The 288,358-nt window shown below is 43.9% G+C and overlaps 7 protein-coding genes across 31 annotated transcripts in view; 4 read left to right on the top strand and 3 right to left on the bottom strand.

Annotated features, from left to right (window-relative positions):
• Positions 1 to 8,070, top strand: part of WDR47 (WD repeat domain 47) — a 57,693-nt gene extending 49,623 nt beyond the window's left edge. For all 4 annotated transcript variants that reach the window (XM_006132626.4, XM_006132624.4, XM_006132625.4 and 1 more), the window contains exons 11-15: positions 630 to 799; positions 2,175 to 2,345; positions 3,271 to 3,402; positions 4,600 to 4,818; positions 6,696 to 8,070. In XM_006132626.4, coding sequence (XP_006132688.2) covers positions 630 to 799; positions 2,175 to 2,345; positions 3,271 to 3,402; positions 4,600 to 4,818; positions 6,696 to 6,838 — 835 coding nt within the window. In that variant the 3' untranslated portion in view covers positions 6,839 to 8,070. The remainder of the gene's footprint in view (positions 1 to 629; positions 800 to 2,174; positions 2,346 to 3,270; positions 3,403 to 4,599; positions 4,819 to 6,695) is intronic.
• A 587-nt stretch (positions 8,071 to 8,657) lies between these two features.
• CLCC1 (chloride channel CLIC like 1) lies at positions 8,658 to 54,247 on the top strand. Of its 10 annotated transcripts, none has more exons than XM_025189413.2 (14): positions 8,661 to 9,241; positions 9,894 to 10,019; positions 10,890 to 11,022; positions 12,546 to 12,656; positions 14,885 to 14,995; positions 15,755 to 15,976; positions 19,508 to 19,648; positions 25,500 to 25,593; positions 28,864 to 28,961; positions 29,061 to 29,207; positions 30,203 to 30,484; positions 31,200 to 31,460; positions 41,199 to 41,414; positions 43,697 to 43,837. In XM_025189413.2, the coding sequence occupies exons 3-14, from the start codon at positions 10,891 to 10,893 to the stop codon at positions 43,721 to 43,723; spliced, it is 1,842 nt and encodes a 613-aa protein (XP_025045198.2). In that variant the 5' UTR covers positions 8,661 to 9,241; positions 9,894 to 10,019; position 10,890; the 3' UTR covers positions 43,724 to 43,837. The 10 variants fall into 10 exon arrangements, with proteins under 10 accessions (XP_075792786.1, XP_075792785.1, XP_075792784.1 ...); XM_025189415.2 differs by having other exon boundaries at positions 9,229 to 9,354; XM_075936669.1 differs by lacking the exons at positions 9,894 to 10,019; positions 43,697 to 43,837 and adding an exon at positions 53,881 to 54,247 and having other exon boundaries at positions 8,660 to 9,354.
• Positions 44,730 to 101,257, bottom strand: GPSM2 (G protein signaling modulator 2). 5 transcript variants are annotated; one of them, XM_075936665.1, is made up of 17 exons: positions 101,050 to 101,244; positions 98,480 to 98,598; positions 96,456 to 96,761; positions 79,835 to 79,923; positions 78,705 to 78,926; positions 76,015 to 76,150; positions 75,031 to 75,173; positions 74,197 to 74,320; positions 72,313 to 72,428; positions 70,381 to 70,536; positions 63,834 to 63,942; positions 62,699 to 62,828; positions 61,240 to 61,310; positions 54,505 to 54,681; positions 53,863 to 54,019; positions 53,488 to 53,705; positions 44,730 to 44,962 (listed from the first exon to the last, which is right to left on the bottom strand). In XM_075936665.1, the coding sequence occupies exons 5-17, from the start codon at positions 78,923 to 78,925 to the stop codon at positions 44,786 to 44,788; spliced, it is 1,935 nt and encodes a 644-aa protein (XP_075792780.1). In that variant the 5' UTR covers position 78,926; positions 79,835 to 79,923; positions 96,456 to 96,761; positions 98,480 to 98,598; positions 101,050 to 101,244; the 3' UTR covers positions 44,730 to 44,785. The 5 variants fall into 5 exon arrangements, with proteins under 5 accessions (XP_075792780.1, XP_075792778.1, XP_075792777.1 ...); XM_075936663.1 differs by lacking the exon at positions 79,835 to 79,923 and having other exon boundaries at positions 100,970 to 101,242; XM_075936662.1 differs by lacking the exon at positions 79,835 to 79,923 and having other exon boundaries at positions 101,050 to 101,242.
• Positions 101,258 to 121,432: 20,175 nt separating this feature from the next.
• Positions 121,433 to 150,169, top strand: AKNAD1 (AKNA domain containing 1). The gene is given in 20 exon segments (XM_075936661.1): positions 121,433 to 122,593; positions 123,330 to 123,389; positions 123,876 to 124,017; positions 124,166 to 124,317; positions 124,425 to 124,484; positions 124,935 to 125,068; positions 129,894 to 130,059; positions 131,606 to 131,781; positions 132,495 to 132,597; positions 133,232 to 133,338; positions 136,584 to 136,684; positions 137,843 to 137,984; positions 138,431 to 138,531; positions 140,669 to 140,791; positions 140,871 to 140,971; positions 142,235 to 142,262; positions 143,742 to 143,828; positions 145,481 to 145,565; positions 146,635 to 146,782; positions 150,020 to 150,169. Coding segments are annotated over 20 exon segments (3,327 nt in total).
• Positions 138,477 to 225,150, bottom strand: STXBP3 (syntaxin binding protein 3). 3 transcript variants are annotated; one of them, XM_025189409.2, is made up of 21 exons: positions 225,054 to 225,144; positions 213,078 to 213,127; positions 208,858 to 208,939; positions 199,940 to 200,016; positions 199,354 to 199,432; positions 195,458 to 195,558; positions 191,308 to 191,462; positions 187,299 to 187,389; positions 183,513 to 183,637; positions 181,328 to 181,432; positions 176,763 to 176,820; positions 176,484 to 176,549; positions 171,327 to 171,407; positions 170,190 to 170,328; positions 169,230 to 169,336; positions 166,817 to 166,915; positions 164,868 to 164,953; positions 160,837 to 160,985; positions 156,535 to 156,631; positions 156,055 to 156,139; positions 138,477 to 138,629 (listed from the first exon to the last, which is right to left on the bottom strand). In XM_025189409.2, the coding sequence occupies exons 1-20, from the start codon at positions 225,142 to 225,144 to the stop codon at positions 156,058 to 156,060; spliced, it is 1,920 nt and encodes a 639-aa protein (XP_025045194.1). In that variant the 3' UTR covers positions 138,477 to 138,629; positions 156,055 to 156,057. The 3 variants fall into 3 exon arrangements, with proteins under 3 accessions (XP_025045194.1, XP_025045195.1, XP_025045193.1); XM_025189410.2 differs by lacking the exon at positions 138,477 to 138,629 and adding an exon at positions 219,409 to 219,451 and having other exon boundaries at positions 155,833 to 156,139; positions 225,054 to 225,150; XM_025189408.2 differs by lacking the exon at positions 138,477 to 138,629 and having other exon boundaries at positions 155,833 to 156,139.
• Positions 224,494 to 255,241, top strand: FNDC7 (fibronectin type III domain containing 7). 7 transcript variants are annotated; one of them, XM_075936655.1, is made up of 14 exons: positions 225,167 to 225,565; positions 227,790 to 228,019; positions 228,522 to 228,540; positions 229,910 to 230,167; positions 233,203 to 233,457; positions 234,380 to 234,640; positions 235,750 to 236,007; positions 245,490 to 245,744; positions 247,794 to 248,051; positions 248,575 to 248,829; positions 249,637 to 249,891; positions 250,212 to 250,472; positions 251,721 to 251,750; positions 253,990 to 255,241. In XM_075936655.1, the coding sequence occupies exons 2-14, from the start codon at positions 227,957 to 227,959 to the stop codon at positions 254,007 to 254,009; spliced, it is 2,448 nt and encodes an 815-aa protein (XP_075792770.1). In that variant the 5' UTR covers positions 225,167 to 225,565; positions 227,790 to 227,956; the 3' UTR covers positions 254,010 to 255,241. The 7 variants fall into 7 exon arrangements, with proteins under 7 accessions (XP_075792773.1, XP_075792774.1, XP_075792770.1 ...); XM_075936656.1 differs by having other exon boundaries at positions 225,167 to 228,019; positions 250,212 to 250,250; positions 250,356 to 250,472; XM_075936658.1 differs by lacking the exons at positions 225,167 to 225,565; positions 227,790 to 228,019 and adding an exon at positions 224,494 to 224,576 and having other exon boundaries at positions 228,522 to 228,556.
• Positions 255,242 to 263,316: 8,075 nt separating this feature from the next.
• On the bottom strand, positions 263,317 to 271,698 carry PRPF38B (pre-mRNA processing factor 38B). The gene is made up of 6 exons (XM_006132607.4): positions 271,291 to 271,698; positions 268,353 to 268,421; positions 267,884 to 268,035; positions 267,740 to 267,800; positions 264,826 to 265,049; positions 263,317 to 264,524 (listed from the first exon to the last, which is right to left on the bottom strand). The coding sequence occupies exons 1-6, from the start codon at positions 271,573 to 271,575 to the stop codon at positions 263,678 to 263,680; spliced, it is 1,638 nt and encodes a 545-aa protein (XP_006132669.1). The 5' UTR covers positions 271,576 to 271,698; the 3' UTR covers positions 263,317 to 263,677.
• Between the last annotated feature and the right edge of the window lie 16,660 nt (positions 271,699 to 288,358).

Below are 288,358 nucleotides of genomic sequence, written 5' to 3'. Positions count from 1 at the left end.
TTTTAAAGGAAAAGTTTGAATTGCCAGTCACTTGTCCATTTTCATTGCCCCTTAGAGCACTTGCTTATGCTTGCAAGGAATCAGACCACAATGAATGTGGTATGGAAGATTTTTGCATAATGCATGAAAGCTAAAATGTGGTTGGGAAACATAGTTTCTGTGTGTCAGCAAAACACTATATTTGCACACTTTTGTTTAACTTTTTTTGCCTACTGTTTGAGGGGGGAGAAGAATGGAACCAATTTAACTTTGAAAATATGCACTCAAATAGAATTGGTTTTCACTGAGAGTCTCAACAAAATATTGATGAGCTGCATTAATCTTATCATGGCTGCAAGAGTGCCATAATTTACACAGAAGATTTTCCTCTTTTGTAGATTTTAAATGTTAATTGAAAAGTTAGAAAACAGAAAAATAAGTAGAAACAATACTTTAAAATAGTGAAGCTTTTAATTCTCAAGATAAAAAAATTAAGTTTTTATCAATCTGACCTTGATTTGCTAAATGTGTTGCAAAAAAGCCATAATTTAAAAGACTAACTTTCATGCCTACTGTGAATAATACAATTGACTTACCTTTTAGGTTACATATTCTATATTTACAAATCAAGAAAATTCTTACTTTTTCAGTGCTTATAACACCCCTAAACAACCAGCAATTCGTTTCAAAAGGAACAAACATCACAAAGGGTCAATCTACTGTGTGGCATGGAGTCCTTGTGGTCAGTTATTGGCTACTGGTTCTAATGATAAATATGTTAAAGTACTACCTTTTAATGCAGAAACTTGTAATGCAACAGGTAAGGGGTGTGTGTGTCTCTCTCTCTCTTTGTGTGTATGTGTATATAACTGCTATAACATGTTGTCATGTGTTTGGGATGGTCATGTTAGTGACAAATGGCAAAATTATTTATGCATGTAATTTTGGTAATGAAGTGTATTAGACTGTCACACCTAGTCCTGAACCAATGAGAGGCTAGAAATGCTGCCAAACCAGGGCTCCAGATAAGTAGCTTTGAGTACAGGTTGGACCTCTATAGTCTGGCAACATCTGTGGTCCAACATCTCTGTGGGTGCTCCTGGGCTGAAGCACTCACTTGGAAAAGCTGGGCCCTGAGTTCAGCAACTCCTTCCATCCTAGAACTTCTGGAGCTCTTCAGGGAGAGAGGAAGAGGAGGCGTGGGGATGGGACAGTGCTCAAGAGAAGAGGCAGGGTGCATAGCCCCACAGTAGGCAGCAGCAGAGAGGCTGGCATTGACCTCCCCTGGTCCAGCAGACTCTCTGGTTTGGGACCAGTCAGGTTCTGAGGGTGCTGGACCAGGGAGGTATAGCCTGAATCTGATTTAAACTTACTTATGTTTTGGGGGAAAGGAATTCCTGCTTGGAAGTTGTAAATATTAGAAGGTTCTCAGCAAAAACAGATTAATGTCTGCTGTGCAGGTGAGAGCAAAAAGTTTATTCTACCGTGGCTAGTATACTCTTTTAAAGAAAAATATTAATAAATAAGCAGAATCTGACAGAAGGGTTTGACCAGGAATTTCAAGATCAAGATATTTTTTATTTGTTCAATGTATTCCAGGATAATCCAGTCACAGTAATAACAGATAATTTTATGGAATTTAGTCTTTCTGCACAAATGTAAAAATGCTTATTTTAAAGTCACTTGTTTAATATTGACAATATTATTTCAGTTAGAGAACTGTAATGGTGTGGGTTTGTTTTTGTTTTTTGCTAACTGGAATAAAATATTGTGAACAAACATATTGAAATCCAGCTCTGGAATTGAGAATAAATTATTGTATGAATATCAAGGGTAGGTCTACACAGCAAAGAAAAACCTGTGACTGATCTGTACCAGATGACTTGCATTCAAAGTGCTTGGGCTGCAGGATTGCTCTGTAGACTTCCAGGCTTGAGTCCTAGGATCCTGCAAGGTAGGAGGTCCCAGAGCTTGGACTTCAGCCCAAGCCCAGAAGCCTACACACCAATGGAAACAACTCCACAGCCAGAGCCGTGTGAGTGCAAGTCAGCTGGCATAGGCCCGCCACGAGTTTTTCTTTGCTGTTTAGATATACCCTAAGATGTAAACCTCAGAGTGCTTAAATGGTTACATAATTAATATGCTTTGTTTAGTGTACTTCTCACTATTCTTGGTTTTATTTTAAATTATTTCAGGACCAGACTTGGAGTTCAGTATGCATGATGGGACAATTAGAGATCTTGCTTTTATGGAAGGCCCGGAAAGTGGTGGTGCTATTTTAATTAGCGCTGGAGCTGGAGACTGTAATATTTACACAACAGACTGCCAGAGAGGTCAAGGCCTGCATGCTCTAAGTGGCCATACTGGTATGTTTGTAAAAATGACACTGTAACAATCTATTCTATGCACTGCCTTTTTAACAAGCTTTGGTAACCTCTAGAGATGTGAATGGTTAACTAGTAACCTGTGAGGGCTGGTGCAGCTCCCCACCAGGCAAGAGCTGCTCCAGCGGGCCCGAGTGCCCTAGAGGCAGGGGCTAGTATGACATCCGGAGTAGCCTCTGTCCATGGGGAGCCCAGCATGCTGTGGACAGAGGCTGCTGTGGTGGGGGCTGGGAGCCAGGAGCCGGCAGCAGTCCCAACCCCCATGGCAGCTGGGAGCCAGCAGGCAGCCTCAGTGTGGGGCAGGGAGCTGCTCCAGCTGGACTGAAGAAGCCTCCACCCGGATCCTGCTTAATCGGTTAAATATGGGGTTAGCTTAACGTTTAACCAGTTAACAGATTAACTGGGATTTTATATCCCTAGTAACACCATTAACCAAATCATGCTCTTCTTGTGGACAGCGCCTCTGTCCTATCCACAATGACTTCAAGAGAGGGTTTATTTTTTTAATCTATCTTGTTACATGTTTTAACCCCTTTGTCTCCCTGCTCACTGTGTTAATGCTAGAAAAGATGTAGAGCAGGGTGTTGCCACTGGACTGGTGGCACTTCTTCAGTCCAAGCCATGTTGCAACCCTTCCCAAGAGTTGCGTATATGTGGAGTAACATAATAAATTGAGACATGAAGAAATCTGCTAACAGGCTTTCTGAAAAGAGCTAGTTGATTATCTCTAACTCTCTGATCTCTTCAAGACTACTTTCGTAAAACCAACATATAACATTTACTCTACTGTTGACGACCCTACTTAAGGTATAAGTGCGTATATGAAACGAGAATATGTGCAAAAAATCAGTAGTGATCTTTAAATAGTGAGTAATACTAGTAAAGTAACACATGTTCTTATCTACAGGTCATATTTTAGCACTTTATACATGGAGTGGGTGGATGATTGCATCTGGTTCTCAAGACAAGACTGTAAGATTCTGGGATCTTAGAGTACCAAGTTGTGTTCGTGTAGTTGGAACAACATTTCATGGAACTGGTAAAAACTATTGCTCTTTATGCACTGGCCAAAAAGCTTATTATACATGTTTTAAAGCTGGTTCTTGGCATTTGGTTTATTGAGAATAGGAATCTTACATTGCAAAATGAAGAATTTTGGCTTCTTCAAAATAACCCCCAATTGCTCATTTTAAAAAACAGAAATTTGGTATATCTGTTCAAAAGCTGGCTATTTCTTTGCTTTGTGACCTTTTGATATTAAAAATTATTTATGTAGCACCATACATCTGTATGATGCTTTAAAGTAGGGAAAATGTACAATCATACCCCCCCCCCCCCCAAATCAACATTTAGGTCGATAAACTGCATTACAAAGAGTGCCATTTTTGTATCAGTAATTTTTTTAAATTGATAACAAATGTAAACATGATGGCTGTAAGGAATATTAAACTATTAAAAATGTCAACCTTAGAATTAAATGTTGGAATTTGGCAAATCTATTGTTCTGTAAACGACATATCCTTGCTAGGTAGTTACTATCCTCATATTAAAAAACCAGCAAGCAAATGGTCTGGTAGCACTTTATAGACTAACAAAACATGTAGATGGTATCATGAGCTTTCGTGGGCACAGCCCACTTCCTCAGAAGACCGGAGTTATGATTAGAGGATAAGGAAACTTGAAATAAATAGGAGAAAGGAAGGGGGGGGGGAGATGTTCTGTCTTCCACCCCCCTACCTCTATGCATAATGTATCAGGAGAAAGGGTGCTAAACTTGAGTAGATAAAGATCAAAGTCAGTGGATGGATAAGGCAGGAAGGATACCATTCAGAAAGTAGTTAGAATCCATAGCAGAATATACATACTTGACTAACTATGCAGAAAATTGAAAGCTGTCACTCTTGGATAGTCCTTTTTTCTGTAGTAAAACATTAAGCAGATAGTCCTCATCTTTTTTCAGACGATGCAGCTTTAACTGTGACTTTGCTACCACTCCACCATAAGAAATCCAATCAACCTATGCTACAAGTTACAAATTATAAAATTAGTGCACTATAAGATTTGTCATTTAATGTAGAGCAAATTAGCTGAAAGTACATTTAACTTGGCTAGATATGTTTTTTACCGTTTTAATATTGTCAGTTCTATAAACATCTTAAAAACCTTTAGGTGTTAAAAAGAATGTAGAACATAGATATCTAAGTTTTATTAGTTTATAGACAGCATTTTCTTACAGGTAGCGCTGTGGCATCCGTAGCTGTTGATCCTAGTGGCCGTCTCCTAGCTACAGGGCAAGAGGACTCCAGTTGCATGTTGTATGATATTCGAGGAGGACGAATGGTACAGAGCTATCATCCTCATTCCAGTGATGTTCGTTCTGTTCGCTTTTCTCCTGGAGCTCACTACTTGCTCACAGGATCTTATGATATGAAAATAAAGGTGACGGACTTGCAAGGTAAATCATGTGATGTGAAGTGCATTAAGCAAAATCGAGCAGTGAAGTGTGTTTTGTTAATATCCAAGGTTTTAAAAATTTGGATCAAAAGAAATTCATTTCTGAAAATGCAGAAATCTGAAATCTGTTAAGGCTATGAAGTGAAATGTAAAAAACTTTAAAATGCACATACAGGCAGTCCCCGGGTTACATACAAGATAGGGACTGTAGGTTTGTTCTTAAGTTGAATCTGTATGTAAGTCGGAACTGGCGTCCAGATTCAGACACTGCTGAAACTAACCGCCAGTTCTGACTTACATACAGAATCAACTTAAGAACCCCAGGCGTCCCCAAGTCAGCTGCTGCTGAAACTGATCAGCAGCTGATTCCAGGAAGCCCGGGGCAGAGCAACTCTGCCTGGGGCTTCCTGTAGTCAGCGCTGGTCAGTTTCAGCAGAAGCTGACTTGGGGACGCCTGGGGCAGAGCAGCTGGGGTGCTGCCGGGTTGGTCCAGTAGTGCCCAGAGCGGGCGCTGCAGGACCAATCGGCAGCGCCCCAGCTGCTCTGCCCCAGAGTCCAAAACAAAAGCCTGGTCTGCTGGAGGGGGGGGGAGCACACTAGCTGCGCCCCCCCCCCCCCCCCCCCAGCAGACCAGGGACACGGGGAGCAGAGCCGCAGCGGCAGCGGGGTGCCGTGCCTCTGAGGCTTTGCTCTGGCAAAGCCTCAGAGGCGAGGGACCCCGCCGCGGCTGCCGCTTCAGTCTGGGTACCTGTGGTCTGCTGGGGACGGTCCCCAGCAGACCACAGGCTCCCGGACTGAAGCCGCAGCCGCGGGGGGGGTCCTGCTCCTCTGAGGCTTTGCCAGAGCAAAGCCTCAGAGGCGCGGGGAACCGCCGCTGCTGCCGCTTCAGTCTGGGTGCCTGTGGTCTGCTGGGGACGGTCTCCAGCAGACCAGGGGCACCGGAGCAACTTACAAACGGGGCTTTCTCGCCCCGACCTCCGGGGCGAGAAAGCCCCGTTCGTAAGTGCGGATCCGACATAAGTCGGATCCGCGTAAGTCGGGGACTGCCTGTACCAGCACGGTTCTTATCTGCTAACAAAAAATTGCTCTTATTGCAGTCAAAACTGTAGTCTGGCATCTAAATATGATTAAGGAATATAATTGCAGCAAAAAACCAAAGCTGTTAATGAATAGGCCTCTTCATTGAGGTGGTGCACAAAGAACTCAGATCCACAAAGCAAAATTCCTACTTGATTTACCTCCTTTATTTTTTTTTTAAGGGAATAGTCAAAAGGAAGAAACTGAATAAGTCCTCCTATCAACCTGATTTTTATGGTCCATTCATTTGTATTTAAACTTTAGTTTATGATATAGCTGTGTTGTAAACAGCTGTATCCACCACAAAAGAGCTCCAACCTGCTTGGCCTTACGCATGGCTAAATTATAATGAGGATGTTAAAATGCATGTCATTAGGTAACCATGTAACGCCTGAAAATTTCAGTGGTTACATGAGGGGGGTGGCAGTTAACTTCCCAGGAGCTGGTGTGTGTGTAGGAAGCTGGCTTTTAAGCTGGTTCCCCGCATGTACCGGGAGCCTGTGTGTAACATGAATGTTAACCAGTAAAGACAGGTTTATCGACTAACCATTTATAAGGTTAAACTTTCACATCCCTACATTTCTAAATGTTAAATAATTATTTATAGCATTCAGTTCTGTTGATTATAGAATGGAAAGGCCCATGAGTCTCTTTCACATTCAAACTAGACTTTTCCCCTTTTAATGTGAATGAAAGGATTCTTTATCAGTAACTTCTTCAGCAAAAGAAATAGATATGTAGAGTTTATTCAAGAAAATTGTGTTAATTAAAGAAGTAATTATTTTTATTCTTCTCTCTTAGGAGACCTTACTAAGCAACTTCCTATTATGGTGGTAGGGGAACATAAGGACAAAGTGATTCAGTGTAGGTGGCATACGCAAGATCTATCCTTCCTGTCATCTTCTGCAGACAGAACTGTAACACTTTGGACCTACAATGGTTAGAGTTCAGCTAAAGGCAAAGTATGCAGACAAAGCACAGAGACAAAAAGACTACTGGACTGTAAAAATAATTTAGAGATTCAAAGAGCAGCATCTGACCAGGAGCGTGTCTTACCAAGGCACTTGTCACAGGTTTTCTGATTGCTAGGTGGTCTTGGTGTGTTAGTATTACTTTGCAGTGCTTTCAGTCTTCCATGTGAACTCTTGCTGCTGTGACATATTGTAGTCTTGTTGCCAAAGTCTGTTGGAAGAGCTCTTATGTTGTCAATGTGCACTCAAAGTAAGATTAATGATGTGTTTACAGATTAGTATTAATTGCATTCCTTGGTCTTTGCCTCAATGACAATTTTATATAGAAACTTAAACTGAATTACACTTTAATCAAGTCAGTAACTAGGTCCACATAAATGTAGAAGATAAAAATGTACTTCTGCTGTTTTACACTTCTATTGGATGCATCACTTGTCAACCAGAGGTCAGACTTTTGTTCCTCCTTCCACACTTTCAGCATTGTGTTTTTTTTAGTACATATAATTGTAAAAATTAAAGGTGACTAGGCTGTAACCGCTTCTCGTTTATAGTCCAGGATATAGCGTGTTTTGCTTTTCATCTAAACTGGGGAAATGTTGCTGTTTTTACATCATAATGTTTTCAACAGGCTTAGACATTGAAAACAAAAAGTAAAATGTTGGGTTTTCTCTAGAAACCATGTAATATTTCATTTTGAATGCAACAGAATACCTCTGTTTATAAAGTACTGTAGAAAAGTGAATGGATTGGCAGCAATGATCACAATAAGCTAAATGGCCAGCAGTTCTCTCAAATTAAAATGGCACCATCAACACTTATAGACAACAGCATGGCTTAAAATGCTGTCTGCATGATAAATTAATTTAGTTTCCCAGTCTAGAAGCATATTTGGATTTTTATTTCTTGCACTGTTTATGTAATGCAGATTTAAGGTTTTATTTCTATGAAACTTTAGATTCTATGTTTAAGTATGTTATATTTTCATATTGTACAGTTCCTTTTAAATTAAAACCTTAAATATTAGGTTATTTATTTATTTGAAATGCAGTTATTTGGTTCTAATAATGACTAAATTATCGGTTCACTCTATAAAGCATTTTTTAACTAACTGTATAAAAGTGAAAAGATTATTATGGAAGTGTATCTCCACTATAATCTCAATAAAGACCTCTGACACCTGAAAGCACAACTACTACTTATTTCACATACTCTTAGTCTGGTCTCTTTTTTGTATTACTTTTATAAATCTCCATGTTTCAGCTCCAGATATTCATGTTATTAAAAGATGAAGACTTTATACCTTCCATATCCTCTTTAATTGCTGATTTAGCAGAGCTACTGTATTATACAGATTACTTATAGAAGCTTGTTCTTGTTCTACAGATAGACCCCCAATTCTGAAGGGCTGTGTCTAGACTGGCCAGTTTTTCCAGAAAATCAGCCGCTTTTCTGGAAAAAACTTGCCAGCTGTCTACACTGTCTGCTTGAATTTCCACAAAAAGCACTGACTCCCTACTGTAAAAAATCAGTGCTTTTTGCGGAAATACTATTCTGCTCCCATTCAGGCAAAAGTCCCTTTTGCGCAAAGCTTTTGTGCAAAAGGGCCAGTGTAGACAGCTCAGATTTGTTTTCCGCAAAAAAGCCCCAATCGCGAAAATGGCGATCGGGGCTTGTTTGCGGAAAAGCGCGTCTAGCTTGGCACGGACATTTTTCCGCAAAAAGTGCCTTTGCGGAAACGCGTCCATGCAAATCTTGACGCTCTGTTCCAAAAATGCTTTTAACGGAAAACTTTTCCGGAAAATCATGCCAATCTAGACGCAGCCAAGATGTTTGAGTTGCTCTGCCTTGTTTCCCTATGTATAGCTGTTTAGCATCTGCGTGCAGTCACGCACTATTGTAACAGTCACGTTAAATTCCGTTGCAGGGAAACTGCTACATCTCATTCAAAATGTGATTCTCTTCCATTCTTCGTTCGCGTTCCAACGAGTCACTCCTTCCGTGCTGCGCGATCCGCGTTAGCCCCGCACCGACACAACGTCTGGAGCTTGACAGGGGAGAGGCTGCGCGCTTCTCACACTACCTCGCCACACGTAGAGCCGTGGGTGGGCGATGCGGGCCGGGCGCGATTTGCTGATTTTTAAATCCACCTGCGAGTGCTAGAAACGCGGAGCTTGGGCGGGGCCCGTGTGAAATGAGTCCGGCCCCAGCCCGCTGTCAGCAGCTGCACCGCACCGCCCTTCTGCCACTGCAGCAGAGGCAACGGCACTTCCAGGCCAGGCTTGCGAGAGACGCGTCCCGCCCCAGCGCTTGCAACTGACGGCTCCTGGGGCTATACATAGTTTGGTTTCCGTCGCCGCCGTCATTCTGGCTCGGAGGGTGAGGAGCGCCGAGCGCATGGATTGGGGGCCCGCCTGCTAGAGGCCGAGCCGCTCGGTGTCAGTCGCTGGCGGAGGGTGCAGAGCGGGAGCTAGGCCTGGCGCGCGGAGCAGGTGTGGGCATTGGGGGAGGGTAGCTCCCTCGTAGGGGTCCTTGCTGATGCTGTCTCGCGAGGGTTGTGGGGCTCGGGGGCGGGGCCCGGCGTGGGGTGATGCGCCGCGGGGCAGGAATGAACCCGCCAGGTTAGCGAGGCGGCTGCATAACGCGGCGCGGTTTGTGGCGGGCGCCAGAGGGTCGCGGGGCCCCCCAGATGTTGGCGGTTGCTGTGCTCGGTCGTTGCTGACCAGCAGGCACAGGTGTCCCGCCTTACCGCTGGCTAGTGTCGGGAGACTGGCGCGGCTGAGGCTGAGCCCTCGCTGTCCCGTTGCGTTACACAGACGCGCCTCCATATTTAATACAAACCCCGCCCTTACACTTCACTTCCCACTTTGCATCCGTCGTGGTTAGCGTTGGGAAAGGGAACCCGAGCGCGGATCGTTGTCCCGGAGGTGTAGCTATGAAACTTGCAAATGTTTGTTCAGTGTGACGGGTCATATTTCAATCTGTTAATACTGGATTGTTTGCTGTGCTAACAGAATTTACTTTACTTCAGCAAATTGTTCCAGTCCATGGACTCGCTTGCAGAGCTGTGTTGTGCTATTGTTCAGTAAATACAGACCTGACAGTGAATCTCAGTCTATTGTCTTAAATCTATTTAATATTTGGAGTGCTTTCTTAGGTAGGTTTTGTTCTATAGGCCATGTAGATTATCTAGCTTGTTATTTTTATGTGTATTTAGTGCAAAATTTACAGTATGTTATTGTACAAGGTGCAATTATGTTGTCAAATTTCTAGAAATATTTGAAAAGCAGACAAGTCAGATAAGTTAGATTTTTTTTTCATTCACTAGAATGACCACTTCACTTCAAAACCAAAAATCTTATTAAATACATGTAGCTGGCAAAATGAAAATATAAGTTTCCTGTCCCCCAGTCAGAAGCATTGAAGGAACATGGGGATTAAGCGAATGCCACATAATTAAGGGACACAACTAGGCAAAATTGGGATTCAGTCTTGCAGGCTGTAGAGCCTTATTCATAGCACTACACTTGTTGAAAACAAGATTTCTTCAGTGGGAGAATGATCACCTAAAACTTATTGATAGAGATGAATTCATGTTCTAACAAGTGAGGAAATCTCTAACTCGGTATTTTGGGGTGGACTTCAGTAGAATCTTAGTCCATTGTCAGTTATTGTGACTCATCCATATTGTTCATTTACTCATAATGGTCTAAATCCTGCTCCTATTGAAATCAAAGGGAGTTTTGTATTTGTAAGTGAAGAAAAATGTATTGATTTTTTTTTTGAACACCCTTTGCTTTCTCTCTCAAGTTTGGACTCTTACATATGCTAGTCTGTGTATTCACAGTATAAATTATTCATAAATTTTCTTTTGGCTTAACCATTTAGACATCCTGAAAAATTATTCTGTTTTATAGGAAACCAGTTTATGCACAGCTTTGTGAAAAGGTTGATATGTCATAAATTTGTTCAACTTCTAACCTCAGTTTGCAGTTTTAATTAAATGTGTGGATTTTGTTGTACTCAGGATGCTGGTTCCCTTGGTACTGTATGCAGCTGTCATCATAGGAAGTGGTGAAGTTCAAGGTGATGAATGGATTGACCCCACAGATATGCTCAATTATGATGCAGCTTCAGGAACAATGAGAAGACCTGCTAAGGTTAAAAAAAAAAGTCACTTTCTCTCCATATTACTCATACATTCTTATGTCAAAAGAACAAGATTAATTCTACACTCTTAGGAGTTAGGGATATAAAATCCCATTTAATTAATTCACCAGGTAATTAACTTTAATTGACTTATTTTAAACACAGAGGTTGGGGCTCCAGCCCCCACCAGTTAATCATTAACATTCCTATTGTGAGTATACATTTATGATTATGAACACATGCAGGGTTTTTTCCCACAGAATCTGTACTTTCAGTGCTAGAGCCCACTGCCCAGCTTGCAAATGTGTCTGGAGCATGACTACTGAGAGCGGAATCTTTGTAGGGATTAGCTGCAAGAGTTAAACAAGTCTCTGCTGAGCATGTGCTAACTGTGATTTTTTTTTTTTTTTCCCCCAAGTCTCATAATTTAGTCAAATTGGGGTGGATTTTCACAGAGACAGCAAAAGGCACGTTCCAGACACAAAGTACACCTTCCAAACAAATTTCAAATTTCTGCTCCAGAGTATGGAGTCACTAGAGCATCTGAAGGAATAGGATACCAGGATTTAACAGGTTTAATACAAACATTTTCCCTAGCCTCATTCTTAGAAATGGGCCAACCGGCTTAGGTAATTTTTTTTTAATTTGGTCTGAGGCAGATGCTCCATTGGAATGGAGTTAAGAGGAAGAAACAGAAGAGTTGGATTGAGCCAGGGAGGAGTGGGGTCTCTGGATTGTGGTGGGAACAAACAGCCTGTTTTGTCTGTCATCTTTGTTACTTCATCTAAAATAATTTCAGAAAGTCTCTGCAAAGTTCTCCTTTTACTGATCTCCATTTTTTTTCTGTGGAGGGGCCAGTCTACTTCCAAACAAGGAAATAGGATTTACACTAAATAGCAATAACTTGTGTGACTATTTCAAACTGGGATTTAAGAGATTTCTTTGGGCATGAAAAATTATGTTGGGGGAACTTTCACGTTATGAAGTGTATAATGTAATCAGAATACTCTGGAAAATATTTACACAGACTGCTGTTAATAAGCTAATATTGGTATTTATGTAATCAAGGATATTAATAGTTCCAAGTATACATTGGGGACATTTTCCATTCTGCCTTTAAATTTTTAAATTGAAATTGCTTTTATGAAATATGCTTTTATTGGTTAAGTGTGTTAAGCATTGGAGAATCTAAGCTCTTACATGTATTAAAGTCAGAGGAAGTTTTGTTGTTGAATTCAGTGGGAGCCAGAAAACATCAGAGGCTTATTCTGTGACCTCAAATGTTTAGTTTGAAACCCCCTCCATTTGCTGGGTTTTTTTTTTCCAGCAGCTCTCTGCTGCACTTCTGAGAGGTGATTTTTAGGAAGACTCCGTGGGCTTAAAATTCAGGTTTCAGCTCTTCAGTTACATTTCTTTTCCTTTTATATTTTCTTGCAATGTATAAAATGACCTGATTGATTAAATATTAGCCTTCTTTAACCAACATCTTGCTAAGGGCTATAATAAAAATACATTTTCTTCACTGTAACTACAGGTAAATCATGACGACTCTGATAATAAGAAGGTAGCGGATACTGTTGCAGACTTGGGAAGCACTACAGCATTATCGGAGTGCCATAGGAAATTAGAATTCTTCATTCAGAAGGTTATCTTATCATTTTATATTCATTCAGAAAGCTATCAAAAAGTCTAAAGTACTTTCTATTTTTTTATGTTATTTACATTTTTTTTTTTAAATAATCAGAAATGTTGGTTTAGAACAGGTGGATTACTTGAGGATCAGTTGTGGATGTAACTGCTGCTGAGTATAGTCATTCAATATATTTTCTTGATATTTCAGCCTTTTAATTTGATTAATCTGTTAAGTCTGTAGATAGTCATATACTGTCACATTTTGGCTTATTTTAGAAAGGTACTAACAGGAAAGTAATGGGAGTGTTTAAACGATTAACTGATAAACCTGGTTTTATTGGTTAATCAGACTGATTACACATACCTCACCCCTTGCTGCCTCAGTACCTGTGGGAAGTCAGCTCCCTGTGTGTGCTGTTTCCTGTGGGAGCTCCCCCTTTCCCCCTCTTTGCTGCCTCCTGCAGAGGGAGTACTGACACAAACTCTGTTCTCAGGGTGCTCGGGCCTGCCGCGGACAGAGACTGCTGCGTGGGATGCCGAAGCAACCTCAGTTCACGCAGAGCTCAGGCCACCAATGGACAGGGGCTGCTGTCTCTGTATCAGAGGCAGTAGTGCGGGGCAGCAAGTGGAAGCTTAAACCAGCTCCTCCTGCCACTCTGTGCTACTGCCCATGATACAGAGAAAGCAGCGTGGTATGGCAGGGGGCTCCCTGGGAGTGGGGCCATGAGCCCCACCCCTGGGAGTATTTTAGTAACCATGTAACTCATAAATCTTTTTTGCAGCTATATGATTACTAAAATGTCATCTAACATCCCTAGAAGAGAACACCCAGAATGTATGTTTTTGGCATGATTGCCTGTTTAAAAATGAAATTCATAATGCATACACACTTCGATAATCCTAATAGGAAAATCTATTTTCCTATTAAAGTTTAAAATTTCATGTACATATTTCTATTAAATCTAAGGGAATAAAGTCTTTCCCTTCAGTGCTCGCAATTAAAGTTTGAAATACTTTGTTTTAGTCTTTGGAAACTAAGGGTACGTTTAGACTACATGCCTCGGGCGGCAAGAGGCATGTAGATTAGATTACCTGGCATAGGAAAATGAAGCGGCGATTTAAATAATTGCCGCTTCATTTAAATTTACATGGCTGCCGCGCTGAGCCGATCAGCTGTTTGTCGGCTCAGCGCGGTAGTCTGGACACGCGGGGGTCGACATCAAAGGCATTTGTCGACCACCCAGGTATGCCTCCTGGGATGAGGCATATCTGGGTGGTCGACGTATGCCTTTGATGTCGACCCCCACGCGTCCAGACTACCGCGCTGAGCCGACAAACAGCTGATCGGCTCAGCGCGGCAGCCATGTAAATTTAAATGAAGCGGCGATTATTTAAATCGCCGCTTCATTTTCCTATGCCGGGTAGTCTAATCTACATGCCTCTGTCGCCAGAGGCATGTAGTCTAGACGTACCCTAAAAGACTAAACTAGATAAACAGGGAAAATTGATCTACTTCTTTCATTGTTTGTGTAATATAAAAAATGAGAGGAGTGCTAATAGGCAGTTTGTCAGAGACAGGGCCACAAGACATAGCCTGCAGAGATTCTAGGCAGCGTTGCAGCTTTAGGACAGACCCAGAAGACTGCTGTAACTTACGTTAGTTTGCAGGTCTGTCTAAATTATGTAGGGATCTTCTCAATCGCCCAAAGTAGCCCGGGATTAGGTATTGCAAACATGGCTAAAAGCCACCTCAGCTATGTGGACACTTCCCTTACCCATTTCACCCCAGGGTGAGAGTTCTGTACTGTGTCCTTTTAGATGCAGCAAAAACCTCATGCACGCACGCGTGCGCACGCACACTCTGTATAACTAATCTTTTTATAACTGAACTGATATAAATCATCTTATGATATAAATTTCAGAATATTGAGGGATGAACAAATCTTGAGGTTTTTCTAGTCCAATGTTTATATTGAGGTTAGGATTCAGACCACATCATCATCAGAAGGTTAAAAGTCCACAACTTTTACGACTTAGAAACAAGTGCCATGGAAAAAAGTTGGAAAAATGTTGTTCTTAAGTATATATATTACTGTGATTTTCTGAGACATATTAGCAGCAACAAGCTTGTGCTAGGCTGTAGGAACTTGTTTCATTCACTAGAAACACTATTAATCCCTTGCATAAATTAATTTGTCATCAGTGAAAGTTTGTAACTTGGAATTTGTTTTCTTGCTCCAGATTGAAGAGTGTGAGAAGAAAGAGAAGACTATGTTAAGTGAAAGTCGCAGCATTCATGTTTTTAGGAGATACTTGAATAAGATTTTACTTGAAGCTGAAAGACTTGGCCTTGTGAGTATTCATATGTTGATGAAAACAGGGTAGAATTTTAGCTGCTACTTTACACATTTCTTTATGATTACAAATCAACATAGCATAGTAATTTAAGTACTGTATTCCAGTTATTCCAACTAAGAGAAATAAGAGAAGGGAATTAGTGAAAAGACATTTTTACAGCTTAAATTTTGATAAATTGATTAAAATACATACAGTAAAATAATTCACCTGCTATGCTACCCCTCTTGTGCCTCAGTTTGTCCACATCATCAGAGGGATTCTAACTAAGGATGTTAAATAATGATTAATTTACTAGTCGAGTAGTCAATGGAATTTCCATTGACTACTCGACTAGTCAATAGGAACTTGCGCATTCTCCCTTTGAAATGTACAAGAGCCCCAGAGGTGGCTCTTGTGCATTTCAAAATTGGAACTCCCCGCTGGCCCCAGGCTGTATGTGAAGTCCCGCTGACTCCCAGCTCCATGAGGGCATTTCCTCTTTGAAATGCACAAGAGCCTGGGGGCTTCTGCACATTTCAAAGCGGAAGCACCTGATGTGCCAGCTCTGATGTGTACAAGAGTCCCAGTGGCAAGAGCCGGCTTTGAAATCTACAAGAATCCCCAGTGGACTCCACGTGGCAATATGGGTCTTTTTCAGTGGATAAATAATACTGCAGATTTAAAGAAAATTCAGCTATTCCTAATGCTTTTATTTGTCTTTCTGATTTGCTATCGCACCTAGACTGTTGTAATGGTTGTTTTGCTTTCCTTTAGCCTGATGAAAACATTGGCAATGGGCATTATGATGCTGAGATCATCCTTACAAGTCAGGCTCTTTTGGAGATCAACAGATTTCTCAGTGAAGGGGACTGGAAACCAGGAGCTTTGGATGATGCAGTTAGTGATATTCTGATTAATTTTAAACATCATGATTATGAAGTGTGGAAATGGAAGTTTGAAGACGCTTTTGGAATTGATCCATACAATGTGTTCATGGTAAGAGAGTAGGAATTCTCTGTACTATTGTACTTTCCAATGTTCTTTAATGAGCCAGTCCTGTCACTAAGTATTCTATCTGTGCTTTCTGCCAGTAGATGGAGATAAACGTATTATGCTCTTTCCCTCATGAAGTGCTAGCTGAGCATTGCTGACTCTTTTCATCCCAGCAGGTGAAGATGACCTGCCTGTCCAGATCAGGGATTTTTAAATTTGATTTTCCTCCTCTCTTTTTCTTATTTTTTTTTCCTGTTTGAAACAATCACTTGGCCTCACAGTTATTTCTCTTCACCTTTTGGATCTGTGCCTAGACTGGCCCATTGAGTTCTGCATCTTTCCTAGTCCTAGAATTCCAGATCTGTCTCCAGGTCCAGATATTGGATCTTAAGTTACAGGGTTTCAGAAACATCCTGAGGGCTGTAATTTGGACTCTGTGGATGTTACTTTCGGGGTTGATTTGTATAATGTGCTTGCTTATGGTGAGAAAAGAGCGAGATTAGTTTTAAATGTTACAACTTTTGATAGCTCTGTGTCTTTAGATGTAATTATATCTGCAGTTTTAAAATGTAGGTTTTGAGTTAGTTATGAATACTGGTGTAATTCCACTGAAGGTCTGTGGTGAATTCATAAGTCATAAATTGAAATTTCTTTACAAGTCAAAATATGCCTCTGTATTAGATGAATTTTTATTTTGAATCAATTGCCGTGGTCCCCAACCCGGTGCCCGCAGGCGCCATGGCGCCCGCCGGGCTCTTTACATGCACCCGCGGAGCAATCTGGGCTGGCAGGTGCCAGCCCCGGGCGCATGGCTGGCCCCGCCCCCGGGGGCGCCGCGCGTGCCCTTGCCGGCTCCGGCCTTGGCCCCGCCCCCGGGGGCGCCGCGCGTGCCCTTGCCGGCTCCGGCCTTGGCCCCGCCCCCGGGGGCGCCGCGCATGCCCTTGCCGGCGCCGACCTTGGCCCCGCCCCCGGGGGCGCCGCGCATGCCCTTGCCACCTCCGGCGCCGACCTTGGCCCCGCCCCCGGGGGCGCCGCGCATGCCCTTGCCACCTCCGGCCTTGGCCCCGGCCCCGCGGCACTTACGGGGGGGGGGGGGGCGCCGGCCCCGGGCGCGCGGCGCTAATGGGGGGGGGGGCGCCGGGCGCGCGGCGCTTACGGGGGGGGGCGCCGGCCCCGGGTGCGCGGCGCTTGCCGGGGGCCCGGCCCCGGGCGCGTGGCTATGGGGGGGGCCACCCCCGGGCGGGCAAGTGTCCCCGCCCCCTGGCGCCCGGCGGGCGAACGGCTACGCCCCCTGGCGCCCGCCAACCTGAAAAGGTTGGGGACCACTGATCTATTGGATGGTTAATTATTCTTTTATCCAATTCATCATGCCTTTAGCAATACCTTTTACCTCTATTCAATGGTCTTTTCCTGTTATATGTCTCCTCCCCTTCTCTTCCTCCCCCTTCTTGCAAGGTCATGTAGAGGAGTCTTGCTTCTGCTTTCTTTTTCTGCTTAAGCTGCTGACAGAATAGTTTTGCCTCACTGGCATGCCCCAGATGCGATTCTCTCTTTATGAAAGCATCCAACATCTTCCTGCTCTACCACTGATTTTGTTGATTCTTGTACTTTGCCTTTTTAACAACTGTCACGCTGAAAATGTAATTGAAAATAATTTCCTCACAGTGCAGAATAGGGATGTAATCGTGTAGCTGGTTAAATAACTGATAAGCATTCACTAATCAGTTAACGCTATCGTCTACATGCAATCTCATGCCCCTCCACATTGTCACATTTGGAGCCAGCGCACAAGCACGCTAGCTCAGTCCTGATACAGGCCAGGTCTGGCACTTACCCCCACTGCAGCTCTGCATTTAAAGAGTTTGAGAGCCGGCGCACAAGCACACTAGCTCAATCCCGGCTTGCGCCAGGCCTAGCACCTGCAGCAGGGTAGGTGCTGGACCTAGCATGAGTCTAAACTGAGCCAGCATGCTTGCATGACAGCTCTCAGGTTCTTTTAACTGAAGAGACACTTATCAGTTAATCGTGTAGCCCCTTACAATATAAATTCCCTTTACAATATAAATCCATTGTAGCATCAGAAGAGCATAAGAATGACCATACTGGATCAGACCAAAGGTCCATCTAGCCCAGTATCCTGTCTACCGACAGTGGCCAATACCAGATGTCCCAGAGGGAGGGATCACAACAGGTAATTCTCACGTGATCTCTCCCGTCACCCACCTCCAGAGGATAGGGACACCATTTCTATCCATCCTGGGTAATAGCTATTGATGGAGCTAACCTCCATCAATCTATCTAGCTCTTTTTTGAACCCTATTAAAGTTCTAGCCTTCACCGGTTCCTCCAGCAAGGAGTTCCACAGGTTGATTGTGTGCTGAGTGATGAAAAATTTCCTTTTGTTTGTTTTAAACCTGATGCCAATTAATTTCATTTGGTGACCCCTATTGTTATATTGTGGGAATAAGTAAATAGCTTTTCCTTATTCACTTTTTCCACATCAGTCATGATTTTATAGACCTCTGTCATATCCCCCATTAGTCTCCTCTTTTCTAAGCTGAAAAGTCCAAGTCTCTTTAATCTCTTCATATGGGACCTGTTCCAAACCACTAATCATTTTTGTTGCCCTTTTCTGAACCTTTTCCAATGTCAGTATATATATTTTTTGAGATATGGCAACCACATATGTACACAGTATTCAAGATGTGGGCGTACTATGGTTTGATATAGAGGGAATAAGGTATTTTTTGTCTTATTCTCTATCCTTTTTTTTATTATTATTTTTTAATATCCAGATCCAGCAGTTTCTTTTTAGCAGATTCCACATTGGTCTCAGAAAGCTCATATTTCCTGAGAGGCCTGGCTTTTCAAAGTCCTATCTACTTTTTTTTTTTTTTCTTTTTTAAACTCATAGACACATAGACCTTAACGCTCAAAAGAGACCACGGTTATCTAATCTGATCTCCTGCATATTGCAGGCCATAAAATCTCACCTACCCATTCTTATAATAGATCAAAACCTTTGGCTGGGTTACTGAAATCCTCCAATCATAATTTAAAGACTTCAGGTTACAGAGAATCTAGAATCTGCTGTTCATGCTAGCCCACAAAAGTGACTTGTGCCCCAAGTTGCAGAGTAAGGCAAAAACTCCCTAAGGTCTTTACCAGTGTGACCTGGGGGAAAATTCCTTCCTGACCCCAAATATTATGATTTGGTATTGAAGTTATACCCTGAGCATTTGGACAAGACCCACCAGCCAGATAACTGGGAAAGAATTCTCTGTAGTACCTCAAAGTCCTCCCCCATATAGCATCCCACCAGTAGCTGTTAAAGATATTTGCTGCTAGCAATTGCGAAATGGCTAGGCCAATCCCCTTGTGCCATCCCCAACATAAACTTATCAAGCTCAGTTTTGAAACTAGTTAGGTAAATGAACCTGAAAAAGAGAGAAGTTTGTAACTCTCTTCTACTGGAAATAGGCTTGAAAAATTGCAAATCTGGTTCATGACTTTCCCTTCTTAATTCCTTTTCAGGTACTCTTGTGTTTGGTGTGCATTACAGTAATTGTAGCTACTGAGCTATGGACACATATTGGCTGGGTTACTCAAGTAAAACGTATTTTATTCATCAGTTTTCTCATCAGTTTTGGATGGAACTGGATCTACTTATACAAGGTAAATTAATCAGAAATCCTGGTTTGGTTTAAGAATAAACATTTAAGCTATGATAATCTGTAGAGTTTGGAGATTATTTTTGTTATGTTATTGATTGCCAGAGTGAATACTTCAATGAAGACTTCAGATTGCAAGTTTTAGAATAAAATTCCTGTTTCCCCTTTCTGCAATGGAGCACAGAATTCAAAACGATCATAATTCCACTCCAAAGGGTTAGAAGACTATATGGGACTCTCTTAAGCACCAGGGTGGCAGGGGTTTAGGAAATGGCTAACTGATCAGTGTGCTATATTGATAAAACCCTATATAATGGGTATGTTCTGTACAGCAGTTTCTACTAAAGACCAGAGCTTCAATAATGTTATAGAACAATAGATAGTACCTTGGATTGTGTTAGGGAAACAATCTTGTTATTTCTTCAGCTTCTCCCTAAAAGTCCCTCACAAAAAGCACATTTAATTTGGCTTTTCCCAGATGAGGCTTTGGTCTTTAATTTGAAATTGAGAGTTTAGCTTATCGCTGGTCAATTTAAAACAAAATGATCAGATCTTTGATGTGCATTGGCATTTTACAGGCACTGCACTGATTTAAAAATTACACTTATTCAAAAGATTTTTACCTACTATTACAAATTGCATCAACATTTATTACTAAAAGATTGAATTGGCCTTGCATGTGGGGGATCAGGGCAGAGTTCTGTGGCAGTGGAGGGTGAAAAGAGGCTCAGGGCAAGGGGGCTGGGTGAGTGTGTGGGGTGCAGGAGTCAGGGTTTGGGGGTGAGGAGGGGCTCAGGGCAGGAGACTGGGTGTGTGCAGGGTTCAGGAACTGGTGGGGGCCACACTGGCAGGGCAGTGGTTAGGGTTGTAAAATCCCATTTAAAAAGTTAACCAGCTAAATGTTATATTTAACCAGGATCCTGTGGGCAGGGAGGCACTGCAGCCGAGTAGTCTTACGCCCATGGTGCACTGGGCCTTACTATGGCTGCTCAGGATGGGTTGGGCTTGCTATGCCACAGAGACAGGGGGCATTGCTCCATTCCAACCAGGTTGACTGTTAATCTGATATGGATAATGCTTACCAGATAACTCCTTATATCCGTAGTGGCAGCTCCCTGGGGCTGGCCATGCCAGGGATTATGCTGGCTGGGTATGGGGCAAGAAGCATACTTCCACTGTTTCCCCCTGCTGACTGAATGGGGTTATAGTTGTCCCAGTTCCCATATCTGACCCCTTGTTACTCTCCTGGTCGTTACACAGTATAACTGTCCTTGATAGCATTCCCCTCTTTCCGTGTTATAAAAAACATTTGCATTTCAGGCACATCCCATTGTCCTAGCACAACCAAGCCCTTACCTTGCTTTAAGTTATAAGAGGAAGCTGCATGCCAAATTTGGTGGTCTCAGCTCTTACCATTTTAGAGGAGTTTCTGGAACAAACAAGCAGATGAATAGACAGACATGCTTGCTCACAGACAAACTCTCTCAAATATATAGTAGATGAATATAGAGATTTGAGGGAGAGGGAAATTCTCCTATTGTCCAGTTTGTTCCCATTATGCATAGTCAGATTTGCTGTTTCCCACAGTCGATTTTTGTGGGATTTACTTTGACTGTCTTTTACACATCAATAAGGGGAGACAATTTTTTTGTATTGGAAAATGTGGTTGTAAGACTGCAAAAATTGGCATGGAAGTCCAAGTAATTAGTTTCTGTAGCATATTCAACTTAGTTTCTATGTTCTATCTTGCTTTAGTAACTTACTTTGTTCTGTGTGCTGTCTCTTATGATCACTTAAATCCTACCTTTTATACAGGCAGTCCCCGGGTTACGTACAAGATAGGGACTGTAGGTTTGGTCTTAAGTTGAATCTCTATGTAAGTCGGAACTGGCATCCAGATTCAGCCGCTGAATCGGGACACCAGTTCTTACTTACATACAGATTCAACTTAAGAACCCCAGGCGTCCCCAAGTCAGCTGCTGCTGAAACTGATCAGCAGCTGATTCCAGGAAGCCCGGGTCAGAGCAACTCTGCCTCGGGCTTCCTGTAGTCAGCTTCTGGTCAGTTTCAGCAGTGGCTGACTTGGGGACGCCTGGGGCAGAGCAGCTCGGGTGCTGCTGGGTTGGTCCAGTAGCGTGGCCGCTCCTCGGCGCTACTGGACCAACCCAGCAGCACCCCAGCTGCTCTGCCCCAGGTGTCCTGATTCAGCCACTGCTGAAACTGATCAGCAGCGGCTGAATCAGGACTCCTGGGGCAGAGTAGCTGGGGTGCTGCCGGGTTGGTCCAGTAGCGCCAAGGAGCGGTGCTGTGGGACCAACCGGCAGCGCCCCACCTGCTCTACCACAGGCCCCGGGCTTTGCTCCACATCTCCCTGGTCTGCTGAGGGGGGCACTAGCTGCGTCCCCCCCCCAGCAGACCAGAGAGACGCGGAGCAAAGCGGCGGAGGACCCGGGCCGGACCCGCTGCGCTTCCAGATCAGCTGAAACTGACCAGGAGCTGACTACAGGAAGCCCGAGGCAGAGTTGCTCTGACCCGGGCTTCCTGGAATCAGCTGCTGATCAGTTTCAGCAGCAGCTGACTTGGGGACGCCTGGGGTTCTTAAGTTGAATCTGGAAGCGGCCGCGGGTCCGGTCCCCGTGTCCTGCGCTGCTTTGCTCCCCGTCTCCCTGGTCTGCTGGCTCCCGCAGCAGACCAGAGAGAACGGGGAGCAGCTTTTCTCGCCCCGGAGGAGGCGGGCGGCGGGACCAGGTGTCCTCCCGCTCCAGTCCTCCGGGGCGAGAAAATCCCCGTTCGTATCTGCGGATCTGACGTAAGTCGGATCCGCCTAACTCGGGGACTGCCTGTACTTAGTAAAATCACTTTTTGTTTATTAATAAACCCAGTGGCGTCTCAGCATATCAGGCAACTGTCCCAAGGGGCATATCCGTTTTTAAATCAATGTCTAGTAAAATTCTTTGCACCAATCTAAAGTTAAATAAGGCAATTAAGCTCTTTGAACTGAAGAGTATTAAGAAAATAAACTGTCCATGTAAGTTGACCTATTAAAAAGACAGTTACCTGTTTCCATAACTGGTGTTCTTTGAGACGTGTTGCTCATGTCCATTCCACATGAATGCAGGTGGGTGCTTGCCACATTTAACAGTGGCAGAAGATTTTTCCCTCCACAGTGTCCGTTGGTGACTGGCTACAGTGCCCCCTGGAGAGGTGTGCACATGCCGTGCTATATAGAGTGCTGCCAGGACCCTTCCTCTTTCAGTTCCTTCTTGCTAGAAACTCTGACAGAGGAGGAGGAGGGCAGGATGTTGAATGGACATGAATATCATATCTCAAAGAACACCAGTTATGGACACAGGTAGCTGTCTTTAAGTGCTTGTTCACGTCCATTCAATGTAAATGATTCGAAGCTGAATCTGCAGAGGCAGGTATGAGTTTAATTCCATGCTGAAAACAACACAGCTCTGCGGAACCCAGTGTCATCTCTGGTCTGCTGCATAATGGGATGTAAACATGTGCACAGTGGACCACGTCCTATTTACAAATATCCTAAATAGGAATGTGGGATGAAGAGGCTTGTGTTCTGGTAGAATGAACCCTCACCAGTTCATAGCACATCCTGATACAGAAGGTGATCCATTTAGGAATCCTCTGTGGCCACCTAACATCCAAGGCATGTAGGTGTCTGTCTTCACTGGTCTTATGGGGCTTGAGATAGAAGACCAGCATGAAGATATCCTGGCCCATGTGAAAGGCGCAGACGCCTTGAGCAGGAAGGTGGGATGAGATCTAAACTGTATCTTATCTCTGAAAAAGACTGTATAAAGGGGTTCTGACATAAGAGCACAGAGTTCAGACACCTTCCTGACTGAGGTGATTGCCACCAAAAAGGCTACCTTGAAGGAAGTGAAAGTGAGCAGGAAGCCAGTGGCCCAAAGGGAGGCCCTGTCAGCCTGGAGAGGACCACTGAGGAAGTGTGGTTGGGATCTGCAGAAAGAGCCTCTCAAGACCTTTTACAATTCTGATTGTGATGTCATGGGAAAACACCAAGTGACCTTGGATCGACAGTTGAAAGGCTGAAATCGCTGCCAGGTTCACCCTGATGGAAGCCAATGCCAGACTTCATGCTTCAGATGCAGAAGATTTCAGTGGCATTCCAGCAGTACTGATCCCTTTCTGAGCAGCCCAGACCAAAAGCAGAGTCCATTTTGCAAAGAAGGTGGATCTAGTAGATGGCTTCCTACTTTCCAAGAACACATGCCTCACTTCTAAAGAGCAAGCTTGCTGCTCTGGGCTCAGCCATGGAGCAACCATACTGTGAGGTGGAATGGTAGCAGGTCTGAGTGCAGGAGGCAACCGCAGTCCTGGGATGACAATATGAGTGGATCAGCGGAGGACAAGACTGTTATACCAGTGCTGGTGTGGCCACATGGTGCAATGAGTTTTACTTGTGCTGTGTCCTGTCTGATCTTCTGTAGGACCTTGATAATCAGAGGAAATGGAGGAAGCTCATACATGAGGCCCTCCTTCCAAGGAAGAAGGAAGGCGTCTGCGAGGGAACTTTCTCCAGACTGAGTCTGGAACAGAACCTGGGGCACTTCACGTTCTGCTTGGTTGCAAACAGGTCTACCTGGGGAGAGTTCCGCTCTTGGAAGAGTGGAAGGCCATCTCACTTGTGGTGAGGGAGAAACCATCCACTGAGGCAGTCTGTGGTGATAAATAACTGTCTTAATTAGGATGTATCTTACTTAAGTAGGCCTACTGAATGCTGCATGCATTGACAGATCTTTCAGCTAGAACAATATAGCATGTTGGATACAATTGGGAGCTTAAAAAATTTATAACTTGTTTTATCATGTGTAGTCAGATGTAGACGTGCTTTTTTTTTCCTTCTTCAATGTACTTTCCTTCTGTGATACTATTATCTGAGTCCTTTGTGTTATCTTAACCAACCTCTCACTATTGTAATACAAAATATTTTTGTAAAATTTGTTACATCACAAATAGGAACTTGCATTCAGTGTGTACACCTTTAAAATTATTTACAGTGAGAAGGATCTCTTTGCTGCCAGAGGAGCTAGAAATTATTTTATTGGAAACTTTTATATTATGCAGAACACATCAGAAACTCCAAAATGCTTTAACCAGCCTTGGTGTTGCAATCCTAGTGTGATAAACCATTGTTTTATGCTGGGATGAGGAACCTTTTTTGTGTCTGGGGCCACACCCAAGTGAGAAGCACAAAAACAACACACCAAAAAAACCACCAAACCCTCACTGAGGGTAGCCCCTGACTAAGAAGGAGAAAACACTCCCCACATTCCCCTTTCACATCAGAACCTGGGGGGGTGGGGAAGCAGGCTAGTAGATTTTATGTGCTCCAGCCCCATAGGGAGATGGGGAGGGGAGGCCGAACCTCAGGGGCCAAATCCAGGCAAGCTGGAGGCTGCATTTGGTCCCAGGGCCTTAGGTTCCCTACCCCTGCTTTATGTAGTAGCTTGTGAGGGTTTTTTTCCCCAGTTTTCTTACTATAATTCTGTGATCAGTGTTAATATCTAAAACTCAAAAATAATGATGTGTGGTGAATTGTTGGCTCAGTTCCAGAAATTGTTAGAGTTGACGCTTCCTTATTGTGAAGGAAGCAGTCAGAACCTTTTGGCTAGCTAAAAATAATTGTTCTCTCCCCTATTCAGAGATTATACGCTTTGACTGCATTTGATTTGCTGTGGTGGTTTGCTTTTGCAGATTTTTATCTCTAATACATTTTAGACTGCTTATTGGTTGATGACAGAAAGCTAAACTAGTAGTCTTTTATTCCACGTAAACAGCTTTTACAAAGCTTAATTCGTATTCTGTTGCAGAAAGCTTTTGCACAGAATCAAGCTGCTGTGGCCAGAATGGGAGATCATGACACAGTATGTGCTGAGAAGCTTGACTGGAAGGATAGTCTCTTTGGTAAGGTGTTTATAGTTGTTTCCTTTCTAATACTTTTTATCTAAAGAAAACTGGCAAACAGTAAAAATGAGCCAGGGCTGGTGTCACCCAAGAAGTGACAGAAGCTTTTTTAATAATTTTTTAAAACTTATCATGAATTGAAAATTCTCATCATACAATTGAGTAAGCCAAACACTGCTTTATGTAACATATAATTAGCATGCTATTGTATTTGGTCTCTAAAATTATTAAATGCAAGGTTATCACAAAAGCTAATTTATGGTATGGCACCTCCTCCTGGGTTTAAACTTCTCATTGTACTGACTACTAGAATCTATATCTGAAATCTCTCTCTCTAGCCTATGAATATTCCACAGTTGTCCTGTACAGTTCAGTATGCAGTATCTTAAAACTAAGGAAAGGAAAATCCTCTTGACTTGAATTCCACTCTTCTATCTTCCAGTGATTTATTCATTTGTATTGGTGAGTTACTGCAGGCCATGTATTCATATAAAATCATACAAAAATGTTCCTTATTTCAGACTTTAACTAGATATTTTTGCAGCACAAATCCAACTACTTTATGGAGTAAAAGGCAGATGCAGAGTAAAAGGTTTGTGTTAATGTAGTCCTCTTTCAAACAGAATTGCATTAACGCAAACTAGTTACCTTTTAGTTCGTATCAGCAGCGTGTGCTTGGGACAGTTACTTTGGTGCACACTGCAGTTCTCACTTAGGTCTGTACTGCAATGCAATGTAGACAAGCCCATAGACACTGGTATTAATATTACATGTTCACAGCAGCTCACCCCACTCAGGAGGATGAGAGTGGCTCCATATTTAGTAAGTGTCTCTTAGGGATTTTTGATAACCAGTTTTAATAAAGTTGATAGTGGCTAGTTGTGCTATTCCCCAAAGTAATCAAAACAACCGATTCTGGAAATACTTAAAGGCAGTGGTTCTCAAACTTTACCCCAAGGACTCCTTTGGCATCTGACCAAATATCCCAATACTGTTCATTTCCATTACTACTTAAACATCTGTGCTAGCCTGGTCTCTTATGCACAGTGTGTGTGAGATCACGTGAGCAGAGGACAAAATGGCAACCTGTGTGTGGTAAAATTTCTGTAACATGGTTCCAGCATGTTTCTGCCCAGACTTAGGGGGACAGACCTCCGCAGAACCCAGGGCAGATTCACAGGACTATGTGCACTTACATTTCTCCACAATCAGTCTTAACCAGTAACTGTCTGAAAACAAAGCCAGACTGCTAACAATTACAAACCTACAAATATATTTTAAAGCACTATTCACAAAGCTCAGTTCATCACAGATATGCAATAAATAAGATTGTATGCCCCAGACTCCAGTGACAGTGTGCAAAATATACCAGATATTTCATCATTGCTTTGACCAGGCAAAAATTGCAGACCTTTTTTCCTCTTTCAGGATTATTCAATGTAAAGTGTTAACATCTAAAAGAAAGATTTAATGTTAAGAATGTTCCCTTCTCCAAGTGTTTGTTCATATATATTCTAATTGAGATACGTGTGTGCTATGTGCATGACTGCCAAGAAGTTTTTTCTGTAGCTGCTACCTCTTGGGTTGGTTGTAGTGCCCCGCTGGAGTGGTGCCAGTGTGGCACACTACATATGACCCTGCCAACCCAACCACACACCTCAGTTCCTTCTCATCACCAGTGACAGCTGTTGGGAGTGTAAATGTCTTACCAGGATCTGTTGATACTGTCTGTGTGATAGTTTGATTGCGATGTGAAAAATTAGCGTCCTTTTCATCCAGAAGTAGCCAGTTGCTCTGTTTTTTCATGAGCCCTCTGGTCAGGCACTTTCTTTACGGCAGTGGTTCCCAACCTTTTCGAGCATACGGATCCCTTTTAAATCTATTAAAATTTCACGAACCACCCTTCCAGGGACCCCCTGCAGTACCGTCATGGGCCACCAGGGATCCAGGACCATTGGTTGGGAACCACTGCTTTAGGGTATGGATAGGCTCCACCTGCTGGTATGGTGCCTGGACCCTGCTTAGGATCTCAACCTGGTCCTCTTAGTACTCAAAGGTCCCCCACTTTGAGCCTTTAGCAACTTGTTCATTACTTTACCTTTACTGGAGGGTGGTTTTTCTAGTTGCCATCACCTGCTGGGACTCTTGTACGTTTCAAAGGAGGAATGTGGAACTCCGGGCTGCATGCACCATGTCAGCTTTGAAATGTACAAGAGTCCCCAGCATGGGCTCTTGTGTATTTCTAAGTGTCAGCTCAGCATGGAGCTCGGGGTCTGGTCTGGGCTTCATGCTGCGCTGCCGATTTTAAATGCCATGCGGAGCCAGAGTCCCCAGCTGACCGCGGTTTCTGTGCAACATTTCCGCAGAACCCAGGCTCAGCTGGGGATTCCCCAGCTGAGCCTGGGTTCCGTGGAAATGCTGCGCTGGAGCCCGGGAGTCCCTAGCTGACTCAGGGCTCCACACACAGTAGTGCCACACAGCTGATGCCAGGCTCAGCTGTGTGGTTCTTCCACTTTGAAATGCTGCTGCTTTGAAGTACCCCTCCTCTCATACCCCTTTGTTGCCTCTGTCTGATAGAGGCAGTAAGGGGGGGAGGGGTATTGACTAGTCAATTGACTATCCGATAAGCATTTGCTTATCATATAGTTGACTAGTTGACAAGTCCTTAACATCCCTGCTTTGTAACCATTGTCCTTTGAGATGTGTTGCTCGTATCCATTCCATAGCCATCGTGCTTCCCCACTGTCGGAATAGCTGGCAAGAGGGAACTGAGGTGTGTTTGCATCAGCAGGGTCATATATAGTGCTCTACACTGGTGCCACTCCAGGGGGCTCCACAGCCAATCCATCAGGTAGCAGCTAGGATAAAAGCTTTCTGAGTCATGCTCATGGTGCGCGCACCTCAGTTGGAATACCCATGAATACTTGGTCCTGCCATGAGGGCAGGGGACTGGACTCAATGACCTCTCAGGGTCCCTTCCAGTCCTAGTATTCTATGATTCTGTGAGCAACACATCTCGAAGAACAACAATTACAAAGGTGAGTAACAGTTTTTACCAGCCCTCCTCTGTGCTTTGATAACTTTAATTTCCATCTGGATTGATGACATTTTTAAAAATGCAATTAACTTTTTGAGATGAAACCAGGCATGTAAAATTTTGGACTACAGGGTATAAAATACAATTGTCACCTAATGCTTAATTATATCATTATAATATACATTTGTCACTTTTTATGTATTTGTATAATTTTTACATTCTTTTAACTGTAGAATGGGTGAGACGTTCATGGACGTTCCAGGATGATCCTTGTCAGAAGTATTATGAAACAATACTAGTAAATCCCATTTGGCTAGTTCCCCCAACAACCGTATGTGACTTTTCCGAAATAAACCGTTTACCCTTCCATTTTGTATTTGAAAACTAAAGAATAATAATCCTCATGTCTTGTTGTTATTTCTTATTTTAGGCGTTGGCTGTTACATTTACCAATTTTGTAACAGACCCATTAAAACTTATAGGGAAAGGAATTGGTGAATTTATTAAAGCCCTTATGATGGAGATACCAATGCTACTACAGATTCCGGTGTTAATCATCATAGCTCTGGCTGTTCTGGTTAGTATATGTTCTTGATCATTTTATTTTAGGCCTCACTAAATATGGCAGGTACCCATGACATACAAAATTACAGGTAGCACTTCTAAAATCCGTGCAGTGGGCCTGCAGCAGGGAGCAGGGTGGACCTCTCATGATCAGGAAAACTCTGTAGTTCAGGACTGCTCTGGTCCCAGGGTGCTAGACCAAAGTGGTTCTGCCACCTGTACTAAAAACAAACAAAAAACTCCACTGATAAAATTTTAGACGCAGTAGTGTATATAGATCTGAACACTGAGAATAGAACTTTAAAGATTTTTATTTCTTGTGTTTTATTTTTTCAGGTATTTGTTGTTTTTCTGACGTGAATTTTTTGCCATAGTAAAGATATGTGAACTATAAAAATGCAAAGAAAAATTTCTTAACTTCTATAAGCAGAAAATTATTACAAGTAAAAAGGTCAGAATTCCAGCCTGCATGCATGATAAATGGGTTTAAGTGTCATATCAGCTCTGGCTGGAGCACATAACAGAACCTCTGCAGAAAGTGGCACTTAGTACTTGAGAGGACTGAGTTAGAATTAGCAGGAAGCATAGGAGAACCTTGACACTAATCAGGTCATACCCACACCGACTGACGAGTAGAGAGCAGCACACTGTGAAATCCCATTGACTTTAAAAAATAGGACAGTAAAAGCCTGAAAATATTTTTTTCACTGATCCTTCATTTACAGTTATTCTAGGGGTTGTAACAAAAATAGGGAAGTTTGTTCAGCTATATTAATTTAAGTTTGCTCCTAAACTCTGTTTCAAAGTAATGAAATTGTTTACTTTAAAAAAAAACACTGTCAACTTAGGAGCTTTCCTCCCTCAGGAAATTACTCTTGAGAAAATTGTAAATCTTGTACTGAAATTTTTCCTTGACATACTATTGTGTGGAGATGTAAAAATAACTCAAAAGAAAGAAAATGCAAGTTGTAAAAGTGAATATTTAAGGAGACATTGTCTTTTCTTTAGGGTTTTTGCTATGGTGCAGGAAGATCAGTTGCTACATTAAGGCATTTAGCATACCCTGAGAGGAAACCATCTCCTTCGCTTCCTCCAAATGACAGTCAGCAACGGGAACAAATAAATTATAGTACAGGTGATTCAGATGCTAATTACAGAAAAAACGTTCGTCCCCTCGCTGGAGGACCTTATGACAGAGGAGATGATCACATGAGACTTCAAATTGGCAACAGCAATAAAGTTCTGCCAGCAGATGATATACCAGATGGACAAAGAGAAAAGCATCACAAGGTAGTATAAAATGTATGTGAACAATTGTGCGTTTTAATAAGCTACTCAGGTTAAGCCTAGAATAATTTAGTTTTCACTATTAACTGTACAGATCATTTTAAAGTATTTTTCATATTGAAAAAGATGGCGCAATTTAACTAAGTTTTCTCTCACTAGAGTAGTTATCTGGTCATCTGAAAAAACAGCTTAATTCAGTTCCTCTGCAGATGTTGAGAGAATAAATTCCTGGAAGCAAGGGTGGTATGTTGATTGATATGTAGCTTTCTGAAAGAGTGAACACTATGGAGTATTAGCTTCCTATAATTATAGTGAGCTAAAGTAGTTAGGTTTTTTAAATGCAAGATTTCAGTATCTATAGATCTAAATAACTCTTCATTTGTGATTTCTGGTTTACTCCCAAGTCAGTCTATGAATGAGGATTGCCAACTAAAGGAACTGAAACTTAGACAAATGTGTAACTTGCAGGTTATTTAATGTGCATTGTAAATGAAACTCGTTCATTTCATGAATGGTTCCTGAAATCAGAGACATTATTAACCCTCTCCAAAACAAGAAATTATGAAATTCTTCATAGCTTTTAGCAACCCTGCTTCCCATTCTGATAACTTAGCCCAGTGTATACTATTCACAAGTGTTAGGCTGCCTGGTCAGATTAAATCACTTAAATAATGTACCCAATTAGTTGTCTGAATAACACAGGCTCTCTCTCTTATAGTATAGATTGCACCCAATGTCTCAAGAACAAACTACCTGTAACGTAAAAGCCAGAGCAGATCAAAGCCATGGTGGAGAGATTGCACCAGTTGTACAAGTATCTGATAAGAATTGTGAAACTAAAGAAAATTGTAACTCAAAAAAGGAGAGAACAAATCAAAACTCAGCTCATACAACAGGAGATCTTGAAAAGAAAGAAAAGGGCACTCTACATGGATTAATAGAAGGCACACCGGAAATTAAAGAATCTCTGGACTCTACTGTAAGTTTTGTCAAAACTTTGATTCTTGTGGGTATGCTTTTGCTATTCCTTTGTGCTCTTATTTTTAGTTACAACTATTGAACTAGATGTAGGCTTGGCACAATTTGATTATTTTTATTATAACGTCAGATTTTTAAACTCTTAATTTTTATCAGTTTAAATTTTCACACCTATGAGAAATTAAATGGAGAAGGGGAGTGAGATAATTATTGAATGACAGACCTTGAGTTTTAAAAAGTTAGTTTTAAAGCCATTAAAACAGTCAACATCATGTGTCAAAATATTCAAGATAAACAGCTTCACGGATTATCAAGTGGTATCTTTCTTTTGTTTAAAATTTCAGTTATTGATGGAAATACTTTTTCATCATTTTGTAGGAAAATTGATGATTGACATTTACCAATTAAAAAAATATAATGCTCCTAAGCCACCCTGTATGGTAGATGTAAGCTCATTTTGAGCCAAATACTCCTTTGTCACATTTAGGCTCCCTGAAGCAGGCACCTAATATCTGGGAGTACTGACCCTCTGTTTTTATAGGGCATGCGTTACCATTACGGATTTGGATGTGCTCCATTTTCTGCCCGTGTTAAGGATAATAACCCTAATGCTGTGTGTTAAACTACAAGACTTTGCTGTGAATTAATACAAACTAAGCATAAGTAAAATGCTCTTTTGGTCCTCCTCCCAAATTAAACTTTTGATTTAAAGCTAGAGCTTAAATACAGACACCTGAAAATTAAAATTCCAGGATATTTCAACTAGAATTTCAAAATAAAAATAATAGTTACTTTCCTAGAAACTGTTGTTCTTTGAGATGTGTTGCTCATGTCCATTCTAGTTAGGTGTATGCACGCCGCATGCATGGATCCCGGAGCTTTTTTCCCCTTAGCTGTATCTGTTGGTCCAGCCAGCGAGCTCTTTGGAGTGGTGCCGCTATATCAGTGCATATACACCCTTAGTTCCTTCTTGCTGTAGTCCGACGAAGGGGAGGTGGGTGGGATTTGGAATGGACTTTAGCAACACATCTCAAAGGACAACAGTTACAAAGTAACTAACTATTTTTTCTTCTTCGAGTGCTTCATCATGTCCATTCCAGTTAGGTGATTCCCTAGCTGTATGACAGGAGGTGAGGTCGGAGACTAATCTGCAATGGAATGCAGCACAGGCCTACCAAAGGCCGCCTCGTCCCTGGTCTGCTGCATAATAGCATAATGAGCTGTGAACATACGTACAGAGGATCACTTGGCTGCTCTGCGGCTCTCAAGAATAGGCACCTGCGCAACAAATGCCATCAACAAGGCTTGTGTCCTTGTGGGAGGCCCTTTATAAACCTTTTGGCTAAGGAAATAAGGAGTTGTGAAGACCTATGAAACTCTCTTGTCCGATCTATGTAGAAGGCTAAGGCCCTCCTAATATCCAAAGAGTGTAAAGACCACTCTTTAGGCATTGAGTGAGGTTTCAGGAAGAAAACTGATAAATATCCTGGGACACGTAGAATTGGGAGACCACCTTAGGGAGAAACGTAGGGTGGAGGTGAAGACTATATACGGGAGTTCAGACATGAGTGCCCTCAGCTCTGAGACCGTTCTAACTGATGTGATTAGCCACTAAGAAGGCCACTTTCCACCACAGAAGTTTCAACAAGCAAGTGGCTAAGGGTTCAGATGGTGGGCTCATAAGTCGTGTAAGAACTAAGTTAAGGTCCCAGGGGAGTAAGGGCTGGTGAACATAGGGGTACAGCCTGTCCACCCCTTGAGGAATCACTTAACCATCACATTTGCAAATACCATCCTGCCCCCTTCCCCTAGGTGGAATGTTACAATAGCTACTAAGTAAACCTGCAGGGATGAAGTGGAGAGGCCTTGTTGTTGTTAAAGCTGCGGTGAGATGATTCCCGGAAAGTATGCGGCCTCCAAGTGGATAACATGTGCATTGCACAGGACCCAGAGGCATAGGGCTTCCTCGCACAGGGGAGAGGAACAAGCTCCACCCTGTTTGTTGATATAATACATTGCAGTCATGTCTGTCAGCACAGAGAACACCTTGGCTGGGTCTACATTGGCACCCCTTTCCGGAAAAGGGATGCAGATTAGACACATCGGAATAGCAAAATCCGCGGGGGATTTAAATATCCCCCGCAGCATTTGCATTTACATGGCTGCCGCTTTTTTCCAGCTTGGGGATAAGCCGGAGAAGAGCACCAGTCTAGACGTGATTCTCCGGAAAATAAGCCCTTTTCCGGAGGATCTCTTATTCCTACTTTCAAGGGGCCCCAACAAAGTCTATTACCTGAGTAGGATTAAATGTGGATATGAGGAAACCCAGTCTGTGGAACAGAGTCCTGACAGGGTCTACGTGATGCGTTACCTATTCCATGGATGAATCCCTGATCAGCCAGGTAAAGGAATACTTGGACCCTGCGACTTCTCAAAAAGTCTGCTACGACCATCATGCATTTGGTGAAGACCCTCGACGCCATAGAAAAGTCGAATGGGAGGACTGCAAACTGAAAGCGATCCAAGACTACTGTGAACCTCAGAAATCTGTGAGCCAGGATCACTGAGATGTGGAAGTACATATCCTTCAAATCGAAGGCAGTGTGCCAGTCTCCTCTTTCTAGGGAAGGGATGATAGAAGCTAGGGTAACCATCCTGAACCTTGCTTTCTTTATAAACGAATTCAGGTCCTTTAGATCTAGGATGGGTTGAAGACCTCCTTTGGGATGAGGAAATACTGGGAATAGAACCCTTTCCCCTTGAACTCCTCTGGAACAGGTTCGACTGCCTCCAGATGCACTAGTGAAGACAATTCTTGTCTTAACAGACGCTTGTGTGAGGGGTCCCTGAAGAGGGATGGGAAGGGGAGTGGGAAGGAGGTAAAGAGAGGAAGGGGGATAGCAAATCCACTTTCCACCAGGCCAAGTACCCAATGGTCCTAGGTAACCTGGGAGCAGGCCAGGTAGAAATGGAAGAGCCGGCACCCAAAAGAAGATATTATCATGGAGACTGGGACACTGTCTTTGGGCGTAACTTCAAAATGAGGACTTGGGCTGCTGATTAGGAGGCAGAGCAGACCTCCAGTCGGAGTCAGACCTTGACCCCCTGCGCCTGTTTTTGCCATTGTTATTACTGTTATTGCTACCCCTTCTCCCTCAGGCCTGAATCCTTGCTGGAAGGGTATCGGGGCTGGTCTAGGGTTCAGTGGCCTCCCCTGGAATGCTGGGGTATGGATACTGAGAGATTTCAGGGTGGTCCTGGAGTCTTTAAAGCTATGCAGCCTAAAGTCTGTTTGGTCCAAGAAAAAACGTGACCCTTCAAACGGGAGATCTTGTAAGGTGTTTTGGACTTCAAGCAGAATGCCAGACACCTGTAGCCATGCACTCTGCCTCATCACGACAGCCATAGCCATCAAATGGACTGCAGAGTCTGTGGCATTCAATGCCGCTTGCAGTGCAATGTGGGAGACCCCCCCCTCACCTTCTTCCAACAAGGCCCCAAACCCCTGACTAGGCTCATAGACTTTAAGGTCAGAAGGGACCATTATGATTATCTAGTCTGACCCCCTGCACAATGCAGGCCACAGAATCTCACCCACCCACTACTCACCTCAGATATTGAAGTCCTCAAACTATGGTTTAAAGACCCCAAGATGCAGAGAATCCTCCCGCAAGTGACCCGTACCCCATGCTACAGAGAAAGGCGAAAAACCTCCAGGGCCTCTACCAATCTACCCTGGAGGAAAATTCCTTCCCAACCTCAAATATGGCGATCAGCTGAACCCTGAGCATGTGGGCAAGACTCACCCACCAGACACCCAGAAAAAATTCTCTATAGTAACTCCTATCATCCCACCATTGGCCTATTTACCATTGTGAATAGTGAAAGGTCAATTAATTGCCAAGATCATGTTATCCCATCAAACCATCCCCTTCACAAACCCATCTAGCTTAATCTTGAAGCCAGATAGGTCTTTTGCCCCCACTACTTCCCTTGGAAGGCTGTTCCAGAACTTCACTCCTCTGATAGTTAGAAACCTTCGCCTAATTTTGAGTCTAAACTTATAGAATCATAGAATCATAGAATAATAGGACTGGAAGGGACCTCGAGAGGTCATCGAGTCCAGCCCCCCGCCCTCAAGGCAGGATCAAGCTCCGTCTACACCATCCCTGACAGATGTCTATCAAACCTGTTCTTAAATATCTCCAGAGAGGGAGATTCCACCACCTCCCTTGGCAATTTATTCCAATATTTGACCACCCTGACAGTTAGGAATTTTTTCCTAATGTCCAATCTAAACCTCCCCTGCTGCCCATTACTCCTTGTCCTGTCCTCAGAAACCAAGAGGAACAAATTTTCTCCTTCCTCCTTGTGACACCCTTTTAGATATTTGAAAACCGCTATCATGTCCCCCCTTAATCTTCTTTTTTCCAAACTAAACAAGCCCAGTTCATGAAGCCTGGCTTCATAGGTCATGTTCTCTAAACCTTTAATCATTCTTGTCGCTCTTTTCTGTACCCTTTCCAATTTCTCCACATCTTTCTTGAAATGTGGCGCCCAGAACTGGACACAGTACTCCAGCTGAGGCCTAACTAGTGCAGAATAGAGCGGCAGAATGACTTCACGAGTTTTGCTTACAACACACCTGTTGATAAAACCTAGAATCATATTTGCTTTTTTTGCAACAGCATCACACTGTTGACTCATATTCAACTTGTGGTCCACTATGACCCCTAGATCCCTTGCCGCCATGCTCCTTCCTAGACAGTCGCTTCCCATCTTGTATGTATGGAACTGATTGTTCCTTCCTAAGTGGAGCACTTTGCATTTCTCTTTATTAAACCTCATCCTGTTTACCTCTGACCATTTCTCTAACTTGCTAAAGTCATTTTGAATTATGTCCCTATCCTCCAAAGAAGTCGCAACCCCACCCAGTTTGGTATCATCTGCAAACTTAATAAGAGTACTCTCTATCCCAATATCTACATCATTGATGAAGATATTGAATAGTACGGGTCCCAAAACAGACCCTTGAGGAACTCCACTTGTTATCCCTTTCCAGCAGGATTTAGAACCGTTAACAACAACTCTCTGACTACGGTTATCCAGCCAATTATGCACCCACCTTATCGTGGCCCTATCTAAGTTATATTTGCCTAGTTTATCAATAAGAATATCATGCAAGACCGTATCAAATGCCTTACTAAAGTCTAGGTATATGACATCCACCGCTTCTCCCTTATCCACAAGGCTCGTTATCTTATCAAAGAAAGCTATCAGATTAGTTTGGCATGACTTGTTCTTCACAAACCCATGCTGGCTATTCCCTATCACTTTATTACTTTCCAAGTGTTTGCATACGATTTCCTTAATTACCTGCTCCATTATCTTCCCTGGGACAGACGTTAAAGTGACCGGTCTATAATTTCCTGGGTTGTTCTTATTCCCCTTTTTATAGATGGGCACAATATTTGCCCTTTTCCAGTCTTCTGGAATCTCCCCTGTCTGCCATGATTTTTCAAAGATCATAGCTAAAGGCTCAGATACCTCCTCTATCAGCTCCTTGAGTATCCTGGGATGCATTTCATCAGGACCTGGTGACTTGCTGACATCTAACTTTCCTAAGTGATTTTTAACTTGTTCTTTGTGTATCCTATCTTCTAAACTTACCCTCTCTCTGCTTGTATTCACTACGTTAGGCACACCTCCAGACTTCTCGGTGAAGACCGAAACAAAGAAGTCATTGAGCATCTCCGCCATTTCCAAGTTCCCTGTTACTGCTTCTCCCTCCTCGCTAAGCAGTGGGCCTACCCTGTCCTTGGTCTTCCTCTTGCTTTTAATGTATTTATAAAAGGTCTTCTTGTTTCCCTTTATGCCTGTAGCTAGTTTGATCTCATTTTGTGCCTTTGCCTTTCTAATCTTGCCCCTGCATTCCCGTGTTGCTTGCCTATATTCATCCTTTGTTAGTTGTCCTAGTTTCCATTTTTTATATGACTCCTTTTTTATTTTGAGATCATGCAAGATCTCCTTGTTAAGCCAAGCTGGTCTTTTGCCATATTTTCTATCTTTCCTACACAGCGGAATTGTTTGCTTTTGGGCCCTTAACAACGTCCCTTTGAAATACTTCCAACTCTCCTCAGTTGTTTTTCCCTTCAGTCTTGCTTCCCATGGGACCTTACCTACAAGTTCTCTGAGCTTATCAAAATCTGCCTTCCTGAAATCCATAACCTCAATTGTGCTGGTCTCCCTTCTACCTTTCCTTAAGATCATGAACTCTATTATTTCGTGATCACTGTCCCCTATACTGTCTTCCACTTTCAAGTTCTCAACTAGTTCCTCCCTATTTGTTAAAACCAAATCCAGAACAGCTTCTCCTCTGGTAGCTTTTTCAACCTTCTGAAACAGAAAGTTGTCTCCAATGCAGTCCAGAAACTTATTGGATAGCCTGTGCCTCGCTGTGTTAGTTTCCCAACATATGTCTGGATAGTTGAAGTCTCCCATCACCACCAAATCTTGGGCTTTGGATAGTTTTGTTAATTGTTTAAAAAAGGCCTCATCCACCTCTTCCACCTGGCTAGGTGGCCTGTAGTAGACTCCTAGCATGATATCACCCTCGTTTTTTACCTTTTAGCTTAACCCAGAGACTCTCTACACAGCTATCTCCTACGTTCATCTCCACTTCAGTCCAAGTGTGTACATTTTTAATATACAAGGCAACCCCTCCTCCCTTTTTTCCCTGTCTGTCCTTCCTGAGCAAACCGTACCCTTCCATACCAATATTGCGTCCCATCCCACCAGGTTTCTGTAATACCAATGATATCATAGTTGTATTTATTGGTTAGCAATTCCAGTTCTTCCTGCTTATTACCCATACTTCTTGCATTTGTATATAGGCATCTAAGATACTGATTTGATCTTGCCTCCCTGTTGTGCCCTGACCTTCCTTTCTCCTTGCCATTATAGGCCGTAGTCCCCCCCATTTCCAACACATCTCCCAGTCCTGCACATTCAGCACTTACCTGTGGGCTTTGCTCACCTGCCCCCGACAAACCTAGTTTAAAGCCCTCCTCACAAGGTTAGCCAGTCTGTGTCCAATAGCCAGCTTATATACTTCCTAATAGCCAGCTTATATCCACTTCTGCAGAAGGAGGTTTTTAAACTTATCCATGGTGGACCATATATTATAGGGATATTTGCTCTGCATTGCAGAGTCATAGACCTTTTTGCCTAGCAGGTCCAGTTTTTTGGGGTCCTTGTCCTTTGGCGTAGGTCCGGGCAGGCCATGTCTCTTCTGACCAGCAGCTTGGACCACTAAGGAACCTGGGGCCGGAAGGGCAAAGAGATGTTCATGTCCTGCCTAAGGAACAAAGTGGTGCCTTTCCACCCCTTTTTGGATGGGTGGAATGGAGGCGGGTGTTTGCCAAAGGATTTTTGAAATCCTAGCCACTGTCTTATTCTGTGGCAAAGCTACTCTGGCTGGGACATCTGCTGTCAAAATATCTACCATTGGGTCCAATTCCTCTGGGACCTCCTCCACTTGCACATCTAAAATTAGCCACAAGCCTTCAGAGAAGTTCTTGGTGTGCCCTGGCATCCATTGTGGACAAGGGGGGTGCAGGGTCAGCCAACGCCTCGTCCGGTGACAAGAAGGAAGACTCCCTGATCAGATGTTGATTGCCATGTTCCTTCATCTGCTGTGAGGGTGCAACCATGGTAGAGTGTGAGGCAGGTTACCATTCCCCTTCACTGGAGGCCTCACAGTCTCCTTATAAGAGGACTGAGCGGGCTCTGAGGCTGGCACTATCAGGCTGCAGTGCTAAGAACGGGATTCATGCTGCGATCTCAATCTATATGAGGCCTAGGAACTAGCCAACTCAGCCTCTGAGTTGGGTGAATAGGCCAAAGCAGACCACAGCGGTGCCGATGACACAGGTGAATGGCGCGGATGTGTATGCCGGGCCATCGAATTTAGTTTTCCCCAGTGGACTGGTGCCAGTGGGAACATCAACTGTGCTAATTATCTGCCAGCCATAGCATCTGTGGGTACGGTACCGGAGGTGCCATGTGTGCTAATGTGGCTGGGATGGGATGGTATGGCGGTACCGCGGAGGTGGATGGCCTGGCAGAGATGGAATCCCTCGGAGCCAGTGCTGGTGCCAGCATTGTTGTTGGTGGCGGTGCTGGCACTGTTGTCGGTGCTGGTGACGGCAGAGCCCATGCCGCTGTCAGCAGCGGTGCCGTTGACATTACCAGTGCTGGTATTACAGTCTGGGGCTGCACTAGATGGCGCGGCACTGATGGCTGGGTCTAACTCCAGTGCAGGCTCAGGCAACCAGTGCTGACCCCTTGATCCAGGCCTGATGATGACAGAAGCTCAATGATCTCTCAGGCAGTGTTGAAGGTCTTAGGGGTCGATGGTTGCTGGACCTCTTCTATCACCACATCTGGCACGGGACACTCCTGACGTGTCGAGCTCACCCGGTGTCTAGCCGGTACGGGAGCATAATGATACAATGCCGTGATCAAGTTGCACTTCCACACTTTGTGGCTACAACTATGACGGGACCATCTCCTATGCTGTCTCTTCTTTCTTGGAGCTGGAGACTGGGATTGGTGTGTCTGAGCCAAAGACTTACTTTGTGCCGGGGTATGTTTTGGTGCTGCAACTGGCTCCTGCTATAAGGCTGGTGCACTCCGCACTGCTGGCACCGAGTCTGGCTGAAGAGTGGACTCCATTAAGATAAGCTTCAAATAGGAATTTTGCTCCCCTCAGAACTAACTACTAACAATAACTATTTACACTATAAAAAACTTCAACTAACACTACATACAAAAGGCTACGGTTAGACCAACAGTGTAGTCAACCATTCCAGCTACTCTCATGGGCAGTAAAAAGGAACTAAAGGGGTGGAGGGCCAGCATGGATATAGCTGCACTACTCTAGGGGGCTCCTTGGCTGGCCCAACGGGTACTGCTAAGGGAAAAAAGCTCCAGGATCCGTGCATGCAGCATGCGCACACCTAACTGGAATGGACATGAGTAAGCACTTGAGAACTTGGTTTTCTCATAACCTAAGCCAGGAAATGCTGTATGTGTGACCCAGCAGTTCAGGGCCTGTTGGAGAAGACAATGGCCCACTTTGTGCTGATACCATGTATAGCAGGTTTGTGATGAGATTTAATTGTAACTGTTTTTAAATGAGAAATGTAGTACAGATTGGACCTCCCAAAACCAGGACTCCCTCATCTGGCAAGATCTGTGGTCTGGCAGGAAAGCTAGTGTTCCTGAACCTGGGAGTCCTGGCTGGGAGTCCCAGTGGCAAGACGGCTGGCAGCTTGGAGCCTGGTGAGGCTGGGGCTGGGCCTGGTGCCAGAGCCCCAGTAGCACAGTAGGTGCCATGTCACCCCTAGAAGCAGGGTAGGGGAGGTGGCAGTCATGTCAGCTGGGCCGGGGCCAGTCACGCAGCAGCCACGATAGTGGGGCTGGGGCAGTCTGGGCTGCCAGGACTGCAGCAGCACAGCAATGGGGAGGCAGCTGGGGCTGGAAGCAGGGAGGGAAGGTGGTCTGGGCAGCAGAAATACAAGTCAGACCTCCTCTGGTCTGGCAAATTCCTTTGTTCAGGACCAGTTAAGTCCCGAGTGTGCCAGACCAGAGAGGTCCAGCCTGTATTTTGATTTAAAAATAAAACTGATTTAAATTAGAAAAAACATTTTTAATCAATTTTTATCCACCCTGGCAGGAATCATCTCCTTCATTTCTTCCAAGTGATAGGCAGCAACAGGAACAAATAAATTACAGTGCAGTTGATTCAGATGCCAGTCCCCTCAGAATAAGACCTTATGACAGAGGAGATGATCACATGAAACTTCAAAATAGCAACAGAAATGCTGATGTTTTGCTGGCAAATGATATTCCAGATCCACCAAGAGAAGAGCCTCCGGTGGTAGCATCCATTGTATGTTAAATATTGTACATTTTAATAGCTATTTAAGCTAATCTTACAATAATTTTGTTTTCACCATTAACTGTGCAGATTTTTATAGTTTTCATATGAAAATGGTGCCATTTAACTAATTCCTTTTTTTAGAACAGTTTTCTGGTCATCTGAAAAATATTTATCTGGTCATTCAGTTCCACTACAGATGTTGAGAGAATAAATTCTGGACAGTATGTAGATCGATTCTCATCTGTTTTAATCCCTGGGAAATAATTAAATATAAATGCAATCAAGATTAAAACTGGTGATTTAAATGTGTTAAACTCCTCCACGTTGTACTCACAAAAATGAACTGTGGATACCTGCATCTGTGGATACCTGCAGATATCGATGGATGTGCGTTTCTATTGATATAATTTATTTTGACTTTCAGAAAACATTTGATAAAAGTTGTTTACAGGAGGTTACAAGGAAAACTGTCATGGGAGGAGAGGTCAAGTAGACAGAAACTGTCTAAGGCTAATTTGCAACATGATGAAATGCTATGTGGGGTGCAGCAAAATTCTCTACTATTTGCATTTAACATGTGAAGGGGGTAACAGTCAGTGAAAATCTGCAGCTACCACAAAATATTTGTGCCATCCATGCGTATGGAATTTATCAAGCTCAGGCAAAACAGACAAAACTGGCATGATTTGAGCAAATCAAACTGTCATTGAGTGTAATTAGCCAATTATGTAGCCAAGTTTAAAAAAAAAAATGTGCAGTACAATGCCCTAAACAAAAAAGTTGTACATCCTCTAGAATTCTGTATCACTGGTAGTAAATTCATTTAGAAATAGAATTAAAAGATGGCCAGACACAATATACTAGACAGGGAGATTAACGATTGAAATTGTTATACAGACTTTTGCTAAAAATGTGTAGTTTGTTTACTTACAATAAAAAAAAGCTCTTTGAGGCCAGAAGCTAGAACTGTGACCCTCGTTGTAATATTTAGAGGACACGAGGGGGCTGTGCCCCTGCTTTCTATGCTGTGGCCTCCCCCTCTACTTGTGGTGCAGCAGAGGGGGAGGGGAGAAGGTTGCCTCCTGCAGTTAGATGGGGGCTGGACTATGGGGCCTGCCACAGGATCAGGGCTGGCAACAGGTCACTTGACCAAATGGGAGCTGGGCCCAGATTGGAATTTAGTTGGCCAGGCTTATTTAAAATAAAATATTTCTAACACAAAAGGTTTCAACATTGTCCTTATATATGATAGGGGTGGGGAGCCTTTTTAGGATCAGGGCCACTGGCTCCCCAAAAAATCAGTTGGGGAAAAAAGCCCCCCCAACCCTCACTGATGTGGTCCCCAACTGAAACACCTCAGTCCCCTGGTACTCCAGCCCCATGGTGATGGGAGAGGGGGGCCTGTGGGCAAGGATGACTGAGGTTCAAGGCCTCAGCCCTGAAACGCTTCTGGGGTTCTAGGGTTCATGGCTTTTGTTAGCCCCACCCCAGAGCCTGGGGGGGCCTAAAACAAGGGATTCCGTTGAGTGGGATAGTGATAGGGGTGCAGGATCTGGGTAGGAGGTGGGATATAGGAGGGGGCAAGGATGGGATGGGGGTGCAGGCTAGGGGTGTCTGTGACCCAGCTGGGGCACAAGTGGAGCCTGCTTAGGCTGCTTCAGTCTGTTTGGAGCCAGGTTGTCAGCTGCGACTACCAGGGAAAACCATGCCATGGTTCAGGGCTGGCTGCCCCATCCCGCTGCAACTCTTCCCTAGTAGCTGGAATGTGAGCGCTGACAACACTGATTGCATCATTTTGTTGTCTGGCAGGAAAATTTTTATATATATATTGAGAGAGAGAGACAATAAAACTGTCAGTGATAAACAGGGTATGGGGTCTGTGATATATAACCTAACGACAGCGAGTTGCAGAAAGGAGGCAAAAGGATTACATCCATGAACATCAGCAGTTTAGACAGGATTAGAAACTGTTTCGGGCATAATCCCAATTGTTGTGACTGGCAGGTTAGTATTTTAGCTGTCGAGGTGGGATTTGGTGGTGGTTTTGCATTTATGAAGCATCAGGCAGTGGCTGTTTGTTAGAAGCAATAAGCCGCTCTCTAATCTACCCCATATGTCAATTTCTATTTTGAAAAACAATACTCCTGACATTAGGGTATCTATGGGTTCCCTGTATTACAGTGGTGGTCATTCAATGGAGTAATTACATCCTCTTAGGGAGGGAGAGTTGAATATATTTAATTGTGGCATCCACGTGCTGATTGATAAACATTTCAACCTTCTCATTGCAGGAACAAAGTCAGCAGACTACTACTTAAGACCTTTCAGAAACCTTAATGCCTTGGTTTTAGCTTCCTGGTGCAATGGAACCCCATTGCAGGTGCAAGTGCAGAAATTAATCAGTGCCTGTTGTTGAGAGCCACTACCTGGGTTTGCCATTTAGATTCCTGAGGCCTTCTCATCCTTCTATTTTTTTGCGGAGGTGGAGGGGTAGGGAGATCCTCACTACTCCTATGGGCCTCCTTACAAAAGCCTTGTGATGGAGAACTAAGCAACTCGGTGTATTTCAAAGTAAGCCTAGCTTGGTTGTAAAGCAAAAGCTTAATTTAAATAAATAGCTACTTTTTAAAGAAAAAATAGTCAGCATGTGATTTGTTCAGTTCAAGCTGTAAGCCAGACTTTTGCTGTTTGAGATGGGTGCAGTTTGTACTCTAAACTAGCTAGTTGAAATGACCTTTCTGGTATCTGAATTCTGTAGACTTTTACTGACCTGCATTCTACAGAGAACAACTTTTCCCAATCCCAGTTAGGTTTTCAGTAGATTACAGGCACAATTGAGCAGTCTGAGAGGTAATTTTATTCCTCAGTTTCTGGGTTTTAAAAAAACTGGTATGAAAGAGTCCAGGGGACTAACTAGTCTTCCTAAGAAAGATAAACATACAAAATAGTTAAAATCAAGGTTTTTTTTAAGACACAAAAATTCATAGTTCTATAACTGAATTTTTAAACTGATTTAAAACTACAAGTTTATAGCAATGAAGCAGAGTACCTTAAATTCTACTTTTTACTGATTACAATGTTATCCACTTTAGACAGTTAAGATGGTACTCTGATGCATTTAGCTCTGACACAGAGTTAATCTGTAGTAGTTCTAGCAACTGCACCTTTTGCAGAACAATCACAGGAGGGTAGCACAGTCACTGTCTTAGCATTATTTTTAAAACGATAAGCTATTTACACATATTTTCAACTGCATATCCAACTGTCACTGGTGCTGCAACCACCCCTTTTCCTTTAAAGGCATATTATAGTTTTCCCTGCAGAAAAAGAACAGAGATTCTTTATTACATTACAGTACAAATGCAACAAGGCTTCTCCTTCTAACAGTCTTTGTTAGGATTTGGTCTGTTTATACGGGAGGGTAAAGGGACTCTCTGTTCATCCATTCTCTTGGCCTGTGATCTCAAAATAAGGCTGAAAAACTCTTCATCAGGTACAGTTGGTCCTTTTGAGGCAGTTGATGGTGGAGCACACCTTTGATCATCCAACCTGGAACCCTAAAAATTTAAAATGACAAAAGTTCATTGCATAAAGTTTATTTTTATTCACAGGAATAGGTTCATTAAAAGCAATCAGGATTTCTTAGTAAAACACGGGTTTAATAAAATTAAATTATATTGCATCTAGAATACTGGTACAGTTAATACTACACATATATAGTCTCATCCATTTACTAGTTGTGCAGACATCTTCCCTTCCCCTCCCTTCAACACTTGCTGGGAAATATAGTAATTAAGCCACTGAAGTGTATCTCTCTCTCATCAAAAACAGAGTGTATTAAATGTGTACACTAAGTTAAGAAATGTGATTAACTTTAGTTTCTGGTTATTGAGCAGTAAATATTAAAAGAATAACCAATTTTGCAGGGGAGTATTTTGGTGACAAGGAAAGCAAAGCAATTACAGTAAAACTCCAATTGTCCAACATCCAGGAGGCCAGCACTCTTGCTAGTCTGGCACCAACTGGAATCTGGAAGTGCTCCAGCCAGCCGGACAGTTGGAGCTCCTGTGAGCCCCATACATGCTCAGGGGCCGGGGAAGGGGAGGACACGGGAAGGGGTTATACCCGTGATGGGTCAGCCAGGACCCACACTGCGTCCAGCTGGGGGGCGGGAGTGGGGAGGGGTCTGCAGGGAACAGCGTGGCGAGGGGCAAACCCTCCACCGTTTTGCAGGGAGGTGGGGGAAGCCCTTCGCAGCTGCCTGCTACAAGCCAGCTGGGGCTGCAAGCAGGGTGGAGTAGAGGGGTCAAAGTGAGGGGCGGTGCTGCAGGACCAACCCAGCAGCACCCTAGCTGCCCTGCTCTGCTGTTTCTCCAAGTTGTCTGCTGCTGCTTGCAGCCCCAGCTGGCCTGTCACCGGCGGCTGCGCGTGGCTTCCCCCACCTCCTGGCAAAATAGCAGAGGATTCACCCCTCGCTGTACCGCTCCCCACTGACCCCCCCCCCCCCATCAGTCGCAGTGCAGGTCCTGGCAGACCTCCTTCAGCCCCCGGCCGGAGTACCTCCTGCTACTCCGGCATATCCGATAATCTAGCACCCCCTGGGTCCCAAAGTGCCCGATTATCAGGAGTCTACTGTATTTTGATTTTGCGTTCCTATTTTCTATCTGTGTGGAAACCAGAGCGCCTCTCAGCCTTATTATTGCCATTCTACCCCACATGAGGCTATGGAAGAGCTATTTCATTTTCTAGTAACATTCCCAACTTGATTTCTGTATCTGATATTGTTCCTATAGTTAATGAAGCAGAATATTGAAAAAGACGTCAGCTATAGGTTTTACTATGCAACACAGGAATAAAATGGAAAATCAAAAAGCCAATAGAAGAAGACAGTTATTTTAAAAACAAATTAAATGTCATAACCAAACCTTAACTTTACCAGGATCCCTTAACTATAGTTTATAGCTTCAGCGGGTAGCCGAGTTAGTCTGCACAGGAAAAAAAACAACAAATGGTCTGGTAGGCACTTCATAGTCTAACAAAACATATAGATGGTATCATGAGCTTTCGTGGGCACAGCCTTCTTCTTCAAATAAACTCCAATTATCTGAAGAAGTGGGCTATGCCCATGACACCAGCTACATGTTTTGTTAAGTGCTACCTGACCATTTGTTGTAGTTTATAGATAAGAGTTTATGTACAGTTGCATCTTACATAAAATACAAGTAAAGAATCAGTGAATTCTGGCTGTCATCCAACTGCACTGCTAGGACTGGAAAGGTAGATGGGACCCTTAAGTGTCTGCTTTTTCTAGCAACAGAATCTCTTGTTTTGCTATTTTCATTTAAAAGCAAGTTGAGCAAACTGGACAGATGTAAAGCTTATCTGGCTTCACAGTAGTTTTTGAAAGTACAGGCAGTCCCAGGGTTACGTACAAGATAGGGACTGTAGGTTTGTTCTTAAGTTGAATCTGTATGTAAGTCGGAACTGGCATCAGCCGCTGCTGAAACTGATCAGTTTCAACAGCGGCTGAATCTGGACACCAGTTCCACTTACATACAGATTCAACTTAAGAACCCCAGGCGTCCCCAAGTCAGCTGCTGCTGAAACTGATCAGCAGCTGATTCCAGGAAGCCCAGGGCAGAGCAACGGCTGAATCAGGACACCTGGGGCAGAGCAGCTGGGGTGCTGCCGGGTTGGTCCAGTAGCACCAAGGAGCAGTGCTACAGGACCAACCGACAGTGCCCCACCTGCTCTACCACAGGCCCCCGGCTTTGCTCCATGTCTCCCTGGTCTGCTGGGGGGGGCACTAGCTGCATCCACCCCCCCCACCCCCAGCAGACCAGGGAGACGCTGAGCAAAGTACCCGGGGCCGGACCCACGGCCGCTTCCAGATCAGCTGGAAGTGCCGCGGGTCCGGCCGCGTCCTCAGCGGCTTTGCTCAGCATCTCCCTGCTCCGGGAGACGCTGAGCAAAGCCACTGAGGACCCGGCCGGACCCGCGGCGCTTCCAGTTGATCTGGAGGCGGCCCCGGGTCCCCGCTTTGCTCCCCATCTCCCTGGTCTGCTGGCTCTCCCAGCAGACCAGGGAGACGGGGAGCAGCTTTTCTCACCCCAGAGGAGGTGGGCGGCGGGACCAGGCGTCCCACCGCTCCAGTCCTCCGGGGTGAGAAATCCCCGTTCGTAACTGCGGATCCGACATAAGTCGGATCCGCGTAACTCGGGGACTGCCTGTATCTGTTGTCTCCTATCAGGCGGTTTACTCATTTCTTACAGCACACTTCTCATCACAACACTTCACGTTCTGTCACAGGCTCTAGGGAGGTTGTGAAAGCTCCTTTACAAGAGGTTTTCACAAAGAGGCTGGGTAGCTGTATGTCATGGATGGTTTAGACCAGTGGTAGGCAATTTATGGCCCATCAGGTAATCTGATTATGGGCCACCCAATATTTTACTAATGTTAACTGCCTTCAGGCACTGCCCCCCATAACTCCCAGTGGCCACTGTTCCATGTTCCCAGTCAATGGGAACTGTGGGAAGTGGTAACCAGCACATCCCTACAGCCCCTTCACCTGCAAGTGCTGCCCCCACAGCTCCCATGGGCTGGGAACAGTGAATGCTGGCTACTGGGAGCTGCACCTGAGGACAGTCAACATCAGCAAAATATCTCATGACCAACAATCAGATTACCCTGATGAGTCACATTCAGGCCACATGCTGTGTCTAAATAATCAGTGGCCAACAAATCATGCATCGTGGCAGGGAGTATGACTATGACTGGCACTCATTTCTAGCTTATGATTCTAAGGAGACTGTTTTACATCCCCCTTCTCTGGCACTATCAATGCAAATGTGTCTTAGTAGTGCTCGACTAAATGGCTGTAGAAAAATCACCAACTAAGTTTTGTTGTGGACTTCAGCCTGTGCAGCTTTTAAAAGGGAGTATAAATATTTTCCTGACACTAGAAAAACTGCAATCAGTTTCCTGGAATTAAGTGCCCACAGACTTGATAAGAATAATATCTGCACTACCTTAAATCTATCTGCTCTTCGAGCATTCCAAGTGCATATTGTACAGATTGGAAAGTGCAGTGTTATTGATGTGTGTTTTGTAGGAATCCCCACACTACTAGCCACTTATTAGAAAAACTAACATATTTACTTGCAGGGCTCGCCAAGTGGCGGCGAGCCCCGCTTGCCAACCGCACGGTTCTGCGCATGTGCAGATCGCTCTGCGCCGGCTCTTCCAGGGTGTAATCTACTCGCCCCAGGCAAATAGATTGCATTGTTTGTCGAACCCTGGTTACTTGAATGATTTAACCAATAAACCTGAGCTTATCGATTAATCCCAATGACTACGTGCACGCACACACCCCTTGTTGCCTCTGGATCAGAGGCAGTGGGGTGGGGGATAGAAGCTGGGATGCCCATGGGGAGCCACTTTTAATATGGCCCCCCGCACACGCTGGTTCCTGCTGAACTGCCTCCCGGTTCTCAGAACAGATGTGCCGACAACCACGTTGCCATCCAACATATGTCCTAGATCAACATGTGCAAGGTAACCATGCAAGAAAGCATGAGCCCTGGTACAATCGGCCCTAATCAACTCCAGTGGCTGGGCCCCTGCCAGCACGTGTGGATGCAGGAAGTGATTCATTTCAACAATTGCTAGGAGGAAATTGGGGCACCCTGCCCAAACTCCGCCTCGGCAAAGGACAGCTATGTATAGCTGCAAAAGGCACGTGTCCTCTCCAGGTAAAAGGCCAGTGCCTAATGCACATCCAGAGTGTGAAGGCACCTCTCCTCATTGTTCGCATGAATCTTGGGGTAGAAGATCAGCAGAAAAATGTCCTCGTCCACATAGGAAGATGGAAAGCACCTTGGGGGGGAGAGGCTGTATGAGGCCACAGTTGGATCTTATTCTTGAAGAACCAGGTATATGGTGGTTCCGATGTCAGTGCTCCGAGCTCCAACTCCTGCCTAGCTGAAGTAATGGCGATCAGGAAGGCATCCTTGAAGGAGAGCAGCGACAAGAGACATGTGGCCAGGGGCTCGAATGGAGGGCCCGTGAGCTGTGCCAGGATCAGGTTCAGGTCCCTCTACAGGAGAGGATCTCTGACCTGAAAGTAGAGGCATTCCAGGCCTCTCAGGAACTGGCAGGTGATACCATGGGACAATACCAAATGACCTTGCATGGGCAGATGAAATGCGGAAATGGCCGTCAGGTGGACTCTAATGGTGGCCAGAGCAAGGCCTTGTCACTTCAGGTGCAGCCAGTAATCCTGAATTTCCTGAAGGGAAGCTTTGGCTGAGACAACCTACCACTGCTGCGCCCATATGGAGAAATGAGCCCAACTGGCAGCATAGAGTGCATTGAGGGCTTTTGACTGTTGAGAACCCGCCGAACGTTACCCGAACATGCTGGTAACTCCTGGGGGTTCAACCACAGATGAACCATGCCATCAGGTGGAATGAGCTGAGGTTTAGGTTGAGCAAGTGCTCCTGGTCCTGGGAGAGTAAGTGTAGTCTCAGCGGCAGCCTCCTGAGCATACGGGACACCAGTCATCAGTGCCCTAAGCCAAAGCTGGCGAGGCCATGCTGGTGCGATAAAGATCACCAGTTCCTTCTTCCTCTTGATCTTTTGCAGGTCCTTGTCGATGAGGGGAAATGGAGGGAAGGCATAGTGGAGATCTTCTGACCACCTATACAGGAACACATCCAGAAGAGAGAGCCCCACTTGAGGCCCCCTTTCACCTTGGGGATCAAAAAGTAGCAGGAGGAGTTCTCGAACCTTTGTTCTCTGGCACCTGGAGCAACTGAGATAGATTCTGTTTGAGAAGCTGCTAGTAAGAAGGGTCCATAAAGAATGAGGGAGCATGTGTATGGAGGAGAGCTGGAGAGTGTAGCCACGCTGGACAGTGGCTAAGACCCAATGTCCCTCTATGCTGGGAGGAAAAGGACAGAGCCCGAAGGAAAACAGATGGGCAGGAACTTGGAAGTCCAATGTGTTGTCCCTGGATGCACCCTGGGGTTTCACCTAGCTGGCCGTTGGCCAAACAGATGATGGCAGCCCTGTCTCAACTTGGAGGGCTTCAGGTGTGAAGGGGCTCTCTCCTGACAGGGATACTGACCCTTTTGTTAAGAGAACTGGGGCTTAAGCTTTTCCCTCTCAGAGCCCAGGATGTAGAGACCTAGGGTTTAAAAGGTCATATGGGAGTCCTTTAGACCAGGGATGGGCAATAATTTTTGCCGGGGGGCTACCGGAAGGGGTGAGGCCTTAACAGGAAGGGATAGGGCTACCCCATCCCCAGACCATGATTGGTCTAGGAGTGGGGGAAGCCCCTTTGCCCCCCCTTCCTACTAGGCACCCATGCCCTGGAAGAAGTTCTTGGCACGCTCCCCCCTCCTCCAGGTCAATCTGGGCTAGGGGACAGGGAAAAGCATCCGAGCCAATCTAGACACTCTTTTCCGCAAATGCTTTTAACGGAAAAGCTTTTCCGTTAAAAGCATTTGCGGAAAATCATGCCAATCTAGACATAGCCTTGGAGTCTTTATTCTTGGGGAGGGGGAAGGCTGGTCCTGCTGCTCCCTGTGGTTAACTATTTCCACCAGAAAGGAGTTGGGCTGTGACTAAGTGTAAAGATAGTCATGATTTCCCAAAAGGACAAAGTAGCCCTCTTGTCTATAGGTGGGATGTAAGACGGGGGTCTGCCATGTCGTCTTGGCAATCTCGGCAACTACCTCATGCAGGGGAAAGGCCACCCTGCAGGTCCTGATCCAGGGCCCTGAACAAAGTGAGTCTACAGTCTCCTGCACCTCCTCAACCTGAAGGCCTAAGCTGTTAGCCACGTTCCTCTCCTCAGGAGGTCCTGGTGGGCTCTCAAGTCCTCCTGGAGCACTGGTGGGGAGAAGCCACAGTCACCTCATCCACTGACAAAGAGGAAGAGGCCAGGGCTGGTTGGCCCTCTTCATGAGGCAGGGGCTGGCCACTTGCCCCAGCCATCTGGGGGCAGGGCTGGTGTCCCCTTGAGGCCCATGAAACCCTGGTGGCACTGAAGGGGCCTGAGACACTTGAAACTGAGCAGGTAAGCTGGGGCTGTACTGGGAAGGCTCAGGGAGTTCATGGGCACTACTGTGCCTGCCACTGAGACAGTGGCCATGGTTTGCCCTGGGACAGCATTGGCAGTGCCAATATCAATGGCACCAAGGGTTGCGCCGAAGAGATGGAGGCTGCCTCTGAAGCTGCAGTTCAGGAGCGGATGTTCACCGATGCCCATGACAAGAAGGGGAACAGTGGCTCTTCTGATGCCAGGACTCCGCCACTGACAGACTTTGGGGATCAGGAACGTCTGGAGTGTCTGCAGGAATGACAACGCCCTGAAGAGCAACCACTCAAATCCAGAGAATGGTGCCAGAGAAAAGCTCCACAGTGCCAGGATGGAGACTGGGAGAAGCAGGACACGCCTCTGCGTCTGGAAAGGCTCAGTGCTGGTGGGTATCTGTGGCATGGTGAATAGTGACTGGTGTTGTGGAGATGTAGGCCCAGCAAGTAGGCAGAATCACTACCCCTTCAACAGCTCTGGTGCTGGGGAAGGGGAGGGAAGTGTATGCCTGCACCCTAACTCCAGCGATGCAGGAGATTACATGTTGTGACCCAGTCTCATGTGCAGCCCTATGGGGACTTCAGAGCCCTCTCCTCTCGGATGCTGGAAGAGTGTGTGATCAGACTGACACAGGAGATATGGGACTGAACAGAGGTTTAACCCTGTGCTGGGTCCCCATCAGCCTTGGGGGCAGCACTAGCATAGTTCTTATGTCCTGAATGGCCTGGAAGGCCTCCAGCGTGAAGGGAAGATGGACCTCCAGGACTGATGAAGGGGACCCAGATGCCAGGCTTGGTGCCTTCTGGGGCTTTTCTGACCTGCCATCCTTACAAGGGGACTTGTCGCCCATGGCCCCTGCTAGGAAGCCAGGCAGAGACAATACTGCTGCTCATGTGGGGCAAGTGCAGACTCCATTAAGAGTGCTCTAAGACGAATGCTTTGCTCTTTAATAGCTCTGGGACAGAAGGATCTGCAAATGCAACAACTGTCGGAGATGTGTCCTTTTCCCAGGCCAGGCAGGCAGGCAGGCAGCATGGCATGGGCATGCACCACGCTGCACTGGCTTTGAAGTCAGGAGCATAGGGCACACCCCCAGCCCCCAGGCAGAGTCTCTCCAAAGGAAATTGGAAGTCTGACAATTTACAAATAAAAAATTAAAAAACAACAAATAGTCTAGCAGCACCTTAAAGACTACCAAAACATGTACACAGTATCATGAGCTTTTTCACTTCTTCAGGTGAAAGGAGTATTAAAAGTCCAGATTCATGTCACTGCAAAGGAACTGAGGAGGGAGGTGCCAGGGGGCATCATCTACCGCAGTGTTTCCTCAATCTTTTTTTTTTTTTTAAAATATAGTACCCTCTTAAAAAAAAATTAAGTACCTCTAATATCTACAGTTTTCAGACACACAACATTTTTTTCTACTGTTGCAACACATTTGTATAATCGTAGCCAGGCAGGCGATGAAATTTCTGGGTGTAAAAAGTACTAAAATAATAAAACACTGTAAAACTTAAAACAAATTCAGTTTTCTCCAAATTTCAGTTGTTGATATACCCCCTAGATTTCTCATGAGTACCCAAGGGTACTCATACCACTGGCTGAGAAACACTGCTCTACAGTGTGGCATGCGTGTGCCACTCCAGGGGACGCTGGGGACTGCAGCACCTCTGGGGAAAAAAACTTCTGGCACTGGTGCATGTGGCAGCCACACACACCTATATGAGCAAGCGCTCAAAGAAGAGCTCAATTAATTCTAATTCTGCACCTATTACAGCCCCTTGTACTTTTACAGAGTGCTTTTCATATATCAAAGTCCTCTATAAATACAGGCATCATCCCCATTTTTGAGGTGAGATAAAGGAGGGCTCATGGGGGCAAAGTAAATGAGCACTAAGTTCTTTTGACCTTCAGTCTGCTGTCATATCTCCAACCCCATGAAATTGAGCAGAATTTTTCCACATACTGTTCTTATTGACTTACTTGACATTTTATTAAGATATCAAAGAAGTCATCATCTGACTCTCTGTTGTTGCTAGCCATTAGGTGGCCAAGGACTGCCTGACTGTTGTGCTGATTAAGACGAAGCCCAGGTAAATTGCTAAAGCTGGCTCGTTGATCATCTAAGCGGCGGCTCTGTGAGCTTGCAAGTAGATCTAAAAATTCATCAGTGTGTGGTGAGACCATGGAAGTAGAAAAGGCTGAAAGTGGAAGAAGAAAGCAAAAGAAATTAGTCTGGAAATGTGCCATGAAATAGTAAATCTTGTGTGTTAAACCAGTTTAAAAGACTGACATCAACCTAAGATAGAAGCCCATGATTTGGGTAGATTATATCAAGCAATCAAAAAAAAAATGTACATTTTCTCATTGTCTTAGGTGGGGTAGATGATGCTGCTGCAGCTGTCATTCTGCTCTTCTCCTGGAAGTAGCATCTCTGATCATCCATCCTGTTGCTCTGAAACCGACTCAGCAAGTCAAAGAACCCTTCATCTCCAGTCATATCAGGACTATTTTTCTGAAAAGATAGGCAAGAAAATCAGTAAAATTTTGGATTATGACTATCTGCTATTGAACTGTAATGCAGAAAACATGGCAATTTAATCTGTAAAAATGTTACAAAGACAGGTGAAGTCAACAAAATAAGCCTGTTTGTGGAAGATTTTTTTAAAACAACTGAAATGTGAGCATTATATGGCAGAGTTAATAGTCACCAGGAAAATAAAGCTGACCACTATAAGCAAGAGATTTGCTTCCAATTGCTGCTCTACTTCTCATTATCACAAATAGATTCTTTTCTCTAACTTTTTTTACTTTCCAAATTTAATATGCAACTGAACCTATCTATTAATTTTGTGACAAAGCTAGTTCTGTACTTCAATCACTTTTTTCTAAGCAAGTGAACAAGGACTGAAATTAACACCACCAGAAATGAGCACTCATTTGTAATTTAGAAATGTTCACCAAGCCACTAATTAAACTTGTTTAGTTCTCCAAACATACCCTCTGAGAGCCTGGAAGTCGATGATCAATGGAATTACTAGCATCCTGCAGAACTTTGGAGGATGTGCCATTTTTGTACTTTTTGCCTTTTAGTCGATTCACAAAGTGTAGCTTTGCTGAAGGTTTGGCAACCATCGGTTTTTGTTTAGCAAGAATGTCACTGTTCCAGTTCTGAATCTAAGAAAACAAGAGTCATGTGAAACATATGCTGCTGCCTATTATCTGTTTAGTTTCACTCCTCCTCCCCATTCATGAAGAATCTCTTTCCGTAGCTGAATGAACCACATTTAACTGTTAGGTTACATCACCTAACCTACGACTAGAGTGTCCTCTATTCTAACATGAAGTATTGATCCTGCACTATAGGAAATAATTTCACTGTCAGTGAATCAGAGAAAGAATATTCCATTCAGAGACAGTAATAGACTTCTAAATTTCACTGGCAATATTGAAAGATTTTAAGTGTAACAACTTGTAGTAAACTTTTCTTTCGTTCAGAATATCAGACCCCTTAACATGAGAAACACAAGAATGGCCATACTGAGTCAGATCAATGATCCATCTAGCTTAGTATTCCTGTCGTCTCATGTGGCATAAGAAAGAGGATCCAGGTCAGTCTTCATTGCTTTGGTTAGCAGGGACACTCCTTCAGCCCCCTAGGTCAAGACTCCACTGAAGGGGTACAGTTGTTTCAAACTATATCTGGGTTGTTTGGCATTGAACACACAGTCTGGACATGCACCAGCACCCTAGTCCACGGAGGACAAACAGCATTGGGTTCCAGGGATGTCTCTGCACCCAGTGCCACCTGTTTCACAGCACTCCGGTACTGGTATCGGAGGTGGAACAGGAAGAAGAGGAGCTGCAGGATCCCCTCATCCTCATCATCACCTGATGAGACAGTAGCTGGGGTGGCGACATCACTACCCCCTATGGACAAAAGGGCGCATCAAGACCTATTGAGGCATATGGCCCAGAGTATGGGTCTGGAAATAGAGGAGCTAGTAGAGGATACAGATACTCTGGTGGACATTCTGTCTGGGGGGGGCGGGGGGAGGGGCCCACAACCAGGGTTGTTCTCCCATTTATGAAGACCATCTCCTCTGCCATGAAAACCTCCTGCTTCCATTCCCCTGACTGCTAAAGTGTTGTGGTGCTACTTTGCCCCTCTGAAGAGGTAGAGTAATTGTATATACACTCACAACCTGGCACCTTGATGGTGGATGCAGCTAATACTAAGGAATGCCAGGGTCTCCAAGGCCCCACTACTAAGTCCAAGGACTCTAAGAGGGTGTTGGGAAGGAAAGTGTACTCATTGAGTTGCCTCCAGTTGAGAATGGCTAATCAACAGGCAGTGTTGGCCCACTACAATTTTAATAGATGGGTGCCCATGGATAAATTTAAAGTGCTCCTCCCTTCAGACTCTAGGTCTGAACTCACAGCCCTCAGAGGAAGGGAGGGTAATTTCACGAACCTCCTTTTAGGCAGGTCTGGATGCGATGGCAGTCAAGTCTATGTCAACAGGCATAGTTATGAGGGGAACTCTTGACTCCAGAGATCCAAAATATAATACAGGACCTCCCTTTTGATGGCTCTGGCTTGTCTGCGAAGCAAATGGATTCTAGGCTGCATAGTTTGAAGGACACAAAGGGAACGTTAAAGTCCTTGGACCTTCGCACACCTGTAACACAGCAGAGGAGTTTCACACCAACCCCTTCCTCCCTCCCCCAGATACTATCCTCCACATCAGAAGCAAGAGCAGAATAGATGGGATAGTAAGTGAAATCACCATTTCCCCTCCCTCCCCCCAAGTGTCAAAAGTAGTGGGAGTGGCAGTGCTAATAACTAGGCCCAATCTTCTAGGCAGTCACCAGGTCCCAGCAAGAATTTTTGAAGATGAGCCTGAGGGCAAGGTACCAGTCTCCCTTGGATCCTACCCCTATGTCTCATTTTTACCACGTCTGGACCCGAGTCACATCCAACAGGGGTGTTCTAGGTACAGTACAGATGGGATATTCCATTCAGTTTCTATCTACCTCACCTTCTCATTCCAATGCCCCATGACTTTTCAAGGACCTCTCTCACAAGCAGGAGCTGCAGACACTCCTGGAGGTAGGAGCAGTAGAGAAGATCTCTCTATAGTTCAGGGTGCACAGGCTTCTATTCCTGTTATTTCCTTATCCCAAAAGACAACGGCAGGTCCACATCCCATTAGATCTATGCAGTCTAAATACCTCAAGAAGTTAAAATTCCATATGGTATCTTTGGCTTCAATTATCCCTCCACTGGATCTGGGAGCCTGGTACGGTGTAGGGGCACGTTTGAGCTCCCTGGCAGCCGGCGTGTCCCTCCCCCAGCCCTTTTCAAGAGCATCTGCAGACTGATTCAGGGTCTGGGGGCCTACCTAGTCACGACAGCCAGGACTTGCTTTAGTTATTGGGGCATATGGCTTCCTGCACCTATGTCATCCCTTTTGCCAGACTTCAGCTCCATCTCCTGCAGATGAGACTGGCTAGCCTGTACAAGCTGTCTCGCCACCATCTGGACAGTGTGTTAACTGTCCCACCCCCGTCAGTGATAGAAGTTCTTCACTGGTGGCTGTACCCTCTCCCTGCATGCTACGGAGCTCCATTTCACGCCCATCCTGACTTTTACAGACGCCCCCAACTTGCGATGGGGCACGCATCTGGGTGGACTCAAGACTCAGGGTATCTGGTCTGGCTAATATTAGGGATGGGGGGGCCAACAGAGAATCTGGGGGTATTGGGTGCAGTAGGGCTCTGGAAACAAGAGGCTGGCACTAGGGGAGTAGGGTGCAGGGAACTCTGGAGTCAGTGGCTAGAACTGGGAGGTAGTGGAAGGGTGAGGGGCTCTAGGTGTTAGGGTTGGCTCTGGGGGCCAGGGTTTTTTATATTGCGAACAGGTAACATTTTATTTTCATATCTGACTATTCATTATTTGCATAATAAATATGCAGATACGCAAGTAAAATTACACTGATCCGCTGAAAGTTTGTGAATGGGTTTGCCCGTCCCGGATATTAAAAAGGTTGGGAACCACTGCTCCAAAAGACTTTTGAATGTTTATAACAGGAGACTCAAGAGTTATTTCATTGGGAAGCTGCATGCTGAATTTAAAAATCTGACTTCTCCCTTGTTGCAAACATGCTTGACAACAGCAGCAGCATGGCTCTGAAAACAGTTCAGTTAGTAAGTTCAGTTAATGCTATAAATCAAATTCCAATTTGAGAGATTAGTGTACCAGTATTTTGCCCTCTTGACATAGTTATGTACAGCTACACTAGAAGCTTATAAAGACTAAACAAATATTCTCGTTCTGAAAAAGCCACTTATTGCGTGGCACCAACACCTTATTTGTAGCCATATCTTGATGTCTTTTAGATCCTGATTTAGACCTTAAGTTCCTAAGAGCAAGCTCCTACACTGGGTTTCCCCCCTTGCCTCATTATGACTTTTGGAGTTTTATTCCTCAACTAAACTTTTCTTGAGTTTCTAAAAGTAATATTTTGAAGGGAGTCCTTTGTTACGGAGTTTTGGCATATTATAAAGGCACTTTGGAAAAACCTGTTACTTACCTTCTTGTTACTCAAGAGATTGGCAAGATGCCCACAGGCTGAATCCAGCCCACCAAGCCATAAGGTCCAACTCGTGAGCTGCACTGTCAAGATCCTCAGGCACACAGCAGTCCCACTCCACTAAGTGGCTGGCTGGACTCTCTACGCCAGAGCAGAGGCCCAGCCCAATTTCTCAGTTCCTATTGGCTGATTTCTGGTCCCCAGAGCAAAAAGCCACAGGTAGCAGCCAGCCATTATGAGCAACCTGGAGCTGCAGGAAGCAGACAGGCAGCCTGCATTGGGGTCCTGCAAGACTGCTGGCCGGGAGCCGCCAAAGTAAGCACCTCCCAGATAGAGCCTGCCTCTGGCAGCTCACCTCCTCCTACATCCCAACTCCCTACCCTAGGTCACCAACCTCTCTTTCTCCTGATCACCACTCCAACTTTCTGAATCCACCCTCCCTCAGGTCAAAACTCCCATGCCCTGCACCCCCTTATAGCCCTCCCCCGGGCCAAAATCCTCTCCTGCACCCAGACCCTTTCCTGGACCCTGCACCCCAATCCCCTGCCCAAGATCACAATCCCTTCCTTCACCCAAACTCCCTCAGACCACACATCCTCTCCTGCATCCCAGACCCCTACCCAAAGAGCCCTTCTGCACCCAACTTTAGTCTCAACCCCCACAACCCTCCATAAAAAGTGCAGCCCTTTGACAACCCCCCAAAATCTTGGAGTGCCCCCTTCATCAAAAATTATTGCCTATTCCTTTCGTAACTGTTGTTTGAGACATGCTGCTCATGTTTATTCCAGTTAGGGGAGTGCATGACTCATGAACAATTGTCAGAAGGTTTTCCCTTAGTGGCACACGTCGGGTTGGCTGTGATGTCCTCTGGAGTGGTGTTTTCATGGCAGTGTATACAGTTCCATTTGTCGGGATATTCTGACAGAGAAGTGGGTGGGATTTAAAAAACAGACATGAGCAGCACGTCTTAAAGAACAACAGTTATGATGAAGGTAAAGAACACTTTTTCCTTTTTTGAGTTTTTGCTCATGTAATGCAATTAGGTGACACCCAACCAGTAGCCTTGGAGGAGGAATCAGAGTTAACCAAACTGCAGATTGCAATATTGCCCTGCCAAATGTTGCATTATCTCTAGCCTGTTGGGTAATTGCATAATGTGATGTGAAAGTATGGATGGAAGATCATTTTGCTGCCTTGCATGTGTCTTGAATAAGGACCACTTGAGAAATGCAGCCGATGAAGCCTGAGTTTTTGTAGCGTGTGCCATCAATGCCAAGTCCCAAGTCTTAATCAGGTCATAGTACGTTCTGACACACAACGTGGCCCAGGATGAGATGTGCTAGGAAGAGATGGAAAGTCCCTTCCTCCTCTCAGCAATAGCAACAAAGAGCTGCGGAGATTTTCTGAATGACTGCGCATTTGATGAAGGAGGCCAGGAGATGCCTAACACTGGGAGAATGTAGGCATGTGTTCTCTCATTAGCATGCCATTTAGGAAATAACACAAGCAGGAATATGTCCTGATTTATATAAAACTGAGAGACTACCTTGTCCTTATAGAATAGGGCTACTCAACACGTGGCCTGTTTGTTTGCGACCCAGGGACGGTTTGGGTTTACGCAGGGCTCAACACGCAGCCTACAGGTGGGATCCTTTGAACATGGCCTTCACCGGGAACACACTTCACAATGGTGAAGCATCTCCCAGGCTGGGTGAGCACTGAAAGACGCAAGCAGATGGGCTGGTGGGATCAGAAGGGTACAGGCGGTCAGTGTTTCTAGCCCCCAGGGAGGTGGTGCCAGGAGCGCAGTGTGAAGGAAGCTATTTGCATATATATTTGCATATATATGTAACACACTTAAGTGAGTGCTGTGAGTATCATTGTGGCCTCCAGGGATTCCACAATTGAGTAGCCCTGTTATAGAAGATGGCGTAGGGGGACTCAGATGCTAGCTCCATGAAAGAAAGAACTTGGAGTCATCGTGCATAGGTCTCTGAAGACATCCATGCAGTGTGCTGCAGCAGTCAAAAAAGCAAACGGGATGTTAGGAATCATTAAGAAAAGGGATAGAGAATAAGATGGAGAATACCTTATTGCCCTTATATAAATCCATGGTACGCCCACATCTTGAATATTGCATACAGATGTGGTCTCCTCACCTCAAAAATGATATACTGGCATTAGAAAAGGTTCAGAGAAGGGCAACTTTTGGGGTTTGGAATGGGTCCCATATGAGGAGAGATTAAAGAGACTAGGACTTTTCAGCTTGGAAAAGAGGAGACTAAAGGGGGATATGATAGAGGTGTATAAAATCATGAGTGATGTGGAGAAAGTTAATAAGGAAAAGTTATTCACTTGTTCCCATAATATAAGAACTAGGGGCCACCAAATGAAATTAAGGGGCAGCAGGTTTTTAAACAAATAAAAGGAAGTTCTTCACACAGAGCACAGTCAACCTGTGGAACTCCTTGCCTGAGGACGTTGTGAAGACTAGGACTAAAACAGGGTTTAAAAGAGAACTAGATATGATAATGGAGGTTAAGTCCATTAATGGCTATTAGCCAAGATGGGTAAGGAATGGTGTCCCTATCCTCTGTTTGTGAGAGGGTGGAGAGGGATGGCAGGAGAGAGATAGCTTGATTATTACCTGTTCAGTTCACTCCCTCTGGGACACTTGGCAATGGCCACTGTTGGCAGACAGGATACTGAGCTGGATGGACCTTTGATCAGACCTAGTATGGCCGTTCTTATGTTCTACACACTTCTGACATGTACTACAGAAAATAAATTCTTTCCTCCCACATCCCTGAGAAAAACATCCTCCAGTAAACTATTACTTACGATTAACTTTGCTACCATTGTTTCTGAACATGGATACTCTTTGCCAAAGCTAGTTATTGAACTTGTGTATGACTTCTCAAGATTAATATCTTCTTGACATTTCCTTTCACTCATCAAGATTTTACTGACAATTTTAAAGCTGTTACCTTAGCCTAAAACCTATGCTCCTTGCATTTGAATAAAGAATTTATTTGGAATGACCCATGTTAGTCATTTCATAGCACTGGAGCACTGACAGCTATGAAACATTACTGCAATTCTACTACACAGAACAGAAAGAAAAGAAAGCAAGTGCCAACCTTTTCAGGTGTTAATTTCATAAGTTCCATGTTTTCCATACTGTGACGGCGTCCTACCCGCGGTCTTGCACCTTTGGGAAGGGATGAAATAAATCTAAATAAGTTAGTTGCCTATGAAAAGGAAGTTTTTGTACATTTCAGTTATATTGTGGTATATACCATCCAAACTAAGATACTGTCATTCTAAGTTCCAAAATGATGTAGTTAAAAAAATCAGCAGGGAATAAACATCTGTAGAGTACCCAGGCTGAAAACACTTGGTTTTGGACTTTAGAATTTAAGACTCATTTTCTTAAAACCCAAACAACAGGTTGAACCTCCAAAGTCCAATATCCTCAGCACCTGACCAGTCCCAGATGAGGGATTTTGCTGGATGAGGAGAGGTCATTTCTGGCCCCCTCTGCCTCTGCCTCTCCCTGTTGGCTCCTCCTCTGCCACCAGGGCCACTGCCCTGCCAGCCATGCTGGGCAGCCCCACAACTGCATGCTGGGCTCTTAGCCCCACCAGCAGCACATTACTCTGCCAGCCCACAGGACTCCAACCACCAGTCCTCCACTGAGACTATACCAGAGTCCCAGTTCAGAGAGCTTCAATCTGTATATACAAATATAGACTGTCTCCTTGCAGTAAGATTATTTGATACAGGAATGCTATGCTCTGGCATCAAAATACCCCAGACACTAAATATAACTGAAATTACGCTACAGAGTCACAGATTTCAGCTAAGTTTTGAAGAAGCTACACAAATGTGGATGAGGGAAGGGAGAAAAGTGTTTGATTATGGAGCTCAGGAAAAAGTGACATCAGAAGATCCCACAATTTCCCAAATGCTAGGAAAAAAAGCTATGGAGAGAAGGGGCAGGGAAAAGCCTATTATCTGCTGCATAAAATCAGTCTTATCTCAGATTATTCCTTAAAAAATAGCTGTTACATATTTGGCCTCATTTTTTTTAAAAAGCCACAGGGACAAAATATAAATAATAGACTATAAAGCAAAAATTGAACTTTGCATCTTTTCTAGCTCTTTCAAGATGCATACAAACATGACTTTTTTTCCATGAGATTGGCTTAAGCATTTTTTCCTCTAATCTGGAAAAAAGTCAGGTCCTCATCTTTCCTCTTTCTTAGAGGACATACATTTTTGGAGGATCTGTATTGGAACATCAGCCTCTTTTCTCTCCTTAAATGAATTGATTGGGGAACATTCAGATTTAGACTATTCCTCCTGTGACGAGAGAAGAGGGACAGCATGTGTTGAAGAACTGCCCAATACTAGGATGCAGCTCTTCGAAATATAAAAAGATCCCTTTATCAAAAAAAAAGAACAGATTTGGGAAAGTGAAGGGGATAATGGGGCAGAAGAGTAAGAAACACAAAAGTAAAAGCCTCTGTACACAATAAAGGAGCAATCATTTTTCTTTTACTTGAGTTAAGAAATATGCTGGAAGGAAGCACTTACCATCCAAACTGTTATCTACAGCATGGATTTCTGATATCATGGAGTTGTTTATGCTGTAGCTTAGACCAAGCACCATTTGAAGATCTGATAAGTTAAGTCTAGCGGTTAATTCTCCACTTCTATCTCCTACCTGAAATCAAGTGCATTTGAATATATTTAATTAGCTATTCTTCAAATTTCTAAAATGTAATTGTGTGATCTCTCGCATGAATCAAAATCACACACACCGAGAAAAAGAGAGACCATGCACGTGTTTTTTTTAACCTCATTCTGCAATTGTGGGCTCAGGTCTCTATCACCCGCGTCAACAATTGCAGAATGAGAACACATTTCTTATGGATTTAAAGTTTTTAACATCTTCAAATCTGGTAAATAACTAGGGAAAGTTGACTGGTGTACCAGAGAAAGTGAACAGCATTTCACAAGGTGACAGAAAACAGAAAAAGAAGAATCAGGGCAGGTCTACCATATACTCAGCAGGTTGACTTACGGTATGCAACTCCAGCTATGTAAATAATGTAGCTGGGGTCGAGTACGTTAAGCCAAGCGTGGCACTGACTCCACAGCGGGAGGTCTATGGGAGAAACACCCCCAGTGACTTCCTTTACTCCTCATGATGAGTAGTACTGCGGCCAATGGGTGGCACCTTCAACGTTTGATTTAGCAGATCTTCACTAGACCCTCTAAATCCAGCTCAGGAAGATCGATTGCCAGAGCATCAATCCTTCGGTAAATGGAGACGTGTCCACTTATATGTTGCTCTTTTTGAGAATTTTTGTTAATATTTAAGAAAAATCTAAGAATGTTGTACATTTTGCTTTCCAAGAACATTACACAATTACTTTGTGTTTCTATGGCACTATAGTCGTGATATTTCCATACAGAAAGAACTGTTTCTGAATCCTTTTACTAATGCATTAGACATAAACATGCAGAGCCACAATGTTTCATCCCAACATTTCCTCTTCGCAGAGATTTACTGAAGCCACTGTAAACATACAATCAACTAAACTTTCCCAGATTATACTACTTTGATACAGATTTTTAATTTGCTTCTACCAAAAAGAATTCGACATTAGAAAAAGATTCAAGTGAAAAAGCTACTAACCAAGACATAAGAATGTGCAAGTCATACCTCTCTTGAAATTTCTAAGTGCTTTTCTGCAAAGTGCATAGCTTGGTCATGATTTCCTAATGCTGTGTATGCATTTCCTAAACTCCAGCATGCTCTTCCTTCACCAATTCTGTTAACATAATTTAAACAAATATTCATTTGTACCGTAGGTAGTCAGGATTTCATACTGTAACTTCTGGGCCCAATAAGCATAGGAAAACTCCTGTTTCCAGCACTCAAATATTAAATATATTGTAGTCACTACTAAAAGATATTTAACCAAAGATTTAAACAATCCATTTAGCATTCATTTTAAACACTTATTACTTAAGTGAGGAATTTTGTGAAGGTGAGGTCTTTGATTTTTACCTTATAGAACCGACAAATCACTCCTTCAGTCTTGTGAATATTATGCCTCAAATGACAAGATGTTGATAATGATACAAAGGATCTAAGGCCTGGTCTCCACTAGGGGGTTCAGATCGACTTTACCTGCATCAGAATGATTTTTAAGTGATGCCTCCACACTACCAAGGCTGTCACGTCAATCTTAAGGACAACAGAAGTGCTTTTCACGTGGACTAATACTATTCCCAACCTTACATTGTCAAAATTTATGCTCATGTAGATGCAGCGTTGCTGGAAATTCAACGCTATTGGCCCCTGGGAGGTCTCCCACAGCTTTCCACTCCGTCTGCTCTGGCCAGAACTTGCACTTCTGCTGTTTTCCCACTGAGCTCAGAAAGCCCCAGGAACAGTAGAAGGGCCTGTCCCACGTGACGGTGTTACAGCACATGTGGAGATGGTGTCGAGTAATCCCAACAACAGTGCAATGACTTCGACAATTTCTGCTCCCAAGGGCTCCAGTCCCCAGGGGCACAGAAGAATGTTCAGGAAGTCTTGGACTTCATCAAGGTGTGGGGAAATGAAGCGATCTTCAATGAGCTCCAAACCAGCAGGAGGAATGCTGAGATGTACAGCAGGATCTCAAGCTGCATGGGGCTAAATGCTATTCCAGGGACATTCAGCAGTGCTAAGTCAAGATCAAGGAGCTGCACCAGTTCTACCACAAGGTAAAAGAGGAAAGCAAATGGTGTGGTGCAGCCCCTCACATGTTCTACTTCTCTGGCCAGCTGGATGCCATTTAGGAGGTAGCCCAGCCAGTGTCCCCAGCGTGATCATGGAGTTCAGCCAAGATACACTGGGATGGAGGAGGAGGAGGATAGTAGCCAGATGGCAATCCCCAAGAGCCAGGAGTTCTTCATGATGATGGAGTTCTTCATTCCCATCCTCCCTGTCCCCCGGATGTCTCCCAGTCCAACATTGAACCTGGAGAAGGCACTTCCGGTGAGTTCAAAAAATGTGTTTAACTACAAGCAATTTAAAGCAATTGGGTGTAAGGTGCAACATAGTCTGTGCCTATACAGCGCAGGGAACCTGGGACAGCTTGTTTATGTGTTTGCAGGGGGAGGCCAGCATTATGCTGTCCTCTGCAGTAGGACACCTTCCCGCACCAAGCCACCAGTAAGTGGTCTAGCATTACTGAACCCACAAAGCGGTTCAGCATAAGACCCATGTTTATGGTCACACTGAGTCAGCATACACTCCCAATCATGTGATGTGATTTGGAGAGGATTGATACCTCACATGGCAACCTGCAGGGAAGAGGAGAACCTATTAGCACTCTCCCCGGGAGGCTGCATGTGCCAGACATACATTTCTCACACACACACACACCCCGGCAGGAAAGAAACCAGTGTTTCCTAAGAGTCCACGTGTGACAGACCTGGCATATCCTGGACACGGCGGCAACCCACCCTATCCCCTTCCGCAAGCTCCTGTCCTGTCTGGGAAAGTAGTACTGTCCTGGGAAGCCACATGTGCCGGACACAGTGGGAAGCCGCCCTCTACTGGCACCCCTCTCCCACTTTTAGGCTCCAACCCTGGCTGGCTCCTTTCCATGACTAATTCCCTCCGGAACTAGTGTTTCCCAGTGCTTCCCTGAGAAGTCTGAGCACCTGCTGTAAAGTGCCCACTTTAAAGCAAACATTTGGCCTTGCACAGAACACATCTCCTTTGTCTTTACAGAGACTTTTGGTGTAGGCTAGCAAATTAGGGGTAGGCTTACCACAATATATCTGCTATAAAGTTTGCCCTTGTAATATTTCTTTGCAGCTGGGACAGCACCCAGCTCAGTGTGTCCTCTACCTCTTCCAGCATCTGCCTGTCTGGCTCACATCCACAGGCACAAAAGCACGAGGGAGGACATGTTCCAGGAGCAAATGGACTACATGCACACCTTTGTGGCAGAGATCCAGGCCTGGATTTTGCTGCTGCTCTGCAAGACAGCCACCAGGGAGCAGCAAGCAAGACATCATGAAACTATGTTCACCTCCCTTACCGCTGTGATGGAGCATGTGGTGTCTTGCCCTCAAGAGGCCAGAACCCTGACCATCCTGATGACACTCCCACAGTCCCTCCTCCACCAATCCTGTAGCTTCCACCCTCAGAATCCCGAAGGGCTGCTAAATCCCCAGGACATAGGGGGGAGGGGGAGACTCTAGGGTCGTTGGACCCTCCAGGCCCTTGGGAAGCAGAAGGCAGTCCCAGTCATGTTCCCAAATTCCCCTCCTCCCCTTCCCCCCCCCCCTTCCGGTTCCCAGTTCTTCCGCTTCCCTATTGTTTTCCCCCCCAATAAAAACTCATGTTCACTGAACAGTCTCTTCATTGGTTGAACCACAGATGTGTGGTGGAGGATTATAGGGAACTACAGGGAATGCAGGGGCAACTTGTGGAGAGCAACATGGTAGACTCTTAAAAGAGGCTTTGCATAAAACTGTCCATGAAGGCCTCTTGGATTCACATTTCCCCTTGTTTTGCTCTACTGACTGTGCTGGTGTCCAGCTGCTCAAACTCTCTAGCTCAGTGGTCCCCAATGCGGTGCCCGCAGGCGCCATGGCGCCCACCGGAGCATTTATGTGCACCCGCCGAAACATCTGGGCTGGCCCCACCCCTGGCGTGCAGCACATGCGCGGTGCTGGCCCCGGACGCGCGGCACATGCGCGGTGCCGGCCTTGGGCTCAGGGCACATGGGCAGCCCCTGCCCCCGGGCGGCCCCCACCCCCGGGCGCACGGCAGCCACGAAAGGTTGGGGACCACTGCTCTAGCTAGCTGCTCTGTCTCAGTGCCTCATCGCCTCATCCTGCCAGATAAGTTTCCCTCTTGCTCTTGCATGGGTTATGGAGCACACAACACGTACCACCACAAAGGGAATGTTGTATTCACTGAGGTCCAGATGAGTCAGGAACTCCTGAACCTCTCCTATAAATGTCCAAAGGCATATTCCACCACCAGCCTGTTATTGAACTCCTCCTTGCCAGGGTCTAGGCTGCCCGTATAGGACTTCATGAGCCATAGGAGCAAGGGGGAGACTGGGTCACCAAGAATCACTATTAGCACGTCTACCTCTCGAACACTGATTGTCCAGTCAAGGAAAAATGTTCCAGCATACATCTTCCAGAAGAGTCAGGAGTTCCAAAAGATGCATGCATCACACACCTTTCTCAAGCATCCCACACTGATGTTGCTGAAATGGCTCTTGACATTCACCAGCGCCTGCAGCACCATGGAGAAGTACCCTTTGCGGTTGATATACAGGCAGTCCCCATGTTACGTAAAAGATAGGGACTGTAGGTTTGTTCTTAAGTTGAATCTGTATGTAAGTCGGAACTGGCGTCCAGATTCAGCCGCTGCTGAAACTGATCAGTTTCAACAGCGGCTGAATCTGGACGCCAGTTCCGACTTACATACAGAGTCAACTTAAGAACCCCAGGCATCCCCAAGTCAGCTGCTGCTGAAACTGATCAGCGGCTGATTCCAGGAAGACCGGGGTAGGGGCTTCCTGTAGTCAGCCACTGGTCAGTTTCAGCAGCAGCTGACTTGGGAAAGCCTGGGGCAGAGCAGCTGGGGTGCTGCTGGGTTGGTCCAGTAGCGCCGCCGCTCCTCGGCGCTACTGGACCAACCCAGCAGCACCCAAGCTGCTCTGCCCCAGGCGTCCTGTTTCAGCCGCTGCTGAAACTGACCAGCAGTGACTGAATCAGGATGCCTGGGACAGAGCAGCTGGGGTGCTGCCAGGTTGGTCCCGTAGCGCCCAGAGCGGCGCTACGGGACCAACCGGCAGCGCCCCAGCTGCTGTACCACAGGCGTCCGGAGCAAAGCCGCAGAGCACGGGGGCAGCGGGACAGCCCAGATGCGCCGTGGCTGTCCTGCTGCCCTCGGGCTCCGCTGCTTTGCTCTGTTTTGCTCCCTGTCCCCCTGGTCTGCAGACCAGGAGGATGGGGAGCAAAGTGGCGGAACACGCGGGCTTTGCCCGGAACACGCGGCTTTGCTCCGCTTTGCTCCCCGTCCCCCTGGTCTGTAGACCAGGGGGACGGGGAACAAAGTAGAGCAAAGCGGCGGAGCACGCGGGCAGCGGACAGCCCAGACGCATCTGGGCTGTCCACTGCCCGTGTGCTCCGCCGCTTTGCTTCCTCTCCCTGGTCTGCTGGAGACCAGGGAGACGGGCCTCGTTTGTAACTGCGGATCCGACATAAGTCGGATCCGCGTAACTCGGGGACTGCCTATACTCTGGCAAAGTATTCGGGGGTCAAGATAGGGACGTGTGTTCCATCTATGGCACCACTACAATAAGGGAAGCCCATCCCAGAAAAGCCATCCACTATGGTCTCCACATTTCCCAGAGTCATAATCCACTGTAGCAGAATGTTATTGATGGCATTGGCTATTTCTATGACAACAGCCCTGATGTACATTTCCCCACCCTGAACTGCATCCCGACTGACCAATAGCTGTCTGGCACAGCAAGCTTCAATAGGACTACTGCCACATGTTCCTCCATGCTCAGAGAGGGTCTCATTCAGGGATTCTGGTGCCTCCGGGCAGGGGAAAGCCATTTGCACCATTCCAGAAATGTGGCCTTCTGCATTTGCAAGTTCTGCAGCCACTGCTGATTGTCACTGTCTGTACCACAATATGGTCCCCACCAGTCTGAGCCCGTCTCTCAGCACCAGAATCAGCACTGCAATGTATCCAGAGCAGTGTTTCCCAATTTTATTTGGCCACAGAACCCTTTTAAAGGGAGAAGAATTTCAATGAACCCCTACAGCCAGGGAGAAAATTTGTCGAGCAAAAAGGGGCAGAGGGCGCACAGGAAAAGTTGTTGAGCAAAAAGAAAAAAAAATGGGGGAGGGAAGGTGTTTGAAAGCCAGTGGGGAACTAGAGAAGGAGCCGGCATCTTTGCGGCTCCTCTCTGTCTCTTTAAGATGAGGAAGGAGTGATCAGGTTCTCACGGAACCCTTACTTTCACTTCGCGCAGCACCATTTGGGAAATACTGGCATAAGTGCCAGGCCTTCCCTGAGGAGTGCTACCATGCCATACTGAGCTTCATCCTCATCCTCTACCTGGTGGAGCAACATGCATGCACTCTCCAAGCACAGTGTCAAAGCACCCCACAACACACGAGCATGGCAATGCTTTCCTGCACACCGGGCTCTATCCTCGCACAGCTATGGCCTCCAAATGGGCAACCAGGGCACAAAAAGGCATGAGCGGACTGCCTCCTGGTGATATCATGCAAAGGGTGGAGCAAGTGCATTCTGGGACACTGGTGACATGAACCCCTGGTAACCTGCTGCAGAGTTTTGGACCAAGCAGACACCATGAGCATAGCCCAGAGTACAAAGCCTTGTTCTCTGAGACAACAGTAGTGTCCCTATTGGGGATTCACTACTTTGGACTACATTCGATTCTTCCCCACAGTGAGGACATGGACTTTCAACTTCACATAAATCGGGTGGTAGGAAATAGACCATATTAGATCTAACTCTCGTAGTGAAGACATGCCCTAAGAGTTTACAAATGCATAGGGATCACATTTTGTAAACCAGTTCATAAACATTTTTTCTTGCATTTCATTCCCTTAGGCAATTATTAAGAATGGGTTTCTCTATAAATCAATAAGCATAATATTCAATAATTAAGCAATTTTAGTTACCCTGAATATTGAAATACAGGACTTAACATTATCTACATTTAAAAACTATTTTAAAACATTTTAATGGACTTGTCCTGTTCTTTCCACTTAATTCCTCCCCAGTGGAGGCACCAAAAAAGTGTATCTGTGGGTATGAGAAGGCTTCAAAATTATAGTAATTATTAATTTCAAATTAAAGATGCAACAGCTTTTAATCTTAACAATTAACAAATCTTAACAAAAAACTGACACAGGACAAAGCCAGTCTAGCAGTATCAGTGAATTCATAAGTTACAGGTTACTATTCATCTCAAATACAACTTTACCAAGTCTACATTTCATCTCAGGATTCATTCATGTGATAGCTTTAAGATTACCACTTTTTCCTATTAAAGATGTAATCCTATAGCCAATCCATGCTGGGAACTCATATTGACTTCAATTCAAGTTCCATATATAGAACAATTACAGAAGACCAAGGTCCAATGCTATTATCCCTTTAAGTTAAATATAAATATTGGCTCCAAAGAACTCACCTATCATTCAGTTCCTGAGCAATGGTAAGGTGCCTTAGATGAAAGTCAATTGCTTTCTCATAGTCTTGGAGCAAAGTGTATGTATTTCCAAGACTGTAACAAGCCTGTGCTTCCACAGCTCTGTCTTTAAGCTGTCGAGCCAGTTGTAGTGTCTTCCTTAAAAAAAAAAAAAAAAAAAAAAAAAAGGATCACAAAATCACTACAATAAAAATTATGTTCTTAACTGATACCTGTGCAACCCAACTGAAATCAATACAATTGCATGATTAAAATGGTAAAATCAAATCTTTAATTTGCAAATTAGCTGCTAATAATCATTCCACAAGAGAATTAAAATTTCCCTTCCCATTTACCTCTAACCTTAGAATGGAAAAAAAAATCCCATTGATTTCAATGAGAGAAGGATGGGCCTTTAACCTACCTATTCTAATTTTAGCTGCTTCACTATTGCATTATTTATGCTGATTTTTGTCACTATATAAAACAAATCCAGAGTGCAGTTGATACAAAGTCTGGTGCCAACTTTTGAAGATAACAGCACAGCAAATGCTTAATCAATAGGAGTAGGTAGTGTTAAGATGCTGCCTCGATATGGAAGTAAGTCCCTAATGCTCAACAGGGATTGACTTAATGGCTGACTCAGTTAACTGTCTGACCAATGTTCAGCTCAGTTGAAAACATGCCCAGTTCTGGGCTTCACAGCTGAAATCTGAACACGTATATAGCCCACATACCTTGTGATGATCCTCACCTCATGCTTTATGAAAACTGGCTTATGAATGTAAATATGCATAATTTGAATATTCTTTAGACAAAATCACTCATGTAAACCTATCAGTTTTAATATTACAGCCTGCTGGATCTGATGCTCTCGCTCTCGCTCTCGCTTTCTCTCTCACACACACACAATTTTAGTGCATGAATCATTCTTGTATGTCAAGTTGGAAATATAAAATGTGAATATCATTTTAAATGTGCTAATGAGAGCCATTTCCAGTGCCTGGGAAGCCCAATGACTTAGTAAACAACTTGGCTTGTAAAAAGCTTTGTTTCTCCTTTAAATCCAGAAGATAGTCAGTCTGGAGAGATATGTGATCACACCACCTAGTACTGGGACCCATCCTGAAAATGGTAAATTTCTGGGAAGGGGAGGGATGCAAAACAAAACATTCACAACCTGGAGAAGAGTATTTAAGCAAGGGGAAGCTATCAGTCCTTGGTCTTTGACTGGCCTGAGAAATGGCCTTGCAGGGTCTAGCATGGTGCAGAAGGGTGCATGGGGTAAAGGACTGGGGTGCAGGAGACAGTGTGAGGTCTGAGAGGGAGTTTGTCTGAAGGAGGCTGCTGTGACCTGGTTCAGAGGATTGTGGGGGGGGGGGAGAGTCAGGGAGGGAGTATGGGTGCAGGAGAGAATTCCGGCCTGGGGGAGGGGTGTAGGAGAGGATACAGGGTCTAGGAGGGAGTTGTGACCTGGGGCAAGGGGGTGCAGAGGATTTGGATGGTGATCTGGGAGAGGGAACTGGGGTGTGAGAAGGGCTGGGGTGCCAGAGGCTAGCTTTGGCTGGGAGGCACTTACCTAAGCATCTCCCAGCCAACAGCCCAGCAGCACCCCAAGGCAGGCTGGGCTCCCTGCCTGCTGACGCCCCACACCACTTGAAAATGCCCCTGTAAAAATTCCCTCTTACTAGAAAAGCTAGACATAATATATTAACATCCAGACTTTAGGGAGAGCTGAACGGTCAAATGACTAGAAAATTAGAAATTCTATTATATGTTCATAATTAATTGGCTCCCAATTGCGTTGTAAGGATGTTATAAAACAATATATCAAGTGCTAAGCATTATTACTACTAACAGAGCTAAAAACTTGCCTATTTAATTATGTAAAAAGGACTGGTAATATGTTCATATATAAGAAATAAATTAACTAACTTGTAGTATTCAGAAGCTGTTTCAAATTCACTCAGGAATATGTACGCATTTCCAAGATTGCTGTATGCTCTTCTTTCAGCAGCTCTATCACCAAATTCTTTTGCAATTAGGAGACGCTGAAAAATACAAAATCTTACTAATGTACTGCACTTCACAAATTTATCTGCAAGAGCACATTTACAGGGCTTCACAGCTTCGTATAAACATCTGATTGTTCTTCAAGCTAACATCTCTTGAAAGACTGTATAAGAGCTTGCTTCGGTACTATTAACAACTAGGGGATGGCACCTGCTGCTCAATATGCTCACCAGCACCCCTCTCTCTGAGAGCCAATGCCGGCTCTCTCCCTGGCCACCAGGGTGGGCCAGGCCAAGGCTGTGCCTGCCCTAGTTCTTCCTCCCAGCCCCGGCCATGCCAGCCCCAGCTCTCCCCTGCTCCCGGACCCCACAGCCCCATCTCTTTTGCCACCCTGAGCCCTGGCCCAGGACGCACCAGCCCCGGCTCTTCTCCCGATTACCCAGTGAGCCCTAGGGGGAGGGGAGAAGAGCTGGGGCCCAGATCTCCATGGACCACAGCTCACCCCCCCCTTCCATCCATCCTCCATTCCTAAACTCCCACCCCCCTGCCTCCATTCCTGCACTCACCATCCTTCCTAAAGCCTTTCCACACTGCCCATCATCCTCCTACTCCCATCCCTAACCCCTCCTCCTTCTCACCCCCATACTGCCCATCCCCATATCCCCACCATCCCACTCATTCATCCTCACATACACCCTATCCCCTTCCACCCTCCCTACACACACCCTGCCTCCTCACACAAACAGGCAACCTAAACAGCAAGGAAATAGCACCAGCAGGTTGGCAGCTGCTCTAAAAGCTTTTGGGCCACCCGTGATGCCTCAGGGGCTGCTAGGCTGTGGCAGCAGGTTCCACCAGGTCAGCTTGGCACTGGACTCAGGGTATGGCCATTTGGGGTGCAGCAGAGGTTGGGGTGGCAGGTGGCCGGGACCATGGGGCACCTCGCCCTGTGCCAGGCAAGTTGTCACGTTGAGAGGGGGGACAACAGTCTGTGAGGGGGCAAAGCAGGGGCTAAGGACATGGAGGATGGAAAGAGGGCCGGGGACCATAGAGTGAAAGGGGTCTCCGGGTGCCACAATGCAGACGCAGGCACTCCATCCCAGCTACCCCACCCACACTCAGAACTGCTGGGGCACCAGATGCAGGGCTACCACAGTGGGTTGCACTGGAGCGGCTTGGTACTGGGCTCAGAATGCGACAGGCAGCTGACAATGCAGGATGCCTCACTTTTCACCTGGCACTGCTTGAGCCTGCTGGTCCAATAGCCCATGAGCACCAAGAACAACAGTGGCATTGCCCTGGAGCGAGTCATAGTGCCCCGGGGTACCAGGCAAAGGGAACCTGGGCTGCTCAAGTCAGTATTACCAAGTGCCTCCTCTCCTGCCTTGAAGGCACGTGGCTGGGTGGGAGGGAGTGGGACTTGGGAGATGGGCTGAGCTTGGGATTCCTCAAAGACAACCTTAGCAGGGGTCTAAGTGAAGGGGGGCTAGAGGTTGCAGGTTGTTGGCAGGGGGTATGTGAGTGAGGGGGTTTGGGATGGTGTGCGGAGGGGCTGCAGCCAGTAAGGCTGGTAGCATGGCAAGAGGTCATTCTGGGCTTAGAGTTGGGAGCAAAGTGACAGGAGTGACGTGCTGATGTCACTCTATTGTCCAGCCGGAAAAGTTTTTTATATAGAGAGAGATGAAGAATGGTACGTTAGTATGTAAAAGCCTAGAGAGACACACAATATACTTATGTAAAGGATCAATCAGAAGCTGAAAAGTGTTCTGCTAAAGTAAACATTTTCTAAAAATACAGTCTTTGTACCTGTTCATGGGCTATAACCGCACTCCTGAAGTTGCCCAGAAGGTAATGTGTATTCCCCAGATTTCCATATGCGCGTCCCTGGGCTGCTCTATCACCCAGCTCTGTCACTATTGTCAAGTTTTCCCTGACGAGAGTGGGGAGAAAAAGAGAGATACCTAATAGGTTGTTCAGAAGAAATTATGAGCCATATAATCATCGATTTTCCTATTACTACAAGTGAAGAGCTTGTTTTCCCTTTACTAGTTGACTTAGTGGCCTTGACAATAGCAATAGGCATAATGCAGCCTGATACCAGCAGATATCTGACTCTGGTGTGTTCAGTGCTTGGAAAAGGGGAAGATCATTTACTCAGAAACTGCTAGCCACTCTCAAATGTACATCCATTCTCCTGTGGCAGGAAGACAGTTATGGCATTTCCATCAAATGGGAAATGGTTACTTAAATAAAAAGGCCAAATATCAACTCAGACTTGCTGATGCACATATCCTACTTTTTCATCTCTCAGTTTGGTTCCTGAACAGATAGGAGGGCCCCAATATGGTGCAGCGACTTACAACAGGTAGAGATACACAGCCCTTATGTGGCATTACCGAGAAGCATATCTCAAAAATGAAACCAAAGCTGCCACGTCCCACAAAACTCCAGGTATGATTATTTACTCCTTTCATGTTTTACCAACTTATCCCAAATGCCAACATGTTGCTGCTGGTACCACTAACTGATGCTATCCTATACTTTAGTTCACAACGCTGAACTAAAGTATAGGAAGGTCTCAATGAAGGTCTCAATGATTTTTTTTCTTTCCAGCCACAGCATTTTGATATCATTACTTACTCATAATAATCGGCAGCTTTTTGTAATGCAGCCTTCACTTCATCTGGAAGCTCCCCTGGATCGTGAGTCCCAGCACAGGCTACATTTTTTCCTTTGGAGTGATACACATTTCCAAGATTATAAAGTGCTCTTGCTTCTCCAACCTAGAACACAGTATCAATATGTTGGAAAGATTTAGAAATCCTGTGCAACTCTGCACAGTATCAATGATTAAAACCATCAGACAGAGAAACCAAGCTTCTCATCTATTAATGGGAAAGTATGATCATTTTGGAGAGTTACACCCCCAACGCATCCCAACAAAGCATTGTACCTGTGCTTCTACTTGTAATGTTTCCTAAGTAGGAGTAATCAAACTTGCAACTATCTTCATAATTTAAATGGTTGTGAGACAAGCTACTTGAGACCACTGGCTCATCAGTATATTTTAGTATTTCTATAATCATCTATTATATATTTTAGAGAGTATGTCCGCCCATTTGTGAGTGTTTGTTCAAGAATGCTGCCTCAATGGTAACATCTGGGGCCACTCAATTTGATATGCAGGTTCCTCTTATCATAACTTAAAGCAAGGCCAGGTTTGGTTGTGACAGCGCAATGTGATGTGTATGGAATGTTTCACATCAAAAGGAAAGGGGGGATGAGAGAGCAGGGACAGTTATATTCACGAATGATCATAGTGGAACAAGCAAGTGACCCTGCCTCAGGGAGCGGCTACTGACCAGTAGCACAGCCCCCACCACTCCAGCCTGCCCCCAGGGAGAAGCCACTGGGTGGCCTGCATGGCCTCAACCCACAACCCAAGGAGAAGTTGGCAGGCAGCCTGTGCAGCCCTCACTGCTGCGGGCTGGCCCTTGAGAAGGGTAGGGGAAGTCAGAGAGTGAGCCCCCTCACTCCCAGATCTGGGCAACACCAGCTAAATCTTCTAGCTGTTCTAAAATATTACCACCAGCTTGACAGTAACTGAATGTTCACTCCTCTTACCTTGTCATTAAGCTCTCTGGAAATATCTAGGTGCCTTTGACAACAAACAATAGCATCATCAAAATTCCCAAGCACCTTTAAGGTATTTCCCAAATTGCCACTAGCTTTAGCTTCACCTACGTGGTCTCCAATGGTTCTGAAATTAAAATAACATAAACAGTAAATCCTGCATATTTGCAATACATGTATGTTCAATGCACTGTAAACAGAATTACACGAAAGGCATTTCTTTTTATAAGAAAAATCTACAATAGTATGAAGTGCATGTTTTATTTACAATTTATGAGGTTGTATGTTTACTAGGGGGCAGTACCCCCTGCTCGCTATGATCAACAACCCTCTTTTTTAGGGGTAAGCAGCCCCGGCTCTCCCCAGTCGCTGGGGAGGGCCAAGTCGAGGCGTAGAAGCCCTGGCCTGCCCCGGCTCTCCCGACTCAGGCCACCGGGGGGAGGGGCGGACTGAGGCTGGCCTGGATCTTTCCCCTCTGGCTGCCAGGGGGTTGGGACTGGGCTGAGGCTGGCTCACTCTGGCAGTGAGGGAAGAGGCCACATGGCTCTGGCCCCGTGCAAGCGAGAGGCAAGGTCGTGCAGCTCCTGCGTGCCCCCTGCCCCCAGAGCACTGGCGACATCGCACATGTCCTGTGAGCCCCCCACCCGAGCCCCCACAAGGCTGTGCGGCTCCTGCATCCAACCCCAGCTCCCAAGAGGTATCACAGCTCTCACACTCCCAAAGGTTAGAGAATGAGAGACCACATGGCTTGCAGCTCTCACGGAGCATGAGGAAGGGGAGACCATGCGGCTGAGGGCGGCAGGAGACGCTGCGGGATGCAGAGTGACGCATGACGTCACTCTGTCGTCCTGCAAGAAAAACCTTTTTAAAGTATAGTAAGATTTTAATTTTATAAATATATTATATGTACATACACAGAGTTCAATTACAGACTTCGACTTAACAGAAAGTGCATGGGGGACATTCATTTTAATTATGTTAGAACCACAATATGTTTCTGAATATGGCACTTCCTACTTATTGGTATATTACACTAAAAAAACTAACACCCTGGAAACTAATTAGGAAGTACTTGATATAGTACTCCAAAGAAGGAAAAAAGTCTTAATGAAAGAAGCTCCCCCACCCTTTGGGAAATGTTAAATCTCTGGTTTGAATCTACAACTGTTGTCTGTTATAATTTGTCTGGGGGTGGGGAGGGAAAACAGGGATAGGGATGAAATCAATACAAATTAGTGTCTCAGCCCTTAAAACCTTTACTATACAAAGTTGGCAATGAATTGTTAGGTGCAATAGCACTGTGTTCATGCCTCCCCGTGAACCTAAATTAAGCTCTATTACAGGGATGGACAATAATTTTTGAAGGGGGGCCAGTTTCCAAATTTCAGAAGAGGTTGTGGGCCACTCCAGAAGGGGCAGAACCTCAGGCAGAAGCGGGGTTGGAAGCTAGCCTGCCCCCAGCTTTGCTTGGCCTGGGGTTCCCGTCCCCCTGAGCTCCAGTCAAGGGAAAGGATGGGACCTCAAGTAGACGGGGCGATGCTGGAGGGTAGGCTCCTCCTAGAGTTGTCTGGGTTGGAGGCTTGGAATTCACACTGAAGGGCTTGCAGCTCCTGGCCCCATTGCTAACCCATTGCCTGGCAGCTGCAAGCCAGAAGCCTTTTCAATTGCTGCTATTTAAAGGGTTTCCGGCTCACAACTTGAGGCGGCTGTGAGGCGATGCATTAGCAGTGGGGCCAGGAGCTGCAAGCCCTTTCAGTTGTTTCAATTTAAAGGGTTTGTGTCTTCCAGGCGGTTGCCAGGCAATGCAGTAGCAGCCGCTCAGCAGGCACAAGTGCTTTGAATGGAAGCAATTGAAAGGGCTCATGCCTCCCCGGCCCCGTCGCTAATGCATTGCCTGGGAGCCGCCAGGGAGACGTGAGCCCTTTAAATAGCAGGAGCTGAAAGGGCTTGTGCCTCCTTGACGGCAATAAGTCAACACACTAGTGGCAGAGCCGGGAGCTGCCATAGGCTGGGTGAAAGTGCTAGCGAGCCAGATGTGGCCCACTGACAGCCTCTTGCTCAGCCCTGCTCTATTAGAACAATTTGTTTTCTCGAGGGAGGAAAAATCTCCAGTGCAACATCTAAACATAATTATCTAGAACTCCTGCTCTTGAGGTATAAATTTTCCCCTCTTTGTTGTATGGGAACAGCTTCTTCAGATCACACTGTTAAAAAACTCAAAATTTTAAACATGGAAGTGTCAAAACTAGAAGGGCTTGGGGAAAAAAAAAAAAGAACCAAACACATGTAATGAAAAGCCTAAATAATTTTTGCACATATTTTGCACATTTTCATCAACAACACATTACTAGTTTTAAAGAGAAGTAGACTAGTCAGTTATGTATAGTAAAACAATGGCAGCTTAATTTTTGGAGAGCCAGAGAGCTTAGATTTAGAAACAGAAAAGTATGAAGAATAGATGAGTTTTAAAGAGGAATCCATCTACATATCCACAAATCTGGTAACCCTTGCTCTCCTCCAGTAAAATGATAGACAAATTATTTGTCAAAACACCATCCAATCTCCCATCACTAGCACTCTTAACAGGCATGAATGATGAATGTTACACTGAACAAAGCATTGCTGATCTTCACAAGAATATGACCAAGGCTGAGGATATGCCTAAAAGAATGCAAAATTACCTTGCAAGGGTTAAATCATGGTGATGGTATTCCAGGGCTTTTGCATATTCATGCAGGTAGAAATAAGCATTGCCTAGCTGACTGTAAATAGCACTTAGAGTTTTGAGATCTTCTGTTCCAACCTGAACTGCAGCTTCAAAGAAAGATACGCCAGCTCGACAATCTCCTGCTTTACAAAGCCGCTCGCCTTCCAAGGCCAGTTCCAGACAGGAAGCTTCCATTCTGCACAATTTGTGGGGGAAAAAAGGTAATGTTCAGCCTAAATATAGTTGTCTCTCTAAGAGTCTGAGTTGTGAGGACATTTATGCATGGGAAATTTCTCTGAATACTAGAAATCAGTGTTCATTATAATACACACTGAAAATTCTTTACAGTTGTTTGGAACAATGTTTCCTTTTCACAAAACAAGACTTAAGTTTACTACTATTTCATTACATAAGCTGGTGCTGGTAATGGATGTTCTACAGAGTCAGGAGAGAAAAATCCTCTCTCAAAATCTAAAACCAAAATCTGGGCATTGGGTTATGTCTCAGCCAATTACTGGGAGAAACTGTGTCAGGTTCTGGCAGATAAACAAAACCAAAACCTGTAAAACACTACCATGTAGTCTAAGCAACTACTAGAATTTTGAAATTTGTAGGACCAAACCTTCGAGTCTTACCCAGGGCAGTTTTCATTGAAGTCAAAAGGGGATTTTACCATAGAATAATTGAGGAAAAAACAAAGGATATCAGGATTCAGTCCATTCAACAACCCTCTCTGTGTCTCTCATATGCACAACCCTATTCTTGTTTTTTGTCTGCAAGTAAACCACACCATAAAACAAACAAAAATAAAGTTTTCCTCGGAAACATCTGATTTCTCTTAGAAGGATATGGCAGAGTGTTTTTCTTTAACTTCACATTTCATTTATGCCTCCTGCCACTATTGTAGCACAAATGAACAAACAAATCAAATAAGTCCCTCTTTAAAGCTGAGCAGTCTAAGATTGTTACATTTCCCAAACAATCTTCAGTGAAGAGAAGTGGATTTGTTCAACACCAAATTAGGATTTTTTTTAAATATCCTGACACAAACTTAAATTCACATCAATATTGCTACTGTACATGATTTAAGAGTTATAGAGGTACCTAACATCAGAGGCTCATACCACTGCACATCCTCTAATGTGATACGTGCCATCAAGTGCCAGCAATGTTACAGACTAACACGGCTACCCCTGTGAAACACAAAAACATATAAAAGGCAACATTTCAAACCTCCTGGGCACTCAATGGATTTAAAAATAGCTATTCTTCTACAAAGAAATTTCACAAGCCAAATACAGAGTATGGACTTGACCTTCATATGCAAATTTGACACTGTTTCCCTTGGATTGAACAAAGATATGAACTGGATGGCCCCATTATAAAACCAGCTTCTCTTACATTTAACACTTCATTAACATCAAAAGCTAAGTATGGGACACTTCCATCCCACTCAATTAGCCTCATTAGCACCAGTGCTACAATTGACAAGTACTTTTTTCCCCTCCTTTTCTCCCCACCCCCCTTATCCTCTCCCTTCTTTTTCTGTTATATATTCTGAGGGTCACCCTTTTTTTCTTCACTCAAGCTCATCTGAAGAAGTGGGTTTTGCCCACGAAAGCTCATAATACTACATATATTTTTGTTAGTCTCTAAGCCCTGATCTACACTAGGGAGTTATTTCAAAATAAGAAGCTGAGCATCCACACTACCAAGCCCATTATTTTGAAATAAGAGGCTAGTTATTTCAAAACAACAACTCCTGTGTTCCAGAAGGAATAACACTTGTTTCGAAAGAAGCAATAGTATGGATGCTCCACTGCTGCTGTTTTGAAATAACTACTTCCCAGAATCATTCAAAATAATTATTCCCTAGTGTTGCCTGAGGCTCTAAGTCAAGGTAGCATGTCCACATTAAGAGAGTCTGCCTCGGACTAATTTTGAGGCTTCTCTGTAGTGTGGAGACTCTATTTCAAAATAGTTATTTAGTTCAAAATAATTTCCTAAAATGGACATGCCCTAAGGTGCCACAGGGGCTGCTCGTTATGGAAACTAAATGGCACTGTACATAAGTGAACAAACTACTGGACATACTGAGAAGACAATGACAACGACAACAACAGTATGTATTTCAACGGATGTTGTTTTACTCAGAAGACGCAATCAGACAGTTGGATGATGTTTCCCTAACCTGAGCCAAGCATGTGAATAGATACAGCTATTTTCTGTACTGCTTATAATCAATAAACAAAAATTACTAAGCAAACTTGCAAAAAATTATTTCTACAAATGGCATTGTTTTACTTTATTGATTTCTGGACAAACTTCTTCTGCATAGAGATTTATACACACATTTTAAAAGATATACTGTAATAAATTACAATAATAGAACTGCATGCCTTGAAAAAAAATGTGAAATCTTATTCAAAACCACTCACTAAAATTTTGGCATAGCTTCTAAAAATTGTTCTTTAACTTGATTTACAAAGTAAATACAGCTACTCAATACCAGATTAGCTTTCATCCCCCAAAACAATCTTTCAGAATCTAACAACTACTTATTCTCAACATAACACTTTAAATGCAATTAAAATATTTTCCATTATTAGTGTTCCTTTCCACCACTAAGTCAACCAGTGGCAACTCTTCAAATGATGCAATCTGTTATTAATTATTCTGCATAACTGCAACATCTTGCCTTTCCTGACTAAATTGAAAACTCTTTGGCCTCTGAGTTAAAGTTGTTATTGGACAGGACACTGACCTAATTTAACATCAAAACTAGATATGAGGAAATAAGTACACAGTGCCATAGAAGATCATTTTTCCTAAACTGGACAGGAAGGAAATTTAAGCATGGAAATTGCAGAGATCAGCTAGTACAGTTTATTACATGCTCACACCCTAGTGACTTGGAAAACATTTAACACCCAGGCATATCTCTAGCACACTGAGAATTAATACAATGTCAGAACAATATTTTAATTGAAAAATAAAATCACTAATATAGGTAATTAAAAATAATATACCCCAAACCAGCAGCTATTTATTTCACTGACAATACTAAAATACAGATAGGCAAAACACTGGAGTGAAGAACTGTTAATGCAAATTTTAATATTAAAAAATTAACAAATTAGTAGGTAACAAAACATTTCATAAAACTTGAGCAGGAACAAAGTATTTTTGAAAGCTCTAGTGGATTGCTTTTCAGGAAAACCTGAGTATTGTTGGCCATAAAATGAGTTAACAAAATTGTATCATACCTGGTAGTCTTTGACATTCCACAACTTAAGCAAAGTGACATAAAAGACATTCTTAGCTTTTGTAATTAAATATAATTTATGCCTGGCAGCCAGTAAAGATGCTGAAGAAAAAAAATACTTCAACCATGGAGTTCTCCCCAGGTCCAACTTCCCAGACTGGATATCCATAACACATGCAGTACTTTTATGTTTGGAGAAGTTCAAGAACTGCTATTTATTCAGACATGGAGCCATCTTCTTTCATTTTATTGCACAGATTGTGTGTTCAACATTGTTTGGGAAAAGCCAGAAATGATTATGTACAGTATGTTATACCATCAGCAACAAAAGATTTAAGATTTAACACACTTCACTGGGTAATCTTAACTAATCCTATCCCAAGAGGTTCTCTCCGGGCACCTCATGTTAACTGACTCATCCAATTAACGTGATGTTAAGAAAATATGGTTCTCCTCAGTGCTAAGACTTAGAATGTCACACAATCAGATAAGTTTCTTTAGATTTTAGCTTAAAATATTTGCAATGGTCTTTCTACTGGAGTTTCATATTCTTAAGAAAGAATCTATGTGCACTGCTTGACTTCACTTCTATAAACTGACATCTAGCCATTACTACCTTAATAGGTAAGTGAATATTTAGCTTTGATAAATCAGTTGTACACATACTGCCTAGGAAGGAGTAATACAGAAAGGGATCTAGGGGTCATAGTGGACCATGAACTAAATGAGAGTCAACAGTGTGACAGTTTAAAAAAAAAAACACATCATTCTATGATGTATTAACAGGAGTCTTGTAAGCAAGTAATTCTTCTGCTCTATTCTACATTGATTAGGCCTCAGCTGGAGTATTGCGCCCAGTTCTGGACACCACATTTCAGGAAAGATATGGCCAAACTGGATTTTTTTCAGGAGGCTTGATACAAGCTAGTTTATCAATTTGACATAAACAAATACAGTCCTCTGCTAGACAGCACATGGAATGATCCATGGTGATGTCCATGCCAGAAGCTAATGCAGATGCTAGAGACTAAATAATGTTTCTGATCCTGGGATCTCTAGGGGATCAGGAGGTGTCATCTACAGAACGCTGGCCTTTACAATCAAACCAGCACAGACTGGTTTCTAGGGGAACCCCTCCCTGGGGCATCCTGCCTCGAGCTTCTGCATAAGAACATGAGAACAGTCATATTGGGTCAGACCAAAGGTCTAGCCAGCCCAGTATCCTGTCTTCCAATAGTGCCAATGCCAGATGTCCCAGAGGGAGTGAACAGAACAGGGAGTCTTCAAGCAGTCCCTCTCCCGTCACCCATTGTCAGCCTCTGATAGAAGCTAGGACGCCATTTCTATCCGTTCTAGCTAATGGCCATTGCACTAGCCAATAGTGCATAGCACTGGGTGTCTCGGCATTGCAGTGATTGCTCCATTACTCTTCCACCCCCTCTTCAGAGGCAGAATTCAGCTACTGAGATTGTCAGCATTGCTATCAACACCTGCCCAGCCCTACTGGAATGGCTACTGCCATGGCACCCAGGGCAGGCGCTTGGCCAGTGGCACTATGGGGATCTGCATCCATGGTCATTCTGGAGCCCATGGATGTTCCCACTGGGACAAGGCTCTGGCTCGAGGCATTCATATTCCATGGCCTCGGTGAACCAAGACCCTCCCATATAGCACCATGATAGCCTGGAGCCCATTCCTGGTACCGACCATGGGGAGGAGCCCAGTATTGACCATGGGGCTGAACCTGGCACTGTACAGCCCAATATTAACCATGGGGCTCCCTCTGAAAGAGGGAGGGATGGATGTTACTTTGGCATTCTATGCTTTCTCCTACTCACCTAATGAAACGAAATGTTGGTGAAGGAACTGTCCCCAGTATGAGATGATTATGAGGCAGAGTGACCATCTGTTCTCTTTTTAATGGAACAGTCCTGTATTTAAGATCTCTTGCAGGTGACCCACCTATTTTTTGTAAAAAACAGGCAACTGACCTGTATTTTTCACTTCCCCTGATGGTCTTTCAGTGGTCAGCACAGCCTCAGCTGGTGGATTAGTGTGGGCAGATGGTGACCCGTCAGTGACTGCATGTGGTGCCCTCAGACAGGGTGCTGAGATGGCAAGACAGGTAGGAGGAGAGACAGTTCTGTGTATGATAGATGGTTAAGGGGGAGAGGAAGAGAAGGGGACGTGTATGTCACCCTTCCCCATGTGAAACCTAAAGGAGGGTTTCTCAGTGGGGATCTGCCAGCCCTTTCAGGCTATGAGGCTGCATCACCAGTTTCTTATGCCCCCCAGGGGCTGAAGCCCTGGCACACAGCCTCCCTTCCCCCACTCCATCTTGAAGGATTAGGACTGAATCTTGGATCCCCAGTGCTCCCTGTGAGGGAGAAGCCTCCTGAGCCCATGAGCAGTTTGGGATGGTGGGGCACCAGCAAGTGCAGAGCTGTCGAAGGGGCAGATCCACACGTCTTTTCCCTGCCTCCAGCCAGGTTGGAGGCAGGACGCTGGAGTCACAGGGCAACTGTTCCTCTGGCTGGTGTCACGGAGCAGGCAGCCATGGTGTTCAGTCTCTACTGCTGGTCCAGAGGATTGAAGCTGCTCCCAGCCCCCTTTGTTCACACAACCAGTGAAAGCTACAGAGCTGGGGGATCTGTCTCCATGGCTGGTAGACTCCTCACGGAACAGGGACTTCAGGGGAGCCCTCCTGGCACACAGCCTCTAGCTACCCCTTTCTGCACCCTAAGCTACTTTCTGCCCCCACACAGTCCTAATTATCCCTCTTCCTAGACCATGAGCTACCCCTTCCCAGCACCCTGAGCTGTTTTCGTAGTCCCTTCCCAGACACGTGGAGCTGGCTTGAACCCCATGACCTTCCCTCTCCTCCCAATAGAAGTCATTCTAGTCTATTGCCTGAGGCCCCGACCTACAGCCCCCAAAAGCCCCCTTTTCCTGGATTTTTTTTTTATAGCAGGGGACTCGGGGACAAAAAAGTTGAGAACCTCTGCCCTAAAGCCTTGAAGATAGGAAGATAAATAAGAAGAATTCAACACATATCTTGGGTCTCAAGCAACCAAAATTCATTATTTTAGCATGTGCTGTTGGCTGTGCTGATGTACTCATTTGGTGAGGGCAGGGCGGGGCTGAAGAGAATGCACTAACAATGTACGTCAAAACTTCACCTTTATTTACCATCAGCAGAAAGAAACCCAAGTGCTATGTTAGAGCTCAGTTTACATCTGTAGAGTTTGCAAGTTATATGTGAGACATTTTCTTTACAGAAGCCTGACAAACTGGCTATAAAATTTTACTAGCTCAGGCAAAATATCTGCTCATCTAGTAATAATAAATACAACCAATATTTTACTGGTCTGTCAAAATTACTTGCCCAGGGTGAGTAGATTTTTACAAATCTTCATTAGAGTTTGTACTGGCGGTCAGTCTGCTTATTTACTGTTAATTTCTTTAGTAGTTTTGACAAAACACCAGCAATAGGTTGTTCCTCCTGAAATTATTTAATGGAGTACCCTTTTTTTCAAAAAGTCTCAAGAATTAAAGGACATTATTCATGAGTTTAAATCTATAAAAATCTAGATTCATACTTCTAGTACAGGTTGAAACTCTCTAAACCAGGACTCCATAGTCTGGCAACATCCGTGGTCTGGAAGGACCATGAATGTTGCTGGACCAGGGAGTTCCAGTAGATAGCCAGAGGTAGGAGTTCTGTGAGGGCTGGGAGTCTCGCTGGGTTGGCTGCAGGGGAACCAGCGACCGGGAGCCTGGCAGAGTGCCCCGAATGCCATTGGGTTCCACCAGGGCAGCAGTCTGCCATGGGGGGGTGGGAAGCCCTCACTGCATGCTGCCACAGCTGAGCTGGTGAGCTGGGAGCCCAACATGGCAGTGGACTGCAGGCAGGTCGGGGCGGGGGGCGAGGGGATGGCCGGAGCCGGTGGGGAGGCTGGCAGCTGCCGGGAAAAGCTGGGCTGGGGGACCAGAAATGACCTCCCGTGGTCTGGAAAAATCCATTGTTCAGGACCAGTCAGGTTCCAAAGGTGCCGGATCGGGGAAGTCCAACCTGTGTAATAATTCAATTTTTTTAACATTCCCATCCTTCATGTGTGATGGTCTATTTGGTTTTCAGGTTAAAGACCCTCCCATATAGCATATAGTTAAAAACTATCTATACGTTGCCTACTAGAGAAAGCAACACTTTTTTTCGGGAGTCTTGATAGAAGCTAGTTTATCAATTTGACAAACAAATACAGTCCTCTGCCAGACAGCACATGGAATGATCCATGGTGCTGTCCATGCACCATTTTTAGGTTGAATTTGCAGGATCAATGAGGCCACTGACTGAGGCAGTACTGGGGAGGGAGAGCAGCTCCACACGGGTCTCACTCTAGTCTTCTGATTCTTGCCCATCTCCCTTCAGTGCTGGGGATCGGCTTTTGTCACAGTGCCTAAACAGATAATGCTTACCAGTTCCAGTAACTGGTGGAGAATGGAGCAGTTCCACACCTATCGCCAGCAGGGGGCTGCTCCAGGCTTGCAAGGGGCCCCTTCCCAGGCCCACAGAGGGCCCGCCGCAGACAGGGATAGCCTGTCCATATGGAGCCTGGAGGCCCTGTAAGAAGGGGCTGCACCAGTAGGGGCTAGGAGCTGGCAGAGATTGGGAACTGGAAGAGCCAGTTCCAGTGCAGGGCTGGGAAGCAGCCAGCCCCAGTACAGGGCTAGCAGCGGGAACCATGCGAGCTGGGTGCTGCTTCAGCTGGGCTGGAACAGTCCTCAGCCCGGATTCCGCTTAGTCAGTTGACAGGTTGACCTCTAATATTTAACCAATCAGTTAACTGGTTTAATGTTTAATTGGGATTTTACATCCCTAGTGCCAACAGTGTCTCCTCTTGGGCACTGGCGAAGAGAAGCAATGCTGAGAGTCCCCACCTGTCATACATGTACTTGGAGCAGTGTTCAGATCTTGGGTCCAAGGCTGGTCTGAGTGCTGCATCCACCAGGACTTTCAGTCTGGCTGCATGGTCTTTTTGAATGTGAGGTTTAAACTCCTGGAAAATCTGGACAGCAGTCTTTCCTGTGGGTTTCCCCAAAATACATGTGGTTTGCTTGTTGGCACTGGCTTATCACAAGAGAAGCAGGGTTTAGACACCAGTGAATGAGACTGTTACAATACTGAAGAGAGGTGCTTCTCCAGCAATAGAATGGTTTTGGGAATACCAATCGTACCACTATCAAAATCACAAACAACTATTTCTATACTTATAAATACTAACTACACAGAATCATAGAATACTAGACCTGGAAGGGACCTTGAGAGGTCAAGTCCAGTCTACAGTACTCGCGGGCAGGACCAAGCACTATCTTAGACAGTGTTTCTTAAACTTTTTAAAACCGAAGAACAAACTATTTTTTTTTAATGGGGAACACCTAGTATTTTTTGGTTGAGAAAAAAAAAAAGCCCCCAGAGAAAAGTTGTTAAACAATAAAAAAGGTGGCTTGTCCCTTTAAGGGCGGCCATTTTAAATTCTGTTCTCTCTGCAGCACACCTCCGACTGCCTCGTAGCACACCGGTATGCCGCGAAAGATACTTTAAGAAACACTGATCTAAGATCATTCCTGATAGATGTTTGTCGAACCTGCTCTTACAAATCTCCAATGATGGAAATTCCACAACTTCCCTAGGCAATTTATTCCAGAGCTTAACCATCTTGACTACACCTCCCTGGCTGCTTCTTGATGTTACGCAGAATAATTTTTCCTCCCTCCTCATTGTAACACCCTTTTTGAGGTGCTTCAAAGCTGTTATGTCCCCTCTTTTCCAAACTAAACAAACCCAATTTTTTCAGTCTTGCCTCATAAGTCATGGTTCTAAATCTTTAATCATTCTTGTTGCTCTTCTCTGAACCTTCTCCAGTTTCTCCACATTTATCCTGAAACGTGGTGCCCAGAACCAGACACAATTATTTCACTTGAGGCCTAATCAGCGCAGAGTAGAACAGAAGAAATACTTCTCATGTCCTGCTTACAACACTCCTGTTAATGCATCCCAGAAGGTTTGCTTTTTTTGCAACCATATCACACTGTTGACTCATATTTAACTTGTATTGCACCAAGACCCCTAGAACCCTTTCTGCAGTACTCCTTTCTAGCCTGTCGTTTCTCATTTTGTATGCATAAAATTGATTGTTCCTTCCTAGGTGGCATACTTTCAATAGCCATCACAGGTGGTACGAAGGAATTGAGGAGTCGTGGGCTCAGCATACCAGCACTATGAGCATGCAGCACCCACAGGGGCTGCACCAGAGCCAATCTAACAGATACCACTAGGGGAAAAATTTCCAGCAGTTGTGCCTGGGGTATCCACACACCTACAATGAAATAACATGTGCAGCACTTGAAGAACTACACACACATTAACTGTATATATGCATAATATGAAGAAAAGAAGAAAACGTGAAGAACGTAAAGCATTTCCAGCAACTGTCATGGGCAGTAAGAAAGAACTGAAGGGAGTGCAGTGCTGGACAGGCCCTTTATACCAGCACTATAATCACATGAGTTCATTGGGTGCCAGAGCTGACCTGATGGGTACTACAGAGAAAATTTTCAGGTGACTGAGCATAGGACATGCTACAGTGTAATGGACATGTACAATCACTCGAAGAATTCTTTTTACCATGCAAAAGGGAAGAAATGCTGAAGCATATTTAAGTTGTCTCTCTGTAAAGTGCACAAATCTCAAGAGTAGTGAACAGCTTAATGAAATATAAAAAGTCTAGGTTAGTTTTAATGTACGATTCCAGCTCAGCTCTGTTCGTTATGGTAGGTGAGGACAGGGAACAAAAAGTCAAAGGAAAGATTTTTGAAAAATATTACCACAAGCACAGCTTTATAGATTCATAAGGCCAGAAGAGGCCACTATGATAAAGTGTGACCTGCTGTACAATGCAGGTTATATGACTTTCCTATGATGGCAACAATTCTTGGTTACCATCCCTATTAAAATGTGTGCCTTATTTTCAGTCTGAATTAATCTTATAGAAAGGGTCTATTGATTTATAAAGGCTGGTTCTAGGAATTACTTTCCATTTGGATGGCTGTCTTATTGACTTATTTCAAGTCTGGGGTCTAGTTTAATCTGAGGAAGGAAGAAAAAGAAGGAAATAGTCATCTCACATTAATTTCAAATATCTGCACTGACCAGTTTTTCAAAAAATAAATTTGTCGTACCAAACTATAAATCATTAACCAGCTCTCCGATTCTATCAATGTAGTTTTGGGCCCTGTAACTAGGTGCCACCATCCCTTCTTGGGCAGTGGTTGCCCTCGCAAAAAAACGGCTCAGAAAAACCTCAAGGTTGTGCAAACCCATATCTTTAGTCACCCAAGATTATCCCACCATTGCCCAACTATACAGACTTTACAGGGGTTCTTCCCCGGCAGAATGAGTCCTCAGTTAGTCCAGCTTCTTCCTGACTGACCTCTCCTTCGTTGCCTGCCCCCCACTTATGGCTCTTTCCCAGCCTATATAGCCCTTAGCTTGTCAAACTGCATGTGTTGCCAATCCTCAGGCCAGCTTTGGGCCTTTTCATCACCCCAATCTGTTCCTCCTGATTTGAGCTGACAGGGCAGGAGCTAATTAGGTTCTCTTGCACCAGCACTCTGCTACAAAACAAAATATAGTTTACAGACATCAGCTCTAGATCTAAAAGTTGATTAATAAAGGAATTTTACATAATTTTCAACATTATAGTTACGAGACTAGCCTGAGCTACTGAACACATTCTATTCTCAATTTCAAAAATACTCCCTTTTTTAAGATTCCTCTCAGAGTAGGATTAAATTTCTGCTGCTAAAATGGCTAAATTGAAAGCAGGCAGACAAGATGAGGTTGGGTTATCAATTTTTTAGCATGTCATTAAATAGTTACAAGAAAGTAATTTTATAGTCTTCCTGTCTGTTATATTGTCTGACTTGAATTACTTCATTATTCACTAACCAAGTGCATAACAAAGGCTACATTGAAACAACAGAGAACAAGCTTCATTCATTTCTTACTTTTAGGGAAATTCTGTCCCAGCTAAACAGGATAATGCTCTTTAAGATGTTTTTGTGGAAATATTCACATCAGTGCTTCATTTTGTTATTCTACTTATTCGCCTGGTCTTCTTTTCTCCCAAAGGTTTTTGTCCTGCAGAAGTTCTCATTTGTAAAACTACTTCATGCTCATCGGCCACTCTAAGTAATTAATCTCATACAGCTCCTTTTTGCTCTTTTTTAAAACTTTGACTTTTTTCCTCCTCTCTTTTCCCAACTAATAAACTAAACCTTTTCTTTACCTGATGAAATGCATCCTAGAATACTTAAGGAGCTGATACAGGCGGTATATGAGCCTTTAGCTATCATCTGAAAAATCATGGAAGACAAGAGAGATTCCAGAAGACTGGAAAAGGGCAACTATAGTGCCCATCTATAAAAAGGGAAATAAGAACAACCCAGGAAACTACAGACCAGTCAGTTTAACTTCTGTGCCAGGAAAGATAATGGAGCAAATAATTAAGGAATTCATCTGCAAACAGCTGGAAGATAATAAAGTGATAGGGAACAGCCAGCATGGATTTGTAAAGAACAAACCAATCATGTCAAACCAATCTCAGAGCTTTGTTTGATAGGACAACAAGTCTTGTGGATAAGGGAGAAGCGGTGGATGTATACCTAGACCAGGGGTGACCAACCCACGGCTCGTGAAGAAAAAAATTGCGGCTTCTGACGGAACCAGGACAGAACCCGGAACCGCTCAGGTCAGCCGCTCTCACAGCCGGGCCGCTGAGAGCCGTATGCGTGCTCACAGCCTGTGCCGTTCCTCTCACAGCCCCCAGAGCACTATGTCATATCCTGCACGTGCAGGAAGGGTCGCAAACATGATAGCAGCCTGAGCATAAGGTTAGTGGGGGAGGGGTACTGGGTTAGAGTGGGGAGGGGTGGTGTCTGGCTCTGGGGGAGGGGAAGGGAGGGGTGGCGGTGGCGGGGAAGAGGTGCGCATGACATGCCAGCTACTCAGCACGCCGGCTGCTCAGCGCACGTGTCCCAGCGCCTAGAGGGAGACGCACAGCTGTAGCGGCAGCAGCTCCAGGACCCAAGAATTAGGTTGGGGTGGGGAGGAGGAGAGGGTGCCTGGTTTTAGTCTGGGGGAGTGGAGGCGACTGAGTTTGAGGGCGGTGGGGTGCGCACAGTGTCCCAGCCAGCATGTCTCAAGGCCGGCCACTCAGCACACGCGCCCCAGCGCCTGGCGGGTGACGCATGTGGCTGTAGTGGCGGCTCCGCCGCCAGGACCCAAGAATTAGGTTAGAGTGGGGAGCGGGGGGAATTGGTATAGAGGGGGGCCGGTGGTAATTGGGTTAAGGGTGTGTATGCCTAGCTCTGGGGATTGGATTAGAGGGGGGTGTGGGTGTGCGCACGCACAAAGCTCTGGGGAAGGGAAGAGAGATTGGGTTAGAGCAGGAGAGGGGAAGGGGAAGCGCTTCCTGAGACCCAGGATCCCCAAGTACTGGCCCCAGCTGTCCGTCCCTTCCTCCTGGCCAGACCCCTCCCCCCGATGAATACCCTGACACAGAACCCACCAGCACCATGCCCCAGAACCCTGTCCCTTTCCCCCACCAGCACATTTGGGGCCACATTAGTGAGGCCTGGGGATGGGGGGTTGGAGGAGTTATTTTTTTTGCATCTCACTTGTGTGGCCTCAACTGACTTTTCTGTGGGTCAGTGACCCCTGACTCAAAACAGGTTCCCCAGCCCTCTCGTAAAAAAAGACAACGCTGAAACATTTTGTGTTTGACATAATATTTTATTTAAAAATGAAGCCTGGCCAACGAGCCCCCAGTTGGGGCCAAGCCCCCATCTGGTCACAGCATCATAACATTCCTGCACCCCCACCCCAAACCTGAGCCTATCATACACTGGAACTCCCTGTCCTGCACCCCCACATCCCCAGTCTTCTGCCACAAAACTCCTGCACCATCCACACACTGCAAATCTGTGCCTGAGCCCCTCATACTCCCAGCTTTCCTGCCCTGAGTCCTTCATGCACCCCAGCCCAAACTCCTGCACCCTCACAGCCACAAACGTGCAGCTTGCTCAGCACCCCAACCCTTAACCTGACCCCAACACTCTCCAGCCTGAAGCCCCCTCCCTGAGCCAGCATCCTCTTCTCTACTTCCTCCTGCACCCAAATTCCCTCACAGAGCTTGCATCTCTCACCCCTTCCCAGTGCTTTTTTTGTGAGCCACAACAGCAGTGGAGACAGTGTGAAAAGCAAGGGCAAAGATGTTGGGGGGGAGGAGGAGGAGGAGAGAGGGGGCAGGGCTGTGAAGACCCAGGGCAAAGTTGTTAACAACAACAACAAAAAATGGCCGTGGCCTGGGACGGATGTATCAGCACCTATTTTCCTTCAGCGCAACTTCCCCCAGGCTCCCAAAAATTTTGCCCCGGCTCCTCACGCTGTCTCCACTGCTATTGTGGCTCTTCATCTGGAACGGGTTGGCCACCCCGACCTAGACTTTAGTAAGGCATTTGATACAGTCTCGCAGGATCTTATCAATAAACTAGGCAATTACAACTTAGATGTGGCTACTATAAGATGGGTGCATAACTGATTGGATAGTCGTTTTCAGAGAGATTAACGGTTCACAATCCTGCTCGAAGGGCATAATAAGTGGGGTTCCGCAGGGGTCTGTTTTGGGACCAGTTATGTTCAATATCTTCATCAACGATTTAGATATTGGCATAGAGAGTATGCTTATTAAGTTTGCAGATGATATCAAGCTGGGAGGGGTTGCTACTACTTTGGAGGATGGGGTCATAATTCAAAATGATCTAGACAAACTGGAGAAATGGTCTGAGGTAAATAGCATGAAGTTTAATAAGGATGCAACATACTCCACTTAGGAAGGAACAATCAGTCTCTCACATACAAAATGGGAAGCAAGTATCTAGGAAGAAGTACTGCAGAAAGGGATCTAGGGGTCGTAGTGCATTACAAGCTAAATATGAGTCAACAATGTGATGCTGTTGCAAAAAAAGCAAACATGATTCTGGTACGCATTAACAGGAGTGTTGTGAGTAAGACACGAGAAGTCTTTCTTCCGCTCTACTCTGCACTGATTAGGCCTCAGTTGGAGTATTGTGTCCAGTTCTGGGAACCACATTCCAAGAAAGATGTGGAGAAATTGGAAAAGGTCCAGAGAAGAGCAAGAAGAATGATCAAAGGTATAGAGAATGTGACCTATGAAGGAAGACTGAAAGAACTGGGCTTGTTTAGTTTGGAAAGGAGAAGACTGAGGGGGGACATGATAGCGGTTTTCAGGCATCTAAAAGGGTGTCACAAGGAGGAGGAAGAAAAATTGTTCTCCTTGGCCTCTGATAGGACAAGAAGCAATGGGCTTAAACTGCAGCAAGGGAGGTTTAGGTTGGACATTAGGAAAAACTTCCTAACTGTCAGGGTGGTTAAACACTGGAATAAGTTGCCTACGGAGGTTGTGGAATTTCCATCTCTGGAGATATTTAAGAGCAAATTAGACAGACATCTATCAGGGATGTCTAAATGGTACTGGGTCCTGCCATGAGGCAGGGGGCTGACTCAATGACCTCAAGGTCCCTTCCAGTTCTAGTGTTTTATGATTCTATGATTCTCTCAACTACTTCTCCATGCTGCATTTTAACCTCTAAATAGTTAAACAAAAAGAGCAAGAGACAGAAGAGAAGAAAAGGGAGAGAGGAAGAAGAGGAAGAAGAGAAACTATGCCTGGATCTCTAGGGTTTAAAAAGTGTGACCCGTGTCATGACCCCATGCCTGGGGGACTCACATATTTTCCAGAAATATGCCCACTGCTGCAGCCTCATGGCCACAGCCTTGAGAGACAGACCTCAGGCTGAAAATGCTCCTTTTTTTACAAGTTACTCCAGCCCTCGAAGACTTAATAACAGGAGCCGTTTAGACCCCAGCCTGAGAGGTCCCAACCAACCAAGGCAGCCACGAAACAGCCTGCCATACTGACTCTGAGAGAAGGTAAGGGAGATAGGCCGGGCACCGCCACTACCATGTTGAGATGCGTCTCTACCAGCACCGATTCCAAGACCTACCATCAGTCGCAATCACCAGCATCTACTCAGGTGGCACTGGTAGCACCATTGAGGAAGTAATTCTCTCCAACCTGTCCCCCTCTGACAGTCTCAAGCAAATTCAAAGACCTGTTCAAGAGGCTAGCAACTAGTCAGGAGATCCCCCCCTTCAAGCAGTCCAGAAAAAACAACTATTAAAAATCCTCCAACTCATGGTGCCTGCCAAAATAGCATTGTTCATCAATGAGGCCATCATGGAAACCTCTGACGAGATCTGGCAGACCCCTGTATTGATCCCAGCAACCAACAAGAGAGCCGACATGAAGTATTTTATCCCGGCCAAGGACATGGACTTCTTGTTCTCCCACCCACAACCTAATTCCCTGGTTGTGGAGGCAGACCATCAGCAGGCTAAACTGCCTCAGTTCAAGACTACTGCTCAGGATAAGAATAATAAGAGACTAGATCTCTTCAGCGGATAGGTACTTCCATCTGCCACGCACCAACTCAGGGTCACCAACTACTCTGCCCTACTGGTGAATTATCATTTTGACAACTATTCTAAACTGGCAGAGCTCATCGAACACCTCCCAGAAAGTCAGTACAGAAAGCTATCATACAGGAGGGGCATACAATAGCACATACTGTGCTCCAGTCATCTCTTGATGTTGCCAACACTGCCGCTCACATGATAGCAATTGTGATGCATAAAGCATCTTGGCTTCAAGCCTCTCATGTTTCAAAGGAGCTGCAGGGCAAGGTGAAGGACCTTCCCCTTTGACAATGACAAACTCTTTTCAAGGAAAGCCAATGAAGCCCTCCATACCAGTAAGACTCCTGAACCACAATGTGCACCTTGGGCATTTACATGCCACCTTGCCAACAAAGATGCTATACACCCACCCAGAAGCCCCCTACAGCCATCGTCAACACAGGGGGGTTGATTATAACCAGTCCAAATCAACAAATGAAGTGCCCCCCCCCCCCCCCAGAGCCACTCCTCCCCAAGCCTCTAAGCAGCAGTTTTGAGGATTTGGAACCTCCCTCTCACGGCAGTGCCACCTTTTCACCCACTAATTACACCCCTTTTACCAACAATGGGTGCATACAACAGCTCAGTGGTACCAGAGCTCACCCGCACAGGATACGTCATCCCTTTCACTCCCCTCAACCTCACCAACTATCCATTCCTCTTCGGGTATCCCACCCACAAGCAACTTTTTACACCATGAGGTCAACTACATACTTCATACTGGAATCGTGGAACAGGTCCCCAGCCTTTACTGAGGCAGGGGTTTTACTCCAACTACTCTCTCACCCAGAAGAAAGCTGGCAGATGAAGGCCAATTCTCAACCTCCGCAAACTAGACAAGTTTCTGCACAAACAACGCTTTAAGATGTCACTCTTGTGACAATAATTCTGGCACTAGACGAGGGGCACTGGTTCGCAGCCCTCAACCCACAAGACATTTATTTTCATATCAACATCCACCCCTCCCACAAACACTACCTCGAGTTCACTATAGGGCAGGACCATTTTCAGTACAGTATTCTACCTTTTAGACTGTCCTCTGCCCCCAGAGTTCCCTGTCCTGCAAGACCCTGGCAGTGGCTACCACCTATCTATGGAGACAAGGAGGCATCGTCTTCCCTTGTCTCGATGACTGCCTGATAAAGGCAAATTGGCTTGCTAAACCCTCAGAAAAACTGAAATTTTTTTTGTGATCGCACACAGCAATGGATTTCAATAGTACACAGTTCCAGCACACAGGGTTCCAGGGCAGAGCTATGGAAGGAATAAAAAAAAATGGAATTTCTTGAAAGAACAGAACCAAACTTGTAGAAGTATGGAATTACTTTTTTTTTAATTATTTTTTTCAATCTCACATAGTTCTTGGGTTCAAGACCAAGTGAGACACTGTTAGGTCAAATCTGAACCAAATTTTAGATGTTAAAAGATATGCTTTGACAAAATCTAAAACGGTTAGAAAAGTTTGTAATAGAAAGTTCCCACCATCCAGTGCAAATATTTTCCATCAGAGTTTGCACTGTACTAATGCAAGAGGGAAAAATGAAATCAACTAGGCAACCAACTAGTCTATTTTCTCAGCTTTAACAAGAAAAAGATAACTAACAGACTAAACAATAAGTGATTTTTTTTATATTTCTTTCAATTTTAAGGTACAGTCGCACTAGTAACACAAGTAAATAAATTGATTCCTGTTGAAAATTTTGCTGTTACTTTTTAATAAGCACAGTATTGAAAATGCACATAAGATTTCTACTATTAAACACAGTACTTAAAAATTCATACAAAATAGTACATTGTCTTACCTGTAGCGAACATGAAAGGAATGATCTTCACGCATCCTTATCAAAACATTACTTTCTTCCATTGAGTTGCATTATCAGAAAAGTGTTCTATAGGCAGGACAAGTGCCTCGGTACGTAGAATTGTTTTCAGTACACTATTCCAAGTTAGTATATTAACAAGTTGGAGTTAATACATCCCACGCTCCTGATGAAATACTCTTCTTTATTAATAAGGAAAAGAGACCAGTGACAAACAGAGTTAACTTTCCATAAACGTGGTTCAAGTTCTTGTGTCTGTGGCCCCTGCAGTTCCATTCAGCTGCATTTCTGCAAAAGGAACACAACATGCTTGGCTTGAAGTCTCATTTTCAAAGAATAACTGATAGCTACCTTCAGCTGATGCAAAAAGTAAAGCTATCCCTGCTGAATGCTAAATCATTTCAATCACTATAAGTGAGATAGGCAAAGCATTTCACGGTAACCATGGGAATTCTTGCATGAAAGTAACTGGGAAAAAAAATCAAGAAAGATTTAACAGAAAGCACTCTTTGTTCAGCTAGAGTTTGAATCGGCTACCATTATGTCACTAGTCTTTTGTCCTGGGTACAATTCCAAGTGACAAGCTTAAAAGATAAATATATATGAGTTTGATTTTAATACAGCACCTTTCATTTCAACATGATTTACATATAAGCATGCATTTGTGAATAATATAGCTACGCATTCCAGCAAGAGATTTTAGACATGTCAAAACATGACAGCAAAACTCAGGTACATTATATAGTCACCAGAAAAGGGAGGGAACTCTGAAGCCCTAATTCAATCTACAGGACCGTACACAGTGGGTGTGAATTTTTTAATAATAATTCATGGGTGTAACACATACATTTCAAGATTTAATTGCAGTCTTCCTGGACTGGGAAGGACTGTGTTACAACCTACATATTAGAAGTGCCAAAAATGCCTTGCCCCACTGAGGAAAAAAAATGATTATAGATTTTGAATGCAGAGGAATGAGGGAATTATAGTTCCCATACTAGTGGTAACTGAACCTCCCTGAGGTACACAGTTGTACATACATTAATTTTTATGTCATTATAAAAAAGTACGAGATAAACAAGCAATGCACGAGGGGCCAATTTATATTGCTGGGATTTCCCACAACTTTAAATTATCCAATTACTATATTTGTCTGAATCATAGCATTTTGTATACTATAGCCTTGAAAAAGAGGCAAAAGTGAACAAGAAATCAGGGCATTATTTGAACGTATGTCAATGATCGCATTGAAACAAACACAATGTTTTTGTTCATAATGCAGTTCAAATGAAAACGTAAGAATCTCTAGACAGTCAGAAGGATGTGTCAGCACCACACACTGACCTCAGGTCTTCAGGACACAGGCTTGTGGATTCTGTTTTCAAGTCCAAACTTGAAAATTTACATTGCATTATAAAGATAGGTTTACAGTTACATGTCCCTGGTCTCACAGACATGCTAATGCATCAGTATGTGCATACTACACAAACCTTTTGACTTGGGTTTGTTGCTTGATCTGCATCCATAATGCAAAACAACAGCATTTGACTACAGTCTCAACAGAACTTGGCCTCAGAACCTCTCCAAGACCAAGGTACTACGGGTGTGTCTAGACTACAGAGTTTTGTCGACAAAAGTGGACTTTTGTCGACAAAACTATACCTGCGTCTACACTACCGTTTTGTCGACGCTGGTAAACCTCATTTTACGAGGCATAACACCTTCTGTCGACAGAGTTCTGTCAACAGAAGGTGTTATTGCATGTAAACTGTCCTTGCGTCTACACTGCCATGTCGACAAAGCAGCTTGCTTTGTCGACAGAACTGAATGTAGTGTAGACTCTCTTTGTCGACAGAAGCTTTGCCGACAGTATCTGTCGACAAAACTTCTGTCGACAAAACCCTGTAGTCTAGACGTACCCTACGACTGGGCCCTGAGTACTTACTAACCCCAAGTTAGACTGATTTATGGATGGATGGAAGGCTCAGCATGCACTGTAAACGTACCTTAGATGTGTGTAAAAGTACCTTAGGCGTTCATATGGGTTTAGATTTTCTAAGATTAAAGGGATTCAGGCAATGTGGCGTTTGTTCCAATGGGAGAAATTTCATTTTTGGAGACAAGTCTACACAGAAGAAAAAATAACGTGGCAGTGAGTCTTAGCATGTAAGTCAACTTATTCAGGCTCACTGTGCAAGCTAAAAATAGCAATATAGACGTTCAGTCTCAGCATCCAGACTCCAGCCCAGGGATGAGCAATAAAATGGCAGCAATTCACCAGGGTTAGCTCCTGGTGGGCTGCTGCCACTATATTTATCTGCACCACTGCAGGTATGGGCAATCGCAGATCCCATTGGCTGGGAACAGCAATCCATGGCCAACAGGAGTTGTATCTGTGGAGGTGCAGATAAATACAGTAGAGCGTGGGGCCATCCAGGGGCTAACCCTGGCAGACCTGATCACCAAACTCCCCATTCCCCAAGAGATCTCTGCCCTATGGTTTTCCTTGGGACTCTCCAGAAATTGTATAGAAAATTGCACAAGGTTAACAAGGTTGCTTCACTGGCTCTTGAGAAAAGAACAACCCTTAGTGTAGGGAAAAAAGGAGCAGGAGACTTTTAAGAGGTTAGAACAAGTACTAGTGACAGCACCCGCGCTAGCTCATCCACAAAGGGAACTCCGTTCTACTTAGAATTACCTACTGCTCTTGTTAGTTTGGGGACTGTCTTATTACAGAAGAAAGGGGGAAATCTGAGGCCGCTCGCCCAGGCTTCCAAAACACCGAGTGAGGGAGAGGCACAGTACAACCTATGTGAGCGAGAGGGGCTGGCACTGGCATGCTCCCTGACTCAGTGGGAGTATCTAACAGGGACAGCTCCATCGCAGTCAGGACTTGCTACACACCAGTTAAATTAGTCATATCAGGATGCATAAATGAAGACCATATGTCATCTCCAAGATTAGATGGATGAACACTGAGTATAATAAATCAGGAAATAACATCAGAGAAGGTTCTGCATATGGGAATACTACCATATTAGGGCTGTCAATTAACGCATGTTAATGCCTGCGATTAACACAGGGCAGAATTAACACATTACAAAAATTAACATGCATTAATTGCAGGTGCTAGCGTGGAGCCCGGGTTCAGCTGTACTGCTGCTGCCCCTTTGAAACGTCGCAACAGAGTTTCAAAAGGGCAGCAGTGCAGGGAGCCCAGGGTCTGCTGGGGACTACAGCTGATCCTGGGCTCCCCACGGTGCTGCCACTTTGAACACTGGGCTCCCTGCAGCGTTTCAAAATGGCAACAGCGCATGGAGCCCAGGGTAAGTGGGGGAGTCCCCAGCTGATCCCAGGCTCCAGGCAGCACTGCTTCTTTGAAACACTGGGAGGAGCCTCATGCTGGGCTCCCTAAAATGTTTTAAAGTGGCAGCATCATGTAGAGCCCGAGATCAGCGGTTCCACGGCACTGTCGCTTTGAAATGCCGCATGTAGCCTGGGGACACCTGGTCTGGCCCAGGTTTCAAGCAGCACTGCTGTTTTCAAGTACCCCCTTCGTATCCCTTCCTGTCCCCCTCTTGATGCCTCTTTCTGATAGAGGCAGCAAAGGGGGAGGGGAGGAAGCAACCAGTCCCTCACATCACTACTGCAGAGAAATTAATTAGTTATTTCTTCTAGAGCAAGAGCCCTGCATGTTGCTCTGTGTGGAAAGGAATATCAGCGTGCTGGACTGGGATAAAATCCACAAGGAACAGTAGCTCTCATGCCCACAACCACTGGCACATGCATCCGTTTTGGGTTCACCACCCCTACCCCAAGAGCATCACACATCTCTTTGCATATATCACCCCCCTCAACTCATCACCTTTCCCTAACTGATCCCTCACAGCTTAGCACCCCACATGCAGAAAACCTCCATCTTCATTAATTTGTGCCCCCAACCAGTCAACGACCCGCTTCAGCCAGCCCCCACCTCCAGTATTCGACACCCCCGGCTCAGCACCCTCCCCTCCAGCCAGCCCCCACCTCCAGTATTCGACACCCCCGGCTCAGCCCCCACCCCTCCAGCCAGCCCCCACCTCCAGTATTCGACACCCCCGGCTCAGCCCCCACCCCTCCAGCCAGCCCCCACCTCCAGTATTCGACACCCCCGGCTCAGCCCCCACCCCTCCAGCCAGCCCCCACCTCCAGTATTCGACACCCCCGGCTCAGCCCCCACCCCTCCAGCCAGCCCCCACCTCCAGTATTCGACACCCCCTCCCTCCAGTCAGCTCGCACCCCCATCGTCTGCCCCTCCCCCAGCTCGCCCCCCCAGTAATCGATACCCCTCTCAGCGGCCGCTCCAGCTCAACCCCCCACACCTGCCCTCAGCGATACCCTGAGTCACCTACTGCCCCTTGGCGCCCCCAAAGCTGCTGCCTGCACAGTCGATACCCCAACTCTCCACGCGACACCTCACACTGCCCCAGCAGCGCCCCGAGCTGCCCACGTCTCACCCCTAGGGCCGCTCTGTCCGGGGCTGCTGGGCTCGGAGTGCGGCCCCGCCCGCCCCAGGCCTGGCCTGGCCTCGCCTCACCTCAGTACTGGGGTCGCCCGCAGCTGCCGGACTCCTCCTGGTCCGATCGCCCGTCTCGCACACCCCCGCAGCAACACCCCGCCCACCGCGCTACTGACCAACCCCACAGCGACACCCGCTGCAGCGCAAGAAGGGGGGGGAACCCCGATGCTGCCAACAGACGTTGCTCCACCCCCCCTGCGCACCCACTTCGAACTCGCCAATAGCAGGCGCCGCTTTCGCCGACGCTCTTACACCAATGTCGTTCCCCTCCCCCTGTGGCAAGGAAACCCAACGGCTCCGCCACTGTCGCGTTCTGCGCGTGCGTCAAGAGTTCCTTACCGTTTTCGTTCTGACGCCGGGCAGAGCTGGCCAATGGGAGGCCGGGCTTTGAGTGGGCTCTGGTCCTGTTCTAGGGCGGGAGGTCGCGTAGTCAGTGCGGTGGGGAGGGGAAGAGGTGCCTCGTGTGGGGCCGCCCGGGGAATGAGGGGGAGCCAGGAGGCAAGGGGGGAGGGGTGGTGCTTCCCGCAATGGAGGGAGGAGGGCTGAGTGGCAGGCCCCGTTCCTCAGTGGATTTGGGGGCGTGGTCATGCTCCACTCTAGCTGTGGGCGGGACAGTAAGGAGCTTGTCGGGGGGGGGGGGGGGCTTGTCCCTTTCCCCTGGGGAGGGAGATTTGCGGCAGGGCTGTTGCCTGCCGTACAGCGGCCACCTATCCCCATAGGCGGGGTTCTCCTTTCCTACTCTTAGTCCACCTCTCTGACCAGTTATCTACACTGACAGGTGCAGCTGCACTTGTGAAGGTGCCACTACCTATGTGGACAAGGCGAGCGTCTCCTGAGGGCTACTCCACCATCCTGAGCCCCAGTAGCTGTGGGAAGGAGAGAAGTGCTCCCCGCCTTGCCACCTGTTCTTCCCAGTTTTCCTTCAAGAGGTCAAGGATACCCCATGGTTGTCGGCCATATAATAGCTCAAAGGGCGAAAACCCGGTAGAGGCCTGGGGGACCTCCCGTATAGTGAACAAGAGGGCTGACAGGAACAGGTCCCAGGCTCTGGGGTCCAGCCCTCCAAATTTTCTCAGCATCCATTTCAAAGTACGATTAAAACGCTCCACCAGCCCGTCTGTTTGGGGGTGGTAGACTGTAGTCCAGAGCTTTTTCACCCCCAACAACTTGCACAACTCGGCCATTACTCAGCTGGACACGTTTGTCCCTTGGTCCGTTAGGATGTCTTGGGGTATCCCCACCCTCCAGAAGTCCAACCAGGTCCAGTGCTACCCTTTCAAAGGGTGTATCTACCACCGGCAAGGGGACTAGTGGAGCTTTGGGCACTCTTCTCCGCCCTCCCCCCCCCCCCAGGTGCACGTTGGCGCCTGTGCAATAAGGGAACGCCGATGTGTGTCGGATGTCATGCGGAGTACTGTGGGCAAGGCCCACGGCAGTGACCGGGTGGGGGATACGTGCAGTGCTAGCATGAGTAGTTGTGGGTCTCATGCTGAGGTTAGTGGAGCTGGCAGAGTGACCTACCCGCACTACTGTCCCTATTGCCCCCTATGGCAGCTCGAGCCCCACTAACTCCGCCCCACCCATGCGCCAGCTCTAGTGCCCAGGAGGGTTCCCCCGCTGGTCCCCCTTTTGATTATCTGCCCCGCATGTCGCATCCTGGAGCAGCGTGCCAGGTGCCTCCCTGGCCTGCACCTCAGACTCCAACTGCCCTGCACGTGCTAATGGCTCCCTCCGGGCACGGGCTGCCACAGGTTTGAAAATGCTGCAGAAACTGCCCTGCGAAGAGCAGAGCCGCTTTCTCTCTGTCCTGGTGCAGGGAAGTGGGGAGCATTGAGCTTGCCGGAATTAAAACGTGGGAAACACGTTTGCTCTCACTGGCCAGTTAGCTCAGTTGCTTACCGTGTGGTGCTAATAATGCCGAGGCCGCGAGTTCAGGCCCTGGCTCCTTTTGCTCGCCGTGCATTAGCTCCGCCAGGGCAAGAGAGATTTCCCCTTTCATTCCTGCCAGGCACAAGTGAGGGGAAGGAAGGATTTTCTTTTCCATTCCCCCCTCACCCCACCGGGCACATCATTGATACATTGCATATTTTTCCACATCCAATAATTAGCTTGTTGGTACTTTGCATATTGTTGGTACCAACAATAATTAGCTTGTTGGTACTTTTCCCAGGCCAAATAATTAGCATTCTCAGGTGGGAAACATTCAGCAAAGATAGCTATGTGATCTTCCCAAGTTCTCCTGCACTCCCATACCAGGTGCATTCCTACACTGTACCATCTTGAGCAAACAGCTAACTCTCTGAGAATAACAAAGGAATAATAAGAAGCAAAAAGCACAAATGGCTACCTAGAGCATCCAGGCCTGTAAGAAAATGCAGGCACAAAAGGAATGATTGTGGTACACCACCTAATTTCCTCGACCTCACAATCGTCTTCCGCATTTCCACTACCCCCCGCCAGGGGAGGAAGAATTTCCCTTTTCATTTCCCTGTGGAGACAGGTGCAAAGCCCATAGAACAAAAAGCACCATCCATAAACTCTCCAATCACCTCAATGCTATAATGCTAGTCTGCCATTTTCCTTTTCTTATTAGGATAGTGCTGAATATCCCTGCCTGTCACGCAGGAGACTGGGCCCCAATGGGGACAGCGCTGCTGCCGCCACCACCTTTTTGCACAGAGAAAAAGAAATGCCGCCTGCCTGGCCAGCAGGGTGGCCCTTCTCCTCTCAGTCTGGCAACCAGCACTTCCACCCCCTGCAAGGTGATTTTTACCTGTAGAGAGACAATGACCCCTCAAAGCCAGCAGCTTGGGCTTGCCCATGGTAAAACCTCACTGCGAGACATGCCCACCAAGCGCACCTGCTGCAGAAGGCAAAGGGAAAAACTATGGCTGAAGGCATGAAGACAATCGCCCATCCAAGGCGGGTGGTGATTGAGAGAGAAAAGCGGAGCAGCATCAGGCCAGTGTAGCGTCACAAGCAGTTGCTCACAATCGGCTCCCAGTAGCAGTTACTGACATATTAGTATGTCAGTTTCTGCTTTGCTCAGTTTTTGCTACCCATCCATTTATCCATTTATGGTTACAGAAGGAGCTAATCCTGATAGATGGGGGTTCACTGTGTCACACTTTTCTGCCTTTGCACCAGCAATTGGCCCAGAGGGGCCTTTCGCAGCCCCTGGTCCAGAGGGAGCTAATCCTGATAAATGGAGGTTCACTGTGTCAGAGTTGGCTGCCTGTGCACTTCCCCCCTCCCTCCCCTCCCGTTGTCCCAGGTCCCACACACTGCTGAGGTCCCTGGACCCAAGGCGGTGTTACCCCAGAGTCTCAGTAACAAGTAGAATCTTTTGAATTAATTTAGAATTTAGGATAAGGATCTGATCGAAGATATTAAGTGCTCTGGTTACCAGAAGGGAGATCCCCTGACACTGTATCTGTCACCAGTGATTTTTCCTCACAAGAAAACTCAGTCCAGATTAAAGTTAAACAACATGTTTTCCAGTCACTGATGACAATCGCCATTTTAAGTGTGCACCTTACCCAAATTCTGTACACAGTAATTGCACTATAAACATTACGAACAGATCAACATTATAACATTAGAGTCCCTCTAGCAGCAGCACTTCCAGGCATACCACGTGCCACTCCCAGCCCTGAGCCTCTCCCCCGACCCTCTCCCATCCAGTGGCTTTTATTATGAAAAAATACAAAGGTTTTGTTTTTCAACTCAAAACTGGTGTCTTTATTGATTGTACAGGAAAGGGAAGGATTGTGGTAGGAAAGGTACAGTGGGCCCAGGCCCCTAGTGGGGAGGTCCTAGGGAGAGTTACTGGGGTCTTTGAAAGAAACTCTCCCTCAGGACCTTCCAGATGAGCACCTCCACTTTATGGGCCTGGAGGATTGCAACTGTGCACGGCTGTTCAAACATCCTTCCTTCCTGGCTGGCCTCTGCCCCCCAGCCCTGTAGGAAGGCTCCCCATGCTGAACTGATATCCAACAGATCAGAAATTTTCAGGCGTGGTGAGCTTCCAAATCATGAGGTGACCTGCTTTTCCAGGGAGATGGTGGGTCTCATTTGTGTTTCCCATCGTGTGAGGGCTGGGGTGAGCCAGGCACACAACTCCAGGAACATCATCTTTCTCATATCAGAGTTCTGGAGCCACTGTTGGTCGTCCCACCGCTCCATCATTAGCCAGCCCTACCAGTAGGAACTGGTGTCTAGCCACCAGAAGCAGTGCTCCACAGTGGGGTGTGCCTGAAAGAGCTGCCCCAGACACGTTCTCTCACAGCTTGGGATCATGTTCCTGCAGGGCATGGAGGGCAGCCTGAAGAAACTGCAGCACAGTCAGGGGCTGTCACATGCCCAGAGGCAGCTCCAGCTCCATTGCAGGGAGTGCTGTGGTGTCCAAACATAGAGCAACCAAAGCTCACAGTGGAAATGCTTTGCAGTCCCTCAGAGGTAGGCAAGCAGAAGAAGAACCTAAGAAACAGATGTATGGGGGGGGGGGTCCCTTTAAGCACGCATCTCAGCCTCAGGCAGCAGCTCCAGGAAGTCACTGCTGACCTAATGCCCAGCCTGAACTGGTTCCAGGTGACCTTAAATGCAGTTTAGTGTCCAATCAGTGTAGATGCTCTATTTCAAAATTGCAAAGTGCTATTTTCATACACTTTGTGTGTAGACATGCTATTTGAAAATACACTAATCTGGAAGGGTACGTGTACACAGCAACATTATTTCAAAATAATTTAGTCCACAACTACACAGCAGGAAGTGTCAAAAAGCTGTCAAGCTGGAGAAATTCTTACTCCGACTCCTACAACCCTCAGTACATGAGGAGTAAAGGAGGTCGGAGGAAGAGTGCTCTGTTTCAAAATAAGCGCTGTGTAGATGTTCCCAATTTCGAAGTAAGCTATTCTGAAATAAGCTACACAATTGACATAGCTCAATTTGTGTAGCTTATTTTGAGTTAAGCCCTGCTGTGTAGATGCACCCAAAGATATCTTCCGGAACAGCTTTTTCTGAAATAAGCGTGCAGTGTAGACATACCCATAGACTATGTTTGGTCCTGCCATGAGGTTAGGGGACTGGACTTGATGATCTCTCGAGGTCCCTTACAGTTCTAGTGTTCTATGATTTATGATAAACCAAAATTTTCGTAGGGTCCTAAATCTACAGTAAAAAAATCTCCTCTTCCAGGCTTAAAGGTTATACAAAGCTTCCAGTCAGGATACATCTGTTTGGTTTTGTCTCTCTATACATACTCTTGTCCCAAAGGACATTTTTCGTGTAATGTCATCATGTCACTTTGCATCCCTCAGCCTCCTTTCCCCCCTTCCCTGAACCTCTAGCATGGTAATGAGCAATTTTATTTGGGTTAGGGGCATAAGGTGAGCAGGTGAGAAGCAAAAAAACCAAACCAAAACAAAACCACCAAAGTGAAACTAAACAACACAAAAAACCCTCACCTGCTCCCCCCCGATGAAAAAAACCCACCCATGTGGCCCCCTCTTCAGAAGCAAAAAGAAAGAGAGAGGAGGATGCTTATTTCACTTCATGCTACACAACTGCAAGGGGGACAAGGTTCAGGGCTTCCAACCAGAGCCAGATTAACTCTTCTTGGAGCATGGGGCTCAGAGATTTTGTGGGAGGGCTGGGGATGAGTGAGGGGACTAAGGATGCATGTTCTCAGCTAGAGGAGGGGGCAGGGGATGGTGACAATTCTCTAGTACAGATTGGGGAGGGGAGTCTGCAGGTGGCTCCATATAGGCATGCGCTTGCAGGCAACTGCCCCCCACCCCATGCTTCCACTGGCTGCAATTCCTAGCCAGTGGAAGCGACTGGGGTATAGCCTAAAAGTGAATTTAGATCTAGCATAGAGTTACAGCTTCCCTGCACTGCTGTTCAAAGAGACGCATCCTCCATCTGCCAGGCAGCACGCACAGGCTGGATGCAAGCCGTGGCTCTCTGTCCCTAGCAAGGATGCATCTGGTATCAGGAACAAGACTGAAGACAAGATGGAGATGCCCCCATGGGATTTTTATATTCCTGGTGTCTCCCAAATTGGAGCTGGTCACATGATCTAGTGACCTGACTGTTTCTTACTAATGCAGGTAGCTACGAGACACTGGCTAGTCTGTAGGCTTCCAGACACATTCCTCAGGTGTGTATTGGCCACTCTGAGAGCCATTGTCCATGGAACAGTGTCCATGGAGCAATCCTTCCTCACAATAGGCAGTTCAGGCCCATTGCTCCCTCCCAGACAGAGAACATTTAAAGTACAAGAACAGAGCTCATATTCATAACTTCACATACAAAAACCAGTACATGAGTGTCATACATAGAATCAGTAGAGCATAAGTTTTCATTTGACCCCTTACATGGCCCACTTCGTACAGAATTTGGGGCAAACACCACCCATGGGTACAACAGTGATCACTTTAAAATCCAATAACGTGACAGGATGCAGCCCCCTAATAAGTGTAATGGAAATAACACTTGTAAAGGAGCAAAGCTACCATTAAAATGGGTTAGGAGGATGGGAACGCAATTCACGGAATCATTGCAATATGTAAAAAACAAATATTTGAACGGTTAGAGACTTCATATATTAACTGATGAGACTTTTAAATCCTCAGAATGTGTTACACGCTCCCTCACAGCTGCTTGTGGGGTGCGTACAGCATTTTGCCCCATATGCTGTAGCAGTGTAGAGAGAGGGCCTGCAGGAGATAGCAGGCAGAGACAACATATTAGGGCAGCAGACAGGAAGCTAACCTGTGCTTGGGCATAGAGTCGCAGACTTCCTGAGAAGGGAAATAAAAACCCCTCTCTGCCCTGCTTTGTGCCCCCACCCTTAGATTTAAATCCTTGGCAGGGAGTGCCCCCTCCAGGTAACAGTTACCCCCTTTGCCCCTCCCTGTGTGTGGGCAAAACCCCAGTACAGGGACTGGCACTGTTTCACCCCAGTGCCAATCACATTCACCCCTCCCCCCCCCCGATTTTTCCCTTACAGCCCCTTTTCTGCCCCATCACAATTGAGACCTCCAGGCTGGCAAATTTCTGCCCCCTGCTCACACCTTGCCCATCCCCCCCACTGAGATGTGCCCCCTGAGCCTCTTTTTAATGATTGTAAAGAGCCGGGAGCAGTATCTGAAGGCACGTAAGGGCAGAGTGAGGGCAGCAGCAACAGCAGCTCTTACTGAGCATGCTCGGTACACCCCAGGTATATTGTTTGTGACGCTACATCAGCACTGAGCAAGCTCAGCTGAGTCCCATTTTGTGCCAGCTCCACAAATGCTGTGGACCCCCATTTAAAATGTAGCACCACAGCAGGGTAGGTCCCAGACCCAGTGCGAACTGGAACTAAGCAGTCCCAGCTTGCGCTGGTCTGGACCGCTTCACCTCTGCATTTAAAATGTAGTCTTAAGTATTATGCATCTCAGTAGGATAAAGTAAATTAAACCATTTAAGGCATTATTAGATAAAGCTTTTCACTCTGACTGAAAGAGAATATTTTATATATAGTGAATTTTGGAGCAGCTAGGCTTACACAAAGAAGCACATGATGGAACCTTAATGACTTATTTTGTCTTTTTAAAAATAGATCTTTATTAAGGTGTATGTGTTTTATTAAAAGTTACTTGAACATTCCTATAAATGCTCTCAAATGTTAAGCTTATTTTATCAAAAACAGTTAATAGTTGGCACTCACAATTTGTTTAAAAAGGAAATTTGAATATAAATAGGCAAAGAAACATTTTACATTAGCTTGTACTTTGAAAAGACAGTATGAGGGTTTTTAAAAATACTCACATTTTGAAAACTGAAATTTGACTATTTTCCTCCATCATTTGTTTTATGCTAATTCAGTGGCATTTGGTGTGGAATTTTTATTTATGTTAAAGAAAAAGGCTAAGTAACATTTACTTAAAATACCTGTTCACAATTCTTTACTATGGGAAGGCGGTAAGATAAGTCGGATGTGGAGCGCATCAACCTTGTGTGATTTCCTTACTCCTTTTATAAAATGTAATTTTAAATGCTACTCAAGAACCTCTTGAAGGAGAACATTCGTAGATTATAACGTTGGAAGAGACCACTGGGATTGTCTAGTATGACCTCCTGAATTAATTCCTGTTAGAATTAGAAAAATTTGGGGTGGGGGGGAGGGAGAAAGCTTACTGGTCAGTAACGGAAAAGAATCCACTGGGGCCTGTGGTAAATTGTTCCAATGGTTATTACCCTACTGTTTTAAAAACTAATATGCTGTGTGGAGAAGCCATTTCATATTTAGCTAGAAGCCATCTTGTATAACAGAAACCATTTCAGCTTTTCTCTCAAACATGTAGACTAGAGTGAACTTTCTGTCACCCCGTGAGAAGAGGCCTACAGGATGGGCTATTGGTATGTGTTAATTGGGCTGGTTGGGACAGGAGATGTACTCCCTCGTACCTGTCCGCCATCTTGTTGATAAGGCTTTGTTTTTCCAAGTTTAATTGAGGATTTCTGTAATTGGATGCCCTGACGTCAGACTGTTTGGCTAAGGGTATAAAGATACTAGGATTGATTGCATTAGCCAGTCTTACTGGACCTGGCTTTGCTGGGACCATGTTTGGCTCATGCTGTGCTTTATTAATTAATAAAGCTGTTTGTTAGCTGCCTAAACAGAGAGGAGCATTTTTTTGCTTCAACATGTGCTTTCTAGCTTGAATTGTCTAGTATCAGCTTCCAGTCTAGTATCAGCGTCTATCTGATCCTGTCATACATTTGCTAGATTGAAGAGCCCTCTGTTTCCCATGTGGGTAATTCTAAACTGATCAAGTGACCCCCTTAACCTTCTTTTGGGTAAGCCAAAGGATTGAGCTCCTTGAGCCTTTCACTAGAACATGTTTTCCAATCAATCTCCTGCTCTTCTCTCAACTCTCTTCAATTTAATCAAAATCCTTCAAGAAGTGTGGGATATCAGAACTAAAAATACTATTCCAGTGGGTGTCACACCAATATCAAATAAAGATAATGAAGTCTTTCTAATCGTTCTAGATATTCTTGTGTGTATACATTCAAAGATTGCATTGATCCTTTTACTCACAGCATCTCACGTGGACCTCGTGTTAAGCTGATCATCTAGTAAGATCCCCAAGTCCTGGTTCATATTAAAAAGGAGAAAAGGGTTGACTATGTCCCTCTTGTGGAAGGCATTTCTTAACCTGATGGACATCTGCATGGACTTGCAGTAACACTACAAAGGTACTGGCAATGGAAAATAGACAAACTTGATGCCAGATAAGGAGTTAGTGCTGAGGTGGGTTTTTCCTACATAGTCTCCAAGACTTTCAGAGCCTGAGTAGACACTGATGGTTTGGTCTTCCATGCCACTTCTGATTTAACTGCTGATAGCAGTGCTGGAAACAGGGATGTTTAGTGGTAACTGGTTACTCAGGAAGCAATCAATCACCCTTAACTAGAGATGCTAAAATACATTTACACGCAGGGGGTAGGTGAGAGTATGACAAGAGGCAGCAGTGTGGGGGCCAGGTGGCTTTGAGGGAACCGGCACACAAAGGATCCAGCTCAAAAGCCAGCTCCCTGCACATACTCCCGACAGCAGCGCAGGAGGTGGGGGTGGCAGGTGAGTCTCTGCAGAGTCAGTTTTGACTGTCACTGGCTCCCAAAAGCCTCCATGCAATGGCCAGCACTGACAGTACAGGCTATAGAAGCACCCCTGGTAAGGAGACACACTGCTGATGCAAAGAGCTATGTGTGTGCACACAAGTGATCTAATAATTGGAGTGGCTATATGCCCACATAAGTCAGGATTTCTAAATCCATGTGATTCACCTTGTGCTGAATTAATTTGAGGTACTGGATTAGTGGCAAAACTATTGTGGGCAGGGACTGAAAATTAAACTGATTTCCTTCGCATTTTAGGTCTATAATACAAGGTTTGATCAAAAAATTTTCTAATGCTTCCTTTTCTTTTGCATTCATTACACTGCTATTTATTCCGCATAACTGAACAGCTTGTGACATTGTAGCAGGAACTATTATGGTAAGAAGAAATTGAGTCAGATGATACCAATGCTCAAATTATCAAAATTTTCCTCATTTTTTTTAGGAGTATGGGATCTTTCAAAAAAAGTTTTTTTTTCTGAAAGAACTGCATCTAGACTGAGGTTTCACTTTCGAAATATCCTTGTGATCAGACGTGAATATGCAAATGAAGCACAGGATATTTAAATTGGCCCTTCATTTGCACTTTTGATCTGCCTAATTTACATCCCTCTTTCAAAAGAGGGATGTAGTCTAGCATAGCCAAAGTCTTCATGGAATAAGGCAGTGTGGAGACCATTTCATATTTAGCTAGAAGCCATTCTGTATAACAAAAGCCATTTCAGTTTCTTGTGTCTGCAAGTATACTAGAGGGAGTGAACTGGCCTTCACGGTGGTGGGGAGAGGCCAGGAGGATGTGCTGTTGGAATGTGTTGATGAACTATTTTAAGCTGAAGCCCTTACTCCCTAAAAAAAACCTGTTTCTTTCTTTGCTGATAATAATTCCTTTTTGAAGTTCGCTTTGATTTCTTGCCCTGACATCAGACTTGTTTGGTTAAGGGTATAAAATACTAGGATTGATTGTATTAGCCAGCCTTACTGGGCCCAGCTCTGCTGGGACCACGTTTGGCTCACTTGGCCTTACTAATCAATAAAGCTGTCTGTTTAGCCGCCTAAACTGAGTGAGGCCTTTGCTTCAACAGCAGCCCACACAGATGTCATTTTAATTCCAGGGCAAAAAAAAAAAAAAAAAAGAATCAGCATGTACCTGGTTTTACACTGTATTTCTTAAAAGAAAATTCAAAGGCTATTGTTTGCCAGGCTGGAGCAATTATTCTGAGATACGAGTCTCTCCCTTATTGTTTTTGAACCTGTCATATTTTCAGTCTGGAACAGACCTGAATTTTTAGAACTATAAAAAAGCCATAATCTTCATAAGTAAAAAAAATGAGGAAACCATACCAGAGATCAACAAGTTGGAGTGAAACAGGCACTTCAAATTGTGCTAATTTACTTCTCAGTTCAGTTTAATTTTTAAAAACTCCCAGGACATAATAGGGCAGTAGTGTTAAATTTAAAATACATGGTGGGATAGATAGAGAGAAAAATAACTATATAATATATGGCTCTTTGCACTCTATATACAGCTATTTTGGCTCTTAGTTTCTAACTGGTTGGCCACCCCTGCAATAGCAGATGGAATTCAGTGTTGATAAGTGCACATGGAAAAGTATAATCCCAACTATGCACACAAAAATGATGGGATCCAAAATAGCTGTTACCACTCAAGAAAGATTTTGGAATCATTGTGGGTAGTTCCTGGAAAACATCTGCTCAGAGTGCAGTGCAGTCTAAAAATTAAAAAGTTAACAGAATATTGGAAATCATTAGGAAAGAAATAGATAAGACAGAAAATATCATATTGCCTGTATATAAAGTCATGTTACACCCATGTCTTGAATACTGTATGCAGATCTGGTCACCCCATCTAAAAAAAGATGTATTGGATTTAGAAAATGTACAGAAAGGGCAACGAAAATTATTAGGGATAAGGAACAGAATCCATATGAAGAAATGTTGAGGAGTAAGCCCCCTCGAGGCCCGGAAGGCCCCAAAGTCTGGGTCAAATGTTCCCTTTTCACAGGGCAAGAGTGGCATATAGGCTCAGTTCCTTGTAAGTGTCCCTCTAACAGAGTCTATATGGCCTGGAGGCCCAATTCAAAGCACTGCCCTCTCTACCCGGGTATACTCACCCCCACAGTTCTCCCTACTAAGGTATATACAGCCTTGAGGCCTGGTCCAGAGTACAGTTCCCTCTATTAGGGTATATACAGCCCCGAGGCCTAGTCCAGAGCACAGTTCCCCCTACTAGGGTATATACGGCCCTGAGGCCTATTCCACAGGTAAGCCTCCCAAAGTGGCAGGGGGAGGGGTTACCGTGGGGTGGGGTGGGGAGGTAGGGGCCCTGTTGGCAATGGAGGGTTTCACTGCCTGCTCAGCGAGGAACCTGCCGAAGCGCGCCGACCTCCCAGAGGACAAGCCTCTGCCCTGGGCCACTTCCCACTGTTCCCCGTGCACTGCTCCGCTCTCCGGGCGCTGCTCAGCAGGTCGGCCCCTCGTGGACGGCCTCCCTGGCCAGGGCTGTCATGGGGGCTGTGGGGGATGCTGCTGATGGGGTTCCTGCTCCGGGGGCGGCTGCAGCTGCGGCTGCTGAGGTTGCTCAGGAGCTCGGGCCTAAGCTCCCTTCCCTCGGGCAGTCAGCCCCAACTGATTAAAATTAAATCTGACTGGAGGTGCTGGTACTGCATCTGGAGGTGCCGGGACTGCGTACCGGGCAGTACCTTCACAAAAAAAGCACTCTCTCTCTCTCTATATATATATATATTTAAATATATAAAGTGTGTATGTGCATGTACATACTGCAGTGGTTAACCATAAATTTCCATAGGACAGCTACTTTTTACTTCTGGATATTTAAGTACAAATAAGATGCAATCATAGAATCATAGAATATTAGGACTGGAAGAGACCTCGAGAGGTCATCGAGTCCAGTCCCCTGCCCTCATGGCAGGACCCAGTACAGTCTAGCCCATCCCTGATAGACATTTATCTAACCTACTCTTAAATATCTCCAGAGATAGAGATTCCACAACCTCCCTAGGCAATTTATTTCACTGTTTAACTACCCTGGCAGTTAGGAACTTTTTCCTAATGTCCAACCTAAATCTCCCATGCTACAGTTTAAGCCCATTGTTTCTTGTTCTATCCTCAGAGGCCAGGAAGAGCAATTTTTCTCCCTCCTCCTTGTGACACCATTTTAGATCATGTCCCCTCTCAATATTCTCTTTTCCAAACTAAACAAGCCCAATTCTTTCAGTCTTCCTTCATAGGTCATGTTCTCTAGACCTTTAATCATTCTTGTTGTTCTTCTCTGGATCTTTTCCAATTTCTCCACATCTTTCTTGAAATGTGGTGATCAGAACTGGACACAATACTCCAACTGAGGCCTAATCAGTGCAGAGTAGAGCGGAAGAATGACTTCTTGTGTCTTGGTCAGAACACACCTGTTAATGCATCCTAGAATCATGTTTGCTTTTTTTGCAACAGTGTCACACTGTTGACTCATATTTAGCTTGTGGTCCACTATAACCCTTAGATTTCTTTCTGCCGTACTCCTTCCTAGACAGTCACTTCCCATTCTGTATGTGTGAAACTGATTGTTCCTTCCTAAGTGGAGCACTTTGCATTTGTCCTTATTAAACTTCATCCTGTTTATCTCAGACCATTTCTTTAATTTGCCCAGATCATTTTGAATTATGACCCTGTCCTTCAAAGCAGATGCAACCACTTCCAGGTTGGTATCATCTGCAAACTTAATAAGTGTACTCTCTATGCCGATATTTAAATAGTTGATGAAGATATTGAATAGAACCGGTCCCAAAACAGACCCCTACAGAACCCAACTTGTTATACCTTTCCAGCAGGATGGTGAACCATTAATAACTACTCTCTGGCTGTGTCTAGACTGCATCTCTTTTCCATAAAAGGGATGCAAATTAGACACATCGCAATTGCAAATGAAGCGGGGATTTAAATCCCCCCGCTTCATTTGCATAAACATGGCTGCCGCTTTTTTCCAGCTCGGAGCTTTGCTGGAAAAAGGCGCCAGTCTAGATGCAGATCTTTCGGAAAATAAAGCCTTTTCCGAAAGATCCCTTATTCCGTTTTTTTAGAGGAATAAGGGATCTTTAGGAAAAGGGTTTATTTTCCAAAAGATGCCCGTCTAGACTGGCACTTTTTTCCGGCAAAGCTCCGAGCCGGAAAAAAGCAGCAGCCATGTTTATGCAAATGAAGCGGGGGGGATTTAAATCCCCACTTCATTTGCAATTGCGATGTGTCTAATTGGCATCCCTTTTACAGAAAAGGGATGCAGTCTAGACACAGCCTCTGAGTATGATTATCCAGCCAGTTATGCACCCACCTTATAGTAGCCCCATCTAAGTTGTATTTGCCTAGTTTATTGATAAGAATATAATGCAAGACCATGTCAAATGCCTTACTAAAGTCTAGGTATACCACGTCCACCGCTTCTCCCTTATCCACAAGACTCGTTATCCTATCAAAGAAAGCTATCAGATTGGTTTGACATAACTTGTTCTTTACAAATCCACGCTGGCTGTTCCCTATCACCTTATTATCTTTCAAGTGTTTGCAGATGAATTCCTTAATTACTTGCTCCATTATCTTTCCTGGCACAGAAGTTAAACTGACTGGTCTATAGTTTCCTGGGTTGTTTTTATTTCCCTTTTTATAGATGGCACTATATTTTCCCTTTTCCAGTCTTCTGGAATCTCTCCTGTTTTCCATGATTTTCCAAAGATGATAGCTAAAGGCTCAGATACCTCCTCTATCAGCTCCTTGAGTATTCTACGATGCATTTAATCAAGCCCTGATGACTCACAGACATTTAACTTTTCTAAGTGATTTTTAACTTGTTCTTTTTTTATTTTATCTGCTAAACCTATCCTCTTCCCACTAGCATTCACTATGCTAGGCGTTCCTTCATCAGACTTCTCAGTGAAGACCGAAACAAAGAAGTCATTAAGCATCTCTGCCATTTCCAAATTTCCTGTTACCGTTTCTCCCTCCTCACTGAGCAATGGGCCTACCCTGTCCTTGGTCTTCCTCTTGCTTCTAATATATTAATAGAATGTCTTCTTGTTTCCCTTTATGTCTGTAGCTAGTTTGAGCTCATTTTGTGCCTTTGCCTTTCTAATCTTGCCCCTGCATTCCTGTATTTTTTGCCTATATTCATCCTTTGTAATTTGTCCTAGTTTCCATTTTTTATATGACTCCTTTTTTAATTTTTAGATCATGCAAGATCTCCTGGTTAAGCCAAGGTGGTCTTTTGCCATATTTTCTATCTTTCCTATGCAGCAGAATAGCTTGCTTTTGGGCCCTTAATAATGTCCCTTTGAAAAACTGCCAACTCTCTTCAGTTGTTTTTCTCCTCAGTCTTCCCTCCTATGGACCTTATCTACTAGTTCTCTGAGCTTACCAAAATCTGCCTTCCTGAAATCCATTGTCTCTAATTTGCTGTTCTTCCATCTACTATACCTTAGAATCATGAACTCTATGATTTCATGATCACTTTCACCCAAGCTGCCTTCCACTTTCAAATTCTCAACCAGTTCCTCCCCCTACTTGTTAAAATCAAATCTAGAACAGCTTCCCCGCCAGTAGCTTTTTCAGCCTTCTTAAATAAAAAGTTTTCTTCAGTGCAGTCCAAGAACTTATTGGATAGTCTGTGCCCCATTGTATTAGTTTCCCAATATATATCTGGATGATTTGCACTTTAGATGATTTTGTTAGTTGTTTAAAAAAAGCCTCATCCATCTTTTCCACCTGGGTAGGTGGGCTGTAGTAGACCCCTAGCATGACATCACCCTTGTTTTTCACCCCTTTTAGCCTAACCCAAAGACTCTCAGCATGTCCGTCTCCTACATCCATCTCCACCTCAGTCCATGTGTGTACATTTTTAATATATAAGGCAACACCTCCTCCATTTTTACCCTGCCTGTACTTCCTGAGTAAGCTGTGCCCTCCTATACCAATATTCCAATCATGTATATTATCCCACCAGGTTTCTGTGATGCCAACAATGTCATAGTTGTATTTAGTTATTAGCACTTCCAGTTCTTCCTGCTTATTACCCATACTTCTTGCATTTGTATATATGCATCTAAGATACTGATTTGATCTTGCCTTCCAGTTTTGCCTTGTCCCTCCTTTCTCTCTGCTATTATAGTCCACACTCCCTCCCATTTCCAACCCATCTCCCAAGTCTCCATGTTCTTCACTTACCCATGGGCTTTGATCACCTGTCCCCATCTAGCCTAATTTAAAACCCGCCTCACTAGGTTAGCCATCTGTATCTAAATACGGTCCTCCCCTTCCTCAAAAGGTGAACACCATCCCTGCTTATCAGTCCTTCCTGGAATAGCATCCCATGGTCGAGGAAGCCAAAGCCCTCTTGGCGACACCATCTTCACAGCCAGGAATTCACCTCCAGGATGCACCCGTCTCTGCCTGGGCCCCTACCTTTGACAGGAAGGATTGAAGAGAATACCACCTGTGCTCCAAACTTCTTCACCCGTATTCCCAGAGTCCTCTAGTCACTCTTGATCCGCTCAGTGTCACACCTCGCAGTATCATTAGTGCCCACATGGATGAGTAGCATGGGGTAGTAGTCAGAGGGCCAGATAATCCTTGACAATGCCTCCATAACATCTCGGATTCGGGCCTCCAGCAGGCAGCGTACCTCCTAAGATGACATGTCAGGGCGACAGACAAGCGCCTCCGTCTCCCTCAGAAGAGAGTCTCCAACCACCGCTACCTTATGTTTCCTCTTCGCAGTGGTGGCAGTAGACCTCCCAGCCCTGGGGGTACGAGGCTTCTCCTCCTCTGTTGTAAGGGGTGATTCCTTCTCTCCTGTATCAAGAAGAGCATAACGGTTTCCTAGTACCATGGTGGGAGGGTTCGGAGCAGGGGTGGAGCACTGCCTACTGCCAGAAGTAACCAGCTGTCAGTGTCCACCCTGAGCCATCTCCTCCACCACCAGTGGAGTGTCAGCAGTACTGTGTACTGGAACAGCTACCTCAGCTGTCTCCACATGAACACAGTCCAGGAATTACTCGTGGATTCGGATGCTCCTCAACCTAGCCACCTCCTCCTGTAGCTCTCCCACCTGCTGCCTGAGAGATTCCACCAGCAGGCACCTTTCACATTGGATGGTCCCCCCAGCCTGGATATCAGTAAGTGGGAATTGCAAGCCACAGTCCCTGCCAAACCACACCAAGATCTGGGCAGAGGCATCCATGCTCAGGCATTCTGTCCGGCTACAGGTGCAGGTGGAGGAGAAAGAAGCAGTGTTGACACAGGTGTTGCGGGTCTTCCTGACCATCGTAGGCCTCTCTATGTCAAACTCCCTCTTAAACTCCCCTGTCTGCAGCCCCCCTGTCTGCTTTGCTCCCCTGGTCGCTCTGCCTCTGGCTTTTAAAGCCTCCTCGCCTAGGTCAGGCCTAGCCTCAAAGGCCTTTGACTCTTAGTTATATTTACTTCAAAGTAGCAGTACTTTTATTCAAGTAACTTTTTTGGGTACTTTTTCCATCACTGGCATCCCCTCCCCCATCATTTGGTCCTAGTCATGAGTCATAATAGGCTAGAGCCTAAGAATAAGAAGATAATATAAATTACCATTTTTGTATATTTTGTCTCTGTATATTAAAAAAACTTTCTGTGGGATGACAGAGTGACATCATCATGTCACTCTGCATCCCGCCTGCCTCCATGCTCCCTCCCTCCTTCCCCCTTCCCCAATGCTTGGCTGCCACCTGGGGGCCTTGGGAGGCCCAGAACAGCCCCACTCCCCGGTGTTCCGGAAGGGGGCTGAAGCCACAAGCCACATGGACCGGGACCCACGCAGCCTTTCCCTTCCCTCCCTCCCCAGTGCTCCAGGGGGTCTTCCCCTCTCCAAAACCTCCCCATTCCAATGATCCAGAGGGATGGGAGCTGCACCCCCCTCCATGCACCCCATACCTCTCACACACACCCTAGATTGGGGGCAGATCTGGGCCAGCCTTGCCCCAGCCCGCTTCCTGGCGGGCCGGTGCAGGGGAAGAGGCTGGGTGGGCAAGAGTAGGGGTGGCCTTGGGGTCAGGGGCAGAAGGGATGAGATGGGGCTAGTGGGAGGGAAGAGACTGGGGGGGGCAAGAGCAGGGGCAACCTTGGGGTTGGGGGCAAGAGAGGAAGATCCGGGGCCAGGACAGCCTTGGACTTTCCCTGGTGGGGGAGAGCCTTGGCCTCAGCCTAACCCCTGGTGGCCAGAGGGAGAGAGCCAGGCCAGGCTGAGGCTGGCCCAACCCCCCCGCCGCTGGAGGGAAAGTGCCGGGCCAGCCTCGGCATGGCCCAACTGCCCCAGAAGCTGGGAGGAGGGAAGAGTCAAGGCTGGCGTAGCCTCAGGAGGGCCTGGTGGCCAGGAAGAGAGAGCTGGGGCAGGCCAGGCCTGCCATGCCTTGGCCTGGCCCACCTTGGCAGCCGGGGGGAGGGGGAGAGGAGCTGGGGCTGCCTACCCCCAGACAAGAGGTTGGCAAGTATAGCGAGCAGGGGGCACCATGCCCTAGTAATATATAAAATAAAGTTAATGAAATCTATAAAACAAATAGAAATAATGGTTCTTTATGTAATTGAATGACCAATTCAATTACATCTAATTTTCTGTCCCAACCAAGAACTGGAAAATGTTTGCTGAGTTGCAGAGCCTTTTTGAAATCAACGAACCACAAATGCATGAACAGTCGTGCTAAATAGCCAGGTATATGGTTACAATTATTGAGAAACTGCAATTGTACTCACCTGGTTGCCATAGAGATAGGTTACAACCAATGTTACCAAATGCTCCCACTGTGTAACAGAACACCTGTATCACATGTGTAGACTAAAGCATTTAGAAATGAAAAACTTAATACCTACCTTAGGTACAAATTTCCAGAGCATCTACTATAAGTCTGGCAGTGGTCTAGGAAATGTAACCATTCACCTACAAATGATATTAGGGAGTATTTATACTATAGCCTTTTAAATATTTTGTCTGCTTTAATGAATGAAATAAGTTCTTCTTTTTCTGCTGAAGTTTGTTACATTCAAATACAGTGTGAAAATTAGCTATACAATATTATTCTTCACCTTGTGAAGCTAAGAAGATCATGTAGTGTTCTGAAAGAATCTACAATACTTTATGTGATGAAGTACAAGCGAACAGGAATGGATTCAAAGAAAGGGGCTTTTGTTGGGGTCGTCCGTGAGTACAGATGTGTGAGAAATTAATTATACTCTGTGAGGTGAAGAAAAAGAAATGAAATTGCATTGCATAGTAAATTTCATTTTGTCTAAAGAAAAGTTATCCATTTAAATCCCCATGTTTGTCTTGTGTTTCTAGCAGATAGATTGTATATGTGCTCATAAAAGTTCAAAATATCTCTAGAAAACTTCCTTAAGTCAGTGATAGCAGTAACAGTCCTTGGTGTGTGAGACACATGTTTTGGGTCCTGTTATTCTAGTGTATAACATTATTCTGCTATTGATAGAGGCATGTATTGTGGAAGAGTGCGTTCCTAGTGTCATTATTGAAGTAATAGATAGAGGCCCCTGTCAAGATTAGGTCCCCTTTGCACTGGGCTCCATATGCACATATAATGAAAAGACGGTCCTTCACCCAAAGAATTTATAGTCAAAGGTTCTGGAAATTTTACCATTGGAATAGAAGTAGGCCAATACTAAGTACCTTTAAAAGTCCCACCCATAATCAGGATTGGCCTTAGAACTGCAGGGGCCAAGTTGCTGAGTTGCCATTTGCCAGGAACAAAAAGGGTCATTATATGTTTTGGGACATCAATATATGAATTGGCTTTGCCAGAACCGTTTCAAAATAAGTGATTGAGAATTACAAGCTTTATACATTTAGAATACTAACTTCCTCTCCCTTTCTAGCATCTGAACTCTGCATTACTCCTTATCTCTATATCTATTTGTTCAATACACAGCACTCAAATAATGCTTATAAAATAATGCCTACAACAGTGAAAGCAACCAAATAAGCTTTCTTGTAAAGTGTTCAGTGTGCAATTAAAGGAATTTTTGAATTCCAGCTCATTAGAAAACATATTTTTCTTAAGATGACCAATAGAAAACCACACTACACTCAGACTGCTCTAAAAGTTGTGCTGGCTGCAATGGTGAGACAGCAGCAATTACAGCATTTGCAGATTGCTGTTTCTTCTCCAAAGGCAGCTATATGGCTAGTTGACTAGTTAAGGTGCCTTTACTGCAGTAGTGAGGAGAGAATCCAACTCTACGGTGTAGAAAAATCCAGCTTCATGTTATTCTGATCTTGGCCCCTGTTATGCAATAAAATAAGTGCTTTTAGTAGCGAAGTACATTGGCTTCGCTACTACTTCACTCATTTTGTAAAGACAGATAACCTCATACTATAGACTGAGTCACATCCTTTCCCAGTAATTTGATATTTGTATAGCTTTAGTGACTTCAGCTGAGTTGATCCTGATTTATACTAGTGTAACTGAAAGGAGAATCAGGCTCTTTATGTATATGTTTCCCACTAATGACTATTGAAGTTTTTGTGGAGAAGGACTGTAGGATCAGTTCTAGATGTATGCTTATGTTTTTACTTAATAGATTGCTAAATATATTTAAATATGAGTTGGTTTTCTTATGTATTACAGAACTTGATATATACAATAGTAAAAGCGCTACATGAAAGCTGAGAACCAATGAAATGTAAATGGAGTATAATCAAGACATACAGATTAGGACAAGTAAAACCAGACAAACTGACCATCTGAAAAGCCAAGTAAATAACATATTCACAGATAACTTTGACTATCCTGAGGATGCAACTGAGGAAGAGCAAGAAGATTTACCTTATGATGGAGACCTAAAAAAACCTTCTCACCACAATAATGAATCCAATAACTTGAAAGCTTATGTTTCTGTAGAAAACATTTCTGATAACTTCTTAAATTTAACCTGTTCTGAAATGAACAGAAATTTAAATGAAGAAATAAATTACAAAACACAATACCTACCTCAAGAAAAAGTCTTCAGTCACTGTACATCTGCCACAAGAACAAATGAAATAACAACTGAAAAGGCAATAGAAGCTCCTGTGTGTGGTACGTCTTTGGAGATGGAATTATCAGTTGGAGCATGTAGAATCCCAGACAGGAAGGAACATTTCATCAACTCTAAAATTTCTGATCTTCTTTTGCATCACTTTTCCAAAGAAGAGTTATCAAACACAAGCCAACTGATTGATTGTGAGACTATCCCAGAGTTATCCTTTGCTGAAAGTGTGGATGAAACTGTCCTCACTAAAACTAGAATTTCAGAATGCACTAAGGCCACTTTTCTAACAGAACAGTGGGCAAAACATTTTGAAGATGATTGCTTAAACATACAAGAAGAAATATATCAAGATGACTGCAAATATAAACATTTACTAGATGACAATAAATGTGTTATAGATGACAGGGCTACTTCTTATGGTGAAGAGAGAGACTGCATACAAGAAAATTCACAGCTGACAGCTGAAAATGAAGATGCAAATAATTTCCAAAACATAAGAAAAAATCACACTAATCAAAAAGGTTTGTTTGAAAGAACAGGTTCATCTCACGAACTCAAATATGGCCAAGGCCAAGTTAATTATTGTCTTCCTGACTTCTCTAAAGTTGCATCAAAGGTCAAAATACCAAAAAGAAATAACAATGATAAATCAGCTCCCAAAATGAAAAGAACCAAATTCTCACCTAATTTGGTTGGTAAATCAGCAATTGTGAAAGATGTTTTAGAAACTATGAATTATTTTGATTCTGTTAAAGTAAAGAATCAAGAAGAAGAAGGAATGAAAATTCCTGAACTTTTACAACAGATAGAGGTAAATGAGATATTTTCAGATATAAGTCCAGAATTTAATAAAATAGTCCAATGGAAATGGAAGAGACTACGCAGCAAAGCCTAAGATGAGTAATTCTTTATGCAAGTGGTCGCATTGAAGTCAGCAGTTCTACTAATATAATTAAGAATTACTTACATGAATAAAGATTCATAAGATTGAACTTTCTGTCCATAATGTTCATAAACCTGATATATTTTATGAAGTTATGAACTGATACATTCATGATTAATAAGTTATTTCCTTTCAACATATTATTAAATTGTATATAGTCAGTTTCATTGTTTAAGTCTTACATACTTGCAATATGTTGTTTCTAATGCTGTAGGAAAATGTTTAAATTCCTGCCCAAATTTACTTTAAATGAAATGTTAATATCTTAAAGATTTTAATAGTGTGTTTGACCCAGCTTCCATTTATGTCAATGGTGATTTTGCCAATGGATCTTTTAAGATTTATAAACATCTTGGACGGTCACCTGTGCTACATGATTCTCTTTAAATTATTTGTTCCAATATTTTAGGATTTCCTTTATTCTGGTTGTAAATAGATGACTTAATGGTCACTTTAGATATTTAGACTCAGTCATTAGGACTGCCAATATGTGTAAAGCTATACTCATGCTTACAACTTTGTAGGATCAAGGCCTTAGTATATAAGGAAGACTTATTACAACACACTAATAATTTTTTCTTTATTATTTCTTGATTAATACAAGTTGCTGACCAAACATGCTGAGGATCAGAATTGTATTGATCATTGGAGGTTTGATGCTAAGGTAAGTCTTCCTGAATATTATAAAATAATTTAAATTATTTAGGAGAGCTTTTTCTTAGTACAATATATTTTCTCTCTAAGAATCTGATATGAATCATATAATTTACTGAACCACCTTTTATATAGTTGTTTCTATTTATAGAACTTCTCTAAAGATAGATTTGACTAAGTAACTTGAGGTTTTTAGATGTCTAAAGCAATGAGAATAGTTGAACTAGAAACATACATTTTCATAACTTGATATATTTATGGGAAATAAACACAGATACTTTAATGCTTTTCAGTTAATAAAAAGAGAAAAATACTTTATACTGTGTTCTTTATGTGTAATTTAAATAACCCTTTCTAACCAACTTCTGTAAGGATATATATATATATATATATATATATACAGTATTAAAATAGTTTTCTTTTAGTATTTCAAGTGAATATTTTATATATAAAGCTGTGCTTTTATTTTGAAATACTCTTTTGTATATTTGAACAGATATATCCTCATTCAGATTCTCCTAATCCAAATCTTTCCATTCACTCAAGATGTATGGGTGCAGCTTCTGAAGTGTCTATATTTCATCCCCTTTCGGTTCCTATCCAGCCTATGGTTGGTGTGTCCCAATCATCTTTTTCAGGTAGTTGAAATTACAGTGGTTATACAAATACCAAAAGGTTCTTTCTTTTACTTAATTGTACACTTTGTTATTCTGTTCCATAATCTGGAAAGCTGTATATACAAATTCTAGTTAGTACTAGATTCATTATTTTTATTATGTTATATAGGATTACAAGATGGGAGAATGATTTCATCATTGCCATCAGCCACTGCAGCAGGAGAAATACATTGTTCAAATCCTAACTCAATGGAAAATACAACAAAAGGAGAAAAGATGTCTCAGATGCTAAAGGAACAGGCAGAGCAACTGAAAACTAAAGTAATATGAAAGAGACTTGTTTCAAAACCTACTTAATATTGATATTGCAGTTGTTGTTTTTATGATGTCTAAGATCCCCAATAAAATTTATAAACTTTCTATTGAAGGTAGAAGAATTTTCTAAATGTGTAATACAGGAGACCTTACCTTTGCAAGATCGCTGTCTGGTAAATTATTTTTTGTACATGTATTGCAGTGATATGTTGTGTGCTTTAAATGGCTTTGGACAAATGTTTATTATTATTTAGTGTTGTTCAGAAAGATATATTTAATAATAAATTAAGCCCTTTTCTCCATTCCAGAATTAAGTTACAGTCATGAAAAGGGCTACGGTCAAGTTTGAGATTGACAATATGTGTCTGAATCCCCTAGACTCCTTTGAAAATCTCAACTCAAACTATTTATGAAGGCAGCCCTTACTCAGGGAAATAGCCACTGAAGTTGTTATGAGTTTTGTTTGAGAAAAACTTGAATTAAGGATCAAGACCTCACAATGTAACTCTCTATTTGTACATCTTCTATAGACCACAAAGAGTTAATAATTGTTCTGTCCAATTATATTGTTGAATGATTACATGGTAAAGTCATTCACTATTAAATCTCTTTTATTGGTGAAGGCATTACAGGAACTAAAAGGATGCCTTGATACATTGGAACGGAATTATTTAGCCACTAAGGAAAAGCATCGTGGTTTACAGCTACAGAACTACAATCACAAATCCACAAGCATTGGCAAGTTTGATCCTGACAGGTCAGAGATGCCTGCAAATAATATGTATGTCTATCTGTGCTCTTTAGCCATTATTAATGAATTTATCCTCACAATATTTCTCTAAGGTACAAAAGTAATATTATATCACATTTTTTACCTGAGGGCCTCGTCAATTTTTTGAGGCCCTGGCGATGCCAGTTGGAAGTAGAAATTGTTTGAGTTTGGTACTCACTTTGATGCAGTCTTGTTCAGTTAAAAGGAATATGAAAAGTTCTGCTTCTTAAAACAAAGGAAGCGTTTAGAACAAAAGAAGCAGTTTTGTAGCTTACAACAAAGCCTCTTCAGACAACAGACCCAAAAGTGCTCTCTTATTTGTCCAGGGTCACATAGTGTTAACAGGTGCTAACAAGGCTCTTTCATTTCTTCAAGTATTTTCCCCCTTTTTAAACTATTTTCTCTCAGGGTGTGTCTAGACTACATGCCTGGTTTCACGAGGCTTACCTGTGCCGATGAAGAAAGGCTTCTTTGTCGGCGCGTCGCGTCCAGACTGCCCCGATCTGCCGACAAACAGCTGATCGGCAGATCGGGCAGCCATTTAAATTTAAATGAAGCCGCGATTATTTTAATCGCGGCTTCATTTCCCTCTTCCGATCTGGCTAATCTACATGCCTCCGTCGAAGGAGGCATGTAGTCTAGACACACCCTCAGACTCTTCTTATTAATTCTTAGTTTTGTACAGGAAGCTTTTCACAGAGTCTAACCTAGGGATGTGAAAGGTTAAGCAGCTAACTGGTGAGCATCACCTTAAATAGATAATGCTTACCGTTCCAGTTAACCTGTAGGGGCTGGAAAAGCTCCTTGCTTGCCCTGGACATGGGGTTGCTCCAGCCCTGCAGGGCCCACCACAGGCAGGGGCTGCTCTGGTCGGCTAGCCGGCCAGAGCAGCCCCTGTTTGTTGTGGGCCCAGCCCCCCACCGCAGGTTATACTGCTGGTTTCCTGGAAGTGGGGCTGGCAGGGGCTGCCAGCCCTGCTCCTGAGGAGGCAGCTTCCTTGCAGCAGCAAATCCTCCCCAGTAGTTGGGCTGGCAGGGGCTGGCAGACCTGTTCCTGGGGAGATTTAACTGTGGGCTCTGCAATAATAAAGCTTATTTAAACTTTATATGCAGTATAAAGTTTATTTAAGGTTTATACTGCAGACCCTGCAGCGTGTAACCTTGTAACCGCTAGGTTACCTTTTAAAACTTACTTTTACATCCCTAGTCCAACCTAAATGGCCATTTCTGCTATTTAAGCTCATTTCTTCTTGTCCTGTCCTTAGAGATTAAATAGAGTAATTCTTCTTCTTCTTCCTTGTAGCAGTCTGTTAGGTACAGTACTTAAAATTGTTATCATGTCCGCTTTCTGTCTTCAGACTAAACAAACCCAATATTTTCAAATTTCCCTCATGGCTTATGTTTTCTAAACCTTTAATCATTTTTGTTACTCTTCTCTAGACTTTCTCCAATTTGTTCACCTCTTTCCTGAAATGTGATGCCCAGAACTGGACACAATACTCTAGTTGAGGCCTAAAAAGCACGGAGCAGAGAAACATTCCTTCTAATAAATCCCAGAATGATGTTTGCTTTACTTTGCAGCAGTGTTACACTTTGACCCTTGCCTCTGTTTGTCTGGAAATGGGTGACAGGAGAGGGATCACATGAGGATTATCTGTTGTGTTCCCTCTGTATGGGACATCTGGTATTGGCCATTGTCAGCAGACAAGATACTGGGCTAGATGGACCGTTGATCTGACCCAGTATGGCCGTTCTTGTGTGTGTGTCTGTGTGTAAAGTGGAGCCCCAGCTAGGGGCTGAGGCTGAGGCCAGATGCGGGACTGGAGCAGGGCTGGGGGTTGAGTGGGGCTGAGCTGCACTTCCACCCTGCCTTCAATGGGAGTTGCACCACCCCAAACCCAGAGGGCCATGCCCTATACTTTAGGGAGTTTATGATTTTATGTGAGATAGTATCGAAATCCTTACTAAAGTCAAGATATACCACATTTACTGTTTCCTCTCATCCACTTGGGAGTCATAGAATCATAGTACCATAGAACTGGAAGAGACCTCAGAAGGTCATCAAGTCCAGCCCCCCGTTCTAGGCAGGACCAATCCCAACTAAATCAACCCGGCCAGGGCTTTGTCAAGCCGAGACTTAAACACCTCTAGGGATGGAGACTCCACTACTTCCCTAGGTAACCCATTCCAGTGCTTCACCACCCTCGTAGTGAAATAGTTTTTCCTAATATCCAACCTGGCCCTCTCCCACCACAACTTGAGACCATTGCTCCATGTTCTGCCATCTGTCACTACTGAGAACAGCCTCTCTCCATCCTCTTTGGAACCTCCCTTCAGGAAGTTGAAGGCTGCTATCAAATCCCCCCTCACTCTTCGCTTCTGCAGACTAAACAGACCCAACTCCCTCAGCCTCTCCTCATAAGTCATATGCTCCAGCCCCCTAATCATTTTGGTTGCCCTCCACTGGACCCTCTCCAATGCGTCCACATCCTTTTTGTAGTGGGGGGCCCAGAACTGGACACAATACTCCAGATATGGCTTCACCAGAGCCAAATAAAGGGGAATAATGACATCTCTGGATCTGCTGGCAATGCTCCTCTTAATGCAACCTAATATGCCATTAGCCTTCTTGGCTACAAGGGCACACTGTTGACTCATATCCAGCTTCTCATCCACTGTCACCCCCAGGTCCTTTTCTGCAGAACTACTACTTAACTGGTTGGTCCCCAGCTTGTAACTATGCTTGGGATTCTTCCGTCCCAAGTGCAGGACTCTGCACTTGTCCTTGTTGAACCTCATCAGATTTCTTGTGGCCCAATCCTCCAATTTGTCTAAGTCACTCTGGACCCTATCTCTGCCCTCAAGCATATCTACCTCTCCCCCTAGCTTAGTGTCATCTGCAAACTTGCTGAGGGTGCAATCCATCCCCTCATCCAGGTCATTAATAAAGATATTGAACAAAAACGGTCCTAGAACTGAACCTTGGGGCACTCCGCTAGAAACCGACCACCATCGTGATATCAAGCCATTAATCACTACCCGCTAGGCCCGACCTTCTAGCCATCTTTCTATCCATCTTACTGTCCATTTATCCAATCCACATCCCTTAACTTGCTGGCAAGAATATTGTGGGAGACTGTATCAAAAACCTTGCTAAAGTCAAGGTATATCACATCCACTGACTTTCCCTTGTCCACAGAGCCAGTTACCTCATCATAGAAGCTAATCAGATTGGTCAGGCACGACTTTCCCTTTGTGAATCCTTGCTGACCATTCCTAATCACTTTCCTTTCTTCCGAGTGCCTCAAAATGGATTCCTTAAGGATCCCTTCCATGATGTTTCCAGGAACCGAGGTAAGACTGACCGGCCTATAGTTCCCTGGATCGTCCTTCTTCCCTTTTTTGAATATGGGCGCTACATTTGCCTTTTTCCAATCATCCGGAATTTCTCCCAATCTCCATGACTTTTCAAAGATAATGGCCAAAAGCTCCTCAATGACATTTGCCAAATCCCTCGGATGCATTAAGTCCAGATATGGATTAGTGTACACGTTTAGCTTTTCTAAATAGTTCCTAACCTTTTCTTTACTCACCAAGGGTTGTCCATCTTCATTCCATCTTGCATCACTTAGCGCATTAGTCCAGGAGGCCACGTTGTCCGTGAATACAGAGGCAAAGAAAGCATTGAGTACTTCAGCTTTCCCCACATCATCTGTCACGAGGTTACCTCCTTCATCCAGTAGGTGCCGCACACCCTCTCTGATCACCTTCTTCTTGTTAACATGCCTGTAGAAACCTTTCTTGTTATCCTTCACATCCTTAGCCAGTCGCAATTCCATTTGCGCTTTTGCCTTCCTGATAACCCCCCGGCATTCTCGAGCTATACATTTAAACCCCTCCCTGGTCATTTGTCCACGTTTCCACTTTTTGTAAGCTTCCTTTTTGTGCTTAAGTTCACCAAGGATTTCCCCTGTAAGCCAATCCGGTCTCCTACCATGTTTGCCTCTCTTGCTATACATCGGGATAGCTTCTTTCTGTGCCTTCAATAAGGAGTTAATCATTTTAACTCAGGGCCTGTCACCCAGCTGTGCTGCAGCCATGGCTGTGAGATCCCACTGCCAGGCCTGCTGGCTCCTCTGTAGCTGGGGCTGTTCCAACCCAGCGGGGAGATCACAAGGCCATAAGATTTGATGATGGCATTTCCACTCTCCTCCAATTAACCAGTAAGTGTATCAATAAGCTTCATGCCATTTAATACCCCTACCATCTACAAAGCTTCTTACCTGTCAAAGAAAGATATTAAGCTGGTCCCGCACAATTTGTTCTTGAGGAAACCCATGCAGAGTGTTAGTTATCACCTTGTAGGTGTTTGCAAATTATTGCTTACTTACTCGCTCTACTATCATTCTGGGTACTGAAGTTGAACTGACTGGTTTGTATTTACCCATGTTGTTCTTATTTCCCCTTGTTTAGAGTCAAGCATTTAACTGTGGTTTCCTTTCATCTATTTAATGAGACCAACAAAAATAGATGGTATCATGAGCTTTCATGGGCAAAACTCACTTCATCACATAAAGTTGGTTTTGCCCATGAAAGCTCATGATACTATATATTTTTGTTAGTTTCTAAGGTGCCACAGGACTACTAGTTTTTAAAGTTACATTCTAACACAGCTATCCCTTTGAATCTATTTAATGTTATTGTTTTATTTTTGGAGAGAGATGCAACTTTGATACTGCAGTGATATACAAAAAGCCAAAAGTTTATTGAAGGGCTGATTATATAACTCTGTATTTTGTATTTGGGTTTAGAAAGTTGGAGGGGGAAATATTTAGGCTTGGAATGCTGCTTGAAGATGTCAAAGAGAAAATCGATGACAATAGATGTAGTCCATATCCATCTTCATTCACATCTCCTACATCTCCTTCACTCACTCCATGTGAATCTGTGTGGTCATCCAGTTCTTGTGTTCCTGAGGTAACTCATCAAGTTCTGTAATCTACAGAGCAAGCTCTTCTTTTCATTAATTTCAACAGGGTTGTGCAAATTTGATCTTACGCTTCTAAGAGTCAATACCTTGCTAAAATGCAGATTGTTAATTAAAGAAAGTAATATATTTTATTCCTGAATTTAAACTTTAAAGTATCTCATTAGCCATGTTGATCAAAACTTAAATAGATGACATCTGTGTTGGGAGAAAAGACTCCCAGGCTGTGTCTACATTGGCAAGATTTTGCGCAAAACGGCTGCTTTTGCGCAAAAACTTGCCGCCTGTCTACACTGGCTGCGAGTATTTGCGCAAGAACACTGACTTTATAATGTACAAAATCAGTGGTTCTTGCACAAATACTCTGACACTCCCACTCAGGGATAAGCCCTCTTGCGCAAGTATTCTTGTGCAAGAGAGCCAGTGTAGACAGCCACGTTAATTTCTTGCACAAGAAAGCCCGATGGCTAAAATGGCCATTGGAGCTTTTTTGTGCAAGAGAGTGTCTACATTGGCACGGATGCTTTTGCGCAAAAGCAAATCTTTTGCGCAAAGACACATGCCAGTATAGACACTCTCTTGCGCAAATACTTTTAACGGAAAAACTTTTCCGTTAAAAGTATTTGCGCAAAATCATGCCAGTGTAGACGCAGCCCCAGTGTCAGTACGAAAAACATATTTGTTATCAGAAAAGCAAAACATTTTAATCTTTGCAAAAATTGAAAAGCTGTTTCTGCAAGTGAATCACTATAATTTAATAGAGAAAAGTTATAACAATGGTAACCTTCTGCTTCAGTGAGATTAATAAATATCACAGTTTGCCTCAGAGGCTCACATTCTTATATATCATAGAAAGCTGGTGAAAATGGTACTGGTTAGTCCTGGATCATACGCTGCAAAGTGCAAATTGGAGGTTTCCCACTCTTTTACATGTCACCAAGCAAATGCTTTCTAACTGTACTAATTGTTTGAAATACTATATGAATTCTGATAAGAGTCCTTCTCTGAGTCCCGAATTGCATAGATTTTCAGGAAATCTTAGGTTGCAAGGGCAAGGTTTTGGGTCAGAGATGGGGAAACAATGGCCTGTGTGCAAGGTCTGGCCTTCGGCTTACTTGTATCCAGCCCACAGTGAGCCTTAGTGTCTCCATCCCCCAGGGCTGGAGCATGACCACTGGGAGCTCCGAGCCTCATTGCCCCTATGGGCTGGACCACGAGCTCCAGCAACTCCAAGTGTCAGTACGCACGCATGCACACATAAACACACACACACACACATGCACACTGTAGTGTGAGAGCCAGCAGCCCCTGAACCAAGTCAGTGAGTTGTGAGATTGTTTTTGTTTTGTTCTTTGGTTTTGGGGTTTTTTTCTTGTTGAGAGCCAGATCAGTGAGGTGTGGTTTGTTTGGTTTTTTTGCTTCTCACTGGTGTGCAGCCCCTAATTGAGAAAAATGCCTTGCCCCTGTTTTAGAGAATACAATAATCATCTGTTGTTAATGTCTTTATGTTATCAGTAATATGGTTGCTTTGTACAGAGCCCCACAGTTTCAATCATTAGTGATCCTCCAGAAAGGTCTGCTATTGAAGTAAATTTTCATAATAATAATAAAAGGAATGAGGAAGAGAATAGAAGTCATGTGACTGACGTGATCCCTAAGAAAACCAGTCAGCTTTCTTTACAAGATGACAATTGTGATCCTTTTCCTAAAATGTAAGTATTAATCTTTGTGATAGGTATTGAAGTCATTTATTAAAGTGGATTTATAATTACTAAGTTTGAAGACATTTATTGAGCATATCGGATCAAATGACCACTGAAATCAAAAGAATCTGGTTAATTTGGTTGGGTGTTAGATTATGCCACTGCATGACCTATTGAGTGACCTAATCCAACCATCCTTCTAGTGCACAATTATTCCCTTTAGTAATTTTTTAAAAACAGCATGAAGGTATGTCAATATCCAAAATCACTACCTATTCCATTCCATTTTTTAGGGAATCAGCAGACTATTGGTATAGGTTTAACCTCTCTAAACCGTGACACTCTGGTCTGGCAACATCCATGGTCCAGCAAGACTGTGGATGTTCCTGGACCAGAGAGAGCTGGTGGAGGGCTGCCTGGCGGCGCCAAGAGCTCAGCGCACAGCAGGGCCAGCGGCAGTGGGGGAGCTGGCCGGGAACCTGGCAGCTAGGCCAGGGCTGGTGGGGATAGTGGTAGGGAGGCCAGAAATGACCTCCCAATATCTGGCAAAATCCCGCATTTAGGACTGGTCAGGTCCCGAGGGTGTCATACCAGGGAGGTCCAGACTGTATTTGTGAGTTATATCTATATTGAAGCTTGCTCTGTTGGAGAGACACATGATAATAATCTTGCTATTACGTATTAAAAACTGTATTTTAAAATAAAAATTGCTGTTTTCTCAGCCAGTTGGTATTACAAAAAAGAGATGCATCTGCCTTTGTAAGAGGAATGGAGCCTCTGGAAAAAGCACAACTGCTAGCAAATAAGCACTCGTCAAATGAAATGGTACATGGTATATTTTCATGTATAATTGAATCCTTTGGATGAGCTTGTTTGTTTATTTTATCCAATGTGATAATGTATATTAAACTATATTCTACTGTTCCAATATTAAGTTTCTGACCCAATGTTAAATTTGTACAACAGACTGACTCAACCTTTGTCATTGCTGAGATACACAGTATGTCAGAACATTGCAGTACAAATGCCAAGTAAGATGATTCAGGTTTATCGATGTGGGTGTCAAAACTTCTGAAGCGTTCATAATGTGGTTTGAGTCTGAGAGGAACTGTTCTGGAAACTGTTGCATAGACAACTACTGGATTTTAAATAGTATCATTTGTGCTTGTTTAGGGCTATGAGGAAAAAAACCCATGAATCCATGCCAAATCCTCTTAAACCTATGCTAATAACGTCATTTAGTCTGTGTCTTAACTTTTCTTATCTCTAGAATGGGGATAATGTGCAGAAGTTGTGCAGTCCATTTTACATAGCCTTTGGAGTGGATGATAAAGTGAGAAAAAGCATTGCTAAAGACAGAAAAATTATATCTAAATGCATGTGTGACATGCTATATTTCTTGAGAAATACACAATGTGAATAAGTGTATAAAAATCTTATGTTCTGATTTGTGGTACAGCAGTGCTTCTTTCCTCCTGAGGCAGACAATGGAGCTGGAGGTCAGGAATCCCATAAACAGCTTATACTAAATGAAAAACTTAACAGTGATCAAGAAAACCCAAAAGGGTAAGTGCTTTATGTAATTTGACAGATTAAAAACACTTGTAAACAGCCAAAATAAGTGTATGCATTCATGGATATATGTTTGACTCTGAAATTTAATGGTAGGCTCAACTCAAAGTAAAGCTGGTTGTCTTTGAACATGGAAAGATCTGATTAGAAACCATAATTGTGCCCTTACATTTTACACAGGCAATAAATCACACAGGATGAAATCCTGGCCTCACTAAAAATAAGTCTGTGGCTTCTATGACAGCATTTCATTCAGTGAAATTCAACCCTATTCAACACTAGGCCTATTACATCACTTAAATTCCACTTAAACATTATTTTGACAGTTTAAATAGAGCAAAGATCCTGTGTTGGCCCTCTGCACAGAAGTGAATGTCCCCCATGCTAACTACAAGTTAAGTCAGTGAGGGTATGTCTACACTACAGCGCTAATTCGAACTAACTTAGTTAATTAGTTAATTCGAACTAAGCTAATTCGAATTAGCGCATCTAGACCTAAAAACTAGTTCGAATTAGCGTTTTGCTAATTCGAACCAGCATGTCCACATTGAGTGGACCCTGAACAGAGGTTAAGGATGGCCGGAAGCAGTGCCGGCAGGGCATCAGAGTAGGACTTAGAGTGTGGAGCTGCTGTCTCAGGCTAGCCGAGGGCTGTGCTTAAAGGAACCCGACCCCCACCCCGGACAGACAGTTCTCAGGGGTGCCCCGCTTGCAAAGCAGTCCTGGCTTGGAGTGCCCTGAGTGCCCACACTCGGAATATCACAGCACTCGGCCATCAGCCTGGCTGCACTTGCTGCAGGCTGCCATCCGGGGGGAGGGGACAATCAGGGGGCTGCAGGAGAACTTCCACCCCGAGCAGCCCGCAGAGCCAGCCCAGTCCTCCCCATCGGGGGCTCATACCCCATTCCTCCCTCACCTCCTTCCACTTACCCCTCCCTAGCCCCCCTTCCTGATGTACAAAATAAAGGACACGTGTTCAAAAATAGAATCTCTCTTTATTGAACAAAAGTGGGGGAGACTGGGAAAAGGAGGTGGGAGAGGGGAAGAGAGAGGCTGGGAGAGGGGAGGGCAACTAAAATGATCAGGGGTTTGGAACAGGTCCCATATGAAGAGAGGCTAAAGAGACTGGGACTTTTCAGCTTAGAGAAGAGGAGACGGAGGGGGGATATGATAGAGGTCTCTAAAAGTATGAGTGGTGTGGAGAGGGTGCATAAAGAAAAGTTCTCCATTAGTTCCCGTAATAGAAGGACTAGAGGACACCAAAGGAAAGGAATGGGTAGCAGGCTTCAAACTAGTAACAGAAAGTTATTCTTCACAAAGCAAATAGTCAACCTGTGGAACTCCTTGCTGCAGGAGGCTGTGAAGGCTAGAACTAGAACAGAGTTTAAAGAGAAGTTAGATCAATTCATGGAGGTTGGGTCCATGCAGTGCTATTAGCCAGGGGGTAGAAATGGTGTCCCTGCCCAAAGTTTGTGGAAGGCTGGAGAGGGATGGCACGAGACAAATGGCTTGGTCACTGTCTTTAGTCCATCCCCTCCAGCGTACCTAGGGTTGGCCGCTGTCGGCAGACAGGCTACTGGAGTAGATGGACCTTTGGTCTGACCCAGTACGGCCATTCTAAGCTCAGGGCTCAGGGTCGGGGGTCTCAGTGGACCACCTTGATTTTCATGCACACCTGTTCCTGGGTGGCCAGGCTGGCAGCTCTCCTGCCCTAGACAGCCACTTTCCTGTGCCTAGTGCGGAGGTCGTGGACGAGGTCCACGATGTCTGCACTAGACCAGGTGGGTGCCCGCCTCTTGCGGTCCTGGGCAGGCTCCCGAGAGCCACCAGCCTGGTCCCGGGAAGAGGCGGAAGGCTGGGGGGCATCAGATGGCTGGCTCGAACCGTGCCAGGTGCAGGGTCTGCTGGCTGGGTGCTGGCAGGCTTGCACCTGGCACGGGCACCGTAGCCAGCCCGTGCACCTTTAAGGGCTCCAGGGCTGGGAGGGGGGCAGAAGAGTTTCCCTGGTGGTGCCCAGAGTGGCCACCAGGGAAAGCTGGGGAGGGCTAGCCTCCCACTAGTTTGAATTAAGGGGCTACACAGCCCTTAATTCGAACTAGGCTTAGTCCTCGTGGAATGAGGTTTACCTAGTTCGAACTAAGCGCTTCACTAGTTCGAATTAACTTTGTAGTGTAGACATACCCTAACAGTTCTGCCAACAGGGAGGGCCAAAGGGGGCAGTAACCCTGGACCCAGAGCTCTTGGCCACCATTGCAGCTAGTACAACAGCGGCAATAGCTGGAGCCCCAGGACCCTTAAATTGCCCCAGAGTGCTGGGTGGCATACTCCAGGCGGCTCTGAGGGCTGGTGAGGGGAGGGGAAACATGCTCCAGGTGGCTCTGAGGGCTGGTGGGGGGAGTAGGGTTGCCAGGTCTCTGGTTTTGACCCAGACAGTCCAGTATTTGAGCTTTCTGTTCGGGAAACAAATTGAGAAAATATAAATGTCCGGTATTTTCTAAATGAGATGTAATGTAGATTGTGATGTAATGTCAAGTGTGCCCGGTATTTTTGTTGAAACCATCTGGCGACCCTAGTGGGGAGGGGATACACTCTCTGGGCAGTGCTGAGGGCCGGTGGGGCAGGGAGTCATGCTCTGGGCAGTGCTGAAGGCTGGTGGCGGGGAAACATTCTCCAGGAGGCTCTAAGGGCTGGTGTGGGGAGGGGAACAGGGGTGGCCCGTGGCTATAGGCGGACTCGGCCGCCACCTAGGGTGCCACCGCCCGGGGAACCCAATGATGACGTCACGGAGGCACCCGGGGTGCCCGCCAATCACATCAGTCCATTGACGGCCCTGCAGGCGGGGGCGCCAATCGCGCGTTCCGCATGGGGCACCAGCTGCCACAGCCCACCTCAGGCTGCTCCTGGAGGGGAAACATGCTTTGGGTGGTGCTGAGGGCTGGCTGCCCCAGCACCGTCTCTTCTGCCCAAGACTCTGCCCCTTCTGGGAGTGCAGAACCAGGCCCCCACACACTCCCTGCCTAGGGCCCCAGCACCTCTGTCAGCTACTCTGGTCATAAATTACTTCTACAACCAACAGTGGAGACAAAATCCAGCATCCAGATTAAAAATGGGATTTACTTGTCTGAATAGTGTCAAACATAAGGGAAAAGATACATTTGTGTAGATCTTCAGTGTTAAGTTTAGTTGTTTTACTTACAGAAACATTAATGTGATAAAAATATGCTGTTTTGTTTATTCAGGAGTTCAAACTTTTGGCAAATGAGCTCATCCAAAGCCAAGCCTTACAACGTATGCAATTTAGACCGCAAAATTATTAATCTAAATGTGCATCAGGAGCAAGGTAGGAGCAAGAGAAAATGCTGTGTGACTCTTTCAATTGTAATCAATAACTAGAAGATTTATTGGGCATTGCATTGGTCTTTAACTCCATTTTTGTTTTTTTGGAAAATAAAATGAAAATGTATATGCTTCATTGAAATCATGGCTCCGGGGTGGGGCTAGAGATGAGGGGTTCAGTGTGCAGGCTGATCTGCAAAGAGAGGACTACTCCATTCCCCTCTCACCACAGCAGCTGGGAGCAGATGAGACGCCCATTCCACGGAGCAACCTCTACCTATGGCGAGCCTGGGCCTGCTGCGGGCAGAGGCTGCTTCGCAGCAGCAGTCCCTATTCGCCTATTTGAAACCATGGGAGGGGTGGGCGGGCACAGCCTGCCCACTTCTCAAAGTCCCTCCTCCAGCCTTGTGGGAGGGATGACTAGACCCAGGGTTCAACTAATGTCGGGGGACAAATAATGACAAAAAGGATCAAGGTGGGAGGGGGCCATAGATTTAAAACAAGGAGACTGGATGGGGACACCGAGCAGAGAACCCTGGACAGCAGTCCCTATTCGCAGGAGGGGTCTGAGCTCCCGGTGGACAGAGGCTGCTGCTGGAGCAGCCTCTGTCTACAGCTAGCTTGGGCTGCCTGAGCAGCCTCTGTCTGCAGTAGCCTGGACTGGTTGCCGTGCCACAAAGCAGCCTCCCCAGCTGCCTCTGTCTGCGGGACGCTCTGTATCAGAAGCAGCAGTGCAGAGCGGCAGGGCAGCTGGTCCATGAGGGGAGCTGGTTTTTAAGCTGGCTCCCCTCATGGACCAGCTCCTGCCTGGCACCCTGCGCTGCTGCCTCTGATACAGAGGCAGCAGTGTAGGGTGGTAGAGAGCTCCCCAGGAGTGGAGCTGTATTGCACTGGCTGCCAGCTTTGACTCCAGGGACTGTAGAATAGTCGACTAACCACCAAAATTTCATGCAGTTAGTCAACTATTCTATTACCTGCTATCTAACATCCCTACTGTATACCAAATTTGGTGGTATTCTCACTGTTCAGGAGGAGTTCTTGAACGAGCAGATGGATACACACAGACAGACAAACTGTCTCAAATATAAAATAGATTTGTGTCATTCCATAACTCAGGTGGAACTCACCAATTATCCAATTCTTTTTTCCCCTATCATTTTAGGAAATATAGCATATCCCTCAGACAGTTTTTGTGGGAGGATGGAAAACTACTCAAATTCATGTGATGCTATTCTACATCCCAAATGGAAAATACATTGCTCAAAAAATGCAAACAAAGAATTTTGTTCCTGTTCTGTCAATAGGTGAGTGTGTGCTAACTATCACTCTAAGTTCCAAGCCAACACAAAACATCAACAAACTTCAAAATAGTGCAGGCGGAGGGGGGGAGAGGGGAACTGTCTCCTTCAGACCATTGTGCCTGTCAGTGCTCATGTATGAACATGTTTATAAACACACACATAAGATTTCTTAAATTATTTGCTGAACAAAGGTGAGGTTAACTTTAAGCATGTGTTTAAGTGCTTTGCTGAATCAGGGTCTTAATGCCATTATCCATGCTATAATCCAAGGTCTAATATGTTTTTTCCCAAGATCAGACTATTTAGCATGGATATATTTCCTATTATGAATAAATTGCTTTACCTCAATTAATAATTTGGCAATATTAATGGCATAGTTTTTTTAAACTTTTCCCACAATTGCTAACATTTAATTCAGATCTAGTAATATTTTTGTTTTTAACATGTAGAAATAAAAAGACAGAGAACAGAAAAACTGAAAATGAAAAGTCAAAATGTGGAAGATATTCGGTCTTCATTCAGGAAAAAGCAGTGGAGCTAGATTTGTCAGGTACTAACCTTCGTATCTAGAGATTGCATACAATGGCCAAAACTGCATATTTAATTACTACTGAGTCCTCATGGCACTTTGATGTCATCTCACAAGATCTGTAGAGAATGAAGATCTTAGTGAACATTTACCAAACTTTACTGACTAGGCTAATAGGACCCCAGTTTCAAACAGGTTTTCTAAAAAGCACCCATGTCATTTCCATGTGTGTACAAAATTCTGTTTCGTTCATGCATGTGCAGGTTTTTGTATATGCTAACTAATGCACTCACAAATTTGGCATATACCTGATAATAGTTAGAACATGTGACCTCTAAAGTGTTTCAGCATTTCTGAGTCAGAGTATCTCCTCCCCCTGAAAAAAGGAAGGATTTTGATGAGACAATCCGTGCCTGGCATCCCCGTTGAGATTATTTCCCACCAGTCTGTTGATGGGAAGGAGGGTGGAAATGCCGTCTTCAAACTTTATGGCCTTGTGGCCTCCCCAGCTCCTTAATAGCAGAGTTCCATCAGAGCCACACTGCCAAAGATGTCCTATACTCCATTGAGCAGGGCAGCTCCCAGATCCCCCCAGAAGTTAACTTCTCTGGGGACAGAGAAGGGACAATGGGCAGTGTTACCTACAGTCAGCCCTACTACACCAGTGACAGGCAACCAAGGCTAGTGAGTCTGTCGTCTCAGTGAGCCGCAAGATTGAAATAAGTCACGTGCACTAACCCAAACTGTTTGGGTATGTCTACACTACCACCCTAGTTCGAACTAGGGTGGTAATGTAGGCAACCGGAGTTGCAAATGAAGCCCGGGATTTGAATTTCCCGGGCTTCATTTGCATCTCGCCGGGCGCCGCCATTTTTAAATGTCTGCTAGTGCGGACTCCGTGCCGTGCGGCTACGCGTGAAACGAGGAGTAACGGTAGTCTGAACTACCTAGTCCGAACTACCTAGTCCGTGCTGCGTGTAGCCGCGCGGCACAGAGTCCGCACTAGCGGACATTTAAAAATGGCGGCGCCCGGCGAGATGCAAATGAAGCCCGGGAAATTCAAATCCCGGGCTTCATTTGCAACTCCGGTTGCCTACATTGCCACCCTAGTTTGAACTAGGGTGGTAGTGTAGACATACCCAAACAGACTAACTTGGCTACCCCCTGAAGCTTCTTGATTGATACTCCTTTCTTATGCCTGTATATTTATACCTGCCTCTGGAATTACCACTACATGCATCTGACGAAGTGGGTCTTTGCCCACGAAAGCTTATGCTCCAATAAATCTGTTAGTCTATAAGGTGCCACAGGACTCCTCGTCGCTTTTGGTGTGAATCAGCTGATTTATGGTACACCAGAAGTGCTGGGAGGGAGAGGGAGGTGTAGGTAAGTGCAGGTTTCCAGTGCACTAGAGTTCTGGAGGAAAGGGGCAGAGAGGGGGTATATGGGGCACACATGTAATCCTGATGGGTTGCCTATGGCCTGTGGACCACCGGTTGCCCGCCACTGCTCTATAGCCTCCCACTGTGGTGCAGTGAAGATTGGTACACTCCACGTGTGACTTGAAAGGTATGAGTTGTTTCTGGGTTTGATTTCAAATCAGAGCATGTGGGCTCGTCCCACCTGAATTCTGGGTTCTCTTTTGCCCCTCTTTTCTCTGTGATGCCTTTCCATTTAGATACATATTGGGAACTGGTACCTTTCACTCTGTTATCTGTACCATTATATGCATCACCTATTACAAGCTGTTAAATGAGGGCCACACTCTCCTCCACTCCCTTTTGTGATTCTCTTGCTTTCCATTGGTTCTGGAGGGGAAGGTCCAGCCTTCAGTGATTTTAAGGAAAAAAGTACTGAGTCTGGTCTGGGACCATTTACCCTAGGTCAGGAAACTAGTCTTGTGAGATCCAAGTTCAGTTCCTAGCTTTAACACAGGCCTCCTTTATGACTTTGTGCAAATCACTGCATCTCTCTGTGCCTCATCTATAAAATGGAGATAATACTTCTCAGAGATGTTGTGAGGAAAAATTCATTAATGTTTGTGAGGTTCTCAAATCCTAGAGTGCTGGAAGCCTGGTGGGTAGCTAGATATAGAGCTGCAGCACTAAGCTTCTGAACTGTAATATGTATTTAAGACCTCTTTGATATAATTTTTTAGGCAGTGATACAGAAGACATCTCATTCTGTGATTCCTTTAATAAGTCACACAATGATGAATTTATGGAACACAGGACTAAAAATTCTAAATCGCATAGAGCAGGATTAAAAGAACAAAGCAAAGGTACAGTGGTTTCATAGCTACTAAAACGTGTATGTGAAAATGTTTGTAGTGTAATTTTGCCTATATCACTTGTTTACAGGTCTCAGCTGGAGATGCAGCTGGGGAAACAAAGATTGGTTTAAACTTGAGAATTATAAAGTATCCGTTCAGTCCTGCACCTTATATATATAGTAGCCCAATGTCTATGACTCTGTAATGCTGAAATGCTGGCTGTTCCCTCCGGGCGGCCCGTGCTGCATGGGGAGTGTGGGGCCAAAACGACCGCTTGCGTCACTTGCTCCCCCTCAGCAGCCCAGCTGAGTGGCACAGAAGTCAGCCGAGCGCCACAGCGGGAAGCGAAGGGGGCGGGGTGGTGATGTGCAGCATGACAGCGGCTCCAGGCCCTGCCCCCTGGCTGTGAATGTCACCGCCCCACACCCCTTCACCTCCCGCCGTGGCACTCGGCTGACTTCTGCGCTGCTCAGCCAGGCTGCCGTGTAGGAGCAAGTGGTGCAAGCGACCGTTTGGGCTCTGCGCTCCCCATGCAGCACGGGGAGTGCAGAGCCCAAACGGTCGTCTGGGCTCCGTGGACCCCAAGTGAGGCAGGAGGGGGAGGAGAAGATAAAGAGAGAGACAGAGAGAGAGGCAGGAGGCAGAGGACAGCTGAGAGGAGAGAGAGAGAGAGAAAGGGAGAGGACAAGGCTGGAGGAGGAGGAGAGAGAGAGAGAGAGAGAGAGAGACACACAGAGCGAGAGACCGGAGGCTCAAGAGAGAAGACTGACATGGAGGAGAGACCTGAAAATCCCGTTTATGACGGGCTAATTGGCTAGTCATATATATAGTAGCCCAATGTCTGAGACTCTAATGCCGAAATGCTGGCTCTTCCCTCTGGGCAGCGCTGTTGCCTCCCTGGCTGTTCCCTCTGGGCGGCACTGCTGCCTGAGTCATGTCCTTCGCCTCCTGCCGTGGCTGACTTCTGCACCGCTCAGCCAGGCCGCCGCGGGGGGAGCAAGCAGCGCAAGCAGCTGTTTGGTGGCCGCGGTCCCCAGCAGCACCCCCATGCTGCATGGGGAGCACAGGGCCCAAACAGCCACTTGTGCTGCTTGCTCCCCCAGAGCAGCCCAGCTGAGTGGCGCAGAAATCAGCCAAGAGCCACGGGGGCAGGGCGGTGACGTACATGGCCAGGGGACAGGGCCTGGACAAGCATCCTTGATGGAGACAGAGGAGCGCGGAGGGAGAGTGAGAGGCAGGAGGGGGAGAAGAGAAAGAGAGAGACAGAGAGAGAGGCAGAGGGCAAAGGAGAGCTGAGAGGGAGGGGGGAGGCAGCAGGAGGAGGGGAGAGAGAGAGAGAGAGAGAGAGAGAGAGAGAAAGAGACCTGGAGCGAGAGACCGGAGGCTTAGGAGAGAAGACTGACGTGGAGGAGAGATCTGAAAATCCCGTCTTATGACGGGCTAATTGGCTAGTGTAGAAATAAAAACCTCAGTTCAACTCATAAGTATAGTGTGTTGCAGAAAAGTTTACAAGCCACAAGTTAAGCTTTGTATGGCACAAAGCCAACCTACACATACCAGCATTGAGGGGAAGGGCCACAGAAGTCCATGGAGTTACACTTACACCAGTACACAAATCTGGCATAGTATATAGACCGAGAGTGGGAAAGATTGGCAAATCCAAAGATTTATGCACACAAGCGAGTTGCTCTTTGAGTTCTGTCCATGTAGTTCTGTACTTGCAGGATACGCATGCATGCTCAGTGCCAAACTAGAATTCTGTAACAAAATAGAATCTTTTGGGCTCACACACCTACTCCCATTTGTAAATGGAAATTACTTAATGTAACTGGAGGCTCTTTGACATATGTGGAATACACATAGGGACCAGCACTTGAAGAACTAACTCTTCTGTTTCAAAGCTACATCCACAGTGGAACTGTCCAGTTTTCACTTGGGGCAGGATGACATTTCCAATTTTCCACCAACGTCTTCAAAATACTGAAGTTGCAGGTAGCACTATGCTAGCTGTCACTTGCTTTGGACCACCCATGCAGTGTGGTCTAGAGAAATGAACAAGAATTCCTCAATTCTTGTGCTACCCCTGCCATTATCTTGTATTACCTTCAGCAAGTCAAAGAGAGCCTAGTTTTCAGAAATGTTGAGCACCCGCAACAGCCTCCAAAGTCTCTCAAATATCTGCCTCAGTTTCGCAGCATACAATAGAAATAATGGAACAGGTTAGACCTCCCTCATCCAGCACCCTTGGACCTAGCCGGGTCCAAACAAAGGGATTTGCCAGACCAGGGGAGGTCCTTCCCAATATGGTCCACACTGTCCTGCTGCCCCTGGGTAGGGCTCCAGCCCGGCACCGCTGCTGCCTGCCCAGTCATGGCTCCCCAAGCTGGAGCTCCCTAGCTGCTGCTGCTGGACCTGGAGCTGTGCAGCCGGAGCTCTGCAGCCAAGGCTGGAGCTCTGCAGCCGTTCCCAGACCCCAAGCTCCACACCCAGAGCTCCGCCGCCACTGCTGGACCCCAGTTCCATGGCCAGGGCTGGAGTTCCCTGGCTGCGGCCGGGGCCAAAGCTCCACGGCCACTGCCGACCCAATACCTCCCAGCCACAGGGAGAACTCTCTGCTGTTCCGCCTGCCCCACTGTGTCCCTCCCTACATGAGGCTCTCAGGTGAGTCACTCCCTCCCCCCCACTCTGCTGCGCTCCTACCCCATGTCCCGACCTCCCTATACCTGGACTCTGTGGTCCAGGAACATCCCTGGTCCTGCTGGACCACGGATGTTGCCGGACCAAAGAGTCCCAGTTAAGGGAGGTACAGTCTGTATGTGCATGTTTTACAGTGCCAGAGAATATAAATTAGCTAATATTGGTACGTGTTAATTGGAAAGTAAAATGTTGTGTGTTTCATTGTACTAATGTATTCATTGTTATACTGCAAAATTGTAATTATAGTATGCTCTCTCAGCAGCCTTACAATACAGAGATTGGAATGCAAATTTCTGTACTAGTTGTCAAAGAAACAAATGTATCAGGGAATCTGACAAGGATAATATTGGTAAATGAGCCCAAACTATCAGTCTTTATTGTATTAAAATATTTTGCTTGGCAATTATGCTTTAGAGATCATGTGCAAGCTTATTAAAGACATGTTTTATAGCCAGTTGAATGAAATGTACAACAGTAAATGGAAGTCTGATCTGAACAAGGAATGGATTTGGCTAAGGAGGGGAAAGCAAGGAAGAGAGCTCAATATTCCGAAACTCTGCTGAATGATGATATGAGAAGCAAACATTGTACTTGGGGAGGTTGAGAGAGGCATCTAGGGCTCGGCTATTTTTTATCCTCAATGCAGGATTCCACAATGCTTTACAAGCTATGTACATAGACTACCAATTAAATGTACTTTGATATTTCATAGTACATTGGAAAAGAATGTCACATTGATAACCAGTAACAATCTAGGATGGTTTTCCCTCTCTGGTATAACTTCCAATTAGTGAGTAGGTACCTCCAAACATTATTAACTTATTCAAATTGCTAAAATATGGGCACACCTTTCCATTTTCCTGTTTGATATTTAGGGGACCTCTTATATCTCTATAAAGAGCATGAGGGAAGGGAGCTGTTAACGAGACGGGCCTGACTTCCACAGCTGATACTTAGCACACATTATAAAAGGCAGAAGAGATGTATGAAGTATATTGGGGACAGAAGAAGAAAAGACTAGGGAAAAAATAAGAGAGGCGGATCAAGATATTTCTCCTCTAGCCTTTCTTTCCTTGCCATTTATTTAAATTTCCTCTTGACCTTTTTACTGTGTTCCTCCTTCTCTGTCTTTAGTCTTTTCAGGATTTATTATCCTTCTCAAATCTGTTTTCTGAAGCAATCGTGCAGTATAGGATTTATTCCTACAGATGATGATGACACATTTACATACAGTATTTCCAACATCAAATATTTAAAAATTATGAGTCAGGTCACCCTGAAAATGCTTGAGATTTTTTAAAATGCAATTTGGGTTCTTTTGTCTTCTGATTTTGAAGCATTAAGGGTGCACTTAAGTCACACTATCATTCTGTTCTCCACAATTAAAAGGGTTAAAAGGTAACTTTTAAGTGAATTCTGAGATTCTCAAGTATTCAAAAAAACTTCTGCAACCAAGGCTTTAAGACAAACAGCAATCATGATAAAAACATGATAAAATTATGAGTTGGCAACACAGCATGTTTAAAGAATGTTGGGTTCATTTGTTAAATTGATTTAGTAAAGAAATACTTTTTTGAATATTTTTGTTTGTATTTTTTTTAATGAAAATTAGAACTAGGGTGGGCATTTTCAGTGGAGATATTTCTATAGTGATCCCATTGACTGGAGCTGCTGAGTTAGCAAAAGATCCTAAGATCTTGTTAAAATTCACCTTGGGTTGAAGAATATTTAGTATTTAACTATACCTCATAGGGAAGTATGGCATCAAGATTGTATGATACTCTCTGGTAACATACCTAAGAACTGTCTCTGATCTTTTAATGTTATGTGTAATTACTGTGTTATGTAATTCCATGCCTATTTGTCTGTTCCATTACTGTAGTTATCCACGGTAACTGATCATACACACCAGCCAATTCTGTCATTTGTACTAAAAACAAGAAAGTATAGTTTTCTATGTATCTGTTACATTTTGTTTAATTATGGACTCCAAAATTTCAGCTTCTTCATTCAAGAAAAAAATTGCTGCCAAAAGTGTTTATAAAAGTACACAACCAGAGCAATTTGTATATGAACTTTCTGACAAGTAAGTGTTACCAGTAGCTTTATATAAATTATTACCACAGAAAATGTTATTATTGACGATAGCGTGGGCCTAAATCACTGATGTCGTAAGTGGGCACAACTCCATGCATATGTAATACTATAATACATATTAAAATAGTAGTAATTAATAAAAGTAAACTATATAATGTAATGTAAATTTTGAACAGATTTTATGAGATTTTTCAATTATCATGGAAGAACTAGAAATTTAGCCAATTCTCTTAGGGCATGTCTACACAGCAGGGCTTACCTCAAAATAAGCTATGCAAATTGAACTACGTCAATTGCATAGCTTATTTTCAAATTGTGAGCATCTACACAGCATTTATTTCAAAATAGAGCACTCTTCCGCCAACTTCCCTTACTCTTTGTACAATGAGGGTTACAGGAGTAAGAAGTAAGAAATCCTCCAGCTTAACAGCATTTCAACATTATTTCAAAGTAATTGCCTGCTGTGTAGATGCAGACTAAGTTACTTCAAAATAACACTGCTGTGTAGAGATACCCTTAGTGTAGTATCCAATCAAGAAGTCTCTTTTCAAATGTGTCATTATCATTCCAGATAACAAGCCTGGCAGTGACAGCCCTGTTTTCTGTAACAATACTGATATTGCAGTACCATTATTTATCTCAGAAATGTTTTTATTTTACTTGTTATGAATATTAAATGATATCTGGAGTGTCTGAAGTAGGGCAGGTTCTTAATTACAGTGTTAACAATGTGTGAAGGTAGGGAAGATGGCAAAAAAATTAAATACATAAAAAGCTTCTCCCTGGCCCTTCCAGAGCAGACAGTAAGTTCTAGTGAGGGTATTTGCAATGATTCCTTGCCCCTTCAATGAAGGTTTGTTTGTCTGTGACTAAGACATATGTTATAAATGTCATACTAACTATGCAGTTATATTTTGATTACAAAAAATGAGGAACTCTACTGAAATTAGGATACAAGGATGCTAAAAAGTTATAGACCATGAACACAAATTGTTTACACATATTTTTTGTTTTGTAACTATAAAATATTTTTGTTAATTTTATATATTACCTTCTAGATTCAACTTAGAGATTCCCAAAACCTGCTGCTCAAAGATGCATGATACAATTATCTTTTCACCTCAGTACCTACCTAGCAGAAAGGTTTATGAAAGTAAATCAATGATAGGTATCAGAAACAGACAGACCAATGATACTGACACAAAGGTAAGAATTTAGATTGTGATTTTAAATGCTTGAGTGACATAGAAGCAACAAGTCCCACTTTGTGTCACTTTTGAAAATCCTACGAATAGATGCTAATGATTATACTTTAACTTGTCTTGCATTCAGTGCCTTTTGGGGTGCTGCTTCTGAGGGCAGGTCTACACTATGGTGCAACGTCAACCTCAGGCACACAACTCCAGCTATGTGAATAGTGTAGCTGGAATTCACATACCTTAGACAGAGTTGCCACGGGATCGCCACTGATGGAAGTTGAAGGGAGAAGATCTCCCATCGACTCCCGTTTAGGATGTTAAAATGCGGGTAATGTGTAAACATGTAACTGCTGAAAAACTCTGTGGTTACACGCTCCCAGCAGGCACCAGCTGCTGCACCATGCTGCTGCCTCTGTATCAGTGGCTCCCACCTGCAGCCCTGCTCCTGGAGAGTTGGTTGCTGCTTCTGCATCAGTATCAGAGTCACCAGTGCACACTACTCCCCTTATACTTCTCTTTCCATTGGAGTACCAGAGTCTACAAGAATGCAATTAGCAATTTAGTGCCTCCTTAATAGACCCACTAAATTGACCCTCAGAGGATTGATCACCACAGTGCTAATCTTCCAGAAAGTGTAACCCTGTCCTGAAATACAAAGCACAGAACTTGCTACTTAGGTAGATAGGAGGCAAAGGTGACTGTAAGCCACTTTCGCATTTCCCTGATCTAGGGCTGCTTTGTGGCCTACAGTGTAATTTGCACAGCCCTTGAGGCCTGTCTAAACTACAGCAGTCTCTCTGGGATATCCACAATCTCCAATAAGCTATGTATAGATCTTCTCCCTCTGCACACCTCTCTCTCCCTCAGCATACCTCCTACCCTAGGATTTGGGAGAAGACCCTTGGAAGGCACTCTTAAGCTGTTGATTGCAACACCTGCAATTGTAGATACAGGGATTTTAGGGGTCCTTTTACACAAAATAAAGGGGATAAACCTGGAGCAGAGATCCCATCCCAGCTGTTGATTTATGTACCACAAGCTAAAGAGCAGTCACACTTTAGACACCTCATGCACCAGACAGTAGCCCTGGGTAGTTCCTAAATACCACACTGATGCAGTGGGAAAAAGGATACTTTATAGGGCTAGTCTTATGTAAACTCCTGGGTGTGAACCTGAATGGCCTCAGTTCTAGTCCCTACAATCCATGTCAGATCTCATTCAGGGCCCCTTTCTGTTGTCCTATCTATTGTCCATAAATGCTGATGCACCATGCTTCTCGACTAGAGAACTGCTGGCTCCTATTAACAGCTTGTGTGTCTCTACTCAGCTTTTCACCATATCCTTCACAGCCAAGTTCTCAACTACTGCCCCCAGCAGCCTACTCTCACCATCAGGTTCAGTCAGATGGCTCTCTTTTTGAACCAGATATTCACAAGAGCTCTGGTTGTTGCTGCTTTTTCCTGTTCCTCAGCTCTCAAATGCTTAACTAGGTCTCCGTTCCTTCCAAAATGTTCTAGTTCTCCACACACATTTTGGTGCAATTAAGGAATTCATTTAATCAAGATAATTGATGTTTCAGACTTTAAAAATGTCATTTGAGAATATATTTTTCTAACCTCGGCACTGTAGAACTACAAAAAGTATTATCTTAGATACTCTCAGGGGCTACGGCTACACTAGCATGATTTTCCGGAAATGCTTTTAACGGAAAAGTTTTCCATTTTCGGAAAAGCACGTCTAGATTGGCAGGATGCTTTTCCGCAAAAGCACTTTTTGCGGAAAAGCGTCTGTGGCCAATCTAGATGCGCTTTTCTGCAAAAATGCCCCAATCACCATTTTCGCGATAGGGGCTTTTTTGCGGAAAACAAATCTCTGCTGTCTACACTAGCCCTTTTGTGCAAAAGTTTTTCGGAAAAAGACTTGCCTGAACAGGAGCAGCATCTTACATGAGATCATCAGTGCTTTTGCGGAAATTCAAGTGGTCAGTGTAGACAGCTGGCAAGTTTTTCCGCAAAACAGATGATTTTGCGGAAAAACTTGCCAGCTGTCTACACTGGCCACTTGAATTTGCGCAAGAACACTGACGATCTAATGTAAGATTGTCAGTGTTCTTGCGCAAATACCATGACTCTCCCGTTTGGGAAAAAGCCCTCTTGCACAAATGCTTTTGTGCAAGAGGGCCAGTGTAGACAACCGAGAACCGTTTGGCGCAAAAAAGCCCAGGTAGTGAAAATGGCGATTGGGGCTTTCTTGCGCAAAACTGCGTCTAGATTGGCACGGACGCTTTTCCGCAAAAAGTGCTTTTGCGCAAAAGCATCCGTGCCAATCTAGACGCTCTTTTCCGCAAATGCTTTTAACGGAAAAACTTTTCCGTTAAAAGCATTTGCGGAAAATCATGCCAGTCTAGACATAGTCCCTGTGTCTTAATGGTGGGTATGTCATACAATAGCTTTTTAAGCAACAGAAGCAGGGAACATTTGTCAAATGTTTACTGCAATTAACATTGTACGCATTACTTCAGGAGTGGCTTTAGTATGGCTTCATGAGTATATTTGCACACACACAAATCATGAAATCAAAAAGCCCAATGTACACTTCTTTGAGTCTGGTGCAGAGAGGAGGCATGGTGGTCAATTTTAGAGCAAGCTTGCTCCACAGTGGCAACTGCTGTGGTATGGGACTCTGCCCAGCTCCTTCTCTGTTTTGCTATCTGGAATTGCAACACCACTCAGGTCTGGCTCTGTAGGCTGCTGGTGGTCGGTGAGGGCAGGGGCTTGTTCTCTAGCTACTGGAGACGGGTCTGGGTCTGGATGATGGTACGGGGGTTTGGTTAGTGCCCACTGTTTAGTATAGTGCACCTCTTGAATAAGGAGGCTACATTAGCCTTTACTAATCCTCCTCCTTTTGTTATTAGTGTCTGAGAACTACCCTTCTTTATGCTATGGAAGAGTGACATAACCCAAAGCTGGTATTCTCCAGTACACACCCTTCTCTCCAACTCTGCATAACTTTCTTGGAAACAGCTTTATAGGTGACTATAGGATGGGCTACACACAGAAGAATACAAGCCCCTCCCCTGGCCAAAACCAAACACACCCAACTTGCAGCATTTTTTTAAAATACTGAGGGTAGAATTATTGAATGTCCCTTCCCATTCTTTGTGTTTTGGAACATTAAGCTTTAAAGTATGTATATTATCACAGAAAGTAAGTAACTATCCAACAATATGTTTTATGTCCAACAGATTTTAAACTCTACTTTGGATCATGCCATCCAGACTGCAACCTGTTTAAAGAAAACTACGGAGCGAATGATGCAAGTAGTTGCAGAAGATCTAGCTAAAGTCAAAACTCATCGAAGTAAGCAGTTTAACTGGTCCATTTCAAACATTTGAATGTGTATCAGTTAAAATGTAGAAACAGAACTCTAACTGTAAAAAAAATGTGGATTAACAAATAGCACAAAAGTTAAGAACAGCTGACCTCCTGCGGGTGGTATTAGCAACAATTTAAGATCAAAAGAACAAATTGGAGAGCCCAGTGTATAGGCCAAGATCTCTTGAAACTTGTAATATCTATTAGTGAAGAATGGCTGGACAGTAGACTTCCCTCAGCCTTCAGGTATGGTTACATAGATCAATTCTATAAAGAACTCTAGTGTCTAAACTGTGTAATTTAGAGCCAGGAAGATAACATCTCATCCGTCACTAACACACTGCATGCTCTCAGCACAATCCAGCTCTGTATCCTGGTTGGTACTGGACATCACAAAGGGAAACAACTGAACCTCATTGTTCACAGGTAATTTTTTTCAACAAGTTTTAGCTGTGACATTCATTCACTTTTGGAAGGACATATTCAAAGAAGAGTTTGTATTGTTAAATATACCCTTTAGTAAATTGTCTTTCAGCACCCCCGTTTATACTCCAAAATGTCACAGTATCTGTTGGATTTGGCCTTCATAATACAGCTAATAGCTGAAGTTTTGTATTTCAGCATTATGAATAAAAAATGTCAAACAGGGCTAAACTCCTTTAATGCCTATAAGGAAATTTGTCACTAGAATTGATTGTATATGTATTCTAAAATTCAGTGAGTAGTTTAGTTCAAACTTGGTGCTTAAGGACCAATTACACACATCAGACACTATTAGCATCCTTTTTTATAACCTCATACTTTAGGGAGAGGACACGTATTTGATTACTTCAAAATATGCAGGAGTCTTATTACTATCCTCGAAGATTGTGACCTCAGTAAAAAAAAACCTCACACAAGGGCATGGCATACTAAGAAATACTTGGAAGAAGATTACTTTCTTTTCACCCTCTAGAAATCGTTTAGCTATCTGACGAGTGCTGATCTATACAATGTCCCATAAGACAGTGAGATACTTTGCATAAATTGTGACTTTTACACACATCACTATGGATCTAAAATTGTTGATGTCCGCAACCCAACATCATTGTACTAAAGCCATAGTATCCAACATGCTAGCCACAACTAGTGGCTATTTGGCCAGTTGCGTGTGGGGTAGTTCACTTTAGCAGTAGGCACCATAGTTGCAACTAGGGATGATAGATGTAGGGTAACTATAGTCATGTACCCACATGAAAATATAGCGGTTACACAACTATTTGATAGTCCACAAGGGTGGGGCCAGCAGCCAAGGCACTCCCAGCCTCACTACCAGAGAGCCCCCTGCCACCACATGCTAGGAATGTTAAATTTAGATTAATTGGCTAATTGAATAGTCAATGTAATTTGCATAGACTATTCAATTAGTCAATAAGTGCACCTCCACCCTTTGAAGTGTAGCAACAGCCCCAGGGTTGTTGCTACACTTCAAAACGCAAAAGTGCTCCCAGCAGCGTTTCAAAGATGGAGTGCCACATGCAGCCCAGGGTCAGTGGGGGAATCCTCAGCTGGCCTCAGTCTCTACATGGTGCTGCTGCTTTGAAGCATCCCCTTCTCTTCCTACCCCTTGCTGCATCTGATAGTGAGGGAAAGCAGTCAAATATGGTGTTTGTGGTGAGCTGGCTTTTAAGCCAGCTCCTTACAGACACTGGCAGCCACTCTGTCCTCTCCCCCCACTGCCTCTGATACAGAGGCAGCAAGGGCAGGGAATGAGTGTAGGGGCGGGGAATGCATGTAGTCAACAAGATTGATAAGCCTAGGCTTACCATATAGTCTACATGACCTCCCTAATGACTACTGTTTCAGAACTGGTTGAACACCATGGGACTAAAGTGTGGGCTCTAGGGTGTGACTGAGGATGAGAGCTTCAGCTTTCAGGTGGGGGGGAGGAGGCCAGGAAGAGCCTCCAGTGGCTCCCGGTCAGCAGTGCAGAGGAGGTACTAAAGCCCTGGCCCTGCAGAACATGCTGCATCCCAGAAGCAGCCAGCAGCAGGTTCTAGCCCAGGTCAGGAGCAGTGAATAGAGTCCTGTTCACTCTCCTCCCCCCCCCCCCCCCCCACATACCCCTAGGAGCTGGACATTCTTCTGGCCACTTCTGAGGCACAGAGCAGCCTGCCTCCGAGGACGGGCAGGTAGCCTGCCTTAGCATTTCCACTGATCACCCTGCAGCAACTAGACCCAATACCTAACATTCCGTGACCCAGTACTGTCTCCCAACCTGCACAGTTTGAAGACCATGTGCCTGGTAAAGCTAAGCAATTTAAAAATAATTCAGTTTGCATGTAATGCAACATGAGAAAAAACATGACAAACTAATAGAGGCAGCAAGTGGGGGGGATGTGACTGATGTTTTGATTATCCAATAAGCATTTGCTTATCAGATAGCCAACTGGTCATTCACATCTAGTTACAGCACTCCTGTTTTAAAAATATCAAGATTTATCAATGTTAAGGAACAGGAAATTGATTGAATCATGTTTTTTCCACTTATATTTCAATTAATTTTTCTAAAGCAAGGTTCATTCCTGTTTAATTTAGTTGCAAAACATTATATAGCTTTTTGATTATATTACAGGCCTACATAATATTGATACATTTATTCAGATTAATTTTTACATTATAAAAAAGGGGAAAGTTAATTTACTAGCTTTACAGGCAGTCCCCGGGTTACATGGATCCGACTTACAACGGATCCCTACTTACAAACGGGGTGAGGCAACCCCGCACTAGCTGCTTCCCCCCAGCAGACCAGGGAGATGCGAAGCTAGCACCCCCCCTCCCCCCCCAGACGACTAGGGAGACGTGGAGCGGCTTTTCTCAGCAGACACCTCAGCTTGAGAATAAAGGACTGAGGGAAGTGAAGTGTGGGAGAATAAAACTGAGCTCTGGAGAAATGGTTGGCTAGAGTATCCCCTACAATATGTACCAGTTCCGACTTACATACAAATTCAACTTAAGAACAAACCTACAGTCCCTATCTTGTACATAACCCGGGGACTGCCTGTATTTCACTCTGGATTTTGTGTCAAGCTATAACTGGAGAGAAACTGGAATTTAAAAAGTGCTCGTATAGTTACATTAAAAACTAGGGAAAGATGATTGTTTGTTTTTAAACAAAACATCAGCTTTAAATGCAAAGGCAGCATTAATTATAGTGAATGAACTGAGACTGTTTCCAATCTTAGAGCCAGGTTTTCAAAGATATTTTAGGTTTCTAAAAGATGTAGATAGGCACCTTGCGGGATTTTGTTTTTGAAGTGTCAAGGCACGTTCAGTGCCTAACTCCTATTTAAAAACAATGGAAATTTGGTTGAAAATCTGGCCCCATTTCCTTGAATCTTGAACAAGGTGGAAAAGGAAACAAGCATTTCTTCTATTTTTTCCCACTTTGAATGAACGAGATCAAACGAAGACATATTCCTTCTGTACCTGCTAACTAAAAAGTGAAACCAGAAGTAAAGCTTTTCTGCACAAAGGAAACAAAGTATTGGACGTCTGGAAAAATATAAATACAATAGCAGTATTTGCGCCACTATAATAATTGAAAATATTTAATTCAGTTCAATGACGACATTATTGTTGAGCTGATCTCTCATTCATCAAAATCTGAGAGTTCCGATTTTGCATTTTTATTACATAAAAATGGCCGTAATGGGTCAGACCAAAGGTCCATCTAGCCCAGTAGCCTGTCTGCCAACAGTGGCCAGTGCTAGGTGCCCAAGAGGGGGTGGGCCGAAGACAATGATCAAGCCATTTGTCTCATGCCATCCATCTCCAGCCTCTGACAAACAGAGGCCAGGAACACCATTTCTATCCCCTGGATAATAGCCTTTTATGGACCTAAGCTCCATTAAATTATCTAGCTTCTCTTTAAACTCTGTTATAGTCCTAGCCTTCACAGCTTCCTCTGGCAAGGAGTTCCACAGGTTGACTACGCGCTGTGTGAAGAAGAACTTTCTTTTATTAGTTTTAAACCTGCTACCCATTAATTTCATTTGGTGTCCTCTAGTTCTTCTATTATGGGAACTAATAATTTATTCACCCGCTCCACACCACTCATGATTTTATATACCTCTATCATGTCCCCCCTCAGTCTCCTCTTTTCTAAACTGAAAAGTCCCAGTCGCTTTAGCCTCTCTTTGTATGGGACCTTTTCCAAACCTAATCATTTTAGTTGCCCTTTTCTGAACACTTTCTAAGGCCAAAGTATCTTTCTTGACATGAGACCACATCTGTACACAGTATTCAAGATGTGGGTGTGCCATAGTTTTATACAGGGTCAGTAAGATAGAAAATAAGACACTATCCCTTCCTTAATTCCTAACATCCTATTTGCCTTTTTGACTGCCACTGCACACTGTGTGGAAATTTTCAGAACTATCCATGATGACTCCAAGATCTCATTCCTGATTTGTTGTAGCCAAATTAGCCTCCCATCATACTGTACTTATAGTTGGGGTTATTTTTTCCAGTGTGCATTACTTTACACTTATCCACGTTAAATTTCGTTTGCCATTTTGTTGCCCACTCACTCCGTTTGGTAAGATCTTTTAGAAGTTCTTCACAGTCTGCTTCTGTCTTGACTATCCTAAACCGTTTAGTATCATCCGCAAACTTTACCACCTCACTGCTTACCCCTTTCTCCAGATCATTTATGAATAAGTTGAACAGGATTGGTCCCAGGACTGACCCTTGGGGGACACCACTAGTTACCCCTCTCCATTCTGAAAATTTACCATTTACTCCTACCCTTTGTTTCCTGTCTTTTAACCAGTTCTCAATCCATGAAAGGACCTTCCCTCTTATCTCATGGCAATGTAATTTACACAAGAGCCTTTGGTGAGGGACCTTGTCAAAGGCTTTCTGGAAATCTAAGTATATCTACTGGATCTCCCTGGTCTGCATATTTGTTAACCCCTTCAAAGAACTCTAATAGATTAATAAGACATGATTTCTCTTTATAGAAACCATGTTGACTTTTATCCAACAAATTATGTTCTTCTACATGCTTCACAATTTTATTCTTTACTATTGTTTCGACTAATTTGCCCGGTACTGAAGTTAGACATACCGGTCTGTAATTGCCAGGATCGCCTCTAGAGCCCTTTTAAAATATTTTATTACAGTAATATACTTAAGTTCTATGTAAAGGAGATGTTCCTTTTAAAAATAGCCCTGTTTAAAATTAGATTTTGAAATTGACAGCCTACGTTCATCATGGTTTTCTCTACCCGGACAAACTGTTCACATGACATGAACAAACAAGCAGGGACAAGGGGGAATAAGAGACGACTCACTTGATCTCCCTTTTTATTGCCACTGCATTACAAACTTTGCTCTTAAGTCTTTGGTGGCACCACAAAATCTATGTTAGATTTACCCACGAAAGCACATGATACTATATATTTGTTAGTCTGTAAGGTGCTAAAGAATAACTCTTTTAAAGTTAGAGAGTCACACCGCTGCCCCTCAGTCTGCATTAGATGAGTTCATTAGCAACTAAATATACAAAATAGATGTACTATACACATAACAGTGGAAAAGTTTAGTAAATAAAAGCTGGCTATTTGTTTTTGTGAGCAACACAGAAGAATGTCCTAATGAGCATTGTTAGTGCACTGAATCATTTCAAAAGATGAACGAGCACATTTCCAGAGTTCTTTATTGAAATAAAACCATTTTTTTTTTTATTTTAGTACTTCCATGATGAATTCCCCTCCTCTCAATCTATAAGCAGAAAGCACCAGGGTAGTATTTTGCCCTATTTTTTCACAAAACAATGTACATTTCCATTTCTTAATATAAATTGTTTTAATTGAATTTTACATATCGCAAGGGACATTGAACATATGTGAAATAATCTTACCATTCACTTATGCACAGCTTTTGCTTCTGAAGCATCTATATTTAAGTCTAGGACACTGTCAGTTTCAGAAAGCCTCTCTCGTTTCCTGTATAGAAAGTTTTCATAATTACTGAAAAAATCATTTTTTTATATAAATAAAATGATTTTCAGTAATTATATATACACAAACATGATGATTTTTAAATTCTCCATAATTTGTTAGTGTGCAAGTTTCAGAAAGCATTTTACAGTGAAATGTTGTCTATACCCCATATAATATAAAACAAGATGTTTGATACTTTTCCTCCTCTTCATGCCCCTTACTCAAAAAAGAAAAGCAGCACATTTAAATTATACAAAGATGCTCGATTAGTTGACGGTCTACATTGTCCCAAATACATCACTGGAAAAAAGTTAATTCCATAAAAATATTTACATGTTATTTATATTAACATCTCTTTTTAGTTAGTCATCACTAAAATAAAAGTGCTTGAACATTACTGTTTCTCTTCATCCTTAATGCAAATTGTATCCTTTGGTTTATTAAGCATCTTCACATCATCCAGCAGTCTTTTGGGTGTCAAAATATGAGTGGAACCTGGTAAAAGAAATATACTTTTAGGTAGACGAAGTTAACTATGCATGGTTCACTACCAAATCAAAATTGCGTGTTAAATGTTTATTGTACCTTTCATATATTAGTTTAAAATGCTTTAAGGATTTTGATGCAGTGATTATGGAAGCAAATGCTCCTCTCAGTCCCAAAACAGGAGATGGCTTTGACTGCATTAGCAGGAGAAAAAAAATCTTCAAGGATTCCATTCTGCCTCTCCTCCCCCACCCCGGGGGGTTGAGGAATGCAGAATCAGCACCTAATAGGGTTGTTCTATGCTCTTCCATATAGCCTGTTTGCTTCTGCATACGCATAAACCTTTCCCCCTGCCCAGTGCTACCAATCTGAACACCAGGGCTGTGTCTACACTGGCACCCTTTTCTGTAAAAGGGATGCTACTGAGAGACTTCGGAATTGAAAATTCCGCAGGGGATTTAAATATCCCCCGCGGCATTTGCATGAACATGGCTGCCGCTTTTTTCTGGCTCGGGGTTTTGCAGGAGAAAAGTACCAGTCAAGACTGGCGCTTTTCTCTGGCAAAACCCCGAGCCGGAAAAAAGCGGCAGCCATGTTCATGCAAATGCCGCGGGGGATACAGGCAGTCCCCGGGTTACGTACAATATAGGGACTGTAGGTTTGTTCTTAAGTTGAATCTGTATGTAAGTCGGAACTGGCGTCCAGATTCAGCCGCTGCTGAAACTGACCAGCGGCTGACTACAGGAAGCCCGAGGCAGAGTTGCTCTGCCCCGGGCTTCCTGGAATCAGCCTCTGATCAGTTTCAGCAGCGGCTGACTTGGGGACACCTGGGGCAGAGCAGCTGGGGTGCTGCTGGGTTGCTCCAGTAGCGCCGCTCCTCGGCGCTACTGGACCAACCCACCAGCACCCCAGCTGCTCTGCCCCAGGTGTCCTGATTCAGCCGCTGCTGAAACTGACCAGCAGTGGCTAAATCAGGACGCCTGGGGCAGAGCAGCTGGGGTGCTGCCGGATTGGTCCAGTAGCGCCCAGAGCAGCGCTGCGGGACCAACCGGCAGCGCCCCAGCTGCTCTACCACAGGCATCCGGAGAAAAGCCTGGCCTGCTGGGGGGGGGGGGGGGGCATACTATCTGCACTCCCCCACCCCCAGCAGACCAGGGAGACGCAGGCGGCAGACCAAGACGCACCGCGGTCCCGCTGCCGGTGTGCTCCCCGGCTTTGCTTCCCTGGTCTGCTGAGACAGGGAGCAAAGCCTGAGGACGCTGGCAGCGGGACGGCCGCGGCACGTCTGGGCTGTCCGCTGCCCGCGTGCTCCCCGGCTTTGCTCCCCGTCTCCCTGGTCTGCTGGTCTCCAGCAGACCAGGGAGGCGGGGAGCAAAGCCGGGGAGCACGCGGGCAGCGGACAGCCCAGACGCGCCGCGGCCGTCCCGCTGCCAGCGTCCTCAGAGGCTTTGCTCCCCGTCTCAGCAGATCAGGGAGACGGACAGCAAACCCTGTTCGTAACTGCAGATCCGACATAAGTCGGATCCGCGTAACTTGGGGACTGCCTATATTTAAATCCCCCATGGAATTTGCAATTCCGAAGTGTCTCATTAGCATCTCTTTTACGGAAAAGGGTGCCAGTGTAGACAGCCCAGGAGGAAAAGATCCCTCTCTCTTTCCCACATTTGGGATTAGAGGAGGACCAGAGTTCAGGGCTGCACTGTAAGCACCACAGTAGCAGTCTAAGGGCTAGGAAGGAATGGCCTGGACCGTGAGGAGTGGGGTTTTATGCCCTCGTCTCAGTAGCCCAAAGGGTCCAACAGGTCAGTTCAGTTGGGAAATGCATTTTTTTCCCCCACAATGTGGCAGGTGCCCAGTGTAGATTATTGTTCAAATTGCTCTGATAAATCAGGAGAGCTTCTAAAGGAAGTAGCAGAATCCCTGCCCCATTCCCTATCTCTTTTTACCCATTCCATTAACTCATGTGAGGTGATGGGTCCTAGAAGCTATGCTAGGGACAGGTTAATCGAATGAGAGGATTAACTGCAGCTCTTTTCCAGGTGGAATAGAGTAGAAAGGACAGAGGATGAACACTGGATGAATTGTTGCTGGGTGGCTTCCCTGGTGTGTTATTTAAAGTTGAAGCCTTGTTAAACCACATTCCTCTGGTGTCCTGTCTTTCCTCTTGTGGTGTCTGGGCAATAATAGCCACCTTTATATGCCCTCTCTCTCTGCAACAGCTCATTCAGCTCTGGACATCAGACTTATTTTTAAATCTATGATGTTTTATTCCTCTGACACATACTAAAAGATTTTTAGCTGCTATTTAGACAGAGCCTTTCCACCAGCTGCTGTTGCTACCTCCAAGAATTCCTGCAGCATCTACACTGATAAGATTAAATCTTGGTATGCATCTTGAAACAACCAGGGCACACTACAGTTTCTAGTGTTTTAAGCAGTCCTTCACATGGATATCAGAATTAAATGACTGACCCTTAACTAGAACTAGAAGAATGCTACCAAAAATTCTGGGCCGAACTATTGCCATTTCCGTTATCACTGCAGATAAGCTTTTGAAGTCAGTAATATTTTGGCACTACTCTGGTTTGTGTACAGGCAGTCCCCGAGTTACGCGGATCCGACTTACGTCGGGGCTGAATCAGGACGCCTAACGGGGCTTTTCTCGCCCCGGAGGACTGGAGCAGCGGGACGCCCAGATGCGCTGCAGTCCCGCCGCCCCCTTCCTCCGGGGCGAGAAAAGCTGCTCCACATCTCCCTGGTCTGCTGGGAGGGGGGGGGGGGGGAAGCCCCCCCTCCCCAGCAGACCAGGGAGACGCGGAGCAAAGCCTTGGAGCACGCCCGCAGCGGGACAGCCCAGGAGCGCCCGGGCTGTCCCGCTGCAGGCGTGCTCCAAGGCGGGCGTGCTCTAGGCGCGCCTGGGCTGTCCCGCTGCAGGCGTGCTCCACGGCTTTGCTCTGCGTCTCCCTGGTCTGCAGACCAGGGAGACGGAGCAAAGCCATGGAGGATGCGGGCAGTCCCACCACCTGCGTCTCCCTGGTCTGCTGGGGGGGGGGGGGGGGGTGCAGTTAGTGCCCCCCCCCTCCCCTCTCCTCCACTCCCCAGCAGACCAGGCTTTTCTTGCCTACGCCTGGGGTACAGCAGCTGGGGCGCTGCCGGGTTGGTCCCGCAGCGCCGCTCCTCGGCACTACTGTACCAACCCGGCAGCACCCCAGCTGCTCTGTCCCAGGCGTCCTGATTCAGCCATTGCTGGTCAGTTTCAGCAGTGGCTGAATCAGGACGCCTGGGGCAGAGCAGCTGGGATGCTGGTGGGTTGGTCCAGTAGTGCCGAGGAGCGGCGCTACTGGAGCAACCCGGCAGCACCCCAGCTGCTCTGCCCCAGGCGTCCCCAAGTCAGCCGCTGCTGAAACTGACCAGGGGCTGACTACAGGAAGCCCGAGGCAGAGTAGCTCTGCCCCGGGCTTCCTGGAATCAGCCGCTGATCAGTTTCAGCAGAAGCTGACTTGGGGACGCCTGGGTTTCTTAAGTTGAATCCGTATGTGGACGCCTGGGTTTCTTAAGTTGAATCCGTATGTAAGTCAGAACTGGCGTCCAGATTCAGCCGCTGTTGAAACTGATCAGTTTCAGCAGCGGCTGACGCCAGTTCCGACTTACATACAGATTCAACTTAAGAACAAACCTACAGTCCCTATCTTGTACGTAACCTGGGGACTGCCTGTATTCCGATTTCAACTGGTAATAGCAACTGCAATACATTCAGCAGTGGGCTAGGTGCAACTCAATGCACAGTTGAAATTAAACAGTTGTCAGGAGATTCACTAATATGTACAGCTAGCGATTCAGCTTCATGACTCCTGAGTCTCATAACTCTCTCTGATTTAGTATTTTAACAATTAGGATGCAACATTACAGTAGCAAGACTGAGGTCTGAATTGTCTTACATTGGTTACCACTTTTTCCTTTGAAGATTTTCAAGGTAACTGTGAGAACATGTCTTTTCAGAAGGAACTAAGGGCAATAGCCATGAAGGACCAATGCACATCTAGGGATACTAGATGTTTCAAAAGAGAATAGTAACCATATTATGCTTTTTTCTAGATGACTTAGAGGATACAGGAAAATGTTTTTCAAAAATGCACTTAAAAATTAACACACCCTAATGCTCAGATGAAGCACCTCATTTCATCTAGTACTTCCTCTTCTCTAGACAGACTTACCAATGATCACTTCACAAGATTTGTAGGCTTGAGAAACTTCATAAGCACTGCGTATCTCTGAGTACGTGATGCCTCCAATTACAAAAACTATCAGCTTTGAACCACTCTTTCGCTCATCCTGGTAACTAGTCTTGGGCTTCTGGCGAGCACTGTAAAATAGTTCATAAGAAAACTGAGGACAGTGATGTATTGCATCTAGTTTCATCACCCATGTTCCATAATGTATTTGTAAAAATGATAGAAAATTTCCACATCTTCAGCATTGCTGTAGCCATCAAAAGACAAATTGGGGAGCTTAAACTCATAATTTTGCTTGTCATTAAAAATCGTTATCTTAATAAAGATCCTGGACTTATGGCTTATTACTCCAATCCTTAGCCCACTGAACCCCTTTTTGGCCCTATGGATGGCAGAGACGTCAATGGGTTAACTTCACCTCGAAATGTTCCCTCAGATGCATGTTAGCTGATATTTAGCTGAGACAGATTATCTTTCAGAGACCTGAAGAAGAGCTCTCTGCAGTCTGAAAGCTTCTCACACTAACAGAAGCTTGTCCAATAAAACTATTCTCACCCACCAGCTATGAGAAAGCTTCCATGAAAGTCTGACCAATTAAACGTTTTATGAAAACAAACAAAATCGGACAAGTATTTCACAGTTATGTAGTAGAGCATCTTTTTCATACAATTGGATAAATTATATATATCAACAATAGTTCAATGGCATTCCGGGAAATGTTATTACTGGATTACATTAACAGCAATGCTTGTGTCAGTCAGCTGGAGACAAATAGGAGTGAAGGCACATGCAAATAGAACAAAAAGTGTGGATAAAAAAAATCAATGATTTTCAAAATAAAACAAAAATCTGATCATTTAATTTGGATTTTTTGGTAAAATGCTTTGAGGAAAAAAAACCAATGTAAAGATAGTTTTAATTAAGATAAAATCACAGTTCAAAAGATCTCTCACGGAATAGGGATTATAAATTCTAATTCATGTAATGTTTAAGAAAAGTTTTGTAAATGAGTTCCAATCATTCATGATTAGGGACCGAATCTTATGGGGATCTGCATAGATTTAGAGGCTTCTGTATAGATTATTTAGATTAAATCTTTTTATCTATCTACTCTCTGAGACTCAGTGCTCAGTCTAAAAGATATCAGAGATGCTTAGTTTTGCAGTTCTTAAACTGGATTTTTGTCTCCAGAGCCAACATGCTTAAATGTTTTTAAAATAAAGAAGTGAGAATTAACAGACCTCAACCCTATTGTCCTGCTGCAAATTTGTATATGGAGTCAATCCCTTACCTCTATAAAAGTGCAAACTTTCAAAAAGTTCAATAAATAAAAGCCAATATTTTAAGTTTCTCATGTTACCTGGCTGACAGTCAATTTAATTTTTATTTTAAAAATTTAATTTAATTATTTTAGTTAAAATCCTCCAAATATTGATTAACCTGTTCAATTGGAGATCATTCACCTCCCAATCACTTCATAAATGCCTTCAATTACCTTTGGTAACTGAAATACCCAAACAATAATTCATTTTCTGATATCGCTTTAAAACAAAATCTAAAGGGTATGCAAAATAAATCTGTTTAAAAATGTCTAGTGTATACCTACTAAAAATGAAACCTACACTGAGTTGTGAATATATATTAAGAAAGTGATATCCAACAGGAATGCACTTTAGGTAGAAAACCATTATTAAATAGAATATTCCCGACTAGTGATTTGAATCATCATTTAAATCTATTGGATTTAATTCAAATCCACCCTAATGTTCTCCACACTAGCTTGTCCACTGAACACAGAATTCATTCGAAAGTTACTGATAGTTGAAAACTTCCATGGGATTGGTTCTAGCTTTCAGCAATCACCTTCTCCAGGGCCACTGACTTCTGCAAGAGCTAAATTCAATGAGGATAATTAAATTGTTTAGTGAGGGGAATCCTGAGAGTTTGTGGAGAAAAGTTGCACACAAAAAAAACAAAACAAGTCTCAGACCTAGCCAAGGAATTCACACTTGAGAAAAGTGAGAACTGTCACTTTCAGAACTAAATGCAAAATACATTTCTTCAGCCTAAAACAGGCACTCAACATATTCATACATTTAAACACTAAACTACTCAAGCTAACTCCCCTGAAAAAAAATCACTTAATTTTAGTTAGAGTGCTTCCCACATTATATATATATATATATGTAGTAGCCCAATGTCTGAGACTAACGCTGAAATGCTGGCTGTTCCCTCTGGGCAGCGCTGTTGCCTGAGTCATGACCTTCACCTCATACGGTGGCTCTTGGCTGACTTCTCTACTGCTCATCTGGGCTGCCGCAGGGGAGCAAGCGGCGCAAGCAGCCGTTTGGGCGCCGCGGTCCCCATGCAGCACCCCCTGGCCAACAAGATCATGGCCTCCCCTCCAACGTGTGCTGCAGCAGTAAGGCGGCTGCCACCTGCCCTTCCTGCAGCCAGACAGGGACCAGACCATGGGGCCTACCTCAGGATCGGGGCCAGGGACAAGAAACTGCGGCCAGATGGAGGTTGGGGACAGGCTTCATGTTAAATAAAAGTATCATGTCCAAACAAAAGGTTTCAACACAGTCTTTATTTATGGGAGGGTGTGGCAAACCTTTTTTGGGTTGGGAGCCACTGACCCACAGAGAGAAAAAAAAAAAAAAATTAAAAAAAAAAAAAAAAAAATCAGTCAGAGACCACACAAATGAGAAGCAAAACAAAAAAAACCCTACCCACCCTCCAAAAACCCCCAAGCTTCACTGATGTGGCCCCAAACTGCAACACCTCACTTCCTTGGTGTTCCAGTGCCATGGTGGGGGAGGGGCAGGGAAGATTGAGGTTGAAGGCCTCACACCAGATTAACTTTTCTGGGGTTCCAGGGTTAGTGAATTGTGGCCCCCTAGGGGTTCAGTGTGCGGGACCAATCTGTCAGGGAGGGGGATAAGAACGGGAGTACAGGAGCAGGCTGGACGGTGAGAGATCTGGACAGAAGAGTGGCACATACCTGCTTTCATGCCCCACACTACTCCCAGTCCTGACCTGCTGCTGCTTTCATTGGCTGGATTCCAGCCAATGGGAGCAGCAGGGAAAGCCTCCAGAAAAGGCATCTGTGTACTGCTGCTCCCTGAGCCAGGAGAGGGAGAGGAGGAAGGGAACCAGTAACACGTGGAGCTGCTTCAGGCTCCACTTCTTCCCTGCAAGTGGAATTCAGCAGGAAGGGTTGGGACTTCCCCCCTCTCTCCCCCCCCGCCCCAAGCAGGAAGCTGGTGTTGCAAGGTCACAGGGGAACACGGGGATGGAGCACAAGCGTGGGCTTCCTGCTGTGGGGGGAGAAAAAGGGGGACTGAGTTCAAGCTGTAAAAGAGCCATATTTGGCTCCCTCCTGAGCCATATTTGCCTCGGGAGCCATAAATTGCCAACCCTAGCAAAGCTCCAGAGAATCTCAGATGAACTGCTTTTTAGTAGATTTTACTTTATACTAAATGACTTCAGCCCCCCCCCCCACACACACATCATTTCTCAAAGTTATTCAATACACGTAAGAAAATAAATGAGAACAGTACATTCTCTTTTTTTTTAAAAATATTCCACACACACACACAAAATTTCCTGCGGAACAACAAAGTGATGTCATCACTTCATTATCCCCATCTCCTCCCTCCCTCCCTCCCCCTTTGCCTGGTGCCACAGGGCGGGAGCTGCACAACCCCTTCTCCCCAGTGCTTGGGAAAAAGCCATATGGGTCCCTCCCACACCCCCAGCCCTGTCACATACACCCTTGGCTGAGACCCTGCACACCCAAGCCCGCTCACTCATACCCCCACAACCTGAGACCCTGCACCCTCAGCCCCATCACTCACCCCTTCCACCAAGACCCCCCGGCCCCAGCCTTCCGGGGGGGGGGGGGGGGGGGGGGGGGGGGGAGAGAAAAGAGTGCCTGAAGGGGTTGGCAACTGTAGTGTGCAGGGGGCACAGCCCCCTAGTTACCCCTAATATAAATTTTTACAATTTACCTTACTGCTCCTGAACCATTCCAGGCTGCAGGGCACTCAGAACAATAAGGCCATTCTTTTGAATCTAGTTTGTTTTCTATTGCATCCTGAAAAGAGATTAATTTTAACCAGTTATATTAACTTGAAACTTTATGCATATACAAATGCCCATAAATCTCCACTCTTGACAAGGATGGCTAGTTTATAAGTTCCAGTCTAGAAGCAGTGACAAGTCAAATAGATTGCATAAGAACTAGTGCTTCTACTGAAAGCCACACCATAATTACCATAGTACTGAGTCATTTGTGACAGAGTCCATGTATCATCATGAGGAAGAAAAAACAGTGCGAAGTTATGAATTGTTCAGATTTCATTTTTGTTTTATAACTGTCTTAACCTATTTAATTTCTCTCTCTCGCTCTATACTACACCTGGAAGGTTGGCTTAAGGTATGCAACTTACGTAACTGGTATCAATATATCTTATACCAAGCCTGGCACCTTCTCCACAGTGGGACAGACAGGAGGAAACACTCCTGTCAACTCCCCTTCCTGGTTGAATAGCTCGTCTCTGTTTGCCAGTGACACCCTCAGCATTCAGTTTAGAGAGTTCTTAGAACCGCTAAATCGAATGCCAGAACATTGATCTCCAGCGTGGCAAAATAGACGTGGCCTGAGTGGATCCCTTGCATGGATTGTTCCAGGCTGAGGTTGATCTACATCCTAATGAATCTGTTATGCCCTAATGAATCTGTTCGTCTCTAATGCCAGATCCACACTACACCTTGCAGCTCTGCTTATGGTACACAACTACAGCTACGCAGAATACGTAGCTGGAGTCTGCTTACCTTAAGCTGAGCTTGGTGGTGTCTGCACAGTGGGAGTCTGACTGAAGCAAACACTTGCATGGGCTTCCCTTATTCCTCAGCAAAAGGAAAGATTGGCTAAATCCAGCACCAAAATATTGAGTGCTGCAGAAGCAATCTTCCTTTTAGATCAAACAAGACCCAGGGTACCAAAAAAAGAGAACCCAATTTCATACTATCAACCACTGGAGAGGAATTTCAATTGTCTCCCTCTAATTTAAAACTAGCTGAAGCAAATTATTTCCCACTTATTCATTTCATTTTCTATTTTTATATAGAAATTTAGTGGCTGTGTGCACGTCTTTATATATTCCATAAAACTTTCATATGAAAAAAGTTCTTCAGTGTAATATAAAATGTAATTAACCCAAACTTTTTATAATTTCAACAGATTATCTTTCAAACAACTGTTATCCTACAATGTCCTTAAGGATATTTCTATTAAGGATGTTAAGAAGCGGGTAGCTGACTAATCGTATGCTCGATACAAACTGTATGGAGTACATGATTAGTCAACAAGAGGCCTTGCTGTGGCTCTGCTGTTTAAATGTGAAAGGAGCCCGTGCGTAGGCAGCCTGGCTCCTACTACATTTAAACTGCAGAGCTGCAGTGGGGGTAGGTCTGAGACCTGGTGTGAGTCAGGACTCAGCCATCCTGGCTCATGCCAGGTCCTAGAGTGCTGTGCCTCTGCCTTTTAAATGTAGTAAGAGCTGTGTGGCTTCTACTACATTTAAGAGGCAGAGCTGCAGTGGTCCTGGACCAGTGCAAGCCAGAACTGAGCAGTTTGCTTGGTCCCAGTTTGCACCAGGTCCAGCAGCCCCTGCCTGGGGGTGGGGGTGCTGCTAGTGGGGAGCTGGGACTCCCTGTGGATAGGGGCTGCTACCGGAGCAGCACTGTCTGCAGCCAGCCCAGTACACCATGGAGACAGTGCTGGGGAGAAGCCAGCTTTTAAGCTGGTTCCCCCCAGCACCAGCTCCTGTTTCCTTCCCCTGCTTGCTGCCTTTGATACAGGGGGAGGAGGGGAAGCAAGTAGTTGAGTACTTGATTCCTCACTTGTTTCCTAGAGGCAGTATAGAAATTAACTACATTCTTAGAGTTTACCTACCTCCATAACGTCTTTGATAACAGGTGTCCATCTAGAAAGTTGAAAAGTTTCTTCTGAAGAGCGATCCTTTCTTGATTGTCTACGTTGCTGAGCAGCAGACTAAATAAAAGATTTTAAAAAGAGGCTATGGTTTTATATTTCTTTTAAATCAGTTTCAACACAATAGAATATTCTAAGGAAATACTGTACCATGTCTGTAGTACATTTCAGCTGCAATTCAAAATTAACTACTGGAAATCTCCATGTCAGAAACAAGGAGCTGGATATATTGGTTTACCCAAAAAGTGACTGTTTGAATGCTGAAGGGTATAGAATTACTAAGAGAATGGCTCCCCACATATAATTACTGCCCAGCTGCTGGAGCCTAGTGCTTACAGCAGTGGTCCCCTAACTTTACCCTTGCACCTGTTCACTGCAACTAGATACTTGGATAGAATAGTGCAAAATGAATAATGACTCTTTTCAAGGAAGTAAGAGAAATTTCAAAACACTGATTTTTTTGGTTACTTTGAGAATTGCCTATCATACCAAAATGATCAGATTCTTAAATACAGGTCAAACCTCCCTGGTCTGGCACCCTCCTAGGGAATTTGCCAGATCAACAGGAGGTTAGTGTTGCCCACGGGCTTCATGCTCCTGTCAGCACCCCCTAATCTGGCAATGTTCCTGGCCCCAGCCTGTCTGTTCCCATGAGTGCTCCCACAGGGTCGCCAATGATGCCAGACCAGGGAAGTCAAGTTTATGGAGATAAAACACTGAAGAGTTCATAAATTAGACTGTATTCAAAGCCCACATAGCTTTGACAAGTTATGGAATAAACAGCTTGCATCAAAACATGATTTTTGTAGAAACCTTAGTATTATTCTGAAAACTATCCAATGTAAAAACCAGTACACTGTTTTACAAGTTAGATATGTTGTGAAATTTAGCAGTGGGAATTTCTCAAGAATTCCTAGCAAAATAACTTAACTTCTGGATTCTTCCAAGAAAAAAAAATAGAATGCCACATTAACAGTTACAAAATGCAGAATTTAGAGCTCAATGAAAAAAAATGCAATATTTCTTATTGTAAGGGACAGAAAGAGAGCCTGGAGCACTCAGTCTGGTGCAAGACCTGAGACCTGAACTAGAGGCTGTGAACCAAAGTCAGGCCATGTATTAAAGCAGATACTTACAAATATCCTCTGATACACAGCTTTGGAAAAAGTACTGCTAGTATTGTTAAAATACAAGCATGCCTAAGAAGCAGATACTGGGTCTGTGTGTGCTCGTGAACACATGCCAAAACATCAGCACAGGCACATCCTAACCTAGCACCAGATAAGAGTGTTTGACAAAAGTGATGAATAGCAATGTTTTGCTTGAGACATCTAAAGCAAGGTTTCTCAAATATAGCCACCAGAAGCTTTTTGTGCAACCATGACAGCCTCCTCCTAGGCAATGATTTGGGGGGAGACAGGGAGAAAGGGGTACAAAGCTTCAGCCCCAGCCCCTGCTCATTGCTCCTGCATGCACCACCTTGCACTGCCTCTAGAGAGAGAGAGAGGGCACAATGCTGCTGGACACCCAGCCCATCTGTGCTGCATGGCAGCAGGTGCTGGTTTTGTTCTCAAGCTCCAGTCACATGGTGGCAGGCACTGGTCTTGGATGCCACTCCTTGGCCCCTGCTGCCTCCCCTGACACCATCCCACCGCCGCCTCTTGCCCCTGCTGCCTCTCCTTTTGCCACCACCCCCATCTAGGGGTCAATGGGTCCTGGGGCTGAGGAACATGATATTAAACACATGCAAGTATCTTTTTGCAGCAGACTTACTAGCTATTTCTGAAGAGAAGTTGTATACTTGTCAATATCACTTTTCACAGCCTCCTAGGAAGTTAGTGTACCATGAAATGAATATACAAATATCACTTTTCACAACAAGCCCCAAGACCTATTAAGCTCTGGACAGGGACCAAGAGAGGAAGTAACATTTTTATTGAGTCTGCCAATGGATTTGGATGCAAATCTGTTTCTTCCTAAAGTTAAAATAGTTTAGGAAAAAGGTGTCAGTGAGGCCACCAATAAGAGTTGGTGGCCTTGTTCTGAGTACCATAAAATCTGTTGTACCTTGCTCTGTTCAGGGGGTTCTTACAGGGGGAGGAAACAAGCAGATGTCATGAAACACAAAAAATGGTATGTAAATTGTTTGTCTCAGTCTAAGTGTCGGGGAACCTTCTTCACCTTTGTGTGAAGGGACAGCAAAAATTCCTGCTGCTGACTGAGCTGTTCCTTGCCACAGGGCACTTGTGTTAGTGCACTGTCACTGAAGGTATTCAACCTGGTTAAGAAGCACTGAGCAATTGGAACAGCTAAGTGTCCCCTAGATAGCATTACCACAGCAACAGCATTCCACCCGTTAGCGCTTAACACTTACCGAGACTACAACAGGTACACCAAGGTATTTCCAATTTTTTATCATGTCACTATCACTTTCTATCTGTACATTCTGGATGAGTTTGTCCAAATTCTCTTGTGTAGTTCCTTTTGCCAAAGAAAACGAGCAAATTATTAGTTTAAATCCACCTGCTAGATAAAATTAGCTCTTAGTCCCAGACATGATCGTATTTTTGAATATTTAAACTAAATATCAAACCTTTTCAATATTTCTCAGATCATAATAAATCCATCCTTTTAAAATTTACCATAACCTACTTCAGATACTGAAAAACATGAACATTCAAATGTCACTTCATGCTGATCTTTCAGAATATATTCTTATCTCCATCAGAGCCAGTTTCCTTTACTCCAACAGTAATCAGTATATTTCTGGGTACAGGACCAAGATCTGTTGTACAAGGCCCCACCTCAAAAAATAATTCCCTTTTGGGGAAATGGAGGCAAGCCAAAAGGCAAGTCAAACCTCATTTGAAGCTTAATCACATTATCAGTTCCTTACGTTTTTGATACTCAGCACTTATGATAGAAAACTTAAGACTGCATTTTCCCCTCCATTCTCTTTGTCACTTTACTTTCCCCATCAACACAACCTCCAGGTTTCACATGACAGCAAATCCCACCCCATAGCCTCCCAACACTGACCTGGGTAAGACAGAAAATATCCTATACCCCATGTAGGATCTGAGATGCTGCTCAGATAATCTATTGATAAAAATTTAATGTGCTTGCTTGTTGTGCGGGATCATTTTTAGCCCTGTATGAACCACCTCTTCAAGGAGGCATCTGGAGGAAAAGAGCTACATGTTATGAGCAGTATTTCCTTTTAACCCTGCCAACGCCTAGTACAACGGTTAGCTAGCTCATATCCAATACTGGCCTTTGCACTAAAACCTAGTATTGAAATTTATAAAAATGAAAACAAAGCAACTTATCATACCATTTGTGCTGAAGATATAAAGGAGAATGGCTCTTATTTTGTCATAGGAGTCATGGTTTTTGCTGAGTAAAACTGGAAGGAGGACTCTCATGGAGTCTTTCACTTTCTGGCCTTCTGCATCTGTTCCAAGAGCTAAATCCTAAATTGAAAGCAAATAAAGTGGTCTTAGGTGACTTATTAAAACAAATGCCATTAGTTTGTGTTTCGTATTTGATTCCACTAAAGCGCTGGAGTTACCACTAAACTTTACCACTAATGGTTATGATGGACATGTTGGTAGAGTTTCTACTAGCGATTCAATTCACACTGAACTACTACAGGTGTGCATTTTAACTGTGATATCAGAGCTTGTATTTTTAAAACCCTTTTGCCAAATAATTTTGACAGTCAACATTGGCCAGTCAAATCCTGTTAGGACACAGCTCTGCAAAGAATTTCATCTGTAATTACATTGTTAGTTGTGTGTCATCTGTACAGACAGGGACCTAGCAGCTTAAACAAACAAACAAACATACATTTTCAAAACCTAAGAGCTTTTACATTTTGACTATTGCAAAAGTTTGATCATATTTTGTTTAATGTTGTATTACCAAGCTCCAGATCAAAGACCACTAACAAAAAAGTGGCTTCTCAAACCCACATTATAATTTGATAATCTAAGAGTCATGTGCATAATATTAAAGAATAAACTTGAACTACTTTAAATACGATTTTGTACTGCATACTTTAAGTTAACAGCATTAGCTTGTTTGTTTATGGTACTGCCCACAGTGTACAAGCTGCTTTCCATACATTCAGAAAGGGAGTACCAGTTCTAAGGAGCTCATAATCTGAAGTGACATTAATCTGAAGTGACATAACTGGACAAGAAATTGGGGGGGGGAGGGGGAATTGGGATTTTTTTTTTTTTAATAAAAAGGCCAACAAGATAATCCATAGGCAAAGGTAGGTCTTTTAAACAGAGACTTAAATATTGACAGGATAGGAACCTGACATAAGATACACTGTAAGACACAGGTTTCCTCAGAGTGGACAATTTAAAGAAAAAGAAACCATAAAAAAAGGCAAGATAAGCTACAAGTTCAGTTTTATGAAAATGACCATTAGATTTTATTTACACTAATGACTTTAACATACCTGTTCAGTTTTGCACAGCTTTTCTATGCTGGATTTAAACTTACTCATGCAATCTTCTGCTATGTTAAGATGGACTACTTGCTGTAAGAGGAAAAAAAAACAGTTCTATCAGGACAGGAGTACAATGCAGTTCATTTTTACTACTTATACAGCCCTTTGACTATTTGAGTTTAATTTTGAAAACACTTCATGCTGGTGTTTTCCCCCTCACTTAGAAGTCATGTATTTTTCGGTAAAGATCAAATTACAGATTTTCAAAGGCAGAAACTTGGGTGGGTTTTGTTTTATTAAGACTAAATGTAACAGCTGTAAGTTAAAGGAGGTAAAGCCAAATAAAGCTTAGATGACCCCTCTTGGCATTAGAACACCAAGCAGAAATTGCCGTGTCTTGAAAATCTGGAGATCCTTTCCAAGGACATAAGATTTAGGAAGACTAGTGTTCACATATTTCCATAAAAGCCAACAATCTGACTAAGGTGCATGGAGGAAGAGACTGTCTATGATTATACAAGTTAATAAATTCCTAGTACAAAGCCTACAATGAAGTTATTGGAATTAAGGATGTCATGTAGATGACTATGCAATTAACTGATTAATTTATAAGCCCAGGTCTCTCTCAACTACACACATTCCCCTCACCCTGCTCCTCTGTATCAAAGGCAGCAGCAGCGCAGGGCAGCAAGCAGACAGTCTGTGTGAGGAGCTGGTTTTTAAACTGTGGCCCCTCATGGACGGTCTTCCGCCTACCACTCTGCGCTGCTGCCTCTGATAGAGGCAGCAGCGCAGGGTGGTAGGGGGCTCTCCAGGAGTGGGGCCAGGAGAACACTCACTGACAGCCCTGCCACCAGGAACTATTGAATAGTCATTTAGCTGCTAAGTTTTCATGGGTTACACAACTATTAAATTACACTATATCTAACATCCTTAATTGGAATCCATGTACCTCTCTACCGCTAGTAATTGTGTGTGTCTCAAAAATGTCATCAAGAACCTTTTGGACTAAATAGGGAAGTGATGACTTCTGACCTTCACTTAGCATATGGGAATTAGCTTCTGGTTCTATATTTTACTAGCTTCTGGTGACTGCCTCACCCTACTTCACTAACTGTTTTACACACTTCCAGACAAGCACAATGTGATGGTTATAAGTTGATGCCACTCCATTAGATTGTGTAAGGTGGCTTTCCAATTACAAATCTGGAAATAAGTCTTTAACAAAGCCAATCTAGCCCAGTAATTTCAATGCTCTGTGATTAAGGAGGATTATATTCATTTTACGGATCTCAAATTCTAGACTATAAAATGTCTTCTCACAAGTAACTATATTTTGTACTTTAGTTTTCTAAATATTAGATTTAATTAATAAGAATGCAAGTTATGACCCTGGATGTTGCTGTTTTGCCACTCTAGGCATTACAGAAAATTTAAAAAACAGGGACTGTACTTCAATGCAACAACCTACGAGTCTTTTAGAAGTTTCATCAAGTAATTGAGAATTTCAAGTTCTATGACCTGCCACTATCTGCAGAGTCACTATTCAATTCCATGGCACGCACACAAAACCAGGAGCACCATTCACGAAGAAAGGTGGTTTACCAGACTTTAGGTATTTTTTATTCATCTACACACTACCTTTTCTCCCTCAATCAACTTAATTGATGAAGTCATTACATTCAACTGGTTAGAACAAGGGTGGGCAATAATTTTTAATGGGAGGCCACTTGAATTTGGTAAGTGGTTAAGGGCCAGACTCTTCCATATTAGTAGAGGAGATGTGACATCTGGGATGGTGGTTGGGTGCAGAAGGGAGCTCAGGGGTAGGAGACTGGGATGCAGAAGGGAATATGGGTAGGAGTGCAGGAGAAGATTCTGACCTGGAGGAAGGGTGCAGTAGGAGATGCAAGGTCTTGGAGCGGGTTGTGACGTGGGGCAGGAGCGCAGAAGCGGATGCAGGGGTTTGGGTTGTGACCTGGGGTACAGGGTTTGGGAGGGGATATAGGTTACTTAGGGTGTGTCTAAACTACACCCTACTAGCCATAGATTAGTGGTGCATGAGCGGGACAGAGGGTTGGGAGGAGGAGGAGGAGGAGGAGGAGCTGGGTACCAGACACAGGCTCTGGCTAGGAAGTGGTTACCTAGACAGCTCCCATTCAGCTGCCCAACAGATACCTCAAGCAGGCTCCCTTGCACTCAAGTTCCCTGTAAGCTGCGCTCCCATGCAGCTGTTTTCAAGAAAGATATACAGGCAGTCCACAGGTTACGTACAAGATAGGGACTGTAGGTTTGTTCTTAACTTGAATTTGTATGTAAGTCGGAACTGGCTCCAGATTCAGCCGCTGCTGCTGAAACTGACCAGGGGCTGACTACAGGAAGCTGGAGGCAGAATTGCTCTGCCCCCAGCTTCCTGGAATCAGCCACTGATCAGTTTCAACAGCAGCTGAATGTCGAGCCTGGGACAGAACAGCTGGGCTGCCAGGTAGGTCCCTGCAGGACCAACCCGGCAGCACCCCAGCTGCTCTACCCCAGGGTCCACAACAAAAGCCTGGTCTGCTGGGGGGGCACACTAGCTGCGCCCCCGCCCCCCCAGCAGACCAGGGACACCGGGAGCAAAGCCGCAGCAGCGGCGGAGTCCCGCGCCTCTGAGGCTTTGCCAGAGCAAAGCCTCAGAGGCGCGGGACCCCTCTGCCTCCCTGGCTTTGCTCCAGGTGTCCCTGGTCTGCTGGAGACGGTCCCCAGCAGACCAGGGGCACCCGGAGCAGCTTTTCTCACCCCGGAGGTCGAGGTGGCGGGACCACTGCGCTCTGGGCGGTCCCGCTGCCTGCGGGCTCCGGGGCGAGAAAGCCCTGTTCGTAAGTGCGGATCTGATGTAAGTCGGATCCGCGTAACTCGGGGACTGCCTGTACAGAAACTGGAGAAGGTTCAGAGAAGAGTAACAAAAATGTTTAAAAGGTCTAGAAAACATGAGCTATGAGGGAAGACTGAAGCAATTGGGCTTGTTTAGTTTGGAAAATAGACGACTGAGAGGGGACATGATAGTAATTTTCCAATCTCTAAAAGGGTGTTACATGGATGAGGGAAAACAATTGTTCTCCTTGGCCTCTGAAGACAGGACAAGCAGCAATGGGCTTAAACGGCAACAAGGGAGGTTTAGGTTGGACATTAGGAAAAACTTCCTAAACATCAGGGTGGTTAAATACTGGAATACATTGCCTAGGGAGGTTCTGGAATCTCCATCAGTGGAGATATTTAAGAGCAGGTTGCATTGACAACTATCAGTGATAATCTAAACCAAGGCTACTCAACATGTGGCCCACCACGTTTGTTTTCAGCCCGCACTGCAGTTTGGGTTTATGCAGGGCTCAACATGTGGCCTGCTGGTGGGAGCCAAAAAAACAAAAACAAAAAAGGTAGTCAATATAATGGTATTCTGTTGATGTGTGTTTTAGTAGTTAAATTCCTGGACTGTCATTGTTCATTAAAAGTGCTGTCATACGGGTGGAAACTGGGTAAATATTGCATTTATTAATACCAGCAGAACTGACTTAAATGGGGCCTCTGTGTTGTATAGTCTTGCCTTAATCTTTGTATTCATGCCCATCAGTGTGAAAGAAGTTATTTGCATATATATGCAGCCACACTTCAGTTGCAGCCCTTGGCATGTGCTCTGAGTATCTTTGTGGCCCATAGGACTTCCAAAGTTGAGTAGCCCTCATCTACACAGTGATTGGTCCTGCCGTGAGGGCAGGGTACTGGACTTCATGACTTCTTGAGGTCCCTTCCAATTCTATCCCAGCTCCCAGCCGGGCTGGGGGAGCAGATTGCACAGGGTAGGTGGGGGAAAGAGTGGGTGGATGTTGGCATTTGTGCAGTGAGATAGAGGTGGGGGGTTTAGAGTGTCCTGACTCACTTGCTGCAATCCTAAAATGTTAGAGGGAACACTGGCTTGTGCCCTCATAAAATGCATTCATTCTGAACAAAAATATGAAGCACATAACAAAAACATGCATGACAAAAGCTCAATATAAAAGCAACAGGTTTAAGGGGTTGGGGGGAGGGGAGAGAGCAGGCTGCAAGACTGGTGTGTGCACATGTCAGGGTATTTGCATGATTATATTTCAAAACAAAGTTTACATAGGTGTTAATGGCTTAAGGTAAGAAAAAAAGATTCCTTTAATAGATTTTTTTTGCAATGTTGAATATCTAAAACTCTTATTTAATTCTGTACTACTAAATTAATACATGGTATGGTGTATTGCATTAAGGTCAGATCTTGGCTATGTGGTAGAGTTCTGGCTCTTAGGAGTCAGAAGTAACAAGTACCAGGTGTGATGCAGGATGAAACTTTATTTGCAAGTTCTTTGAAACATGCATCTGTCTACAAACCCTGAAGCCATGCATTAATTTATTCTGGGGCTTTGGGTCTTTGAATTGCGCACGCACGCACACAGTTTCAAACCAGGAGAATTTTTATCTGTTTGTACAGGTCTCACTTGTTCTTGATTCGCAAGTATCCTACAAATTCCCCAGAGAAACTTTATCAGCCTTAGTGAATGCCTTTTTTGCTTTCCAGTGTCAGTAAATATTGTATTAGGCGACTCATAGATTTAACATCTTAAAACTGGATAATATGCATTTTTGTGTGTTTACTAGCTTGAATTGTTAGAAAGGATGATACATATACCCCACGAGTAAAGTTAATTTCTTTTATTTCATATTAAATAATTGTAAGCATTGTTCCTTGTTAATTATCCCTTGTTTTAATATATTTTCTTCCACACATAAGGACTGTTTAAAATTATATACAAACAAAAAACATTTTATATATTGGTGGTGCATATCCACACTCTACTTCGATATTGGAGTTACAGATAAGAAATTTCAACCTGCCCTCCACGCCCCTCCCCAAAAATTCAACCCGCACAAGGATAGAAAATGTTAGAGGGAACACTGGCTTATGCCCTCATAAAATGCATTTATTCTGAAAAAAAATTTGAAGCACATAACATGAAAATATGCATGACAAAAGCAACAGATTTTTTCCACACTAGTGTTTTTTTAATTAAAATAATAAAAAATATAGCCTTTAAAACCAGAGATCCTACTTGGTGAGAACAGTTGATAAACAAAAAGTGTTGCCATGTTCTGGATGCTACTTACCTTGGTAATCTGTTTACGGAAGTGGGGCATTTTTTTCATTAGCTGTGCCAGATTACTTAGTGATAACTGTGAAAAGAAGACAGAAGTTTAAACTCAACTTTCTCAAGCACCAATTTCTCTTACTACTAGAGGCTGGGATTTTACAACTACATAGCTAAGAAACTTATATTCTCAGGCAGGTGAAAAACCACTAAGAAACAACTTAACTGACTGCTGAAAAAACACATTGGGAAGCCTACTTAATATTACAAAAGAAATATTTAACAATAACTATCTTACTTTTCCTTCTGTTGCTTTTCTCTTTGATGAAACATCTTTCAAAAGTTTTGGAATCTCCCTGTCAGATTAAGGGAAAGGGAAAGAATGTTTTATAAATCAAACATTTTCATACTGTTCAGAATGTAGAATAGTAAACTCAAGAGGCTGTTGATAAATGCAAAGTAATGTATATTGGAAAAGATAATCCCCAGTATACATACAAAACAATAGGAACTAATTTAGCTATAACCACTCGAGAGAAATCTTGGAGTTACTATAGATAGTTCTCTGAAAACATACACTCAACATGCAGTGGCAGTCAAAAAAGCAAAAAAAGTTAGGAATAATTAAAAAAGGAATAGAGAATAAAGACAGAATCTCTTATTAACTCCATATACATGCATGGTACTCTCACATCTTGAATACTGCATACAGATGTGGTCGCCTTGGGTACGTCTAGACTACATGCCTCTGGCGACAGAGGCATGTAGATTAGGCTACCCGACAGCGTAAAATGAAGCGGCGATTTAAATAATCGCCGCTTCATTTAAATTTACATGGCTGCCGCGTTGAGCTGACAAACAGCTAATCAGCTGTTTGTCGGCTCAGCGCGATAGTCTGGACGCTCCCCTGCCGACATCAAAGGGAGTTGTCGACAACTCCCTTTGATGTCGGCAGGGGAGCGTCCAGACTATCGCGCTGAGCCGACAAACAGCTGATTAGCTGTTTGTCAGCTCAACGCGGCAGCCATGTAAATTTAAATGAAGCGGCGATTATTTAAATCGCCGCTTCATTTTACGCTGTCGGGTAGCCTAATCTACATGCCTCTGTCGCCAGAGGCATGTAGTCTAGACGTACCCCTTGTCTCAAAAAAGATAATGGCATTGGAAAAGTTCAGAGAAAGGCAACAAAAATGATTAGGGGTTTGGAACGGGTACCATATGAAGAGAGATTAAAAGACCCAGTCTTTTAAGCTTAGAAAAAGGGGAGATATAATAGAAAGTCTATAAAAACATGTCATGTATAGAGAAAGTGAGTAAGGAAAAGTTGTTTACTTGTTCCCATAACGTAAGGGCTCAGCAAATGAAAGTTAAATAGGTAGCAGGTTTAAAGACAAACAAAAGAAAGTTTTTCTTCATGCAGCACAGTGTCAACCTGTGGAGCTCCTTGCCAGAGTAGGTTGAAGACCAGGACTTTAACAGCGTTCAAAAAAAGACCTAGATCAAGTCATGGAAGTTAGTTCCATTAATATTTATTAGAAGCTAGGGATAACATTCCTATCTATCCTGGCTGTTTGTCAGAGGGTGGAAATTGATAACAGGAGAAAGATCACTTGACTACTACCTGTTTCTGTTCACTTCCCATGGGGCATCTGGCATTGGCCACTGTTGGAAAACAAGATACTGGGCTAGATGGATCTTTGGTCTGACCCAGTATGGACATTCTTACGTTCTCATGTATAGTAAGGATATTACAATTAGATCAACTAATTGAATAATTGATGTAATTTGCATCAACTAGCCGATAGGGGCACCTCCGCCTTTGAGATGTAACAAGAACCCTGCTGGCTCTTTCTACCTTTCAAAGTTGGAAGCATCCAGGGGAGCATGGCCAGCAGGAGACTCAAGCAGTCCCCTGCTGGTTCTGCACTCCCAGCAGCACTTTTCTTTTGAAACATACAAGAGCCCTGTGCTGCCAAGAGCACAGGGTCAGCGGGGGACTCTCATTAAGGAAGAACGTAGTCAGCTAAATTAGGGAATCTTTTCCCCTTATGAATCTGAAATCTTTAACCCCCCCCCCTTTCCTCTCCCTCCCTCCCGAGGAGTACTCTGTCAACTTAAAGAGTAGGAGATTTATTTGGACAAACTTTCACGGGTTAAAAAAAGTCACTTCAGATGCACTGAGTGGAATATGTACTAGCAGATCAAAAGAAGGGATGCAGTTTTGCGGTTTCTTTTTGTAGTCTGGTTTTGAAGTTATTTCTTAGAAAGATGGCTACTTCTAAATCTGTTACTAATTGTCCAGGGAGATTAAAAAGTGTTCTTCTATTGGTTTTTGTGTGTTGCCTTCTTGGTGTCGGATTTGTGTCGATTTATCCTTTGGCGCAGAGACGGTCCAGTTTGGCAATATACATGACAAAGGGGCACATGTGATACTTTGGTCTGCCTCCCAAAGTCTGAGATGGAGGGATCATTTTCCAGGATAGGTAGTAGATTGTCATTATTGAGCTGGAGGGGATTTTGCTGGGGGGGCGGAGGGGGGCGCTGTAGGTGATAGCTGAAAGTGTTCTGTTTTCCTTGTTTGGCCTGTCCTGAAGTATGTGACTTTTGGGAACTTGTCTGGCGCTGTCAGTCTGTTTCTTCCCTTCCTCAGGTGGGTATTTAAATTTTAAGAATGCTCAATAAAGAACTTGTATGGTGTTTGTCTCTGTCAGAGAGACTAAAGCAGATCTGGTTTTATCTTAGGGTTTGGCTGTAGACAATGGATTGTGTGATGTGTCCTGGATGGAAACCAGAGACATGTAAGAAAGAATAGTGATCAGTATGTTTCTGGTGTAGGGTGGTGTTTGTGACCATCATTTACTTGTATTTGGTATCCAGAAAGTGTACCTGCTGTGTGGACTGATCCAGGCTGAGGTTGATGGTGGGGTGGAAACTGTTGAAATCCCACTGAATTCTCGAATTCTTCCTATAAATCCATAGGATGAAGAGGTCATCAATTTAGTCAAGTAGAGGAGGGGCACTAGGGGACAAGAGCTGAGGCAGCATTCTACTTTAGCCAAAAAAATGTTGGCATACTGTAGGGTCATGTGGGAGGGATAGCTCAGTGGTTTGAGCATTGGCCTGCTAAACTCAGGGTTGTGAGTTCAATCTTTGCAGAGGCCATTTAGGGGATTTGGGGCAAAAGTTTGCCAGGGATAGTACTTGGCCCTGCTGTGAAGGCAAGGGACTGGACTCGATGACCTTTCAAGGTCCCTTCCAGTTCTAGGAGATAAGTAATTAATGGAGATTGCCTAATTACCCATAACAGTGTTGCTGACTTTAGATGGTATAAATTGTCCCTAAATCTGAACTAATTGTGGATGAGAACAGTCAATGAGCATCAACTAGCCGATAGGGGCACCTCCGCCTTTGAGATGTGGCAAGAACCCTGTGCCATGACCAGGGATTCCGTTCCTGACTGCTTGTAATCCATCCTCTTGCGGAATATTGGGGTAGAGCACTTCTACATCCATGGTGGCCAGGATGGTGTTTTCGGGAAGATCACTGTAGTTCTCAGTAAGTCAGTGGTGTCTCAAAGACAGCTAGGAGTGCTAGTTGTGATTGGTCTGAGGAGTGTCCACATAGCTGGACAACCTGCTGTGAGAGCACCAATGCCTGTGGTGATGGGGCATCCAGGATTTCCAGGTTTATGGATCTTGGGTAGCAGAAAGAAAACTCCTGTTCAGCACTTTAGAGGTCTGTCTGTGTCGATTTGGTCCTGTGCTACTGGAGGGAATTTGAGCACATGATAGAGTTACTTTTGGTACTTTTTAGTGGGATCTAAAGGATAGTGACCTGCAGAATATGGAGTTGAAGTTGCCTGAGTCTCCTGTTCATAATCTAACCCAGTGGTTCTCAAACTCTGAGCTCTGGAGCCCTTCACATGTGTAAAAATTTATGCGGAGCTCCAGCAGTCCACTGATTGTATGTGTTGTACCTATCGATGTTTCCAGTTTGTCAACCTTGTGGAGCCCCTGGATAGGTCTCTGAGCCCTGGGGCTCCACGGAGCACAGTTTGAGAAACACTCATCTAACCTATTCACGATGACTATAGCACCTTAGGTATGTTAAAATAAGGGGTTTTTGGGTAAACATAAATTCAGCAGTTACATGTTTACAGGCAGGAGGAGGGCAAGGAGGCGGCTCCCATGGAGATGCCCCATGTGCTGCTGCTTCTATCAGTGTGGGGGCAGTCGGGAGACAGTGTTTATGAAGACCCAGCTTTTAAGAGACTTTATCAGAGCCAGCACTGCAGGAGGAGCATGCGGCTACATGGGAGTTGGTATATACAGCCTACCGCCCCCCGACGCTGCGTGTATATCACATCCCTACAGCACCTCCTTTGCCGATCTCTGCTTAGAATGTCAGAGTTGGTTTTGAGGCTATGCATAGCTGAGATTATGGGGCATGTGATGATGTGCACAGGCTGAAATTGTGAACGTCTGTGAAACTGTATAGAAATCCAGACTAGGGATGTAAGCAGGTAGTCAACTACTCAACTGCCCAATAAGCGTAAGCTTATCAGGTATAGTCAAATGAAGTACTCGATTACACACTCGACTGATTTATACTCCATGCATCTGATGAAGTGGTTTTTACCCACAAAATCTTATGCCCAAATATATCTGTTAGTCTTTAAAGGTGCCACAGGCCTCGCTATTTTTGCAGATACAGACTAACATGGCTATCCCTCAGTCTTGTAATATTTCTACAGTTATCCTAGGTCTTTATATCTTTATTAATTCTATTTACTGTAATAAATATTTTCAAATATCTATCCCTGAAACGTACAAGGTATCAAACATTAATAACTTATTCACATACTCTAACACATCTGCAATATGCTTGTGCCGAATCCGCACCCAGAGCTCATCCTCCTCCTCCAGAATTGCCTCTTTTTCCTTTCCATTGGGCCCATCTGTTGTATATCTGACAGGAAAAAAGTCCAATCATAAAATTAGATCTTTCTAGTACATGCTTTATTGTACATGTTCAGTTGCTTTTATGTTCAGTTGCTTTTAAGTAAAAGTTAAATAACTATTAACATTTTGAATCATGCACATTTTTAAAAAGTGGTTCTGAAACAACCCAAGCATAATGCTCAAGAAAAATTAAGACTGATCCAATGTCCTTAATTAAGGCAAAATGATGTGCATTTTAGAAACCACCAATGGTCCTAATTTGTGCAATAATCTGAGTTAAACAAAGACAGGTTTATAGGCACTTAAGTTTCTGGTACATTTTTGATTTTTCCTTTTTGAATGTAAATTGTGTGCAAAGTCAGACATGTTGAAGATAGGTTTCTAATGCCATGTATATTTTATCTACCACTTAAAGTATAGAAATACTTGGGTCTAAAAACGCCACGTACACAGTTATAGAATCGAGTTGAGTGGGATTAACAAAGTCAGCATCATTGACTTCAATTATTAAGCAGTTTCCTGTGAACTGAAGATATAAGATGTATACTAGGCATCTTGAACACAATACTTTCATTCATATTTGGATATCATAATCCTGTGAGATTTTACTGTGGCTTCAAATGCAACAGTTGCAGAATTCCCCCAGGACTAATACTGTTGCAGAAGCTCACAAATAGTGGTTGGAAGACAGTAGAAATAAGACAAAAATGCAAATTTAATTCTAAACCCCCCACTAAATAGTGGGTCTACCTACTGTATTAAAATAAATAATTTTCAGACTTAAGAACATAAATTTAAATAAATGTTGCAAGCTCAGCATTATTCCTGCTACTCTTATACATTTCCATTTGACATATAGTTCTTTAGCACAGGTCCAGATATTTGAAATGCATCCCACAAGGGTTGTGTGACATGGCAACAGTATGATCAAACTTGTTTGTCACAAATAAGTTGAGGCATATTCAACATAGGACACTTGTATCCCATAAAGGTGGACACAGTTTTTATGGAAGAGAGTGTCAAATTAAATTAGATCTAAGCTGCAAGATTCATACCAGTAGCTCAACTTCTGTATATACAGAAGGTTCAGCTCTAGTAATCACCAATTAAGACTTCAGATTAGAGTAGTAAATATAGCTGCATCAGAAGTCTTAATTTTTCTAATCTGGGGTGGGCAATAGTTTTGGGCTGGAGGCCACTTCAAAAATTTTTGAAGTGGCCTCAGGCCGCCCGGAAGGAGTGGGGCCTAAACTGGAAGGTGGCAGGGCAGGATGCTTTTGGGCTACTCCACCTCCAGACCGTGATTGGTCTGGGGGTGGCAGAGCCCCTTTGCTCCCCCCCTTCCATTAGGCACCCATGCCCCTGGCAGGGCAGGAAGAGGCTTCCCACGCTTCCCCCTCGGCCCCAGGCCAATCAAGGCTAGGGGAGTGCAGGAAGCGTCCTCCTGCCCTGCCAGGAGAACGTGACACTATGAAGTGCCATGCACTCCTCGCAGGGTGGAAGAAACTTTGTGCAGCTCCCCTGCCCCCAGGCCAATCAGGCTTGGGGGTGGGGTAGCCTGTGAGATCTCCTCCCGCCCCACAAGGAGCACATAGCACTTAGAAGTGCCATGTTCTCCTCACAGGGCGGGAGGACGTTGTGCGCTCCCCTGTCCCCAGGGGGAGCAGCAGGGCCTCCATGGGCCAGATCAACCCGCTTGGCAGGCCAGATCCGGCCCGCAGAGGCCCTTTTGCCCACCCCGTTCTAATCACAGGATAAGCCAAAAATTAATTCCGCTATGGACATTTTCCCTTCCTGCCACTGTTATCCACATCCCTGTGACCACCTAACCAAATCAGTCTTAATACTGGGGCTGTATCTTTGGCAATATTGTCTTTCTAAATGAAGCTTCTGACTGAGCTGTCAATCAAAAACCTCTGGCAGAGAGCGGACAGAAGAAAAACAGTTTTTAAACTGAAGCCATCTTTGTACAGTACAAACTATTAAAATCGCAAATTATTCCCTTACCAGTTCACCTTTAATAGCTTATTGGCTTTGTATAAATACAGACAGTTCCTAAGTATTTAGATTTGAGAAGCTATACTTGCTTGTATGTATCATTTTCAATTGGCAGCAGATCATATGCCATTGCTTGAAAGGTAAGTTCATGGAGTACAGTGGACACAGGGTCAAATCCTCGATCAATAATTAACAGCTGGGAGTGGGTTTTACCCTAAAAAGATCAGGATAGCAAAATTTTTAAGACTTACTGTACAAAATTACAATACTCCAAAACTATTTAAAGCAACCAAGGTCACATTCTAAGCAGCCTTGGAAAATCTTATAAAGTGCCAAGTTGGTTTAGTCTGATCAAGAGGAAGACTTTTTTGTAATTCAGAAAACATTACAACTAGGTTAGCATTAGCTATATCAAACTGGACCTGCTACTTCAACCATGAAATAGAGGCAACTTTACGTTTAAAGATAATGTGAGTTCATACACTATGTTTGTGTATCATGTTTTCAAGCACACTACAATCCTTCAACATTTTGCCTCATAAGCAAAAATCCCTACTGAACTGGACACAATAGAAAGCCTAAAACAAACAACAAAAACATGGTTAATATCTAATCCTAGACTAAGAACTTAGTTTCAAATGTGAATCAGTTGATGTAGATTCAACACTCAAACAAAAACCAGGGCTATGTAGCACTTTAAAGACTAACAAGGTGGTTTATTAGATGATGAGCTTTCGTGGGCCAGACCTACTTCCTCAGATCAAATAGTGGAAGAAAATAGTCACAACCATATATACCAAAGGATACAATAATAATAACTAAAAAAAACATATGAAAAGGACAAATCAAATTTCAGAACAGAAGGGGGATGCGTTTTTATTTTTTTTTATTTTAATTTTTTTATAAAAATAAAAAAGCAAATTGAAAGATCCAGACGAATACCTAGAAACCCACAATAGAACACCACTTGTCATCACCTACGGTCCCCAACTTAAATCTGTCCAACACATCATCAATAAACTACAGCCTATACTGGAACAGGATACCAAGCTCCAAGAGGCACTGGGGGACAGACCCATAGTCTCCTATGGACAACCACCTAACCTCAAGATGATTCTTAACCACAGGACCTACCACACTAATACCAACCCTGGTACCTTCCCTTGCAATAAACCTCGTTGCCAGCATTCTCCACATATTCACTCTGCTGATACCATTATTGGACCTAACCAAGGGTATGTCTACACTACAGCACTAATTCGAATTAGCGCATCTAGACTTAAAAACTAGTTCGAATTAACGTTTTGCTAATTCGAACTAGCATGTCCACACTGAGTGGACTCTGAACTAAGGTTAAGGATGGCCGGAAGCAGTGCCAGCAGGGCATCAGATTAGGACTTAGAGTGTGGAACTGCTGCCTCAGGCTAGCCGAGGGCTGTGCTTAAAGGGACCCGACCCCCACTCCAGACAGACAGTTCTCAGGGGTTCCCCGCTTGCAAAGCAGTCCTGGCTTGGAGTGCCCACACTCGGCACATCACAACACTCGGCCATCAGCCTGGCTGCACTTGCCGCAGGCTGCCATCCGGAGGGGGGAGGAGGGGTCAATCGGGGGGCTGCAGGAGAGCTTCCACCCTGAGGAACCCGCTGAGCCACCCCAGTCCTCCCCATTGGGGGCTCGTACCCCATTCCTCCCTCACCTCCTTCCACTTACCCCTCCCTAAACCCCCTTCCTGATGTACAAAATAAAGAAAACGTTTCTTCCAACATTTACTCTGTCTTTATTGAACAAAACTGGGGGAGACTGGGAAGAGGAGGTGGGAGAGGGGAAGAGAAAGGCTGGGAGAGGGGAGGGCAACTAACATGATCAGGGGTTGGGAACAGGTCCCAGATGAAGAGAGGCTACAGAGACTGGGACTGTTCAGCTTAGAAAAGAGGAGATGGAGCGGGGACAGGATAGAGGTCTCTAAAAGCAGGGGTTGGGTGGAGAGGGTGCATTCAGAAAAGTTCTTCATGAGTTCACATAAAGAAGGACTAGAGGACACCAAAGAAAAGAAATGGGTAGCAGGCTTCAAACTAGTAAGAGAAAGTTGTTCTTGACAAAGCAAATAGTTAACCTGTGGAACTCCTTGCTGCAGGAGGCTGTGAAGGCTACAACTAGAACAGAGTTTAAAAAGAAATGAGATAAAGTCATGGAGGTTGGGTCCATGGAGTGGTATTAGCCAGGGGGTAGAAATGGTGTCCCTGGCCTCTGTTTGTGGAAGGCTGGAGATGGATGGCACAAGACAAATGGCTTGGTCATTGTCTTCGGTCCATCCCCTCCAGGGTACCTAGTGTTGGCTGCTGTCGGCAGACAGGCTACTGGGCTAGATGGACCTTTGGTCTGACCCAGTACGGCCATTCTAAGCTCAGGGTCGGGGGTCTCAGTGGACCACCTTGATTTTCATTCCAACCTGCTCCTGGGTGGCCAGGCTGGCAGCTATCCTGCTCTAGACGGCCACTTTCCTGTGCCTAGTGCGGAGATCGTGGATGAGATCCACGATGTCTGCGCTAGACCAGGAGGGCGCCCGCCTCTTGCGGACTTGGGCAGGCTCCCGGGAGCCGCCAGCCTGGTCCCGGGAAGAGGCAGAGGGCTGGGTGGCAGCGGGTGGCTGGCTCAAGCCGTGCCAGGTGCAGGGTCTGCTGGCTGGGTGCTGGCAGGCTTGCACCTGGCACGGGCACCGTAGCCAGCCCGTGCCCCTTTAAGGGCTCCGGGGCCAGGAGGGGGGCATACGAGTTTCCCTGGTGGTGCCCAGAGTGGCCACCAGGGAAAGCTGGGGAGGGCTAGCCTCCCACTAGTTCGAATTAAGGGGCTACACAGCCCTTAATTCGAACTAGTTAATTCGAACTAGGCGTTAGTCCTCGTAGAATGAGGTTTACCTAGTTCGAATTAAGCACACCGCTAGTTCGAATTAAGTTCGAACTAGTGGTCTGCATGTGTAGCGCCTATCTAAGTTAATTCGAACTAACGTCTGTTAGTTCGAATTAACTTCGTAGTGTAGACATACCCCAAGTGAGTTATAAGATCAACAACACATTCCTGCACATCCAGAAATATAATTTATGCTATCATGTGTCAAAAGTGTCCGTCTGCTATGTACATTGGACAAACGTCTCAGACACTATGCCAAAGGATCAATACCCACAAAACAGATATTAGACAGGATCACTAAGAAAAAACAGTTTCTTGCCATTTCAACCAGAAAGGACATTGTCTCAACGACTTAATTACCTGCATCCTGCTTCAAAAGCCTTTTAAAACTGCACTTGAAAGGGAATCCTCTGAACCGTTATTCATGCTAAAATTCGACACTTTTCGCGGGGGTCTTAAAGACTCTAGTTATCTTACCCATTACAAAGATAGCTTCCCCAATTATCACCTCTAATATCATTAGCTCACAGACATTTACCTTCTCCCCGCCCCCACCCACCCCACATCCCCCTTCTGTTATGAAATTTGATTTGTACTTTTCATATGTGTTTTTTTTTTAATTGTATCCTTTGGTATATATGGTTGTGACAATTTTCTTCCACTATTTGATCTGAGGAAGTGGGTCTGGCCCACGAAAGCTCATCACCTATTAAACCATCTTGTTAGTCTTTAAAGTGCTACACAGTCCTGTTTGTTTCAGCTACACCAGACTAACACGGCTACATTTCTATCACATACTGCACAAGTTATTGTCAACTCTTTCAAACTGTTTTTAAATTACAAAGGAACTAGAGACCCTTATATTTAGTACCCAAATCTTTTGAGAGAGAATATTTTATGTAACATCCTTTAATAAGGTCCTTTGTTTACAAAAATAAAACAAGCAAGGATGTATTTTTCACTCTACCTTTATTTGGCTTCTCTCATCCATTTTATAGTAGTTTTCAAGCTTATTTTCAACTAGCTTTGCAAGTTTGATGGCATTAACCAATGGCTGGCTAGAGGGAAAGAAAAAAAGTCTCAAATACCATTGATTAAATTTGTTAAGAAATTTTAGTGTCAGTATTTTAAACACACAACTACCTATCTTCAACATCTAGTTTAAAATTAAGTAAGACTTCTGAAATATTTGAAACATTGTGCCATGATGCAAACAGGCAGTATGTCATACGGTCTGAAAACCTAATATGAATAACTTCAGAGTTGTGGGCTTGATAGGAAAATAGGAATAAACTAGAAGCAAGACCAAAACAAATGGCTTAAACTGGCAAGTCTTACCTACATATGTAATACTCAATAAGAGGGAAAGAACAACAATGGGATGGCTATTGAGTTGAAGTATTTTTATGTTTTCCCCCCATAATTCTAGTTGAAAGGCTAAATCATTAAATTATGTTACACTATATGACATTCAGATTTATAATTATTTTTACTTTAGATGATATAAGATCACATCCTTTAGTTTTATGGTTTAACTGTCAAAAGCTGCTAGTGTTTAACTTAACAGAAAGCTGCTTGTGTAAGTGGTCTCCATCACACATCCACCCAAGAAACTGTACATAATTTTAATTTACCATTTAAACATGAATTTGTTTACTACTTTATTTCTAGTATATTATAGGAAGTGATAGCTTTTGAGGCTATATGCTGAAGTGGCAGAGACATTTAATAATCTATATTCCTAATATCTTTCTTCACAAAATATCAAAAGTGCTTGAGAAGTTCTAACGTATTCAGCCCTGATTCAGAAGAGCACCCTTATTCAAAACACAAACACATACATAAGTTTAAGCATGTGTTCAAACTAGGGATGTTAAATAGCATATAATTAAATAGCTGTGGAGCTGCATACAATTTTTTGATAGTTCCCAGGGGTGGGGACGGCAGCCAGTGCATTCCAGCCCCACTCTCAGGGAGCCTCCTGCCACCCCATGCTGCTGCCCCTGATACAGAGCAGCAATGCAGAACAGCAGCAGCCCCTGTCTGCAGGGAGCTCAGATCCCCCATAAACAGGGGCTGCTGCAGCAGAACAGCCTCTTTCCGCAGTGAGCCTGGGCATGCCACGGACAGAGGCTGCTCCACAGCAGCCTCCCCTGCCTAGGAGGAAACTAGGTCAAATTACAAAGAATGAATATAAGCAAACACCACAGTTATGCAGGGGTAAGATTAAAAAGGCAACAGCACAAAACAAACAATCTAGCTAGAGACATAAAGGGTAACAAAAAGACATTCTATAAATATATTAGAAGCAAGAGGAAGACCAAGGAGAGGATAGGCCCATTGCTCAGTGAGGAGGGAGAAATGGTAACAGGAAACTTGGAAACAGGAGAGGTGCTTCTTTGTTTCAGTCTTGACCAAGAAGTTTGATGATGAAGGGATGCCTAACAGTGAATGCGGCAGGTTTCGAAGTAAAAAATTACTTAGAAAAGTTAGAGGTCTTCAAGTTACCATGGCCTGTTGAAATGCATCCTAAAATACCTCCTTTATCAGCTCCTTGAGTATCTCATCCTTTAGCTATCATCTTTGAAAAATCATGGAAGTTGGGAGAGATCCCAGAAGACTGGAAAATGGCAAATACAGTGCCCATCTATAAAAAAAGGAAATAAGAACCACCCAGGAAACTACAGACCTGTCAGTTTAACTTCTGTGCCAGGGAAGATAATGGAGCAGGTAATTAAGGAATTAATCTGCAAACATCTGGAAGAAAATAAGATGATAGGTAACAGCCAGCACAGATTTGTAAAGAACAAATCATGCCAAACCAATCCAATAGCTTTGATAAGATAAGTCTTGTGGATAAGGGAGAAGTGGTGGACATGGTATACCTAGACTTTAATAAAGGCACTTGCTATGGTCTTGCATGACCTTATCAATAAACCAGGCAAATACAACTTACATGGGGCTACTATAACGTGGGTGCATAACTAGCTGAACAACAGTTCTCAGAGAGTAGTCATTAATGGTTCACAGTCATGCTGGAAGGGCATAACAAGTGGGGTTCCGCAGTACCTGTTTTGGGACTGGGTCTATTCAAGATCTTCATCAACGATTTAGACACTGGCATAGAGAGTAGGCTTATTAAGTCTGCAGATGATACCAACCTGGGAGGGTTATAACTGCTTTGGAGGACAGGGACATAATTCAAAATGACCTGGACAAATGGTCTGAGGTAAATCGGATGAAGTTTAATGGAGGACAAATGCAAAGTACTCCACTTAGGAAGGAACAATCCGTTTCACACAGAATGGAAAGTGACTGTCTAGGAAGGAGTACTGCAGAAAGGGATCTAGTGTTCAGATTGGTCCATAAGCTAAACATGAGTCACTGTAATACTGATGAAAAAAAGCAAACATGATTCTGGGATGCATTAAGGGGAGTGCTGTGAGCAAGATATGAGAAGTCATTCTTCCACTCTACTCTACGCTGATTAGGCCTCAAATAGAGTATTGTGTCTAGTTCTGGGCACCACATTTCAAGAAAGATGGAGAAATTGGAGAAGGTCCAGAGAAGAGCAACAAGAATGTTTAAAGGTCTACTACAGAACATGAGCTATGAGGGAAGACTGAAGCAATTGAGCTTGTTTAGTTTGGAAAAGAGAAGACTGAGAGGGGACATGATAGTGGTTTTCAGGTATCTACAAATTTGTCACAGGGAGGAGAGGGAGAAATTGTTCCCCTTGGCCTCTGATGTTAGGACAAGCAGCAGTGGGCTTAAATTGCAGCAAGACAGGTTTAAGTATGACATTAGGAAAGACTTCCTAACTGTCAGGGTGGTTAAACACTGCAAGAAACTGCCTAGGGAGGTTGTAGAATCTCCATCACTGGAGATATTTAAGAGCAGGTTAGACAGACATATCAGGGCTGATATAGACCTTGTTTGGTCCTGCAATGAGGGAAGGGGACTGAACTTGATGATCTCTCAAGGTTCCTGCCAGTTCTAGTAGTCTATGATTGATTCTTGGACTCCCAAGCATCTATTGTTCCCTGATCTCTTGCAGGGTTCAGAAAGGATATGGGACTCTTAACATTGCTCCTTAGCCACATATACACCCCAATCTCTGACCTTAGCTGTTTCCCCTCTGCTCTGGCTCCTGTTGCATCCCAAATCCATGCAGGGACTACAAAAAAATAAGACCTTCTCCAAGGCTCAAACTTAGTAACAGAAGCTTGGTAGCTGGGTTATTAGTAAAACACTCATACAGAACCTGGGTAATAGGATGCATGTAAATGCCTGGTTGGTCTCTTCCCCCCACAGTACAAGTTAGGCATGTTAAAAATCATGTAGTTGTGTAAACATGCAACCACTTGAAATTTTTAGCCATTGCAGAGAGGCAGGCAGTGCTGTAAAGCCAGATCCCTGTGACCACCAGCTCCCACTAGTCCCCCATCCCACCTCTGATAGAGAGTTAGCAGCATAGGGGGCCGGTAGTTCTACCAGAGCCATTATGCATAGGCAGCCAGCTTGAAAGCCAGCTTTCCCCACACCCCTGAGCTGCTACCTGTGTGGGGGGGCAGTCAGCTCCCAGTTCCTGCCTCCCCCATGTCGAGGGGGTAGGAGGTGTAACCATTAGGATTAAAACAATAAGCCTGGGCTTATCAGTTAATCGTGTAAATTGACACACACTAACATCCCTAATAAAAATGTTACCATATTAGCAAGTGAAACAGTAAGTGATCAGCAACAAAATCCAGAGACTGACTACAAAAAGTTGTTAAATGCTGAAGGTAAACAAAAAGCCATCTGTACCACACTTACTTTATATGTGGACTCATACCAACTTAATAAAAACCAATAAAAAAATATTTTATCCTAACAGCATATTAGAAGATGGAACACTGCTGTTTCTGAACAGCACTGCAAGCAGAAGTTGTAAAATTGAAAGTCGTATTTACATATATCACTATTTTCGGTCCTACCTTTTATATCTTACTCCTGGGTTTTCATCTAACGTTGCACATAACGTAACAATTTGTTCAGCCATTGCCTCCATAACTGCATCTTTGCCATTTGCTTTTTCCATGGTTGGACTGTAACAGCAGAAGAATGCATCTGGGACATCGAGAGTAAATACCTAAATAAAGCATAGCCATGAAAAAGCTTAGCATTGTACATTTCTTTAGAAATAAGAACATCTGTTGTAAGAACAATAGTCAAAGGGTTGCGGCCTTTTTTAAACAAAACACCACACCATGCACAAGATAGATACATATCTAAGCTACCATTGGCTAAGCTACCATTTTATTTACCTCAATCATCCCTCCTTTTGTCTATCCTCTTGAGCTCATCTTTGTTTCTTGTATACACATACATATGCACCCCTACCTGTATGTTTCAACCTGTTCACTACCTGTATAGATGGAGGAACGGGAGGCAAACAGAACTACATACCCACTAAAGCCTGGCATGGATCAATACAAAGCTAAAGCGATTATGAAGGGACACAGTTTAACCTGCTTAGACCCACAATTTGACATACATTCAAGGAGGGGGAGGGGAGAAACATACAAATACACTTGCAGATCAGCAGCAAAAGGGGTCACTTTTTTCTGACACTATTAAAAACCACTCTTCTGGATGCTCCCCTGTTAAACAAGTTTCTGCCAGAGATTCACACATTCTGTGTGTCAATGGGCTCTCTTGCCAACTTAAAATTGCCTCCTTAGCTATGTAGCCTAATTCCAAACAAGAATTCCCTCTACAAATAAAGGCACAAATACTTATTTCCCTCTTGCAGAACATGGCCACTCAAACCTGTCCCAGGATGAAGTCCAACTCTATTCAGTTCTAGCAACATACAAACTAGGCTGAGATGAATGTCCTCAGGAGATTCTTATGTACCAGCCAAGCAAGCAAAAACATCTTTGATTGCATGTTTATGATTCACAAAGATCTCAAGGGTTTTCCAACACCAGCACACAAAAAGCCAAAAGGAATAGAGGTATGGAGTCTGTTCACTTTTTACATTAGAAAACCAATGATCTATTTCTGTTTCAGATAGCTTATGCTCCAATAAATCTGTTAGTCTATAAGGTGTGTCAGGATTCCTCGTCGCTGTTTCAGATAGAAGCTCTCTGGAGGACCAGGACAGTAGAGTTCCATAACAGATTGAAGCTTTTACAATCCTCAGTTAACTCTGAACGCAGATGTTTGATCAAAACTAAAAAAAGAGTCTTTCACTAAAAAAAGAGTGTTTGCTCTTTTGTTCAAAGCAGTTTAATAAAAACAACCCTCTGACAACCAGCTGCGATAAAAGCCCTGTGGAAGTTATTAGGAAGGAGATTCTCATTACATTACTACAGTCTCATGACTTACCCACTAAATAGTGGAAAGGAAAAGAATCTTTCAGTTAGGAAACTCCCTTACCAGGATACAGCAAGAAGCAAGAACCTCACACACTCAGGTACCAGGTGAGGTAAAAGAGTTTGACACCTCAGCAGTGTGGCATGTATTGGGGAAAGAAAACTTACAGGAAAACAATGCAAGAATAGTAACCTTCAGACACTTTTACAACTTCTTACAGACGCGCAAAGGTTCTTGGTCTTGTGGGCTTCCCTATGTTGGCCAGTGTTGATTTAAACCTTTCAGAAGTGGCGTGCCAAGATTTAACTTATTCACGGATCTGTGCGCCAAGAAGAGGGGGCAGGGACAGGCTGGGTAATGTGACCATATTTTCTGAACCAGCTGCAGCTAGGGAGAACAGTTTAATTTATATTATGAAACAAATGAAATGTTTTAACGGTCTCATTAGTTTATCAAACTTTATTTAAAATCAAGTGTCCAACACAAAAAGTTTCAATGTTTTCTTTACTTATGGCAGGGGTGAGGAACCTTTTTTGGGGTCGGGGTCAATGACCCACTGAAAACTGAGTTGGGGACTACACAAGTGAGAAGCAAAAAAAAAAAATCCTCCAAAAAACACCAACCCTCACTGATGTGACCCCCAACAGAGATCTCACTCTTCTGGTGCTCCAGCCTCACAGGAAAAGGAAGGAGGATTAAGGTTCAAGGTTTCCCATAGGCCAGATTTACTTTTCTGGGGTTCCGGAGTCAGTGGATTTTATGGACCCCCTTTACTCTCTGGGGTTCAGTGAGAGACAGGGCTGCCAGCAAGTGGGATAGGAATAGGGTGCAGGATCAGGGAGGGAGATGATGTGCACAAGGGGGACAGGTAGGATGCAGGCTGGGAGTAGGGTGTCTGGCCTGGTGAAAGGAGCAGGAGCAAGAGAGGGGGCAGTGTGGGGCCAGAAGAAAGGGTGCAGGAGTAATGGTGGATTCAGGAGCAAGCTGAGTGTCTGGCCAGGCCAGGAGGGAAGGTGCAGGAAGGGTCTTGGGGCAGGGTGTCTGACCAGAAGGGAGGGTTCAGGAACAAGAGACGGTGATGTCAAAGCAAGCTGGGGGGTGCAGAGTCTTGGCAGGGTGGGGGAGGGAAGATGTGAGCAAGGGGGATAGATGTGAGCAAGGGGTCCGGGCATGGACGGGAAGACACTTACCTTAATGTCCCCTTACAGCAACTGCCGCACCCACGTGGTCCCAAGCACCCTGGAGGTTGGAGGCCCCACTGCCATTAGCCCCAGGGGAGGTACTGCTGAGGAGCCACAGCCCCCAGGGCTGCCTCCTCCCATTGCAGCCTAATCTGCTGCAGGGAAGAGGGAGCACTCTCCCGTGGCTGCACAGGGGAGGAGGAGCAAAACTGAGCTCCTTCCCGCATGCCCCTGAAAAATCAGCTCACATGCCATAGGATGCCAACTCCGGATTTATTAACTCCCCCCCCCCCCATCTCTGCCCTTTTATATGAATTACATGAGTGACAAATCTACTACTGCAGTTTCCAGCCTCTTTCGTTGATGTTTACACACTAACTGGTGATTGTCCTCCATGTCTCCATATTACTAATCGTAAATGCGTCTTCTAATTAGGGCTGTCAAGCAATTAAAAAATTAATCTTGATTAGTCACGCTTTTAAACAACAATAAGACTCTAGCTGACCCCGGCCTCTGCGTTGGGCTGTCCTTTTGAAACGCTGCAGCAGCATTTCAAAGGGGCAGCGCTGCACAGACCTTGGGGTCAGCTGGGGACTCCAGCTGATCAGGGCTCTGCTTTGTGCTGCCTCTTTGAAACGCCTTGGTGGCGTTTCAAAGGGGCAGCACCACAGAAATGCCTGCAAGTAACACACGTTAAAATTAAAGAGTTAATTGTGCCCTGCGTTAATGCGTGTTAGTTGACAGCCCTACTTTTAATCTTTTTTTTGCTTTTGGAGTCCTAAATTCTCTGAATTGTTTGCTCCTACTGAATTCCAATATCTCAATGACGAGTTAGTTCTGGGTTTTTAAAGTAATCCTACCTAGTTAAACATCAGGATAACAGTATCGTAAAAATAGTGAGTAGCGCTGTTTGTCATTACTTAAAACAAGCCAGAACTCATCTGCTGCTCTGAATGACAAAAGTTTTGCATGTCAACTGAAACCAATCATACAGTGAAGACAACTGAAAATAAACCTCTGATAACAGTAGCAATCCCCCTCCTTCCAAATACAATGGAAATAAACCAAAATGGTGGTAGACTTCGTGTATCATTTGTCACAACGTCTGAAAAATGAACTACATTTCAGGACTTCAGTGGTGTGACAGAGCAGGGGTGATACAGCAGGTTAAAGAGCTTGATGGAAGGGGAAAGAGCCAGAGAGTCAGAAATCCTGGCTAATTAGGGGCAGCTGCAAAATCAATTAAGGCCCAGGTGAAACTAATTGGGGCTGCCTGGAGGCCTCTTTAAGAACCCGCAAGAGGGGGGCATACTGAGAAGGAGTTTTGGAGAGTGGAGGGAGGCATTTGGAGAAAGACACCGGAGGAGCCAAAAGAACAGCATCAACCTTGTTAAAAAGACTACAGGGAGACAACAAATCTCAAACCAAGGCGAGGGAGCTGTATACTGTGACTTCTAGACTGTGGGACAGTGGGCTGGACAAGGGTCAGGGGCCCAGGAGTGGGACTGACCCTGCCACAGTGGGTAAAATCAATAAGACTCTGTACAATTTCTGGAATTATGCTAATATAAAGACTCAACTTTACCTGAGATTCATATGGAAAGAAGGAGATATTTATTTCTTTGCACCTTCTTATAACCTTTGAGCAGCACGACTTCATTTTATTGAAGAGACTGTCAGGGCAAACTGGGAAAAGAGATTAAAAGGTTATGAAGCTGTTTTATAGTTATTTCAGTTAATTCATTCAAATTTACATTTACAGGATAAAACCTCATTTAGTTTTCTCTTGTTCTTTTAAGAATGAGATTTGTTTCAGAGAATTACCACATTAGTCTGTGGTTCTTGCAGGTGATCAAACAGGAACTATTCCAGTTAGAAAATTCTGAACATTTAGGAACCAGAAACATACTCATTGTAATCAGGGGGTCTATAGCATTCTACTGTGAGTTCCTTTCAAAAGACTGAAACACGAGTCAATTGCTATTAATGAATAAAAATATTATAAAGCCCTCCCAGAGAGAAAGATAAGAGGCGTTAATCTAACTGGGTTTGGGAAGAGTTAGATATTTTTCTTTTCAGCGGATTCCCACTTTTAGATACTGAAACCTGAGGAAGATTTCTAACAAATTTAACAGATACTGGAATAAACAGTAATAAGAAAGACACATAGCATGTCCTGAACAGTGACAACAGTAACCAGAGGGTTGTGTGTGTTTTCTCTTCCCTTTCATATGGAGTAGCAAGATACCTCCTAAATATTACAAAAAGGAAGTTACAATAGTCCTCTCCCTGTCCCCAGAATGGACAATACAAATCCCCAAACAAAATATGAAGCAGATACAAGTGTTTGGTTGTACCTATCTTTTAAGTGTTCTGTAACACTGATCAGTTAAACTTGGATTCTTGTCTGGAAGATGAATTTAAGCTATGATGGGTAAATATATGCAGAGAAGACTATGTGAGCGCTTATCAAATGCCTTCAACAGATGTAGATCTGAGAGCGCTGTTTGTCTCCCCCCAACAGACAAACCTTACAGGTTTCTAGATCTGTAACCAAAACAGGGAGATATACCATCAGATTACCATGCCAGCATAGTTCTTAGAACTTCAAATGAGGCAAAAAGCCAACTGGATTTAAGGCAGAAGTGGGTAATAAGTTTTGATTGGGGGGGGGGGTGAATGAGAAGACCACTTTCCAAATTCTTAGAGTGGCCTAGGGCTGCACTCTTCCATATCAATGGAGGAGATATGGGATCTGAGATGGAGGTTGGGTACAGAAGGGAGCTTGCATTAAGGGACTGGGGTGCAGGAAAAGGTGTGGGGGCTGGGAGGGAGTTTGGGTGAAGGAGGCAATTTGCACCCTAGTCCCTTAACTGGGTCACGAGATCTGAGTTGTGACCTTGAACAAGAGGGGGCTGTAACATGGGGCAGGGGACTGGGATGCAGGAGAGGGTTATTACTTGTGGCAGGGTCTCTGGGGACAGGGGGGAGGAAGGGTTGGGGTGCAAAGGCAGATTCTGGCTGGGAGACTTACCTGCTTGACTCCCAGCCAGCAGCCTTTTCAAACTGCCTGCCCTGCCCCTGCACTGGCTGCAGGGTCCACGAAGTTTTTTAACAAATACAAGACTGAAGGGAGAATATAGATGCTTTGCAAGCTGCCCATTGACAACAGGGAGCTCCCCTTGGCCAAAACTGGCCAATGGGATTGTGCTGGGAGCAGGAGCAGCATGTGATGGCTCACCGCTGTTCAAAACAGACCCAGCAGCAGTTTCTCGCAGCAGCATGCTGGGGACAAGCAGGAAGTCCGTTCGAGGCTGGATCCGGCTGCTTAGGGTATTTTGCCCAGGGCTGATTTAAGGGATCTGGAGCCTAGTCTAATCAAAACACCAACAGAGAAGTGACTACCAGGCCTTGAAGACTGCTCAATTTCCTCATGGCTGTGACTTGTAAAGACCTTCTATTTTAAAAAAAGCTCACCTGTTGAACAGCTCTGTATGGATGAAATATGGATTGACGGGGAAGCCAATTTTGTGGCATCAATGTATAACCAAACAAAGGTCATCAACAAATAAGTCTGTCTTTCCATATTAATCTTAAGTTCACTGGACAATCTTAAAAAAAAGACAGAGGTTCTTGCACCTATCATATATATGTTCTGTAACACTGATCAGTTAAAACTTGGATTCTTGTTTGGAAACTGTTCTGAGAGCAGTCTGCCAATGCAGCAAGCCCAAAAAACAAGCTTTTGGCAACAGACCAACAAGGAATGAAAAAATAAAAACAGTAAACGACACTGCAAGTTAGTGGGGATAATATATACTGAAGCTAAAGAGGGCTGCTTATATGTTGGAACCTTCGCCACAACATGCAAGCTGGTCCCAGGCACTCTGTCAACTACAGTCAGAAAGCAGCAATGTTAGAGGCACCATTAAGCACAGAGTATGGAATGTCCTCTAAGGAACAGCTCACCCAGTAATGTGCTGGGAAAAACAAGCTTAACAATGGAAATCTACTGTGATAGCTCTCAACTTTTACATTTTAAGGTGTTTTAACTTTACCACTACAGCATAACACAAGACAGAAGCTATAAGTGAAACAGCAGAATGAAGTTTGACCTCAGGGGTGGTGGAGTATTATAGTAGTGGATTTCCTGTTGGAACTCTGCAATTGTTTTATTTGGAGCCATAATACTGCCATTAGGGCTCTTTTTGAGAGAGAAAAAAGCCTCTTAATCTGGACTGAGTAAAGCCTCAAGAGTAGATCAGGGACCAAACTGATGTAACCAGAATTCAATGTCTGCTTTCCATGGGGGAAGTCAGCTAAACTAAAATAGAAGAATATACTTGGTCTGTCAGATGCTTCAGTGGGAATGAATAGGGCAGTTCACGAGTGATCCCGCCCTGTCATCTAGTTCCAACTCTGCCAACTGGAGGTTTAGGGACACAGAGTATGGGCGTCTTTCTAGCAGAGCTTAGAATACGCCTACTACACCATGCATCTTTTAGTGACAAGGCTGTGTCGACACAACTCTGCTAAAAGTCAGCATGTTTGTCACCACTTCTGCGGACAAAACGTTTCCATCCACTTTTGGTGGATTTTGCTGACAAAGCAGCGTTCACACGTGTACTTGCTACAGCAAAACTTTGTTAAATGGGCGGAGGGAAGGAGTTAAGCACCCATGAAAGACAAAAGATGTGTCAAGCAAGGGCAAGTGTAGACACACCCTAACTTTCCTCTGCACAATATTCCAGCTGTGCTGTTTGACAATGGAAGGGGCACAAGCCTTGGTGTGGGAACTGACTGGGAAGTATCTAGGGAACTGCTGCTGTTCTTTCCTTTGTGGGCAACCTAGGATGCAGAAATACTATGTAGAGGAATTAGGAGGGCACTTATATTTCCTTATTCCCAACAAACATGTGGAAGCCAGCTCACAACTGAGCCCATAGTAAGTAAGTGAAATATAATCAAAACTTCAAACCACTGGCTTCATAGCACAGCAAACTATCATTCCAAAGTTATTTTTGGTTTTATTTCTACACAATTATTTGCTTGTGTATCCTAATCTTGTTCAAAAATGTCTTTTACATTCTATAGCATACAAATATAGTGAGCAAGTACCAAAAATAAACCCAAAACATGTAATATTGAAAACTAAAGCATGAAATACAAAGATCATGCTCATTCTGGGAAATAAAGAGCCATTCCACCACACTGGACAGAAACTAAATCCACATCCTGTGGCTTTCCATTTCTTGCTACAATGCTTTAAATCACAGAGCATTATGGGTTGTTGGGGTGGGGTTTTTTTTTTTTTTAAAAACCTCCACTTCAATTCTTGTAAAGCGAAGTCTAAAAAAATCCCCCTCATAGCTTAATGCAGTAGTTTATTGCAAATATAAACCAGCTAGTAAATTAGAGTATATTAGTAGCAAAGTAAGACTTTTAAACATTCATTGTTACCAAACTCAATAAATTACTTACAGTCAGTGAAGTAGACATATGCTGCTTTGTACTTGTAGGATGATTTAGTTACAAAGTCACTTATAAGCCCATCTACAGACTTAAGATAAAAATACTGAATTAAAATTTACTATAAAGAAAAGCATCTATTTTGCCTGCTCTTTGAACAAATTTTTGCTGGTCTTCATTTTTGACCAGTTCACTTTTTTTAAAATGATTAGTGTGAAATCAGAGACTGTAATCAGTCATTACAGTAAACAGTACACCAGAGTATTATTTCCAGCCCAAGGATAACAAATAATAATCATTAATATTATCTTCAGCAGAAGTTAAACAAAATATAGTAGGCAGCAAAGAAAGGGGAGGAAAAAAATCTTGTTATAAAAAATTGATAATTTAAAAATGCAAGATTCCATCTCTTCTGAACATTTTTATAGTACCAGTGTAGACAATTTTCCCACAGCCATTATTTTGAATAGCAGCTTTATAATAGCTTAGTATGTAATGTTACGATGGTTCAGTTAGTCATGTTTCTGTACTACACAAAAAAGATCAAAAGCAAAAGTAAGTAAAAAGCCTGCTGCATTATTTTCTTCAAAATACTAACCTTCTCAGTTGGAGTGATGAGATAAATTGCCTTCATGTGTGGGACAGGCTCACGTTTTTTATAAACATTCTCCACAGCTACAATATATAAAGATACACATTTTGAAATGCAATATTCAGTACATCTTTATTCATTAGTGAAGTCTGGAAGACTACATAAAAACTTTGGTGTTTTAACAAAGAAAACTAATGCATTCTGGATTATCTTGAGAGAATGCTCCTTTTGACCATTGATTGCATTTAACATGAATATATTTGTGTAAGATAAAATGAGTCTAAACTTTCTCTATGGAGAGAACTGAATTACAATTTTAAGTAAGGGTAGGATCTGGTCCGTAAGAATGGCCGTACTGGCTCAGACCAAAGGTCCATCTAGCCCAGTATCCTGTCTGCCAACAGTGGCCAGCACCAGGTGCCCCAGAGAGGGTGGACCGAAGACAATGATCAAGCGATTTGTCTCCTGCCATCCCTCTCCAGCCTCTGACAAACAGAGGCCAAGGACACCATTTTATCCCCTGGCTAACAGCCTTTTATGGACCTAACCTCCTTGAAATTATCTAGTGTAGAAGCTATTTTATGTTTAGCTAGAAGCCATATTGTACATCAGAAACCATTTCAGCTTTTCTCTCAAGCACGTAGACCAGAGTGAACTTTCTGTCACCCCGTGAGAAGAGGCCTACAGGATGGGCTATTGGTATGTGTTAATTGGGCTGGTTGGGACAGGAGATGTACTCCCTCGTACCTATCAGCCATCTTGTTGATAAGGCTTTGTTTTTCCAAATTTAAGTGAGGATTTCTGTAATTGGATGCCCTGACGTCAGACTGTTTGGCTAAGGGTATAACGATACTAGGATTGATTGTATTAGCAGATTTACTGGGCCCGACTTTGCTAGAACCACGTTTGGCTCACTTTGCTTTACTGATCAATAAAGCAAATCAGTTGTTAGCCACCTAAACAGAGAGGAGCATGTTTTTGCTTCGACACTAGCTTCTCTTTAAACTCTTGTTATAGACCTAGCCTTCACAGCCTCCTCTGGCAAGGAGTTCCACAGGTTGACTACACACCGTGTGAAGAAGAACTTTCTTTTATTAGTTTTAAACCTGCACCCCATTAATTTCATTTGGTGTCCTCTAGTTCTTCTATTTAGGGAACTAATAAATAACTTTTCTTTATCCGCCCTCTCCACACCACTCATGATTTTATATACCTCTATCATATCCCCCCTCAGTCTCCTGTTTTCCAAACTGAAGTCCCAGTCTCTTTAGCCTCTCCTCATATGGGACCCGTTCCAAACCCCTAATCATTTTAGTTGCCCTCTTCTGAACCCTTTCCAAGGCCAAAATATCTTTTTTGAGGTGAGGAGACCACATCTGTACACAGTATTCAAGATGTGGGCGTACCATAGTTTTATACAGGGGCAGTAAGATAGTCTGGGTCTTATTTTCTATCCCTTTCCTAATAACTCCTAGCATCCTATTTGCCTTTTTGACCATCACTGCACATTGTGTGGACGTTTTCAGAGAACTGTCCACGATAACTCCAAGATCTTTCCTGATTTGTCGTAGCCAAATTAGCCCCCATCATACTGTACGTATAGTTGGGGTTATTTTTCCCCCCCCGATGTGCATTACTTTACACTTATCCACATTAAACTTCATTTGCCATTTTGTTGCCCACTCACTCAGTTTGGTGAGATCTTCTTGGAGTTCCTAGTCTGCTTCTGTCTTGACTATCCTCAACAGTTTAGTATCATCCGCAAACTTTACTACCTCACGGCTTACCCCTTTCTCCAGATCATAGAATCATAGAATCATAGGACTGGAAGGGACCTCGAGAGGTCATCGAGTCCAGCCCCCCGCCCTCAAGGCAGGATCAAGCTCCGTCTACACCATCCCTGACAGATGTCTATCTAACCTGTTCTTAAATATCTCCAGAGAGGGAGATTCCACCACCTCCCTTGGCAATTTATTCCAATATTTGACCACCCTGACAGTTAGGAATTTTTTCCTAATGTCCAATCTAAACCTCCCCTGCTGCACTTTAAGCCCATTACTCCTTGTCCTGTCCTCAGAAACCAAGAGGAACACATTTTCTCCTTCCTCCTTGTGACACCCTTTTAGATATTTGAAAGCCGCTATCATGTCCCCCCTTAATCTTCTTTTTTCCAAACTAAACAAGCCCAGTTCATGAAGCCTGGCTTCATAGGTCATGTTCTCTAAACCTTTAATCATTCTTGTCGCTCTTCTCTGTACCCTTTCCAATTTCTCCACATCTTTCTTGAAATGTGGCGCCCAGAACTGGACACAGTACTCCAGCTGAGGCCTAACTAGTGCAGAGTAGAGCGGCAGAATGACTTCACGAGTTTTGCTTACAACACACCTGTTGATACAACCTAGAATCATTTATGAATAAATTGAAAAGGATTGGTCCCAGGACTGACCCTTGGGGGACACCACTAGTTACCCCTCTCCAATCTAAAAATTTACCATTTATTCCTACCCTTTGTTTCCTGTCTAACCAGTTCTCAATCCAAGAAGGGACCTTCCCTCTTATCCCATAGCCGTGTAAATTTACACAAGAGCCTTTGGCGAGGGACCTTATCAAAGGCTTTCTGAAAATCCAAGTATACTATATCTACTGGATCCCCCTTGTCCGCATGTTTGTTAACCCCTTCAAAGAACTAATAGATTAGTAAGACAGGATTTCCCTTTACAGAAACCATGTTGACTTTTGTCCAACAAATTATGTTGTTCTACATGCTTCACAATTTTATTCTTCACTATTGTTTCAACTAGTTTGCCCAGTACTGAAGTTAGACTTACCGGTCTGTAATTGCCAAGATCACCTCAAGAGCCCTTTTTAAATATTGGTGTCACGTTGGCTACCTTCCAGTCATTAGGTACGGAAGCCGATTTAAAGGAAAGGTTACAAACCACAGATAATACCTCAGCAATTTCCCATTTGAGTTCTTTCAGAACCCTTGGATGAATGCCATCCGGTCCCAGAGATTTGTTAACATTAAATTTTTCTATTTGTTCCAAAACCTCCTCTAATGACACTTCAATCCGGGACAGTTCCTCAGATTCACCACCCACAAAGGATGGTGCAGATTTGGGAATCTCCCCAACGTCATCAGCCGTGAAGACTGAAGAAAAGAAATCATTTAGTTTCTCCGCAATGGCTTTATCATCCTTGATTGCTCCTTTTATAGCTCGATCATCAGGAGACGGACAGGTTTTTTAGCAAGCTTCCTGCTTCTAATGTACTTAAAAAACATTATTTCTTTGAGTTTTTGGCTAGCTGTTTCTCAATCTTTTTTTGCTTTCCTTATTATATTTTTACACTTGATTTGACAGTGTTTATGTTCTTTTCTAGTTCTCACTAGGATTGGACTTCCACTTCTAAAAAGATACCTTTTTGTCCCTCACTGCTTTTAGATGGTGGTTAAGCCACGGTGACTCTTTCTTAGGTCTCTTGCTATGTTTTTTAATTTGGGGTATACATTTAAGTTGGGCCTCTATTATGGTGTCTTTAAAAAGTTTCCATGCAGCTTGCAGGGATTTGGCTCTAGTCACTGTGCCTTTTAATTTCTGTTTAACCTCCTCATTTTTGCGTAATTCCCCTTTTTGAAATTAAATGCCAGGGCGCTGGACTGCTGAGGTGTTCTTCCCACCACAGGAATGTTGAATGTTATTATATTATGGTCACTATTCCCAAGCAGTCCTGTAACGGTTATTTCCCGGACCTGATCCTGCACTCCACTCAGGACTAAATCGAGAATTGCCTCTCCCCTTGTGGGTTCCTGCACCAGCTGCTCCAAGAAGCAGTCACTTAAGCCATTGAGAAATTTTATCTCCGCTTCTCTTCTTGAGGTGACATATATCCAGTCAATATGGGGGTAATTAAAATCCCCCATTATTATAGAGTTATTTATTTTGGTAGCCTCTCTAATCTCCCTCAGCATTTCAATATCAGTATCGCTGTCCTGGTCAAGTGGTCGGTAATATATCCCTACTGCTAATTTCTTATTATTGAAGCATGGAATTACTATCCATAGCAATTGTATTGAACATGTTGATTCACTTAATATTTTTATTTCATTTGATTCTACATTATCTTTCACATACAGTGCCACTCCGCCACCTACCCGACCTACTCTATCCTTTCAATATATTTTATATCCTGGTATGATTGTGTCCCACAGATTTTCCTCATTCCACCAGGTTTCAGTGATGCCTATTATGTCAATCTCCTCATTTAATATGAGGCACTCTAGTTCACCCATCTTATTAGTCAGACTCCTCGCATTTGTGTACAAGCACTTTAGAAATTTGCCACTGCTTATTTGTCTGCCCTTCCCTGATGCATTGGATTCCTTTGCATGCGGTTGTTTATCTGCTCTGGCCCATGGTTTGCCCTCTCCCCTCCTCTCTTTCTGATTACAGCTTAGAGAATCTCTATCAATGGATTCTCCTCTAAGAGAAGTTTACCTCCAATTTACGTGGGCTTTCCCCCCATCTTAGTTTAAAAACTGCTGTACGGCTTTTTTAATGTTTAGTGCCAGCAGTCTGGTTCCACCCTGGTTTAGGTGGAACCCATCCATCCTGTATAGGCTCCCCCTCTCCCAAAAGCATCCCCAGTTCCTAATACATCTAAACCCCTCTTCCCTACACCATCGTCTCATCCACGCATTGAGACTCTGGAGCTCTGCCTGCCTACCTGGCCCTGCACGTGGAACTGGAAGCATTTCCGAGAATGCCACCATAGAGGTCCTGGATTTCAGTCTCTTTTCTAGCAGCCTAAATTTGGCATCCAGGATCTCTCTCCCACCCTTCCCGATCTATAGAGAACTCTCATTTTTTACATCAGGAGGTTATTATAAAGACAGTAGAAGAGAGTTGTGTACTAAGTACGCCCCTAGATACAGGCAGTCCCCGACTTACGCAGATCTGACTTATGTCGGATCCGCACTTACGAACGGGGCTTTTCTCGCCCCGGAGCTTGCGGGCGGCGGGACCGCCCAGAGCGCAGCGGTCCCGCCACCGCGTCCTCCGGGGCGAGAGAAGCTGCTCCGGGTCTCCCAGGTGTGCTGGGGGGGACTCCCCAGCACAGCAGGGAGACCCGAGCAAAGCTGCACAGGTGGCAGGACCCTGCTGCCCGCGCGGCTTTGCTCCTTTGCCCCGGAGCAAAACCGCACAGGCAGCGGGGTCCACCGCCTGTGCGGCTTTGCTCGGGTCTCCCTGCTGTGCTGGGGGGGACTCTCCCCCCCCCCCCTCCCCAGCACAGCAGGGAGACAGGAGCAAGGCCCCAGAGGCGGCAGGACCTCTGCGCCTCCGCCGCTTTGCTCGGCTCTCCCTGGTCTGCTGGGGGAGGAAGGGGCGCAGCTAGTGCGCTCCCCCCCCCCCAGCAGACCAGGCTTTTGTTGCGGGACGCCTGGGGTAGAGCAGCTGGGGTGCTGCCGGGTTGGTCCTGCGGAGACCTACCCGGCAGCGCCCCAGCTGTTCTGTCCCACGAGTCCAGATTCAGCTGCTGTTGAAACTGATCAGCGGCTGATTCCAGGAAGCCGGGGGCAGAGCAACTCTGCCTAGGGCTTCCTGTAGTCAGCCGCTGATCAGTTTCAGCAGCAGCTGAATCTGGAGCCAGTTCCAACTTACATACAAATTCAACTTAAGAACAAACCTACAGTCCCTATCTTGTACGTAACCCGGGGACTGCCTGTACCAATCTTGCAAGTTATTTTGCACAGATAAATCTGTCCCCATGTAGAGTCCCAAGACACCAATGGACTTGAATACATTGGGCCAGCATGTGAATAGAGATTACAGGATTACAACCTTAGTGAAATTCTTCTGTTTATTGGAAAGAAAACCACCACACCACAGAACAAATGCCCAAGAGTCTAGATTTTTCTAGATGTTAGCCATGTTTTGTGCAATTAATCTACTGACGTGTAACTGCGTGACACAAATTGGTCATTTTCTAAAAGCCAACAACTTAATGCAACTCATGTCCTCCCAATCACTTCTTTGTTTAGCTTGCTCAGTACGTTACACGTAATACACAGAGAATTTCCTGAGATACAGCTACATAACAGTGGTGGGAAAACATGGTGAAATATTCCTTGCTTCTGATCATGCCATCATTTGTGTCAAACCATGAACCTATAATCAGGACTGTCAGCCTGTTGCTTTAAATAGCCTTTTTTTTTTTACTTATTTTAATGACTAAGTTACATCTATTTGTTTTGAGAAATTCAGATGAAAAGAGCAAAGCTATTTACTTGAAAGATGCACTTGAAAAGTGAATTACAGTAAACTTCCAACAATCCGGCACCTTTAGGACCCAGGGGGTGCTGGATTATCAGATTTGCTGGACTATTGGAAGGGGGGCTATGAGGGGTCTGGAGTGGGGGGATGCCACCCCAGACCCCTCAGTCCCCCCTTCCAATAGTCCGGCTCTGCCCCAGGCGACCCCGATTCAGCCGTTGCTGGTCAGTTTCAGCAGCGGCTGAATCCGGGATGCCTGCAGCAGAGTAGCTGGAGTGCTGCCGGGATGGTCCGGTAGCGCCGACCCTTGGCGCAGCGAGACCAACCCGGCAGCACCCCAGCTGCTAAGTCAGCCGCTGCTGAAACTAATCAGCAGCTGATTCCAGGAAGCTGGAGGCAGAGCTGCTCTGCCTTGGGCTTCCTGGAGTCAGCTGCTGGTCAGTTTCAGCAGCAGCTGAATCAAGGACAGCTGGGGTGCTGCCGGGTTGGGTCCCGCAGCCCGGAAGGGCAGCACTGCAGCTGCTCTGCCCCCGGCTTCCCTGATTCAGCCGCTGGTCAGTTTTAGCAGCGGCTGAATCAGGGAAGCCGGGGGCAGAGCAGCTCCAATGGTCCGGCTGCCCGGAGCACTTCTGGGTCCCTGATGGTGCCGGACCATCAGATGCCAGGCCATTGGAGTTTTACTGTAGTTGAGATTTGTGCTTACTGCTCTTTCTGAAGTAACACATGACACACTGGATATATGGACACACTGGATCTAAGGAGAGACTGCATCAGAGTAAGTCAGATTTAAAGCAAGAGATTTAACATCAATGTTTAAATTTAAACCATTAACTGTACAATCATACAATATTTCTTACATGAGTAGTCTGTGGGGCTACTTAGAGTAAGCAATAATTGTGAAGTTAGCCTATTAAATGTCTCATTTAAAAAAAATATCTAGAGAAGATTATCAAAGCAATTTTCAAAAGTTTTACATTCACTATCAATTTCAAAACTTTCACCAAGATGATTTACAATCTGCCATCATAGAAATGCTAGCTTTAAACATTTCAAATAAGTTTCATAGCAAAATATTTTTGAATTTTAAAGACTGATCTAAGGAAAAGTATTCCTTTTAATTATTTGTATAGGCTACATAGTTTATAATTGCAAGGTTTCATCTGCAAGATGATAGGAAAATCTAGTCTCAAATATATCATAGGAATTATATTACCAAATGAAACCTCATCTGATATTCTGCTTCTGACAGAGGGCAACACCAAATGTTCCAGAGGACAGCACAAGACAATATGTAACAGATTGTTATGAATAGCCTGCCTGTCAGAATACTTTCTTCTTAAACACTGTCAGAAAGCGATTACTTGAAGAATGAGGATTTATAGGCTTCATTTTTTTATTTTAGCTAAAAAACAAGAATATTCTCATCCATTTTAATACTTTTTATTTTGGAAAGCTTTGACACTGAGTTCCATAGGTTAATTTTACATTGTATAGAAGGATTTCTTTTATGACTTAAATATTATCTTTTGGAGTGTAAGGGGACATCCAGTTAAACTAAGTCAGTGGTTCTCAAAGTGCAGTCTGTGGAACACGAGTGATGCGCAGCTTGAGCTCAGCCCTCCTACCTCTCCCACAGGGATAGAGATGGCTGGAGCAGTGCTGGCACCGGCACCAGCAAGCCATGGCTGGGATTGTATATTTCACCCTCTTCTTGCTCCCCAGGGGCTGTCACCAGCTCCCAGATGTACCTGGCCAATGACGGTAGGGCCAGGGGCAGCTGGGCTCTTGCAAACCGGGGCAGGATCAGGGGCCTGAGGCTGGGGCAGATTGCAACTGAGTAGTGCTACGGGCAGTGAAGGCAGAATTCACCCCCTCGAAGGGAGCACAGCAGGCTGGGCACCCCACACCTGCCCGTGCAGGGAACTAGTGGACGCTAGGTCTCCGCTGCAGTAGGAACTGCCGCGGTTGCGTGGGCTGCCTGAACATGGGACTTGGCTTCCAGTGGGCTCCTTCAGCATCTTTTCCGGAGACTTTTGTCTGAGCAGCAGGCAAGTAAAATTTTAGCTTGGCACAGGCTGCAGTGGCTGTGGTGCAGGGCCCCTAAGAACGTGTGCTCATGGCAATGGGCTTAAGTTCGGTCAGTCAATGTCAGATTCTCCATTGCCCCCTAGGCCGGACAAGGACAGTCCTTCCAAACAGATTTACACATACAGGTACAGACAAGTTACACATCACTCCTGACTTACCAGGTTGTCACCCTCTGACATTACCTATATACAACCCATCACCTTGCACCTGGTGGTTCAATCAAAACATGGCTATTCATTGTGCTGGACCCTGTCCTAAACCTGAGTCAGTATATACCTGTTATCTGTCAGTTTAGCAAATAGCCAGGCAGCTTGGGCGTACCTGTTTCTGGATTTTACAATTATACTTGTCTACATGCCAATGTCATAAGACACTTTCAAAAAACAGCATTAAATGCAGTTTTTCAGGCTTGAAATTAATAACCATGGAATATTAAACAACGAAACGAAACTTCATCCTGACTACTACTAAAGGTATTACTTCTTACAGAGTATATATTTAAGACAGCATTTTCATCTGCCTCTGGATTAAGAAAAGTACCTTTAACAAATACCTTACACTTACCAGTGATGCCTTCTGCCAGTAAATCAGTCATTTTGCCACATGATGACAGTAATTTAGTGGTAAAATCATCTAAGATAATTATCTAAAAAAAAACAAAATGAAGCCACATTTGCAAATACTTCAGTATCAACTACAGTTACTGCAAGACACGTTATATTTCATGTTTTTAATTTTATTTCATTGATAAGCAGCTGGAAAAGCTTGAAACTCATTTTCTTCAAACATTTCCCCTCCCATCACTCAGTTGGTTACTAAGGGGAAGGTGCGGGTGAGGAGAGGAAGGGGATTGTGCTGAGAGGAGAGGGGGGCCAGGGCAGGAGAAGAAAGGGGGAAGGCACCAAGAGTCAGGAAGAAGGAGAAACAAAGGCCAGGGGGCCAAGAGGAGATGAGGGGAAAGGGCAAGAGGAGCAGGGATTGGAGGGGGAATGGGAAGTGTTAGTGGGAGAGGGAAGGGGACAGGGTGATGCTGGGAGAGGAGAAGGGAGGGATAAGAAGAAGAAAGAGAAGAGCAGAGGAGTGGGTGCCGGGAGAAAAGGGGCTGAATGGAGGGGTGGGCATGAGGAACGCAGGGGTTGAAGAAAAGTAACGTGTGAGGGTGCAGAGGTGTGTTTATAAGAACTGGGACAGAGGGTGGTGAGGGGATGGGCACCAGGGAGGAAGAGGGAAAGAAGGAGAGGTGTTGGGAGGGCAGGAGCAGGAGGGAAGGGGAGGCACCAGGAGGGTTCTGGGGGTAAAGGGAAGGTGCAGGGGCGGGGGGGGTGAAGCAAAAGGGCAGACAAGGGGATGGATGAGAAGGGACAGGTGACAGAGGCAGGGCAGTTGGGTAGAGGGAGGTGTTAGAGGAAATGGGAGATAGAGGAGGAGTGGGCACAAAGGGGAGGGGAGGGCTGAGGGGAGTGAGAAGGGAAGGAGTCAGGACAGCATAGGAAGGTGAGGGGTGGGGTGGCAGCAGCAGGCTCCAGGGGAGCAGATGGGGGTCAGGGGATGGTGGGAGACATGGCAGAAAAGAAGGAAAAACTAAGAGGTTTATAACCTGAGGGCCACAGTAGCATACGTCCAACAAGTGCACATGACCTCAATATTGGTGCACCAGGCAAAACTCACTCCGCTCATGGATGGAAAAAAATCTTAGAGGGAACACTGCTCGGTGGAGCTGGCTTTTAAGACTGCTCCCCACTGGCTCCTGCAGAGCCACCTTCCACCCCCCCCCCCCCCCGCCACATGCTGCTGCCTCTGCCAGGTCTCAGCCACCTGTCCCTCTCCCCCACTCCACTTACTGCCACCCACAGAGGCAGGTAAGGGGGCCATGCAGGAGCCTATTTACAGGGGAAGCCAGAAAGCTGGCTTTCAAGCCAGCTCCCTGCGCGTACTGGCTCCTGTAGAGCTGTCTGCCTCTTCCCATCCCTGGCACTGCTGCCTCTGCAGAGGCAGCAGGAGGGACAGGGACAGGCATGAATACTGGCTCCCACCTCTTCCCCACAAGTAAACATGTAACCTCTGGAAAAAAAAAAAATCAGCATTTACAAAAAATGTGATAACATCCCTAGTTGAGATCAGCCCAGCTGGCCTTGCTCAACAATCCAAACTTCCATCTTGCTTGAGTTAGCTCTCATCTACAAAATTCACTACCTCAGAAGATCTGTTTGAGTCCTGCAGTGGCTGTCTTCATTGTACAATAAAACCTGTGTTATCCAGCATGCCCAAGGATTAGGGAGTGCTGGTAGCCTAAAAATTCTGGTCATCTGGGAGGGGAGGGAGAAGAGTAGGAGCCATGCGGGGGCCAGAATGTGGCCTGCTAGGGAGTGGCCACAAGCTGCAAGGGGGGGGGGGGTGGAAGGAGAGAACAGGATGCATCCTGGTAAGGAGGGGTGGAAGCCGGGGCTAGGGCTGCCAGATGGTTGAAACAAAAATACTAAGCCGCATCCCCCCCCCCCCCCCAAAAGGGAAAAATTCTGTTGGGGGGGGGGCAGGGGGAGACCAAAGCCAAGCTGCTTGCTTCCAGCTGCTATTTGCCCTTCCCCCAGGTACATGATGCACGCTCATCTGAGCAGCGGCCCAGCACTTAAAGGGCCAGTTTCCTTTTGTTTGTTTTGATTTTCCCAGCATCAGAAATTTGCATGTTCCTACAGTTTTCTGGATGCTTAAGTTCCAGATAGCGCAGGTATTACTACATTTGGTTTAGTGCAGAAAAAAAGTCTTCTTTTCAGATCAGATCAAACTGAATCATTAAGTTTCTTCTCCAGATATGCCTGGGCAATTTTTATTTTACAGATCTTTGTTCATGGTAAAACAATTGCATCACCACTATGGGATTATTTTTATTGTTTGTGTAACAAATCTCACAAGCATTAGGATTAACGCCCCCCAAAAATTCTAAATAAAAATCATAACTCTATAATGTCCCATAAGCTGTGTTCAAGTAGACATGACTAAACTTCAAGTTTTTAAATGAAGAATTTGCACCTGGCTCTAAGATCCATGTTAAATAAAGAAAACCTGAAAAGGTTTTCTAAAAATTAGATTGTGTTAACAGACTGAACAAACATAGCTTCTAATTCCCAGTTAATTAGAATTTAATGCAAAAACATCCCTAATATCATTCCTAGTAGTTCTATACTGGTCATAGGGAAGACTAGGAATGTTAAATTTAGATTAATTGGCTAATCGAGTAGTCAATGCAATTTGCATCAGCTATTCGGTTAGTTGATAAAGGCACACCCACCTCTGAAACATAGCAACACCCCATGGGCTATTGCTATACTTCCAGAGCGAAAGCTCTGCGGGGAGCACAGACCCAACGGGGGACTCAAGCAATCCCCCGCTGACCCTGTGCTCCCCGTGGCATTTCAAAGTGGCAGAGCCGCATGGAGCCCGGGGTTAATGGGGGAGTCCTCAGCTGACCCCGGGCTCCACTCGGTGCTGCCACTTTGAAATGCTGCATAGAGCCTGATGCTGGGCTGCACGTGGTGTTTCAAAACAGCAGACCCTGGGCTCCATGCAGCATTGCCACTTTGAAGCACTCCCTTGTCTTCCCTCTGCCCTTGTTGCCTCTGATAGAGACAGCAAGGGAAGGGTCGGGAGGGGAAAAGGGGCGGTGACTAGTTATTCACATCCCTAAGACAGACATGGGAATATTTTTGGCAAAGAGTCTATCAGAGCTGCCACCAGTGCAGGCCCACTGTTGACAGAGATGTTCATGTACAGAAGGCTCTAGACTGCAGCCAGCATTTTAAAAGCACCATTTTGTCTAACCCTGCTCCAAACGGATATCATTTAATTCTATTGCATGTATGTCTACACTGGAATTAAAAACCAGTATCTGGCCTGATGAGCTGTCTCTTGAGACTTGGGCCAAGAGGCTGTTTAATTATGGTGGAGATGTTCAGACACAGGTAGGAGCCCAGGCTCTAGGATTCTGCAAGGTGGAAAGGTCTCATCCCTCAGTCCAAGTCCAGATTTCTGAACCACAATTAAACAGCCTTTTACTCTGAGCCTGAGTAAGCCAGCAAAGGCCAGTTGCAGGATTTTAACTGCAGTGGAAACATACTCGCCAGTACACACCAATACTTTATATGCACCAGGATTCCCACCAGTGGTCGGTCGGTCAGAAACATCTTTCATGTTTTCCATCTACATCATGAGGAAACCAGAAGACAAATCCATTTTTCATCTACTATAGGCCATTTCATGAAACTGTGAGGACTGTCTCAGACAAGAAAATAAATATTAAGTTAGTGTACTTAATGACAGACTATTGGTTTCAGGTAACACTAATTCTCAAGTGTTACAAAAACAAAAAATGAACTACAGTAATTCCTCATTTAACATGGTAGATACATTTCAGAAAATGATCGTGTTAAGTGAAAACATGTTATGCAGGGTCAATTTTTCCATTGAAAATAATGGAAAAGGTGGGGGTTGCGTTTCAAGCGGTGGGGAATGGGGAAACCCAGCCCCTGGCCTGCAAGTTGGGTCAGAGGAGAGGGAGCAAGGCGTCCGGCGAGAGGGGGTCTCCGGGGAACAGTGCAGTGAGCAGTGAACCCTCTGCCACTTTGAAGGGAGGCGGGGAAAGCCCTGCGCAGCCACCGGTGACCGGCTGGCTGGGGAAACCATGTTATTTCCGGGACAGTCGTGTTGTTCAAAAAACGTTCCCCCAAAAAATCATGCTATCACAAAAACGTGTTAAGTGTGCATGTGTTAAGCAAGTAATAACTGTATACCTTCCATTCGTTTGTCTTCCAACAGTCATCGAATACTGATGATTTTAACTCTGTGAACAAAAAAAGTCAGTGTAAAGAACAAACACCATTACTACTTCAGTGACAGTTATGTTTATTGAATAGTCAAAAAGCACAGGATAAAATGTTCTTCTAGTGAGTCTCTAAAGGTATTATTTTTGCAACTAGTTCTCTGCTCTATTTTACAAAAAGTGCAAAACTTGATGCTGTAGTTTTCATTTGAACTAGTTTCAAAATGTACAGATCCATGTAACTAGTCCAAATGACCACCCTGATCCTGCAAATATTTAGTTACTTTCATAACTTTGTTAGTGAACAATTCCTACTGAATTCAACAACACTTCCCATGAGCCCAATGCAAGCAAAAAGACATATAGCAATTTTATACTAGGGATGCATGTGACTTATTGACTAGTTGCTTCTCCCCCACCTTATTGCCTCTATCAGAAAGAGGCGGGGGAGGGGGGAGAGGTGGAGGAAGAGGGGAGGGGTCCTGGAGGGAGCCAGCTTAAAAACTGTTTCCTTCCAGCTCCATGGGAGAGGGCAGGGGCACAGTAGCAGTGTTCCACCTTTGAAATGTACAAGTTTCCCAGCTGGAGCTCTTGCTACATTTCAAAGCAGAAGCACCCCATGGAGCTCCAGGCCAGCGGGGAATTAATTGTTGAATGCACCTTATTTCAATATGGTTTACAATGTATTTTCCTTACAGGTTTGGAGAGTGCCAAAAGCCCTAGCTAAAGAATAGGGTAGATTTAATTTAAATCAAATTGATTTAAAACATTATTAAAATCAATAGTTGGGAAGATTAGATTTAATCACGATTTTCTACATAAAAGTGCATTCAAGTGAGAGAATGGTATGGTAGATTTCAAATCAGACCTCACAACCTTTCCCCCTTTCTGCACCCCCACCTCCCTCCCAGATCCTGCACCACATCCCTATCCCATTCGCTGGCAGCCCTGTCTCACACACTGAACCCCTCATTTTGTTGTCATATTCCCATCTCTGTATCCTTTCCTCCCAACCTTAGGCATCTGCATACAGGTGTGGTCACCTCATCTCAAAAAAATATATTGGCATTGGAAAAGGTTCAGAAAAGGACAACAAAAATGATTAGGGGTTTGGAATGGGTCCCATATGAAGAGAGATTAAAAAGATATGGACTTTTCAGTTTAGCAAAGAGCAGTTTTAAGGGAGAATATGATAGAGGTCCATAAATTCATGACTGGTGTGGAAAAAGTGAATAAGGGAAAGTTATTTACTTATTCCCACAGTATAAGAACTAGAGGTCCACAATAAAATTAAATAGGCAGCAGGTTTAACACAAACAAAAGGAAGTTTTCCTTCACTCAACAACAGTCAGCCTCTGGAACGTCTTCCCAGAGGATGTTGTGATGACTAGGACTTTACCAGGCTTCAAAAAAGAGCTAGATAGATTCATGGAGGTTAGATCCATTAATGGCTATTAGCCAGGATGGGTAGGAATGATGTCCCTAGCCTTTGTCTGGAAATGGATGACAGGAGAGAGATCATGTGAGGATTACCTGTTGTATTCCCTCCCTCTGGGGCACCCGGTATTGGCCACTGCCGGCAGACAGGATACTGGCCTAGATGGACCTTTGGTCTGGCCCACTATGGTCATTCTTATGTTCTCATCCAATGAAGTGAATTGTAGTTCTCAAAAGCTTATGCTCCTATACCCTAATAAATTTGTTAGTCTTTAAAGTGTCACCCAACACCTTTTTGCTTTTCCTGAATCAGAGTAACACAGCTCTCTCGCAAACCTGTTATGAGGCACAGAACTTTGCTGTTTGAAATGGAAATCCATCAGCTTCACAAAAAAACAACAACAACAAAAAAAGACACCACCCCTCACCCAGATAGACAGACATCATTCAAAAGGGACTGAAGGTGAAAAATTCATTACAAACAGACACACTACCCTGACTACAGTGAGAAACTGTGCTACAACTCTTAAAGAAATTACAAAATCATCTGATCAGCATCCTGTACAACAATCAGGAGTGATCAAGCAAGTTCTCAAGTCTACAAAAGCAAGCCTTCTATGCAATCTTCCACATGGCTGGACTTGACTAAAATAAGCCAATTACAACACACATTTTAAAAACACAAGAACAGCCATACTAGGTGAAATGATAGGTCTTCCAACAATGGCCAATACCAGGTGTCAAAGAGGGAATGAACAGATCAGGTAATCAAGTGATTCCTCCCGTCACCCATTTCCAGCCTCTGACAAAAGCTAGGAACACCATTTCTACCCATCCTGGCTAATAAGTATTGGTGGACCTATTCTCCATAAATTGATCTAGTTATTTTTTTGAACCCTGTTAAAATCCTGGTCTTCATAACATCCTCTGGCAAAAGTTCCACAGGTTGACTGTGCATTGCACGAAGTACTTCCTTTTGTTTGTTTTAAAACTGCTACCTATTAATTTCATTTGGCAATACCTACTTCCAACATTAAGAAAATTTACTTGTTCCCCTATTTACTTTCTTCACAACAGTCATGATTTTATAGACGTCTATCATATCCTCTCTTAGTCTCCTCTTTTTCTAAGTGGGAAAGTCCCAGCCTTTTTAATCTCTTCATATGGCAACCATTCTAACCACTTAATTTGTTACCTTTTTCTGAATTTTCCAATGCTAAGAAATCTTTCTTGAGATGAGGTGACCACATCTGTACGCCGTATTCAAGATGTGGGCATACCATAGATTTATAGAGGGGCAATAAGATATTCTCTGTCTTACTTTCTATCCCTTTTTGAAGGATTCCTAACATTCCTTTTGCTTTTTTAACTGCTGCTGCACATTGGAGTGGATGTTCAGATCTCCAGTGGTAATAGCTAATTTAGTCCTCGCCATTTTGTACGTATAGTTGGGATTAAATTTTCCAATATGCATTACTTTGCATTTATCAACATTAAAATTCATTTGACATTATTGCCCTGTCACCTAGTTTTGTGAAATCCTTTTGAAGCTTTTCACTGTCTGCTTTGGTCTTAAGTATCATGAGCAGTTTACTAGGATGTTAACTATCGCTTATTTGTGTAAACATGTCAGGACAGGAAATTTTAGCAGTTAGATGTTTACACATGGGAGGAGCACCTGGGAGCCAGTGTTCAGGGAGGAGCCAGCCTTTAAGCAGCAGCTCCTACCTCCCCATCCCTGACAAAGAGGCAGCAGCACATGGGGAAGGTGGCTCTGCGGGAGCTGACAAACGCAGGGAGACTGCTTGAAAGCTGCTTCCTGCCTGTGCTGGCTCCTGCCTGCCTCCCTCATCTCCTGTACTGCTTCTTTTCTATCAGAGGCAGCAGCATGGCGGGGGCAGGCAGGCAGCTCTGGGGAGCCAGCATGCATGGGGAGCCAGCTGAAAAGCAGGCTCCCCCTGAGCACTGGTTCCTGCCTCTCCCACGTCATTAGGATTAACTGATAAACCCAGGTTTATTGGTTAATTGTGTGAACAGCTACATGCCAACACCCCTAGTTTCTAGACCAGGGACAGGCAATAATTTTTGACCAGGGGCCACTCAGAAATTTTTGAAGTGGCCAGGGGCTGCCCTGGAAGGGGCAGGGACTCAGGGAGAAGGGGTAGGGCCAGGACATTTCTTTGCTTCCCTATCCACAGACCCTGATTGGTCTGGGAGTGGGGGAGTATGCAAAGTCTTTACCTCCCCACCCCCAGAGAACAGTTACCTCTAAGTACCTGTGCCCCTGACAGTAAGAGGAGACTCTGCATGCTCCTCACGGCTGCACTCATACCCATCAGGGCCTGGGGATGGGAAGCACATGAAGTGTCTCACTTCCTGCCCAGGGCTTGGGGGTGGAGGGGAGCCCACGCAGTCTCCTCCTGCCCTGCCAGGAGTGCACAGCACTTAGAAGCACCACACACTCGTGGCAGGGTGTGACGGCGCGTTGGGGTTCCCCCGTCTCCTGCACCCCCATAATGGCACAAACAGACTCCACCAGCAAGTAGAATAGAGGGAGTTGATTGCCTCTCCAGGATACAGCACAGCACAGATGTCATCTGGTTACAGGAACTGGGGCTAAGAGGCCTCCGTGCCCCCCCTTGAGATGGGGGTGGCTGGGCCCTACAATCCCAGCCCCCCTCCCCAGCTCCTTCTCCCCTGCTTTCCCGACAGAAACTAACTAACTAACTCTCTACCAGCCCTACCCCCCAGCCAGGGGCAGCATTCCACCTTCCTTTGTTTCTCTCCTTGGGGGGTAGCTGGTCAGACAGGTTGAGACCCTTTTTGCATAATGACTCATCCCCTGTCCTGCTGGGCCGTGGTACAGACAGCAGCCAGTGGGGGTTACCACAGCCCCAGCATAGAAACCAGCAAGGTACCCCCACTACGTCTCACAGGGTGGGAGATTTCATGCGCTTTCCCCCACACCCAAGCCCTGATTGGTTTGAGGGTGTGGGGGGGGGGGGGGAGAGGAGAAGAGGAGAAGAGGCAAGGCCTCCATGGGCCATATCAACTCGCTTGGCAGGCTGGATTCAGCCTGTGGAGGCCCTTTTGCTCATCCCTGTTGTAGACTCAAATACGGGGTCATCCTACTGGATTCTATTATATACTGGCAAAAGCAGTCAGTTAGTCCTCAGCCTTAAAAATCTAACTGGCACTCTGGCAAATTCATAAATGCATCCTCTTTCAAGCTTACATAACCAGACTGGATCCAGTTGAGCTGTTGCTTTTAGATGCCACAACTTTGAAAGCACTAAGGGCACATCTAGACTATGTTTTACTTTCGGAAGATATGTAAATTTCTTCATCTGATCGCTTTCGAGAAAGTTTTTGAAAAAGTGGTCGACGCAGTTTTCGAAAAGGGTTTTCAAAAGAACCTTCTTCCTCAAAAAATTGAGCTTTGCAGGTTTTCAAAAAAGGGTTCTCCTTCCTCCCCCCCACCGAAATAATCACATCTAGACTGCTTGCTTTTTTGAAAAAACCTTTTGAAAAAGTGATCAAAGAAGACATGCACATTCGGTGGGAATTTGTATATCCTCTTTCTAAAGTAAAACTTAGATGTGCCCTAAGTAAAGAGTCCATGTTCAATATTCTGGTCTCTATTTCAGATATATAAATATCCACTATGTTTAAAACCACTCAGATGCATGTCAGACCATTTAAGAGAAAACAAAAGCCACAGTAATCCCTGCAGATTTGTTCTCTTACTAATGCTGTTGATATCCATTTGTTGCCAAAAAACAGGTCGTTTTAACTTAAATTTGTTAGTTATTAGTATGATAGGTCTTTTCGGACACTAGTGTGATAGGTACTGGTATGTTTTTATCATACTAGTAATTTTTATGAACCCTCCACTTGTTACCTTACAGTGTCCTAGAGGACCTCTGTTTCAGAAATCAGAAGGGAATTAATTCTGGAAGCTTTCTAGCATCACTCCTAAGAACGCTCAGCCCATTAATTTAAAATTAAATCTAGCATTATATATAGATCACATGGTAAAAATTAACTTATTCCTGGCAAATGTTTATTACTCTCTCAATTTTCAGTGCAACATTTGTTGTAGAAACAAAAGACAGAACTATGTAGCACTTTAAAGACTAACAAGATGATTTATTAGGCGATGAGCTTTCGTGGGCCAGACTCACTTCCACGTATTGATCGGAGGAAGATCAATGTTTTCTAAAATTTGATTTGTCAATTCACATGCGTTCACTTTTTTGATTGTATCACTTTGGTATATATGGTTGTGCCGATTTTCTTCCACATATTGATCTGAGGAAGTGGGTCTGGCCCACGAAAGCTCATCATCTAATAAACCATCTTGTTAGTCTTTAAAGTGCTACATAGTTCTGTTTTTGTTTCAGCTAGACCAGACTAACACGGCTGCATCTCTATCACATTTGTTGAAGTTTGACCAAAATACTTAAAAAAAAAAAAAAAAAAAAAAACCCAAACCCACTTGCCACTAATCTCTACATCTTCAATCCGATTATGCTCTCTCTTGCGCCAACAATAATGCCATTTGCAGGGCCCCCAGGATATTCTCCTCTCTTCCAGAGGTTTTCATCCATACTATTCCCCCATGTCTGAAACAGGCTAATACCAGCATGCCCGATTTCTCCTCCTTTCCTCACAAAAATCCATTTTCTTCTATACCCCCTTATCAATGAAAGGTCCAATCAATTCAACTTAATATGAGAGAGAGAGGGAGAGAACAGAAAATAGTAGAGGAGAAGTAGTTCTAAAGATTAGACTGTATGCAAGCCAAATATCAAGTACATAATCTCATAGCTACATATTCAAAATAGAGAGTTTAAACTAGTTACCACTCAAAGATCTTGGGTTCACTGGAGAGTTCATTCCAAATGTCTGCCAAATAGATACAGCAGCAGTCAAAAATTTCACTAGATATACACGTAATGTATAGAATGTAAATACAGCACTTATTTGGCCATATGAGCCAAAAAAGACTTTACTCCTACATTAGATTTCTGCCAACAAAAGGTATGCCATTTTAATTAAATTGCTTTTGCATATCTACACTAAGCTCCTTGTATCCACAGAGTGCATCCACACTATCAGCTTTTGCACTGACAAAGCAGTGCACTGTAAATAGCTATTCCATTCTACAACTGATTGTAGGATGCTTTGGGAAGGGTTAGCAATGTTTCATGGGGCAGGTAGAGCATCACATGATTCAGGTTTCTCAATCCCGGCCCTAGTCTCCACTAGGAGTTCGCTGAATTTAGCTGCTCAATGTAGATTTTCTAAACAAGGAGTCCACACTACCATTCCATCAACTTTAATGGCCCCTAAAGTCTATTTTGGTACTCCTACTTTTCATAAAGAATAATGCTAAGTCAACCCTGCATGGTCTACTTTATGGTAGTCAGGACACAGCATTGCTAAAGTTGATGTTCTTGGTCTTCAGGAAGCATTCCATAGTACCCTGCTGTGACTGCTCTAGCCAGGACTCACATCTTTACTGCTCTCCAGGGCTGTGTCTAGACTGGCAAGTTTTTCCACAAAAATCAAATGATTTTGCGGAAAAACTTGCCAGCTGTCTACACCGGCCGCTTGAATTTCCGCAAGAACACTGATGATCTCATGTAAGATCGTCAGTGTTCTTGCGGAAATACTGTGCTGCTCCCATTTGGGAAAAAGCCCTCTTGCACAAATAGCACTGTACTGTTTTCTGCAAAAAAGCCCTGATCGTGAAAATGGCGATTGGGGCTTTTTTGCAGAAAAGCGCATCTAGATTGGCCACGGACGCTTTTCCACAAAAAGTGCTTTTGCGGAAAAGCATCCTGCCAATCTAGACATGCTTTTCCAAAAATGCTTAATGGAAAACTTTTCCGTTAAGCATTTTCGGAAAATCATGCCAGTGTAGACATAGCCCAGGTGAAAAGAAAGGCCCCTGGAAAGTTTGAATTGCCTTTCCTGTGCGGACAGTGCCATAAGCACCCCTCAGAAAAGGGAGCCCATCTGAGCAGCACATCTGATCATGAGTTCAAGTTTCATAAGCTCCAGTTCCCAGTGGAGAAACACTTTGACTGCTTCAAAGCCTCATTTTCCTGTTTGTTTGGGGGCCCTCCAATACCTTGCCATCTTCCACACAAGACAGAATTTCTGATGTTTTACTTTTCCACCAGCACTTTCATTACTGAAGAGGCTGCATCTACTGTATGCAGCCTCATTTTCTCAGAATGGAGATTTTCCTTCTCCTTGGAAAGCAACAGTACCCGCCTCAGCTGAAGCTCAGAATGAAGGAGGATTTTTGCCATTTTCACTGATTCTCACAAGCCTCCAAATAGCAAAAGAAGTGTTACATCTCTTGATATATTCACTTGGCTGCTGCTTTGGAAAAGCTTCAGACAGCACTGAAGACAGACTTGAGGCGGCCACATTACATAGGTATATGTAGGGGCTTACCAAATTCATAGCCACAAAAAACACAGACTGAAATCTGATCTTGTGTGCTATTACCCTTAGGGATGTGCATGACTACTTGACTATTGGCTAAGCATTTGCTTATTGGATGGTCAAGTAGTCGCTTCTCCCCCTGCCCTCTCCCGCCTTGCTGCCTCTAATGGAGCCCAGGGTCTGTTCTATGAAGTGCTGCTGCTTTGAAATGCCATGGGGAGCCTCATCATCATCAGCCATGGGCTCAACACCCGTTGGTGTCCGATGCCTCCTAATATTTCCTTCCATCTTTCCCTGTCCAGTGCGGAGTGGCTTAGTTTCTGTAGACTAGCTCCGCACCAATCTACTATATCATCTACCCATTCTCTGTGGGGTCTGCCTCTCCTATTCGGACCATCCATTATACCACATACCAGGGTCTTAACTTTTCACTCATCTTTTATTCTGCAGTTATGCCCAAATAGCTGTAACTTCCATTGTATAACCTTCTGCAGTAAGTTCTTTCGACTTTATCTTCCTATATAATTCCTCATTGGTGACCTTCTGCATCCATCCTTTTCTCAGGATCTTTCTATAACAACTCCTCTCAAACGCCAATATCCTTATCTTCAAATCTTTTGTTATCACCCATGTCTCACATCCATACAACAGGCAGCTAAATACACGTTTAAGATGCTCAGCTTCATTCCTAAGATAATTGCTTTACTTTTCCAGATCTTATCCATTGCCTTCAAACTCGCTCTTGCTTCCACTATTCTAGTCATTATGATTTAGACTGTAAGAAGGAAATAAGTCATGTTGCTCCCCAAATACGTGAGCTTCTCTAGTTCGATCCCAGCTACACGGATCTTCCTTCTTATTGCCTTCTCTCCAGATACCATTATCTTTGTTTTATCAATATTCATAATCAGTTCATACCACTTCCCTTTCTCATTTAGCACCGGCACTGTTCACACTAGCTTCTCTTCACCTTCCTCGATAACTGACATTGACTATTCGATTAGCCAGTTAAACTTAATTAACACCCCCTAATTACCCTGAAGTATACAAATTTCATGGGTGAGACCAGCATTTCTCAAACTGCGGGTCACAAACTGGGTGTTGGCTGACTTCAGAGCTGGATGGCTGGAGAGCAGAAGCTGCTCTGAGGGCCCAACTGTGCAGAGAGAGTAGATATACCTTCATAACTGGACTCCTGCCAGCAACTGCCGCTCTCCAGCTCTGAAAGCAGTGCCACCACCAGTAGCAGTCTAAAAGTAAGGGTAGAAGTATCATAACATCCACCCTAACCCAAAACTCCTTTATGGGCCAGGACCCTTAAGATTACAGGCAGTCCCCGGGTTACGTACAAGTTAGGGACTGTAGGTTTGTTCTTAAGTTGAATCTGTATGTAAGTTGGAACTGGCGTCCAGATTCAGCCGCTGCTGAAACTGACCGCCAGTTCTGACTTACATACAGATTCAACTTAAGAACCCCAAGCTTCCCCAAGTCAGCTGCTGCTGAAACTGATCAGCGCTGATTCCAGGAAGCCTGGGGCAGAGCAACTTTGCCTCGGGCTTCCTGTAGTCAGCGCTGGTCAGTTTCAGCAGCAGCTGACTTGGGGACACCTGGGGCAGAGCAGGCGTCCTGAAACTGACCAGCAGCGGCTGAATCAGGACCTGGGGCAGAGCAGCTGGGGTGCTGCCGGGTTGGTCCAGTAGTGCCCAGAGCGGCGCTGCAGGACCAATCGGCAGCGCCCCAGCTGCTCTGCTCCAGGGTCCAAAACAAAAGCCTGGTCTGCTGGGGGGGGGGCACACTAGCCGTCCCCCCCCAGCAGACCAGGGACACCGGGAGCAGAGCCGCAGCGGCAGCGGGGTGCCGCGCCTCTGAGGCTTTGCTCTGGCAAAGTCTCAGAGGCACGGGACCCCCCGCGGCTGCGGCTTCAGTCCTGGTGCCTGTGGTCTGCTGGGGACGGTCCCCAGCAGACCACAGGCACAGGGACTGAAGCGGCAGCAGCGGCGGTTCCCCGCACTTCTGAGGCTTTGCTCTGGCAAAGCCTCAGAAGCGCGGGAACCCGCCCGGTGCCCCTGGTCTGCTGGAGACGGTCTCCAGCAGACCAGGGGCACCAGAACAGCTTACGAACGGGGCTCTCTCGCCCCAGAGCTCGCAGGTAGCAATCCGCTACCTCGATCTCCGGGGCGAGAAAGCCCCGTTCGTAAGTGCAGATCCGACATAAGTCGGATCCGCGTAAGTCGGGGACTGCCTGTACAGCACTGTAAAATTTCAGTTTTAAATGGCTGAAATCATGAAATTTATTATTTTTAAAACCATGTAGTGTGAAATTGATCACTAGACCATGCATTTGTTAGGCCCCTATATACAGGTAAGATTACTTTCAAAACCATAAAGGCTAGAAACTTAGCTTTCCTCTTGCAACAAAGGAAAGGTTACATTGAGTAGAATGGCTTAATTCCCTTGCATTTTCCAGGAAAGTTTTCCATCCATCAGTGGAGGAAAACAAAACAAGGGAATGCTTGAGTTCTGGGTGACACTCAATTTTCAGTCTCTACATATTTCCACAATAGTGACTCTACCAGTGTTGCCAGATTTGACAGTCACCAGTAATAAATGCTGTTCCCCCTCCCCCTTGTTTCACATTTTATGAAATCTACATCCATTTATGCTGTCATATGCAGCACAATCTTTCTTAAAAATTACCTAATTTATTACTAGATTCTATTTTCCTACATAGATTGTTACTAGTATCAAGTTTCCAAAAGAAACAGTTTCTTGCCATTTCAACCAGAAAGGCCACTGTCTCAATGACTTAATTACCTGCATCCTACTCCAGAAGCCTTTCAAATCTGCACTTGAAAGGGAATCCTCTGAACTGTCATTCATGCTAAGATTCGACACTCTACCTGTAGCGCTCAAAGACACCAACTACCTTACCCATTACAAAGATAGCTTCCCCAATTATCACCTCTAATACCATTAGCTCACAGACATTTACCTTCCTCTCCTCCCCCCCCCACATCCCCCTTCTGTTCTGAAATGTGATTTGTCCTTGTCATATGTGTTCACTTTTTTTAATTGTATCCTTTGGTATATATGGTTGTGACTATTTTCTTCCACTATTTAATCTGAGGAAGTGGGTCTGGCCCACGAAAGATCATCTAATAAACCACCTTGTTAAAGTGCTACATAGTCCTGTATTTTTCTTTTGGAAACAAAATGTTTGCGACAATACAAAAAAGTAGTATGAGACTATTTACCAGACCATTTTTTTTTCTGTAACAGACTAACTCAACTACCCCCCACCGACCACAGAAGGGAGAAGAGTAGAAAATCCTGTGCTTAGAACAATATTAATGTTGCAGTTTCCATAGCAGAACTATTTCCTTGACATTCCAATGAAAACTGATGATCGGGACAAAAGCTAAACTAATTAAACTAGTGCAAATTGGAGCACAGAAGAACACCACTTGTCAGTGCAAGTCAGTGGCACTTCCCAGCATCTGAAGTCACCTGGTCTCGTTGTACGTTTATTTCCGTACATAAGTGATCAACAAGACAGCCCAGGCTCGTGAAGGTAGGACCCGATGTGGGGAAAAAAAAAAGACATCACTGAAATCGAGACAGATCTTCCACAAAACATGGCCACTCGCTCAGCCCGTGCCCTCGCTGCCCGGGGACCCTGGCTCAGCGGGGGCTTCAGAGCCTCCAAAGCACTAGGGAGAAGCAGCCGCCGCCCAGGCCCGGTGGGACCAGCGGCCGTTTCCCGTTCAGTGAAGCAAAGTCCGTCTCCCCGGAGCAACCAACGCTTGCCCCCTGCTTCTCCGCGGGCCCCGGGAGCGCAGAGGGGAACGCGGGCTGCGGGGCCCACGGAGGAAGGCCCCAAAGAAGTAAGGGCAGGGCCCCAGCCCGGGCTCCCCTCAGTGGGGCAGGCGGGCTCGGCGCAGCCGCACAGCGCGGGGCCCTACCATAGGGCCGGGTCAGCCCGCCCCTGAGGAGAAGGCGCGGCGGGGGCCCGCGGGCAGGGCAGGGAACACGCGTAGCCCGGACTTACTCTGCCACACCAGGCTCTTGAGACCCCGCTCCCCGGACGCTGCGCCAACCGCCGCCGGCGCCATCTTGCTTCCCCACTCCACCTCACTCATACGCCATCGCCATGCCGCCTACGTCATCCCGTCCGCACTCGGCAACCCGAGGTCTCGCTTTTCTCACGGAGCCCCGCCCCCCCAGGGCCGTGATGTTACCGGCTTTCTCGCGCGGTCGCAGGGGCGCGTGCCTGTGTGAAGCGGCCGCTGGCGAAACTCGCGTGTGGCAGGCGGGCAGCCCTCTAGGTGCGACCAGCGCCAGCTGCAACCGCCGCCGCCGGAGGACGCCTTGTCTGACCGCGTCAAGGCAGCTGGGGAGGCGAAGTCCCTCTGGGCGCCGCAATCAGCACTTGCTCCCGCCGCTCCGCGCCCGCTCGGCTGGGCAGCCTTCTGACCTCTGCTTCTCCTGGCTACACCGCAATGGCTAGAGGCGCCCAGGGAGGGGTGATACCGCACAGCACTCCAGGGCTCCAAGGCAGTGGTGGGCATCCTGGGCTAGGGATGTAAGGGACTAGTTGACTATCGGATAAACATTAGCATAGTGGATAGTCGACTTGTCCCTCGACTAGTCACTTCCCCCCCCCCCCCTTGCTGCCTCTATCAGAGGCAGCAGGGGGGGGGGAGCAGGTGTAAGCTTAAAAGCTGGTTCCCCCCAGCACCATCTCTGGAGTAGGGGGAACCAGATACAAGCCCGGAATCAGCTGATTCCCAGCTTGCACCTGACAGGCTGCACCTCTACTTTTTAAATGTGTTAAGAGCCTCCTGGCTCTTACCACATTTAAAAATCAGAAGTTTCACAGGGGGAACCCAGTGCAAGTTTGGACAACTGACTCCCAGCTCATGCCGAGGCCCCCCACTGCGCTCCTGTCTTTTTAATGTACTAAGAGCCTGCTGGCTCTTAATACATTTTAAAGGGCAAAGCTGGTGCAAGGTTAGCTCCTGGGGCCAGTCACTAACCCTACTGTGGCTCCCCTGCTTATTGACTAGTGAATGGAAAATCCATCAATTAGTCGATTAAACTAAATGTATCATCCCTAATCTGGAGCCCAAGGACCACATGCAGCCCATCTGGGTTCTACATGCACTGCACTGTAGCTCAAAATAAGATACACAATTTGCACAGCTCAAACTGCATATCTTATTTTGAAATAGCTTATTTTGTAATTTGGTGCTATCTACACAGTGCCAAATTTCGAAATAAGCTGCTATTCTGAAACATCCCTTACTCTTTATGGAACAGGGACATTGGAATAGTGAGTGTAAAATAATGGGCTTGCTGTTAAGATGCAGGATAACTATTTTGGGATACTCTTGTATCCTGAAATAGCATTGCAGTGTAGATGTAGCCTTAGTAGGCTTACAGGCAAGATGGCAGAGCCTCATCACTTATGGCCACTCCCTTGTTGATACAGCTGGCCCCAGTAGACACTTGGCAGGATAACTTTCCCTTGCAGGTTTGCTGCTCTAGTGGCCACTTTTAGTATAATGCCTCTCCATACAGCAGCCTCATCCTTTTCATGGTATGGAAAACAGTCCTTTTTCCAGATCTTTCAATTACCTTGGCACAACCAATACCTGACCTTGCTTTAAGTTAGGAGAAGAGGAAGCTAAATACCAAATGTGGTGGCATTAGCTTTTACCATTTAAGAGGAGTTCTTGAACAAATGGACTTGCAGAAAGGCAGTCACACTCTAAAATGTAGAATAGTAATAGAGATGTAGCCATGTTAGTCTGGTCTTGCTGAAACTAAAGACAGGACTATGCAACACTTTAAAGACTAATAGGATGGTTTATTAGGTGATGAGCTTCGTGGGCCAGACCCACTTCCTCAGATCAAATTGTGAAAGAAAATTGGCACAACCATATATACCAAAGGGATACAATCAAAAAAAGTGAACACATAAAATTGACAAATCAGATTTTAGAACAGAAGAGGGGTGGGGGGGAGGTTAGTGTCTATGAGATAAAGATATTAGGGGTGATAATTGGGGAAGCTACCTTTGTAATGGGTAAGATAATTAGCATCTTTGTTAAGGCCCATTGGTAAAGTGTCAAATTTAAGCATGAATGATAGTTCTGAGGCTTCCCTTTGTAGTCTAGTGTTTGCAGTTTTTTTGAAGCAGGATGCATGTAATAAGGTCATTGAGACAATGCCCAGTCTGGTTGAAATGGCAAGAAACTGTTGTTTCTTTGTGAAATTGTCTAATTTCTGTGTTGTGTGCATTGATTCTTGGCGAAGTGACTGAGAAGTTTGTCCAATATACTAAAATATGTATATAGATAGCTTAATCAGATAAATTGCTATAGATTTCTACACAGCATATTCTTTGCCACAGTGAAATATGCAAGATACGGGCAGACTTTTAACAAAGAATTGAATATCACTAACTATAATAATAATCTGGAGACAAGAACATTCAAACTGAAAGTAATTTCTACTTCAGTGTGCACTGTACAAAAAAGAATTAGAAAGATGCTTCCTCAAATTATTAATTCTAGTATAACATTTTCAAATAATATGTAGTGAACTTTAACTAGTAAGACTAAATTCCAATGTAAGTAGTTCACTTGGGCTATCTGTTGCATAGGTGCAATACAAAAATCACAACTGTGTAGCAGAGGAAAGAACAAAACACAGTCTGCCCATGTAGCATTTCTGGGCATTTGAGGTTGGATGCAATGTTTTCACTGAATATTCATTTCAGCTGTTTATAGGCCAGCCTGATTGGGAAGGAGGAGCTACAGCCAAATATTTCTTTTCACTGTCTCAAAGTCTAGTCTTGTACTGTAGTCAGCTGATTGCTGCTCTTTATGGGGTATGTGACTGATCACATCCAGACACAAAGCATGGAATAAAAGTTTGGCCAACAAGATGTCCAGTGTAAAAGGGAAATTTTTGGTATTTAGTGGATTTATCCTCATCAATCTTGAAATGGTGAGTTCAATTTTGTTAAACATTTTTACATGTCCTTTTTAAAAATAAACCAAAAGCGACATATTTATAAGATGTTTATTCTTATTGTTTACTATTATATTTTGGTAAATATTATATTGTTACTTTTTCCTGGACTCTTAACAGATCCACAGGTGGAACACTACATTCTTACATTTCAAGAACACAGTCTTAAAGTCTGTCAATAACTGCAAACTTTCCCTTGTGAATCAATAGCCAGATTCATAAAGGATAATGAAATAGTAATATGAGCTGCATACCGATGTTAAATCCCATCAGTAACAGTCTTTTCAATTCACCTTACTACTCCATATATTTTTGCATATTAAATAAACTGAATATATAAGTAAAATTGCACCTTAATATGCAATGATCACAAAATACAGTTTTACAGAAGTCATTACTGCTAAAAGTTAGATGTTCTCCCTTTTCCCAAAATAATTTTTTAATTTGTGATTCTAATGTTCTATATCTTTATTTTCAGATTGTTTCAGCTAACACAGGTAAAGTCTTTAAAAGGTATTTTTACCATTTTATTTTTAAATAGACACTAAAGGCACATAGAAATTCCTGATAACTAATTCAAATTGATTTTTAAATTCTAGTAAGTTGGCAAACAAAAATTCATTCTTAAATAAACTGAAATCAGATTCAGCAAATGTAAAGGAACATGTTTCTTCATATAAAATATTTATTTAAAAACTTGTTTTGAAAAATAGTTACCTGTACTACTATACATTTGCATGAACTTTCTTTGTGTAAACATGTCTAAGGTCATACTTAATTTGCATTGAATAGTACCTTCTCAGCCTATAGCCATTATCTACACAGTTTATTCAATGTTTACATGCTTTTCTATGATATTTTGTCCCTCTTAAAATAGCAAACTTTTTGTTACATTTTTATCTTTAATTTTTAAAATCATACGCAATTTCCATCTTCAATCTTGTGGGTTTTGTGCACCCAGAACTTCTGTTCACTGCAGTGTGAGTTTTGGCTGAGCAAGGAATGAAGGATTGGGCTCTTACAAGTCATCCATTTTGTATACATTGTGGCAGTACATATTAATATATATAACAATATTCTAGAGTCTTAACCATTACATATTACTATACATTTACTACAATATTTGGACAGTTACTTCTGCAGTCAGCATAGTTAGAGATTTTACAAATCGCAGGCCTGATCATGCAAGCTCTTCGTGTGTGGAACTTACATTTATGTCCAAGTAGTTTCCATGCACAGAATGGTAAAGGATTAGGCATACACTTGCAAGATTATTAAATCCATATGTAAACAATAGTAGTGCTGCCAAAATCATATGTTAAAAAATCACAAGGTAGTGATCTAAAAAATATGAGATTAAAAAAAAAACCCACCACAAAACGTTGCCTTCTTTTTATTTGCCTTCTGTTTTTTAAGCCATAGGGTATACATGAGTCACACTTTCATCTTTTATTCTGCAACCATGAGAACTAGAAACTATTTTTTAAATTAAAGAGATTTTCAAGAATTCAGAAAATTCCAGTAGGCCAGGCTTTAGTAAAATAGCAATGGTGATGAGCCTGGCAATATTATCATGAAAATTGGTGACACTGCAAAACAATATCGTGTATAATTAATGGGTGACAGAAATAAGCAAAGAAAATTATTTCAGCTATAGTTTAATGCAAAATTTATTTTTCAAAGGGGATTACGTAGTTTGGTTATTCTTGAGGCCCCTTCAAGAGGCCTGAATTCCACAGAAAAGTGCTGAAAATCTACCCTCTGAAACTCAGGCTATTTAAACATTTCAAAAAGTTTTGTCCAACGAGTTTGACATTTAGTGTGTTTCAGCTTTGAAAGACTAAAATTACTGTGGTATTTTTGTAGGTTTCTCTGTATCCATATATAATGTGACATCAAGAAACATTTATCTCAGATGGTCCAAGTTTTCAGGAGCCTTTTCCTACAGAATCATAGCGACCCCCGTCAACACAGTAGGCCACTCTTTGTTGGCAAATTTCAATGATGTTCCTGTTGTCGGTATTCTTACTTCACTAACTCCCAACACAGTTCACAATGTAAAAGTGGAAGCCATTGATAAGAATGGAATTATCCTGGCGGAAGCACAGACTATGCAATTAACAGGTTAGTATGGCATGGGTTGCTAAGCAAGATTTCCATTAACTTCAGTAGGGCCAAGATTTCACCCTCCATATATTATTTTACTTTTAGAGCTGAAGCTTACTCATATTGAAGTCCATGGACGTTTCCCCATTCATTTTTAGAGGAAGCATGTTCAACTCTCTCTCTCAATTGTGTGTGTATGCACGCATCCCTTGTGGCAATGCTCACCTAATCACAACTTTCAAAATCAGCCACCTTGTTTTTAACTGGAGAACACAAAAGTGAAGTCATATACATGTGAACAACTGACTTTTTATTTCCATTTATAATCTTATTCTTTACAGTTTGTCAGCCTTAGACATAAGAAGAACCTAGATAGACAGTGTTCCCTTTTCCCTGTTTCATAACTGATATTTAGGGTTTTTTAAATCAATCATTTTAAATTTATTTTAAAAAATTTTAACTGAAAAACTAAATTATGTTTGTTTCTTTTAAGCAAATTTTCATCTTATTGAGGAAATTACTAAAATTAAATTCATGGTCATGGTTACCCTGAAAATTATTCCCCACCTGGTTACCTCAGTCATGGAAGAAATGGCATACTATTTTAAAGTTCTTTAATGCAGTTCTGAAATAATGTATTATGGATCTACTCCTGCTAGTCCCCGGGTCACGTGACTCCATTTTACTTGAATACGAATTCCCTATGTGGAAGTTTTGCAAGATTGGTCCCCAATTAAGGGTGAAAGCCTGCTGTCGTTACTCAGTCAGACTCCCATAGATTGAATTTAAATTTTAAATTGCACAGTATTTTTTTAAATGTAGAATAAAGGGTGGGATTGAGGTGTATGGGTTTTTTGGGTTTTTTTTGTAATTTTTACAGATGGAAGAAAAAGGGAAATGGCTAATGCTAAATAAAAAAATCTTTGGGCCTAATAGAATAGATCTATAATTCAAGATAAGGATATTAAAATGCAGTTATCTGGCTAATCATATAGTCGATACAGTTTGTACTGAGGGTACGTCCAGGAGCCAACTCCAGCTTGGAATGAGCAGTCCTGGCTCCTGCGGACTCTGGAGCCAAACTGCTGGGCTCTTACTACATTTAAAATGCAGAGCAGCAGCAATCAGTGCTAGCCAGGACTGCTCAGTCCAAGCTTGCGCTGAATCCAGCAGCCCCTGTTCGCAGCTGACAGCCCTGTCCACCAGGGGCAGATGACGGTTTTGCGGGGCCCCGGGCAGCATACTTCCATGCGCATTCAGTGACTCCATGCGCATGCGCAGTGGCGCCATGGCGCATGCGCGGGGCTTTCTGAAGCGCAGGGCCCAGGGCGGCCGCCCCGTTCGCCCTGCCGTATATCCACCCCTGCTGTCCACCACAAACAGGGACTGGTGCCTGAGCAGCCTCTGTTCTGGCACCAGCCACTGTTCACAGGAGTCAGAGCTAGCCATGGACAAGGGCTGCTGCCTGAGCAGCCCCTGCCCACGGCCAGCTCTGCCTGCCGCAAACAGGGGCTGCTTGGTGGCAACAGCCCCTGATCACAGGGGAGCCCACCAGCAGTCCCACCCATCCCCTACATTGCCTCTGATAGAGCCAGTGGGGGGGCAGGCGGCACCCCAGAGACTCTGCTAGGGGGAACTGACTTTTAAGCTGGGTCTCCTCAGCACAGACTCCTGTCCCCCTCCCTTTGCTGCCTCTATGGGGGGTGCCACAGAGAGCATGGGGTGAGTGGGGACCGCTTGAGTCCCTGCTCACCCCATGCTCCCTGTGGCACTACTGCTTTTGAAATGTACAAGAGTCTCGGAGAGCTCTTGTGCATTTAAAAAGCAGAAGCGCCAGCAGTGGGAATGGTTTGAGCCATTTTCCTGTTGTGCTTCTGCCTCCGCTGTCCCCCATGGAGCCAGTGCTGGGGGAAACCAGCTTTAAGCCAGTTCCCCTCAGCTCTGGCCCTGCTCCTCCAACCCTTGCTGCCTCTCTCTGACAGACACAGCAAGGGATGGGGAGGCGGAGCAACTAGTTGAGTCGCTACTTGACTAGTCACTAACATCCCTCGTTCAAGAGTTCATACCTGTGAAATATTATTCCCAGAATGCTTCCAAAGTCTCTGAACTAGTAGGTTAGTTGCCTTGAAAATGGTAGTTGTATTCCAAGTGCATGCTTCCATTTTGGATTTTTTTTCACTTTACATTTAGTGCAGTTGGATCTCTTCCATCCATTTTGTGAGGTTTCCTGCTCTTTTTGTTCTTTTGTAGCCTTATAACATGTTGAACCTGCTATATGTACTTATTTAAGGCCCAAATTCCTGATTTCTGAAGTTTGGTTGGGAGTGTTATATCTAGGTAGCTTAGCATCTCCTCTTCTTCAATTTAAAAGATAATCAGCTTGGGGGAAGAGACTATACAATATTCTGGTGACTTGAAGCCATGCGAGGCCAAGTCTATCGCTGATGCTTCTCTAATGAAGTCAATGATTAATTTGGACCACTTTTGAAAGCCTTTAAAATATTTAATTTTCTGGCAGGTTTTTGTCATTAGGCACATGATGGATTACATTAGATTAGATAAAATAAAGTTGATATAGTTCAGATTTCGAGAGACCAAAACCCAGCACCATTAGTCAGTAAGGTACAGAGATGAATGACAAATTTGCAGGATAGGAACTACCCAAGGGACTACACAAAGCAACCATTCTCCAAAGTCAAACCAGATGAATTGGTTAATGTACCACTATTTCCCTTTGAAGAGTAATCTGAAGATATATATAAATTGCATATCATCAGTGCTAAATATATGCAGTTTTTCATTTCTAACTGCACAGTTGACACTGAACAAACACTTCTTTTGTTTCATGGCACAAATTAAACCAATTATATTTGTACGCGATTTAAATTTGCTATTTGATTTACACATGTAAAATTAGAAGTATCCAGGAAATTATATCCCGGTTGTCCTGAGCTCCTTCTGCAAAATGCTCAATGTACTCAGCACCTAACAGCAGAGGTCATTATATTTAAACATGATTAGGGATTTTGAATTTACCATAATTTCATTTTTAGCACCTGAGATACCTGTTATAGATCAAGCTTATTCAAAATTGAGCAACAGTATCACAGTGGAATGGGCAGCTGTTCCTGGGGCTACTAGTTATCTACTGACGGCACAGGATGGAGAATCTTTAATTGAAAATACAGTCATAAATTCACCAGGTACAGTGACAGGACTGAAGGCTGCTACACTGTATAAAATTACCATCAGATCTATCAACTCTGGAGGAAGAAGCCTGCCTTCACCTTCAAAGAAAGCAAAGACAGGTAGCTTTTGATTTTATATAGCAACTGTCATATTACTACTGTACAGTGCATAATATATATGCATATGGATCATGGAATTTTCTATCTTTTACAATTCCGGTACAGAAAGTAAAAATAATTCAGGCATTTACTGGTGAGGAATTAGTGCAATCTTGTATTTTTTAATATTGAATATATCGTCATTGCAGTGTTCAGCAATATATATGTGTGTATATATATGTAGTGGCCACATGGGCAATGCATGGGACTGGATTTCTGAATTCAGTTCTCTGTTCTGCGACTGTACTTAACTTCTCTATACTTTCATTTCTCATCTGTATATAATGTGGAGCATGACATAAAGTCTCAATTTTTCAAAAAACTTTACCCTTCTTGAGTGGAAGGTGCTATTTAAGTGAAAGTAGACATAGGCCCATGCATGTAGTGGTTACTCAGTTAATAGATTATTGTGCCATCTAATACATTGCATTTATCACTCACATTTGGACAGTCTCAAAATTTGGCTTTGACTCAACATGAGCAGTATTCAGGCCTGGACTAATGATAAAGTCTAATATATCTAATGTCCCATCAAGACTAGAAATGGAATCAGAGATTCCCAGTCTGCCTGTGGGGCCCAGCATTGAGATTGGGCCTTAAAATCAGAACATTTTTATGAATAGATAAGTTATACTGAGTAAATTTTATAGATTTCTTAAGTGTGCGAGTTATGATTTTTCTCTAAAGCCTAGACAATTGGTCAATTGATAGTCTAGGCTCACAGGGAGAAGAATATAAAGCAGTACCAATAAAATATTTAAATCTCTTTATGGCATATATAGTTGATTCTGTTTACCCTATGTTGAATTTGACTTTTCTAACTTTTAGACAGCACAGCTATTAATGGAAATCCCAATAGTTAATGTATATTTGTAATTAACAGTCTTGGCTGCACCAGTCCTGTCTGTAAGTTCTCCAAGTTACGACTCCATAGTGGTGAGGTGGGAAGCTGTAAATATGGCAGTTGGATTCTCTGTGTCCATCATGAGATCAGATGGTTTAGGCAGCATGATGAAAGAGAACACCACCCAAACCTCCTTGGTGTTTACCAGTCTAGATCCAGGAACTCTTTATACCATCAAGGCACATGCCTGGAATGTTAATGGAATACCAGGAGATGATTTTACATACAACCAAATAACAAGTAAGAACTATTTTCTTGAACCAAACTTAGTATAAAATTATAAGTTATGTGTGTTTTTGACGAGACATTGTTCAAATGGAGGTATAGCAATTTATGCCAGTTCTAGGCTCAGGAAATATTCTAGAGGATATGGGCCAAATTTTATAAACTGTGCATTTTAGGCACATCTACTATTGATTTCACTTGAGGTTTTGCCAGACCAAAAACTGAGAAAAAGAGCATAGGACATGTCCATTAATATTTATATAAATACAAACATTTCCATTGAATATTAATATCAGAGCAATTGTTTAAAAAGTTCTGTATAACTGTAATAGGTATAAGATGTTTGGGGTCTATGCCACAAAAATTAGGGTCTATGCTTGGATGTAACATTTTCCAAAATTTGGGGATGTTTGGATTCCAGGTACTGGTTGAGGATCATCTTTATAACAAGCCAGATACAGTGAAACTTTTGTTATCTGGCACTCTGTTAACCAGGAAACTTTGTTAACCAGCAATGCCCCCAGCCACAATACTGTCACATCTTCAGGTGCACAGGCCTGTCTTGGTTTACTATGATTGGCTTAACATTTTTTTTATTTGAGAAGTACTAATTATCTTTGACTCAAAATAGAAATGAGAGACCAACTGCCTCACACTACAAAACTACCAATATTAAAAACTTGAGTTTTACTATTATTGTCCATTAGTTTTTCGTAGGTTGATGGGACCCTCAGGTAACCAGAATTTTTAGATAACCGGAACGCCCTAATCCTCGAGCGTGCTGGATAACACAGGTTTTACTGTACTAAGCCTGTGTCTGCACTACATCCTTAGATCAATGCTCTGAGATTTGATCCACTGGTAGTCGATTCAGTGAGTCTAGTTAAGACCCACCAAATCAATCGCAAATTGCTCTGCAGTTGCTCTACTCTACCCCAGACAAGAAGAGTAAGTGAAGTTGATGAGTGAGTTTCTTCCATTGCCCCCCCCCCCCCCCACTTGGTGTAGATTCTGTGGTAAAATGACGTATGTTGTTCACATAGCTGAAGGTCGACTTAGGTCGACTTTCTACGGTAATTTAGAGGTAGCATAAGTGTATTTACAGTTCTTTCTAAATAATGTAGGTCCTCATGCACCATCAGATATTCAAGTTGCTTTTGATAGTGGAGCTTTGAGAGCCACTGTTTCTTGGATGCCGACAGAGGGGACTTTAAATTACAGTGTGACAGCCAGTTGTGAAGCCTCCAATCTGAACTGTAGCACATCTTCCACTTCCTGCACTTTGGCTTCACTCCATTGTGGATCTGAGTACTCTGTTTATGTTGTAGCAAATAATGGTGCGGGATCCAGTAAACCTACAGACGCAGTGAGTTTAAGAACTGGTATGTGAGCTAAAACAACTGTTGTATAACTCATAATACTATTTCTTTTTTGCCAAGAAATCAGAGAAGAAAGCAAAAGTTACCTACATTTTAGCTTAATATTAAATTGTCTCAGGGGAATGTGTTCTACAAATCATTCAGTAAGATATTTCAGAACAGTTAAGTACTGTCAATGCCTGCCCTCTACGTGGTATTACACTCACATCTTATTTGAAAGGATTTCATTATTATATATATAAACTGCCTCCTCCTGGTAGTCCATTGCAGAATTCTTTTAAGTACTAATGTATCCATAAAACAGTGCACTGAAACACTGTTTCACTGCTGCATTTTACTTTATGGAAAAAATATTTTTAAAATAAATTTAATTGTATTTTGTTCCAAGACACACCAGTATAAATCTCAAGTATCTCTACCAAAGTAAAGTAACACAGAGAAGAATCTGCTCCATCGTGTTTTTATAAACATATTGTTTTATCTCTAGCTTTTCAATTATTATGTATTTGAAAGTTTGGGGCAATCAGCAATTTTATATTGACAGATGATACAAATTGCACGTATCTTCATTAGCCTGGCTTCTTGCATCTCCTGGGGATTTCTCCCCAGAAAAGGGCAGGCATTGTTTTACCACCATTGCCCACCCAGTGATTATTCCAGGGACAGTCAATTTAAATTTCCTTATGGGTTGATTAGTAGCAGTTCATCCCTTTCTCTGAGTATGACCCCTTTTTAGCCTATATCATCTTCTTTTGGGGGGGTTGGTTTCAAGTTCTTTCGTGAAGGGGATATTATAGGCATCTTCTTCATTACCTCCAATGGAGTTTCTGTTGCTCCTGTTAAATATTAACATATTGTGTTTCTTTTATAAGAAAATTAATCCTTGTGTTGAAAAAACCATCTGTTTCTGTGGCTATCATGTTATTGTGGCACTTAATAGTGTGTATTCTGAAACTTTTGTACTTTATGTACGAAATTTCACTCTTGTTCTCTGTAATATGACAGTTGTCTGGGGCACTGTTGAGAGGGTCAAATTAGAGCAAATTGCTTAGAAACAAGGCTACTTACAGCCCAAGATTGGAGGTCCTCCTCTATAAGACACCAAATGAGTTACATAGAGCACTTCAGCTGCCACTCTGGCCAGCAAGAAGCAAGATACTCTAGCTTTACCTGTATCACAAGCAGCACTGCACCTTACCCAGATGAGAGATTATGAAAAACAATCTCACCAAATCTGAACAGGTTCTACTGATTCCAAAGGACCAGCCACATTCCCAGGTCAATCTATGCCTCTGATCTTACCCAAAAGAGCACACTATGCCAATCCTTTAGAATCTAAAATCTAAAGGTTTATTAATTAAAAAAGAAAAGGTTGAGAGTAGAAATTGTTAAAGAAATCGCATTTCCTGATGCAGGCTTTTAGCAGCTTATTTCATCTCTGCTATCTTAAAAGTCTCTGGAGTACATCTTTGATTAGGATAGGTCAACAAATCCTTCTGGGCCTCTTGTCCACAGCAAGTAAAGAGCAGTGAAGTGAAGAGAAGGGGTGAAGACAAATGTGGAGAAACCCTAAGTCCCCTTTTATAATTTTGCTCATGTGGAGGGAATTCCATTGTTCTCCTGTGTGATGGTACCTCCCAAAATGGAGTTTGTCACATGAGCAAGTCACCTATCCATGGTCCTTTTTTAGACAAACAGCCATGGCATACCTGCTGGTCTACAGGTTTGCAGCTGAATTCCTCAGGTCGACATTTAGACTGCCCCCTTTGCACAAGAGAATATGCAAATGAGGTGGTGGTGAATATTGCCGTGCCTCATTTGCATACTTAATGAGCTGCCCTTTTGCGCAAGAGCCATTCTTCCTGAAAAAAAGTGGCAGAACGGCTCTTGCACAAGAGGGGGGTTTTGCGCAAAAAAGAGTAAACGGCTCTTTTTTGCGCAAAAGCCCCTTGTGCAAAAATGGTGGCTCATTAAGTATGCAAATGAGGTGTGGTGATATTCACCACTTCACCTCATTTGCATATTCTCTTCCTCAAGAGGGGGCAGTCTAGACATAGCCTAGGTGTTGAATGGCAAAACTTAAAAGCCATTGTCCATGAATTACAGCTATTCACTGAGTAGCCATCCCTCACATTAGGTGGGCAATACCTTCTGCCAGGGCTCAACAATTACTGTAATCTACTTGCCCGTGGCAAGTAGATTACAAGCCAGCGCAGCCACGCAGCATGGTCAGCGCATGTGCAGCGCCAGAAGCAAACATTTAAAATACCAGTACAGAGCCACCATTCATAATATCACATACAACAATAATATAGGCATATGAGTTGCATAAACAGAAGCAGATAAGCATAAGATTTCAATAGACACCTCAATCGGCCCAGAATTTGGGAGCAAACACACAACAGGGAGTGCAACAGTGATCTGCATGTTTATATTAAAATCCAATAACTTCACACCCTCTGAATCCAGTGCTCACTTTATTTTTATTTCTTTGGATTAATATAAGAATGGCATATTTAGTCAGCAGATACAAGAGGCTTGATTTTCCTCTTATACAAGTGAGAATCAGAAGCAACTCCAAGGAAGTCACTAGAGTTACACCAGTCTAAAACTGGTGGAAGTAAAAGGAGAATTTGCCGAGCATAAGTAGATGGTGTACAAGCTACCCCATACTGAGTGAGAGAGGATAATCTTGTGGTTCAGGCACAAGACTATGAGTCTGACACCTGTATTCTGTTCCTGTTTTTGTCATAGACTCTCTCTGTAAAAGGGGTGAGCAAGAGGCAGCTATCGGGCTGGATTCAGCCTACCAAGCTGCCGAATCCGGCTTGCAGCTGCCTTGCTGGCACCCTTACTACAGAGTGGGAGCAAGCTGCTAATTGTTCTGCAAGCCAGGCAGGGAGGAGAAAGTTTCCCACGCTGTTCCCGCTCTCTAGTAAATTTCCCAAGTTCCTATTGGCCAGTTTCTAGTCAATAGGAGCTGAGAAATTTTGCTCAAGGGAGGGACAGTGAATGAAGCCCCCTTCCTCCCTGTCTGTGCTGGAGCAGAGGCACGTGGAGCAGCTCACCTAGCACATGGGCATGGAGTCTGCAGAGCTGCTGGCTGGGAGCCACTGGGAGGTAAACACCTCCCAGCTAGAGCCTACCTCTGGAAACCCACCCTATCTCTACCCTTAACTGCCTGCCCCAGGCCATCACCCAAACTTCTGTATCACCTCTCCCCACCTCCTCCAGGTAACAACTCCTTCCCAAACACTGCACCCCCTCCTGCACTCTCCCTCAGGCCAGAATTCTCTCTAGCACCCATACAACTTCCCTGATTCAACACTCCATTCCCGTCCTACGTCACTGCCCAAACCCTCTGTACCCATTTTCCCCCTTCTCCCAGATCACAACTCCCTCCCAGATCCTGCACCCCTTTCTACACCCATTCCCAAGGTCAGAATCTTCTCTAGCACCCATAAGCCCTCTTGGACCCTGCACCACAGCTCTCTGCCCCATATTATAACCCCTTCCTTCACCCAAACTCCCTCTCAGACCCCACACTCACTCCTGCACCCCTGTTCTCTATCCCAAGCTCCCTTCTACTCCCCACCCACTGTCCCAGACCCTGCACCCCCTCCACAGAAGTGCAGCCCTTGACCACTTACCAAAATCTTGAAGTGGTCTCCCATTAAAAATTATTGCTCATGACTGCTCTGCAACCTTGGGGAAATCATGTAACCTATTTGTGCCTCAGTTTATAATGATGACATGTTACCCTAATGTACTGCAAAGGAGTGTTTGTAAGACTTCTAGGATCATAGATTCATACAATACTAGAACAGGTAGGAACCTTGAGAGGTCATCAAGTCTAATCCCCTGCCCTCAAAGCAGGACCAAGCATCATTTAGATAAAGCTACTCAACTTTGGAAGCCTTGGGGGACACATTGATACTCACAGTACATACCAATGGTCGCAACTTAAGTGTGGTTACATCTACATGCAGATATATATGCAAATAACTTCTTTCATACTGACGGACATGAATACAAAGATTCATGCAATCCTACACAACACACGGGCCCCATCTAAGTCAGTTCTGCTGATATTAATAAAATGCAATAGTTACCCGATTTCCACCCATATGACAGCACTTTTAATGAGCAATGACAGTCCAGGAATTTAACTACTAACACACATATATATCAACAGAAGACCATTATATTGACTACCTTTTTGTTTTGGTTCCTTCCCATGGGCCAAGTGTTGAGCCCTGTGTAAACCCATACTGCACCGTGGCGGATCGCATGCGGCCCACAGGCCGCGTGTTGACTAGCCCTGATTTAGATCACCCCTGATAGATGTCTATCCAGCCTGCTTTTAAATATCTCCTGTAATGGAGATTCCACAACCTCCCTAGGCAATTTATTCCAGTGTTTAACCACCCTGTCAGTTAAGAAGTTTTTCTTAATGTCCAACCTAAACCTCCCTTGTTGCAATTTAAGCCCATTGCTTCTTGTCCTGTCTTCAGAGGCCAAGGAGAACAATTGTTTTTCTTCATCCTTGTAACAGCCTTTTAGATATTTGAAAATGACTATTATGTCCCCTCTCAGTCTTCTTTTTCTAAACTAAACAAGCCCACTTCTTTCTGTCTTCTTTCATTGGTCATGTTTTCTAGACCTTTAATCATTTCTGTTGCTCTTCTCTGGATCTTCTCCAATTTCTCCACATCTTTCCTGAAATATGGTGCCCAGAACTGGACACAATACTCAAAGGCTTTGTCTACACTCAAGTTTTTGCTGCAGAAAATATGCTAATGAGGGACTCATTAGCATAAGTCATGACATCATTAGCATATTTACTGCCGTTTCTTTTTGCGCAAGGGGTTTTTGAGCAAAAAGAAGCAGTGTAGCTGCTTCCATTTTGTGCAAAACCCCCATTTTGCACAAGATTCTTATGCCTGTCCTCTTGCTTCTAATATATTTGTAGAATGTTTTCATGTTACCCTTTGTCTTTAACTAGATTGAGCTCATTTTGTGCGTTAATGTGAGCATATTAGAAAAGTGGTGTGAGGGAGTGAGAAGAGGGCCTGGCAGTGCAGGGGCTAAACAAGGCCTTTTTGCCCAATCAGCCCCACCCTGTTTTACCTGCAGCCAATGCCAGGACTGGAGGGAGAATAAATGGAGGGAACCTGGCTCAGTTAGAGGCTGACCAGCAAACAGGCAGGAGCAGATTCTGCCGTCTGTAGGACCTGAGCCAGAGCTGTCTGCTGAGTTGGCCGCAGGAGGACATAAGCCTCCAACCCCTCCCTCAGGTGCAAAGGGGGAGAACCAGAAGGAAGTTGGACTCTTGGGGCCACGCCCCAAACTGAAGGAACAGACTCTGATAAGCATCCAGAAGTCCTACACCCCAGGCCCCAAGCTAACACGGGGACCTAAGCACAAATGAACCCCGCTGCCTGGGAGACCCATCCACAAGTGAATTAAAATTCTTCAGAAATATGCTGTCAAATACAAAGTATTATAAAGTTCTGCCAACAAACCCAGGTCTGACCTCCAGTAGTCCTGTTATTTTTGTCAGGGATCACTTACATCAAAGACCATATTTTTCTGTTTGTATATTGCTGACCACAATGGAGCCTTGAGTGGGCTTTTGTGTGCTGTCTCACTAGGGATGTTAGATTGTGGGCAATAGAATAGTTGACTAATCACATGGATTTTTAGTAGTTAGTTGGCGATTCTATAGTACCTGGGAGGCAAGGGGAGCAGCTGTATCAGAGGCAGCAGCGTGGGGTGCCAGGCAGAAGTCAGTCTGTGAGGGGAGCCCATTTAAAAACCAATTTTTTTAAAAAACCTCTGATATACAGGCAGCAACATGGGGTCACCGCAGCCCCTGTCTATGGCAGGGGGGATGAGCTCCCCATGGATAGAGGCTGCAGGGGGGTGAGAGGGTGGGAGAGGCTGCCACAAAGCAGCCTCTGTCCTTGGGGAGCTCGGACCCTCCTCCCCCACTGACAGGGGCTGCTGCTGCTAAGCAGTCTCTGCCCTACTCCTGCGCTGGTGCCTCTAATAGATGCAGCAGCACGGGGAGGCGTGCAGGTGGCATTACGGAGCTGGTGCAACTGGCTTTTAAGCTAGCTCCTCCCAGCACCATCTCCTGCTTTCTATCATTTCTTGCTGCCTCTGTATCAGAGGTAGCAAAAGGGGGTAGGCTTATCAATTAATCAGCTGCTTGACTACTCATTCACATTCCTCCCTCAAACACTGATGAAGAGGAGGAGAAGGAGGAAGATGCAAAATTGGTTGATGGCAGGATTGACAAATTTCTATTCCCAGCTAGAGAGGCACCATTATACCGAATTTCTTGCTTGCAGCATAAACCCCTGAACCAAGAAGGGAAAGGGAAAGTGTTATTAAATCAATGAACTACATGATACTTATATCAGAGGGGTAGCCATGTTAGTCTGAATCTGCAAGAACAACGAGAAGTCCTGTGGCACTTTATAGGCTAACAGATTTATTGGAGCATAAGCTTTCATGGGGAAAGACCCACTTCATTAGATGCATGTAGTGGAAATTCCAGAGGCAGGTGTAAACATACAGGCATAAGAAAAGAGTTCCAATCAAGAGTAAGGCTAGAGATAACAAGGTCAATTCAGTCAGGGAGGATGAGGCCCACTTCTAGCAGCTGATGTGGATGTGTGAACACCAAGGGTATGTCTAGACTACATAGCTCTGTCGACGGAGCCATGTAGATTTCTTTATTGGGCAAAGGGAAATGAAGCTGCGATTTAAATAATCGCTGCTTCATTTACATTTAAATGGCTGCCGCGCTGAGCCGACAAACAGCTGATCAGCTGTTTGTCGGCTCAGCACGCTAGTCTGGACACTCCACGGTCAACATCAAAGCCCTTTTTCGACTGCCCCGGTAAACCTCATCCCACGAGGAATAACGGGGCAGTCGACAAAGGGCTTTGATGTCGACCGCTGAGCGTCCAGACTAGCACGCTGAGCTGACAAACAGCTAATCAGCTGCTTGTCGGCTCAGTGTGGCAGCCATTTAAATTAAAATGAAGCGGCGATTATTTAAATCGCCACTTCATTTCCCTTTGCCTACAACCCTATTCTACATGGCTCTGTCAATGGAGCCATGTAGTCCAGACACAGCCCAAGAGAGGAGAAACTGCTTTTGTAGTTAGCTAGCCATTCACAGTCTTTGTTTAATCCTAAAATGATGGTATCAAATTTGTAGATGAATTGTAGCTCTGCAGTTTCTCTTTGAAGTCTGTTCTTGAAGTTTTTTTGTTGCAGGATGGCTACTTTTAAATCTGCTACTGTGTATCCCGGGAGATTGAAGTGTTCTCCTACAGGTTTTTGTGTATTGCCATTCCTGATATCTGATTTGTGTCCGATTATTTTTTTACGTAGGGACTGTCCAGTTTTTCCTGCAATCTAGGGGAGTCTGACTGAGAAATGACAGCAGGCTTTCACCCTTAGGATTAAACAAAGACTGAATAGATAGCAAACAAAAAAAAAGGAGTTTCTCCTCTTTTGGTGTTCACACCTGCACATCAGCTGCTAGAAGTGGGCCTCATCCTCCCTGACTGAATTGACCTCGTTGTCTCTAGCCTTACTCTTGATTGGAACTCTTTTCTTATGCCTGTATGTTTATACCTGACTCTAGAATTTCCACTACATGCATCTGACGAAGTGAGTCTTTGCCCACAAAAGCTTATGCACTAATAAATCTGTTAGGGTCTGTCTACACACCAAAGTTAATTCAAAATAACAGCTGTTACTTCAAATTAACTTGAATAGCGTCTACATAGGTAAACTGCTATTTTGAAATAAATTCGAAATAGCGGGGTGCTTATTTTGAATTTGGTAAAGCTCATTCTATAAGGAATAACGCCAAATTCGAAATAGCTAATTCAAAATAAGTGCTGTGTAGACACTTATTCCAAAATAGGGGGCCTCCAGCCCTTCCCAGTTTCCTCTGGTGGCCACTCTGGGTCAAACCAGGAAAACTGTTCTCTCCTCCAGCCCTGGAGCCCTTAAAGGGATAGACTCTGGCCACAATGTATGCCAGAGCCAGGCCTGCCAGCAGTCGCTGCCCCTCACCCAGTGGCCAGAGAATGAGCCGGGCAGCCAGTGCCATCCTGCTGTCCCCCGTCCAGTCCCCCAGCTCCCAGGAGCCAGCCAGGGGCGGGAGACAGTGGGCATCCTCCTGGACAAGTGCAGAGGAGTAACGGTAGTTCGAATTAGGAGCTTTAATTCGAGCTACCTAGTCCATGCCGCGTGTAGCCGCGAGCAGGGAGTTCGAACTACGGGGCATTTAAAAATGGCAGTGCCCAGGAACATGCAAATAAAGCCCAGGATATTTAAATCCTGGGCTTCATTTGCAAGTTTGAATGCCTACATTAGCCACCCTAGTTCGAACTAGGGTGGCAGTGTAGACATACCCTAAGATACCACAGGACTTCTCGTTGTTCTTACATGATACTTATTTGTTAGGGTTATTTTGGATGCTGCCATAAAATGAAACCTAAGCAAAAAGACCAAAGTCAACAACTCATCTGGGGCAGTTACACAAGGTGTTCGTGCATTCAGGACATCCCTTGCCAACCGTTATTCAACCCATTTTGCTGAATGCTACCCAAACCCACAAATTGCTAATATAGGATATTCCGCTTCCTTGTTGAAATACAACATAATGCCTGTGCGGCCACTTATGTGTGGCCCTTAACATGGGATCTTTTTCATGCATGTGACTGAAATAATGTGTACTTTGTTCTACAGAAGTTTTGTAAATTGTTCATGCCTTTACTCTTTACACACTCATATTTTCATATGGGCTGTGTCTAGACTGGCCAGTTTTTCCAGAAAATCAGCCACTTTTCTGGAAAAACTTGCCAGCTGTCTACACTGGCTGCTTGAATTTCCGCAAAAGCACTGACAATCTCATGTAAGATTGTCAGTGTTCTTGCGGAAATACTATGCTGCTCTCATTTGGGCAAAAGTCCTTTTGCGCAAAAGGGCCAGTGTAGACAACCCAGATTTGTTTTCCGCAAAAAAGCCCCGATCGCGAAAATGGCGATCGGGGCTTTTTTGCGGAAAAGCACGTCTAGATTGACACAGACGCTTTTCTGCAAAAAGTGCTTTTGTGGAAAAGCGTCCGTGCCAATCTAGACGCTCTGTTCCGAAAATGCTTTTAACGGAAAACTTTTCCGTTAAAAGCATTTCCGGAAAATCATGCCAGTCTAGACGTAGCTATGGTGTACAAGTGACATATTAAAATAACCACATATTCAGTATCCTTATAAATCCAGATGAGCTGATCTTTTTTAAACTGGACATGTACTAGCTATTCAAACTAAACATATCAGGCAAATTCTATGTATCTTTCATCGATATTTGTATAGTAAAAATGTTGCCTAAATAAAATCCTGGAAGTACAGTTGTAACCTTCCTCCCCCCTTTCTGTTTTAAATTTGATTTCCCAGTCCCTTGTGCACCAGGAAGTATAACAATCAAAGAGGACAGTCCTGGTGATTTGTCAGTGTCATGGTCTAATGTAGATCTTGGAGATTATTATGTGGTTTTTGTGAAAAGTGATGATGGCTTGGAAGTACACTGCAACACATCACATACCCAGTGCCAGTTCCAATCAGACTGTGGTTTCACCTACTTCATTAGTGTCTTTGCATATAACAAGGCAGGACAAAGTCCTTTAGGGGATGTATTCAATTATACTACTGGTAAGTAGCACTTTGTTTATGCAAATATATTTGGTGATTCTCTTAGTAGTATTAAAAACAGACCTTGTTGGAAAATGTTTTTTTTTTCCTGAAGAAAATATCCACTTTTGGCAAGAAATTGAAATCTGAAAATGCTTGACTGCTACCCCATAAGTTTGTGCAGAAAATTTTTAAGTTTAGATTTGGAAATGCTGCATTGGTATTCCATGGAAGTTGTCATGCAATGCCAAATGTTCCCATTTTCCTGTATAGACTAGGCTCCCTGGCTGGACTTTATGTTCCATAATATACCACATTCTCCTCTCTTTTCTGATTTACTACAGTACACCTTCAAAGTCCCTGTTCCTGGTGTGTTGTGGGAGATGTAGAGTGGCTGGAGAACTTGGTCTATAAAGGCAAATGGGAGCATGAGGCACTGTGGTGGTATTTTCATGGAAATTTTTTTTCCAAGGTTTGGTGTTCAGTTTTTCAACAAAAAGTCAAAAATGTATGCAGAATTTTTTTTGTCACAAAAAATTAAGACACCCAATTTTCCATTGGAAAAAATGTTGATGAAAAATTTTGACCAGCCCTAATTAATGATAACCGGTACTTTAGAAAAGATATTTTTTTAAACAGAAAAGGGTTAAAGTTTAAATTGTAGCCAATGTTTATTTGACTCAGTTTATCAGTCAAGTCTGACACCAGTTTATAAATTAAAAGGCTTGATCATTTGATCATTCTAAAACATGTTCAAAAATGGGGATGCATAGGACTGGGATCAAGATATGTGGATTCTAATCCTGGTTCTGCCATAGCTTTGCTGTGTAATCTTGGATAAGTACCTAACCTTCCCTGTGCCTGTTTCACCATGTATAAAATGAGAAAATACTGGATATGATTCTTAGTTAAGTGACTTGTACATTTTGGAGAACCTAAAATAGACGGTTCAACATAAGAGTACAGTATTATTTCAAATGGATTATTACTAACTGCTATTGTAAGGACTTTAAAGCAACGATGGGCAATAATTTTTGATGGGGGGCCACTCCAAGAATTTGGTACATGGTCAAGGACTAAATTCTTCCATGATATTAGCGGAGGTGGTGGAGGTTGACACTGAGGTGCAGGAGGGGTCTAGGAGGGAGTTTGAGTGAAGAAGGGGGTTATAACTTGGGGCAGAGGAATGGGGTGGGGAATATGGCTACAGGAGAGGATGTTGACCTGGAGAAGGAGTGTGGGAGGAGGTACAGGATCTGGGAGGGGGTTATGATGTGGGGCAGGGGATTGAGGTGCAGCGTCTGGGAGGCAGTATGGGTTTGAGTTGTGATCTGGGGCAAGGGTGCAAGAGCAGGGGCAAAAGGTTGTGGGGAGAGAAGAGTGCCAGATGGAGGCTCTGGGTGGGAGACACTTACCTTAGGCAGCTCTCAGTCAGGAGCCCGACAGGTCCCTCAGGCAGGCTCAAAGCATCTAATTATGGGGATCGTGTGCTTGTTGCATGTCTCTTGAGGGAGCAGGAGCCCTTTGTGCACTGCCTGTGCAGCAAGCATGGCCCAGGCAGCCAGCGAGAGCTGCAAGACTGTGCTGGGTGTGGGGGCATCACACAAAGTTCTCTCCGGGGCTTGCAGCATGCAGGGCACATGGCCACCATAGCTGGTCATTTTGAGTGGCATGCAGGCACGGAGCAGGCAGGATGCCTGGGAGGCTCCCACCGGGCCACAGGGAGAGTGGCGGTGGGCTAGGACTGGTGGTTTGGCTGGCCAGATTCGGCCCACAGATCACATTTTGCCCACCCTTGCTTTAAAAACATGAGAATCTACTTTTTATTATAGAAAGAGTATGCAACAGAATTCTCTTTATCCAGATAAGATGTGTGACATGTCACTTATTTGGCTAGATTAAGTTTTGGATAAATGAAGGACTTCAATGTGGAGAACATAATTCATTTTTTGATAATGGAGATTTCACATAAGAGGTGTTTGTGTAAACAAGTCACTATCCTATTTAATATCTAGTATATTTCAGTTCATTAGTGCTGTTGACATTTCCTCTCTGTTTTGCCTTTTTTAGCACCTTGTTGCCCCAGCGACTTTTACCCAGTGTTTGTATCCAGTAATACAGTTGAGATTGTCTGGTCTCCTGTCCGTGGTGCTGAAATGTATGAAACAAAAGCTGTTGATGGGATTGGTATAGTACTGTGTAATGACACTGCCACAATTTGCATCCTGTCTGCATTGCATTGTAACACACAATATAACATCACTGTGTATTCTTTCAATGAAATCAGAGGCAGCAATACATCATGCAGTTCCAAATATGTGGCAACAGGTATAAGGTTATTTTTTTCACATATCATGCAAAATAATTAGTTGTTTTCATTGTAGTTACTAGATAGAAGTCTTAATTTGCTTTGAAAGAGAAAAAAATGTGAGTGCTAAGTAAAGTTATTATAATCCATAGTCACAACAAAAAGAAAATCTAATCAAGATTTTTAAAAATGGGTGCCTAAGATAAGATTCCTACATTCATAACCAGGAACTTTAATAAGTGACGAGATTGGAATCCGTTAGGTAATCAGCACATCTGAAAATGAGATTTGATTTCCATATATATCTTTGTATGCAAAACCTTAACGTTTCAGTTTTTCAAGAGTTTTTGCCTATTAAACCCTTTTAAAGTTTATGCTCATAAACTGTTCCAAATTAGTCAAAAATTATTAAATAGAATGTCACTAAATCTTAGTTTGTCAAATATCTATTATAATCTGCAGTTACTGACATTGTAAACAATGTAAAACGGAATTTATGTACTGAAAACGCATCTAAAAACTGTTTCATTCTAAATCTTTCAGCTCCGTGCAGTCCTGAAATAAAAAACATCTCAAAGGATGATCTTTCCATAATTAGTGTGCACTGGCAAGCCAATAATGATGAAGCTATGTACACTGTTACTGCTAGAGGAGAAACTGGATTATGGCATTGCACAAACTCTGGAAATTCTTGTAGCATAACTGATCTTCCCTGTGGATCAGTATTCTCTATTAGTGCTGTGGCAAGTACAACAGCAGGGCAGAGCTTACCTAGTTCTAGTGTCCCTTTAGAGACAGGTATGTGGGGATCAATATGTAATTGAAAGTATAACCTTTTTCGTATATTTATAATACTGTGCTAAGTGTGTGTCTCTCTATGTCCATGTGTGTTTTTTTCACAGTGTATCTACATGTATTACTCTGGAATGACATCAGCTTTAATGTGTGTATATGACAGAGAAATCATTACTTTTTAGTAGCTGCATCCTGTTGATAAGCCCTAATACAAGCACTTATGTTTCCTGAGTCACTACTAATTAAGATACACTGGCATAATCTCTTTATGCAATGCATGGCTTTCTTGTCAGCACTTCGATCCTTAATGTGAATGACAAAACCACTGAGATTCTGATGATGCATTGTAGACATTTATTTTTATTACCAAGATCTACTAGCTGAAACAATCTTCACATAATGATCCTGGGTTATCAACTGTCACACAATGGCTAAAAAAATAATAAATCATTTATATTATCCTGGTATTTTTTGTATTAGATGTTAGCTACTTGGGCATGCTGAAGTTTAATATCTAACTATTTTGGTAACATTAGCTAAAAAGGATTTAGTTTTCTTTTTTTAATGGCTATTAAGATTATTTTTCTTCCTAAGGGCTTCACACATCTCCCACCAAAGTTAATGAAAAGACAGACTTCAACAAGAGCTGGATCAGGCCTTAAGATCAGTAAAAATGTGGATGACAAAACTGGCAGTTTTTCAATAAATTTTTAAAAAGCTATTTCTAAAACAAAATAATTTACAACACTATCTGCATAGAACCTCAGTGAATACAATAAAGTTGACCTCCCATTTTTGTTTCCTTTTAAGCTCCTTGCTGCCCTACTAACATGACAGTAACTCAAGTCATGCAGTCCATAATAAATATCAGCTGGTCTGTTGGGGCTGGTGCACAGACATATGTAACAACACTGGAATCGCCAAAAGGACAGATCAAATGCCACACTCTCCAAAACCACTGTCTCCTGGGATGCATTACATGTGCTACCAACTATACCGTGTCACTGCAAGTGATTAGTGAAAGTGGTTTGACCTCAGACTGCACATATCAAGACTACTCTTCCAGTATGTAAACAATAGATGGAATTAAAAAGAAAAATTGCAGTATAGTAGACAGATTGTTTTCATAGTAAGATTATATGTGAGATTGAAGAAATTGCTAAAGCCATACAGTTCCCTGTTTTAAATACTAGTTTGAAGGTGATTTTCATTCTCTTATTCCCCGCCGTTGCCTCATAAAATTACCCTGACTCTATGTAAGATGGTGAGCCTTTGTAATTAGAATGTAGGTATCAGGTGTGAAATCTGTTAAGATGACTTATAGTTTCCTTCCAAGAACAAATATAATCTGTAGTTTAGACGGTCTTTTTTCTTTTCTTTATTAGGTGCCTGCTGCCCTTCTGGGGTGAAATTATATAGATTGGGTAATAATGGCATCCGCATACACTGGAGAGCTTCTGCAAGGTCGATAAAGTATAGTACAGATTTATATGGGTCAAAAGGCAACTTCACCTGTACCCCCATTTCAGGTTTGAGTTACTGTGATGTCACTGAAATACCGTGTGGGGATGTCTATACGGTAGTAGTTTCTCCAGTTCCTGAGAGAGGATCAAAGCTTACGTTTTGCCCTAAAAAAATATATTCAGGTAAAACTTCATTATAGTCCTTTCATGTTTTATATCCTATGTATGTTTTGTTAGATGCACATTAGTGTAATGTATAGTCTTTTATAGCACCAAATTCTAACATGCAGTTGTGTCTATGCATATTGCAGAATAAGAGGAAACAAAGATCCAGCATGGAGCAGAAGTTTTCTATCCCAATACCGAGTGAACACATAACCCACAAAAAGAATATGTTATAGTCTGCAACATGATTTTCTAAAAGGCATTTCGGGTTAGGGCCTTGAAAGCAAGGACCTTTTTTGCTTATGTGCTGGCAATAAAATGAAACCTCAAATCACATGGACTTCTCTTGACCCAACCCCATCAATAATTTGTATTAGAGCAAAGGGGCTATGTGTGTTGAGTCAGGATGCTAGGCTATGTTCTTCACTGCGAGTTCTTTGGCAGAAAATATGCTAATGATAGGCTCATTAGCATAATTTGTGATCTCATTAGCATATTTTCTGCCATTTCTTTTTGCTCAAGGGGTTTTTTGCACAAAAAGTAGCAGTGTGACCAGGGGTGTTTTTTTTGCACAAATACCCCATTTTGTGCAAGATCCTTATGCCTGTCCCGGACAGGCATAAGGATCTTGCGCAATATGGGGTTTTTGCGCAAAACCCGCCCCAGCCACACTACTACTACTTGTGTAAAAACCCCTTGAGCAAAAATAAATGGCAGAAAATATGCTAATGTGATTGTGACTTATGCTAATGAGTCCCTCATTAGCATATTTTTTGCCAAAGAACTCCCAGTGAAGACGAAGCCCTAGTGATTAACATGGAGAGGAAAAGGAATGACAAAAAATACACAAAGCTGCTTTTTACAGCATGTTTTACTCTTTCAGAGATCAGTTCTGGTTGATGGATACTAATCTCTGCTTTTTTTCTGAGTCTGGTTTTTCATGTAATTCTTCATGTAGACTGGTTTTCAAATACCTTAATGCTCTTTTTAATTAAAATCAAAATCAACCTAATGAGCCACCTTTATAAAAACAAACTGTCTACAGTATTCCTGTATAATCTATCATATTAGAATTATTTTGAAAGCACTAAACGAAAGTGATGTTTTTCATGTTAAAAATTCAAATGTATTTGACATTTTAAAACATAATAAAATGTAATGAGATAGGGCCATATTATACAATTAGGTTAACTATATAAATTGATATTTTTTCATCTTGTAATTATACACTTAACTTTTATACACCTTTTTTGTATTTCATTCTAGTGACCTGCTCTGGAAGTTCTGTTGGAATGGGTACGAGAACACACTCAGAATTTCACCTCTATTGAAAATGGTGGTTCTAATGATATGTGTCTCTCTTAGAACAGAAGTACTTCACCTTTACATAACATGCATTAAATTCCCCTGGGAGAAAATAATTCTATCATAGATAGAATGTATCCCCTAACATAATGTAGCTTCCAGAAGTTGTTCTGTATATTATCTGAAACATAACATGGCCTAGATAGATCCTCAGCTAAGTAGTACACAGCATGGCTCAGGAGGGAATGTGCAAAGATGGTTTTGGTCCCCTCATTTTGGGGCCATTCAGTGCCAGTCCAGTTCTCCAGTATAAGAACAGTCAGAAGACTGCTATAAAGTACAGTGCCTGCCAAAGGCCATGAAGGGTTCTTATAGGGATTGCCGAAGTCCTGGAAAATCCAAACCATGTCCATTTTCTCCTGGCCGCAGCCCCTACTGCAGCTGAAAGAAGCAAGCTGGTAAAGCATAGAAAACCATAGGATTCCCCCTCCATAGCACTCATCCCAGGCCAACACCCCCCCACAAAACTTAAACCGCTGAGAATGTCCAACTGAGATCCATAAAATTAATTGAAGGCAAATTATAACAGCACAGATATGTCATACATTTATCTTGTGTCTGTCTGTCCAGTGCCCAATAAAATGCAAACTTTTAACAGAGTAAAAACCACTGGGACGTTTTACCTGGGGATGTGGTATTCTGTCACTTAGGGTATGTCTACACTACCCCGCTAGTTCGAACTAGCGGGGTAATGTATGCATACCGAACTTGCTAATGAAGCCCGGGATTTGAATTGCCCGGGCTTCATTAGCATAAAGCCGGCGCCGCCATTTTTAAAAGCCGGCTAGTGCGAACCCCGTGCCGCGCGGCTACACGCGGCACGGGCTAGATAGTTCGAACTATGTAGCCATTCCGAACCAGCTGTACTCCTCGTACTATCTGTACTATTGCACTAGCCGGCTTTTAAAAATGGCGGCGCCGGCTTTATGCTAATGAAGCCCGGGAAATTCAAATCCCGGGCTTCATTAGCAAGTTCGGTATGCATACATTACCCCGCTAGTTCGAACTAGCGGGATAGTGTAGACATACCCTTAAAGTGATAACTGGATGTCTAACTTACTGGATGTCAAGAGTGGATATCTAACTTACCAAAATTCTGAGGTTTCAAACAGACAAAAATTTTTACAAATGTCAGGGAAATATTTAATATTTGTTCCCCAAATGTACCATTCATAGCTACAAATTATACATCTGAGGCCCAAGAGAAGCAAAATTCAGCTCTACCTTATTTACAGGATTTTTTAAATGCCACAGCTGTGAAGTTTGAGCTAGAAAGGCAGAAAAAAGAGCTTTATTCCATTAAGAAGATATTCTCCTTTTTAGTCAGAACCGGCACTGCCCTTCCAGGGTTTAGAGACATAACATTGTAAAGTTGTGTCACCTATATATACAGAAAAATTACACCACTTTTGAGTCGTTGCAGTTGGGCTCACTGCAGCATGCTTTAAGGGAACAGTGCTAAAAATAATCTCAATTAAATTTTTTTTAAACTCATTTTCTCAAACATCTGAAGCACATACAGAGCTCATGAGTGGTGTGGTGAGCTATTAAGGTTCTACTGGTGTGTAATTCAGGATGGTGCCCCTCTGAGAATTCACCCCTCTTAGGTATTGGGACCATTCCAAACTCATTCAGATAAAGAGCTGTTAACACAGCACATCATGTATTTTTAAATTCATAATAGCCTTAAGTGGAACTCAAGTCATCCTCTGCATAAGTAGACATATCTTGAAGGGCATTGGTGTTTTATTTAAGAAACACAATACCCATCATATGTGTCCTGTCCCCAGAATCCAGCACACTGCTGCAATACATGTTACTTTTGCATGAGACCTAAACTGAGGCCTAAGCTACTCTTGGTCATCAAAGAGCCTCTGGCACTATTTGAATGTGTGTTCTATTTTTTATGGCCTGGCCACATTACAATTATTAATTAAATTAAGCTATATTGCGCCACTGATATTGAAGCACCACCTCCTGCCAACAAATTGGTGACACTCTATGGTCCATTCTATGTTTTTCCTGTGGTTTCAAATGAATACAATCTTTCCATTCAATTTCCTGGCTGAAACCGCTGAAAACACCTGCATCAGCAATTATTCAAATATTTTTGTTGGTCATTTGTTTTGTTCTCACCTGAATTCTCTAACCATCTGAATTTTTGTTGTAGTTATCTATGGAGGAAAGTGAAGACTAACATTTGTCTGGATGGAATCACTGGTTCAGACAGGCAGGTAAGAAAAAGTCAAGTGTTACTTAAATTACAAATGTAATTAGGACATACTAAATTAATTGAAGTGTTTTTAACTTATGAATCCTTAGGACCCTCCGGATAATATAATGTTTTTTTACTAAACTGCGTTGACATCCTGAGGATCAGTATACTCAGCAGGGGAACCTTGTATTATGTCCAACCCCACAACCAATGCCATCTGTCCTCGGCTGCATAATTCTGTTTTTCCCTCTTAAAAAAAAAGAAAAAAAAAAGACATTCCCTGCCATGTTAGCCCTTTCCTAATACCATGCTGCATTCATTGAGAGCCCCCATAACTTCAAGCAAGTGAGACGTGGGATCCCAAACTCACCTGCTTACCGTCTCTGCTGAATTGATTCAGGTATCCCCACTGCTTAGTATCACTCACTCTGCTACATTCAATCTAACGGTAACAGAATCACTTTAGGTAGCAGTCCTGACTAGTCTGGCTTGCCAGTGGACACAAATCCTCGATTCCCACACAACTCCCCTTGTCAGACTTCAACTGCTAGATATGGAGCTGAACCAGACCCTCACATGTGAGCAGCCCCAATTTTTGGGGAAATTTAGCATGCAAACATCTCTCCTACTGGATATGTGTTCATTAGAAACATGCACAGAACAATCTTGCTGATCTTGGCTCATAAATCTGGAATGCACTCAGTGAGAGCCCTGTAAGGGGGCTAAGTGTGGGTTGCTAAGGTTAAGCTGAGTAGTAATGTGTGTGATAAGAGTTCTGGAAATAGTTTGTCAATTAACTATTGTAAAAATAAAAAAGTGTTAATTTTTAACTTTTTGGATTTAAATATTTGGTAGCAGTTTAGTCCCACAAAATACATTTTAACCACCTCCCTCATGCCCTCCAGAGAGTTTGAGGCATAATATTAAAATGTTTGATTTGAACAATTAAAATGAAACTAGAAGTCCATCCACTGTACCAGGAGGAGCATGCTAGACAGGCAGGTACTCAGAGACTGAAGCCTGTATCTACTCTACTATTTCCTTAGATCGCATATCTGGACACAGTTCCTCTGGGCTGTATTCACTGGCTCCCTTTGAGCATCAGTGAGTGCTGTCTGAGGTTCTCTGCTTAATATTCCACACCAGATATCTGCTTTTGAACCTGTAACCTTTACTCCTGCCCATTTTATGTTATCCCCCAACATTGCTTGAGCCATAGTTTCAGTGGGTCCTCCCTTTAGACTAGGACAGAGGACTTGAGATGTAGACAGGTTTGTGCTGGCTCCTCCCAGAAACTCAACAAGTACCATAGACTGAGTCAGCCATGATCACTAAACTACCTCTCTTCTCAATAGGAAGTTCATAATATGCAGGCAGTGGATTATGCCAACAATACATACAGTCTGTGCTCTATAAAATTTGAGGCTCTGGACCCCTGAAAACTTCTCTATAGGTTAGGAAGAGATGACAGTTTTCTCACCTCTTCCACATGTACGGTAAATTGAGATGGGTGCATTGTACCTGTTCTTATAGATGTAGAAAAACTTAATGAGTGCACTTCTCCCAGTGAAGGCCAACTGTGTTAAGCATGCATTTGCATTCACTAGTTGCTCCCAGACTTTTAAACTAGATTTATCTTCCACTTGAAAAATAAAAAGCAGGCTGCAACCACTTTTGAAAACTAAATTGGGCCTTCGGGAGTACAAAAACCAATCATCCCATAGTTTAAGGCCTAGCTCTTTTAACATGCATGTCTTTTATATCCTAGACTAGTCCTCACGAGCAGCTGTCTCTCCCCACCCTCTGCTCATATACAGGCAGTCCCCGGGTTACGTACAAGATAGGGAATGTAGGTTTGTTCTTAAGTTGAATCTGTATGTAAGTCGGAACTGGCGTCCAGATTCAGCCGCTGCTGAAACTGATCAGTTTCAACAGTGGCTGAATCTGGACGCCAGTTCTGACTTACATACAGATTCAACTTAAGAACCCCAGGCGTCCCCAAGTCAGCTGCTGCTGAAACTGATCAGCGGCTGATTCCAGGAAGCCCAGGGCAGCTGCTTCCTGTAGTCAGCCACTGGTCAGTTTCAGCAGCAGCTGATTTGGGGACGCCTGGGGCAGAGCAGCTGGGGTGCTGTTGGGTTGGTCCAGTAGCGCCGCCGCTCCTCGGCGCTACTGGACCAACCCAGCAGCACCCAAGCTGCTCTGCCCCAGGCATCCTGATTCAGCCGCTGCTGAAACTGACCAGCAGTGGCTGAATCAGGACGCCTGGGGCAGAGCAGCTAGGGTGCTGCCGGGTTGGTCCAGTAGCACCCAGAGCGTCGCTACGGGACCAACCGGCAGCTCCCCAGATGCTGTACCACAGGTGTCCGGAGCAAAGCCACGGAGCACGGGGGCAGCGGGACAGCCCAGATGCGTAGTGCGTCTGGACTGTCGGCTGCCCACGTGTTCCGCGGCTTTGCTCCCCGTCCACCTGGTCTGCAGACCAGGGAGACGGGGAGCAAAGCAGAGCAAAGCCACGGAGCACGCGGGCAGCCGACAGCCCAGACGCGTCTGGGCTGTCCGCGTGCTCCGCTGCTTTGCTTCCTCTCCCTGGTCTCCTAGAGACCAGGGAGACGGGTCCCGTTCGTAACTGCGGATCCGACGTAACTCGGATCCGCGTAACTCGGGGACTGCCTGTACACAGAAACATGAATGCAGATCTGTACTACATAATACATCACATAATCCTGACATACTTTAGTACGCAGTAAAATAGTTAGTTAATATTCAAAGTGTCATTATTGCTATTTTAAGTTATCCATGGAAATGTAGGAGTTAGCTCAGAGGGCAAAGTTACTGTAGAGGAGGGTTACACTGACTTTGTGCTTTGAAAGTTGTGTCATCATTACAGCTACCAATTTACTTTAAAAGTAAATGTGGAAAACAATGGATAAGTATCGCTATGCTACTCCATAGTTTTTGGAGCTGATATCTTTGTAATGTCATCTAAAGAGAATGTCTAGCCACTAGTTTTAATGAAAACAATGGCTCACAAGTTTAAATGACTGTTTTCACTTTTGCTATTAAAAAAAAGTCTAAGTCTCCATAAGATATTTTATAATGTAAGTAGATAGCTGCATAAGTAACTGTTAATAAAAGTGAGAAATCTCAGAATGTTAAGAATACTGCTAAACAATGTAGGTACTCATGAGTGGCATATTGTGCGTAGATGGTCCTTGATAAAAATCAAATTTGAATGTTGCATATTTTACTTAAATAGCAGCACTCATTAAACTCAATCATCCTTAACAAAAGACTATAAACAGATGAGCTAACAAACAGAATTAAATATGTAATAGGCAAACAGCTGCGAAGAGCAACATCATTGCAACCAGTTGTATCAACATACGCTTGCCTTCAGAACTTTCGCAGGAATATCATAAGGGAGTGGGGGAGAAGGGGGTGGAGTAAATAATCCAATGGGTACTGCCATTAAAAGTTCTACCATCACAGCATCCCATTACTGGAAATGTGCAGATTCCATTTCTAAGAAATGCTGCATGTAACCACTAGGTTCTTTTTTTGGCACAGACATTATGGAGTCTTCATCTACAGTGTCCCATGCTTTCCATCTGTTGCTTCTGTTACAGAACTGCAGTATATAGTTGCAAAATCTGCTTGCTAGAGTAGGCTCCAGTACTGCAAGATTATTTGAGTCCCACTGAAATCAATGGGGGTGTTTAGGAACAGGGCTGCATCTATACAGTTCAACTTGTAAAATTTAGACTTTTCCAGGTGAAATTGGCACGGCCTCACCAAACCATTAACCTAGATTTTTGCAGGAGTGGTGGTTAGCTGATGCTTACCAGTTCTGGTTAGTTTAACCAGTGGGGACTGGAGCAGGGTGCACTTCAAACAGGGCTGGAAGAGCCTGTGCCAGGGTGGCCCTCCACACTTCCAACATTAAACAATATTTAATAGGTTAACTAATTAAATAGGTTTACGTCCCTAGTTAGGGGGTTGTTTAAAAAAGCCAAGCATTTGAATGTGCCCGTCAAGTCTTCAAGAACAGAGTACAGTGGGACAATTCCTCACTTTACTCAAAAGTAATTCTATTGACTAGAATAGCATTATTCATATGATTAAGTTCAGTAAGTATGACTCCTTGTTGCGTCAGATTACTTGCCCTTTGTGATTCTTTATAATGTATAAATACTCATGGTTTTTCTTCTTGCCTTTTCATAGGCAAAATTTTGCTGCATGTGGATAACGAGAACTCGTACAGGATTAGGGCCTCATAAGTACACAGGAAATGAAACCTGATAGGATTAATCTTTATTCAAGCTACTTAAAACTATTTGCCTTTCACACCAATATCTCACACACACTTGGGGAAAAAATTTATTAAGGTTTCAAACCCTGTTAAGTGTTGAACAATCTGCCACTACACAATTCTAAATTGTCCCAAGTCCTTGAGAAATTATATTCCAGATATTTACCAAGACATCTGAAATACAACAAAAGTAATGGGAGTATACACTAGCTACATCCCATTCCACATAGGGATGGACAGCCCAGGTTTAACTAATATGGCCAGTGGCAACATGGTATGGAGTCATAGTGCCAGGAAGGTAGCACAAATACATTAGTCTTTATATGACTGTATAAGAATTAGGTATTAATGTGAACTTTTGATTCCTCACCTTGCCTTGGGTTAAATTACATTTGGAGATACAGACCATGAGTTTTCCACAAACCCCTTTTCAGTGGGGTACTAAAACAGAAGCACTGCTATATTTGCTTTGCAAACTTTTGCCATCCTTCCTTTTCTCCCCCCCAAAGAAAGAGCATAATACTGCATAAAGAATGGCAGAATTTACCTTTAGTATCTGTTCTAGTGTTTGGAAAGAATTCAATTTCTCTGCCTTTCCCCTAACCACTGTGTTATGCTTGTTCAAATGTGTAGGTGGCATCTCATTTACTGGAACAAGTGTTTGAAATTTACTACTTACCATACATACAATAGAAATACTGCATTAAGGGATTTTACCCTGGACTTTTAGACCACACTCATTACTGAATTTTTAACTGAAAAATACTATGATTATTGTATATAGCACTTTGCTGATACTCCCCAAGGAGAAAATGCACCATCATTACCAGCACCAGTCACTAGACCAGGGGTGGAGAACCTTGTTTCTGTCAAGGGCCACTGACACACACACAAAAATCAGTGGGGGGCTGCACATAAGTGAGAAGCAAAAATAAAAAAACTAAACCCACTGAGAAGGAGAAAGACACTCTCCCCACATTCCCCTCATACACCAGAGCCTATAGGGGTCTAGGTTAATAGATTTTGTGTGTTCCAGCTCCACAATGGAGAAGCGAGGGGGCTGCAGCGCCAGAACAGGTTTCCCAATGTGGGGGAGAGAAGAGCCCTGAGCCTTGGAGGCCAGAACCAGGCAAGCTGGCTTGAGATTCCACATCCCTGCACTAGACAATTAAGCAGCAACTTCCCAATTTTCTTCAGCCAGAGGGATACCAACTTAAGAAAAAAAAACCACCAAACAGGGTTCTGAGTAAGGATGTTAAGTAATGGTTAATTTACTAGTCAATTTCTATTGACTAGTTGATAGGCGCTTCAACATTCCTCCTTTGAAATTTCAGAGGAATGCAGAACTCTGCATGCAACCCGGGCCAGCGGGAAGTCCCACTGACTCTGGGCTGCACGTGGCATACCAGCTTTGAAATGTACAGAAGCCCCACTGGGGGCTCTTGTGCATTTCAAGGTGGCTCCATGCTGCGCTGCCAATTTGAATTGCCATGTGGAACCAGAGTCAGCTGAGGACTCCTTACCTGACCCTGGGCTCCACGTGTGGCAGCACCTCTGAAAGAAGCAGCAAGGGGGGAGGGGATCGACTAGTTGACTGACTATCCGATAAGCATTTGCTCATCGACTAGTCCTTAACATCTCTAGTTCTGAGCACAGGGGAATCAAGTCATGGAAACAGAGGTGCTGAGCTTTTACTTTCTCTCTTACTTCCATCCTCCCAGATACCCACTGTTTGCACATATATATATATATCACAAGTGAAGTTCTATGGTGTGGCATGCCTGGATCAAGGTATAATGGTTGGTGTTCTGTTGAGCAACCAAAAAGAGAACCGAGAGCTACTGCCCCTCAACTATAGTTTTCTTCAATTTACTGGTGGTCTACAAAGCAGACTCAGAGGGGGACAGTTTTAATGACATTTAGCTAGTAAATATACTTGTTAATATTTTTCATGCAAGCAAATTTCAGTTGGCACAAAGCAATTATGACAAATGGAAGGGCAGATTATTTGCAAGAATCTCCATTAAAATGTAAATCTAAAATTCAAGAAATTAAACCTATGAGGCTACAAGTTTGGATGTTCATTATGCATTTTGCTTTGAAAGCAAAATTTGAGGATTTTATTCACTTTTAACTGGCAGATTGTTACTGCTGATTATTATCTACTATATATTTGAGAGAGTTTATCTGTCTGTCCATACATCTGTTAAAGAACTCCTCCTAACAGTCAGAGCTAGGACCACCGCATATGATATGGAGCTTCCTCTAAACATAAAAGAAGGTAACAGTTTGATTGTGCCTGGAAAGGAACTGGTTCTCATAAAACAGAAAGGGAGGACTATGCTATATAATGACCACATGGAGGCAGCAGGGGGTAGGGGTGGAGAAAGGGACGGCTATCTATGATATAATTAAGTTTGTGTGTATCTGTCTCCCAGCCAGGGGAAAAGCACCCCTCCTCTGACTAAGCCTGCGGAGCTGCAGCAGCCGTGGTTAGGTGCTTCCCATCTGGCCCCAACCTGCTGCAGTGCAGAGAGAGGTGGCTGGGATCAGTGTTCCCTCTAACTTGTGGGGCAGCACAGCCTCAAAGGTGATTAATCAGCTCCACCTAGTCAGCCAGCTCCCTGCAGGGAGCCCTGAGCTTCAGACTGGGCAGAGCTGATAAATCACCTGTGAAGCTGTGCTGCCATGCAGTTTAGAGGGAACACTGGCTGGGATAGTCCTCTCTTCCCAGGACAGCCTGCATACTGAATCCCTCATCGCCAGCCCCACTGCAGAACAATGGTTTAAGAAAAAGAAAAATTAATCGAGTTAAAGACCCAACCAACACCAGGTAAATCTAGCAAAGAACGTAAGCAATTAATCAACATGCAGTGTTTCAAATTACAAAGCAGCACAGGTTTTCACATCTGGAAACAAGCCACCATTTACATATGGTTACAGCCAAACCATCCACAACTTTTATCCACAATACAAACTATCCAACTCACTATGACTGAGACGCTACACAGAAGTATCACAGAACAACAGGGTTTTGCACAATAGGAGCAAAGAAGCAGTGGCTGAGTTATGGAGGAGGCAGCATAGGACTACTATTTCCTTGACCAATAGTGTTATCAGTACCCACCACAATGTATGTCTATTACTGAATGGAATTTGAAGATTCATTTAACCAAATGTAAACAGAAATCTGGTCTCAATCAGCACAACCAATTCACAAATAGAAATAAAGCACTGCAAAAAATTCAAGCAACTACTGAGATCAGTATAAATGAAGAAAGTGTCAATTTGAAGCCAAATACCTGAACTACCGTCTACATTTTTGTTGCTAGCCCCTCCCACCTCATAAAATAAGTAGAAACTAAAGTAATAAACATTTCAAGTAAGATGCTGATTATACATTAGATTTCTGATAGAAAACATTTGGGGCTTTTTTATTTCTAAAATGAGTGAACAAGATAGAGGGCAGCAGCAATCTGGGTTTTCCACTGCAGTGGGTAGCTCTTGCAATCATTCAAATTTCTACTGAAGTTTCCATTTCAAACTCAGTTACCTAACAGTTTAAAAATCATAAACAGGAGTAGCAGCTCAAAACTAAAAAGTTACTGTTGGAGGGACACCAGGGAGATTAATAACAATACATTTAGAATTACAAGGTGACCAGAAGAAAACAAATTGAGTTTGTGCTACTTTAATGCAGAAACTAGCTGGGGGTTTTTTCCCCTCCAAAATATTATTTTCTTTTTACATTAGTAATTCAGGCACTCACTATTTAGTCTGAAAGATGAGAGACAACTAGTTTTTTTTTTTTTTTTACACTACAGTCAATTAACTAACTAGATTTTTGACATGATACGAAATTAAGAACTATACAGGGAAAGTGACTAATATCTAGAAGTGTTACATCATACCAAGAGTGAGGGGAGAGCGACAAACCTCAGTTCCTTTCACCTTTAGGTCACTCAAACCACAAAAGATCCACATTTCAACAGTCTTAAGCCCTGAGTTAATCTATTATTTTGAGTAAGTCTCTATATATTTTTCCTTTAGATAAAAGGCATAAAGAAATCCACCAACATCTTTACAACTGGCAGTGAATATATGGGGGAAAGTTGACACCTATCACAAAATAAATTAATCCAGTGTTTATTCCAGACCAATGGTTCTCCTCTCTCAATATAAAAGTCATCAGAACAACCTACCAAGCAGACCTGGACTTTTATTATATGATTTTTCAATAATGTATTTTAGTTTTGCTAAGCTATTCTGTTTTAAAAACTAATTTACTTTTCCCACACGGGAGATGAAATATTCAACTCAGAACAGCAATCTATTTTACAAAATATTATGAATTAAAAAGTGACACTATCAAGGTATTTCTTATTTTAATTACGTTTTTCATTTATAAAAATGCTTTGAAAGCCTGAAACTCAAATCTGTTCCTTGGCAAAATTTCTCCTTCCTCCCCATTCTCACACCCCTTTTTTAGTTTACAATTATGATGACAGCACAGATTTTTTAAAATTCAAACAAACTAAAATAATTGTATTGAAAAGAGCAATGTTATATAGCCTTTTAAACAAGAAAAAAATGCATAGGTAGTTTATGGTACAGGTCTACCAACTTAACCGTGTCCCTCTTAGGTAGCATTTCTTAGAGGGTTACTAAATAAGCCTCAGCATAATCTAAATCCCTACCTGCCTAAATTGCTACCTGCCTGAAAATCTACTCTGAATATAATACTGTCAGGGATCAAACCATGATATATTTTAAAAAGCTAAGACAGTAGATACAAAGGACAAAAGCTAATTCTAAATCTGCAGCCTTTATGTACATTATATGCACATAAATATTTGAGCTATAGTACACAATGGAGACCCTCCCCCAAAGCTTCTGCCATACCATTATGCAAAGCACAGCCATGCTAAATTCTAGATATAAACCATAATTCCACAGCTACAAAACAAAAGTAGAATTAGTGGCAGTTTATTGCCTTATACAAATTTAACCAACATGGCAACCATGCCAAAGGAATTAAAACATTTTCAGGACATATGTACAGACTGTACATTTCAGAAACATTTGAACAATAAAAATGCAAGAACAATCTTTGCATTATGAATTTAACTGAACACATGGGTTGAAACCATCAATGCATTAAATGGGATTACAAAGGCACTTCCCTACCCAACATAGGAAATGACAATCTGTAGCCTAGAGGGAGGTTGAAAAAAGAGTGCTCAACTACTGCACAATCTCAACTTTAAGAAAAAATAAGCAGGATTTAATCAAAGATTTATAGGATTCAATGTGATCCACTTTTCATTGAGTTCACACAGTCTCATCTTTGTTTTTATGTTGCTTTTCTTGGCTTTCTCGTTCTGTACTTTGGCTCCTTCGACGATCATATTTGTCTGAATGGTCCTTGCTATCACTGTGATCATGTTTATGGGATCGTTCTTGGCTTCTACTACGCTTTCGGGATCTCTCTTTGCTGGGACTGTGGTCTCGTTTCCTGGACTTTTCAACAGTATCAGTTCTTCCTCTGCTTCCACTTCTACTTCGTTTATTTGCTTTATCTTTACTTTCATTTTTATGTTTACTTAATTTCTCTTTGCTCCTACTTCTACTATGCTTACCTGTATTCTTACTTCTACTCCTACTCCTATGCTTCCTCTCCCTGCTTCGACTTCTGCTATGTTTTCTGTCTTTTTTGGAATCTCTCTTATCATCCCTGTGCTTCTTGTCATCTTTGTCATCTTTGTGTTTTTTCTCTTCTGTTTCACCCTTACTTTTCCTGTCTTTTGACCGTTCTCTAGATCTCTCTCTGTCATTACCCTTTTCCTTGTCATAGTCTCTATCTTTTCTCCTGCTTCTTTCATTTTCTTTCTCCCGCTCTCTATCCCTGTCTCTTCTGTCACTCTTTCTATCACGACTTCGACTACGGCTTCTGTGTCTCTCTCTGCTTCTGCTTCGCCTCCGCTCTAATGCACGATCAGCACTTCGTGATCTTCGCCTTTCTTTTTCTTTCTCCTTAGCTTCACGTTCTAATCTCTGCCGTTCTCTCTCTCTTTCTAGTTCTCTATCAAAGCTAGATGATCCATGGCCTTCCCGATGACGACTTCTGCTTCTGGATCTTCTAGGAGACCTCCTGGGGCTCACAGACCTTCTTGGAGACCTACATAAAAATAAAGGATTCATAAGATGAAATTTTTAGCAATGAGCCTCCTGGATTTTTCCAGTTTGTTTTAATGAGTCTTCACATTCCACATGCTTGCCTTCATTGCAAAGCATTAAGGTTCTGTTTTAATATTATTTCATGATGTTATGCATTATTATTACCAATCAACTCTTGATTTGTTGGTTTAGAAACATTAGTTGTCCCAGAAAAGGTAGGACGCTATTTTTCTGATAATAAATTATAAGGCACTAGATATTGACTTTTACAACTGTATTATTTTGAAAAGATAACGTATAACCTTGAACGTCTACGTTCTGTGTGTCGGTCTACTTCTTCCACTCCCTCCTTGGCCTCCTTCTTGATTTTCCTAGGTCTGGTTTTTATTTGCTGATCAATGTTTTTCTGGACGGGCACAGGTATTCTTGGAAACAATGTTGAAAACCATTCGAGCTTAGTAAGAAAGGAACGAAGCATCTCCCCAATGGTCATAACACAACCCCCACCTGCCTTCACATCCAGGTCCTACAAAACACAAAGAAAAAAATATCCTGACCGTCAAAAAAGTTCTTTGCTTGTTTTAAACAAATGCTGATATATTTATTGCCATCTTGAAGCCTCACAATTATGAACATTTACTTGTTTCACACTTTAATAAAAGTTCTTGAAAAAAATCCAATTCTTGTACCCTTTGGATTTGGCAATAAATGTTAAATAGGGAGCAGGACTTAATAGCCATGCATGCAGGTCCATAGAAAGCCTGCAGCCATCTGTAAGTTAAGGGACTGTCCCAATCAACAGATTTAGGTTTAATCCTCTTACACTGTCTAGTTGAATGGTATGATCATGTATCTTATTTAAATAATCTAAAACTAAGAATTTATTTTATAACTGTATTTAATTCCTCATTTTATGGGTGCATGGCTGTACACAATAGCAGCCAACACCGTGGCCTATCCACATTAGAACTAGTTTATTTCCTGTCTATAAATGATCATAGAGAAAGTTGTAATATAAAATGGCGTCCTAACAAAATTGGAAGCAATAGCAAACCAACTGCCATGAAGCAGTGAGGTTTCTAATTTAGAAATATGTAAAAAAATAAATAAATGAACAAATAATTGGAAACGCATAATCCATGATGACCATTGTCTCTGAAAAGGGTCATTACCGCATGAAGGCCTTCTTGCTATGCCCTCTCACAGCTCAGGACATGTTAGTCAGCTATTGTCAAGTCCCAAACCTATAGTGCAAGCACACAAGGAAAGTGAGATTTGTTATCTAAACATGAAGAGAAAATCTAAATGTAAAACTGCTTGCACTCACACACATTTAAGTGTTCAGATATACAGTATTTCCAAATATAATCGTTGCACAGAGATCTAAAGAAGAAAACAATGAGTTAGCTTAAATGTAGCACTTTGCAAGTATCTACATGGTTAAACAGAACAAACATTAGAAGCATTTAGAAAAATAACTGTGTTGAACAGAAAAAGGCCTGTGTTACAGACAAGTCTGACAATGTTGAACTGCTTCAACATTTTAGATTTATGGGCTAGAGAAAAAAACTTCAGAGGTTGAAATTATCTTTATTAATGTTTACCATATCATTTAAATGAGTTTGTGGAACTCATGCAAAAAAGTACATATGAACCAGCTGTAAGCACTTCCTTCTACATGAAGTCCCAGGGAAAGAATGGTTCTAATGCTTCCTCAAATGTACTCTTTGAAAAATAGGAGACATGAAAGTAGTCAGACATTCAAAATATTAGAGCAAAAATCGTGTAGTATTTCATATGTATAAATTAAAAGTAGAGCCTTTAATAGTAAAGACACCAACTAAGGCCAGTCATTTTCTTATTCAACTGGTCCTATGAAGGAAGTAGCTTGTAGTACACTAGAATTGAAGCCTCCCCCAAAAAGTTACAAGGCAGCACTTTACAGAAATGTAGTTAATGTTCATATTGAAGAATTAAAGTAGCAATCACTTTGGGAGAAAAATGCTAACTATTAATTAACTATTACCCGACATGTGAATTCAATATTTTGATCACATTACAAATATACAATAACACAGGTTTACCTGGATTAACAAATGTCTCCTTTGTACAGTATTTGATGCTTAGTATGAAAGTAGCTGTGTAAAATAAATATACTGTGTTGTAGTCATGCATATGTATTACACTGCATTTTTATTAAAAATAGGGCTTTTCTGAAAACATGAAGTTTGATATTTCTTGTAATATATAGTGTTAGTCTAAACCAATCAAGGAAAATATGTTCTTTAATCTCCCATTCTTAAATCTAATAAATAACTAGAGAATCAAACTCAGTAAGTACTACATATTGCAATTTGAGAATTGCATACCTCAATCCTCTAACCCTAGAAATGTGTTACGTATGCTCCCACTCAATTTCTCTAGCCAGAAAATCTGTGATTAGGGACAACAATAATTCCTATAACACTACTTTCTCATTCTTCCTCCCTTACGCATAATAATGTGATCCATTTGACTGAAGGGGTTCAGAACTTAGTACTTAAAATGCCTTTTGTTACTCTATGGGTCAACAGGAGTGTTCAGAAAGTATAGGTAACACCATCCTATCCAGTAATTAAGTTGCTCACTTCTAGTCAGTGAAGTTTAGTTTCCATTGACATGTGATATAATAGCCACAGAATTGAGCAGAAAGTTTTACTGTACAATTTTTTATCCCAATCACACACCTCTCTCCGTCTGAAGTATGTTATGAAAATTTTCAATACATACATACATTTTGGAGGCTAATCTTTCAGACATATTTTTGAACATCCTGGCCATAGATTTATCTATCATGATCTGTTTACCATATTCTTTTCTCACCCCCTTATTTTAGAATAGACTATAATGCCATTAGAGATAACCCATGCAGCCCACAGGTCTCACTTTAAAACACGGATTTTAATTAATTTCACATCAGTTTCTAAAGTAAGTTTAAAATGTTGACTAGTCTTAGCCAATGGAAAATTCAACAAAATCTTTTGAGCACAAAAAACCCAAACTGTCAGTTTCCAGGCCAGACCCACTCACCCCATTAATTTGCTATTAGTGTCATTAAATTAAAAGAAAATCACAACAGAAAGATGCTCATACAGGAAATTGTACCCACATTTTAAATCTAAAAAAGCAACATGAAAGGAAACAAAAGAAAACAAATTATTACCCTCGCTGACATACCTCTTCATCATCAAGGAATGATTCAAACCAATCCCATAGATCAGTAGGAGGCTGTGTGTACCTTGAAGTACCAAAGAGAATGTGTAAATTTAATACAGTTTTTTCAAATTAAACTAGTTCATAGTTAAATACATTGCTACTTACCGAATATACATAAATCCAAGAGCTCTAATGTATGGAGAATCTGTGTGTGTTATGAGGCCCATCACTTGCTTACGAGTGAGTTTCAAAGTAAATAATTTGTAGAGCAGGCAAAAAGCTGTAGAAACAATTCCTCCAGTTCCAACACCTCGCACCTGTAGTAATAGAAAAATGATATACCAGATCATTTAACGCAGGCAATTGCTAAAACATTACTCCAGATTTTCATTAGCAGAAGCATAAAAACCTAAAAAGAATGAAGCTTTTCCATTTGAGAAAAGAGTAATAATATTTGCCTCCCCAAACTCACATCCTTCAAAGTCAAAGAGAATCTCTGCCTTCTGTAATTTGTAGATTTGCCATCTACATTCTGATCCAATACTCAAGTCTCATGTGAAGGCAAGACTGGGATATTTCATAGGTGATTATTTATTGCACAAAAGTATTTAAGAAGGCACGTACTTCTACTTACCCCTCCGCACATCCCTGTCTGGCCTGCTGTTTTTCTGCTTCCTTTCTCCCAGGGTTCAACATGTGTAACCTGAAAGCGTGGAAAAGATTACTATCACACTCATCACATTTAGCTTCATAAATAACCCCAAAGTACATAAAACAATTATCATATGCCTAGATAAATTCAGTGAAGTTCATAAGATTCTCCAAACCAATTTTCAACTCATATATAATTGAAGACAAGCTGAAAACTTCAGGAATGAACAAAATATCTGGTCTTCATTATCAAAGATTTTTAATAATCTTTACTTAAAAATTTAATCTGGAGATAAAAAAACAATCAATACTATTGTCAATTGTGAATAATCCCATTCAAACATACCAATAGCATTATGCTTCTTACTAGAGCATTTTAATCTGTGGGCACATACCCTTCTGCTTATGTGGTCAGTTTAATATTTTCTTATTTTCCCCTCATTATTATCTAAGAGAGAAAACTATGAACTGTAATATTTTAATCTAAAAATGTAATGCTTTTTTGTAGATTGTGATGATACCCTGAGATAATGGCCTGTTTTGCATTCTAAGCAATAATGGCAGATTGAGTTTTATGAAAGGTTTTAGCGTAGTTTAAATCTTCTTTTCAGATGTACTTGATGATCAGTGCTAGAACAAAGTAGACAAAACACTAGTTTTGGACTCTAATAATGAGTCAAACACAAAGATCTGCTCCAGTTACATTAGAAATTAAGTAGTACAGAGAGGGAGTAATATTGTCAGTTTCACTATCTGGTTCAGAAACTGGAAGACAAAAAACCATTGGTCTTATATTGATGCTGTCTACTGCTTAAACCCAAATATAAAATGGTAACATTTTACTTCACTTTATACTTTGGAATTATTTAGAAGTAAAATTTGGAATAAATGTATAAAGCATACTGAAATCCAATGGAATGGTCCAAGTTTTATTTACACTATTGGCAGTAATCATCTTGTTAAAAATGTGAACTTCTCATATACCAGTAACATGGAAACTTGCTCCACCTGCTTTAGTACATACATCCTACATTTTACCAGCAGCACATATGAAAAACTCAGAAAAATCAGGTACTATATATGTTATACAGAAACATTTCAAATTATTCATTCTGAATTGTACCTTTTATTTCACACAGTATGGCTCTAGTGAGCTTTTTTTCTCTTCAGCATCTGAGGTAGTAAATTGTAGCTCATGAAAGCTTATGTCCCAACACTCAAATAAATGTGTTAATCTTTCAAGTGCCGCTGTACTCGTTTTTGCTGAAACAACCACAGCTACCCCCGTGAAACCAGAACAAAGTGGTTTTATTTTCAGTCAAAAACAAAAACCAAATAGATACTGAGCACTAAAAGATGTTCTTCGATTTGATTATCTTTATTACAGTAGTGCCTAACTAAGGGACTCAACCAAAACTAGGGCCCTGATCCTGCTAAGCTATGTACTAGATCACAGTAGGAGGCAGTCCCCTCCCTGAAAAGCTTAAAACAGTTGTCTCCAATCTTTTTAACCACAAGATCACTTTTTCAATTTAAGTGCAAGGTAAGATCTGCCTCAAACCCAAATACCCTTGCCCCACTTCCTTCCCACCCCTTCTTTGAGGCCCTGCCCCTGCCCCTGCTCCACCCCTTGTCCTAGACCTCACCTTGCTCACTCCATCCCCCTTCTTTTCTTTGGTGATTGGGGTCCAATAGGGGCTTCAGAGTGCAAGCTCTGGGAAAGAGTTTGGGTGCAGGGGGACTCATGTTTGGGGCAGGAGGTTGGGTGTAGGAGGCCGCTCAGTCTGGGCACCATTGAACTGAAACCATTTCCAGGTGGTGAATTAGTGGAGTTAAGGCAGGCTTACTCCTCCCTGATCCTGCATCACTCCTGAAAGTAGCTAGCATGTACAGCAATGGCTCCATGGGGCCATGTGCTGCCCCTCATGACACATCTGAAAAAGTGGTTTATGCTCACAAAAGCTCATGATACCATCTACATGATTTGTTAGTCTTGGTAAGGTGCTACTAGACTATTTGTTTACATTTTTCTAGTTACAGACTAACTCAGCTACTCTTCTGAACCTAATCTTGTACACATTAACCAGGACAATGAATATAAAAGTGATGAGCATTATTTTACATATCTCTACCTGTGTCCCTGGCTTGAAGGAAGCCTCACTGCAAGACTGATTCAGTTCTGCAAACGAAACAAGAACTGAAACGAGGAATCACTGAGAAGTTCATCTATCTCCCCAGCACAACCAAACTAATGCCAACAGCAGCACTATCATTTGATCTTGTTTCAATACCTGGATGCTCCAGTCTCTAAGGAGCGAGAAAGGCCACATGCAAGCTCCTACTGGGACCGCTGACTGGCACTGCCATCCCTTTCACACCCCTATTAGCAATCTCTAGGTGCTGGAGGTTGACCGTGCCCCCTGGGAAAGAGGCATGCGATGAGGAGATTCCGATGTTTCAGAGACATACGCTCGTGCTTCAACTGCTGCACGTGGGTTTTACAGCTTTCAACTCACCGTGTTCGCGGACTCGGCTTCATGCGCCCTGGGAAGGCCGCAGAGCCCCGCTCCCCAAAACTAGGGGCCTGAGGAGAGGCTGCGAGCGGCCATTTCCTCCCCGTGCGCTGACACTGCCCCCGCGCCTCAGTTCCGCTCGGCGCCAGATCGCCCTACTCGCTCTCCCCTTAGCCCGGCCCAGCGCAAAAGGCAGCTCCGGTCCGGGGCTCTCACGCCTGGGCCGAGAGAAAGGACTAGCGGCCCCCACCACCAGAACGAGCCGGGAAGAACCCGCAGGCCGGAAGCGCTCCCAGGCCCGAAGGAAACGGGCCGGCCGTAGACGAGTGCGGAGGCTTCGGGGGGGATCCAGCCGGCCTAGGCCCCGAGCCGCTCCCCTGAAAGGCCCTCCCCGCCCGCGGGCCTCACCTTGAAGTAGATCTCGTCCACCACCTCGTGGTAGGTCTTTAGCTCGTAGAGCTGCACCTTGAAGTAGGGCGAGGAGAGGATGTTGGTGAGGATCATGGGATTCAGGTTCATGGTCTTCTCGTTCCCCCACAGCGGCAGCACGTTGCCCTGCTTGCCCGAGGCCGCCGGCTTGGGGGCCCCGCTCTGCAGCGGGGGCTGGGCCGGCGGGAGGGCTCCGCCCTGGTGCTGGGCCGCCTGCTGCTGCTGGCAGTTGCCGGCGCCTACCGCGGGGCTGTTGTTGGCCATGGCGGCTCAGGGCTCCAGCCCGAGCTGGGGACTCGTTGCACCGAAACGCGGGCGGCCGAGCCGGGCGCTGTCTCCGCTTAGTCCGCTAACTGCCAACAAGATGGCGGGCCCTGCGGAAGTGACGGAATCGTCTTCCGGGACCGACCGCGCCAGCCAATCGCACCGGGTTCGCGGTGTCCCCCGAACCGCCCGGTTCCGAGCGCGCCGATGGCGCCGCCAGCCCGGGCTGGGAATCGGGCCCGTCTGCGCCGGGAGATGAGTGACGCCCGGGACCCCCATTAGCAGCGGCCAGAGGGCCCTCGCGGCCGCGCCTCCTGAGCCAACCGCTTTCTTCGGGGCCGTCAGTGATGCCGTTTGCCTGAAGCCCGCTTGGCAGGAAACGGCCTAGGAGGGGTCTCGTGCAGCGGCTGATGGGGCTGTTCTAAGACCACCCTGGCTGAAGCGCCAGGAGCCACCGGTTCTATCACCCGCCGAGAGCGTACGCTGGGGTGCAGGGCTCCAAAAATGGGGACTAAGTTCCATCTTGGGGGTGGGGGGTTAGGACATGCTGCTAACCAAACGCCTTTCGGCTAAAGGCTTTCTGTTAAAACAGCCACCTCTAATACATAAGGTCTGCACATTGGAATAGCATAACACATTTGGAAATTACCAGCTTCAGGTACCTAGTAGCCATGGAAATGGAAAATAACAAGAAGCTGGTGAAATGAGAAACTATAAAACCAGATGCCGTGGCTGCTAGAACAATTTATAATGGGAGTGCTCAGTATTTGAACAAAACTGTAAACCCAATTTGATGCACACCAGGGAGTGCTGCCATTCCTCCAGCACTCTTAGTTCTCACGTCTGTGCATGGTGCTTATTGAATGAGCTCACTGGGGTCTCATTCTGCTCTTCTATTTCATGCAGATAGCTAATTTTCAAAAAGAGCAACGTGTGCCGGTGACTGTAGGATTAGGTTAGACTAGAGTAACTATGCTAAAATCTCTCTACCCTTAGCCTGACAATTGTCACATATTGCTGCTTGTAGTCAAATGATTAGTGTTTTCTGACAAATTATATTAATAGGATAACTAGAACTATGTCTTGCTGCTAAATTTAAAAACGAGTAGAAATACTTTTCCTCCAGCAAAAGTTTCTATTACTATACTTGAGAAAAGGAAAGAATTCTATAAATGTAAGATTGGAAGGGACCTTGAAAGGTCTACTTCAGTTTCTTGCACTAAAGGCAGTATTATCTAGAATCTCTCTCACACATTTTTAATTTTAGTCCTATCCTCCAAAGCACTTGCAACCCTTCCTACCTTGGTATCCTCTACATACTTTATAAATTGGACTCTAGATGCCATTATCTAAATCATCTATGTAGATCAGGAGTCTCAAACTCACGGCCCATAGGCCATCTATTAGGAATGTTAAAATTAGATGAATTACCCAATAGAATAGTCGATGGGATTTCTATCGACTATTCGATTAGTCGATAAGGGCGCTTCTGCTTTGAAATGTAGCAAGAGCCCGCCCAGCTGTTGCTACATTTCAAAGGCGGAAATGCTGTGCAGCGTTCCGCCTTTGAAATGTACAAGAGCCCAAGCAACTCTTGTGCATTTCAAAAAATAAAAATAAATTGAAGCACCGCATGGAGCCTGGGTCTAGCGGGGGACATAGAGTGCCCCACTGGCCCTGAGCTCCATGTGGCGATTCCTCTTTGAAATGCTGTGTGGAGCCTGGGGCCAGCGGGGAGTGAGCCTGGGGGAGCATATTCACGGTCTGGCCTGGGAGAACTGGTGATCTGAGGAGGGTGTGCCTGTCCTCTAAGCTCTGCCCCTTCCTGCCTCCATCCCACACTTCCCGGCCATTGCAACCCATCCCCTGAGGAATCTGGCCTTGGGGATTACTGGGCTTGGATGTGGGGTGTCAGCAGTGGTTGGGCACCCTGCAGCACCTTGCGCCATGGGGAAGATAAGTGCATGGCCCCCACTTCTGTGGGATGTGCAGGTTGCCAGACAGCTGCTGTTGCCCCGCACCAGGTTCCCACACTAATACCTGAAACCACATCACTCTGGGGGGAAAGGGTGCAGTGTGGGTGGGAGAGGCTGGGGCAGTGGCATGAAGGCAGTATTTGGGGGATGGGCATGCTTCCTGGTATCCCCAGCCCAATTGCAAATATGCTCTAGCCCACAGAAAGGCTGTGAGTTTGAGACCCCTGATATAGATATTGAACAGAATGGATCCAGAACTGATTCCTGTGGGATCCCACTTAATACACACTTCCAGCTTCACTGTGAACCACTGATAATTACTCTCTAGGAATGGTTTTCCAGTCATTTGTGCACCCACCCTATAGTAAGCTCCTTCTAGGTTGTATTTCCCTATTTTGTTTGTGAGAAAGTTATGCAAGACAGTATCAAAAGCCTTAATAACTCAAGATATGCTATATCTATAAGTTCTCCCCTATCCACAAAGATTGTTACACTGTCAAAGATAGCTCGAGTGCTATTTCTTCCCTATTCTTTCTGTTTCATTCACAATCATTCTTTCCCTTACTTTATTATCTGTTCTCTATGTAATTTACTCATGCATTTGTCTGTCCTTGTCAAGATTTCTTAATATCTTCATGAAGTTCTCCCTTTGTGTAGGGTGACATCTCCTTGGCTTCCACAAACGCTCTCCTTGATGGTGATTCTAAGGCCTTTGATTCAACTGCAAACTATACATTTGTCTGTCTAAAATTAGATTTCTTCCCTCAGGGATTTCAGCTGATCTTAATGTGTAGACTACCAAATCCACAGGTGATTTGGATCAAAGGTGATTTCAACTTGCAAAGAGTGAGGAGCTGCATTAAAAGAAATCTGCTGTGGTTCAGTGCAAGCCTCATTACCTGATAATACAGACTGTGATAGACCGGGCAGGGTCTGGGCACTGCTGAGGGCATCAGCTCAGGATGAATTGCTCAAAACCAGGGCTACTTACAGCCCTCGACTGGAGACCTTTCCCAAATAGGCCACAAGCCAGTCACACAGAGTGCTTCATCTGCCAATCTGCCGGCAGGAAGCCTCACGAGCAAAACCCCTTAGACACCCCAGGTCTCCCTGTGCCACAATCAGCCCTTTGCCTACATACAGGTGAGAGATAATAGAACCTGATCTCACCAACTCCGAGTAGATCCTCAGAGTCCCAAAGAACCAGCCACAGTCCCTGGTCAATTTATACTTTAGAAATCTTACTCACAAGAGCACACTGAGCCATTCCTTAGAATCTAAAATCTAAAGGTTTATTAACAAAAGAAAGAAAAGGTTGAGAGTAAGATTTTTAAGGAGAATACATTATATGCATCAATTACCAAGTTCTTGATGCAGACTTTTAGCAAGATGTTACAAACTGGTAGCTTAAAAGTCTCTGGTGTATATCCTGTCAGGATGGGTCAGCAATCCTTCTTGGCTCTCTGTCTCTAGTAAGGATGCATCTGGGATCAGTAGCAAGATTGAAGACAAAATGGAGACAGCCTCATGGCACTTACATACCTCTGGTGTCTCCCAAACTGGAGTGGGTCACATGATTAAGTGACCTGTCCCTGTTTCACATGCAAGTAGCCATTACACATTGGTTAGTCTGCAGGTTTCCAGATGTATTCCTCCTCAATAAATACATTTTAAATTAATGGAGATTGCCTATCTCCTAGAACTGAAAGGGACCTTGAAAGGTCATCAAGTCTAGTCTCCTGTCTTCACAGCAGGACCAAGTACCATCCCTGACAAATTTTTACCCCAAATGGCTTCCACAAGGATTGAACTCACAACCCTGGGTTTAGCAGGACAATGCTCAAACCACTGAGCTATCCCTCCCCCATCAAGTGAGTATTGGCCACCCTGAGGGTATGTCTAGACTATAGGCTTTTTTTGACAGAGGCTTTGTCGACAGATACTGCCGACAAAGCCTCTGTCGAAAAAAAAACGTCTAGGCTACAGCCAGTTCTGTTGACAAAGCAAGCTGCTTTTTCAACAGAGTTTAGACCAGTGTTCCCCAACCTTACGTGGCTGCCGGGCACCCAGGGGCAGAGCTGGGGCCGCTCACGTGCTGCGCTTCCGGGGGTGGGGCCACGCATGCGCTGCGCGCCCAGGGGCCACCCACGCACCACGTGCCCGGGGCCAGCACCACACATGGGCCGTGTGCTGGAAGGAAGGGGGGGGCCAGCCCAGAGGTTTCAGCGGGCGCCATGGCGCCCGCAGGCACCACATTGGGGACCACTGGTCTAGGCGCTCTCTTTTGAAAAAGCGCAGTGTGGATACAATAACATAACTCTGTTGAAAAAAGGCGTTTTTCCTCATAGAATGAGGTTTACCACCGTTGACAAAACTGCCGCGTTCTCTCGACTTACTGTCGACAGAACTCGGCGGTAGTGTAGATGCAGGTATAGTTTTGTCGACAAAACCCTGTAGTCTAGACACACCCTGAGAGTCATTGTCCCTGCAGCAGTGCTAGTTAGCGTAGCCATTCACTGAACTATCCTTCCTCACAATAGGCAGTCCTATTGGAACTGAAAGTTTTTTTCTTTTTATATTTGTATTTTAGGTGTAGTAATATAGTAATGTAGTTTAATGATGTAGCAATAATATAGCAATATAAGGCGTATGTTAATACGCATTTAATATTTCATTAAATTAAGTCCTTATAGTTAAATGTCTATTGCTTTGTCCTAAAGATTAGTGAGTTTTGTAAATGGGCTTAAGTAAAAAGATATTGTGTCTGTGTTAATGAGACTAGAAGAATGTTGACGGCTAAGGCCTTAATTGTTTGATTTACAACACCTCTTTGCTTTGCCCAATGTAGATATTGATACTATGCCCTCCCCTGAGAAGTCCTTGTAAAAGTTTGTTTATGTGTGAAAGAGGCATGTATGTGTCAAGATAAAGGTGCAGAAGTTATTGCTCAGAACCAGATGGCCAAAGAAGGAGGGGTGAGTGTGGGCGAAAACAAGATGGCCTGGTGTCAAAGAAAAACCATCTATAACCATCGATGCGTACCCCTACTCACAAGACAGTTGGCAGATTGACGACCTTAAAGCGGAACTAGCACCCTTGAAAGACGATTGATTACAGGTTGAGCTTTGGAGATGTTTGGGAACAATTGACATCAACAAGATAACATTCTAGTCACAGGCTGACAGAGCGGAATCTATTGATTTCAACAGAGAAAAGGATTATAAAAGCAGGGTGCTTTGCCATGGAACTTTGGGTTTGTCTTGCCACCAACTCCAGAAGAACATCGGATTGATCAATCGACAAAGGCCCTGCTCTCCCTCTGTGTTCAATCTAGCTGGCCACTAGACTGATACAGAATCTGGACTGGTAACTATAACATCGTCTGGCGGGATTGTGTGTGTGTATGGTGTTTATGTGTGAGTGGTTGAAAAGCATATGCAACTGTTGTATTCTCAATAAATGCAGTGTACTGCCTTTTCCCCTGTAAAAGATCTCGTGTGTTTCGTTTAAGCAGATAATAGTCCAAGCCTATTGCTCCCTTCCAGACAGAGAACATTTACAATACAAGAACGGAACCCATATTCATAACTTCACATACAAACACATACAAGTACATGAGTATCATACATAGCAGAGCATAAGCTTTTGTTTGACACCTCACATGGTCCACTTTGTACAGAATTTGTGGCAAACAGCCCCCGTGGGTGTACCAGTGATCTGCCTGCTCACTTTAAAATCCAATAACGTGATACAGACTGACTCAGATTTCTTTTTATAGACAGGAATTTGTCAATGGAAAAAGAGTAAAAAAATGGCAGTCTTTAGTACCATCTTCACAGCATCTTTTGAATCTGGTTGCAGAAAAATGTCCATTTGTCTTTGAATTATAAGTTGAGCAATGTTGCCCTATGTACTTTCTTACTCTTGAAATAATGTCTTCTGGCAGTGTTGCTTTGCCAATGTTTTCTTTGCAATCTCATTCAATTACATATATTTCACACTTAAAGGGAACTGAAGCATCTTATGGAATTCCAGTGACGTAGGCCATGCCATGTCTACACTGGCAAGCTGACAGCAGCACAGCTGTACCGACTCTGTTTTGCTACAGTATGATTGCTCATGTAGCTGCTCTGTGCCAACAGAAGAGAGCCCTCACATCAAGATAATTAATCCACCTCTATCAAGCAGTAGTAACTGTTGGTGGGAGAACATAGTGTGAACATAGTTTTAGATTTTTTGATTCATATTACATTTTGGCAATTTTTCCTACTTTAACTCAGAAATTACTAATTTTGACAGAATAGCTAACATGGGCAATAAGTCTGAGTCTTCTTCATTTTCTAGAATGGAGGTGACTGAACAGAAATATCCTTGCAGGGTGCAATATTTGGTATTGGGCTGATATCAAAAAAATCTGGACTATAATTAAATGTATTGCTTTTTACAAACAATGCTAGTTTAAAAGCTGTTAGAACTATTACATTTATCTTTAGGATGCTATCAGAGCTGAATAAAGCAAGAGTACCCCACCTAAAATTACTGATTATTATGTGTAAATAGCCTTATATTGAAGAATCTCTTGGAAGGCTGGATCTGCCACTGCATTACAGAAATAAAAGAAAAATTGTAGATAATAGACTAAATCTGAAGATCTCTGCTTTTATGTAGTGAGGGTCTAATTTAAAAAATTGTTTCCATGCTAATCAGAAGAAAACAACAAGTAATCCTGTAGCACCTTACACACTAACAAATATAAATATATATTATTGAGCGCTTTCCTGTGCATAACCCACTTCAGATGAGTGGCGCAAAAAGGAGGAAACCCTCAATTTAAAGCAGAAAAAGAAAAGAGTGGGAGAAAAAAGACCCTGTCAATTATAGTGCCCATGCTAATTGAGACCAATTGAATGGCTGTAAGTGTCCCTTACTTAGCTTTTGATGTCGTTTAGGGGTTGAATATAATGGCCTGTCCAGTTCATGTCTTTGCTCAGTCCCTGATACTGTCAAATTTGTCTATGAAGGCAAGTTCCACAGTCTTTCTTTGTAGTTGGTTATTGAAATTTCTTTGTAGAGGAATGGCTTCTTTTAAATCCATTAATGAGTTCCCAGGCAGGTTAAAATGTTCTCCTACAGTCTTTAAAGTGCTACATAGTTCTGTCTTTTGTTTTACCCCTACAGTATGGTTTCCCAACCTATAAGTCATAACCCAAATATGGGTCGCCATTACATTTCAAGAGGGTCACCAAGTGTCTCCCCAGGTGGTGCTCTTAAGGAGCCATTCACACATTTGAAAAGGTCCCCAGGCTGGTCAGCTCCATAGCTGGCTTAGTTTTAAGGAGCCAGTCACCTGAAGTGGTACTCAACTTAATTAGTTTAACAACCTTCAGGCAGTTAAACCAATCAATTGAATTGAATACCATTTCAGTGACTTAGAGCAGAGTAAGGCAGAGGTCTCCAACCTTTTTAAGCACGAGATCACTTTTTTGAATGTAAGTGCAATCCAGGATCTACCTCAAACCCAGATACCCCTGTCCCGCCTCTTTTGTGCCCCTTCTCCGAGGCCCTGCCCCTGCTCACTCCTTCCTCCCATTCTCCCTCCCTTTCACCAGACAGGGGTAGGTTGGGGCACAGGCTTTGGTCTTGGGGTAAGGGGTTTGGAGTGTGAGGGGGCCCTGAGCTGAGCCTGGGTCAGGGAATTGGGCTGCAGGAGGGGGTTCAGGGTGCAGGCTCTGTAAAGAAGTTTGGGTCTGGGGGGGCTAGAGCAAGGGCTTGCAGTGTAGAGGGGGGTACATGACTGGGGCAGGGGTTCGGAGCTGGCTCCAGCTGGACACTGCTTACCACAGGTGGCTCCTGGGTGGTGGTGCAGTGGGGCTAAGGCAGGCTCACCCCTACCCTAGCCCTGCACAACTCTCAAAAGCAGCCAGCAAACTCCTTCCATTCTAGGCCCTGTTGTCCCCCTCTCCTGTGGAGATAGAATACAGCAGAGGTGGCCAACCCGTTGGAGACGAAGAGCCAAATTAGCAGTGGATAGAGTGCAAAGAGCCATGTACTGGGGGGAGTTGTTGAGAAACAAAAAGCCACGCCGGGGGGAAACAAGTGCTGGTACGCCATCCCAGGGCATACCATCACAAAAAAGGCACCGGGAAGGGGTGCGAGAGGCAAGCTCTGGGAGGGAATGTGGGTGCACAAGGAAGTAGAGAAGAGGATGCTGGCTCAAAGAGGGGGCTCCAGGCTGGAGAGAGTTGGGGTCAGGTGGAGGGTTGGGGTGCTGAGCAAGTCACAGGCTTGTGGCTGCGAGGGTGCAGGAGTTTGGGCTGGAGTGCATAAGGGGCTCAGGGCAGGTAGGCTGGGAGTATGATGGGCTCAGGACACAGATTTGCAGTGTTGGATGGTGCAGGGGTGTTGTGGCAGAAGACTGGGGTTGTGGGGGTTCAGGAGTTTGGAGATGTGAGAGGCTCAGGACAGGGGCTTCCAGTGTATGATAGGTTCAGGTTTCGGGTCTGGGGAGAGTGCAGGTGTATTATGATGCTGCAGCCAGATGGGAGCGTGGCTCCAACTGGGGACTTGTTGGCCAGGCTTCATTTTTAAATAAAATATTATGTCAAACACAACGTGTTTCAGAATTGTCTTTCTTTATGAGAGGGGCAGGGAACCTGTTTTGAGTCAGGGGTCACTGACCCACAGAAAAGTAGTCGGGGCCACATGTGTGACATGCAAAAAACATCCCAAGCCTCACTAATGCGGCCCCAACTGTTCCTGGGGCAGAGGACAGAGTGCTGGGGCAAGGTGCTGATGGAGGCGGGGGCAGGTGGCAGAGTGCTGGGGCTGGTGGCAAGGGACAGGGAGGTTGGCCGGTGGGAAGGGACGGGAATAGCTCGTCCGGTACCTGGGGATCCTGGGTCTAAGGAAGTGCATGGGCTGCTCTTCCCCTCCCCTCTCCTTCCTTCCCCTCCAATAAATAGCTGGCACGCTTCCTGAAACACTGGGTCTGTCACTGAGCTGGAGACTTCCTCCCCCCTGCTGCCTGCCTGTGCAGGGTGTGTGTGTGTAGGAGTCCCGGAACTGCATGCCAGCTCCAACTTCTCAGGAATTGCGTGCTCTTCCTCTGCTCCCCATGACAGCTGCGTGCTTCCTAAGAAGTTAGAGCTGGCATGCAGTACCAAGATTCCTACTCTCCCCCCCTCAACCCAATCCTCATTCCCTTCCCTCCCCTCCCCCAGAGCCAGCTGCTTCCTCTAACCCAATCCCTCTCCCCTTCCTCAGAGCCAGCCCTCCTGCTCTAACCCAATCCCCCGCCCCTCCCCTTCCCCAGAGCCAGCCTCCCCCACTCTAAGCCAATCCTCCTCCCCTCTCCCAGAGCCATCCCCCCCACACACCGCTCTAACCCAATCCCTCGCCCTCCCCTTCCCCAGAGCCAGGCACTCCCCCGCTCTAACCTGGGTCCCAGAGCTGGAGCTGCTGCCACCACTACCACCATGCACCTCTCCCTTCAGGCACGAGGCATGTGCGCCAAGTGGCCAGCCTTTAGCATGCGCTGGGTGGGATGCCATGTGTACCCCTTTCCAACCCAATCCCCCTCCCAACCCGAGCCAGGCACCCACTGCTCTAACCCAGGTCCTGGAGCTGGAGCTGGAGCTGCTGCTACTGCCACCGCTACCACCACGTGCCTCTCCCTGCAGGCGTGGGGCATGTGCGCTGAGTAACCAGCCTTTAGCACACGCTGGATGGGACGCCAAGCGTGAGGGGAGGGAGGACGTGAACGTGAGCGTAAGCAGAGCAGTGGCCACGACCATGCACTGGAATGAGGCTCAGAGTGGTCTGGCCATGAGCAACCTTATGTGGAGCGGCCAGCCTAACGATAATTTTTTAATACAAAAATTTGAATCGCGAGCTGCAATTTTTTCATCAAAGAGCTGCATGCGGCTCGTGAGCCACGGGTTGGCCACCGCTGTAATACAGGGTGGAAGAAGAGGAACCCTGACGTCAGCACCCCTTCTCTCCCTTCCCTGCTCTGTACCACAAACAGGAGGCTTGTGGGGGGAAGCTCCCAGGCAAAGGGCAGGAGGTGTGCAGCAGTTGGGGGAGGGGCAGCTGAAGTACTGGTACTTGATAGCCTCTTGGCCAAAGCAGTCAGGATCACCTGCCAGAGGCTCCAAGATCTGCCACTAGATCCTGATGTACTGGTTGGTGACCACTGGAGTAAGGAAATATCCCTGGACTTGGGGGGAAAGAAGTTAGAATGCTAGGGAATACAGAGAAGAAGCAGCACCCAGCTCAGGTAGGTGGGGGGCCAGGTGTCTAGGCGTCTGGTTGAGAGGTTTCCAGCCGCCCCAGGCAGGGTTCCTGTGGATGGCGTTGGCTGGCCAGGGCAGAGTCCAGGCCGGCTTGCAGCTGTGGGGGCGGGAGGGCCACGGGGTTACACAGCGCCCCAGCCGGGGTTCCCACGCCTGGTGTTGCCCGGCCAGGGCAGAGTCCTAGCCACCTTGCAGCCATGGAGGGCCGAGGTAGGGGCTGGGACTGTGTTCGGGAGCCTGGAGGGGAGAGGCTGGGACTGTGCTGGGGTGGTGCAGTGGGCCCAGGGCAGAGGTTGGGATTCTGTTGGCGGGGGAAAGGGGGAGAAATTGGGTTGCATCGGAAGGGCTGGAGGATGCCTGGTTCTGGGGGAGGAGTGAGTGCACTGGGTTAGAGCAGGGGACCGGGGAGTACCAGGTTCTAGTGGAGGGGAAGGGGATTGGGTTGGAGCAGGGGAGCTGGAGGGTGCCTGGCTATGGGATAGGAGAGGGGCTATTTTAGTACATTTTGTGATCTGCATATATTTGCATATATGCAGCCACACTAAGTTACAGCCCTCAGCATGTGCTGTGGGTATCATTGTGGCCCCTGGGGCTCCCAAAGTTGAGTAGCCCTGGTGTAAATAACAGCCAGTAATATATGCCGTCTCAGACTTATCGCATCACACAATTATAATGTGTGTAAGTGCAACTATCTGGTGTTGGCTTGGCGCAACGTTACTGTGTGCATGTGTTTTTGTTATTAATACAGCAGGGAATTGTAAATTTCATTTTGCCCTTTATTTGAAAAAATAACTTCAGCGAAAAGAAAATATGTTGAAGAATACATCAGGTATGGATTTACTTTGATAATTACAGCAGGAATGGAAAGGCCGCAATGCGTCATATGCATGGAAGTCCTTTCCAGTGAATCACTGAAGCCAAATAAATTGCAATGTCATTTAAATACTAAACACCTTCAATTTAAGAGCAGAGATGTGGATTTTTTTAAACAAAAAGCAGATGTCAAGAAATGCCGACTAGCTGTTGGTGGGTATTATCAGCAACTTTTGTCCATGTCCAATAATACAATTAAGTGTAGAATTACCAACATGTAAAGACATGAAATCTCAAGTCATTGAAGACATTAAAAATTCTCCTGAAGGATTATTCAGTATGCAGCTCGATGAGACAACTGATGTGCGTAATCTTGCACAATTTATGGTGTATGTTCGGTATATTAAAAATGAATATGTGAAAGAAGAATTTTTGTTCTGCAAACTATTGGAAACTACGAACCTGCACAAGATGTGTTCAATATTTTATTTTCTTTGAAGAACATTCCATAGAATGGAAAAACTTGTGAGACATTTGCCCAGATGGGGCTCCTGCTATGCTTGGTTGCAAGTCTGGATTCCAAACCCTGGTTAAAAATATTTCTCCAGAAGTAATTGGAACTCATTGTTTCATCCATCAGCAAATACTAGCAACTAAAATTTTACCTATTTATTTGAACCAGGTACTTAATGACACTATTAAAGCTGTAAATTTTATTAAGTCCAGCGCACTCAGAACTCGCATATTTAAAAACCTTTGTTCAGAACTAGGTTCTTTGCATGAAGTATTATTGTTTCACACTGAAGTAACGTGGCTGTTGAAAGGCGAAGTTCTAAATCGGGTGTTTGAGTTAAAAATGTTTTAAGTTCATTTCGTATGTCACAGAACAAAACTGAGTTTGAATATTTGTTTACAGAAAACAAGAGTTTATATAAAATAGCATACCTAGCAGACATTATTGGCCTACTAAATGATTTAAATGTGTCACTTCAAGGATCAAAGTCTATAATTATCAGATTATCGGAGAAAATAAAATCCTTCAAAATGAAACTCCAATTATGGATTTCAAAAATTGATATAAAAAAATATGTTTCCAACCCTTACAATCTTTCTCGAAGAAAGTACAAATGACATTAATATTAACAACAATTTGTGATTGCCAATACAGGAGAATTTGAGACATTTAAGTGATAAGCTACTCCGATATTTTCCAGATACAGATGGAAAGCTGTTTGCTCTTGTAACAAATCCTTTCAGTGTGGATGTTTGTGATGTACCTGAAGGCACCCAGGAACAATTTATTGATATGATCAACAGAAATGATATAAAAGCAGAGTTCTCAACCATGCCAAATAATCAGTTCTGGATCAGACGCAGAGTGTACTACCCACTTTTGTCAGAAGTTGTTTTGAGAATTTTACTTCAATTTCCAATGACTTTCTTGTGTGAATCAGGCTTCTTACATTTGCTTACAATTAAAAACAAATATTGAAATACATTAAATGTGGAAGATGATCTTCAATGCACACTCACAACAATTCCGAGGATACAACAGTTAGCAAAGCAAATGCAAGCTCAACCATCCTATTAATTTAGGTTGAGGTGAAACTGTTTGGTAAAATACTAAATTTTACTTGTTTTTTTGAATAATGTGTATTATATTTCTAATATTTTTGGAACACCTGTTTGTGAGACTCCCAGACCCAGTGTGCCCCCCAGGCCCTGACTCCCAGCCCCTGAGTATGACTCCCAGAGTGTGACGCCCAGCCCTTGAGTGTGACTCCTAGCCCCTCCAGCCCCTGAGTGTGACTCTCAGGCCCTCCAGCTCCCTAGCCCCTCCAGTTCCTGAGTGTGGGGTTTAAGCCGGGGGAGCGGGGAGAGCGGTTTGGGGATGAGTGTCTTTCCCCCACCACAACTCAAATAAATGTAGTGTTATTATTTTATTATTAATGTATTTTCAGTTTTTCTATGAAATAACTACCATGAATATATAAACAGGAGGGGGGCACAATTTTATATTCTTGCCTCAGGCTCAAAATTAGCTATTTACGGCACTGCTCCCTCCTTCCTCACATTTTTGAATTGCCTTGGGTCACCAAGTCTTCCAGTTTGGCCAATATACATTGCAGAGGAGCATTGCTGACAGCAGAGGAGCATTGCTGACACTTGCTGGCATATATCACATTGGAGGATGTGCAGATGTATGAGCCTTTGATGTAATGGCTTATGTGATTAGGTCCTGTGATGGTGTCACTTGTATAGATTTGTGGGCAGGATGGGCCATTTTATTCTGCATCCAAATGATATCAAAAGCTAAATATGGGACACTTACTGTCCACTCAATTAGCCTCATTTAGCACAGGCACTATAATTGTCAGGATTTTCCCCTCTCCCCCCTTCTTTTTCTGCTTTAAATTCGGGGGTTTCTTCTTTTTGCTCCACTCAACTGGAGAAGTGGGTTATGCCCACAAAAGCTCATGGTACTATATATATATATATATGTGTGTGTTAGTCTCTAAGATGCTACAGGACCACTTGTTTTATTAAGTGACAGACTAACATGGCTATCCCTCTGAGACTGCTAATCAGAAGAGTTTTTCAAAACTTACAAGAGTGACAAAAGAAAATCAAACATTTACTGTTGGATTCTTCAAAACAAAACACTAAAGTTAAAAATTCCTGACAGCAGTTTCTACTTCTTTCATTCTGATAATTTTCAAAGTTTCCCATCTCCACCTCTATACATACTATCTAATATTTAACAATCAAGACAAATGTTTTCTTGTGTTGATTTTTGTTTCATAGAGGAAAAATAATTTAAAAATTAATAATTGTGGAGAAGGCCCCCATTTCCAAAAATTCATTTTATATTTGGGGATGTATATTTATTAAATTATTTTGGATAAATATGGAATAATTACCCCTTTGCATAGCTTTTTCTCACTTTTCCTCTCTTCACAAATGCTACATTGACTCTTTTATCCAGTAATAACTATACCAGGCTCCTGTGAAAAAGGAAACTGAGAACTCTTTATCCCAAGAATTCAAAGTGTTTTACAAATATTAATAAAATCTCATAATAACTCTTAAGCAACACTCAGTGTGTCACAATTAAATATGAGGTGGAACAGAGTGTTTAGCATAAAAGACAAAAACAGCCTATTAACTGTGGGCAAACACTTTTCACAAAATAATCTCTATAATCTATATACATGTAGCATACATCTGGCTTCTCAACCCTTGTCCTCAGTGTAGTCCTGCACAACACCTTCAAACAACTAGCATGGGATTTTAATTAATAATTTTGCTAGATGTTAGCAGTCTTGGTTTTAATAAATCTGTAACCCACTTACTCTTCTCTTTTGTCTTATGTCTGCAGAGATGTTAACAGGGCATTTCCCTTAGAATATATGTTAATTACTTATGCTAATTAATCCATTTAATCTCCTATTTAGCTCTGATATGCTGAGTAATTTCTTAGGATTGAAAAAGAGCTCCATGCATCTCAGATGCTTGTCTCTTTCACCAATAGAAGTTGGTTCAATAAAACTTAGATATTTCCTCACCCATCTTTTCTTAATTACTTATAATTATAACTATAAGTTTTCAGAAAGAAGCTTGCAGGATTCAGGTCCTTTACATGTAATCATTGTCATCAAATTCATTTTTCACTACCAGGTTTTTTCATAAATCAATAGGAGAGAAAAGTTTTTAAAACAGAAAAATTTAGCTGTAAAATAAAAATTCACCTGATTGAGTAGATGTCTTACCTAAAACTAAGCTTAATTTATATTTGGATATTGACTAGAATTCAAGCTGATGCTCACGCTCAATCTCTCTGTGTTAATATAAGGTGATATAGGCTACATCTAGGCTACATCTACACTGGCATGATTTTCCGAAAATGCTTTTAATGGAAAAGTTTCTAGATTGGCAGGACGCTTTTCCGCAAAAGCACTTCTCGCAGAAAAGCGTCTGTGGCCAATCTAGACGCGGTTTTCCACAAAAAAGCCCTGATCACCATTTTCGCGATCGGGGCTTTTTTGCGGAAAACAGTACTCTGCCGTCTACACTGGCCCTTTTGCGCAAAAGTTTTCGGAAAAAGACTTTTGCCCGAACGGGAGCAGCATAATATTTCCGGAAAAGCACGGATGATTTTACATGAGATCGTCAGTGCTTTTCCGGAAATTCAAGCGGCCAGTGTAGACAGCTGGCAAGTTTTTCCAGAAAAGCAGATGATTTTCCGGAAAAACTTGCCAGTCTAGACACAGCCCTAGACTACATGCTTCTTTTGGAAGAAGTTTTTTTCAGAAGAGATCTTCTAAAAAAACTTCTTCCAAAAGAGAAAGTCCACACTGCAAGAGTATATTGAAAAATTGATCTTCTTTTTCGAAAGAGAGCATCCAGACTGAATGGATGCTCTCTCACATGATTGCTATGGATGGAATGGCCATCAAGGCACCTGTGCTTTTTCCTCTTCTTCCGAAAGAACTCCCTCTTCTCTGTCCACACATGCCTTTTTGCAAAAGAGCTCTTTTGCAAAAATACTTCTTCCTTGTAGAATGAGGATTACCAATGTCGGAAAAACACCTCTGTTCTTTAGATTTTCTTGAAGAAGAACGCAATGGGAATGCGTATGTTTCGCAAGTTTTGTTGGAAAAACTGCCATTTTTCCAGACCAGGGAGACGCTGAGCAAAGCCGCAGAGGACCCGGCCGGACCCGCAGCGCTTCCAGCTGATCTGGAAGCGCTGCGGTCCGGCCCGGATCCTCCGCCGCTTTGCTCCGTGTCTCCCTGATCTGCTGGGGGGGGGGGGGACACAGCTAGAGCCCTTCCCCAGCAGACCAGGGAGACGTGGAGCAAAGCCCGGGGCCTGTGGTAGAGCAGGTGGGGCACTGCCGGTTGGTCCCACAGCACCGCTCCTTGGCGCTACTGGACCGACCCGGCAGCACCCCAGCTGCTCTGCCCCAGGAGTCCTGATTCAGCCGCTGCTGATCAGTTTCAGCAGTGGCTGAATCAGGACGCCTGGGGCAGAGCAGCTGGGGTGCTGCTGGGTTGGTCCAGTAGCACCAAGGAGCGGCCGCGCTACTGGACCAACCCAGCAGCACCTGAGCTGCTCTGCCCCAGGCGTCCCCAAGTCAGCCGCTGCTGAAACTGACCAGCGGCTGACTACAGGAAGCCTGAGGCAGAGTTGCTCTGCCCCAGGCTTCCTGGAATCAGCTGCTGATCAGTTTCAGCAGCAGCTGACTTGGGGACACCTGGGGTTCTTAAGTTGAATCTGTATGTAAGTCGGAACTGGTGTCCAGATTCAGCCGCTGTTGAAACTGATCAGTTTCAGCAGCGGCTGAATCTGGATGCCAGTTCCGACTTACATATAGATTCAACTTAAGAACAAACCTACAGTCCCTATCTTGTACGTAACCCGGGGACTGCCTGTATACATTTTTGAAGAATTTGTTTGTGGGTTTGCTTGTGCAAAATAAAGTCATATTCATGATTACCTACAGATACCAAATTTTGCATATCCTGCCATTTAAATTAGCTAAATACACTATTTTTTACACCAGAATATATGGGGTGAAAGGATTAAGATTATGATTAGAGTTCATAAAAATATTTGCTAACAAAATTAAAATCGAGTCACCAATTCAACTGGCATTTTAATAAAAGAAAATGTTTACTGTTACAAATTACAAAATAA

This window comes from Pelodiscus sinensis, chromosome 9, assembly GCF_049634645.1.
Source record: "Pelodiscus sinensis isolate JC-2024 chromosome 9, ASM4963464v1, whole genome shotgun sequence".
NCBI classification, from domain to species: Eukaryota; Metazoa; Chordata; order Testudines; family Trionychidae; genus Pelodiscus; species Pelodiscus sinensis.
This window is presented reverse-complemented; position numbering and strand designations above follow the sequence as displayed.

Excerpts from the sequence above, each read along its gene's own strand:
- CLCC1 (XM_025189418.2), top strand. The coding sequence starts at position 10,891 with ATGCTGGTTCCCTTGGTACTGTATGCAGCTGTCATCATAGGAAGTGGT. Across the intron at positions 14,996-15,754 it reads AAGCTGAAAGACTTGGCCTT|CCTGATGAAAACATTGGCAA; the intron begins GTGAGTATTCAT and ends GCTTTCCTTTAG. Across the intron at positions 31,461-41,198 it reads AAGAATCTCTGGACTCTACT|GAATCATCTCCTTCATTTCT; the intron begins GTAAGTTTTGTC and ends CCACCCTGGCAG.
- GPSM2 (XM_075936663.1), bottom strand. The coding sequence starts at position 96,517 with ATGGAAGAAAGTAATGTTTTGATAAGGATGCGTGAAGATCATTCCTTT. Across the intron at positions 70,537-72,312 it reads ACAGCTTCTGAATACTACAA|GAAGACACTACAACTGGCTC; the intron begins GTTAGTTAATTT and ends TTTTTTTTTAAG. Across the intron at positions 54,020-54,504 it reads GACTTCCAGGCTCTCAGAGG|AAAAATAGTCCTGATATGAC; the intron begins GTATGTTTGGAG and ends CTATCTTTTCAG.
- STXBP3 (XM_025189409.2), bottom strand. The coding sequence starts at position 225,144 with ATGAGTGAGGTGGAGTGGGGAAGCAAGATGGCGCCGGCGGCGGTTGGC. Across the intron at positions 208,940-213,077 it reads GGAAGACAAACGAATGGAAG|ATAATTATCTTAGATGATTT; the intron begins GTATACAGTTAT and ends GTTTTTTTTTAG. Across the intron at positions 181,433-183,512 it reads ATTGAAAATGATACATACAA|ATATACAACAGATGGGCCCA; the intron begins GCAAGTATAGCT and ends TTTTCCTGTCAG.
- FNDC7 (XM_075936655.1), top strand. The coding sequence starts at position 227,957 with ATGTCCAGTGTAAAAGGGAAATTTTTGGTATTTAGTGGATTTATCCTC. Across the intron at positions 248,052-248,574 it reads TTCCAAATATGTGGCAACAG|CTCCGTGCAGTCCTGAAATA; the intron begins GTATAAGGTTAT and ends TAAATCTTTCAG. Across the intron at positions 251,751-253,989 it reads TGGAAGTTCTGTTGGAATGG|TTATCTATGGAGGAAAGTGA; the intron begins GTACGAGAACAC and ends TTTTTGTTGTAG.
- PRPF38B (XM_006132607.4), bottom strand. The coding sequence starts at position 271,575 with ATGGCCAACAACAGCCCCGCGGTAGGCGCCGGCAACTGCCAGCAGCAG. Across the intron at positions 268,422-271,290 it reads TGGACGAGATCTACTTCAAG|GTTACACATGTTGAACCCTG; the intron begins GTGAGGCCCGCG and ends CCACGCTTTCAG. Across the intron at positions 268,036-268,352 it reads AGACAGGGATGTGCGGAGGG|GTGCGAGGTGTTGGAACTGG; the intron begins GTAAGTAGAAGT and ends CTATTACTACAG.